The 207801-nt window shown below is 42.0% G+C and overlaps 1 protein-coding gene across 2 annotated transcripts; it reads right to left on the bottom strand.

Moving 5' to 3' along the window:
- Positions 1-10516: 10516 nt before the first annotated feature.
- Positions 10517-166540, bottom strand: LOC108703204 (protein kinase C beta type). Of its 2 annotated transcripts, none has more exons than XM_018239283.2 (17): positions 166262-166540; positions 161708-161739; positions 74250-74332; positions 58428-58539; positions 57302-57430; positions 55263-55419; positions 55052-55186; positions 52188-52284; positions 46585-46731; positions 42617-42790; positions 42277-42368; positions 38094-38156; positions 36078-36216; positions 34599-34679; positions 34397-34504; positions 28620-28760; positions 10517-11358 (listed from the first exon to the last, which is right to left on the bottom strand). In XM_018239283.2, the coding sequence occupies exons 1-17, from the start codon at positions 166423-166425 to the stop codon at positions 11206-11208; spliced, it is 2007 nt and encodes a 668-aa protein (XP_018094772.1). In that variant the 5' UTR covers positions 166426-166540; the 3' UTR covers positions 10517-11205. The 2 variants fall into 2 exon arrangements, with proteins under 2 accessions (XP_018094772.1, XP_018094771.1); XM_018239282.2 differs by lacking the exon at positions 10517-11358 and adding an exon at positions 20575-21968 and having other exon boundaries at positions 166262-166538.
- Between the last annotated feature and the right edge of the window lie 41261 nt (positions 166541-207801).

The raw sequence follows: 207801 nt of genomic DNA, 5'->3' as shown, positions 1-207801 counted from the left end.
CCTGAGTCTGATCCTTGTTATGGGCAAGTTGCTTGCTCATCCTCTGCCTCAGCCACCAAATCTTAGAATGCAAGCTCTGCAGAGCTTTGACTGTATAACTCAATGTACTGCAATCTGTGTCATTTATACAGAAAAATGTATAAATGCACCAGCCTAAAGTTTCAGCTTCTTAATAGCTTCTCAGCGAAATTCCAAATTTTTCCATGTGCAAATTTTTTCTCGAAGATTTGCAAGGAAAAAAGGCCCAATAAGACTTGAAGGCATTTTGTGAAATTCCGGCGTTTCGCTATTTTTTTCTCAGTTGCGCGAAACGGGACTGCTCGGCTCATCGTTACTTAGGGGCTGTCGCAAATTTATAAGCAGTCAATGAGGTTCCCCTGTAATATAAGCTGATGCTACAGGTTTGCTGATTATTAAATTCTGATGCTAATTGCACTGGTCAATCAGTTTTTAAATAATGAAAATATAATATATTATTGCCCAGAACTGGTACAACTGGTGTGTTTGTTTCAGAAACTCTAATATAGTTTATATAAACAAGCTGCTGTGTAGCAATGGGGGCAGCCATTCAAGCACAGGATACACAGTAGATAACAGATAAGTACTACTATAGTTTATATAAACAAGCTGCTGTGTAGCAATGGGGGCAGCCATTCAAGCACAGGATACACAGTAGATAACAGATAAGTACTACTATAGTTTATATAAACAAGCTGCTGTGTAGCCATGGGGGCAGCCATTCAAGCACAGGATACACAGTAGATAACAGATAAGTACTACTATAGTTTATATAAACAAGCTGCTGTGTAGCTATGGGGGCAGCCATTCAAGCACAGGATACACAGTAGATAACAGATAAGTACTACTATAGTTTATATAAACAGGCTGTTGTGTAGCCATGGGGGCAGCCATTCAAGCACAGGATACACAGTAGATAACAGATAAGTACTATTATAGTTTATATAAACAAGCTGCTGTGTAGCCATGGGGGCAGCCATTCAAGCACAGGATACACAGTAGATAACAGATCAGTACTACTATAGTTTATATAAACAAGCAGCTGTGTAGCCATGGGGGCAGTCATTCAAAGCTGAAAAAGGAGAAAAGGCAAAGGATACACAGCAGATAACAGATAAGCTCTGTAGTATACAATGGGATTCTTCAGAACTTATCTGCTATCTGCTATTTTTCCTGTGCTTGAATGGTTGCCCCCATGGTTTCACAGCAGCTTGTTTATATAAAATATATATATATAATATATAAACTATTGTTGTGATTTAATAGCAAACACACCGATTTTACCAGTTCATCGCAACAGTACATTATATTGTCATTTCTTTAAAACACTTTCATTTTTTGGTGTCACTGTTCTTTTAATTGAGAATGATCTGGGGATTTTTATGGATAACAAGTTGTTTAACTCTAGGCCAATGCCATTCTGTGGCTACTAAAGCAAATGTAGTGCTATACGTTTTCCCCATAAAAAGGATCAAAGCACCAGAGGCCACCCCTTTAGACTAGAGGATTGAAGCAACGTAGGGGGTTCATCACAGTGAGGACAGTGAGGTTGTGAAATGCACTGCCGGGTGATGTTGTGATGCTGATTCAGTTAATGACTATAAGAGGGAATTGGATGATTTCTTGGACAAGTATAATATCAAAGGCTATTATGATCTTAGGATTTACCGTTAGTATAGTTATTGTTGTATATATAGTGGGTAATATGTGGGTGTATAGATAATTCAGTATAAGTGTGTAAAAAAAAAAAAAAAAAAAAATATATATATATATATATATATATATAAAACAAACGAAGGATCATTACTCTGTAATTTGTGAAATGATGCTCTTTTATTGATCTCATCCAATGTTTTGGTCCTTGATCCTCGAGAAAGGTCCCCAGGTGGGACCGACACGTTGAATAAGATGCTGTATCAATAAAAGAGCATCATTTCTCAAATTACAGAGAGTGCTGATCCTTCGTTTGTTTATATAAAACCCTTGTGCACCTCTGGAAAGTGAAATATATATATATGCACTGGGGTTTGTCTGGAAAGGTTAAAGGGGTTGTTCACCTTCAAAACTAGTTGTTTTCAGATACATCACCAGAAATAACGACTTTTTCCAATTACTTTCTATGTGTCAGGTTTTCTAATATTGAAGTGTAAAGTCTAATTTTTCACCTTCTGAAGGAGCCCTGGGAGGGGGGGTCACCGACCCTGTTAACTGTTCTAAATGGATACATTTAGTTGATACATTTCTTATCTGTGTCCCTGCTGAGCAGAATCCCTGGGATTCATTACAGGCAGCTGTTAGAATTGATACAATTGTTGCTAATACTCCAGAGATGCTGCTGAGAATTGTAACAATTAAATGTTGCAAAATTGTAACATTTAGGGGCAGATTTATCAAGGGTTCGAATTTTGAAGTGTAAAATACTTCGGAATTCGACCATCGAATTAAAATACTTCGAATATCGAAGTCGAAGTATTTTTCACTGAATTTGGCCATTGAACGATCAAAGTAAAATCGTACAATCGAACAATATCGATCGAATCGAAACATTTGAACGATTATGGCGTACGATCGAGCGATTTTACTTCGATGTGTGAATGCTGTAGAAGGTCCCCATAGGCTAACATAGCACTTCGGCAGGTTTAATTTGACAAAGTATTAAAGTCGAAGTTTTTTTTAAAGAGACAGTACTTTGATTATCGAATATTCGAATATTAAAACTATTTTACTTTGAATCGAATTCAAAGTAAATTCGAAGTCATAGTATCCTATTCGATGGTCAAAGTATCCGAAAAATGACTTTGAATTTCAAATTTTTTTAATTCGAAAATTCCTTTAAATTCACTTCGACCCTTGATAAATTTGCTCCATACAGTCTGCACCTGAATTACTGAGCTGCCAGAGCCAATAACTGGAGACATGAACATTCAACTTTAAACTTAGGTTCTGGAAAAACAGTAAAAAAATTAATAATGGAAAGTAATTGAAAAAAGTATTTATATCTGGGGAACAATCTAAAAACAACTGAATTGAAAAAAGTGTTTGGAAGGTGAACAACCCTTTTAAACCTGATGAAAATTTGCCCAAATTATCCATGTAACTATATCAATATTACTGTTATTCTAGAACACCAAGAAAGGATAATTGTACAACTCCCAGTATCTGCAGATAACAAGGCCTGGAGCTGTAACTGGGGTTATAAATACTTGTGTTCACTGGCCTATGTCGTCTTAAATGTGGGCAGTCCAAAGACAGGACTGAAGTAATGAAAGTTTCCAGAGAAGGCTTAAATTATCAGTGAAGAAAAAAACGCTCATCTGCAAACACTAGTTCTCCTGGGCCCAACGTCTTAACCAATGAAATCATTAACCTACTAGTTGTTATGGAGCATTGAACTGATGCACTTTATTAGACAATGAGCCTTTCGTTAGACAAACATATTCAGACCAAAAACTGATCCATTTCAAGAACAGTTGCAGGCTCCTAGGTTGGATTTCAGGTTTGGGTCACTGTGTCCTTCTAAACCTGGAACGCCCTGATCTCTGACTCTGGAAAGCAACCAGCACTAAAGAGTAAAGTTGATTAGAGACTGTCAATGGCATTTCATTACATTTTCATGTCTATGGTAATTTGTTTACTGTCAGTTATTTTATCTTCTTGTCTTTCCACCTCTTGACATAAAATTATTAGCTGCAACAAAAACCAATCTAACTGAGGCTGTAGGAGACGGATTATCTACTTTGCTCTTTTTTCTTCCAAGACTCCAACACTATAAATCATAGAGGTTACTCTGTAATTGCTGGAAAGCCAAAGAGCTTGTTGTCGGCTTCAAAGGGATTATAAAGACGGGGTTTTTTTTCAGCTGGAACCCCCAGGGTTTCATATTTAGGTGTAAAAATGCACATATCTTGGGTTTAAAGGAATAAAACATACAATGAGATAACAATCTAGAGTAGGGTTTAGTCAATATACCAATGCCATCAGGCCCATCTCCTCCCATGTCTTATTAAAAGCATACAAAGAGTTTTAACACAACATGGTCGCCCTAGAGAATGGACCAAAACAATGTCCTCCCCAAAAACTATCTATTTAGGGTTCATCTACAGATCCATGTACACATCCATCAGTTGAGCACCCATGGAATTAAGGGTAGAGGCCATGGCTTGGTGTCCACATGCCACCTTATCAGGTAAGTAAGGTCAACCACTTGGGTGGCCATATCTGGCAAATATTTGCTTATTTGATGATGTTAAGAAAGAAGCCTAATGAAATCTAATTTCTCATTGGCTGCAATTGTAGGTGATACACTGGTGCCCATTGTATTTGTTATAGAGACCCACTCAGTATTACAACATTGTGTATTGCCTGTATTCTTCTGGGAAATGGCTGTAATCTGATTTTCTAAACATATATAATGTTTCAAGAAAGTTTGGGTGGCTGTACCTTCAAATAAACCCCCCTGTATTTTGGAAAGTATCATCCCCAGGAAATCAGGTGATAGGGAGAATATGGGTGGTATATTTAATACATTATTGGTATCCCTTTAAGGGCATGTTTCCCAAATTGTAGGGGCTGCCACCTCAGGAGGTGATTGGAGCAGTAATGGGGTCGCTAAACTTGAAGGTCATTTAGGGTGAGATTTGGTGATAACATCTGATTGCCCTTCTAGAGACCTCAGAACGCAAAACTAGAAGGTCAATCAAGATGAGATTTGGAGCTGAACATTCTCTTGGATATTCTTGGACTGATGGCTGAGCAATGGTTTCCTACAATTTTCAACAAATACAAGAGGTCCTCTGCACTCAACTCAAACTAGGGTTGAGTGCAGAGGACCTCTTGTATTTGTCTATATGTATTTTGTGGTCACAGCCTCATTGCACCCCCGCCTAATGGTTTTTAAGAATTAGTGGTGAGCACAACTTTCCCTTGTTTCCTAAAAATTTTCACAATGTTATTTTCTAAGGGGGGCCCGAACCCTCCAAGATGAGCTTCAGCCAAAAATGTCTACCAACCACGGCTTTAAGGCAGTTCCTGCCTAGCATTTGTTCAAAGAACACAAGGACATGTAATAAACAGAAAAAACTGTAATATCCTTCTCCTTCTATAAATAATATATGACTTATCATTCCCAACTTCCCTCACAGCTAAAAAGACCTCACCATATATATCCAACACCCACCCGTGTGCAGAATCTATGGCTCGGAGCAAACTGGCATTTTGAGTTTCCTTATGGGAAAGCTTCTTGTAGGATATGAGATAAGTGTACAGGGGTGATCACATCTCCGCAGAGGCTTGTGCTATTGAGGTTTATCAGAGCAGCTAACGTGACTAAGGGGGTAATGAAACTTTCAAGAGGATTATATAAAGAGTGTGCATGGCAGGCAGCAAAATCTCAGATCCATGACCCACATTATTCTATGGAATGCTAAGGGGATCTAGGCTTCTTCTTGGCAATGGGAATAAGACATGGTGGCTTTTTAATTGAAAATCAGCAGGTGCAAAGGGGGTGAGGCTGATAATCTGGAAGTAATGCCTTATCAGAAGACAAACGGGTAAGATTAAGAGCAAACTGGTGGGGGGAAATATAGGACTTAAAATGATTCAATGAAATTGCAGTTGCTCAAAGGAATACATTCGTGGGAGGAACCTGCAGGAAATATGAAATTATTGACTGTTGGACAGGGCCCCGCAGGAAACCTGACAGTCACACAGCAATCAGATATAGAGAGCACTGCATGTTGCACGTCTTATAGAATCTTATGGAGGAAACAAGAAAGAACAGAAGTTGTCCAATACTGGCACCAACTAGGATATCCCCTGTACTCTGGCAGGCCATCCTAATCCTGATAAATCTATATGAATGTATATACCTTGTCTTTATATTAAAGAGACATGGTCAGTAGATCAGGTATCTCTAAAACAGTGCATTATATAACAAATCTTTGGACGGGGCACAACAGGTTTGGTTTGTGTTCCAAACATGCACTTTCTATTTATTCCTCCACCAGTTTGCGAGTTGCTGAATGACTGAATGGACTGGGGAGGAAAACTGAGGCCTGAATTTGGCCCTTGGGCGGCAGAATTTCAGGGGAGGCCACATCTGAATGGGTTCTGAGCACTAGAGACATGCGATTTTCAGACCTGACGCAATAGGACTTGTGCATGCGTGTACCCTAGGGTTGCCACCTGTCTGGTTTTGATTTGGACAGCCCAGTTTATGGAAGGACTGTCCAGGTCAATACTGCCTGCCCAGTCTCTTAAATAAGGAATTCTTGCCGAGATCGTTGCTTGCCACCTCATAGCCATGCCCATATGCCACAATCACTCCACCCTGTGACTAGGGTTGTCACCTTTCTGTGGCCCACGATCTGGGGAGGGGGCGGGACGGTGATGTCATGGGTCAGTGATGCAACAGCGGCGGGGTGGTAACGTTGTGGGTGGTGCAAGCTGTCACAGAGCAGGGTTGTTACAGGGCGGGCCTATGACATAGCGAACAGTGATTGGCTGATCACCATTTCCGTCAAGGGAGATCCTGCGCGGTTTTCCTTATTTGGAAAACTGGCCAGACTGTATTGACCCGGGCAGTCCTTCTGAAAGCTGGGCTCTCTGGGTCAAAACTGGACAGGTGGCAACCCTACCTGTGACCCAATTGCTCTGCCTCCTGTGAAGTCACCCCCTGCCCTAGCGTCGGAAAAAGGTGGCAATAATAGTGAGCGTGCACATAGGAAGACAAAGGGGACTGGAAGGAGGAGCAGTGGTGGCCTAGGGACACCCTATTTGTAAATCCAGACCTGAGAAGACCACCATACGGCAGACCCCAGAACATTTGACCCCGTACCCCTGCTGTATCATAGCTATGCCACTGATTTGTTTTCAGTGTCTGGCGCCTTCACACTAACAGTTTGGGGTATAATGATAACAACAACAGATTCCCAGGTAATCCAGTAAATGTTGCTTTTCAATAAATTGTTTTGCCCATTATTTTCTGTCTCAAAAACAAATACCAGGGTAACAACGCACCAGGTTTGCCATAATATAAAAGGAAAACAAAAAAAGCTCCCCAAACTAGAAATGGATTTGCCATCTCCCCGCAGTCCTGCAGCTTGTCACCTTGTCTTGTTACTGCCCAGAATTCACTTTATCTGGGATGTAAGTTCGCATTGTGCCAGAGACAAACCCTTTGGTTCCATGGAACCTGCAACATGTTTCCAGGGGACTGACTCCCTAATAGGACTTTGCAATAAGTTTATTCCCTTTCGGGAAAGGTGCAGAGAATGTCAGTTCTCTCATTCACTGTAAGGCCTGTCAGCTAAACATGAGCCATGGGTTGTACAGGGTTTTCAGCCTGGAATTGAGGAAAGGTCTCATAGGCTGGAATGTGGGTAACAGGCCGACCCTACTCTAAATAAATATAATCTGTTTAATAGATATTTTCCATTTACATTGTTACATAGGAAACGAGGTTCCCAGACATGTTGCAAAGTTCAGCCTTTAGTCCAAGTAAATTTTGTGTGTGTGACATTGCCTCTAGTTTCTCTGCCTACCCGAACCCACCCAAAGAAGCCCTCCTTGCCAAACATGTCTGTTAACCAAAATTGACATCAGTATTTCAGGGCATCCTTGAGATCGAAAATTATATCACAAATTGGCAAGGACGCCAGGGAGCCCCTGGGTTTTTAAAGCTGCCCACAAACTCATGGGTGGGTACCCACCAGTCCCCCCATCCCTCCCCCCAGGACATGAGTTCTTTTCCACCTGAATTCTGATTGATTAGGTATCCATGGGTACCCAACTCGCAGCAGGACTCTAGGATATGGGTACCTATATAATACCCATGTGCTAGAGTCCTGCCACTGAATACCTCCTGCTAAATCCGGCATCAGAACCAAGACGTGGGCATGTTCCATTACTGCATTTAGCACATGCACAGGAGAGATGGACCATTGGTGCATACACCAAGTGGGATAAGAATGAGGCACAGACCAATCAGAAGCGAGCTTGAAAAGTAAATGCATCAAACCTTTAATCTGTGAATTTTGAAATGCTGTTTTAAAGTGCCATTTATTGACTCTCCAGCAGCATTAGGAACAGGCGTTAATGCTAAGTCTTTATTGACAGGCCATAAAAAGTTATGAAAGGGGTTGGGGGAGAATGTTGGCCACTGGCAATGTTAGAATCCCCTTCTTTACGAGCAATGACGGGTTATTGGCCATTTAATATCATGATAATTAATACAGATACTGCCGCGACCTCTGTGGATCCTTGTCCTGCAATCAACCTTGGCACGTGCTGAAAAACAGCTCATTTATGGGGCCAATGGGTACATTTGTCTACAAAATAGATAGGAGAATAAAAACTGTTTCCTCAATCTATTTGTCTGGAATTAAAAACAAAACAAAATCACTGTTGGTCTCCCTGGAATAATATGAGTTTGTTGCTTTCAAACCTCCGCCATGCACGGCATGTAAATGAATGTCAGCGGGGGGCACAGGTTATATGAATGTCAGGCTTTTCTCAATGTTTTATACTTCTGTACCAGGCCTGGGAAACGGAACCAAAAACACAACGACTTTCATTATAGAGACCAGGAACCAATTGCACTTAGTTTATTGCCTTTTAAGGGAGTTTACACCTATTGCCTCCTGGCAGTTGCAGGGTCGGCTTCCTCTATAGTTACACTTGCTATAGTGAATGTGAGCAAAATTAGGGGTTGTTAGTCCTATGTAGTTTATTGCCCCCATTCAGCTGCCCAAGCATCCAGTGGCATCAGGCCACTCTCCCTATGTCTCTAGGCCAAGCTAACTGTTGGAGATTATTCAACAATAGCAAAGCAATGGGAGGGGACAAGGAAGGTTGTGGACAGCCAATCTGAGACAATGATAAGATACAGTATATTAGAAGCCAGTGGCATCCTCTGCACAGGGGTCTGTTGGTTATCTGCATTTTTGTTTGCATTTTGGGGGATTTTTGCCAGGGGGCGGTGGCAAGAAAAATGGGGGGGCTGGGTCCCCATTGTTACACCACTGCTCTCCAGGTCTTAATTACAAAGTGTGCAGCAGGGGAGAAAATGCAAAAAATGGGCACAATGTTTTATGCACTATAAAACACATGAAGTTCATGTCTTTGCACCCTAGAATGGAGCACAAAGACCTGCACTTCTTTCATGAGCGCTGCCTGCATTCAATAGAGCTCTATTCATGAGAGGGAGGCTGGGGGAGGTAAGTGGATATCTCCTTGGATGAACCTTAGGTCCCCTGTCATTCAAATGTGTGACCTAGTGAGCCCGGAAGGTGCAAGACCCAGTGGAACCCTTACATCCCACTGAGTATAGGGCTGAGTTGCAGTGGAAACTCTGTGATTTGCACAATGGATTCAGTACAAGGTGCATAATGCAGGCTGCACAATTCCATTGGCACTTAGAGGTGCAATTTGGCCCCCATAGGATTAATACAAAATGCCTACTCCCTCTGTCAAACAAAAAGGGCACCGTGTGCCCACCATTAAATTCTAAAGAGGGAGCTCCCCCTTGTTATAAAGGAATTTGTCTGTATATACATTTTTCTGTACAGAATGCATACTGAGCGTGTATTCTTATTTACCTGCAGCACAGAGCACATTTGCATTTCACAAAGAAGCAGATGATCACATATTTAAGGTGTTTTTGCACCTCTCTGCATCATTGCCGTCATGTGCAAAGAAGAAGATGGGTGATGGCTGGCGGATATAGGGGGCCTCATTACGATGCCTTAATATCACTGGAAACGGCTAAAACATTCATTATTGCAGGCAGAGTAGTAGTGGAATTTACTGAAAAATATGATGAATGGGGTACGGGCACATTGCCTGCATTTAAAAATAACTTAAATTAGAGGTGCAAGGAACTGTATGCTGACATATTAGATATTGCCAATATATTCCCGATCAACAACAATGGGAGGGTTGCAGTTTGGAGAACTTTGCACTGTGTCTGGCATGGTAGTGCCAATGACTCTGCCATGTGATCATCTGCTTAGGTGGGGGGAGACTCTAATTTTGTTCTGAAACCACTATTAATATTAACTGACTGCAATACTCTTGTATTGAAATTCTCCAAAATTCCATCATCTATTCTAGATCATTATCCCAGACCTGGAGGAGATCACTGTGGTACTGCTCATGTATTGCACCTTTAAAACCAATGTCATTAGCTTAGGTACAGTAGGCCTAGGCAACCAGGGTACTATAACACTTGCATAGCTACTTCTCCCAGGATCCATCTGCTAGCTAAAGCTGAAGGGCAAAGCTTGGAGTTTTGGCTAAAGTGCTAAAAACATACGTATTCATGAGCAAATGCAGAATGGATGCCATTCTGAGAGCTTATGAGTTGAGGATCATTCATTTGCAACAAATAAGGACACTACCTGGAAGCTTGTCTAACATATCTATCCATGGGCAAATGCAAATCATGGCGGCCGGCAGTGGAAACTCATAGATATAAAGTACAGAATATAAAGTACAGATGGAGTAAACTTTATCTAGAGATTAGGTTCAAATTGCTCACCATGTCTCCCAAAATGAGGTCAAAGCTTGGTCTGTTTTGTAGTAAAGAACTAACCAGAGAATTAAATTGTAAGCCCGTCGTCCCAATTATGCTCATCAGAACCTCATAGAAAAATAAAACTTGTTTATCTCTTTAAATTTGGAGCTGGCTTAGATGACGGGATCAGTTGCACTAGAAGGGGAGCAATGAATTGCCTGCCCCTGCTAGATAGGGTTGGAAACTCCAGCAGTATTCTGGTTTGTACAAATGGAGGAAGATGAATGGCAGTTTGTAGCCCTGGCATTCAGGCTTTAATGGATGTCATTCTGAGAGCTAATGGGTTGAGGGTCAGTTAACAATGAAGGACTCACATAGTCTACCTGGCAAGCATGTCTACTGGTTAACATATTCAAGCATTTCGGGATCAGACCATATTGAAATATCCAAAATATGCATCTAATACCACCATTGTGTCAAATAAAGGGGTTAAAACATAAAACCAACCCATATGCAACCTTTCCACTAGCAAGAGGGCCTGCTCACAATGCCTCTCCAGCAACCACGAAGCAATCATTGGTAGCATCCAGCCTGTGAGGTCCAACCCACGATTAAGGTTTTGTTCATGTGAAGACTAAGTTTTACCGCTTGGTCCCATGACAAGAGAGCTCGTCCTACACCACGATCACAAACTCCGGGTTCACGTAGGAGAATCCGGCAAACTCATTTTGATCCAGGTTCATGATAAAGAGTTTGTCGGTGGGGGTCAGCTCAACGGGTTGGCGGGTGAACTCCTTGTCAAAATTAGAGGTGTCTTTCCTGTCCTTCTGTATAAGGGGGAGAAGGGAACAAACTTTTTGTTATACAAACCAGAGAGCATAAATTAATGATGAATGGATGGTGCCACATCATCCAGTGTGGGTTTGACCATATGCTGATGGACATGGTAGAGAACTGATGTGTTACACATGCCCTGCTTCACACAAACACACCCAGATCAGTCCATCCTGGAAGCACCACTCCATTCAACCACTGTCACCCACATGTCTTTTTGGTTATCATTCAAATTGTGTTGCTTACATTTTAGACCCTATAAATTTACTGGACATTGGCATGCAAGTTATTCTTTTCAAGTACTTGTAGAAGTGTTCCCTCAGGATGCTAAGGAACTCACCATGAAACCCAACTTTCATTTTGAGCTGAAGGTTTGGAAAAAGTGTAAAGCTTTCCCACACAAGAAGACTTGTATCTAAGGGCCAGGGACTGGCTTTCCAATTTGGCAATACCCAATATCCCAATGGGGAAGGGGGGATAACTCTGGGATGAAACCCAAGAAATGAGACTTGTTGCAAGTATGGTCCTGCCCAGAAAACAGTTCTGCCAAACATTGTGCCATCCCATTGGATCACAGTTGGTTTTTATGGAAAGAATACCTGATTATTATGTCACTGTGGCCACCACCCCATTCACTTGTAATCAATTCTGCTTATTTGGGCCATAAAACAGTCATTTGGTCTATTGTGGCATTTCAGGACCTTGGTGTTGCATGGTGAGATCTGTTAAATTATTAACATTGGTGAGTATTGCTATTGGTTCCCAGCAATAACCCGGTGCCTGAATTATGCCAAGGCTCTATTGGTGGGTCAATGGTGGGACATGAAATTACCTCTTTTTATAGAACCCTTGCAGCAGCTTCCCTTATAGCTGTTAGGAGTCCACACCCCACTAATTTTTATTATGTGATCACTGACCTATGATCCACAGAGGCAAGTTTTGGCTCTGCCTGAAGGACAAGCCCATGAATTAGTACAATCTCATTTACAACTACAGTCTCTACAGTGACCCAGAGAGAAAAATTATTGCTACAATATATGTGGAGCCTCAGGTCTACTAGGAATATATGTGGAGCCTCAGTTCTATTAGGAATATATGTGGAGCCTCATGTCTATTTGGAATATATGTGGAGCCTCAGTTCTATTAGGAATATATGTGGAGCCTCAGGTCTACTAGGAATATATGTGGAGCCTCAGGTCTATTAGAAATATATGTGGAGCCTCAGGTCTACTAGGAATATATGTGGAGCCTCAGTTCTATTAGGAATATATGTGGAGCCTCAGGTCTACTAGGAATATATGTGGAGCCTCAGGTCTATTAGAAATATATGTGGAGCCTCAGGTCTACTAGGAATATATGTGGAGCCTCAGTTCTATTAGGAATATATGTGGAGCCTCAATTCTATTAGGAATATATGTGGAGCCTCAGGTCTACTAGGAATATATGTGGAGCCTCGGGTCTATTAGAAATATATGTGGAGCCTCAGGTCTACTAGGAATATATGTGGAGCCTCAGTTCTATTAGGAATATATGTGGAGCCTCAGGTCTATTAGGAATATATGTGGAGCCTCAGGTCTATTAGGAATATATGTGGAGCCTCAGGTCTATTAGGAATATATGTGGAGCTTCAGGTCTACTAGAAATATATGTGGAGCCTCAGGTCTATTAGGAATATATGTGGAGCCTCAGGTCTATTAGGAATATATGTGGAGCTTCAGGTCTACTAGAAATATATGTGGAGCCTCAGGTCTATTAGGAATATATATGGAGCCTCATGTCTATTTGGAATATATGTGGAGCCTCAGGTCTATTAGGAATATATGTGGAGCTTCAGGTCTACTAGAAATATATGTGGAGCCTCAGGTCTATTAGGAATATATGTGGAGCCTCATGTCTATTTGGAATATATGTGGAGCCTCAGGTCTATTAGGAATATATGTGGAGCCTCATGTCTATTTGGAATATATGTGGAGCCTCAGGTCTACTAGGAATATATGTGGCGCCTCAGTTCTATTAGGAATATATGTGGAGCCTCAGGTCTACTATGAATTAAGAGGTGGGTGTCATTGGGGTCTAAAGAACAACTAAACCTTGCACATCAGTTGGGATATTTTCTAAGTTCTCATATTCTATGGCCGACAACCCAATGTCTCATAAAAAGAGCTTTACCTACCTTCTAGATTTCACTGGTGTGACACTCCTGTAATTTAGTTCTATGGAGCAGATCATGGAAGGTGCATCACTGTTGGGTAATGGTGATTATTATGTTACCCTAACACGGTGCTCTCCATTCATTAAGTGGAGAAGAAAGGCCATGAAACCTGGAGAGTAAGATGATTGGTGGAGCAAATGTGATATAGACTTCCTGGTTTTGGAAAACCCTATGCCATTGGGCCCAACCTTGTCATAAAACGCAATAAAATGTAGTTACCCTACAGCAGTGATCCCCAACCAGTAGCTCGCGAGCAACATGTTGCTCTCCAACCCCTTGGATGTTGCTCTCTGGGTCCTCAGAGCAGATGCTTATTTTTGAATTTCAGGCTTGGAAGCAAGTTTTAATTGCATAAAAACTAAGTATAGTGCAAAGTAGAGCCTCTTGTAGGCTGCCAGTCCACATAGGGGCAACCAAATAGCCAATCACAGCCCTTATTTTGGCACCCAAGGGACTATTATATGCTTGTGTTGCTCTCCAACTCTTTTTAAATTTGAATGTGGCTCCCGGGTAAAAAAAGGTTGGGGACCCCTGCCCTACAGCATAGAGACAAAACAAATAGGCAGTTCTATAGAGTTTCCATACCAATTTCACTTATAATAAAATGCATATCATGTTATTTCCAGTCTTTTCTAATGAAAGAAATAGACCCACATACATATATATATATATACATTTAAAAAACAAACACAATTTAAATTTCTTTCGGAGGATCTCAGCAGAGGGCTATAGCCACCCTGCAATATGTTGCGTTGGCAGTGTAAGGGTTAAGCCCCTGCAGGAACGGCACATCTTCACCCATCTCTCTGCAAGATGCCCAGAGCTCACATGTTCTGACAGTTACCAGGCAACCGCTCCACTACGCTACACAGAGCATGGTGCATGAAAAAGTGGGTTTCGGTGATCTCTCTATTCCAAGAACGGAGACTTGGTCTGTTACAGGGAGCTTTCCCCTAGCTCTGGCCTCGGGGTTATAAAGGGACACACGCAGAGGCTACAGGAATTGCTTGACCCTTCCGGGGTCAACTCACTTACTGTAGGTCTCTTTCATAAATAAATTTGCCATGCTCTGCCCTCTATATTATGGCAAAATATAACCTAAAAAAAGGACTTTATGATTTCAGTTTCTTTCCTACTGAGTAGGATGATGTTATCAGGAACAGTGAATATCAAGGATAATGGGCACTGCTTACTAACATCTTGGTCCCAAGTTGCTGCTGCTAAGCCCAAGTATAAAGGTGCAAAGCTTTCACCTATTTAAGGGCGCGGGTGGGGTACGGCACACTCTCCAATGAAGCAGGTGTAAAGTGTAGGCTCCCACTGTGCAGCTAAACCATAAAAACGAAACGCAAGCTCTTTTTGAATGGTTTTGCCCCTACTAATGCACCTGCCAAGTAAATGGAACCAAAAGAGTCCGTCCACATGCACTCGAGCATGAAGTCCAGATTGCCAACCACTGGCCAATGATCTAGGGCTGCTCTGTCCCCTCAGCCCCGTCCCAGCGTTTGTCATTGACATAAGAATTGTACAGAAGAAATCTCTGCCACAGCACATTTCAGTGTCTCCCCGCACTGAGAGTCATTCAGAATGACAGCCTGGACTACAAGGAGCCATATCTAGAATTGTAAGGAAAACATACAAAGCCTTTAGCTAGAGATTGCCGGCTCTTAAAGTGCAACTTCGCTTTTTTTGTTTTCTTCTATCTAATTGAAAGCGAATGCACGACAATATAGAGTATATATGGAACAAACGTTCTTATCATCGCACCCAAAGATCTTCTGCAGTTTTGAAACCCTTTTACAAGAAATCGGACATGGGTGTAGCCTAGAGACTTGGGTTGTAGTTCAATAGCATTGCCAAAAGCCACCCAGTAATTGAATTATTCAGTCAGGGCTTAGGGCAGAGACACACACAGATTCAGGGAGATTAGTAGCCCAGTGACAAATCACCTCTTCTTCAGGGCAACTCATCTCCCAGAACTGCCTTCTGCCAACTAGAATGTTGGTGCGCTTCGTTTTCCGAAGTCACACAAAGTTGCCTCACAAGGACACTTTCGGCGACTTCGGAAAACAAATCGATCTGACTGCCATCCCACCATCGATTTAGATTCTAGCCGGCGGGAGGCAGTTTGAGGAAATTAGTCGCCCAGAAGAGGCGATTTATCGCCGGGCGACTAAATCTCCCCGAATCTGAGCGAGTGTCTCTGCCCTAAGAGTGCTTATACTGAGGCATATGAAGAAAGTACAAAATAATTCATGCTTATTACCCACAACGCACCTGCTTCGACTTGCTTTGTGGCCAGCACATTGCTCCCCATATTGGAGGTGGAAAGGGTTGGACCTTCCATGGAAGGAGCTGTATTTGGGCACCCACATCCACAAAGGAACTCCATTTGAGCACCAGTGAATGCAAAGTGAGCCCTTAGTCACCCACCAATAGGATCTCTGTATTTAAAGGAGAATTCAACCCTTAACTAATAAAACCTCTACCCCCCACCCTGTTCGCCTTTAAATTAACTTCTAGCATGATGTAGAGAGCCATATTCCAAGACAATTTGCAACTGGCTTTCATTTTTTATTATTGTGGGTTTTTGAGTTATATAGCCTTTTATTCAGCCGCTCTCCACCATTCACCATTTGATAGGGCCCTAATTCCCCTAGCAACCATGCCTTGATTTGAATAAGAGACTGGAATATGAATAGGAGGGATCCTGAATCGATTGATGAGTAATAAAAATAGCAATAACAACACATCTGTAGGTTTACAGAGCATTTGTTTTTAAATGGGGTCAGTTAACCTCATTTGATATCTGAAAAGAGTTGGAAGAAAGGCAAATAATTAAAACACTTTAAAAAAATGAAGACCAACCTAAAAGTTGCTTAGAATTGGCCGTTCTATAACATACTATAAGTTAACTTAAAGGTGAACCACCCCTTTAAGTATGGAAATTAAACCAATCACTGTTTCTGTGGAGGCACCGCTAGTCTGAATAGTTGTATTTACTGAACTGTTTGGCCACAAACGACATTGACCTAAAAGGACTAAGCCAGGGTTTCTCCCACTTCTGCTGTGCCCCATTCACCTGCCAAGAAGGAGCATCAGCAGATGGTCTGCCAAAATGGACAACTCTTTTTACCAAGGGCCCAGGTAGCCAGGCAGTCAGATTGGAATCAGCCACACTAATTCCCTTAACTTGGACATGAAGGCTACCCAAAATGATCATTATATCTTGCAAAGACAATACATAACATGGGGCTGGTAGGTTTACCTAGAACGTGGCCTAAAGCCATATGTGGCTAGATCTGCTTCTTCACCCAATGTCCCCACCCTGGGCCAACAATCAGATCACATGCACGCTACTTAGCTGGTTTATTTTACCAAGGACCTTGTTTGGCCTGTACACATACAACAGGCTGCTGACACTGTCAAAGGTCAGGCGAAAAGTGAGGAGTAAATATTCAAATGTCCATGTTGTATCATGATATGAGCTTTAAGAACTGCAATTAAAATATGGAGGTCATTTTTCTTATTTTGATAAAGAAAATGGTGGTAGGCTATTATATGTGTAAGTTGACGAGGTCTGGGTAATCAAAATTTGTACATTTGGCATAAAGTCATCAGGTGACCTGAACAAATGAATGTTCTTCCTTCCATTGGTCTATGACAGTGATCCCCAACCAGTGGCTCATGAGCAACATGCTCATCAATCCTTGGATGTTGCTCCCAGTGGCCTCAAAGCAGGTGCTTAATTTTGAATTCCAGGCTTGAAGGCAAACTTAAGCTGCATAAAAACAATTTACACTGCCAAATAGAGCCTCCCATTGGCTGCCAGTCTACATAGGATGGACAAGCACATCCCTTATTTTGAACCATCCAGGAATATGTTCATGTTTGTGTTGCTCCCAAACTATTTTTACATCTGAACGTGGCTTACAGCTAAAAAAAAAATGTTGGGGACCCCTGGTCTCTGGAATTACTGAGAACATGCGTATGCAATAACAGTACCAATCAGGGGGTTATGGGTGACAGGTGTAGACATAAGTTCATGTTTGAAACATGGGGTTTAGATGTTGAAATCCATCTGTTCCATTTTATTAGTATGGAAAGTTTCATTGGCACATGACATTGACAAAAGAGGATCAATACAGATGAGGAGCAGAGAATGGTGGGAACAAAGACAATACTGTGGGGGACGGACGGGGGTAAGTGAGCCCTAGAAAGATATATTCTTTCTACAGTGGGTACTTTAGAGGAGTCACAATGAGACAAGATAGATATAAAGTGTTTGGAACAGGAATGGGCAGCCTGAAGCTCTCACAGCTGTCACTGAACTAAAACATCTGCAAGGCTGTCAGTTTCTTATCCCCCCATACACAAAACACACCAGATGTCTGCCTTCCTTGATAAGAGGAATTACACGTAGTCAATGTATTTGAACAAGATCCCCCGCGGCAGCTGTATTGCCACAAATACCTTTACTAAGTACCCTAAGTCGGCATCTTTAAATGATCATTAACTGAATCGCAGAGCTGTTAGGGGGCAACTGCTGGGGTCTTCTGGTCAGTAAGGGCAGGTCTACTAGAAGATGACAATCACCAATGAGTTAGAAGCTCCATGAGTCTCAGCTGAAGAGTCCATTAGGAAGGAGTAAGAATAAAAATGAAAACTTCTTTTGTTTTTTAATAACAAATGGCAAAAAAACAAGAGAATATTTCTTAATAAAACAATAGGCCTTGAGCAATGACTGCACATTTCCCCTTTAAAGCTGTTAGAGGCAACAATCTGAATAACTGAACAGTTTCTTAGGCGATTATAACTAAGTGGTGCCATATTCCTGTAGGTTCTCAGGGGGAAAACTGATGACACCATAGAGCAGGTATATCAGACTGGTGTTTGATGGTGTCTTTAATGCCCATGGCAGTACTTCTGGCTTTTAGTTACTAGTCCAGAGCTTTTCAGTTATAAACAGATTAAAAATGCAAATTAGGAAAGCAGTAATGAGGCGTGCTGATTCCTTATCTATATATTGTAGCATTTCTACCACCTTTCATCTGAGCGTTACCCACCAAATTCAGCTTAGTGTCATTTGCATGTTATACCCCTGCCCTAGTGCTGCATTCATTGGGATGAGCGACATTTTTAGCCAGGTTTTGCTGCGAAAAAGACGCCCATAGACTTCAACGGGTGAAAAAAATTGTTGTGCGTTAAAAAAAAAATGGTCTTTTCTGAACGGGTCAGATTCGCCCATCACTAATTGTCATATGTCCGATTGCAACTTGGTGCCCTATGAGATAATATGAAAAGTCACATGTGGTGTACGGTCCACTTCTCTACACCTGCAATTTGTAGGCAGCCGGAGAGAAGAGGATCCGATTTCGTCCACAGCTCCGTATAGTGCCGCTGCCAACGGACCATACATCATTTGTGACTTGTATCCTGAAACTCCAGTTGTAAAATGCATGTGGCACATTCGGTCAGTGCTCTATCTTGCCTCATTGTTTTTTGATCGACAAAAGTCTGCAAGATGACCTGTCTGTCAGAAATTGAATCCCTCCCAGAACATAATCTTAGTTTAATTTAGCCTTTTCTAGTATTTTGATAACTGTGCACATGCTCTGCACTTAAAGGAGGCCTTCGACTTCTCTATCAACCCAAAGTCACCAGAGTAGCACGTCCAAATATGTCCCCGTAGCTCCCCATCTTCTTTTCTGCTGATTCACTGCACATGCTCTGTGCTGCTGTCACTTACTGAGCTTAGGGGCTGTCTCACTATATACAGTATACATACAACCCATAAGCTCAGCTTCTCAACAGCAGCCCAGAGCACACTGAGCATGTGCAGTGCCACTGACACTCATAAGATGCCTAACAAGATCAGAAGATGGGGAGCTGCTGTTGACAACTTTGAAAGCCTGGATCATTACTGTTATGGGGCTGTTGATCCCCAAGGCTGGATTTGGTTCAGTCTCCAAAAGCTTCCTTTGTAGCCAGTCAAAATGTGTACATTAAAAACTATTCATCATTTGGGATAGCTCAGGAAACACCAGTCCACCTTAAAAAGACCAGGCTCGAACTTGTTATTGTTCTTTATGGCCAATGGTAATGACATGCATAACAGTGGTCATGTGTCAAGGCCGCCGGGAGCATGGAGGGACGCGTCTGCTCCCGGCGGCGAAGGATCCAAAATGGCGGCGCCCAGTCGGCCCACGTAAACACGCATGCGCAAACACGCCGGCGCAAGCACGCCAGTGACGTCACTATGCTGCCAAATTCAACTATAAAAGGGCGCCCAGGACGCCAGAAGGGCGCCCAAGAATAGGTTCTGCTACCCTGAACCTGGGTTTCTGTTATCCTGTTATGCTGTTATCCTGATTCCTGCTCCTGCCTTGGTTTTGACCCCTTGCCTGGACTCTTGTTATTTGATCCTGATCTGCCTGCCATTGAACTCTTGCCTGGACTTTGACCTTGTATCTTGCTTAACCCTTTGGATACCGCGACCTTGCACCCTCAAGAGGGCTTCCTCCTTGATCCTGACTACCTCCCAGGAGGGAGCTCCCGGCTCCCTGACAACATGGACCCCAGTACTTGAATATGTATAATGGGAACTGGATATAATTGGCTTAGAACTATCGTCTCAATTATGACACCAATGGTAACACAGCTGAGACTTAACTAGGTTGACTTTGCTTCTTTTATAGGGACGTAGGCAGCAGATGTCTCCTTATAGTATTGGTAATACCTCATCAATCATAACAGCATCTGATGACGACACTCTCTACTTATCAAGACAAAAAAAGAGAATAGACTAACCCATATATTAGAATATTTGCTAATAAAAATAAAGTCCTTTGTGATTATAAAGAGATTTAAGCAGGGGAGCTGTTCTCGTGACTTATTCATTGGGCCCTGTCTGGAAGGTGTTTATGGACAATATTTATAGGGCAGACATTATTTTAAAAATTAAATAAGAACAACATTAAAAAAAAAACTGCCATAATGCCAGCGTAGAACCTTCATTTGACACAACACATGAGAGCATGACATTTTTTTCAGGTTTTTGCATAAACCAAGGTCAGTAACCAATACCCGCAGGCTCACACACGGACTCCTGCTGCTGAACAACATGCAGAAGGTAATGGGTTAATGCATGGCCAAAGCTGCATGCAGAAAGGACAATTTGTAGAGATGCCTCAGGCTGTTCCAGAGTTGGTGCATTATCTCCTTCGCTCATGCAGAAAGGATGGTGATGTCTGCGGGGGGGGGGGTACAGTCATATGGGAACATCTGCTGAAGTTTGTTGTCGATACTGTTTGGCTCATTTAGAAATAGAGTCCCCTCAACCACAGCAGAAGATATTTGGAAGGGTGCTGTTCAATGGCTTGGCTAAAAGAGCACTCACACTTACCCTCTTGGGGGGAAGAAAGCGTCAAGCAATGCGGTGTAACTTGTCAGCACTCAACAAGGGGTCGGTGTTACACTTACAAAATGGAAAGACCCAATGGGTCTGCAACTCCTTCCATTATGGCATAAACCATTATTAGGAGGTTTATGGCGATGCAGAACACGATCAGAGCAACACAAACTTTAAAAATGAGGCAAAACCCTATATGGTGACTTTGACCATTCGAAAACCTTTTTTTGCCTTAAAAAATAGACAAAGAGGGGGCCAATCCCTATTTAGGGTCTCCTTCAACAATCCATCAGAACCTGTTACAATCTCACAGTTATTGATATGTTCTTTTGGGAGGGCTGTCGTTGGTTGATTGGATATGGTCCCATGCTGTAAATGCCAAGCCACACCCACCACAGCCGGAAGCAGAAATGATCATAGAGAACGGACACAGCAAGAGAAACACTTGGTACAGTACATGGATGATATATGATAGGTTTGCCATAAAAATAGAGTTGGTCTCATTAAGGGTTGCCCAGCTTACACTGTTAGTGGCAAATATCCATGCTCTATCTAATGATTGGGTACATTTGTTCTTTTTTTGGTTTTTTTTTAAACAGTTGAACACTTTTTTTTTCTTTGCTTGCTAATAGAGACGAGAAATTTGACTACAGGGCTCTCCACACAGCGAGGTGATGGTCATACACGCAGGGTGAGAGAGTTGTGCGGACACACTCAGCAGAATGGTGTTATAAACACGCAGAGAGGGCTGGCTGGACGGGGACACCCAATGAGAGGTGACGCACAGGTGGGGGCTGCCTAGTCCTTGGACAGGCCCATCCTTAGTCCTTCTCCTCCTCTTTTGAAAAAACTGAGTTAACATAGGAAAAGCCTTCAAATTCTGATTGGTCAATGTTCCGGATGACCTCCTGGTCGGGTGGAGTGAGCACTGGTGGGTGGCGGGTGAAAAACTTGTCGAAGTTCTCAGCATTTCGGCCGCACTATGGGAGGAAGGGGAAGGGAGAAAGAGAAAGCACGGGAAATGGGAATAAACATAAATAAATAAAAAAAAGGGATGTCAAAGCAAACAAAAGGGTTGGAAAACATTTTGATTGAAATAAGTGGAGATAATTGATTAAAGAAAGAAAAACAAACATAAAAAACAAATAAATTCAAAACATAACTTCACATTAGATATGGCTCAGCATGTCTAGCTAAGGTCCGCAAAGAATTGCCTCCTGGCCATCACACAGACCATTTTCATATCTGGTTTGGTCTCTTGATGTATAACCTACTGGCCATCACCCAGACCATTTTCACATCTGATTTGATCCCTCAAAGTACAAGCACCTGGTCACTATCCAGACCATTTTCACATCTACTCTGGACTTTCAATACATTACCTCCTGGTCACCTTGTAGACCAAGTTCACATCTGGTTTGGGCTTTCACAAAAAAAACTCCTGGTCGCCACCCAGACCATTTTCACTTTAGGTTTTGACCCTCTATATTTTTCCAATTTTCACATGCTCTAAATGAGAACTAGTTGGCCTATGCAACTTTAAGGGACACTCCTCTGGACAACAGAGAAAGAACCAATTCACTGTTCTTAGTACTTAGATGACATGTATACCTTCCATAATATACAATTTTCAGTGTATTCCAACTCCCTACTATAAGCAAATGCAGGACATAAAAGGTCCACTTATTCTACTGGACCCCCACAGTAATGTATCAGTTGAGGCCATACTTCATAGAAATAAATATTGTTTTTTACCGTCCAAGCAATGACTGAACTCAGCTGTACTGATAAGAGGGTCAAACATTTTTCAACCAGTGTCCCTAAACCAAACCTGCTGCTTCTCGTTCCACAACCAACCCATTTGATGACCCACACCAATTCCCTTAGTGGAAATCATAAAATTGGAGGCATAAGAGAGAAGACACTGGAGAGATAATGTTGCCAAGCCCTACTTGAAGTCTAACCCACCCTCTACCCAAACCCATACCCATACCCTGAACCTGCCAAAGCTGCAGGGAAACCCATGGATCCCATAGATTTAAGGTCAACTTACTCATCAATATCAAGGAGGGACACCTGGTAACAGGAAAAACATGGTCAGCACAAAGCTTTGTATGGATGTACTCTGGGCATAACTACCTCAAGTATTTTTTTACTTTTGCTCTCCAGTTACTGAATGCATAGCTTGTAAGCACAATGTTACAGAACACTTTAGCTTCTACTATTATACTACAAAAAAATTGCCTCTGAGGTCCTTCATTTAACCAGAAGTTTGAGAACAGAGCCAGACGTACAGAGACCATTTTCTAATGTGAAGCCAGCAACATTCTCAGTATGTGGCAAGCAGCATGGACAAAGCACGTTAAAACAATAGAACAACATAAAGCAACATAAACAATCTAAGCACTGCGCGTGATATACAACTGGGAGCCAAGGAGCTGAATCCTGCTGAAAAAGGCAGAATCCTGGCCGAATCCTGGATTCGGTGCATCCCTAACTAAAATACAGCAAGGCCTGTCTGTATAATATGGAAATACTCTCCACTGTCCTACAGTAGACTAGGTAAAATAAAAAGAATAATGGCTGCTAGTACTATTGGATAGGAGAGAAGGGCAACTGATACCTTTCTAAGGTACCTTTACTCTTAGGGTCAGGGCACCCGCTCAGATTCGGGGAGATCAGTCTCCCAACGACAAATCTCCTCTTCTTCAGGGCGGCTAATCTCGCCGAACTGCCTCCCGCCGGCTAGAATGTAAATCACCGGCAGGATGGCACTCAGAGCGCTTCATTTTCCCAAGTCGCCCGAAGTTTCCTCGTTTCGCCAGCGACTAATCTCCCCCGAATCTGAGCGTGTGCCCTGACCCTAATAGGTGGGCAAACATGAAAACTTTGTCACAGAAGACTAAAATGTGACCGATTACATTTTTTATGGTAAAAAATATATGGACACCTTTCTACTGTTCTGTTCAGAACATACATGGTAAGAACCTTTGGCAGATTCACCCAGTGACCAATTCAATTGTCCACCAACATGGTAGGACAAATAGAAATGATCTTATGATTTGGCCTCCTGGGCCAAGGATCTTTTCATAATGGGGGGAGAACTGTCGGGAGAAGACACTAACCTCCCAAAAGTCCCATACACAATCTAATAAGATTCCGACTTGGCCTGGAAAGGCTGAGTCAACAGCTTTTATTAGCCCATGCGTGGTCAGCTTTACAGTCTTTCTACCTAATCTTTGCAGTGACAGAGGTTAGAGGCTCTACATGTCTGAATATTGTGCGTTACACAAGCAAAAACACTGTATCCAAAGGGTGTGAGGGTCTCCAAAATAAAGAGGCAAATATAAAAAGTAGAAAAATTTATTAGGACATGAAGACCTAACGCGTTTCGTGCCTATAGGGGCACTTACCCATTACACAAGCAGCCTACACCTGGGTGTATAGCTACAAGGTTACAATCCAGCCACAGCGGAGTCACATGTTCAAACATGGCGTCCACTGTCACATCACTCATGTCTACTGGAGCAGCTTTTCATTCTAACCTAACCCGCTATACAGATTCTTGATGCTGAAATCCTGCCACTCAGTGTTCATTCCACTTGATTATTTCACCTTCAATGGGTTTTAAACAACAACTGGGACCAAAAGACTATTTATTTGCAGAAATAAAAGGTAGGGGGGTGTTCATCATTCAAACCCCTATATGCTGCATCTGGTTCTTGTGGCATTATTATCCACTGACCCATTTTTATATTCCTAATGCTCTCTCTTTCTATAGCTCCAGCTTTCTCACTCTTAATTCCTGCTCAGTCGACTGTAACAGACTGTCCTGGGCATTCGCTGTGCTGAAAGGTGTTAAATGGGATTGGCAGAGATAAAGCAGGAGTGAAGCAATGCTACTGCGAGAAGGACCAGGAAAGCAAAATACTGAAATATTTACTATATGAGATTTGGAACAGAAGTTTTGGTTTTTACTGTAGCGAGTAAAACTATGTTCAGTGATCTTTTCCCTGTTCCCTAATGTGTATAAAGTATTTTTTATTTTATTACTGGCCCTTTACATCTACACATTTGGCTGGTCAGCCTGAGGAATGCTTTGTTTAATGGGGGGGTCCTCATGTGGCATCCAAATCCAAAGGATATTTTCCATATACCACCGCAAAGGATAGATTTAATTTCCACAAACCAGTTGAGAGGGAGCCGGCAATGAAGCAGCACAGTTTGCAGGAGAGACACATGTACATTGTCTGCTCACCATCCATGCCCCGAAGCCTCCAATTCATCGCCCGGCCATTAAGTGGATTGCATAACAAGGGCAGACAGTTGTGACAGAACCTGCTCACTGGCTTCAACTCATTGCTAATTCTAGCCACTGTGATTTTATTGAAGTTAATGACCAAGTTTTATATTTCAGGTGAGCCTCGGCCATGCCATGACATCCCACACTTTACCCATGGCCATGCATCCAATTTCACTTGTTCCCTGTCCAATGTTATTTTCTAATTAAAATCAAGTGTATTTTCAGTGCTTTTTACAGGTGGGGTTTAACGTTAATTCTAGGGATCCCCCGAATCCATTATTTTGGATTCGGCCGAACTCCCGAATCCTTTGCGCAAGATTTGGTAAAATACTGAACCGAATCCTAATTTGCATGTGCAAATCAGGGGTGGGAAGGAGAAAACATTTTAACTTCCTTGTTTTATGACAAGAAGTCACGTGATTCGGCAGAATCCGAATCCTGCTGAATCCTGGTGCATCCCTAGTTAATTCTGGTGAAAATTACAGAGAGCAGTTAGTGGGCTGTGGCGGGAAGGTGACTGGGTGAGGGGGCAAAAATGGGTGAATTTGTGTAAGTTTGAATGTCCTTTAATTATAGGGTTTTGCATTGAACATGAGGGACGTAGATTAAAAGTCATAAGAATGTTGTTCTATACAGAATCTCAGTCAGAGGAATGAGTAAATGAGCATTTGTTCCCTACACACAACACCAGGCCCTTGTAGAACATATATACTGGATATATAGGGGCAGAAGTGGCTAACGCTAGCGACTTTTCGCCACAAAATCACATCTGCAGGGACATCGCCAATTGACTAACAAGCGCAGGCGTCAATTCGCTTGCGATAAAGACCGTCGCTATCGTTCGTTCGCACTCTATCAGGAGGCGACTTTTCGCTCTGCGAGAGGTTGTTACTCCACAAATTCAGTAAAGTGAGGATTTTACTGCCACCTCAGACCAGTCGAAGTGCTAAAAAGCAGCTAGATCTTCCTCAATCTCCAGTCACTTACATCATATCCTGTGAGCCGAAAATGCATAAGAGTTCAAAAAAGCTGGCGACTTTTCTTTTTTTTAAGTGGGATTGGCTGCAAAAGTCCTAACAAACTTTTTTTGGGTAACTGGTTTTCTCCAGACATTTCATAACATTCATTTTACAGTGGGCTCATGTGTAGGGCATTATATTAACTCTCTTGTCTTTATTAAGGTTTCCTGGACATGTGTAAGAAAAAGTGGTAACTCCAAGCATTTGCACCAACATTTATAATAAAGACGTCCATACAACTTTAAATTAGCCGCCGTATGCAAATTGACCTAAGCGCAAAATCACTAGGAATTTTCGTTAGGCACAGCCGAACGCTAGCGCATCTTCCCTATGAAATACTCGCACTGCCGAAGTACTGCTAGCAAGCCAGAGTTTGGCACCCAGGTAGGGTTGCCCACCGGTGGTGGGGGGAGAAATAAAAGGGAGGTCCGTGGCGTAAAAGAGGGCGGGCTGTGACGTAAAAAGGGGAGGGTGTGACGTAAAAAGTGGTGGAGGCACAGACGGCGATGACCCGAAGGTTTGAAGTTTTGAGCAGATTGGGGCCGGGCCAAGGGCTTTTGTTAAGGGTATTACAAAAATCGGCAGCCACATTGTTGGTAAATTTGTAATACCGACCCCGTCTTTGGCAGGTGGTTTACTGGCCGGGTGGCAACCCTCCACCAAGGGCGCAACTTTGCATATTAGTGAATTAGCGTAGTGGTAGCGAATTTGCGCCTGGCGAAGTGGTGCGATGTGTGCGAATCGGCAGATGGCGACAATTTGCTCTTTAGCGAATCTGCCCCAGAGAGAGAGAGAGAGAGAGAGAGAGAGAGAGAGAGAGAGAGAGACATGCTGCACTTCCACTGAAAACGAGGCATGAAAACAGATGGTGCATTTTTAATAACCGTTACCGCAAAGATTAAATTATTCAGACTGCTGCTGTCTTGTAAACTGTCAGCATCCCTCAGCCTCTCCTGCTCACGCTAAAATAGGTCACAGAAAGGCAAACAGGAGCCAGGGGTGGGGTGTGGAGCAGTCACATGACCGGCCATGTTTCCACTGCTCCTCCCGCAACACCACCACCGCAGCTTTACTCAGGCCGAGCTGTATATCTAAGCACTTCCTGGACAGGTGGGAGTAAAGGATCATGGGTCAGTTTCAGTCAAAGGAGGACTGCTGGGACAATTACAAATGGCTTGCGATCCTTGCTTTCATATGCAGAGAGATCTAGAGATGCAGACCCCAACCACTCCAATGGAAACTGTCCACTGTTATGAAAAGCCAGAAGAGGGATCATCGCTCTCGGCACTCTTCATTCTTTTGCCCTGGTACAACCAAGTGACCAAGAAAGGCATTGGCAGCAGTTGGTTTCACCAGAAAAACAAAATGTTACTGTTAAAGGGATTGTTCACCTTCAAACAACTAGTTGTTTTCAGATAGATCACCAGATCATCAACTCTCTATTTTTCTTTGCGTCACCGTTTTTCTAATATTGAAGTGTAAAGTGTCATTTCTCTCCTTCTGAAGCAGCTTTGGGAGGGGGGGTCGCCGACCCTGTAAACTGTTCTAAATTGATACATTTAGTTGATACATTTCTTGTCTTTGTCCCTGCTGAGCAGAATCTCTGGGTTACATTACAGGCAGCTGTTAGAATTGATACAATCGTTGTTAATACTCCAGAGATACTGCTGAGAAATGGATCAACTAAATGTTGTAGCAGTAGACAGGTCATTCTACTTCCTCATATTAGTGACCACAGACTCTTGCTCGCCATGTTTGGGGCTCAATAAGAGCTGCAACACAAATCTGTATGAGTGGAGGGTCCTGGGGCATATTTTTAACCAGAACTAAGCAATATTCTCCTGCAGTTTTAGAGGGGAATGACTGACAGCACCACTATAATGGCCACTAATTGTGACGTACAATATGGCTCCAGAAAAAAACTACAGTGGCTCCACAAAGTGCACAGACACAACAAGTATAAACTGCACACACGTCAACAACATTCAGCAGCAACACAATAATGTACGCTCAGCAAGCACATTGCACAATCACACAACTACAGTGTTAATGAGACACACAACTGCCTTGTGCACAAACACTTACATTCAAGGAGGGCGAGCAAACGCACGAGAAACCTACAGCAGACAAACACATGAGAAACCCACAGGAGACAAGCGCACGAGAAACCCACGGGAGACAAACGCACAAGAAACCCACAGGAGACAAACGCACAAGAAACCCACAGTAGACAAAAGCACAATCACAGTGCACATCGCACTCAGCAGGTGGTGAAAGAGTGAAAGGCTGCCCGTTGTTGTAGGACTCACCGCCTTTGGCTTGTAGGGTGGTTGAATCTCCTTCCTTTCTAGCTTCTCCCAGTCTATATATCGGAAAAAGGCATGGTCCTTAATGTCTCGTTCCCCCTCTGGGCCACAGCCCAGCCGCTTCCCGGGATGCTTTGTCATCAGCTGGAAAGGGAAAACAAGCTCCATGAATAAAACAAGACCCTAATTTTATTCTATAAATCACATGATAAGCGGAGGCACTTTTGGAACAGCTAAAGACTAAAGCTGGCCATAAGCGCAAAGATATAATCGTAAAGATGGAATCTGCATACGATTTTTTTGGACTGTGTGTGGATCGTCCCAACTTTTTTTACCATGGCAATTGGTCGTTTAGTCTATCAGACAGGTTAGAAGATTTCTGTCGGCTGACGATATCAGTGGGAGACTGTCACTAGAATTTGTCGGACATAACTTTCCTATGATTGCTGTCACAGGCAGAATATTGTCTGATTTGTTCTTTTACTACTTTATTCGATCTGAATGGTTAGTGGCAGGTCGGGAGACTGCACCGCACGATTATCATGGATAAAAGTGTTACTGATGGCATTCCATCCATAAGATAAGGGTGGGATCAGGGAGATACCATTGGCTGCATAGGTGTACTTAGGAATGGGTAAAGCAGCCCCATTCTGGGTATCAAAACAAAGATTAAATGACACACGCAAAAACAAGCTGCATCTTTATGTCCAAAAGTCTATTAAATATATAATACTTGAAAAAGAGAATTGTAGGCAGCATTTTCTTTTGAGTGCCATTGCACTGGATTTTGACGGGGAATATATTAATCTTTAAGGTGCCAAGGGCCCTCTAACCCTTGATGCGCTATAGGCAGTGAGAGGTTTAAGGGCACTAATGAGACAGCAGAGGAAGGCTTTCTGATTTCAAGTGGTGTCACTGGGGAAAGCCAAAACATCCCTATGAGTTAATACTGTGATCTGAAGGTTAATTGTCTAACTGGTGTACGGTATCTGCATGACAATCGTTTACAACTGATACTGTCCTACTACTGCCCTTTAGCTGTCGTTCAAATATAACTTCAACTGACAGGGTTAATGTTGGACAACACTGATATTAAGTACGGCTGCTGCCATATTGTCATGCTGCAGCCATCTTGCCCTGCTATCTATGCTCCAATGTTTGCCCTCACTAGGTTTGGGGCTCCAGGAATCGGGCACAAAAAAATATTTGTATGCCCCAATGAGACAGGATGACTGTATTGAATGCCACTAGCATGAAGAACTGCTTTTGTATTGCACCAATGAACTGACATTATAGCATCAATATATGGAAGCTATGGCCTTGATATTACTGGAGCTATGGTAATAATATACAGAGGCTATAACACTGATATACAGAAGCTATAGCACTGATATACCAAAGCTATGCTACTGATACAACAGAGCTGTGGCACAAATACCCTGGACGGCACAGATATACTGAAGCCATAGCACCGATTTACTGAAATGAAAGCATTGATATGCTGAAGCTATGGCACCTATATACTGGAACTTTGGCACAGATATTCTGAAGTTATGGCACCTATATACTGATTCAATGGCAATGATATACTGAACTACAGCTATATGCTGAAGCTGTGGCACTGATATCCTAGTGCTTTGGCACCAACATACTGAATCTATGTGGCACTGAACTGAAGAGAGAGAGGCAGATGTGCAAGAGATGAATGTGTAGCACACAAACACAAAGAATATTGCAATACTCATAGAATTACCATGGAGCATTGGTGAAGGAAATCAACAAGTAGTGGGGGTACTCTGTGTGTTCTTTCTGATGGTAAGAACTAGGCAAAAATACCCTGTATTAATATAAAGCAGGGCTTTACAACCTGTGGCCTTCAAGCTATTATGGTATTGTTTGTAGGGTAGGCCCTAACAGAGCAATCCTCTAGGCAGTAGTAGTAAAAAGGTCTTTATTATAGTACAAGTATGGATTATAACTTTATGCGTTTGGTGTTCTCACAACACTTAATCATAGGCTTTCTAGCTATTGTTAAGATATAACTCCCAGCATCTTCAAACAGCCAAAAGAGGCTGGAGTTAATCCCTGATATGGGCTCCCTTATGCATACACTCCTTTAGCCACAGCCCAATAAAAGCTGCTCTGCCTCTTTAAATATCCTTGTCCAAATACCATTCCGCAGCTCGAGTAGAAAATTAGAGATGGGTTATCATTGGACACAGCACAGGACATGAGTCAGTGCCTCTTGGCATAAGCTGTGGATACAATTCTAACTCCCCCCCCCCGTACAACTCCAGCCATTCCCTATTAGATATGAGGAGCAGATCAATTGTAATCAGCCTTTGCATTCCGCCGCTGGGAGCACTTTCTGTCTATTGATCCGTGTGTCTAATCAGTCAATGTGTGCCAGTCTCTCTCCGTGTGTTCCCAACATGTGTCTCCTACTCCTCACAACACGTCAGAGGTGTGTGGCCCCAGGCGGCAGTTTTGCTGAAGTTTGTTCTGCATAATGGCGCATATTTCACACTCCGGGAGCAGGGTGTTGATTTATAATGTAGGGCTTTGTGCAACGCCACCGAGGCGACAAGAACTGGATTTACCTTTTGAGGAATATGAAAGGGGAAATCGAAAAGGGAGCATAAATGCAAGTGAACCCAAAACAGACATCTGTTTTAATTCTGCGCCCACCTGTGTGCTGTGGCAGAAAATGGCACCATCTCAGGCTGGCAGGGAGAGAGCTGGCCCTGCACACAGAATTACACAGCCATAAAGTTGGAATCTGCAGATAATGCTCTGCCTTGTTCCCTGTGCCAATTCGCCCTCAGCAGGGTAGAGACTGCTCAAGCAGATGTTTGATCACCTTGCCCTTTGGATTTATTCAGTGTTTGAAAGGCTTTTAAAAAATAAAAACATAACCAGAGCAGACGTGCCCTTTCCTGGCAGAGCACCGAGAAGGATATTCAGGCCTTCTCCTAAGCATAGGCACAGATGGGAAAGTTTAGACACTTGTCGGGAAGTGTTTAATGGGCAATACTTGATAGTGGTTCAGTAAAATCTTATGATAAACATGGGGACAAGCACTGTAACGCCAAGGGGCACAATTCAAAGCCCATGCACTTTACACATGCACCTGAGCTCTGCACCTTGCATTTGATTACAAATTGTGCACAAGATGCAGAGCAAAGCTTTGATGGGTGCAAGGGATCCCAGTACTGCTGCCTTGAACGTCCTGAAAGACACCTATGGTAGGGGGCATGGTAGGGAGATTTGTGTCCTACATTCCTCCCACCTACATATAATATCATTTTATATATATTTTATATTTCTCAGGATATATATATATCAAGAATCCTTTCTCTCAAGGATCCTTGAGAAAGGTCCTAGTAAGGACCGAAACGTTGGACAATGTACAAGGTATTGAAAATCTGCCCATTAGTCCTAGTAAATATAAGCTCTATACCATTGTCTGCATCTTAATTCTTGTGAGGATTGGCCCTGGATGTCACGTTCTATTGTTGGCCATAGGAAGCCCAGTCCAACACCATGAAGCACCAGCAAGCACTGCCAGTACTGTGTTCTGCACAACTCTTACTGCTCCATTTTGGGGGAAGAGCGTTGTGCCTATGGGCTCACTCACAGAATAACATAAAAACAGGGGTTTGATTTAGTACTTTACACCTTGCTCTGCCATCAAAAATGAGGTATTAAACAGTTATGTTCAGACATGCACTGTAAGAAGTGTCTTAAAGAAGGCGCAATTTCTATTGAACATTTAGGAGACGCAACTGGTGATCTCATAAACACAGGGAATGGGAATGGTTCTTCCGTTGTTATTGTACTGGGCTTTGTTCATTATAGGGGTCCCCAGAAATAACCATATACCTTAGTTAGAAATGTAATTGTCTACAGGCAGCCAGCTTTATTAAAAGGGGGAGGGGAATTATTCTAGAGCCTCCATTCTATAACAAAAAGGGACAGGACAGCCTGTCCATAGACTAGAAAATAACTAATTTGTAGGCAGGATGGTTAGCTTTCTTGTTCTAATGGTTATGAGAGTGTCTCTGCACAGCTCCAGCCTCCAGGTTGTTGCTCTGTGAGCGTTCACCAGACCCAATGGATCACCAGTAGAGTTCAGCCCAAAGCAGCCAATTAGCTGCAAAAAGCAGTGAGCATCCTTCTGTCTTGGAATCAGTAGAGAGCTGAGAGAGAATCAATACCGACTTATCTGTTTGTCTGGGTTTTGTGGGTTTGCCTTTGTCAATAAGTGAAGAGCAGACAGCGGCGTGTCAGGTAAGCAAGTGAAGAAAGTAGGTCACCAAGTACAAACTAGTCTCCTGAGAAGTTCAGAGGAAGGAGGAGATGTGGCAATTTTTTTCTGAAGAACCGGTGATTACAGCAGCAAACTTCCAGATGGCTCATATCTGTATCCATATACACTCATTTCAAGCAATAATACAAATCAGTTTAACTTTTAATAAGGTGTTAACTATGTATGAAAGTCACTATTTTCTACGTCATAGGTTTGGCTTGAGCCTATAGGAGTGCCTCTGAAACTGTGAGGCCAGTCTAACTTAATGTCCCTTGTACTTCTGGTGAGGCCCAAATGGAGTCTGGAGTTCTGGTGCTCTACTGAATTGAAATAGTTCCTGAATCAATATTTTGAATATTTCAAAAAGTATTGAGTATAATGGCAATGGTTTTAGATTCCTGTATCCCTAATTGTAGTTTTTTTTAACGATTTTTACAGTAGGTGACATCTGGGTGATGACTATGAGAAGCAAGTGAGGTGAAACATTGTTAGTGAGCAGAGGTTTTTAGATTCCTTGGTTCATGGCTCACAACATGGTTATAGATAAAGAAACCTCATCATAACACTAATGTAGCCCACAACTGACCTTCAGTATGATCATCCCACTCCCTTATCACTCCTTTGGGTCCCCTGGAGCAGCAGCAGAACAGTTTATAAGTGTGGTCTCCATGTCTCAGAAATGTTCTGATTTTTCCCATCTCAAACTCCCCCTGTAGGTCCAACATTTGTATCAGGGAACTTACTGGTTTGACTAAGTTTGACGGAAAATTAGGGTGTGATTTGGTATGAAAATCTTTATGATGTTGTAGGTTGTAGGTACGTTGTAACCCTTTTATAAACTAAAGGGACCTCCAAAGCAGCTTTATAATGCTTCTACAGTCTACAGTTAATGATGAGGTTGCTCATAGCCACTGGTGCTGTGACTCAATGTCTTTCAAGAGTTGCCTGGACATGGGATGTCAGGCTCCAGCAGAATTATTTGCCATTGGGGGTTTAGGTTTGTGCTTCTGACTCCTGTGGACCCACGGACACCATAGAAAACACCCAGGAGAACGACCAGCCTATAATCCCCAACACAAATGAATGATGCCAACATACTGTGCAAGCAATGCCTACCAGAACAGGAGTTGGTATTTTAAGGTATCTTGATAGAAATAGCAATATTTGCAGGTCTAATATCCCATAGAGAGCTGATGTTTCCTTTCAAAAAGGTCACAAGTAAATGCTATTTGCTGACTGGTTGTTATGGGTTACAAGACCTGTTTCAGACACATTTTATTACATTATGCTACCTCCTCAGACCGCTATTTACAAACACAGGAGTCATGTGTCGCAACCCTCAGCGATGAACCACACATTTGTTTTGACGTCTGTTTACAGCATTGCTGCAAATCTGTACCTATATCAGTAAGCAACAGCCACTGTATATTGCCCCTTTAATCCTTTTGATGGCTTATAGTCATAACCTTACCCCTTTACAGATGGCCACAGCTTCCTTGGACATTGATTTGGGATATGCTACATTATGCTCCATGATGGACTGGAATAATTCATCCTCATCTTCACCTTCAAAAGGAGCCTAAGAAAGGTAAGAAAGACGTAGGCAGTCAATGAAAGCTCTGGAAAAGGATGGCCATACTATATAGCAGCATTAAAAAGTGAGGATCATTTACCTGCCCGGCTAACATCTCATACAACAGGATCCCGAATGCCCACCAATCCACTGATTTGGCATAGGGCTGGTAAGCTATAATCTGAATAGAGTAAAAAAAAGGATAATTAGCCGTTCCTGTCACTTTTCATACATATAATATCATTATGAATGCACCCCTGAGTGATGTAGTGAGAAATGGTGGGGGGAGGCTGTTTGCACTGGAAATTCTCATGGTCTTTTTAATCCAAGATCCATCCGAATAATCAAAATACATGGAGTGTGTGACAGGCTAGTCAACTATACTGCCCCACAGGCAATGGCGTTCTAGAACAGCACACCTTAAAGGGGCAGGAGCCCCAACAGCGTTGCGTGCACAAGAAATATTACAGCCACTACCCTTTATATAGGCCATTGACCCATAGACCCATTGGGTGAGGACAGGATTACTGTACCAATGCAGCTTCTTTCCAATCCACATATTGGTATCACAGGCCCTCCTGAGGACCCCACTCATGGGTCAATTAGGATCCATGTTGGCAGTAATTACTAGGAATGCCCCGAATCCAGGATTCGGATCGGGATTCTGCCTTTTTCAGTAGGTTTTGGCCGAATCCATATGTGTGGCCGAACCCGAATCCTAATTTGCAGGCCTGGATTTGTGGCAAGGCCACAAAGGCTCGGGCCTAGGGCGGCAGAAATTCAGGGGCGGCATGCCGCCCAGCCACATTCAAGTAAGTTGCTCACCTCCACTTCGTCCTCCATCTCCTTGTGCCTGCACATATATGCGCATGCCCACATCTTGATATGCACATATACGCGCAGGCGCAAGGAGACAGGAAGGACGACGCGGAAGGGAAAGGGAGGACGACGCAGAAGGGGAGGACAACGTGGGAGGGGAGTGGAGGGAAAGACAGAGAGGGGGATGCATATGGGAGGCGATGAGAGTAAATCCGGGCCTGCTAATTTGCATATGTAAATTAGGCATGGGAAGGCAAATCATGTGACTTTAAGTCTCAAAACAAGGAAGTCTTTTCCCACTTTTTCCTTCCCTGCCTCTAATTTGCATATGCAAATTAGGATTCAGATTCAGGTTCAGTATTTGCCCGAATCTTTCACGAATGATTTCATATAGTGGATTCGGTGCATCCCTAGTAATTACCAGTCCATAACCACCTTTATTCTCCCTTTATTGTAAACCTACTACCATCATTTCAGCCATAATGGCATACAAGCAGTTAAAAACATAGCATTCAGAAACAGTATGGAGAGAAAAAATGGCTTCAATTAAAAACATAAAGGCAAATTTTGGCACTGCGCAATTATATTGCAACTTCATACAAACAACCCCGCTGACATGAAAGATGTGTCATTTGTTGAGAACTGTGATCAAAGGGCCTTAGTCCTAATTATAAGCAAATCCCCTGTTTGTTCGAGAAACCGCAGTTCCCCTACACTTGAGCCCCTATTAGCATTGATGGATATAACCGGCGCGGGTTACCTCGGGAGCTATGTAGTCTGGCGTGCCACAGAATGTCTTTGTCGTTACCCCATCCCACATGTTCTCCTTACACATGCCGAAGTCTGCGATCTTTATGTGCCCTTCTGAATCGAGCATGACGTTATCCAGCTTTAGGTCCCTGCGAAAGTAGGTAGATTGGTCCTGAGTACCTTAATGTTACTGCGTTGTAAGAAGGAAACTATTAATGTGACCTTCTTGCTAAACTGCAGCCTAAATCCTTAAATATAAAATTCCCCACCAGTAAAGAGATGGCAGAGAAGTGCCAGAAAGCAACACTGTTACCCCAATCCATGTGAATGGGAAACAAGTACAGGTGTGGGACCTATTATCCAGATTGCTAGGGACCTGGGGTATTCTGGATAACAGATGTTTTTTGTAATTTGGAGCTTCATACTTTTAGTCTACTAAAAAATCATGTAAACATTAAATACATCCAATAAGGATTAATTATATCTTAGTTGGGATCAAGTACAAGCTACTATTTTATTATTATAGAGAAAAGGGAAATCATTTTCAAAAAATTGGGGAAAATTGAGTCTATGGGAGAGGAGCTTTCAGAAATTCGTAACTTTCTGGATAACGGGTTTCCGGATAATGGATCCCATACCTGTACTTTCTAGAAGGAGGAGAATGTGAACCCTGTGCCATAAGCCTTATACGGATGGTGCCACCGTTATGCCTTCATTTGTATCCAGGATCTTACACTGACCCACATGTCACTCAGTAAAAATATATCATACAGGTATGGGATCCGTTATCCAGAAAGCTCTGAATTATGGAAAGGTCATCTCCAATAGACTCCATTTTTCTCTAAATAATTCAAATATTGAAAAATTATTTCCTTTTTCTCTGCAATAATTAAAGTAGCTTGTACTTGATCCCAACTAAGATATAATTAAATCTTATAGGCAAAACCAGCCTATTGGGTTTATATAGGGGGTTATTTATTAAAGTCCGAATGAAAAAAACTCAACAAATTTGAGATTATTTAAGGTATTTTTAGGAATTTATTAATTAAAGCCCAATGCTGCAAAAAGTCAGAATCCGGCATCTCAGACCTTCCGAGTAGGGAGGAGTGTGTTTTTCGCTCTTTTGCCGCAGAAATGCCCTTAGACTAATGCGTTTCGACAAATTTTCTTGGCAGCGAATTTTTGGTTAAGCGAAACAAGTCAAATTCGCCAATCCCTGCTGCTGAGGTTGTATATAAGTCAATCGGAGAGGTCCCTATCCTATTTAGAAGTTTCTGTGGTCTGCCCTGGTATAAGCCAAAAAAGCCAACTATTTCAGCCTTTACGGGCAACAATCTGAAAGATTTGTACTTTTTAAGGAAGAAGCCCAAAAAAAATCAAGCAATTCGGGGAAAAAATCTTACGATTTTTGCTCGATTTTTCCCCGATACGGTCACGCTTTTTTAATATTAAATAAGGTCAAATCGTGGATTCTAGTTTGGTCTGACTTTTTTTTCATAAAAAATTCGGATTTTGATAAATAAGGCCCTTAATGTTTACACGATTTTAAAGATACAAAGTATGCAAAGATTCGATATCAAGAAAACCCCAGGGCCTAGCATTCTGGATAACAGGTTCCATACCTGTATATATCAGACACAAGAGCCATGAATACTCTATAAAAAATATCCTTAAACAATGTTTAGTGGTGTAATATCTGTCACATGTCACCCTAGAAGTTGTGTATTATAATAAATAACATAGCCACCTTGTTGTAAAATATAAGATATTAGAAGTCACCTTGAAGTTCTGTGATCTCAACCTTTGACCTTGTGCTTTTATATAGCCAAGGAACTCTAATATCCTATCAATGGGTTTCATAGAGAGTTTCAGACCACTGTGGTCAGAATGCTCTATTATAAAGATAGCTGGACTCTCACGCCATAAAGCATAACAGAACTGCTGTGCTGTTTGAGAATAGAATGAAACAAAGGAGGCTATGTAATGAACAGTAATGGTATGCAAGGTGATTAACCAATCGGCAGACCTGTAGACGATGCCTTTGCTGTGCAGAAAGAGCAGGCCGATGGCTATCTCTCCTGCATAGAATCTGTATAGGAATAGAAAAAAGGCATAGGTTAGCGGGGGTTTGGCCAAATTAAGAATAAAATGAAACAACTGATACAACATCTGTTCCTATGCATTGTTTCTGTAGCTAGCCCAGTTCTCTGCAATTAAAGGCCAAGAGCTGCCTGAGAGATTCTGCAAGTAAAACCAAGCAGGAAGAGGATTGCATTATGGGAAGGATGCCAAGCCGGCACTGTCCTTGCATAACCGGAGCTGTGCAACCATCTGATTATAAATACGTCCTACAAGGGATTAGAGGGAAGAAGCTGATTCTGGGGAGATCGGGCACTGCGGAACTGCACTTTAAAGGGATTGCTTACCTTTGAGATAACTTTTAGTATGATGTAGAGAGGGATATTCTGAGACAATTTGCAATTGGTTCTCATTTTTTATTATTTGTGGTTTCTGATTTATTTAGCTTTTTATTCAGCAGCTCTTCAGTTTGCGGTTTCAGCAGTCTGGTTGCTAGGGTCCAAATAACCCTAGCAACCATGCATTTCTTTGAATATGAGACTGGAATATGAACGGCAGTGGGCCTGAATAATTAATATTAGTAATAAAAATTAGCGTTAACAATACATTTTTAGCTTTACAGAGCATTTGCTTTTTAGAAGGGGTCTGCAAAGCCCAGTTGAAAGCTGCAAATAGAAGAAAAAGGCAAAACAACTCAAAAAATAAATAATGAAAACTAATTGAAAAGTTGTTTAGAATTGGCCATTCTATAACATACTAAAAGTTACCTTAAAGGAGAAGTCAACCTGTACAGGGAAAAAACCCTCCCCCCCTCCCATGTGTAGGTCCTCCTCCCCCCCGGCCTACCTGCCCCCCCCCGGGCAAATGCCCCTAACTTGTTACTCACCCCTTGGCGCAGGTCCTCTGCTGCAAAGTTCAAGGGCGCCATCTTCTCCCAAGCGTTCTTCTTCCTGCTTTGACCAGCGTTTGGCGCATGTGCAGTACGAGGCATTTACCAGTAAGGATCTTCTGCGCATGTGCCGAAAGTCACAAAGTTTCCGAAAAAAAGATCGGAAACTTCGTGACTTTCGTGCGCATGCGCCGTTGGAGGCATTTGCCAGTAAGGAGCTACTGCGCATGCTCCCAAAAGTCTTTTTTCGGAAACTTTGTGACTTTTGCCACATGCGCAGAATATCCATACCGGTAAATGCCTCGTACTGTGCATGTGCCAAAAAACGTGGGTCAAAACAGGAAGACGATTGATCGGGAGAAGATGGCACCCGTGAACTCGGCAGCAGAGGATCTGTGCCGAGGGGTGAGTAACAAGCTAGGGGCATTTGCCCGGGGGGGGGCAGGTAGGCCAGGTGAGAGGGGGGCCAACACAGGGGAGGGGGGGAGGATTTTTTCCCCGTACAGGTTGACTTCTTCTTTAAAAGTGAACCACCCCTTTAAAGGAGATGGAAAGTTTTTTATTGCCAATAGCTTAGCTGCAATAGTGCAAGATAGAATGCTATATTATTATCAGCTTGGTATGACATCACACCTGCCTGATCCCTCCCTGCTCTGTGCTCTGATTACAGCAGAGAAGGGGGGGGGAAGAGGAGCAAACTGAGCATGCTCATGCCTGGGGCAAGGAGGTTTAAGATGAAAACAGGAAGTCTGATACAGAAGCCCATGAGTACACAATAAAAGGAAAGAAATGCTGTGTTTCTTTTGACAGAGGACTCAGAGCAGCATTACTGAGGGTTTACTGGTGTATTTAGGTGGAACTTTCTGATAAGGCTTACTTAGTTTTAACCTTTCTTTCTCCTTTAAGGGCTGAGCATACAGACAATGGGAGAGGAAGATGGAAAACACTGCCAGTGTGTGTTTGTATGTGTGTGTGTGGGGGGGGGGGGGTGTTGGAAAATGAGATCCATTTCTTCCCAGAATACTCAGAACAAACCAGTAAAAAGAGCAGTCACCTTCACAAGATCAGGCCCTGTAGACAGGAGGGAAGAAATGCTAGTAACATCCATATGGATACCTACTTCATCTTTAAACAAGAGTCATACCCACTGAGCCAATGTATGAGCCCCTGTACTGGTCTTCTGTCCTGGTCCACCACCCTGGCCTTCATACCTGTGTTCCTAAAGAAGAGCTGAGTAGCAGGGTTGGCAACCACTTCACCTCTGGCCACTTCCCAGTATAAAGGGAAAGGAAAACTGTACATAATCATCATTGTACATAAAAGCCATAGATAATCTATAAAATATATGCTAATGAATGGTGGTTAGTGGTATCATCAGTTACCATTAATGCTTAAAGGGATACTGTCATGGGATAAAAAAAAATTTTCAAAATGAATCCGTTAATAGTGCTGCTCCAGCAGAATTCTGCACTGAAATCCATTTCTCAAAAGAGCAAACAGATTTTTTTATATTCTATTTTGAAATCTGACATGGGGCTAGACATATTGTCAATTTGCCAGCTGCCCCAAGTCATGTGACTTGTGCTCTGATAAACTTCAGTCACTCTTTACTGCTGTACTGCAAGTTGGAGTGATATCACCCCCTCCCTTTCCCCCCCAGCAGCCAAATAAAAGAACAATGGGAAGGTAACCAGATAGCAGCTCCCTAACACAAGATAACAGCTGCCTGGTAGATCTAAGAACAACACTCAATAGTAAAAACCCATGTCCCACTGAGACACATTCAGTTACATTGAGAAGGAAAAACAGCAGCCTGCCAGAAAGCATTTCTCTCCTAAAGTGCAGGCACAAGTCACATGACTGGGGGCAGCTGGGAAATTGACAATATGTCTAGCCCCATGTCAGATTTTAAAATTGAATATAAAAAAATCTGTTTGCTCTTTTGAGAAATGGATTTCAGTGCAGAATTCTGCTGGAGCAGCACTATTAACTGATTCATTTTGAAAAAAAATGTTTTTCCCATGACAGTATCCCTTTAATCTTCCCCCTATTGTAAAATACAAGAATATTAGATGTCAGCTTGGAGTTTCATGAGAACTAAGCCTGGGGTTTATATGGTCATGGAGCCTAGTAGAAATCCTAATAACTTATTAATGTTAAGAGAGAAAAAAAGTACCCTGCTTAATCAATCGAACTCAATCGGTCACTAAAATAGGCTATTATTATACATTTATCAACACCCAAATAAGTTGAGAATTAATAAATAGCTGTATAGCAGCACAATTAAAAAACACCAGTGGTTGTCAGTCTAATTAGACCAATCGCTTAAAAAATTCTTATGTTTTAAAGCACCGCGCAATAATTTAGAATCAGTTCACCTAAATAAATTAATTGAAACAGATTACTAGAAAACAATCCCACAATTATTATCGATGATTACAAAAATCCCCTGATAGGGTTCCGTCTTCATCATGATTATTGTGCAGCAAGGTTTCTCAAATCAGTGAATAGAGATCAATTGATTGGATTAAAATACTGAAGATGATTTAAAACAATTATTAAAAATAAGTGATTTATTAATAGAACCTTAACAACTGAAAGTACAGTGTCAATAAATAGTAATTACTTCCTCATCCCAAGTTGATTATGATGGTATAATTAATTTACAGTGATCCATAAATAATAGGATAAATATTAAATCAATCTGCTCGAATTCATGACGTTAGGAGGAAAATTAAATACTAGAAGGTAGAGTTGTCCCAATTTCTACTGCCTAGTATTTTCTATCCCTGGGTAGGGATGGGCGAATTTGACCCGTTTCGTTTCGCCAAACATTTGCTCCTGGTGAAATGTCGCTGACGTGCCATTTTTTGACGCGCATCTTTTTTTTGTCCGTGGCGAAACAAGGCGAAAAAATTCGCTCATCCCTATCCCTGGGACACCACAAAGGTGGAGAAGGCAGGACTGTGTCTCAATTTTCAATACGCTAGTATAACCTGAAAAACCACAAATCCACAACCCCTTAAGATTGTAGCAGGAGGAAGAGCAAGAGAAAATAGTATGAGCCGTGCAACAGGCTAACGAATCACCACCCCACTATAGATATATTTCGGATAGGTTTAAAAGTTAAAATAAATGCTGATTTGAAGATTTGAATAACATCCTACATTAGGGGGTCATTAATTCCTAGATCTTTTACTGTAACCTCAGAACAATCCCACGGGAAGTTTTCTTGGCTTACACTGCATGTGGTTCCTTGAATCGGCCAACCTGCTGGATCTGGTACATGAGGTCTCCGCCGTTGACATATTCCATGACAAAGTAAAGGCGATCCTGCCAGAACACAGTAAATCACACAGTGAGTTGAGGGGGTTGGGGGACCAACCTGCTCTGATTTCATTGTACCCCACTACTTTCCTATCTGAAGCATTCCATCACCAAACTGACACCAATGGGCAGATTTATCATTAGGGATTCATCATTTTTTGGATTCAGAAGTATTCCAGGTCCTTGGTAAAAGATTTTGGAACACTAGCAAACCCAACAACTCAATTTGCACATTGATATCTGAACATTCTCACCATTGTCTGGAAACAGGAGTGTAGGTGAGTGAGGAAAGGGGGCTTCCCAGACAGAGCCAAAACCCTCTTCTCAACCATTGTGCACTCAACATCGTCGTCCTGAATCACCACGTCCTTCTTCAGGATCTTTATTGCATAGAGCTCATCTGTTCCTTTCCTCTCTGCCAGGATCACCTATGGGTGGAGAGAAGTCAGTATTTCTTAGTAAACACAGACGCATAAATGATGGATTGAATGAAATGGTGACTTGGGTAATTAGCGGACATGATGGGAGTTGTAGGTCCAGAGGAGCTGCACAACTGTCCAATTGCACTTCAATCCATTGCTAAATACTTTGTATACAAGAGGACTGTTAATCATGATTTCTTGATAATTTGGTCAGCACTTAGGTTGCCTGACCAGATCCTAAAGTTTCTCAAGACTCATTCACTCATGTGAGTAGGCCAGGTTGCCTAATTTAGAAGCCCAAAATCATAAATACAGGTATGGGACCTGTTATCCAGAATGCTCAGGACCTGGGGTTTTCCGGATAATGGATCTTTCTGTAATTTGGGTCTTCATGCCTTAAGTCTACTAGAAAATCATGTAAACATTAAATAAACCCAATAGGCTGGTTTTGCTTCCAATAAGGATTGAATATATCTTAGTTGGGATCAAGTACAAGCTACTGTTTTATTATTACAGAGAAAAAGGAAATCATTTTTAAAAATTTGGATTATTTGGATAAAATGGAGTCTATGGGAGACCGCCATTCTGTAATTCGGAGCTTTCTGGATATCGGGTTTCCGGATAAGGGATCAAATACCTGTACCTCCAAGGATGCAAGGATTCTGTACCAGAAGTTTGTTGTACAAAGAAACAAAAGGAGAGGCATTAATTATTGTCCATAGAGCTTGAAGCTCTGGACGGGTCTAGTTCCACCAAGGAACCTGATCCTACAGGGACTATGTTCAGTGGGCAGATGATTAGGACAACAGGGCTGCTGCAGCTAAAATCAGCCTGAAAGTTTCTTTGTTCTTAATGGCGTTGTTTACCTTTAAGTTAACTTTTAGTATGGTCTTCATTTTTTATTATTTGTGGTTTTTGAATTATAAAGCTTTTTGTTCAACAGCTCTCCAGTTGGGAATTTCAGTAGCTATCTGGTTGTCATTTGTGAGTCCCAATGACCTCAGCAACCAGGCAGTGGTTTTAACGAGATACTGACACCAGAAATTAAACCATTTTTACAGTATTGGCTTTGTTTGCTACTTATAACTTTGCCATAAAGATTTGCTCAAAGCTTTTCCATTACCCATCTGACTCCCTGTGCTTGTCTATGAGGGGGCTGCCATATTTGTGCAGCAGGAGTCCGTTAGTATTTGAAGCATAAACTGACAGGCAGATGGGACAGTCAGGTTCGCAAAACAGTCAGGTTTAGGAACATCAACTAAAAATTATTTACAAAAACAAATCTCTCAGCAAAAAAGTTCAACATAACCTATAGGTAACTTTTAATGTTCATTCATATTTCAAAAAGTCATTTTTTAGCGTCATTATTAGTGATGGGCGAATAAATTCGCCTGGAGCAAATTCGCTGCGAATTTCCGTGTTTCACCACCGGCGAATAAAGCCGCGAAACTCCTGCAAAATTGGATTCATGTCCGAAAAGTCGCTTGCGTCAAAATTGCTGCGCGTCAACACTATTCGGACGCCCAAATTTACACCAACATCAAAATTTACGCAGGTGTCAGAATTTATGCAGGTGTTAAAGTTGCTAAGAACTGACTATTCTATAAAATTCTAGAAGTTAACTTAAATGTGAACTACTAATGCAGGTAAAGGATCCCTTATCCGGAAACCCGATATCCAGAAAGCTCCGAATTACGGAATGGCTGTCCCCTATAGACTCCATTTTATCCAAATAATCCAAATTTTTAAAAATGATTTCCTTTTTCTCTGTAATAATAAAACAGTCGCTTGTACTTGATCCCAACGAAGATATAATTAATCCTTATTGGAACCAAAACCAGCCTATTGGGTTTATTTAATGTTTAAATGATTTCTAGTAGGCATGAAGACCCAAATTACGGAAAGATACGTTATCCGGAAAACCCCAGGTCCCGAGCATTCTGGATACCAGGTCCCGTACCTGTACTATATATTCTATATGGATATATGCCCACTATATACTGTATATAAATAAAGAGAGGCTTGGAAGATGTTAAAAAGAAGAGTGATGGAATAAGCCTATGACTGGAGCTAGCTGGTATCAGGCAGAGACAAACGGCCCATCTCCCATTCGCATGCAGGTGAGTGCTAATCACTCGCTCGTAGCCTGGAGTCTACGGGAAGGCAAATTAGCATATTTATAACATTCTGCCGCTCGCTCCTTTTAATGGAGTTTGCCTTTATGTTTGCTCAATTAAAGAGGAGAATCTGGGAATGGCCGGCTTTATTCTGCCAGCTGCCACGTGCTTTCCGTAGGCAGGCAGGATTAGGCGCTTGCAGGCAGGAGGAACAGACACGAGCCTAGCTGATAAATGCAGCCTTGTGTTTTTACATTTGCGTCTCAAAAAGACTCCCTGCTTTGTCCCTCAAGCAGCCAAAATAATGCCTGGGACATAAGGTCTTAACAAACCCATGAGTGGGGTGGTGGTGCAGGCGGCATTTAACTGCTTGATACTGGTGCCTAGTTTCAAAGGGGGCAGTATATACCCCCTTTTCAACATGAATAAAATGAATAGGGCCTAAAGTCACAATAAAAACAGATCAGAAGTCTACTTAGAAGCCATCCATATAAACAAACCCCTCCCTTCCCTCCAGCAGACGTTTTCAAATAAAGCGCAGCTTGTGGGCTGTAAAATAGATCTTAACTTGTACTTAAAGGGATACTGTCATGGGAAAAAACATTTTTTTCAAAATGAATCAGTTAATAGTGCTGCTCCAGCAGAATTCTGCACTGAAATCCATTTCTCAAAAGAGCAAACAGATTTTTTTATATTCAATTTTGAAATCTGACATGGGGCTAGACATATTGTCAATTTCCCAGCTGCCCCTGGTCATGTGACTTGTGCTCTGATAAACTTCAATCACTCTTTACTGCTGTACTGCAAGTTGGAGTGATATCACCCCCTCCCTGTTTCGCCCCAGCAGCCAAACAAAAGAACAATGGGAAGGTAACTAGATAACAGCTCCCTGGTATGGGAAGGTAACAAGATAACAGCTGCCTGGTAGATCTAAGAACAACACTCAATAGTAAAAACCCATGTCCCACTGAGACACATTCAGTTACATTGAGAAGGAAAAACAGCAGCCTGCCAGAAAGCATTTCTCTCCTAAAGTGCAGGCACAAGTCACATGACCAGGGGCAGCTGGGAAATTGACAAAATGTCTAGCCCCAAAAATCTGTTTGCTCTTTTGAGAAATGGATTTCAGTGCAGAATTCTGCTGGAGCAGCACTATTAACTGATTCCTTTTGGAAAAAAAATGTTTTTCCCATGACAGTATCCCTTTAAGCACAATATAAAACCCCAGACCCCATCAGAATGCCGTACAGGCTGCCAATGAGAATGCACTCTACATTTCAGGGCCCTTTATCAGACTAAAGGAGGGGATCCTCAACTGCCAAATATGGCCCCTGCCCAGATAGAATAGCAGACGATGTTTATGTTAACATATTCATGAGAGCAGTGCCAGGATAATAAAATCTAAAATAAGTAATAGAAATTGCAAAAGGGCTCAGAAGAGTAATTGTATCATTAAAGGAACAGTAACACCTAAAAATAAAAGTCTTTTAAACATTACATTTTATTGTCGTTCGTTTAAAACACTTTCATTTTTTTTGGGTGTTACTGTTTCTTTAAGTTCTATGGGTGGGTATATATCCCCTTCAAACGAACATTAGAAATGATTAATTTGACTTTCCCTTCATCAAGGGCTCCCTCTTGAATAACTGTGCCCTCAGTCCCTAAAACAGGCCTGGTACTCACCTTCCCAAAGCTCCCTTTCCCCAGAACCTTCAAGAAGTTGAAGTCTGACACTTTCATACGGTCCCTGTTTGCATTGTTGTCCACCTTGGGCACTGGGTTCACCGCCTTCTCTTCAGCTGCTTTGGTCCCGGGACCGATTTTAGCTCTCTGGCCAAAAATAAATACAGAGGGAAATGAAGGAGCATGTGGATTATAATTAGGGAATATAAAGAGCAGATGCCCTTGGTGTTTAGGGGGTGAAAACAAGAACCAAAGAAACCAAAGGAGAAAAGTATATTATAGTTGGTTTTGCCTATGATTCATACCTTTGAGTCCTTAGATGCTGCTGGACTACATTTCCCAGCATTCCTCAACTAAAAAACGAAGGATAAAAGCATGCTGGGAATTATGGTGGAGCAAAACCTTGGGACTCAAGAAAGACGGAATGATCACATGCACTAGGGGTTCTGATATCTGTGTGTACACTGGATTTAATTTCTATGCCACTCTAAAGATATAGCCAGTCTCCTTGTTGTGGTGTTCAGCAAGATGGGTGCATGGGTGTCAGTGGCATCATATGGTGAGGGGCACATTCTGATGGAATCTATGAATAAAGCCTAATGTTTTATATTAGGCAGCTGTTCATTTTGTACACGGGGGACATTCTGATTTTCTCTTCGGGTCACAGTCGCATTAAACAGCTTTGGAGCCACTGCTGGGCCTCTCTAATCACCCCTCTCCGAAATATAATGGTAGCAGCTCTGGATCTTGAATATGCAGAGGCGCGGCTTATTCCTGTGCTTTATTTATTTATTTATCAAAGTCCTGTACAGAGGACTCAGTCTGCCATGAAATTCCATTAGCCCTGATTCCAGCAGTTCAATTTGTTGTTGTTCCCGGCTTCTGCAGATAACAGGCTCTCCAGCAATCTCCCGGCCACAGCTAATTGGTTATTGCGAGGCTGTTTGGGCCCCTTTCTCAAGGTCACATGCAGCCTGTATTTAAAATCCCTGTGCCTTTGCAGTATACACTATAAGAGATATGACAATGATAGACAAGCACTGAATCTATTGAGCTTTCTTCCTTAGCATTAAAGCAGAATCAGGTCCAGTGCACAAGAATTCCTCTCCCATTAATATTTATATGGCGCAAGTTAGACATCATTCACATCAGTCCTTGCCCCAGTGGAGCTTACAATGCAGGTTCCTATAACATTTTACGTCAGGGTTTACATCACCTTTAAAAATCTATTATGTATTCCTTTTATTTTCCAGGCTGTCATTAGATGGCGCTCTTGCTTTCACATGCTTCTGGCTACCTTTGGTATAATACATCTATATGAAACGCCTGTTCATCCCTGACAGATTCATTTAAAGGTGCCAAAGAGAACCCGGATCACCAAGGACTACAAATGAGGCAAAGCAAACCAATGAGCCCTCTACAACATTAACATGATTCTTCTAGATGCCCCTGAATGACTTCGGCATACAAATTTATGGATTATTCATGTACAACAGCTACAGGGATTCCATAATTTAATTGTGAATATGGCTGTAGGACAAATCATTTTCCCCTTATCTTTGGTACGCAATGTGAGTGACTTGTATTATTCTTTCTTTAATTTGCATGCTGATGTAAGTGGCATTTTCCCTGCTCCAGGGCAATTTCATGGCCATTTTATATCCTTTCTGTAATAGAAACTGTGGATATCAGGATTTTAGATTAAAATTATATATATACGGGTTATGTATTGTATAAACTACAATGATTATAGAACAGGACAATGCCACAGAACAGCTGTGTTAGACTCTACACATCAAGGTTAGAGGCCTTTCTACTAATTAGGGTTGTAGAATGTTTGCACAGAACTAGGAATACATCTGTTGTCTCAGGTCACAAGTATTCCTAGTGGAAGGTTGAGAAAGACACCTAAAGCCTCAAAAACACACCCACTGCACAGATACCATTCTGGACACTGTTCTAGCACAGCAAATATACTTATTTGGACTATACTTAGGTCAGGAAGGATTATACTAAAATGGACAGAGAGGCATAGTTATGTTAAACCAAGGACGATGATTGGATGTCAAGGGATCAGCCCCATGAGGGAAGAAATGGTTAAATGGTTACATGTAATATTACTGAAATGTCTCCCAACGTCCTCACGAGCTTTCAGGACGTGTGAGCTATTATTTAATACTCTGTATTGTAATACTCTGTATTAATGTATATCTCAAATAAAGCTGTCTGGTTAATTTCCTGAGAGAATCGGTTTGGTTCAAGTCAGGCCCAGGGGGAACTTCGGGGCCAGGCTCCATTTGAGTAAGTATTTATTTAAATCCAAGAGGGACTTAGTCATCGTGGCTGAGAATCTTATATCCCTGGAGGACTATAGGAGCATAAATCCAACAGAAACCCTTTTCTCCTGGTGCATGGCAATTACAGGGTGCAGCAGGGGACCGTTACTAAGAGGGAGCTGGGTCAAAATGTCCTGCACGTGTAACTTGCCATGGCATATTTTTACATAGCCTGTATGCTACCCATAGCCAGATACCTTCCCAGGCCTTAAGGCTACAGCTACACACAGTACATACACCATACTGGCTGATGCTGCTTTCTCCACTCATCTTTTCTATTCCCATGTTGTTTTATGAACTCTACATTTCTCTTCTACTCCTTGACCTTTGTTATTCCCTTGTTTCCTTCTTATTTTCTCTAGTCCTCTTTCTTAGTCTGACTTCTTCCACCTGTAAGTTATCTTCTTTCCCATTCTACTCACACTTCATCTTTCTTTTGCTCCCTCCTTCCACTTTCTCTTTTGATGCCCCCTCTCCCCCAACCCATTCCTTTATATGTCTCATGTCCTCGACCACCTTTTCATTCCTCTCCACTGCAATGGGCTCTACCACCACATACTCAAACAGATGGAGGACAACATCGTAATTGTTACCTGCAGGGATATTTCAAAATGTCATCGCCAACAAGACGTTTCAGGTCACCAGAGACAATATGTTGAGTGCAGTACAAGTGTATATTTATTTATATATATATATATATATATATATATATATATATATATATATATATATATATATATATATATATATATATATATATATATGGCTTCTTTTTCCAGAAAAAGGTTCTCTTCTATGATGACCTACTGCCACTGCTCCTTTTGCCTTATTCTCCCCTTTACTTATGCCCATCACCCTTCATTTCTCCACTTTTCCAATCTATTCTCCCCTTCTGACAACCATAAAAGGAAAAAGAACCCAAAGACCAAATCATTTTTGGCAAAATCCAATAAAGGTTCATTTATAAAGCACAAGAGCACTTAAGGGTTGCACGGAGCAAAACACAGTGGTGTGGGGCAAAGGAGCGATGGGCAGATGATAAGTAGAGGGCTTGATTGCTCCTTGCTCAATGGCCCACCCTAGCTTGGACATCTGAACAAGCTACCAGATTTTCAAAGGGATGCCCATGTGCCTCCCCAGCCCATCTCCATGCCTGCTAATACCAAATGAAGGCGACACTGTATTTATGAGAGAAGCGTCAGTCATTTTTCTGAATTCTGGAGTGGAAAGATTTGCGCTTTCCTCCCTGAGCTGTGTAAAGTCAATGAGGACTCTACCACTCTTCAAAGAGGGCTCTACCACTCTTCAAAGAGTACTCTACCACCCTTCAAAGAAAACTCTACCACCCTTCAAAGAAGACTCTACCATCCTTCAAAGAGGACTATACCATCCTTCAAAGAGGACTCTACCATCCTACAAAGAGGACTTTATCACCTTTCAAAGACCACTCTATCTTCCTTCAAAGAGGACTCTATAACCTTTCAAAGAGGGCTCTACCACCCTTCATATAACTCAAACCGATGGAAGACTGCTTTTGTCTTAGTTTTTAACATTATTCCTCAAGGGCATATTTGAGGGGCTTGTTTTGCAACTGTACTGAGAGGTACAACATGATCTGTCACTAAGCTTTTACTATTAAATACTGTCTTAAAGTTTTTGCTTTTACACAAAGAAGTTTTATTCATAGCAAAAGAGGCAATTGGCTTGTGTAGTGTTTTACGGAGACAAATTGATTTGGAAACCCAGAATGTTCTAGGGAGAACTTCAATACAGCAGTCTCTGGAGTCACCTAAACAATATTTAATGTATTCTTTTCAGCCGAGTGCTGAAACTTTAAACGGCATCCGATAAGCACAATGCAGCAGCAGATAAGAAGTGATCCTGCAGCTACTAAGCACTGCGCTTTGATTGGACGGAGAATTCCCTATCTGCCCTTTCCTTGGCATGAAAAATTAATATCCCTCAGCAGAGCTTCTGAAATGAACCGAGCACTTCATTGGGAAGTAAAGATGTCATAAAACTATTTATCATCACATGTGGAAAGTAAAGCTTTGTGGCTGCTGTAGGCTTATTTCTTGGATGATTGCATTAAAGGATAAGGAAAGGCTGAATTTACTTGGGGGTGCCAAAAGTTAGGCACCCCCAAGTAATTGTATATACTTACCTGATACCAAATCGCTCCGTGCTGATTGCTGGAAGGATCCCTGGTCTGGTGCAGCTCGGGGTGTCAGGTAAGTAATTACAATCACTTGGGGTGCCTAACGTTTGGCACCCCCAAGAAGGCCTTTCCTTCTCCTTTAAGGGAGTTTTAGGAGACAACCAACACTCCTAAAGCTTGGTTTACACAGAGAATGCATGTGTTTATAAGAACATATAGGCATTCTCAAATTTACAAACACCAGCACGAAAATGGACACAAGTCACCCTAATAGCAGGCATCCAACCATGGGTAATACCTAGCAGTATTCAGCACTAGTACAGAGACTGGCATTTGCACAACTAGGACTTCATTAAAGCCATAAGGCACATGCCATTGTTCATGGGTAAGCACATTTTTTAGATAGAGGCTAATGAAAAGAACATATGGTTCCACAATCATAGGGTGTTTATCTGTGAGCTGCAAGAAGAATTCACTTTCATGATTTAGAGCTCATCATCAATAATGGAAAAAACTAGGTTCAGAACTTTAAGGTGCCAGTTAACCTGTCTGAATGCCTACGGAATGTTGGAAGAAACCAGAGTACTCGGTGAAAACCTCACACAAGCATGGGGAGAAAATACAAGCTCCTTGCAGATAGTGCCTTGGCTGGAATTAAACCTAGAACCCCAGCACTGCAAGGCACAGATGCTAACCACTGTGCAGCCTTGCTACTTAGAATACACATTGGTTCTCTCCAGTGGTTTAACTAGCTGTTACTGGTCCCCACAGCAAATTAATTTTAGGGCGCCCTACATATCCAGAAGTTGTCCTTTTTATTATATATGTTGATATTGCTGACTAATTAGGGTCTCATGGGGCCCCTGCAGCCAAAGGGTCTGCTTTCTCTGTAGTTATGCCCCTGGTTCTCTTGGTGAGTCCCAAGAGTCAACGTTGTGATAGTCATGCATATTGGACAAGAGTCATTTGAGCAGGAAGTAGGAAAGGCACAACTTACACCCTGCTCCAGGAGAAAACCAAGTGCATATCCCTCCACCAGCATCCAGGGGATGACCTCTGTTTGCATTTAAAGACCACAAAACCATAGAGACGGGCACAATGAAAATTACCTCGAACTTCTGACGCAGCTCTTCGTTGCCCTCTTCTCCTTCAGCTGGCACAGGTACATTAAAGTATTCTCCCTCCTCCTGGCTAAGCAACTTGAACCTGGGATCAGATATAGAAAAGCTTGTGATGCATGATCATAAGCCAAGGTGGCCATACACAAACAGATTTGTTCTTTTGGGGAGGTCATCAAATGTGCAGATCTCTGTCTATGCAGGTCTGTTGGCTAAGGACCACATGAATGGGCAATACAGTCCTCACCAGATATACTGTATGGCCAATCCTCTGGCAGGTATTGAGGGAGAATCATTTGCCCCCAAACATGAACTACCAACTGTCTGGAGGGGCTTAAATCAGCCTAGCTGATATTGGCTAGCTTAAGGGTCAAATCATTTCCAATGACGTTCACAACCTAAACAACTCATGGGGGTTCAATCTACACTTACAGTCAACTTACAACAGCAGCCTCATGAATTTACCAACTCCATTGGTGGATGAGCCTTAAAGTGATATATATATATGCTCGGATATCACAGAAGTGACAGATATATTAAGAAACATTTCACTGCCTATTTCAAGCTCTCTAAATATAAATAAAACAAATATGGAGTAGCAGCCTCTGATGGGAGCCCAGGGAGGGATGGGTAAAGGGTACTTAACTTTGAATAATTCAGTAGGATTGCAGTTCCATGGCATGGGAATGGGAAGATTTGCTAATACATAACCCTGCATCAAAAATGTATTTATGCTCAACTTTATCTTAAGGAAACAATCCATTTCACTCAGAATTTATATAAGCACGAATGGAAGTGGTGTGGTCCCTGGGGAGCATGAAGGGGGGAATTTTAGATCATGCACCAAGTTGGAGTACGGCAAGTGAGTTTTTGGCTGTGGGGGTCTGATGCCCTATATTTACACCATTAATGCCAATAATTCCCATAATTCTATGGTTTCATCTAGGGGGCATGTAATCACAATATGATTGGTTCAGGCTGGAATTTCTGTTAAACTTCCTGTCCTGCCTGTCCAATCACATGCTTCTTTATGTATTTGGGGTGTATATCATGGAACAGGAGGCAGGGTTAACCTCCAAAAGAAAATGGTGGCTAGAAAACCGGCAGTGGAAGGGTTACGGTTAAACAGGAAAAGCTCAGAAGGGGCTTTTCATATGGGAGAAGACAGGAGCACAATGGAGGTTGAAATGATTTCCTGCAGTCGGCCATGATAACAGCCTTCATGCATCGCAGGATCAAAAAAAAGGAAATGAGAATTGGACAGATAAGGGGCGCTGGGAGATTAGTAGATAAATGTACGCAAGGACTGTGTTGCACCGAGGCAGCTCACGCGCTCCCCCAGCAATGGAGGCTACTGAATGTCGGCTGAGCCTTATTCTGTACAATCAATGTGGCCACTACAAGCAGCCGAGCAAAACAGACTGTTGTACTGGGCACAGGCCTGGGAGTGTATGATACATAGTCCCTGCCCTCTGGGCAACTTAACATACCAGATTGTTCTCTAACTGAAGGTCACAGCAATTGCAACAGACTCATGCGCCATGTATTGATGAGATTCTGCATTAGGTTTACTATATATATAGGGGGAAAATGTATTTGGGTCTTGGGGAATGCTGGGATTCATAGTGCAACTGCATCTGGGGCTTTAATGGCTGGTTCTCTCTCATACCTCCCAACATTTGGAAATAAAAGAGGGACAAAAAATTTGACGCGCGGAGCATGGTGACATTTTTTTGAACATGCCCATTTTTGTGGCCACACCTCCTAATTATCATGTTCTTTTTACAAAATGTGGCAGCTTATAAAAGTTTAGACAGATTTCTGTGTGTTTTTTCCCCCCAGTTATTACAGTTTTGCTAATGTAGGTGAATTGCCCTTTAAGCTGTGAGTCTAACTTTTCCCAAGGGACCTCCTTATCTAAATTACTACAATTACCTATTTGCTTATGTCACATTTGTTACAAAGTATCTTCGCTGCCCCTGGTGGCTGTTCTGGGCTCTCTGCCAAAAGCCAATTAAGTTAGAAACTTTGTATCTTTTTCTGGCTGTTCAGTGCAGAGAAAGTTAGGACTTTTTAGTACAAACGCGGGACTGCGGGTTGAGCTGTCATAAGCGGGACTGTTCCGCTAAAAACGGGACAGTTGCGAAGGTATGCTCTCTGAAAGAGAGTTTACGGCAGCTTTATATGATTTCTGGGAGGGGCCGAGTAATCATATGACTTGTAGCCACACCCCACTGACTGACTGCTTAGTAATCATGTGAACTGTAGCCACGCCCCCACTAACCAACTGCTTGACAGTCATATGACCTGTAACCACGCCCAGTGGCATAACTAGATGTTACTGGGCGCGAAGAACGTAGCACCGAGGAGGCCAGTTAAAAGTTTAAAAAGTCAAAATTTATTTAAAAAATCCATTTCAAATCTCCATAATTAAAGTGTGTTTTTTGCTGCTGTAATTATGGAGATTTTAAATTGATTTTTTTTAATAAATTTTGACTTTTTTAAACTTTTAACAACTGGCCTCCTCGGTGCTCCGTTCTTTGCATCTATAATGGACAAGACATCACTGCAGGGGATGGCGGTGTACGTGCAGCACGCTGAAGCCAGTGATGGTCCGGTAAGTGCTCCCACTAAAGTTATATGTTTTAGATGTTACTGGGCCCCACAGCTAATTCAAGTTGCAAAGTTTACCAATTCTGCCAAGATACATTTAAATTGCTCATTAATTATGGCCTCAATGGGCCCTCTAACCTCCTGGGCTCCCCTGCAACCGCAGGGTCTGCTTCCTCTGTAGTTACGCCCATGGCCACGCCCCACCAACTGACTGCTCAGTAATCACATGACTCTGTACTTACCAACCGTCTACACCAGCCTTCAGTAGCTCTGAAATCCCAAATGACAGGGACCCCATGAAATCATTCCTACTGGTTAAGTCCCAGTCCCAGATTTCCACAGACAACCTGCGATCTTTATCGGATTCCTTCAGCTGGCTGGGGGAGGAGACAAGATGGTGGACATGTCACAAGTCACAGACAGCGCCCACCCCTATCAGGGTTTATTACTCACAATTTAAAGGTCTCATTCCAGGTCGGGTTCAGGGAACACTTAATAGTTCTGGTCTTTTGTTTGCTCTCACTCTTTGGGTCTGGGATGAGTTTCAGTTTTACATATGGGTCGGAAAGCCCATTGGGGTCCATCGGAATTAGGTTTTTTGCATCCCCGACTGCAGACAAGACAAAGAAGTCAATGAGAATGGAGGGGGGGGGTGATGCAAAGCAGCGGTAAGTCTAATTCTGATCATTGGTTGTCATAAACACACATCTGTACTACAAAAGTACTATCATTTCCTAGCTACAATAGAGTAGGGTGTGGCCAACCAGCCTAATGGGTGTGGTGTGAGGGAATTAGGCCGTAAATGGAGCTTTCCATTACATTGATAATACCTTAAGTTTTTCACAGCCTAAATAGAGAGGCACCTTATATACAGGCCAGGAATTGTATCCTCCTAAACTAAGCACAATTCTGTTGAAAAATGATGAGGGTATAGTGATCCTTTAAAAATGTAATTTAAAATATTTCCACTTATTTGCCTTAATAGGCAGCATAGCATGCATGCACATCCAGCTGTCTGAAAGCAAGGTTTTTTGCTACAAATTTACATACAATTTTTAAAAGGGCTGTTTTTTGGTCATGTACACAATCTGCCCCGCCTACTTTTTATTTTGTAAGCCTTGCCCTTTTCAGTATTCTCTTGCCAAGGAAGATCCTGGCAAATCCAGCTCACTTGACACATACGTATGCATCACAAAAGTTCTCTCTGCTTTTATCTCAGTAACAGAATTACCCAGAGCTCACAGCTAGACTGCAGCTAGGCAGCTCCTGCGTATTGTCTATTTCAAGGGAAGTTCACCTAAAAAAGTTTATAAATAAAGTCAAATTCACCTAAAAAAGTTTGCTGATCTAGCAAAGAGGAATAAAGTCAAGTGACTTTGGTGATGTTTTTAATCAATTTTTTTAATTGGTTATCTTTCTTTTAGTGATTGCTAAACTGGAATGTAAAAATGTTATCAGGTTGCCCTGGTCAGTCATCTTAGCAACCAATGAAAAAATTCAATTTATAGACTGGGATGGAGATGGGCAGTAGTTACCGGGAAACAGACCCAAGTTCCATGGGCACATTAATCAAAATACAAAAAGAAAAAGTCCTGTAACTTATACTTCCATAAAAAAGTCGAGTTTCTTTTTGTATTTTTGATCTTAACAACCAGAAAATAATTAGATATTTTTGGATATTTATCAAAATCCAAAAATATCAAATTATTTTCTGAAAGCTACTCCGACCAAATCTGCATGGGTTTTTTCCTCTTATTTATCAATACATTTTTCTGAAAATTTCCTGTTTTGCTTATGTCCAAGCACTTTTCAGCTCCTGCTAATAGTGGAGCCTAACATGGATACAAGGAGAGCTGTGGGGCACCTACACCGTTTCGGCAAAAATGAGCGAAATGGCAAATGTGCGCCGGCATCCAAAAAACCGGACACCGGCGCAAAAACGGACGTCAGTGTCAAATACGAGACGCCGGCACCGTTTTGCGAAACGGCCCAAATTCACCCATCACTACTCATTACTGCTGACACTATATCAGCTTGTGAAATATCCATGAATCAGTAGTGACACCAAGTGGTGAAAGAGGGAAATGTCAGACTCAGAGGTCACATTGAGGCTTATTCTGGCCATTTATCAGCTTATCTAGAGTCAATCGGAAGCTACAATTATCCTCCCGGCACTTAATTAATCCGCCTTAATAACCAAAGCTTTTTCCAGCAGGAGAGGTGTCATTGCAATTACCAATGCTTTGCTCTATGACTGTAAGGGCAAAGACACACGTGGAGATTCAGCGAGAATTAGTCGCCCGGTGACAAATCGCCTCTTCTTCGGGCGACTAATCTCCCCGAACTGCCTTCCCGCTGGCTAGAGTCTAAATCGACGGCAGGGTGCCACTTGGAACGCTTCGTTTTCTGAAGTTGCCTGAAGTTGCCTCACGAGGAAACTTCGGGCGACTTTTAATGACATAAAGAGGGAGCAGGGGTGCTTTGGAACTCACCAGTCACCGTCAGTACTTCCTCGCTGATCTCAGCCTTGATGTGTATCCTTCCTCTGCGCTCCGTGTGGTCGGTGCCGCACAGACTTGGCACGTTCATTACGCAGCGCTTGTGGACATTCATCATGCAGGCTGGGGGGGGCAGAGAGGGGGCACCGTTATTAGAAGCCCAATCAGCGAGTTAAACGAGTGGTTCCCCTTTAAGATAACTTTCAGTATGTTATAGAATGGACAACTGTAAGCAACTTTTCAATTGGCCTTCATTTTTTTATTTCTTGAATGATTTGCCTTCTTCTTCTTTTGACTGTTTCCAGCTTTCAAATGCTCTATAATGCTACAAATGTATTATTATTGTTTTTTTTTTAATTGATATTATTCAACTTCCTATTCAGGGCCTCTCCTATTCATATTACAGTCTCGTATTCATATCAGTACTTAGTTGCTAGGGTAATTTGGACCCTAGTAACCAGATTGCTGAAATTGCAAACTGAAGAGCTGCTGAATAAGAAGCTAAATAACTCAAAATCCACACCTAATTAAAAATGAAAAACAATAGTAAAGTTAGTCGCAGGGGTCACCCTTATACTGATCATTTCTCAAAATTTCCCATTGATGTGCAGACACTCATCATACTCACTTCTTCCACCTGCTGTTCTAATGCTGGCCACTAGAGGTCTCAACAGACTAAGAAAACAGGGGAAACTGCTATTCTGTCAAGGTCACATTTATATAAAATGCGCTGGGTATTGGGGATCAACTGCAAACAGACTCAGAGTCTCAAGGGCGATATTGTGATATAAACCAGCACTGAGAACGACAGAGCATTCCCCTAAATGTATCGGTATGAGGAGGAAGGGTAAGAATGTACATTTCCATGCATGTCTATCAGAGTCAAAAATGCAATTATTTCTACAGAAAGCGAACGTATTGTTTCTATGCAGTTTCCTTGTCTCCCTCTAGGGGCGCCACCTGTCCGAGTCACTACATATTCATTCCTATAGTCGATATTGTCTTTGTGTGGCCTCTCTGCTCATACAATCTTGGGGGCACAGTAAGGTTGCTGCTCTGACACCGTGGGGTCTGCGATGCACTTTTAGAGTGTAAGCTTCTTAAGCAAGGTGCGACTTACTTTCACATTTCATCCCCTGGTGGATGAGACCGTAGAGCAATGAGCCGCAGTGGTCGCAGAATGTCGGGCTGGAGTACGTGTGGATTTTGAACTTGTGTTTGCTCCGGGGGTCCTGGCGGGGGGAGACATAAGAGTAGAAATAGGCTCAGCACAAAGGCATTATGGGTAAATAACATAATTATTCACTAGGGGTGATGGGCGGCACCAGTCACCATGGCTTTTACACTTATGGGAGCCTTTTCCTTGGTATTATTATTATTATTAACATGTATTTATATATCAGCACTAATGACAGCATTGTCATACTATACAATAAAATATATCCTAATAATACAAAAAAGCTATGAATATCTTATAAATGATATCCTTATAAATGGTGACAACTGATGTCATCAGTTATAAACGGTGAGTAGTGATGTCATGAGTTATAAACAGTGACTAGTGATTTCATCAGTAATAAACAGTAAATAGTGATGTCATCAGTTATAAATGGTGAGTAGTGATGTCATGGGTTATAAACAGCGACTAGTGATGTCATCAGTAATAAATGGTAAATAGTGATGTCATCAGTTATAAACGGTGAGTAGTGATGTCATGAGTTATAAACAGTGACTAGTGATATCATCAGTAATAAATGGTAAATAGCGATGTCATCAGTTATAAACGGTGAGTAGTGATGTCATGAGTTATAAACAGTGACTAGTGATGTCATCAGTTATAAACGGTGAGTAGTGATGTCATCAGTTATAAAATGACTCACATGACTCACTGAAACTTGTGTATTATAATAAATAAAGTACCCCTTGTTGGAAATTATGAGGATATTAGAAGTAACCTCAGAGTTCCATGACCTTCGGCCTCATGATTTTATATGGTCATGGAACTCCTCGTGACTTTTAATATCATTATATGTTATTACATGGGTGCTTAATTTACTATATAATACACAAAAGCCATGAATATCTTGTAAATTATATCCTTATAAACGGTGAGTTCTGATGTCATCAGTTATAAACGGTGAGTTCTGATGTCATTTCTGTCACATGACTAACTGAAATTTGTGTATTATAATAAATAAAGTACCCCCAGTTGTAAAATATGAGGATATTAGAAGTTACCTCGGAGTTCCATGACCTGTATAAAAACACTCGGCCTTCGGCCTCGTGTTTTTATATGGTCATGAAACTCCTCGGTAACTTATAATATCCTTATATTTTACAAGAGGGGGTACTTTATTCACTATATATACAACACTTAGTGATCAGTAAGAACAGGTACTTAGTGATGTCACTTGTCTAATTGCAACTTGAGTATATTGTATCACATGACCTCAAAAATCCTTATATATAACAAGAGGGCAGATTAGTCCTATATACATTTGCCAGGATTGTCTAACCAGCTTCCTCCCGGAGGGTGAACTACAACTCGCAGCATGCCAGCAAACAGGCTGAGACTGGGAGCTATAGAGTGTGGGTATCATAGAGCAGGGCACATGAATTACACACAGGAAAGCTGCATTAATAATAAGTGAGCCCCACGCAACACTCGGCAGGACACAAAGGCGCTTCATTAGGCAGCTCTTTTATGGCTCACGCTGCAAGACTCTCACTCTCATCTGTAGAGGCACAGCATGAGGGGGGATCTTTTATTTACCGTCCCGGCCCTGGGCTTCATTGGGCACAATATGTCTGCAATGGCCTGAATTAAAGGGACCTGATCACGATTATCACTGGCAGCTTTGTGACTGTGGGCCGCATACAGTATACAACTCACATGTCACAGAGCGGCACCAACACAGGAATATATGGGGAAGAAAAGCAAGTCATCCATTTACCCCCATTTATCTGCCGCTGTGGAGAATTCTTATATGTGCCAGCAGCAGTTCCTAAATGGCCAGCAGTGGTGAACCCTATGAGAAGTCCTCATCCAGAACAAGAGCTCTGACAGGTAAGCAATATGGCAGCTCTCACCTACAGCCCCAGACAATAAAATAGCACTAACTAATATATACTACAAGCAAAACAAAGACCTATCACATGAAAGGAACACTAAAAGGGCAAAAAAATACAGCTTTTTAACCAAAATATAGCCTACGGGGGGGGGGCACAATTAGAAATGTAAGACATTTAATTTGCTGCTGATGTGAAATAAAATCCCCTCCCTGTCTGTGTGTTGGAAGGCATTTAAAGGAAAACTATACCCCTCAAAACAATGTAGGTCTCTATAAAAAGATATTGCATAAAACAGCTCATATGTAAAACTCTGCTTCATGTAAATAGACAATTTTCATAATAATATCCTTTTTTAGTAGTATGTGCCATTGGGTAATCATAAATAGAAAATTGCCATTTTAAAAAATAAGTGCCTCCCCTGGGATCGTACGATTCACGGTGCACACAAACAAACCAACAAACTAGACTTCTTAGGTCACATGAGCCAATTAACAGACAGAGTTGTGTCTTTTCCTTCCACACTTCTTCCTGTTACAGTTAGAGCTGCAGTATTTCTGGTCAGGTGATCTCTGAGGCAGCACACAGAATAAAGATTCTTTAATATGCCGCTTAAAATGATATAAACTATCTGTGAAATGTCCCAACTTTCTGTTTGATCTCCTGCACTCAATAGCCAGAAAAAGATACAAAGTTTCTGACTTAATTCGCTTTTGGCAGAGAGCCCAGAACAGCTACCAGATGCACTTGGATACGTTTGTAACAATTTCAGACATGCAAATAAGCAATTGTAACAATATAACATAAGCAGGTCTCTTGGGGAAACTGTGACTTGCAGCTTAAAGGGCAATTCACTTTCTTTAGCAAAACTGTAATAACACATAAAAACCACAGAAATCTGTTCAAAGTCATAACCTGCCAAATTTCTTAAAATGAACATGGCAATTAGGGGCCAAAAAAATGGGAGTGTTCGAAAAATTTCACGACGTGCGGCATATCTTTCCAAAATGTTGGGAGGTATGGGTAAAGTTTTCATTTAATGAAGCAGTGAACCTAACCTGCTTAGGGTGAGATGGGCTGAAAAAAGGAGCCAAAAAGCCCTTCACATGTAAGACATGCAGGGCAAGGTCTTCTGAATACGGAAGGTGTTTACTTGCCTTGTGCCATATACACAGCACTGCCTTAATACCAAAAAAGTTTAACTTTCACATAAGGCATCATGGGTAGAGACATGCAAATCACTCCTTTATGTCCGAGTAGCCAACTATGCATCCAGAACTGCTGGTGATTTGCATGTCTACACCCATAATGCCTTATGAGAGATCTAAACTCTAATTTTTGGTATTAAGGCAGTGCAATGTATATGGTACGAGTCAAGCATTTACTTTCTGTGTTCAGAAGGCCATATGCCTTTTCCCACATGCTGCTGCTCTCCAGCAGACAAGGGGTTAATCATTTCTCCCGGAATTCTTACATATTAAGTGCAGTTGACCAAATGCAAGCAATCAGCTCATGAGTCGCATGTTGCACGTAGCAGTGCTGGGCTCCCTCTTCCCATACAATATCTGCCTAAGGGCAGGGGGGTGCAAGAATAGACGCATTTTGCTTTTTTCAATGGGGCTGTACTCACACAGGCGCGTGTAGGTGCCGAACGCAGGTTGAGATGCAAAATTATGCATTTTTCCTACGTTTGGCGCCTACATGCACCTGTGTGAGTACAGCCCCATTGAAAAAAGCTAAATGCGTCTATTCCTGCGCTCCCCTGCGGCTGAACGCAGAAAAACAGAAAGCAGGGGAGCGCAGCTTCAACCGCTCGTCAGTAAGAGCCCTTAAAGACCTGAAATAATATCACAGTGCCGGCACAGGCTGCCGCGGGACTGAATAAACACAGAAGAGTCAATCTGGGGCCGAATCGATCGATCAGCCGGATACTAATGTGGGATTTTTTCGGCAAGGGATGAACAGGGGTGTGCTTATGGGAATAAAATGAGATACAGGAGTGGAGCTGCCATACATAATACACATGGTGATTACATTGCCACGGAGATTCCCCAGGGGCATAAAAATGGTGACTGTGGGCTTATGGCTAGCTACCTGGGACCTGGGATGACTTTGACTTAGTTGGCCAGCTTAAATATATTGCAATATATGGACAAACAATCCCTGTTTTGTTTAAAGGGTAAGGCATTTTTTCAGTAGCAGTAGCACAAAATGTCTCTGTCTTAAATATATTGATAATGGGTTGAGTGCAGAGGACTCTTGTATTTGTCTATATGTATTTTGTGGTCACAGCCTCATTGGAACCCCGCCTAATGGTTTTAAAAACTAGTGGTGAGCACAACTTTCCCTTGTTTGTTATAGCTACCTGGGACCTTCATGCTCCGATTATGCACAGCTCCATTCTAGTTAAAGGGAAGGCAATATGGCAGCACCTGCTCATAAGTATAATGGCAACTGAGGATGCTCTTTGCACACAGTGGGGCTCATTGAGAAACACTGGGCAATTTGCACCTGGGCAGTAACCCATGGCAACCAATCATGGCTTCAGCCAGCTGCATGTAGAATAAAGCTATGGGTTACTGCCCAAGTGCAAATTTGCCCAGTGTTTATAAATGAGCCCAAGTGTGTTTATCCGGCTTTGCTGAACATCAGATCAAAAACAAGGATAAACCTGACTTATTCATAGAATTTTTTAAGTCGGAACAAGCTGCAGTGGTGTAAACAACCGAAAACCTAGAGGCTCTATTAGTAATGGAAACTTTGTGTCTCTGTAATGAAATAATATACACAAAGAAAGAATGAGAGGGCTGTTTATTCTGGACAGGAAGGGTCCTCAGGCAAACTAAGACTTGTGCAAGTGATTATAAAGTCTGAATAAACAGGAGAACGGTGGCCTGTTGAGTTTACAGATCTGGGACTTTTGCTGCCAGTTTCCCCCTCCTTTTAATCCCTTTAAACACTTCCTCCCAGAGATAAGTGGTGTCATGTCTTTGCTGGCGAGAGAGCTGGGGTCAGTGTAATCTTCCGACTTCTGAAAATGCTAATTAAACATTCAAGCAAAGCTGTTAATAGGCTGGAGATGAGCCAAACACAGAGCGGGAAGAGATCGACTGATGGTCTTTGAAATCCATCCTGATAAACCGCACCCAGCGACTCAACGGCATTTAAAGGGGAACGTCACCCGAATACAGTTTTTTGACTAATAAAAGAAAATCAAATTCTAAGCAACTTCTCAATATACGTTCATTACCGATTTTCCTTGGTTTTAAAGTTATATTTAAATGTAATTGCTGTTGAAAGCAGAGTGTGTCTGGCCATTGCTGTTTGCTGACTTACTGTATATATCACAAGTCACAGTCAGCTGCCTTTTGATACATTGTTTCAGGTGAGACCCAAAGAACAGAAATAGCCAGACACACACTGTTCTGAATGGCAAATACATTTAGAAATAAAGTTGAAACCAAGGAAAATCTGTAATTGATGTACATTAACAAGTTGTTTCAAATTACATTTTTCTTACATTGAGCAAAAAAAAATTTTGGGGTAGTGTTCCCCTTTAAGTACATGCTCAGAAACACATGGAAAAAGAAACTCAAAATTAGAGGGCACAGGCTTAGCAAATCCCCTCTTACTTTGGCAGCCCCCAGTATTAAAATGATTAATTTAAAGGACTAAAAATCCTTAAAGGATCATTTAAAGCATGTTACCTCTGGGCATTAAAGGTGTGCTAAAAAGTGTTGTTAGAATACATCACAGGCTGGCACTTTAACTATACACAGAATGAAATCACACATAATTATGAAGCTGCTTGAGGAATTTGGGTGAAGCTGCAGCCGAGTGTAAAATTCCGGTGTGAAATTTCCAATATACATAAATTACACATTTTCTGTGGGTTTTAAACAATATATATATATATATATATATATATATATATATATATATATATATATATATATATATCTGTCCTTCCCTTCTTATTGTCTGTTCTGTTGGTTCTGACTTTGAAAACAATGTAGCAGAAAGTGATAAACAGGTCTGTGAAGATTATGTTTGGCTGATTTCGGCTACTTTGTTTCAAGAGTCAGAACAAGCACAGCAGGAACTGAAAAGTTGAAAAATATAGGATACAAGGAGGCTTATAGCATAAGTTGCTTTGGCCTGTGTGCTCGTTTCTCAGACAGAGAGCTTTCAGCCAGACATATCTGGTATATCATCCAGTAGACATCTAAAGGAACAGCTTTGGATTTAATACACATCTTGGTGCAAAGGTATGAGGAGGCCCTAGTTTGATATCTATTGGCATGAATCATAGCACTGCATAACTGATTGGAAATCTATAAGAACAGGTCATTGGCTACAGGTTTTTAGACTTCTAGAGGTCTTTGCGTTTGGAAATAGAACTTTTAAGGAGTGATCATGTGTCTGGAATGAGTCCCGTATAAACAAGCCACTCCCTTCCCCCAGCTGCTGCCGTGTCTCAAGTTTATAGATAAGGCGAAGTTCCTTGTATAGATGCTCAGCTGTTAACCTTTAATAACTCTGTACAAACGATCAGTTCAACTATTTGGATTTGTAATGAAAAGCACATCATTGTTGAACAATTAGGGGCCGATTCACTAACTTCGAGTGAAGGACTCGAAGTAAAAAAACTTTGGATTTCGACGTTTTTTTGGGGCTACTTCGACCTTCGACTACGACTTCGAATCGAAGGATTCGAAGTAAAAATCGTTCGACTATTCGACCATTCGATAGTCGAAGTACTGTCTCTTTAAAAAAAACTTCGACCCCCCTAGTTCGCCATCTAAAAGCTACCGAAGTCAATGTTAGCCTATGGGGAAGGTCACCATAGGCTTGCCTAACTTTTTTTGATCGAAGGATATTCCTTCGATCGTTGGATTTAAATCCTTTCGAATCGTTCGATTCGAAGGATTTTATCGTTCGATCGAAGGAATAATCCTTCGATCGTACGATCGTACTATCTGCGCTAAATCCTTCGACTTCGATATTCGAAGTCGAAGGATTTCAATTCCCAGTCGAATATCGAGGGTTAATTAACCTTAGTGAATCAGCCCCTTAATGTCAAGTGATAATCGGGGGGAGGGGCAAATAGGAAGTACATGACTTTGAGCTCAGGCAAATTCCTTGGTGCAGGCAGAAAACAGAAGATTTTGAAATATGCTCAGAATGTAAGTGGACAGGGACATTCCAAGTAGAGGTAATTTATTTCCCAGCTGGGCAGTTGCCACTCGCCTCTCATTCATTCTCTATAATGGCACCTGGGTACCGAGTGCAAGCTCAGAACATGTTGTAATCAGGCAAGCGACTGTTGTGGGCAGTTGCTCTAGTAAATAACCAGTATAAGGGATAAAGGAAACCCTTATGGACATTGCACATAGTGACTGTGAGCTCTGCAGGCTCACTTTATGGGCAGAATGATTTTGCCTCCCTCCCTATTAAATTCTCCTGAATCACAAACTTCTATTTATTTATGACAGCATCAGCTGCCCATTCTATCTTCTTTATCCTGCCGATAGGATTCAACATCAAGGAGTGGGTTCCGGCACATGAAAAGTACAGTAAAGTCAGAAAAACTATGATACTGCTCCATGTTCCCAGGGTGGTGCAAGGGGTCGCTGGGAAAAGACAGGACAATATTGAAAGGAACCCCAGTTCATGCATACCTCCCAACATTTTGGAAATAGAAAGAGGGACAAAATGATTTGTTATGGGGAGCACAGCATTTGGTGGTCACACCCCCTAATTACCATGTTTTTACAAAATTTGGCACACATTTCTATGGTTTTTATGTATTATTACAGTTTTGCTAATGAAGGTGAATTGCCCTTTAAGTTGCAAGTCACAGTTTCCCCAAGAGACCTGCTAATCTCAAATTGTTACAGTTGCTTCTTCGCTTATTTTAAATTGTTCCAAAAGTATCCAAGTGCACCTGCCACGTATTCTGGGCTCTCTGCCAAAAGTCAGTTAAGTTAGAAACATTGCATCTTTTGCTGCTTGTTCAGTGCAGGAGATCAAAGAGAAAGTCGGGACATGTCAGCCACAATCCGGGACTGTGGGTTGAGCTGTGAAAATCGGGACTGTCCTTTATTAAGATTTTTATTCTCCTAAAACAAACTCAGTTGGTAGTTTTGGGCTCTGCAGACTGATTCCTTCTCCCTGCGCTGGAGATAAGGACGCCTGATGATTATATTTATATTTTATATATTTATGAACCACAAATAGGTCACATTTATGAAAAGCTTTGCAGGCAACAGACTTGAAAGGGAGACATGGACCAGAGATCTGCTTAAAAGCCTCCGGGCAAACATTTTTAGATCAGCGGCTAACAGCTGCAAATGGTAAATCCGGTAATCGGGAGAAGGGGGGAACAAATGACATTTAACCATTGCTACACTGATCGCTTTACACTAAAAATCATATTTTTCCTGTATGAAAGATACACAAATTTACAGTCGGGGTATATAAAATTCAACAGTGTTAGAGCAGAATAAGTTAAATGATCATTGCCCAAGCGTAAAGGATTATGAACCGCAACAAAATGGCTACAGTCACGCTCTAGTGAAGAGAACACTTTGTATCTGGAGGAGCAGGCAGAATTTTGGGATAAAGTCAATAAGGGATGATCCCCAGCTGCTCTCATCTTCACATGCCTCACACAGTGAATTATTTTCTTTAATTTGGGGACAAATGACAAACAGCCAGTGAATCTGTGAGCCAATCCCTTTGAACCTAACCATCCTCTCTGGAAATAGACGTTTAAAGCAGAAGGGCTGCAAACAGTCCCACCATGAAACATCTTTCTGGTTGAGGGTGATGGGAGCTGTTACTGGGGTGTCTGCCATTATAATGGCATGTAGGTTACATTTAATAAGCCAATGAGATATTGCTAAATTCACACATGTGCTGCTGTATCCTGACATACAAGTAGGTTGGGGTTAATTTTAATGAAATAGAGCAGAATTCTACTGACTCGTTTATATATTTCCGTGTGTGCTGCAGCCTTCAAAGCTCCTTAGAGCTTAAACTCTTCTAAGAGGCTTGATGGCACAGAAGCGGAGACAGCATTAAGCCTAAATGGCAAGGGTTGTTATTCTTTCCCCTTTCGCTGAGTGCAGCGTCTCTATGTGCCGGATCAACAGTTCTACTGATACCTGGCTAAGGCAGGCCACAGAGAATGTATGAGGGTTTATAAATTACTGATATATAACTGATCTTTGATTAAAGGTATACTGTCATGGGAAAAAAAAAATTTTTCAAAATGAATAGTGCTGCTCCAGCAGAATTCTGCACTGAAATCCATTTCTCAAAAGAAATCTGACATGGGGCTAGACATATTGTCAACTTCCCAGCTGCCCCAAGTCATGTGACTTGTGCTCTGATAAACTTCAATCACTCTTTACTGCTGTACTGCAATATCACCCCCCTCTCTCCCCCCCCCAGCAGCCAAACAAAAGAACAATGGGAAGGTAACCAGATAACAGCTCCCTAACACAAAATAACAGCTGCCTGGTAGATCTAAGAACAACACTCAATAGTAAAAACCCATGTCCCACTGAAACACATTCAGTTACATTGAGAAGGAAAAACAGCAGCCTGCCAGAAAGCATTTCTCTCCTAAAGTGCAGGCACAAGTCACATGACCAGGGGCAGCTGGGAAATTGACAAAATGTCTAGCCCCATGTCAGATTTCAAAATTGAATATAAAAAAATCTGTTTGCTCTTTTGAGAAATGGATTTCAGTGCAGAATTCTGCTGGAGCAGCACTATTAACTGATGCGTTTTGAAAAAAACATGTTTTCCGATGACAGGATCCCTTTAAGTTCAGTCATTGCCAAGTAAGTAGGTTACCCATCCCCAGAGGGGTTGAAGAAGTGCAGAGGGTGCACAGTTTGAAGGCTAGTTATGGAGCGGTTTTAGGAGAAGAAATAAATATATACTCGTGCTAACTATCCTTAAAAAAAATTCTGACTCTGACACAAAGTCTGCATCTATTAGAGCTAATGGTCCTTCAATAAAAGCCGACTCTGAAGCAAAGCCGGCATGTAGAGATGCTAAAAAGGGCATAGGGATTAAGAACTTGATCGGTGCTGAATTTATTAAACCCTGAGGATGGAAAAGTCTGAATCTGAAGATTTGGCATCTCAGACCTGTCGAGGTTGCATATATATTTTTTGATGTGAGCAGGTTTTCGTGTAATATCCCGAAGTTTTCGGGGGAAAATTCCGAAAAAAATCGTGAAGATCTGATAAAAAATCGGAAAAAAAATTGAAAATATGATTCTTCCCCACAAAGCAAATTTTCAGGAAAATTTAATAATAAATAAGCGTAAAAAACCCGAGCAGATTTGATCGGAGATTGTAGCAGAAAATATTGAGATCAATTCAGACTTTGATAAATAACCCCCTTAGTGAGAGACAGAACAAATAGAGGGATGGCAACAACATATCTAACCGTCTCAATTGACCCTGTAACCCCAAGGTTAGGGTCATTAGTGCATCTACCTTAACCTGAGCAGAGGTAATGATTCGGGGTGCAAGCAGTGCAGCAGAAGAGGAGCAGCGAGGCAGCGGATTCTCAGATCCGTGTAGTGTAGCCCTAGCCCAATTGTAATTTTGGTATTTGTTTTTAAAACTATGTTAAAGGGATACTGACACATTCCAGCTTTTTAATAGGAATGTGTTGTTATCACTTAAAAAAACCTACCTAAAACCATTTATAGATTCTCAAACAAGTCCATTACTCCTACCAGCCCACATGTATGTGGATATACATTCTTCCATTGCTGCGGCAGCTGTGAAGTTGGTTATGAGGGTGGGGCAATGATCCTATTGGCTGGAACACTAATATAAGATGGGTCTCCAACCTATCCATTATTTGCCCTTCCCCCATGCCCCTGACATTTCAGCAAAGATGGGAGAAGACCAACGCAGGTAAGTGAAAGGGGGCTGAACAGGGCAAAGCTTTTATGTTAGAGGGCATGAATACAGCAAAATAAAATATTTGTTAAAAATATTGACACCTTTCTGACAAAGGCTGTCAGTACCATTTTAAGCGATCATGGGGAACGATCGCGAAAATAAAAATTTAATAAAAGATTCAGCATACTGAACTAAGAAGTTACCTAAATATAAACAATTAAAAATTCTGTATCGTTTCTGAAATAATCAAATTTATCTTCACTATTCCTCACTCAGCATCTGTTTCTCTTCATTCTGTCTTTATGCAGCAGTTGGGTGTCAGATAATAATTGACAATTAGATCCAGTAAGGGGGCTCCTTTTGCCTAGAACAGGGATCCCCAAACTTTTTCACCCATGAGCAACATTCGGATGTAAAAAGAGTTGGGGAGCAACACAAGCATGAAAAATGTTCCTGGATGGAGCCAAATAAGGGTTGTGATTGGCTAATGGTAGCCCCTATGTGGACTGGCAGCCTACAGGAGACTCTGTTGGGCAGTACATCTGGTTTTTATACAACCAAATCTTGCCTCCAAGCCAGGAATTCAAAAATAAGCACCTGCTTTGAGGCCACTGAGAGCAAGATCCAAGGGTTTGGGGAGCAACATGTTGCTCACGAGCTACAGGTTGGGGATCACTGGCCTAGAAGATGTATTAGAGCTCACTCTATTAAAATCACCAGACATCATGTCTCTCTACATGCAGGATTTGTGCAAAAGGCAGTTATTTTGTAGGATTTTGTTTGTACCGGAATCAGTTATTTGAGTGAGCTCTAATACTTCTGCTAGGAAAGGAAGCCCCCCTATAAGATATATTGGATCTTAAGCTGGCCATAGATGTTGAGATTTTTAAAAGATCAGATCCTCATTGTGAGACCACGATTTTCTCGGAACAATTGTACGACCGTACGAATTTTACCATCAACTAAAAAGACCAATTTGCCAAGAAAACAAAGGGGAGCTGCCTGCTTGGCCCTGCAAACATAGATACATTGCACTGGGACCGACAAAGATTTTTTTGACCTGGCCGATCAATTTCCTGACAGATGTCGGCCGAAAAATCGTAAGCTGTACGATCGTTTGAATCCCACTAACCGCACGGTAATTTCGAAGGATTGGTCGGACTTCCCTAAAATCGGTCGTTCGGCAAGAAGAATCGTCGCGTCTATGGGGAGCTTAACTGTCAATGAATATCTGACACCCAACTGCTGCATGAAGACAGAATAAAGAGAAACAGATGCTGAGAGTAGAATAGTGCAGATAAACTTAATTTTTTCTGAAACAATGCAGAATTTTTAATTGATTGTATTTAGAAAGTTTCAGTATGCTAAAGCTTATATTAAATTTTCATTTCGAAATAGTTCCCCTTTAAACTTGGTTTACACATTTCCTTTCTATTCCCTTGTAACAATACTTGTTTCTGTAGAGCCTGACCATTGCCTTCAGTCTCCTACAGAATTGTTCCCCCAGAGCTGTGCTCCTCACTCAAACTTTTGCTCCAGTGTCAGTAACTCAATTTGCCGGGTACCGGATATCTAATATCTCATTACCTCTTTAGCTGGTTAACCAAGGGTCATCCTATTTACCAGAGATCTTGCTATGATAAATGACCCACAGCTTCATTTCTCCAAGTGATTACATCAAAGCAGGAACAGCGATGGGCACCCTACTTTCTTTCAATACTAAGAAAGAGTAAGAGGTGGCTGGGGGCACACTTATAATACAGAAGAAAGCATCTGTATCTCTTCAGTTCAGAATCAAAGATATCTTCCATAGTTCATTTCTCAGTGATACCAGTAGAGGGAGTTCTCCATGCAAATTAAACAGCTGGTAGTGGAAAAAAAAGAATGCTAAACCTTACATCAACAGAGCTCAATCCTAGCGGGATCCTCAATAAAAAAATTGGGAGCTGATGAAAATGAATTATCTTTAAATGCACATTAATAAGATAATAAGAGTTTTAAATGTACCACCTCTTTAGAGGATACTAATGGCAAATTAAATATATCTCCCAGAACAAATCTGCAGCCGGTTCACTGGCCTACAGGTGTTCCACATTGAGGCAGCACTGAAGAGAACTGGGGTATTTGAAATGCCAATAATGTATAATCATTTTGCAATCTCACTTTCTGTTAATGTTTTGATGATTTCCCACAACCCCTAAGCTTAGCTTCTCAACAGCATCCCGGAGCATACTGAGCATGTGCAATGCCACTGATAGCCTAACAGGATCCAAGATGGCGACCTCCTATGGGCAACTTTGAAGGCCTGAGTAGGGTTGCCACCTGATCGATTTTTCTAAGGCCTGTTTGGGTCTCAACTGTCTGTTCGGTTTTCAGCCTTGTGAAATCCAAACAATAATTTGGCCAATAAATGAAAAACATGGAAATATTATAATGCTCACAGTGATTTTTACTATCAACGTGGCTTAGTTATCATCAAGCACAGTTTTAAATTATAACAGAAAGAAGAAGCCAATCAGACAAAAATGAGGAATTGGCATTGCTGTATTTCAGAGCTTTTTAGATAACTGGTTTGTGTATAATACTGTATAATACACAAAAGCCATGAACATCCTGTAAATTTTATCCTTATAAACGGTGAGTTCTGATGTCATCAGTTATAAACGGTGAGTTCTGATGTCATTTCTGTCACGACTCACCGAAACTTGTGTATTATAATAAATAAAGTACCCCCAGTTGCAAAATATGAGGATATTAGAAGTTACCTCGGAGTTTCATGACCTGTATAAAAACACTTGGACGTTTTTATTTGGTCATGAAACTCCTCGGTAACTTATAATATCCTTATATTTTACAAAAGGGGGTACTTTATTCACTATATATCCCATAGTTTTAATAAAAGCATTGGGCTTACTCATCAGGCAGAATATAGACACAGCTAGGGTTGCCAGAAAAGGTGGCAACCATAGGCCTGGGTCATTACTGTTATAGGGCTGCTTAAGCTCTGGAAGTTCAATATACAAGTATGGGATCCATTATCCAGTAACCCGTTATCCAGAAAGCTCCGAATTACGGAAAGGCTGCCATAGACTCCATTTTATACAAATAATGTAAATTTTTAAAAATGATTTTCTTTTTCTCTGTAATAATAAAACAGTAGCTTGCACTTGATCCCAACTAAGATATAATTAATCCTTATTGGAAGCAAAATCAGCCTATTGGGTTTATTTAATGTTTACATGATTTTCTAGTAGACGCTAGAACAGGAGTGCCCATACTACTAATGGGTGGTCTATGGTTAATGATGTTGCCCCATTAGGATCTACATCCATAATATCCCTGTTAGCAATCTGTTCCATGGGAAATATTACTTTAATAGATTGATTGATAAGAGAATTGATATTACTATATTTAGAAAAAACAACTAATTCTTCTGTAACCTTAATGAAAAGAATAAAACAGAAGGGTGATTTAGACAAGCTGTTTTTTGACAGTGTCTTGAGATCTACTGATCACCAGCTAAACGTCTACTGGTAGATCCTGATCTACCTTTTGGACACCCCTGCTCTAGAAGATGCATTATCTGTAAAACCCCAGGTCCCGCGCATTCTGGATAACAGGTCCTATACCTGTAAATAATTCAGCATTTCTAGCCACATTCATAATTTTTTCCTATATAGGCAGCTGAGGGGTTGCAACCTTGAAGTTGTTGCCCTTGGGTGCCTAGATATAGAGATACAGCCCTAAAAGCATAACTAGTACAGTATAAGCCACAATGAGGGAACAGCATCTCCCTAGCTGAATCTTTCTTCATCCACTGTCACAGCTAAGGATGCTTGGAATTATTCACATAAGCTGCAGGGTGGCTTTAGGCAAAAAATCTACTACTACTACTACTACTAAAAATGTTCCCACGGAGGAGAAAGTTATGTGAAACATTAGCCAAAATAGTGATGTAAACTATTGGATTCATCTAGGATCCCTGACTGCTATAGTCTAAGGGTCAGGGCACACAGGCAGATTCGCTGAGATTAGTCGCCCGGCGACAAATCTCTTCTTCTTCGGGGCGACTAATCCCCCAGAAACTATCTCTCCTGCCTTCCCGTCAGCTAAAATGTAAATCGCCGGAGGAATGGCACTCTGCGTGTTTTCCGAAATTTTCTTAAGTTTCCTTGTGAGGCAGCCTACAGTTTTAGCCAGCGGGAAAGCAGGGAGATTAGTCACCCGGAAGAAGAGGAAATTTGACTATTCTCCCCAAATCTGCCTGTTTGCCCTGACCCTAAGGGGCAAATTTACTATGGGTCGAATATCGAGGGTTAATTCGACCATCGAAGTAAAATCCTTCGACTTCGAATATCGAAGGATTTACCGCATTTCGTTCGATCGAACGATTAAATCCTTCCAATCGAATGATTCGAAGGATTTTAATCCATCGATCGAACGATTTTCCTTCGATCAGAAATTACTTAGAAAGCCTATGGGGAAGGTCCCCATAGGCTAACATTGGTGCTCGGTAGGTTTTAGGTGGTGAAGTAGGTGGTCGAAGTTTTTTTTAAAGAAACAGTACTTTGACTATGGAATGGTCGAATAGTCGAACGATTTTTAGTTCGAATCATTCAATTCGAAGTCATAGTCGAAGGTCGAAGTAGCCAATTCGATGGTCGAAGTAGCCAAAAAAAACTTTTAAATTCAATGTATTTTTCATTCTAATCCTTCACTCGAGCTAAGTAAATGTGCCCCTAAATGTTGATAGCTAGAATCTCAGCCATAAAGCATGACAGAACTACTGCTTCATGAGACTTAACCAATTGATTACACTTCACTATGCAAGCACAAAGTAACTAATATTTTTTAAGATTTAAACAAGCCTCCCTTTTTCCCCCACCAAACATTTTCAAGCCATATGCACTTATATTTGGGGGGGGGCTGATACTCACATCAGATGCTGGCCCTTTATCTGCACCCGGGCAGGAAAACGTGACAAACTCATGACACCGCTTGTGCACCACGAAGCAACAGACTGCAGAGGAAACAATAAAAGAGAAACAAAAAAAAAAATCAGTTTTAAAAAGTAAAAGTAAATAGGGTCTAATAATAGTCAGTCAGCAGATTTACAGATATGTAAAGAAAACTACAAAACTATTTCTACATTTTTTCAGTGCAGCAATGGACAGACACTGCTTTGAATTACATTTTCTTTCACGATGCAAAATATTATTTGGGGTTAAAACCCTTTGAATCTCCGGCCTCAGCTTTTTTTTCTCCAGTGTTTATCAACCACCTTGTCCATTGTTGTAGCTGCCCTTCTGTGCCATGAATTCATTAGCATTATCCAGAGTATTTGCATGATAAATGGAGAGGGCACATCTTAGAAATCCGTTCCCCGTCGTATTGTGTTGCACCCCTTCCCTACTAAACCTTTGAGGTTTAATTTCGCTGTTAATAATTAAAGAAGCCATTAAATATACATTCACTCGTCACCTCCTAGCCTCGCCAGACAGCATTCACCTGTACCGCAGGAGATTCATTATTACGTTCTTAGAAGGTCTGCTTTCTATAAGCCAGAAATGGCAGGACTGTGGCCTTGACTACAATATAAACTGTAAAAAGTGAAAACAAAAGAGGTGCAAAGTTTGCTCCAATCTCAGTAAACAATAGCAAGTGTAAGCCACCCTACTACTTAGGGCAGAGACAGACGAGAAGATTCGGGGAGATTTAGTCACCCTGGCGACAAATCTCCTCTTCTTCAGGCAACTAATCTCCCCGAACTGCCTCCCCGCCAGCTAGAATCGAAATCGCACTTCGTTTTCCGACGTTGCCTCACAAGGAGACTTACAGCAACATCGAAAAACGAAGCACTCCGAGTGCCATTACACCGGCAATTAAGTTTCAGGAAGGCAGTTTGGGGAGATCAGTCGCAGAAGAAGAGCCGATTTGTCGCCGGGCAACTAATCTCCCCGAATCTCCACGTGTGTCTCTGCCCTTAGGGGAAACTGGCGGTAAAGGTTGATGACAGACCTGGGTTCTTTCTCTTTTTTTCAATTGTGTTTATTAGCATTTTTAAATAAACAGCATGAGTAAACATAACAAAGGATTGGCTGACATAAGCCCATGAGTTAATACAACATTACAGGATTATTACCTATCAATCCAGAGAAAAGAAACATCGAATGATGCACATAGATAACATAGAAAACAAAATTAAAACAAAATTAAAACAAACAGTAAAAAGAAGCAGCCTCTCCATCAGTCCAACAAAACAATTAACTACATCTTATACAGAAAAGAGCACATCTTCATCAAATATTAAAACTATTTTGAGTATGTAAAGGAGAATCTCTATCAGAACTGAATATAAAATTTTCAATAAAGGTTTTATCCTCAGAACCCAGAAAGTTACAGTATGGGGACCAAAGTGTCCCTAAAGCCAGAGCTACCATACAGTATCTAAAGCTCACTGCTCCATCCAAGCAAAGAGGGGTTCTTATAAAAAATAAGCGTTAAAAATGCTTATTTTTTTCAATAGCCTTAAAGGATAAGTAAACCTTTAAAATAAGTGAATGTAAAATTGATGAGAGTGCTATTTTAAGAAACTTTGCAATGAACATTCATTATTTATTTTGTTTCTATCCAAAGATATTAAGGATTACATGAACTGTTAATATGAATGAATTTTGTAACAACAGCTCCACCTGCTGGTCAGTTTCCCACCAGTCTGACCACCAAGTAGTCAAGGAAGTTGTCAGGGGAAAGAAAGAGGCTGCTCTGATGTTCTTCTGCTTAGGAAAGGTTTAAGATACATGTACTGTTAAAGGGGTTGTTCACCTCTGAGTTAACTTTTAGTATGATGTAGAAAGTAATATTCTGAGACAATTTGCAATTGGTTTTCTTTTTTTTTTATTATTTGTAGTTTTCGAGTTATTCAGCAGCTCTCCGTTTTGAAATTCCAGAAATCTGGTTGCTAGGGTCCAAATTACCCAAGCAACCATGCACTGATTTAAATTAGAGAGACTGAAATATGAATAGGAGAGGCCTGACCAGAAAGACGAGTAATAAAAAAAGTAACAATAACAATACATTTGTAGCCTCACAGAGCATTTGTTTGTAAATTGGGTGACCCTCATTTGGAAGCTAAAAAGAATCAGACGAAGAGAGGAAGACGATTAATTAAAAAAACTATAGAAAATAAATAATGAAGACCAATTGAAAAGTTGCTTAGAATTGACCATTCTTTAACATACTTAAAGTTAAATTAAAGGAACAGTAACATCAAAAAATTTAATTGTTTTAAAGTATTACAAATATAATGCAGTGTTGCCCTGCACTAGTAAAATTGCTGTGTTTGCTTCAGAAACACTACTATAGTTTATATAAATAAGCTGCTGTGTAACAATGGGGGCAGCCATTCAAAGGAGAAAAGGCTCAAGTTACACAGCAGATAAGCTCTGTAGAACATAATCTTATCTGTTATCTATTATTTATAGTGATGGGCGAATTTATTCGCCAGGCGCGAATTCGCCGCCAGCGAATAAATTCGCGAAACGCCCGCGAAAATTCGCGGAAAAAAACGCTGGTGTCAAAAAATGTTTTTTCGAAAAAACGGACGCCGGCTTAAAAAACGGGCGCCGGCGTAAAAAAACAAAGAATTTTTCGGCGAAACAGCGCAAATTTGCCCATCTCTAATTATTTATCCTGTGCCATATAGACTTTTTTCAATGTTTTACCAGTGCAGGGCAACAGTACATGATATTTTCTTTACTTTAAAACACTTTCAGTTTTTGGTGTTACTGTTCCTTTAACATGAATACATTTTGTTACAACAGTCTGGGTGAGTTTCCGACCAGTCTGACCACCAAGTAGTGAAGGAAGTTGTCAGGAGAAAGAAAGAGGCTGCTCTGAAGTTCTTTATGCTTAGGGGAAAACAATTAGAAACCTTTCTCACATCTTTCCTAACCAAAAGAACATCAGAGCAGCCTCTTTCTCCTGACAACTTCCTTGACTACTTGGTGGTCAAACTGGTCAAAAACGCTGTTGTAACAAAATAAATTCATATTAACAGTACATGTATCCCTTAATATCTTGGAATAAAAACAAAATAAATAATGAATGTAAATTACAAAAGTGCTTAGAATGGCATCCTCATCAATGTTACATTCATTTATTTTAAAGGTTTACGTATCCTTTAAGTTGAGTTTTTTTAGCAGCCGTAAAGGGGAACTAAACTCGCTAACCCCTTTGTGCGGCTCTTGATGATCATCTAGCAGTTGTTTTTAATCAACTGTAAGCCATATAACAGATATGGTCTGAAATAGCAGCATTTTGTGTCTGTAGTCGCTTTTTCCTGAGTCCAATATTCAAGTGGAAACCACATTTAAATAAATAAACATGGAGAGAAAGGATAAGTGAGTTTCTGCTACTTTATTAAGACTGAGTGGGACATTAGTGCTGGAGCTTTACACTAACGGATCTAGATTTCCGACATTAGAAAAGAATCATGCAGGGTAATAAAGGCTTGGAACTGGAAACATCGGCTTATAGGAAGAGAGACTATTTCTGTGCATAGAGACAGAGGACATATCATACTTGTTTAAAAGAAGAACTGGGCTGCTGTCAGTTACCTGAGCTTAGGGACCGACTCACAACATACAGTATATCTACAATATAATATGCACAATCAGTGGCGTAAATATATATTACTGGGCCCCACAGAAAATTATTTTTCAGACCCCCAAATTTATAGAGGTTGATCTTTTTTTTACCAACACTTATTTAAATTGTATATGAATCAGGGCCTCATGGGGCCAATATACCTCCTGGGCTCCCTGCAGCCACAGGGTCTGCTTCTTATGTAGTTACATCCCTGTGCACAATTCAAGACTAAGTAATCAATTCACATTACATAGCAGAATCAATTAATATCCAGTCCTGTAGCATCAGCCTCTGTGCCCAAAATAACCTCATATTCTGCTGATCCTAAGCTTCCCAACAGCAGCTCAAAGCACACTGAGCATGTGCAGTGCCACTGACACACAAAAGATGGCCTGAACAAAGATGCAACATGGGGAGCTCCAGTGATGTTGAACTTCTGGGCTAGTAATTTAATTTTTATTAAAAAATGCACGATTTCTAGATTATTTGTTGAGTCTTTAGTTAGCTTTAAAGGAAACTGGTATGAAAATAAAGAATATTTACTTGTATCCTAAAACCACTCTTCAGAGGTGTAATGGAAATTGCAGCTGAAGAGCAGCCATGGGGCTGAAAACTGTATACCCCCTTGCTGATGGTGGAATGGAATAAATGTCCTTTTTTGTCTTATCATTAAGCCACCCTCAGGGGGTGTAGCTAAAAGAGGGTAGAAAAGAAATTGTGTACTGGGTGTCAATGAGATGATGAGAATTGCATCTCAACAGCAGCGAGAGGGTTGAAGACTGGACACCATCTTGCTCTTGGTGTACTGGAGAAAATTAAATTTTTTGCCTTATCTTTAAACCACTCCTCAGGGGTGTGGCTAAAAAATAATATGTTTATTTCCTGGGTGCCAATGGGATTTGGTAATTACAACAGCCAGAGGGTTGAAGACTGGACACCATCTTGCCAGGCCCGGATTTGTGGCAGGGCCACAAAGGCCCAGGCCTAGGGTGGTCGGTAGGGGCGGCATGCCGCCCAGCCGCATTCTAAGAGGTGCTAATCGCCAGCATTTTGTGCAAGCATGCATGCTTCTGCAGGTGGTTGCGCGCGAAATTGACGAACACTAGAACCCGGTGGCGCGATGTTCCCGGGCACTAGGACCCTGTGACGCGAAGAGGCCTCAGGGTGGCGAAGGCAGGAATCTGGCCCTGCATCTTGCTCTTGGTGGACTGGAGAATTTTTTTTTCCTTATCGTTAAACCACTCCTCAGGGGTGTGGCTAAAAAAAGAATAGTTTTATTTCCTGGGATCAATGGGATATGGTAATTGCATCTCAACAGCAGCCAGAGGGTTGAAGACTGGTCACCATCTTGCTCTTGGTGGACTGGAGAAAATATATTTTTTCCCTTATCTTTAAACCATTTCTCAGGGGTGTGCTAAAAAAATTTATATTTTTATTTGCTGGGCATCAATAGGATATGGTGATTGCATCTTAACAACACTCAGATGGTTAAAGACCGGACACCATCTTGCTCTTGGTGGACTGGAGAAAAAAATGTTTTCCTTATCTTTAAACCACTCCTCAGGGGTGTGGCTAATAAAAATAATATTTTTATTTCATGGGTGTCAATGGGATTTGGTAATTGCATCTCAGCTTGGTGGACTGGAGAAAATATATTTTTTTGCCTTATCTTTAAACCACTCCACAGGGGTGTGGCTAAAAAAATAATATTTTTATTTCCTGGGTGTCAACGGAATATGGTAATTGCATCTCAACAACAGTCAGAGGATCGGAGATTGGACCTTCCATTGCTGATGGGAGCCCGGGGCAAAGGTCCTTTCTGCCCTATCTTAAACCACTCCTCAGTGGTGTGACTAGAAGAGGCTCAAGGACTTATGTAGGCACAAAAGAAGAAATGAACTGTAGTATGGAGTGGCAGAAATTCTGCATTCAAACATGAATAGGACAGAAGAGGTAAGTTAACGTCTAGTGGGTACTGTGGATATAGATATTTGGATTCAACAGGCAGGGAGTCTAAAGACGCCTGTCCTCCTCCCTAGGATGACTCTGCCATGCTGATAACAAACACAATTAGGGATGTGGTTCTTTTGCTCTTTTTGTGGTTCTTCAACTGTAGTAATGCGGCTACACCAGGGACGTGTAGACAGCATCTCATCCAATTAGAGTCGGCAAGATCGCAGGGCAGTGGTGCAGCACGTTCATAGGAAGTTCATTTGTAATTCCTATTATTATTATTTGGATAACAAAGTTATTAGGTGCTACTGGCAAGGGAGCCACGAAGGCTGAAATGTATACCAGCATAGACCATAATAACACAAGTGGGGCCCAGTGATTCCTGAAATGGAGATGGGCGCTTCATCACGATTTACTGGCTGGAATAAAATACTTGGGGGCCACAGTGTAGTATGAAATACTTGGGGGCCACAGTGTAGTATGAAATACTTGGGGGCCACAGTGTGTTATGAAATACTTGGGGACCACATTGTGTTATGAAATACTTGGGGGCCACAGTGTGTTATGAAATTCTTGGGGACCACATTGTGTTATGAAATACTTGGGGGGCCACAGTGTAATATGAAATACTTGAATTCCATGGTGTGTTATGAAATACTTGGGGGAAAAGGTAACACCAAAGAGCCTATGACTAAGTGCCCACAAGGCATGAAATGCGTAAGGCTATCCCTTGACATGCTTCTTTTTTCTTGAATAAACCTACTTTTTTATTGCATCAAGTTTCGGAGTGTAGTCCGGTCTGTGCCAGCCCATAACTAAACATATTTTTGCCAAATTGCCTCCAGGCTTGAGCACCTGGACCCCCTATTATCATTGGTAAGTGTACCTTACTATCTACCCCAAGGAAACACTGGTTATTTCCCCCTTTTTTTCCCCCTATTTCTTTCCCTCCTGCAACCAGATTATTGTATACCAAAAAGAGCCTAAAGGTGGCCATCCTCAGGCAGATTTAAGATGTCAATTTGGCTCCTTTAAACCAAATTTGCAGCTTATTTGCATGAGTTTGGGGCACCCTCCAGACTTACCTCAGGAAGGTTTGAAAATCCCATCAAATGAGGAGAACATTGATCCTCGCCTGGTCTTGGTAGGCCCCACTTTATGAACCAATTGTTGAACCATGTTGATCTTGTATGTAGATGGCCAGGACCACCATCAGAAATTGTAGGGCCCCATACGACAACATTTCCTGGGCCCCCTGGGCTGCACCCACCACAAGCCCCACTGAAAGCCCCACCTACAGGTCCACCCTTCCCACCCCCACAGGTTCGCCCCCCACCACATAGTTAAAAAAACAATATTGGTTTTGGTGGCTAGGGTTCCCACATGTTAATAAAAAATAAAAAGATATTGGTGGGCAGGGCCCCCCATAAAAAAACATTTGTGGCCAGGGCCCCCCCATTAAAAAATATTGGTGGCTAGGACCCCACATGAGAAGAAAAATTGGTGGCCAGGGCCCCCCCACATTATGAGAAAATTGGTGGCCAGGGCCCCTTAAACATCCATGCCTTAACGAAGTAGGCAGCTCTCAGAAAGATGGGGGACCCAGCTAATCAAGTAAGTGTGGAGTGGCAAGGCCCCCTTACCCTCAGGGCCCCCTACAACTCTCCCCCCTGTCCCCCCCTGATGGCTGCCCTGTAGATGGCCAAACTAAGCCCAGATCCCAAACAGGTGGATCTATCTGTGTATTGCCATCTTTAGGCAGTGTAGTGGATCAGGGTCCCCTCTACGTTAAAATGTTAAAGCATCATAAATGTTTGACTTTGAAGCTGAATCACTAGCACAGTAGGAGCAAGGCAAATATGTATATCTACAGTGCTCATTCTGCAACTACGAAAGGGTCTCCTGACACTGGTGAGACCTCCTAGCAATCTCACAAAGGGACCCAGCAGTCCTTGGGTATTGGGTCTACTTCATTTTCAGGCCTGGAGGCTTAATGAGCACACTGCAGATGATCAGGAGGCATATTCTTAACAACTCACGATCATTTGGATTCATCTGGTGATGAAAATGTTGCAGAGGTTTCTGCAGGGCTTGATCCAACAGCTGTCAAAGGATACTGCTCTCGCATTCCTCCAGCGCCAAGGCTGCTAATCCACATCAGGATAATACAATGAATCTGTCAGCCTCATTACAGGCAGGGGATTTACCCAGATTATTCCACACAAACACAATGATTTTGTATGCATGATGCAGAGCTGCTGCCACCAAAGTCTGCCATAAAGGATAGGCACTTGGGTGCGTTAATAGTACGTCAGCTTTGAGTCCCCCATGTTACTGGATGGTGAACTCACCCTAGTGTGTACTTCTTCTGAGACTCATTAAAGATCCCAGGGCACCAGAGCTTAATCTTTTTTAGGGCCCATTAAAATTTTAAATTGTTTCTCTAAGACAGCAGTTGTGAAAGTTTTTTTGATCAAGCTTCGCTTGGAGGCCCAATGTTTGGTCAGGGTCCCCTCTAAGCCCATAACACAGAAAACATTCCTGTTTCAGGTATTTAGCCATAGTCCCGAGAATATCTAGAGCAGCACATTTTCCCCCCAAATATCATCCTAAGCAATGTTGGACTGGGATGCCAGGGGCCCACCAGAAAACCTTAAACTATTATTCCTCCTCTCCTCACTCAACCTCTTAATTCTCCTAGTCTTCTATTTCTACTTTCTACAATCTTTCATTATTATGCAAATTTCCTGTTCATTACAGCACGATGATGGTTCTGCCAGGATTTTGAAAGCACCAGATTAAATGCAAATGGGAAAAAAAAGGGTTTTATTCACCCAGCAGCCTGTGGTCCAGTCGGGAAGACCAGGAGCAGAGAACAACAATGAATGGTTGGCCAAGATCTAACCAACATGCGCTACACATTAACCTAAAGGGTCAGACTTGCCTACCAAAGTATGTCTCAGTGGGCCCAAGCCATGGTGGGTTCCAGTCTAGTATAGGTCCAATCGGCCTATCCTTATTTCCACTGTGGACCAAATGCTAAACATCAAAGAGAGTGTGAACCCCCAAAAGTCAAAAACTCTCTAAATGCAGTAGCCAGACGTGTTAGCCCACTTCTTGTGGGATGCTTAGAATGGAGCCCCCTTAACTTGGGGCTCCACCTTTCCTGAAATGCCTAGGACCCATAGGACCATGGGCTTCATTCTTTTTAGTTGTCAGGGGCAAACTCTTGGTCCTGTTCTAGACTGGGCCCTTTGAGTGGTGGACCCAGTCAGCTAAGCAGATTTGAAACCAATATTTTTTAAGAAAAGAAGCTTAACTAAATAAGTTATATTTGCCTATGCCACAACATGCTCAGCGGGGGCATAACCACAGAGGAAGCAGACCCAGTGGCTTTAGGGGGCCCAGGAGGTACAGGGGGCCTCACGAGACCCTAATTAATGAGCAATTTCAACATATATTGGTATAACTGGTCAACTTCTGGATATGTTTGGGCCCTCAAATTAATTTTCTGTGGGGCCCAGTATCATCTAGTTACACCACTGATGCCCATGTATTGCCCCAGTGGCCCCTGACCCACACATCATTGGGTATGCCTTGTCCCTTGCCAGTCTGCAATACAGGACCGTCACATTTTCTTATCCCCCATTACAACATGGGTTCTGACTCCTGTTCACTAGTGGTGGCCCTGGGGCCCCACGTTTTAAACTGCAGCCCAGTAACAAACTTTTAGGCTTGTTTTGTTCTCTTGCACTCTTTCCACTAGAGTTAAATGTAACTGCAAATGAAAACAGTATTTATTTAGGATTGCCTTGTAGGGGATGTGTGCTAACATTCTAGGTTATAGTGATGAGCAGAGGATGGTGCTCAAATAACATACAGCTGAAAAGTGCAGTTCTAGACAGAACCCACCTTAAACCTGGACAACTAGAAACTCGAAAAACCCAAGGATATTAGCAAAAGCCCCTCATTTTCTAAATTGTTAAAGTCTTACAATTAATCCAGACTAATAGGGACTCTATTAGGGTAAGTGCACAAGCTAAGATTCGAGGAGATTGTCGCCCCGGCGACAAATCGGCTCTTCTTTGGGCGACTAATCTCCCAGAAAAGCCTTCCCGCCTTATAGAATCTAAATCGCCAGCGGGATGGCACTTGGAGAGCTTCGTTTTCCGAAGTCGCCCGAAGCTGCCTCACCAGGAAACTTAGGAAGACTTCAGAAAATTAAGTGCTCCAAGTGCCATCCCGCCGGTGATTTAGGGTCTAGACGGCAGGAAGATTAGTTGCCCAAGAAGAGGCAATTTGTCACCAGGCGACTAAATCTCAGCGAATGTTAAGCGAACGACCGATTTTATCAAAGTCCAACCAATCCGTCAAATTATCGTGATGTTAGTGGGATTCGAACGATCGTAAATCTTACGATTTTTCGTCCGACATCTGTCAGAAAATTGATCGGCCAGGTTAAAAAATCTTTGTCAGTCCCAGTGCAATCTATCTATGTTTGCAGGGACAAACAGGCAGCTACCCTTCAGTTTTGCTGGCAATATCGCCTGAAATGGTCTTTTTAGTTGATGGACACATTGTACATTTAAACGATCATTTCGAGATAATCGTGGTCTCACGATAATGATTGGATCTTTTAAAAATCTTCACATCTATGCAGGGCCGGAACTAGAGGTAGGCAGAGTATGCACGTACCTGCTCTGTCGCCTACCCCATGTCCGGTCCCCTCTCTCCGCCACTACGTGTGCCAGTTTGGCATCCTCTTGCGCTACCGCGCATGCGCACACTCCGATTCACGCTTCAGCGCATGCACGCATTACAATTTGCGCTTCGGTGCACGCCGATGTGAACTTGCACATGCACACAAGGTCACCAATTTGCGCATGCGCGCACTCAGCCGTGGCCGGGCAGGTTGCCTAGGGCGCCTGCCCGGTCTGGCCCAGCTCTGCATCTTTGGCCAGCTTTAACCTGTACCCTTCCTGTTGCTATTGTTAGTACCAATTAAATTATATATCAGTGTTGATCCAAATACAGCAGAACCTCCATTTTAAGTTTTTCAAGGGACCAGGAAAAAATTATGTAAAATCCGGGTAAAATGTAAAATCAGGAAAATTTTTACTTTGAGATACATCTGGTTACCTCTTTATTTTGCAAATAATAACATTCATAGAAGAAAAAAAGCAGTTTTCGGGAACATCGGGACAAAATTTTGATGTAAAGTCCGTGATAACATTACTTAAAATGAGGGAAATGCACCCATTGAAATGAATTATAAATTGGTGGGACCACAAATAAAAAATGTAAAATGTGGGAAAACTTAAAAGCAGGGGACTTGAAATCGAGGTTTCACTGTATGTGGTTCTAAACTGGAACATGAAGAATCCATGTTATATGTATATACTGTATAAACAAACTACAATGGAAATGTCTAGGTGCTGGAACATATATCAATATCAATAGAGCAAAGAAATCCGCACTCATAGGTCTTTTGTGTTGAAAAAAATGGGTTTATTCAACGTTTCGGCTCTAAGACTCGAGCCGTCATCGGCTTATTTGAAAGGTTTACTTATCCTTTAAAGCTATATCCTTGCGTTGAAAGAAGTATACTTCTGCCCCTGGAACGGCTGGTTCTGAATTTTGGAGCCAGCTGACTTCTGCTTCAAGAGTAAGAACCAAAGATACAGATATGGACAGACACATATCTCAATATCTGCAATTACATTTACAAATAAATTTGAATGTCCAACAAATCTAAGTCAAAAATGGTATTTTTTGGGTTCACATCTTTATGTTAAATGTTTGGTTTAAGACAGGTTTCTATGCAGCAAGAAAAGTGTGCAAAGGTTTAGTTCTCCTTTAAGACAGCTAAGTGATATTATCTCTTTCTACATAAAAAGCGCCATGACAGAATGTAAGAGAATAAAATGTAATAAAGACTATGGACAGACCCAATTTGGGAGATATTCTCTCACCCCCACCCCCCTGTGCCGTGTCTTCCCTAAATGCATATGGCAGGCAATAACCTTGTTTTTCTCTTATTTTGCCAAATAAATAATGACGATTATGAATGTCTCAGCTTACACCTTTACCAAAAGAGACAGGAGCGCCTACATGTTCCTGTACAGTCTCATTGGGATGAATAGAATGGACAGAAATGGCCTGTCACTTTTTATTTCTTGAATAAATATGCATTGGGAATGTGCATGAAAAGGACTCTCCTCTCTGCAGATCCCTTAAATTATTTACCACTTGCTGTGCCTTGGAATGCAGGGGAGACAGAAACGGCAGCAGAGATGGTTTGTTCAGAAAACATATCTCCATGTGACAGCGGCTGTCTGTCTTCATCAGAGCTGCTCTCTAATGGAGCTGGCATGCTTTCTGGCAATGCTGCGGGAGTGACAGCAGAACAGTAAGGAGTGATGCCGGATTACCTTTATTCTCTACCCACTCTCATCTTTCATAAACAATGATGTAATGAGCCAATAGGCATTTCACTTATAGCAACCGTTTATAGTCACATTGTAGCTGAGGTTGAAAAGAGACACAAAACCAATCAAGATCAAACATTCATGGGTTCATTTATAAATGAAGGCCCGTGTTTTGTGAACGTTCATCTTTCAGTAGGATGTGGGCTTCAGCTACTATAATTCCCACCATGCCAAAGGCTGTCAGGAGGAGGCGAGGAGTTGTAGTTCTGCAGCATAGGTGGGGTTTCATGTTGACTACCCCCAATTATATATGCATGTTTTTGGGGGGGATTTATTTATGGGGAACTTCAACCTGTAACTCTTTTGGCTGGCAGGTCCTCTTTGATCTTGCCGCACTTCATTTAGCTGAGGAAGACTCCATTTAATATAGATCCAAGAGCATGAAAACAGAAATTCCATGGGGTCGGCAGTCAGGACCCCGACTGCCATCATCATACAAAATACACGCTATGGCAGGTAAGTGGTTACATTTTAATAAAGCTCTCAGGATGTTTCTGAATATTTTCTTTTATTAATGACTAAAGCCACTAAATTATGTTCCCAGAATCCCTTGCTGGGCTCTGTTTGAAATCCTGGCGCAACTCTCTACATGTGGCATGTCAATTCCACTATCTGTATGGGGTCATACGAGGTAAGGAGATAAAATATAAAAATGAATGCTTGTTAAAAAGATGCAAAAATTGGCTCAGAGGGAAATGGGGAGAAACACTGTCCCAAATGTATCTGCCTAAGAGCAGATTTAGTAGACAGGGGCAACTCTTTTCTCTGATCTGATTTCTGGAGATGCCGTGAGGTTCAGAAAATCTCAAGATAGAATCTCAGTCATTATTCATGCATGAAAAAAGAAAAAACTCTACAATTGCCTGATTTCACACCAAGGACCCTACCAATGACTTTGGGGCGCTTTCCTAAGATGAGAAAGGCATCAAGTGACCCAAGTGCCCACGTGAGTATGAAGATAAAGAGAGAGAGAGAGAGAGAGAGAGAGAGACAGAGAGAGAGACAGAGAGAGAGAGAGAGAGAGAGAGAGAGAGAGAGAGAGAGAGAGAGAGAGAGAGAGAGAGAAAGAAGCTGGTCCCACTAGTGTGGCAATCACAACAGATCATATCTCTGAATACAAAAGGAAAGCACACGATAGCCACATTCTCCTCTAGCTCATATCCCAATGTTAAGGACAGATCACATCACCGGCTGTTGGCTAGCTGAGGATTCTGGGTGTTTTGCTTGCAAGAACAGAAGGCATGTAATGAAGGCAATGGATCATTGTGGAATAGAATGCAAGGTACAAAATTCAGACACCCTCAATGTATCATTCCCCAGAACTCCAGCTTAAAGGCATACACATGCTGAGTTGAGTCCACCGCATATTTGCACATGAAGCACCAACATGGTGCTCAAGTTGTGGCACACAATTTTCTCCCTGCGTCGGCTATGGGGGCCTTAACCAAATACTGGACCTCAAAAGAGAGGCCTTGAACTGAAAAAGTGAGAAAACCACTGCCCTACGGTATTCGGCCGTATTCGGCTTTTTTGACACTGATATAGCACAGAATATCTGGTAACACAATGCACATAAACTGTCAAAACAAAGCTTTTCTGCAGAAAGCAGAAACCACACGACCCATTCTTTTTAAGAAACCTAGAGGGACGTTTGCCCCAAAAAACTTTTTAAATATTGAAGCTTAAAATATGTACACATAAATTCTGCTCGATTCTATACATACAGCTCCTAAGTTAGGATGGTGCCCACTACCCAGGGCAAGAATCAAGTATTTGTATATAGCAGTCCTGCCCTTAGGCACCTTAGCTCTTCACGTAGATTCTTTTGAACCCATTGGCAACCACTTTTCATCCTGATGGGTCGACCCATCTTAGTGAGCCAGTAACAGTTGGGATTCTTTATTATTATGTCACTTGTCCCATTCGAAAGAGAGTAAATGGGTAACTCTATGGGGTTCAACCAAACACCTAGTTTACTGCTGATATAAAATCACCTAAAAAGTGACCACAAATGGGCTAATTTCCTGCTATTTGGTTTTTCAACCTGACAGCCCAACCACGGATTGCTTGTGGGGGTAGTGGGTCTTTCTACAAATAAAGTATTTTTTTTACAAAACACACATACTCAAGGAAAATCCCTGATCATTTTCATATTACTGTTAGTGTTTACATCAGTACCAGCCTATCCTGGGGCCCATGAAGTTCTATGGTTAATCACAGCTCTATCAGCTGATATCTGTTCAGTCCTTCCAGATACAAGTTTCCAGTAGTAACAGGAGTCAGGTTAATTGGTCAATTAATAATTTAAAGGGGAAACCCTTCCTCCACAATTATAATTGGGAACCACTGAGAGACGGGTCAGATGTCAGAGTCTTTCCTTATGACCACGCCACAATCCAACGGGTTAAATCAGAAGACCATTAATGACCTAAATAGAGCTAATTCACTTTACCTCCCCATTGTGTAGAAAAAAAATAAAGTCCTATCACTACGGCTCTCCCGGCAATCATATTCCTCTCACTTTATATAGTGAAGTATTCATTGGGATGGCTTGATAATTAATTAGTTCTGGATTAAGTTGGCAGGCCAAGCATGAAATGAGAAGACGAAGAGGAGAGAAGGGGGGGGGGGAGAAAATGGCCAAGTCATCTGAGATGCTGAGCTAATGAGAAGAGGGGGGCTGGTGGTTTTCTGGAGCTAAAGAAAACCAGGCAGCCACCTGACCCTCCCAGAGATGCAGGACAGGGTCTCCAATTTAAATTGTGTTCCGTTACAGATGGGCTTAATCCAGGACAAACAGATAAAAAAAAAAAGCACCTCACAAAAGAGTGGAGATTTCACATAGACCAGAGGGGCTTAAAATGAGATAGTAAGAATTGAAAAGAACTAACAACTAACAAGGGACAAATCAATTTTTGCATATTGTATGTGTATAGAAGAGAGGAACTAGATCTACAAATCCACACTTATCTGGTTGGATTTAATGATTGCTCCTCATCTCAGTTTGAAAGTCTGTGTGGAGCCATTTTTTTATTGAGGGCAGATGCCTACCAAACACACGAGTAGACAAGTAAGAAGAGACCTGGCCCTTTAGGGTTTTAGGAGCACAACCCGTGGAAACCAGAAGAGCACCTTGCCTTACTGCATTCTATAGCAATTACATGTAAGCTTCTTGGGTTCAAGTCCTCCTTTTCGAAATAAATCCATTGCCATAGTCTTTGCCGAAGCTTAGAAAACGTTCATCCATATTTTAAACCATTGTCACTGGCTTCTCTAGCTAAAGGGGTATCCAGAAAAACAAATATGCATCCACCATACGCCTCTCTAGATGTCCTTCAGAACTGACCTGTGACAGCTTTAAGACCATTATGGGGGGTGGGCAGCACAGTTTGGGAGCACCTCCTCTACAGTACAGGGCTAGCCCATCAGAAAAGCAAAAATCTGTGGTTGGTGAGGTAAGTTAAGGTCAGATGATGACTGTGCATTTGATGTCTTGATATTCATGCAAGCCCCAACTTAAGTCCAATTTGATGTTCTATAATTCCTTTAAAGTGTAAACTTGAAGACCAATAAAAGTGACATTTGAGGATGAACACGTGTTTGTTGTCCTGTTCAAACTATAGAAGACCCAATACAGCAATATATTTATATATCTTACTATATAAGAAGTTCAATCTTCTTATATAGAAAGGGAGGCATGGACCAAATGTTGGACTTTAAAGGGAGTCTTCAATTCAAAGAAGTTTGCCAAACACCGTTCTAGATGGGTTGAAAAGCTTAGATGCAGGAAATGGCCTCCGTGTGATTGACCAAGTTCTCATATTGAACCTATCCTTTCTAGACCCTCCCCCCTCTATTTACATTAAAGGGGAAGTAAAGTCTAAAATAGAATAAGGCTAGAAATGCTGTATTTTGCATACTAAACATAAACATGAACTTACTGCACCAGAAGCCTAATCAAACAAATAATTTATGTTTTTAAAATTGGCCACTTGTGGGATGTTCAGAGCTTTACAGCTGCTCTCCTCAAATAACTCAAATGATGCACATAAGAAGCATCTCCGTCTGAGCTCCGATTAGTGCAACCTGTGCAAATATTTATTCCTATGTGCAATCATTCTTCATACTAAATGTGAGTGCAAATTTGTTTTAAATCTTTTTAATAAACAGTGTTACACTATCCTGGCTTTATATCTCTCTATGGGGACATGAGAAGCTGACAGGAGAAAGAGGGAGAGACCTGCTAAACACTACGGGCCATATATTATACCTACAGTTTGTAAGTAGGCAATCCAGCCAAACGGTGGTGGAAAGATATTGGAAAAACTTTGCATGTCACCAATAAGAGTGGAAATTTAAAGGGGAAATACACCTCGAAAAAAACCTGGACACTGGGTGTTGGTGTTATATTGAAACATATTGCTCTATTTTGTGTTTCTGTTCCTTTCTCTGTTGCCATAGGCGCTGATCTACGTATACATTTTTGGATACTCCGTTTATTTTAGTTGGGTGACTAGCACTGGAGGAAGGGAAAGTCCATCTTCAGGTCTTCCTAACCAGAAGCTTCTTCTTTTATGTGAGCCTTCTACTTATACCCATGGTGTGTGTATAGCAAAACCACACAGTTCATGGGAAAGTGTTAACCTAAGAGTAGTCAGTCGCTGCCATAAGTTTTTCGTAATAGAAGCTGCTCAACTCAGCCCCTGATAAAAATCAAGGGCTGCTCTCATGCGCTAAATAAATTGCTACTTGATGTTATTTCCCAGAGGTGAAAGTACCACTGGAAAAGATCTGGAAAAGTGAATCAAAAGAAGAGAAAGGGAATAAGTAGAAATGGAGTTTCAGCACATTGGTAAGTGGACACCATGCACCTGTCAAAGGTCTCCACCTGTCCGTACACAATAAAGACGACGCAGCTCAGCATCCATAGACATATATATAAAATATCAGCTACTTTTGCTCATCTAACTGGTCTATTAAAGACACATACCAACCCAGTTTCTTCCAGTTTCCCTTTAATCGTTGCTCATTTTCTTGACTCTTGATACTGTTTCAGTCAACAAAGAGGACAATTAGAAGGAACTGGGTTTGGTTACAGGTTTCATTATGACATATTATGCTGATGGGAACATTGAAAAGAATGACTAGTAAAATGCAAAATGAACTATTGTGCATTTATTAACATCACATCAATGATCCAATGTGGTCCTCAACCCCACTGAATTTTTAAAACTGCCTGATCAACGTATGGCCAATGTTCTGCCAGATATTGATCCGGGAAGACAGTTGAAAGGGCCCCATACACTGGCCAATAAGCTGCCAACTTGGTCTATTGAATTGTATATGGTAGTACATATATGCCATACAGATGGTTTCTACACAATACACTCACAAGAGATGGTATTTGGCGTCAGAAAGAATGAGATCCATAACCTTCACTCGGAGGTGAGCCATTAATTAAAGGAACCCGATCATTAATGGTCTATGAAGGTAACCCTCCTCATGCCAACTGGTGTGGACTATTGGCAACCGGCTCATCTTAACTTTCCCTGGCGACAGTAAAACACTTTATCAGCATCGCACAACTTGTGGCCCTTCAGCTGACAATTAAAGGCCCCCGTCACTACACATCCGGCTCAATAGTAGCAGCCACTTATAGCACCTAGACTCTTCCCTCAGTAGTGCACTGCCCTACACCTATTTATTTAAAGAGTTATACAATTAATATACATTTATGACAAATTAATGGTTTTATTTATATGCTACTGAAATTGTTATTGAAGGCAGTATCAGACAATGTAGCAGAAGCCAGCCAAAAAGCCAACAGAGTCCTGCAATAGGCTCGGTATCCATGGACTACCTTCAAAGACCATGATTCCCGGACCATGCAGGCGTTTCACAAGTACCAGAGTTAAAAGTAATTTTTCCCCCTGACCTTTCAGATTAAGAATTAGGGTGGTGGAGGTATGGTTGAGTAGCAGGGACAGGGCAGTCATATAGCGGGTCTGGGTTGGGTTGTGAGTCAGTGGCCCAAGGTTGGGCACAGGTCTGCTCAACCGGACCAACACAGGACCCTACCTGGAGAAGATAAGACTTCTGCTACATTGTTTGAAGGGAGAGAACCAGAGAAGGTAAAGAATACTAGAGGAATCTTTGCCATTTAGAGTGTCTTTGGTGCTTCCTCACAAATACAATGCTGATTGTTATTGCTGTATTGATAAGGGACAGGAGGCGTGTAGAATCTGCAGGCTTCTCTTGAGGGCAAGTTACTTGCTTCTGCACCCCGGGGATCAGTAAATGATCCCTACTGCTTTCAATAGCAATTCGATTTAGAAATACATTTAAATCCATGGAAAATGTTTCATTAATCCATAATGGAAAGTTGCTCAGAATGACAATATCTTTCATTGTGCAAAGCACTGTTTTTGGATGGTCGCCCCCTTCAAGTTCTGTTCCTGGCATGTTCACTTTATACAGGATGAGCTGCCGACAGTCGTATCAGCAGTGCAACACAGTTTTTCCGTGCTTTCCTCCTATGCACTTAATAGTTAGTAGATTCCCTGGGAAATGAGTTAGGAATTAAGGCAATCCAATAAACACCTATTAATTATTGAAAAAACTCCATGGTACAGATAATTAGGTGCTTCAGCAACACACAGCTTCCTTCTGGGCCCAGTTACCTTGCTGCTCCTCAATATCACATCTACTGTGTCACCATATGACGCCATACCCCAAAAATTATGCTTGAAAGGAAACCAACCATACACTTCTGGGGCTATTATATATTTTTCTGTCCAATTTTTAGACAAGACAATGTTTCCAAAACCAGACAATACCTGCTTGCACCGGACCAGACAGATGCTCATTGGCTAACCCTACTGACCGGTTCTTCATCTGGCATCTTGCCTATATATTTATATATATATATATATTTATATATGTGTGTGTGTGAGGGTTTAGATGCTCATGTAGTACCCATGCACAGTCTGCGAGAGGAAGTGGTGGGCTTGCGGTGTGCATGCTGAAGGTGCGATGTTGTACATACAGTTAATTTTAGAAGGGAACAACACACTGCTCACAGCTTTATAGATTAACACATGGGTGACAGCATCTGACAAGTGAAAGGTAGACATGATCAAGTGGAAAGAAAGGAGAAGCCTGGTATCTAGGGGCTATTTTACGTGAACTCTGTTAGGAAGAATTAATGCAAGCCACGACCTGGGGGGGGGGGACTCTGTATTTGCACACAAGGAAGGGATAAAGGACACCAAGCCAATCCATAAAGACAAACAGGATGCAAACAATGGTTTATCACAAGGTGACAGAGCCGGCCCCATTGCCGTTCCCCGTTGCAGAACAAAATGAGAATCAGTTTGGTGATGCACCTCACTAAGCATGGTCAGACTTCCTACTTCATTAAGAAGCAATGACAAGGGGTTTGCTAAATTTTGGGCAAAGCAAAACAAGCAATTCTGAGCTATTACATGCACCGTTACAACTTTTACTGATAAATGGTATGGCCCAAGTTGCAGATCTCTATCATTGTTTTTACAACAGTGATTTTAAACTTATCGGTTGGGGAATGAAATTGGGTCTCCATGTTGTTTATAGTGGCTCCCATGAGACTTTTGATATAGTGGGGCTTGTTTGTCAACAATGGGAAAATTTGCATCTGCCGACCCCTCCAACCAGCACTAAGCATTTCCCTTCTGGAGAAGCTGGGGGAAAGAGGAATACTGCTTTCTAAAATTTAAATCTGGACATAGCTGAGGGTCACCCAAGATCCCCTGTCCCACATACAGGTCACGTGCCAAACCCCCTTGCGACAAATGCTACTGATGAAACCGTATACACCATACACCCGCTGCAACGGGCTCTGCTTCCTCAGTAGTTACACCAATGTCCCCTGGCATTTAACAGATTGCCAGTCTGGGCCTGATGAGTTCACTCTTGGGAAAAAAATTAACTGTGCCCCCGACAACACCCTTACCACCCTGATTTTTACCCAACTTCTTTATTCAGTTTTAGTTCTCCTTTAATCTGGGTTCTATGAATAAGGGTTAAGGAACTCTGACAAAGAAACATGGAATCTACCTGTTGAAGAACATAGGAACATTCATGTTTCACTTTTCCAGGGAATTATTTTCCTGTCAATCAAAAAAAGATGATGCTCCCATTGCTGCCTATAGATAACATTTCCTTTAGGCAGTACAAGCAACATGGCAACCCCTGCTCAGATGTAGAAACACAAATATGAAGAGATTACAATCTCACCCAGCGAAAGCAATACACTCTCTTGATCAGAAGCAAAGCAAATAGCATGCCTGCATCATGTGGACACTGTTATACAGCTGCATTAGGCACATTCTGATGATTATTCTCAATGAAGCATAAGGGAGGTTTCAATCTTCAGACTCTAAAAAGAGGAAGAAAGGCAGGTGCAGCCCTATGTTCATCCCAAGGGGCAGAATAGGGAAGTTCTCCCTCGTAGCACTCGATGAGGCTGCACATTAAACCCCCTCAACCCCAAAAAATTCTATCTCATCTCAACTTATCTAACTGGTTTCCTTCTCCCTTGCCCTAATCTTAAAATATATATATATTTTTTTTAAATGACACAGCTAAAGGGGAGGGGAAAACCCCATGTTGCTGTACGGGAGACAACTTATTTTTAGACTAACCTACATTTTGCATCCACGCCATTAACATCCATTAACATCAATCTCCCAAGCATCGCTCTGGGAAGGGAAAGAATGTTAATGCAGTCTCCTACTCGCCGCGAGAGAAGAATACGGGCACAATTATGATTTTAAGATGTGTACATTGACTATCATTTAAAGCTTTGCCTGTTGGGAGGGTAATTAACTGCTCCGGGTTGTCAGAGAAGAACTGGAAACTGTCTGCCCTCCTAGTGGGCTTCGCCAAGGATGCGATGCTCACGTCGGAATTTTAGCACTAGTATTATACATTTGGAAAATAAGAGAATTCGGCTATGTCTCTCCCTTCCCTCTAGGAAAAGTCACCAGGGGGCCCTACAGATCCCAAGCTGCCATAGCTCCTGAGTCACAGCCCACTGAGATTTATCATGGTGTCCTGACGGCCCAGTCACTGCACAGAGATTTCCCAGTCCACAAGGAGCAAAATAAACCCGAAGAAATAGAGAGATGGCACCAGCTGACACTACTTAAAAAAAGAGAATCTAAACATAACCCCCTTACCAGGTCAAGCTGGGTTTGTGTTGGGAGTGGACAGGTTTGGGGCAGGAGCTTTTAACTGACCAGCACATGTAAATCACCATGTTTTTAGCAAATACAGCAGAACCTGTGGTCGGAGGGGCCCAAGGCACAAGGGTACCCAGACTGCAGTTCAATTTTGGGGGCAAATTCCCTAACCTGGGAAAATTCACCAGCGACGGCTTCGCACACATCGCTACACTTCACCAGGCAAAATTTCGCTCAGACAACTCTGATTTACTAAAATGCGAAGTTGCGTCCAGGGCGACGCATGCTGGCGTTACGTCGGCAATCAAAACGAAGATTCGCTTTATTATGCCTAGCGCAACTTCGTTAGAGGTCTTCGCTCAGGCTAACTTGCATATGGCGGGAAATTAAAACGTTGAATGGACGTATATGTTGCAGCAAATACATTACATTACACAAGTCCAGGGAACCTTAATAAAGAAAACAGAGTTGTTATAATGCCCTACACCTGAGCCCACTGTATAGTTTGTGTTCCATATTTTTAAAGACTTTTGCAGGCTATCACTCTGAAAAAAGAAAAATACGCCAGAGTTTTTTGGGACTTAAAAAATGTTTGAACTAAAAATTGGGCACTTCCTATGCACTCCATTGCACTTCGTCTGGTCTGAGGTGGCGAAGGAAAGTCTGGCGAAAGAGGTAACGTTCAGTAAAATCTGCATATTAATGAATTTGCCATATTAGCTTGGTGTGACATCACTTCCTGCCTAAGTTTATCCTTGCTCACTCATAGCTCTGGGCTCATGTTACAGCAGGGAGGGGAGGAGCAAACTGAGCATGCTCAAACCCTAGCCCATTTTTTTCCTTTAGAATGCTTTCCATACCCGAGTAAACAGCCCTAAACACTGTCTCAGTTTGTTTAGGATAGCAGCTGCCATATTAGCTTGCTGTGACATCACTTCCTGGCTGAATCTCTCCCTGCTTATTCTGAGCTCTGAGCTCAGATTACAGCAGGGAAGGGAGGGAGGAGGAGCAAACTGAGCATGCTCAAGCCCTAGACCTCGAGGTTTAAGGTGAAAACATGAAGTCTGATACAGAAGCCCATGAGTACACAATAGAAGGAAAGAAATGCTGTGTTTCTTTTGACAGAGGACTCAGAGAAGCATTACTTTGAGGGTTTACTGGTGTATTTATATAGACCTTTCTGATAAAGCTTACTTAATTTTAGCCTTTCCTTCTCGTTTAAGTACTTCCAGTGCCATGGATTGTAGATTTTTCCATCAAGTAGGTGGTTGACACTTTGATCGATGTATCTGTTGTGGGGACTCAGTCCTTCTAACATTACCATAATTTCTTCTGAAGGAGGGCAATGGTGCACGGTGAATTGCCCCCTATTTATTTAGGTGGAAATTGCTTGGGCCCCCTGAATTGACTGAAATATTTGTTTATCAGGATCTCTCTCTGTATCTGCCTATGTTCAGTATGATCTGATGGGCCATGTTTTAATTTGGGGCTGTTTTTCAGTACAACTTAATGAGCTGGGGGATATAGAGTGTCCTTCACTGCTTCTTCCCTGCTCATCTTTCTTCCAACCCCATTCATCTGCACCACTGATTACTTCTCTTATTTCATCCTCCTTCCCTTTCTTTCATTCTTCACTTTCTCACAACAAAGGCAAAGGAGCTCGAATGTTACCAGGCTTGTGCCTTATAAGCTGTTCCGCTGGTAAAACCTTCAGCTCTTAGATGCACATTTATCAAGGGTCGAATTTTGAATTAATTTCAGTTTTTTAAACTCCCTTAAATTCAAATTACTTCGAAATTCGACTTGGGGAGATTTATTAAAAAAAAATTATATTTTGTAAAAGTCGAACAAATTCAAACAATCCGAAAACTCGAATAGAATTCGATCAAACTCGGATAAAAAAACTCAAATGTCAGGAAGGCTACAAACAACTCCAAATTGACCCCTGGACCTCTCCCACAGCAATTAGGCAGGTTTTAGGTGGCGAATAGTCAAATTTGAGTTCTTAAAGGGCCAGAGTATGATATTGAATGTCGAAAATGTAATTAGAATTTTTTTACAAAACGCAAATCGAATTTGGATAACTCCCTAGTCGAATTTGACAGTTTTGGCCATAAAAAAAAAATATTTGCCCCTTAGTATGGTGACAGCCCAAATACCTTACTGCGCCGATAAAACACCTAAAACTTTCTACAGATAAATGTGTAACTGGTGTCTTAGCATAGACAATAACAAATATTTTCACTATTTAGATTCTAGAACATAATTGCCCTGCCCATGGAAACTGTCAGCAAAGTGGTTTTCTCATGATTCTTACTGGAAAAGAATTTCATGTCAAAGTTACCCACAGCCTGATTCACACAAAGCCTCAATAGTCATTGGTTACAGGATATTTTCTACCACCCCCTTGGGGCTCAACCTTTGGTAGGGTCAAACTCGGGTCTTGACTGGGATTGCAAATAGGCCCTGGCATTCCAAACAGCCCCCAGCCAACTAAATATACACTGTCAATGGTAACTTACAGCAGCCCTTCTGCCGTTTGCCAGAATTCACAGACTGCCAGTCCAAGCTCTAGGACTGTGGAACACCAGGGAAGAAATCTGGTGGACCACGGCACTCATGGGCTCTGCAGACCCGATACCAGTCTGACACGATAGCCGCTGCCCCCAACTGTGGCCACAAGGGAAAAGAACAAGTATGCAATGGCCACAATGAAAAAGAACAAGGTATGAAATTAGGGGAGTGTAAGTGTACGATCCTTAACTCCCGGCGCGTCTCTTCCAGCAGGAGGGGGTGAAGGCACGTCCAGCGCTGAAGTCACCATTCTTGAAGTGATGTTGACATTGTTTCGTCGGTGTCAATGCCGTCATCACCTGCCGTGGAATCTGAATTTTTGTCGCCAAATTCCCTTTAAAAAGCCAATTCTCAATTTTAACAGTGCCCAAGCTGGCTTCTGTTTACAGATCCTGCCGAAGCGTTATTCTGTGTTTGGAACTCTGTTTTTTGACTCCTGCCTGATTATTGACTTCAATTCCTGCCTTGACCCTTTTGCCTGATCTTCGACTACGTTTTTGCCTAATCCTTTCCGGTAGGTGCTATTTAAGCACTACTCCTTGTAGTTTCCGCAGCAGAAAGCGTGAACACCATAATCCACAGGTATCCCTTTGACCAGGGTCCCCTTTAGTGATGCGCCGGCCCGATACCCATGGGACCCATGGGCTTACCTGCGGGTCGGGCGGGTTCAGCAGACCTCGCCTTCTTCTTCGTGGGTGGCCACCGTCAAATGCTGGCTTTCTTATTTCCGGGTTTGTCTTTTAAAGACACTTCGCCTGCTCACCCCACCCCTTTTGTGACATCATCGGCGGGTGGCATGGGTCTATGAAAGCAACCCAGAAGTGGGATGCGGGCGGGCGCGGGCTAAGGTAGGGCGGGTTAGGGTTGGGTGCGTTTCGGGGAAATCCCGACCCACACATCACTAGTCCCCTTAGCTCAAAAGGTTACAGACAAAGGAAAATATTGGTCTATCAGTTATTCTGTTATAGCGCCAAAAATATCTACGAAATAAATAAGATTGCCCATACCCATGCTGGCCAATAAAAACTGCAGACTTGGCCCCCCCAGGCAGCTTTTCAGACTGTGTATCTGGGCCCTCTGGAGAGCCTGGCCAACCAATATCAGGCCAAGAACCTGACAGATATCTACTAGGAAGTTTGAAAACCCATCAGGCAATGGCCATAATATCACACTGATTCACTCCTCATCTGATAGGTCTCTATAGGTCTGCTTTATGATCAGAAAGCTGTCCCCTGAGCCAACCATAAGATTTCAACCCCCCCCCCCCCCGTGTGCATAGCCAAAAGGCATTATCTAATGGCCAAGATTTTATTTTCACCCAAGATCTCACCCCAAATTTTCTTTCAAGCTGGGATTTCAACTGTATCTATGTTAGTTTCCCCTAAAAAGCCTTCAGCAAGTCCTCAGTGACTGCTCAAAGCACCACAGAACCACAGTAAATCTTTTTGATCCCGTGATTTTAGCAAATAATACAGTGAACAAAGTGCAAGGTCACTAAATAAATAAATATATACACAGGCACAGTATAAGCCCTTCAGTAACCCCCCCCCCCAGAGCAATATTCCATTTCCACTGTATTCCCCAGGGCCAGTTTAAAATAGTTTGCAATTGTCCTATAACAACGATATCTCCATCATACTAATGTCAATTGCCCCAGTGCAACTGGATCTCATACAACACATGATCTGTGTCATAATAATCAAATCGTTTGATCTCCACGTCAGGTTGCATTAGTACATGGGTAAATGTGAGTAAGTGGATATTGGTGCGGGGGATGGTGGTTTACCAACAGGGGTGCCCCTGACCTCAGCACACTTAAACTGCAACAAATAATTCAATATCTGACAATCAGGTCCCATAGCTGTCAGATGATATTCATATCATAGAGGCTAGGTCAGTACACAGATAGATATACATGTGCAGGGCTATATTTAGAGGCAGGGGTAGATAAATTAGTAAAAAAACAAATGAAGTATTTATTCAACTGAGTTCCACAAAAACCCAGGCAATGTTAATACAGGACATTTGCTTTTTCTCTTCTTTCTCTCCAGCAATGGTCTGTTAGGTTCTAAGAAAATAGCATACTTGTACTTAATACAAATCTCAGAGACCATTATCCTACTGTTACTATAGGCACCATCTCTCCCTACTATACCTGCTATCCCACAGTCACACTCCCTTCCCAGAGACTATTATCCACTGTTACTATAGGCACCATCTCTCCCTACTATACCTGCTATCCCACAGTCACACTCCCTTCCCAGAGACTATTATCCACTATTACTATAGGCTAGGGCCGGAACTAGGGGTAGGCAGAGTAGGCACGTGCCTAGGGCGCAGAGCTAAGGGGGCGCCAGGCACGTACCTGCTCTTTCGCCTACCCCATGTCCGATCCTGTGTCTTCCTGGCCGCCGCTAATAATGTGCGCTAAAGCGCAATGCGCGCTGGTGCGTAGTCTCGCGCATGCGCAATTCAGCACACATTAAGCCGACGCCGTGGCCGGCCAGGTTGCCTAGGGCGCCTGGCCGGGTTGGCCCGGCTCTGCTATAGGAACCATCTCTCCCTACTATACCTGCTATCCCACAGTCACACTCCCTTCCCAGAGACTATTATCCTACTGTTACTATAGGCACCATCTCTCCCTACTATACCTACTATCCCACAGTCACACTCCCTTCTCCAGAGACTATTATCCACTGTTACTATAGACACCATCTCCCCCTACTATACCTGCTATCCCACAGTCACACTCCCTTCCCAGAGACTATTATCCTACTGTTACTATAGGCACCATCTCTCCCTACTATACCTACTATCCCACAGTCACACTCCCTTCCCAGAGACTATTATCCACTGTTACTATAGACACCATCTCTCTCTACTATACCTGCTATCCCACAGTCACACTCCCTTCCCAGAGACTATTATTACACTGTTACTATAGACACCATCTCTCCCTACTATACCCGCTATCCCACAGTCACACTCCCTTCCCAGAGACTATTATCCACTGTTACTATAGACACCATCTCCCCCTACTATACCTGCTATCCCACAGTCACACTCCCTTCCCAGAGACTATTATTACACTGTTACTATAGGCACCATCTCTCTCTACTATACCTGCTATCCCACAGTCACACTCCCTTCCCAGAGACTATTATCCCACTGTTACTATAGGCACCATCTCTCCCTACTATACCTACTATCCCACAGCCACACTCCCTTCCCAGAGACTATTATCCACTGTTACTATAGACACCATCTCCCCCTACTATACCTGCTATCCTACAGTCACACTCCCTTTCCAGAGACTATTATTACACTGTTACTATAGGCACCATCTCTCTCTACTATACCTGCTATCCCACAGTCACACTCCCTTCCCAGAAACTATTATCCCACTGTTATTATAGGCACCATCTCTCCCTACTATACCTACTATCCCACAGTCACACTCCCTTCCCAGAGACTATTATCCACTGTTACTATAGACACCATCTCCCCCTACTATACCTGCTAATTGCTATCCTACAGTCACACTCCCTTCCCAGAGACTATTATCCACTGTTACTATAGGCACCATCTCTCCTTACTATACCTGCTATCTCACAGTCACACTCCCTTCCCAGAGACTATTATCCCACTGTTACTATAGGCACCATCTCTCCCTACTATACCTGCTATCCCACAGTCACACTCCCTTCCCAGAGACTCACACTCCCTTCCCAGAGACTATTATCCCACTATTACTATAGGCACCATCTCTCCCTACTATACCTGCTATCCCACAGTCATACTCCCTTCCCAGAGACTATTGTCCACTGTTACTATAGGCACCATCTCTCCCTACTATACCTGCTATCCCACAGCCACACTCCCTTCCCAGAGACTATTATCCACTGTTACTATAGACACCATCTCTCCCTACTATACCTGCTATCCCATAGTCACACTCCCTTCCCAGAGACTATTATCCACTGTTACTATAGGCACCATCTCTCCCTACTATACCTGCTATCCCACAGTCACACTCCCTTCCCAGAGACTATTATCCCACTATTACTATAGGCACCATCTCTCCCTACTATACCTGCTATCCCACAGTCACACTCCCTTCCCAGAGACTATTATCCCACTATTACTATAGACACCATCTCTTCCCTACTATACCTGCTATCCCACAGTCACACTCCCTTCCCAGAGACTATTATCCACTGTTACTATAGGCACCATCTCTCCCTACTATACCTGCTATCCCACAGTCACACTCCCTTCCCAGAGACTATTATCCACTGTTACTATAGACACCATCTATCCCTACTATACCTGCTATCCCACAGTCACACTCCCTTCCCAGAGACTATTATCCCACTGTTACTATAGGCACCATCTCTCCCTACTATACCTGCTATCCCACAGTCACACTCCCTTCCCAGAGACTATTATCCCACTGTTACTATAGGCACCATCTCTTCCCTACTATACCTGCTATCCCACAGTCACACTCCCTTCCCAGAGACTATTATCCACTGTTACTATAGGCACCATCTCTCCCTACTATACCTGCTATCCCACAGTCACACTCCCTTCCTAGAGACTATTATCCCACTGTTAATATAGGCACCATCTCTTCCACAAGGTAAGTCACCATCTCTCTACAAGGTAAGTTTTAATACCTCTATACTTTATACCTACAGTACTTTCTGGGCCCAATGTGATCTCTTGGACCAGCGTAAAGACATCACTAGTAACAAGGTTACATGTGTTCTATCATTTTATCGAGCTATGATCAGAGTATTTTTTTAAAAAAAGGACATAAGAGACTTGTATTTAGTATTGCACATAACATAAGCTCATTCATGCAGCACATTTTCTAATAGATTTTAATAAAGAGTAATCTCTTTAAACACAAAAAGAGAAAGCAGAATGGTTGTGCAATGTGCATGGAAGGTCTGTACAGCTCTCTGTGTTACACGGTGTAATGCAGAATATTCTGTCGGAGAGGATTCCCCAGGGCACAGAGCCAGTTTGATTCCTAGATACACGCAGGGCTATTTTCTCTGTTCTGACTTTCACAAGTCAATCCTTTTACAACTGTTCAAACAACCCACAACAATGTCAGCAGTAGAGTGACCTCTTTAGAGCGCAGAAATGTATTCAGGAGAGCGCTGCAGAGAGTGGCGCATCGCTGAGCCGTGAATTTCTTTAACGACCTGCTGAAGATTTCGTATGAGAGACAACACGAGGCTCGGCCTGTCACAAGTCATTAAGCTCAGCTTGTGGACTGGTGGATTAACAAATATGAAAGTGGGATAACTAGGAGCCAGGGAGCTTGCAAAGAGAGGATTCTGTAAATGGGGAAACGGGCACTTCTGTGGTCCCTGTGGATAAAAACAAATGGCCATCCCCACAAAGTACACTGAATTCCTATTGCTTTAATCCCTGAATCAAGCCTTGTGGCATGCAGGGATCTGACTCAATATTTATTTTATATTTCCATAGGCTTAAATAATTAAAATGTCAAAGGATAAATACAATCCCTATCTACCTTCCCGTAACCCAAACCCATGGCTCACAAATGCTACTGGACTACAGTATCTACTGCTGGACTACAACTCCCAGCATTCTACATTTTTTTTCTACAATTTGTTTTTCAAGCTGGCTCCCCCATCCACAGCCCCAAAGTGTGGAATCCTCAGATATCTATGAAACATCATCACTAAGCTGTCCTAAATAAAAGTATGGTCCTCTTGGAATGGCCAGTGGCACATATAGTTATCGAGAAACCCATAATCCAGAAAGCTCCAAATTACAGGAAGGCTGACTCCCATATATTCCATTTTATCCAAACAATTCAGATTTTTAAAAATGACTTCCTTTTTCTCTGTAATAAAAAAAAAAAGAGTAGCTTCTACTTGATCCAAGTTAAGATTTAAATTAAAAAAAAAGTCAATTGGGTATATTTAATGTTTAAATTATTTTCTAGTAGAAAAAAAAAGATCCATTATCCAACAAACCCCAGGTCCCAAGCATTTTGGTCCCATACCTGTAAACCTTTAGGAAACCAAAGGTTTTAATTAAACATTAACATTATCTCAGCGAGTTGGTAGTATGCCAGTCTGGGTTTTATGTTCTCATGTATTATTCTGCCACTGGCTCTGGGAACAGCAATGCAGGTTCAGAAAGAACAAACAAGTAAGATGATTATCAGTCGATTAACTGGAGATAGTAGGTAGGACTGGCCAGGATTCTGAATCATTCCAGTATTAGCAAAGGACTTTCTAAATGTTGGCAGATTCTGATTTTAGGTAAAGAAATTGGGGGTTGGTGGTGCCCAAAATGTTGATTGGGATCTACCAGTAGATCTTGAGCTAGCAAGCAGTAGACAACAGCAGCTCAGCATTGCCCACAAATATAGGGTTTGGCCGAGACTAAACCCAAGCAAAAGAGATAGGGCCGATTACACCAGGGGAGGGCAGTGATGGAGCCGAGTGTGATTACATTGAGGGCAGGGTTATGACATAGCGGGTTTTTAGAAAAAATTGGGAGGATTTTTGTCTGGTTTTCTCAATATTTAAAAGGTGGCATAAAGTTTTGAATTGCACAGCCCCTTGAAAGACCGGTTCAAAAGCAGACGGGTGGAAGCCCAGCACAAATAGCTATCCAAGACAAAACAGTTGAAGAACCCTTGACCTTAAAGTGGACCTGTCATCCAGACACAAAAATCTGTATAATAAAAGTATTTTTCAAATTAAACATGAAATCCAATTTCTATTTTTTATTAAAGCATTCATAGCTGTTGTGAGCTCATTTAAAAATCTCAGCTGTCAATCAAATATTGGCTGCCCCTCCTCTATGGGCAAAGAGGAGGGGCAGACAATTACTTTCACTTTCCATTCAGCACTTCCTAGATGTCACTGCTCTCCCCACATTCCCCCCGTTCTCTTCACCATTTAATTGTGTAGCCAGGACATGGGGATGGACATCAGGTCCCCCATTCTGGTGCACAAACAAGATTCTGAGATGATACAAGACTTGCCTTAATAACAGTGTCCACAAAATGGCTGCTTCCTGCTTGCTATAATTATGAATGACCAGACTGAAGGAAACAAGATTCAAATAATTTATATAGTGTAATTTAAGTTAATTTTGCTTGACTAATGTGATAAAATAGGATTTGGAATTTTTTTTTCGGTGACGGGTCCCCTTTAAGGGTTAGAGTAGATGACTGGGTTTGATCAGGATGTAACACGGCGTGGTCATGGCATGTCATGACTATGGCCAGTCCCGAGAGTTTAATGTTTGTAAGGGTAAAAATCTAGGCATTGCTGGTTGCAATTCCTCCAGGTCCAATACACTGGAATATGCTATAGAGATCACTAGCTACTACGGTTTCATCTAACCACCCTCCAAGGTGCTACTTTTTCACTCGGCTAATGAGTCTAAATGAAATAGCTCAACAAATTAATTTTGCTCTGTTGTAACTGAGAGATCTTCAGTCAATGACTTTCGTGCTCTTGCTGCTATTAGGATGCTGGGAGTGGTGGTTCAACATGAGCGGGAGAGCGAGAAGGTAGATATAGGTGATTGTTCTTGCTATTGCTGGATGTAAAATTACATTAGTTGAGTTAGTTGAAGTTAAAAACATAATTGAATTAAAAAAGATACAGTTAAACTCAACCATTCAGTTCTTTGCAACATCAGATATTTTTGGTAAGATTCAATATTTATCAGAAAGGTATTGTGTCTGCTTATGTAATATAATTTAATTATATTATCGATAAAAAAATAAAACAAACATTCCTGTTGTTGTTTTTTTTAAGGCAACATAAGAAAAAGACAGCATATTTGTGAATAGCATTATTTGACCCTTTTGGGTCAATAAGTAGACTTGTATTTCAGGTTAATTGACTTCGGGAAGGAGGAGGGAGGGGAAAGAAGCCAGAAGAGGACAATAAAAAAAAAAAAAGCAGGACTGCACTTAGCACTGAAAAGAATATGCCAGGGAAAATCATTCTGCTTTGCACTGCAATGGCTGGGCACCAATCCAGGCCTCTCTGAAGAGCTACAGGCCACGGGAGGGGGGGTGAGTATATTTTGATTGTCTTCTCACACAATGGGCATGTGACATAATCCTGTGTGTTCACAGCTACAGGCATGAAAGGGATTAAGGACTATGAGGCTTGTGTATCAAGTACCTGGACAAGTTCGGTGGGTAGAAACCTAACCCTGATCTTCTGCAGACAGAGAAGGAAAAACAAGTTGTTTAGGTCACTCGAAGAGAGATGTAGGGCACCAAGTGGGCATTTTATCATTATTACTCTTTTACATCAGTCTCATTTACTCATTTACATCAGTTTCTGCCCCAGTGGAGCTTACAATCTAAGGTTCTTATTCCAATGACACACTATGGTCAGTTTTGAAGTGTTGGGGGGAATAGGAGTACCCAGAGGAAACTCACAGAAACAAAGGAAGAACATATAATGGCCTTGAAAATAATGCCCTGGCTGGAATAGAACTTAAGACCCCAGTAGTGCACTGCGCCACCATAGTACTAGTACAATCTGTTTTAATGACAACGGTCATCAAGGGCACCTGGCACCCGAAAAATGTTTCCGTACCAGAGGTGCAAGCTAATAGAGAAAACAATAGTGTTTTCAAAAGACTGCCCCCTGCCTGCTCTAGGCTGCCAACATCAGGAGGAAGCTCACAGTGCGGGTGGCCATGCTCATATGCACCCTTAAATATGGCTGCCCACACTGGGAGCTGCTTCCTGGTGCAGGAGGTCCAGCACAGACACGGGGCATTACTAAAAAAAAACATTATTGTTTCCCCAACTAGAGCGCAGGCTCTATTAGAAACTATTTCTTTGGTAACAGGTGCCGATAAGCTAGAGAAAGGGACTATCTATTTGGTTAGAGTTTCATATGAGGGTTTGTGATAAACAAAGTGATTGGTCGGGCAGGAATCACTAGATTGGAATGAAAATGTTCACTCGAGCTGAGCATGTGTATTTAGCCTGGAGAAAAAAGATGTAACTGTGGTGGTTTCGTGGAACTTCTAAGGCAGCCCATATATATATATATATATATATAAATTTGTTGAAAAGACCGTCACTCCAATGTGCGATCAATCAAAATGCTTTAATTGCGTACATATACGCATATATCCTTGAAAAAGGCCCTAATGTGGGCCGAAACGTCAGATATATGTATGCAATAAAAGCATTTTGATTGATCACACATTGGAGTGTGGGTCTTTTCAACAAATTTGTATGCAACACGTTTGACCCTGCACCCGGATTTACCAAACAAAGTCCGGATTAGAGTGCTGATGCTTAGCATTAGCTACATATAAATATATATATATAATCGATGCAGGGATCAGCACACTCTAGTAAAGGCGAATTAAAGTGTTTTTATTTGTAACACAGCATTGTCCAACGTTTCCGTCCCACCTGGGGTTCTTTATCCTCCTTGATAAAGGTCCCCAGGTGGGACGGAAACGTTGGACAATGCTGTGTTACAAATAAAAACACTTTAGTTCACCTTTACTAGAGTGTGCTGATCCCTGCATCGATTGTATCATTCCAATTGATCATGCACCTCGCCTGCGACAAAGACAGAGTGCGGACACCCAAGCATATTTATATATATATATATATATATATATATATATATATATATATATATATACACATGTATAGACATGTTGATGATGATAAGCGACACTGTACTTTGAAGAATCTGATATATGATAGGTTAGGTGTAACTTGTTCCTTCTCGCCTTTATAAATAGAAAGCAGACCAATATGACAGAACCAAAGCAAAGATCTATCCATAGGCAGCCACTGACAATGAGTTGTTCTGGGGATTATGGATAATAGTCTAATAATAATTATTATAATCACATACTCCAGTCATCTGAATGTATTGAAGGCAATTTGGTGTTAGGGAAAGGGGCTATAACTATGGCATAGTATGTATAATCCAATTCCCAACAGCCACCCACTGAGCATGTGCAGTGCCACTGACACACATAAATGATGGCCTTACAAGATCCAAGATGGGAAGCTGCAGTGGCAAACTCTAGAGGCCTGGGACAAGCGCAGAATTACCCATTGGGTACCCTAGCCACCAGCCTAAGGCCCACCTAGTGTCAAGGCCCCAGTCCCCGAAACCACAGATTCAATCACATCATGCTGCGCTGCATGTGGCTCCGGCTCTCCTAGGTGAATCAAGTAGATTGAGAGTGACGGGGTTGGCTACTTTTTCAATTATAGTTTTAGGTGGGGTCCCAAAAGCACTACGCTGCCTAGGGCCCCATTTAGCAATAATCCAGCTCTGCTCTGGATCACTACTAGGGATGCACTGAATCCACTATTTTGGATTCAGGCCGAACCCCGAATCCTTCATAAAAGATTCGGCCGAATACCGAACTGAATCGTAATTTGCATATGCAAACAGTTTTTACTTCCTTGTTAAGTGACAAAAAGTCATGCGATTTCCCTCCCCGCCCCAAATTTGCATATGCAATCTAGGATTCGGATTCGGTTCTACCGGGTAGAAGGATTCGGCCAAATCCGAATCCTGCTGAAAAAGGCAGAATCCAGGCTGAATCCAGGCTGAATCCCGAACCGAATCTTTGATCTCCTGCACTGAACAGCCAGAAAAAGATACAAAGTTTCTAAAACCTAATTGGCTTTTGGCAGAGAGCCCAGAATACATGGCAAGTGCACTTAGATATTTTTGGAACAATTTAAGATAAGCAAAGAAACAATTGTAACAATGTAAGATAAGCAGGTCTGGCTTATCTTTAATTGTGACTTGCAGCTTAAAAAGCAATTTACCTTCATCAGTAAAACTGTAATAACATAACACGTAAAAACAGCAGAAATGTGTTCAAACTTTCATAACCTGCCAAATTTTGTAAAAAGAACATGGTAATTAGGGGGTGTGGTCAAAAAATATTCTCCGAGCTCCGCACAGCAAATTTTTTTCTCCCTCTTTCTATTTCTTAAATGTTGGGAGGTATGGCAATGGGAAATGACATATCCGCAATTAAGACATTTTTGGATAAGAGATCCCCTACCTTCTACCAAAAAAAAATGCCTTTACACAGTGTACTTCTAGAAAACTTACAGACTATTGTATAAAGCATCAAGCATGAAATCCAACACTTTCTTTTCCAAGTGCCGCATATATATATCCAAAGGCTTCACAATCACCCCCACCCTAACACAGAAGCCAATGCCGAAACAGGGAAGTTCTATGTTCAGATATACTTCCCCTTTCAACTTTCCCATCATTCTGTTGATTATAGAGACGATTATAGAGATAGGATCTCTTTTTCAAATTAAATTTGTACTGAATACAATGCTGCCGCCACAGCTCCATTGTTTCTAAAAGGGGTAGTTGTTTCTTCGTGGGTTTTTGAGTTATTTAGCTTTTTATTCAGCAGCTCTTCAGTTTGCAAATTCAGACATCTCACTGCTAGGGTCCAAATTCCCCTAGCAACCATGCACTGATTTGAATAAGAGACTGGAATATGAATAGGAGAGGCCTAAATAGAAAGATAAGTAATAAAACGTAACAATAACAATAAATGTGTAGCCTAACAGAGCATTTGTTTGGAAATAGTCAGAAAAATAAGGCAAATAATTAAATAAAACTATAAAAAAAGGAAAAATGAAGGCCAATTGAAAAGTTGCTTAGAGTTAGCCATTCGATAATAAACTATAAGTTAAAGGTGAACTACTAGGGTTGCCACCTTTATGTCTGGCTGAGACCAGGCGGGGGGCGGGTCCGTGATGTCAGTTGGTGTGTCTGTGACATCAATGGGCGGGCCCATGACATCAGTGGGCGGACCCGTGACATCAGTGGGCGGGGCTATGATGTGGCGATCAGCGATTGGTCGATCGCGTGTCAATCAAGGGAATCCCGCCCGGTTTTCCTTATTTTGGTCAGGTGGCAACCCTATGAACTACCCCTTCAATTAAAACAAGCATCTCTCTTTAACAGGCATTTACACCCAATATCTGTTATTTTGTATAAAGATAATGGCTTTGGTTTTCCAGATTTGTAAATGTGATTTTCATTGAAAAGCAGTGTTCCTGTGCGGTAGTGATGTGCGGGCCGGCCCGATATCCACGGGACCCGGGTCGGGTGGGTTTGGGCTACCCCCGTACTCTTCTTCGTCAAATGCCGGCTTCCAACTTCCGGGTTGGCCTTTTATAGATGCTGCGCCTGCTCATAATAGAGATGTGTGGGTCAGGATTTCCCCGACCCACACCCGACGCTAACCCGCCCTTTCCAAAAAGAGTTTGGATTTCATGCTTAACTTAAAAAGGACTTTTATTAAACAGCTTTTTATATCTGGGTGACACCCACTTTAAAAGCATTTTATAAATGAATGTATATGGGAAAGCTGGTTAGAATCACAATTTCTTTCATGATCTTTTAAAGGGGTGGTTAACCTTTAAATTAACTGTTAGTATGTTATAGAATGGCTAATTCTAAGCAACTTTGCAATTGGACTTCATTTTTACTTTTTTATAGTTTTTTAATTACTTGACTTCTACGTTTGACTCCTTCCAGCTTTGACACGGGGGTCACTGGCTCCATCAAAAAAGTAAATGTTCTGTAAAGCTACAAATGTATTGTTAATGCCACTTTTTATAATGCCCATTTTTTTATAATATTCAGGCCCCTGTCATATTCATATTCCAGTCTCTTGTTCAAATCAATGCATGGTTGCTAGGGGAATTTGGACCCTAGCAACCAGGTTGGTGAAATTGCAAACTGGAGAGCTGATGAATAAAAAGCTAAATAACTTAAAAACCACAAATAGTACAAAATGAAAACCAATTGCAAATTATCGCAGAATATCACTCTCTATATCATATTAATAGTAAACTCAAAGATGAACGACCCTTTTAAAGAGAAGCGCCTGGTTTGTGAGCAAACAGAAGCCATGCAAAGACTTTTTTTTTAGAGACAATAAGTAAAGTGCTAAGCCCGCAAAGATATGTAAAATTTCTGGAGCGTATTGTTCAACTGTGATGTAAAGCCACATAGAATTTAAGGATTAGTAAACTGTAAGAACTGACAATACCATAAAATAGGTTTAATTTCAGTGTGTACATAGTCAATATAACCTCACATTATCCTGATCAATTGTACAGTGGAATATCCTTGGCCAAATCTTCACCCCTTGGGAGACCAAAAACTTAACCCCTTGGTCACCTGGACCCTCTGGCATGAGATGCCTATCAACTAGCAGTATGGCCCACACATGTATGATCAATGCAAAACCCTGCCCACCATACAAGCCCCAATTCCTTTGTGATCCGTAAGTTACACACTCATGCCTCTTGGAAATCCTCTGCCCTGGGGTCCCTGACTACAGAACCCCCATTGATTGAGGAAATGCCCATACAACAATGGTCTGGGTCCCAGTGACACTAAATATGGTTCCCAGGTCAGCAGGGTCCCTACCTGAAGTCCCACCAGTCCCCCACAAATGGCAGCCCTTCTAATCTGGTTGACACAGGTTAATGACTTCTCTCTGTGCAACCAATCACAAAATAAATAGCTGTTATTGCTATGGGGAGTTCCATTTACAGCCCCATTCAGCTGACCACTACAGAAAGCATTTTAGGACATCATCAGGAGAACACAAGCTCCTGCATGCGCTCTCCTAACGAAGAAGTATGCAGACTCACCTCTTATTTTACTCACTGATCCTAAGAGGCTGCACTCACACCTCCGTGCTGCCCACATATGCTGTTGCAATCTTCCCCCTCGTGGCTCATTCCTCATCCCTCCCTCCTTGGTCCTCAGCCCTCCCTCCTCAGCCCTCAGTACAAACGCTCTCTGTCCTCAGCCCTCCCTCCTCAGCTCTCAGTACAAACGCTCTCCGTCCTCAGCCCTCCCTCCTCAGCTCTCAGTACAAACGCTTTCTGTCCTCAGCCCTCCCTCCACAGCTCTCAGTACAAAGGCTCTCTGTCCTCAGCCCTCCCTCCTCAGCCCTCAGTACAAACGCTCTCCGTCCTCAGCCCTCCCTCCTCAGCTCTCAGTACAAACGCTCTCCGTCCTCAGCCCTCCCTCCTCAGCCCTCAGTACAAACGTTATCCCTCCTCAGCCCACCCTCCTCAGCCCTCAGTATAAACTCTCTCCGTCCTCAACCCTCCCTCCTCAGCTCTCAGCCCTCCCACCTCAGACCTCAGCTTCTAAGCCAGGCTGATGGCTGAGGAGGGTGGGTTTATGGCTGAGGAGGATGGGCTGATGGCTGAGGAGGGAGGGCTGATGGCTCAGGGGGGAGGGCTGAGGATGGACAGTGTTTGTACTGAGGGCTGAGGACGGAGAGTGCATTCCTCTGCTTTAGGAGATTGCATGCAGGAAATCGATTTTCCCTGAGGATGTCCTAAAATGCATTCCGTAGGCCATACCTCTGGTTATGTCCAATCACATCCACTGTGCTTGCTAAGCCACACCTCTTCTATCTACTTAGTAATAGGCTATACCACAAGAGCAAATCATAACAATGGCAACTTCTGCAAAGCTGAAACTGCAAGATAATTCAGTAACTAATAGTGTCAATTCCAACACTTGCTGAAAGGCTGATCCTGGAGTAGTTGGGGCAAATAAACAAACCAAAAATGATTAAGCTATAACCTAAGCATGCTAGAGTATCATATAGTGGCTGCTGGGAGTTGTAGTCAGGGCCGAATTTACATAGAGGGCACCCCTAGGCCCACTGCCGTTCGTCGTCCCTGTCGCCCCCCCTTTATTTGTGCAAATTTTCATCATCAATGGGGAAATTTAAAAAAATATTGTATCTCCAGCACATCCCCAGTGTTTTTGAACCAAAGTGGGTGTGGTTGGGCATCATGCCGCCCCCCTAAAATCCTGCCGCCCTAGGCCCGGGCCTAGGTGGCCTTTCCACAAATCCGGGCCTGGTTGTAGTCAAATGGACCGAGAGCCACAGGTTAGAAATTCCTGCTGTTTCTTGGATTCATTTTATTGGAATATCTTGCTGCATATATAGATATTGGTGGGATGTTATGATTTATAGCTATGAAGATATAAAGTCCTGGAGGGATATCATTCTGATACCTTGTAATAAAGAGTGTCCCGGCATAATCTGCTTTCCATATATCAAAGCTGAAGGGAATTTACGGCTGCTGGGGAGCTGGTCAATGTATTAAAAGGCATGAGTAAAACGTGCTTTATGATGAAGCCATCCTAGAGCTGAATTTGCCGACAAAGCCAGTGACAGATTTAAGCAGAGCCATTGCTTTTGATGGAGAATATATATTCAGTAAGAGATTAAAGGGTAAATAAAAAAGCAAATAAAACAAAATACATTTTTAAAGGCAAGTGAGCAAGCAACTGATATAACTGCTCTTACAGAAAGCTAGAACATGGGATAGAACAGAAGAATAAATTAATAGCGATCTCTATCCAAAAACAGTCGAACAATGCACAAAAATGTCATCCGAAGCAACTGTCCCATAAGAAATTGCCAGTAGACGGTGACTGTCTAGCTTTTCTCTGCACTGCTGGCTCTGACTCCTGACACAGTGTAACACGACTGTTGAACAGAGCTGCAGGGAATCTGCTTTATTGTGGCAAGAGTCAGAACCAGTGAAAGCGATGAACAAACACAGCATTTAATTGTAATGACCTCTACAAATATGTGTAAAACCACAACAAATGGTTGCATTTATTAATAAAAATACACCCCCCCCAAGAAACAGTTCCACTCTTGCAGATGTTTCACATTCAAAATTCATTGCATCCAAAATCTCACAAATAAGGCTTTGGAACCGTTCTAGCGCAGCTGTATGGGATAAACTGTCTTGGGTCCATTAAAGCTTAACAAAGGAGTAGAAGTGTGGTACATGTTTTGGGCTTTCATACCAGCCCTAGGCAACTCCAGCAGATAAGATTTGTACCTCCAAATATGTACCTGTAGCTCCCCATCTTTTTTCTGCTGCCCAGACTATTCTGAGGATATGTATTGGCAAAGATAGTCCTACAAAAAATCCAAGATGGGGAGCTCCTGTGCACAACTATGAAGCCTGAATTGTTACTGTTATAGAGAGGCTGGTACAGTAAATTCACTGTATAAAATATGTCCATATTCGGTTTTTAGGGTTTAGCTCTCCTTTAATGTCACATCGAATATTCTTTTAATCCCCTAATATTTCCCAGGCAGGGCATTTATTCTTTTCATACAACCCCTTTACGGAGGGGTAATGCACCCTCCTTTCCTGCCAGTGCCGCAGCCTCTTGGGAAGACTGGATAAAGAGGAGTTAATTACAGTTGCATATCAGATGGGAGAATATGGATTGTTTCCTTTGCTCTACAATGCCTAGCTGCAAGAACATTCTCTATAATAAAGCAATTCTCCAGCTGAACAGATTCTGAACAGATTAGTGCAACATAAGATATAGATGTTACTGGAATTATAAGAGGCTGAACAGTTTCCATATCATATTTATTGGGACATCATCCCTTTAAAGGAGAACTAAAGCTGAAATAAAGAAGTTAAAAATGTTCTACATTATGTTTTGCGCCCAAGGCAACCACAGCCCTTTAGCAGTAAAGATCTGTGTCTCCAAAGATGCCCCAGTAGCTCCCCATCTTCTTTTCTGCTATTTCACTGCACATGCTCTGTGCTGCTGTCACTTACTGAGCTTAGGGACCCACTCACAATATACAGTACACATAGAATAGAAATGTCACGATATAAGGCTGATTAGTAATTAATACAGATAATGACTACATGGCAGCACAGAAACCAGTGCAATTAGCATCAGAATTTAATAATCAGCAAACCTGTAGCATCAGCTTATATTACAGGGGAAGCTCATTTTCTGCTGGATAATTAGTGACGAGCCCTAAGCTTAGCTTCTCAACAGCTGCTCAGAGCCCACTGAGCATGTGAGTGTCACAGACACTTTCCAAGATGGTGACCCCCTGTGACAAGTTTGAAGTCCTGGATCATTGCTGCTATTGACAAGCTGAAACTTTAGCCTTGTGCAATAAGTTCACTATATAAAATATGGCATTTTTAGCCATATTCATGTTTAGGGTTTAGTTCTCCTTTAAGTGGGTCACGGTGTATTCAGAACAATTGCAATGTATAATAAAATTAATAGTGTCCCAATACATTACATATTAGGACTTTGCACTGTATGTTGCCAGTCAATACCCATCTTGTGGATGGCCGGCCCGTGGCTCAGTGTACCTGAGAGGGGACTGCAGGATATATTGACTTGAGGGCTGAGCTATGCATTAGGGCATTCTTGCTACATGATAGGGGTATATGGTGTCCCCTTGTGTTTTATGTATTGTATTTTTAGTTAAAAGGCTGATACATCAAATCTTTCTAGTTCTCCAACCCTTGGCTAAAGGGACTTTAAAGTCAAACATACAATGCTGCCCACTGAAAGAAACTGTCATGCTGAACAACTATCGAATACATATTGGGGTCATTTATCAACACTGGGCAAATTTGCCCATGGGCAGTAACCCGTGACAACCAATCAAATTACTGCATTCATTGTTCTACTTGCAGCTGGTTTCAAAAAGCTAATCACTGATTGGTTGCTATAGGTAACTGCCCATGGGCAAATTTGCCCAGTGTTGATAAATGAGCCCCATTGTGTATACTTATGCAGTGATTGTTGGTACATATATCTTCTGTTGCAAGCAGTTTTTTCCGGCCATTTTGGTGGTTCCGGGCTCCTCCAATGAATTTTTTTTGTGGGGGGACCCGGTTCCAACTAGTTGCTACTGCTGCTTTCATTAGCAATTACATTTACCAATAACCTAAAAACAAATTACATTTGGCGTAAAAAAAAATTAGAACGTACCAGTGCATTATACTCATTTAGATATAGAAGAATTGTGCTTAAAAAGTAGCGTTTCAGGCTGATTTATTGATTATTTCTGCAGAAAACCCTAATAATCCCTCCCTTCTCTTCCACTTCCTGCTCCCTGAATTCCCAGGCTGTGCAGGGGAGCCGGCGGCTCTCAGCTCACGGTACTGTAGGACAGGAACCAATCAGCAGCTAGCAGGACCTGATAGGGAACTGAAGTCTCTCTTTGCCTGTGTGACTGCAGGGTTGTGATTGGCTGTGCTTCTGGCAGGGACCAATAGGACACGCCCACCCCTCATTTGAAACAAGAACCAGAGATCATCTATAGGAAGCTCTAATAAAGGGGCTATTTTTTTATATTCATTTTTAGCACCATGTAAAAGCAACACCATATATTACTTATAATTGCCTACAAAATTAGGGGTTTTTCATTTATCCTATATGTCTCCTTTAAGGAATTAAAAGTTATTTTGTCTTAACGTCCTCTTTAAAGATGCACAAGAATACATCTTGCATTCCAAACTGGAAACAGTTACACTAAATATCAGTGTGGCCCCTTTGTACCTGCCCCTCCATTGATGCTGCTCCCTTCCCATAATAACAGTGGCTGGGAGAGTACACAAAAATAACAGCTAATTTGTCATGTATGAAATGAAGGGTGTGCGGTGGAACTGACTGCGACTCTCTGCCGCCCACTCCTTCCCCAGCGCTCCCACCTCCCTCTTGCTCAAGCGCAGGAATTCTACACAAGTGCTTTAATTGTGCTATTAGTGTCAACGAGACAAAAAAGCCGCTCATTTTGTGACATCCTTACAAAAGGAAGATCCACTCACTAAACAGTCATTTATTGGGCTGTGAGTGTGATATAAAAGTTATTTGTGGTAGGGATGAACCCACACTCGAGGAATGTTACAACATTTGGTGCAGCCCCTGACCATTTGTGCCGATATCTCCTAATAAAAGGCTGGGGTATCTGTCCAGAAACCTGACTACAAACCTGGCAAACCCCACCCCCATGCAACATACCTCCAGTCACTGCCACTAACTGGGTTGTTGAGTCCACTATGGCTGAGGCCCATCTGGATTTCTCCCAATGTCCCACCAGACCAGCCTGACTCTGATTAAAAACATTAGGTCTATATGGGGGCTTCATTATGTAAGCACCTCAGTTGATAGGAGACCATAATTCCCAGAATGCTTTTCTGCTAAAGCTAGACAAAGGCTTAGTAATTGCCTCCCTCTACCAGAAAAGATTGGGGCCCAATCTGACTTGTTTGCAGGTGACCAATGGGCTAATAAACCTTTAGTAGTACTGGGCTCCACAACTTCTGATGGAGGCCCTGATGGGGGGAAGGACAGACTTCAAGAAAACGGATGGGGATGGCCACTGTCGAATGGGCCTCCTAGGAACCACCAGAAAACCTGACATCAAGGGCCCGCACGCACATCAGTTAGTGCTAAATGCTATAGAGCTTATATGTTGGAAATAAGAATTTCCCAGATTTACTGGGGCCTGGGCCCACTAGGAAAACGTTTCTCTGGCAGGCCAGTCCAAACCTGGGGATGGCAGTTAATGAATATTTCTTGAGCATTTTGAGGGCTCGTTTCTCCTATTCCCAGACAGGAGGACAATATACTAAGATTTACAAACATTTGACATCAGGGCCTTGTATTTAGTGGGTCCTGAAAGGGGCTACTTCCAGAGGCCTGGCATATAAAGGGACTTGCATATAAGGGGACTTGCATATAAGGGAACTGCACCAAGGCACCTTATATTTTCATTATTCGCGAGTGCCGATATTTGTCTTCAGTACACGCACACGTGGATTTAAATAGCAAAATAAAGTTTTTTAAGTTCCCCATGTGCACTGCATCAACAATCCCCAGGGACAGATCTTCTATATATCCCTTTCATTGTCTGGCATCTGCTTATCATTTCTAACTGAGGAAGGAAAGAAGAACAGTTAACAGCATTTTTTATCTTGGTCAATTATCAGAGGCCTGCAGAGTGGGAAATGATGCAATATGCGTTTTTTTGTTTTTTTTACGACTGTACATATATCAGCAACATCTCACATTGTATATGTAAAAAAAAAGAGCATGTTAATCCCATGAATAAGAAATCCAGTATCAGAAAAGTAATCAATATACAAATATATATATATTTTGCATTGGCAAATGTTGTTCTACAGTTTGTGAAGTGCCCCTTTGGGAACAGTCTGGGGACAGCTTCCTGTTCTACAGAACAGGAAGTAAGAAATAAAAAGGGAGTTGGTCTTGAATGAACATTCTTTTGCACTGCTTAAGAAACATCCAAGATCCGCTGTTACAGTGCAGTCCCACCACAAATGTAAACACTGCATTGGGTATTGTTGGATCAAAGAATGTCCAGTGGTTCATGTAAGGTAGAAAAACACTGCTCATGACTGGTTGCACCAACAGGGAACTGGCTACATGATGTGCAGCCCTACACTCACGGTTGCAAACTTGGAAGAATAAAAGTTATGGGGGTACACAGTGCAATGACAATTACACTGAGGTTATGTTAGGTTTTAGGTCAGCTGTGGCCACTATACAGTCACGGAGGAGGAGATAAAGGTGATGAAAGGTTTGAATTGCCCCAAGTTGAGGCCAACGTATTTGAAGAAAAACCGCTGTATTTGGTGGGGCCCAAAGCCAGGAATGACTTAATTACTAGTTTAGGCACAGGATGAATTGCATGGTGTACCTGGGACAAAAAACTGATAATTGTATATCTGAGATCACAGAGACGTGATATCAGCCTCTCCAGAGAAGAAATGGCTATAAACGGTCCATTAGTGGGAAGGAAATGAGTTGTAAGGCTTTGCTGATTGAACTTTGAGATTACCAACTGCTCTGTAAGGGTAAGGCCACACGAGGAGATTCGGGGAGATTTAGTCCCCTGGCGACTAATCGCCTCATCTTTTGAGCGACTATCTCCCCGAACTGCCTCAGTGTTTTCCCCATATGTTGCAATGAAAAGTTGCCTGCGCTAATGCACACGTGGTGATGCGTTTTCTATAGTCGCCCGAAGTTGCCTCACCGAGATAGTTGCTCAAAAGACGAGGCGATTAGTAGCCAGGCGACAAAATCTCCCCGAATCTCCTCGTGTGGACTAGCCCTAAGAAGCTGCATCTCATTTTATTTTTTTACTCCCACCATAAACAAAATATGTTGCTCTAATATTTCCACCCAGAAAACAGAAAAGAATTAGGGTTACAGAGATAGATAGACCTCTAAATGAACAAATTCCTGATTGGACAGGCTAGACTCAAGATGGCCATACTCTATAAGATCCTCTCGTTTGGCAGCATTGCCAAACAAGCTAATCTTTCCCCGATATGCCCACCAATTGGAACCATTGGATTACAGGGGACAACAAGGAGCAATAGGCTCCGATGGGTCAATTGCCTGAAAAATTAAACCTTTCGGATCAATATAGTGGCCAGATATCGATAGGGAAGACCCGTTGGAAGCCCCCTGGCAGATAAGCTGTCAAACTGGTCTAAAGGGCCGATATCGGCAGCTTTAATCTGCCCGTTTATGGGGTCAGTAAGGGAAGGGCAAGTAAAGGGGCCTGGGTAACTCCTTCAATGATGACAGAGATAGAGAGCTCCTTGTTAGTAAGTGACCAGAGCTGAAAGCTGCACAGAGGGGAATAGAAGATGGTTCTTTATCCCTCAGACCTCCTAAAAGTTTTTTTTAGAATAGACTGGAAACCTCAATCTTTCCATATAGGGGTAGCCTTATGACCAAAGAATATGCATCTCCAAACCCTTGAAAGAACATCTGTTTTGCAAACATATTTGGCAATGTTTCCAAATGAGCAGATCTCTCCCTGATATGCCCACCTAGGGCCCAACGATCGGATCATAATGCAGCAATACGGGCAGTTGGATTGCGGGAACGAACAGATGCGGTCTGAGATCCGACGGGATTTTTAACCCTGCCCGATCGACATCTGGCCAACTTTCAGCCAGATATCGATCAGGGAAGCCCGTCGGAGGGCCCCATACACGGGCCAATAAGCTGCCGTCACGGTCTGTCTGCAGTTTTTATAGGCCTGTGTATGGCCAACTTAAGTCCGCTATGCCCTTAATTATGCTGGACCATTGCTTGGCTACCCTACCATTTTCATGTAGGAGTGGCCTTATGATCAAAGAAAGAATATTCCTAAAACCCTTGAAATAAACAATCTGAGTATTTTATTCTAAAAATGGGTCCACTTGATGTTTTGGCAGGTCCCCGTGATGCCCTTTATCCCACCGAACGTGGGAACAGCTCCTGCAGTCAACTTAGTCAACCCATCCTTTTAGCAGAAATATTTCAAGATCCTAATTTACTTTGTAGCCCTGGCTATACTCTATCACTCTAAAATGACTTTTTTGTGAAATGTTAAATTAGCTATAATTTTCCTAACAAATCAATCAGAGCTGCTACAAAGCAAAGTTAACATAACAATGGTTTCAGGCAGTTGTGTCATTTCAAGATTAGGCTTTGCTTTCTTGTTATTCTAACAAAGTCATCAACATCTGGAGATTACTTAAGGTCAAAAGTGGGTGAGCGAGAAAGAGGTTAGAATTATAAGAGGGAATGCATCAGCTCTAAGGAACTAAAAAGGGAAAGAGAAACTGAAGGAGAAAAGAAAGAAGAAGCTTTTTAAAAGGGGAAATAAAGAGGGGGAACCTGAAACAGAGAAGATGCCCTTACTGCATATATCTAGCTGGCCACAATACACATAAAGATCAGTCCATATGCGAGATCACCAAATGAGTGGGTCTTTCAAAGATATGCCCAGCTTGAGGTGGCCAATATCAGGTATAATTGCAGCTATGAAGGCCATCGCAATGAGAACCGCATCAATGCACAAATGCAGACTTCAATCTGTCTGGAAAATCAAACCAGGCCATTTTTCACCCAGATATTGGTTATTGAGGCCTGTCTGCTGGCACCATTCACTGGCCAATAAAGCCACTTATTCGGTCCGGAAGGAAGCTTTTGTAGCCTCAGTGTATGGCCACCTTCAGACAGAGGTTGTCAGACTTTTTCAGTACAAGTGTCCTTTGGAGGTGCAACCTTTGATCAATGACTCCTTAGCACATTATTACAATATAGATTCAGCTATAGCTTCAAGAACATCCTGGACATCTGATAAACTTTTTGGACACCAGACATGCATTTACTCCTAGTCTTGCCCTCACTAACCTTTAGGGCAGAGACAGGCGAGAAGATTCGGGAGATTTAGTCATTGGGCAACAAATTGCCTCTTCGTCGGGCGACTAATCTCCCCGAACTGCCTCTCCGCCGGCTAGAATCTAAATCGCAGATGGGATGGCACTCGGATCGCTCCGCTTTTGGAAGTTACATGAAGTTTCATTGTGAGGCAACTTCGAGCGACTTGATTGGGGGCCAAATGGGTCATATCTGTTGCTTTTGAATCTGAGCTGAGTGCTGAGGATCAATTGCAAACTCACTGAACAGTTATGTCCCATGTGGCCTCCCTTATAGTCGCTGACTAACTCAGAGTTAGAGAGCTGAAAAGCAGGAAGTAGTGTTCTGGCTATTATGTTACACATCCACTCACTCCAGCCTTTATACATTACATTTTTGCCTAACTAACTATATTAGAAACATTTTTTTTGCACAACCTATCTATTTACCCAGTTTTTATTTTCACACTGAATTGTTCCTTTAAGATATGAATGAACAGATTGGCTTTACCTAGAGCAAACATTTAATGAAAGCACCCCCAGAAACGTGTATCCAGTGGCGTAACTAGATATTACTGGGCTGCTTCTACCTCTTGTCAGCAAGTAATAGCTCCTTCTGTGCGGTGCAGCGCAACATGCGTTCAAGCGTCAATGACGTCACTGATGTGTTGGATGAAGCAGAGAGCTAGGGGGCTGCTTGGTGTGGCTCTCGCTGCTCTCAGCCTTGTACAGCAAATTATTTTTCAGGCCCCCAAAATTTTTAGCAGTTGACTTGTTTTACCAATATTTATTGAAACTGTATATGAATTAGGGCCTCATGGGGCCCCTATACTTCCTGGGCCCCCCTGCAGGCGCAGGGTCTGCTTCCTCTATAGTTACGCCCCTGCGTGTATCCTTAAATGGGAACTATCGCGAAAATTCTGCATTGTTTCTGAAATAATCAAGTTACTCTTCACTATCCCTTTCTCAGCATCTGTTTCTCTTGATTTATTTTGTCTTGCAGCAGTTGAGTGTCAGATGAATGATCCAATATATATAATAGGGGGGGGCTTCCTTTCTTAGCAGTTGTATTAGAGCTCACTCAAATAACAGATTCCAGTACAAACAAAATCTACCAAAATAACTGCCTTTTGCACAAATTCTGCATGTAGAGAGACAGGATTTCTGGTGATTTTAATAGAGTGAGCTCTAATACATCTTCTAGGCCAGTGCTGTCCAACTTCTATGGTACTGAGGCTGGAATTTTTCTAATCTACATGGTGGAGGGCCGATAACGGAAGCCAGTGTTAGCCACTCCCTGTTTTTAGACCACACCCACATTAAACCACAATCTCAAATTGGAGCAGGCACTCAGGGGCAAAAACTTCCACCAGGCAGATGTTCAAATGTGAAGAAGTTTATTGTGTCAAAACAGCCTGACGCGTTTCGTGTTCCAAACACTTAATCATAAAACCACACCCACGTTACCGCAAGACCATGTCCATATTAATAGCAAACCAAAAAACCAAATGGTTGGTGCTCACTGCAGGGATCAGGGCCGGAACTAGGAGTAGGCAGAGTAGGCGGCTGTCTAGGGTGCCATTATTGAGGGGCGCACTTTTAAGGGGATTTTTTTTAGTTTTTTAATATTTTTGTTTTTTTCAAGCATTTATTTAATAATTTGTTTCAGTAATCATGGTCATAATCATGGTTGGGTGGAATCCATCTCCTTCACCTTCTACCTCTTGTCAGCAAGTAATAGCTCCTTCTGTGCGGTGCAGCGCAACATGCGTTCAAGCGTCAATGACGTCACTGATGTGTTGGATGAAGCAGAGAGCTAGGGGGCTGCTTGGTGTGGCTCTCGCTGCTCTCAGCCTTGTACAGTTGCACTGAACTGTAAAGTGTGAAGCTTCCTGCTGGCACAGCCAGGTACCGATTTGGGGGCCCATATGTTTGCTGTTGCTGCTGGGCTGCGCGCTGGCACAGGTACATAAATACTTGGGGGCAATATGATGTGATCAGATTTATTTTTGGCTGCTGCTGGCACAGGTAAAGATTGGGGCAATATGAAGGCTGCAGGAGGGCTGCTGAACTTGCTTGCACAGGTGCGGGTGGGTGTATTATGGATGGCTGCTGGGCTTGCTGGTACAGGTATAGGGAGCAGTAATATAAATGAAAAAGTGTTGTACATTTTCTTGCTCTCTTTATTTAAAAACCATCATGGTAAGGAGGGAAATGGCAATGCAGGACAGGGGGGCACTAAGTGAAGCTCTTGCCTAGGGTGCCAAACTACCTTGTGCCTGCCCTGGTAAGGATGTCACTCATATGTGAAAAAAGATAAGTCATATAAGACATACCCATAAATCCATATGCCTCCTCCTCCCCTGTGTATAATACAGTACCCCAGCATATGATTAAACACCTTAGGGGCCACTAACAATAATTTTCAATTGCTAACAAACCCCCAGAACAAATACCAAAGTATGACACACACAGGGAGCATAGGGAAGGCAGAACAGAGCAGGAGACAGGAATCAGGAGCAGTCTAATATGTACTACATACAGTGACACAGTACTGGTGCCCCATTAGAACAATGTGGGCAGTTTCAGTCTGGGTCTCAGGTGTGAACAGTACAGGGCTTTAGGACAGTGTCGGACTGGGCCGGCGGGACACCGGGAAAAAACCCGGTGGGCCCCGGTCTCTTGTGGGCCCCGCCGGCCCAGATCCGCTACTTAGTTTGGCTGCACGACCCCACTTTGTCGGGGGTCGCGGTAGAATAGAGGATCTGCGCATGCGCACAAAGGTATTGCTGCGCGTGTGCGCACAAACACGGCGCCGCGCGCATGCGCACTGGTCTGATGAAGCACGCCGGAGCGGCAGCGGGGGCCGGAGCGGGCCCTGGGGCAGTAGCACCGGTGGGCCCGAAGCCCCCCAGTCCGACCCTGCTTTAGGATGTGAACAATAGAGGTGTCACAAGTGTGAACAATACAGGGGATTAGTCTGAATATATGAAGTTTACATATGGTAAACAGACACAGCAGGAAGACTTTGATGTGGAGGGCCATATAAGGGGGGGTCGCGGGCCGCCAGTTGGACAGCCCTGTTCTAGGCAAAAGTAACTCCCCTATAAGATATATCAGATCTAACTGTCAATGATTATGTGACACCCAACTGCTGCATGAAGAGAGAATGAAGAGAAACAGATGCTGAGAGAGGGATAGTGAAGATAAACTTGATTATTTCAGAAACAAGTATACAAGGATTGCAGCACTCCAATTTCCCGTTAAAACTGATTTTATTTTAAATTTGGCATAGCAAAATTTCAGACACAATAGGTCCTTTTTCAAGCTCTTGTGTCTGAAACGTCGCTTTGCTACATTTAAAATCAAGGCGGTTTTAACGCGATATTGGAGTGCTGCAATCCTTGTATACTTGAATTGGAGGTATGTGGAGGTGAACATACTTTATTGCGTGCACCCTCTGAATAAAAGACTTTAAGGGGCCAATTCATTAACTTCAAGTGAAGAATTCAAAGTAAAAAAACTTCGAATTTCGAAGTGTTTTTTTGGCTACTTCGACCATCGACTATGACTTCGACTTCAAATCAAATGATTCGAACTAAAAATCGTTCGACTATTCGACCATTCGATAGTCGAAGTACTGTCTCTTTAAGAAAAAACTTTGACCCCCTAGTTCGCCACCTAAAAGCTACTGAACCCAATGTTAGCCTATGGGGAAGGTCTCCATAGGCTTGGCTAAGTTTTTTTGGATAAGGATAATCCTTCGATCGTTGGTTTGAAATCCTTCAAATCGTTCGATTCGAAGGATTTAATCTTTCGATCAAACGATTATTCCTTCGATCGTACGATCGCAGTATTTGCGCAAAATCCTTCGACTTCGATATTCGAAGTCGAAGGATTTTCATTCCCAGTCGAATATCGAGGGTTAATTAACCCTCGATATCCGACCCTTGATGAATTTGCCCCTAAGTGTACAAAGTGTGCTGGATAATTGCTGTGATCGTATTTCAGAAACAATACAGAATTTTTAATTGATTGCATTTAGAAAGTTTCTTATATCAGTGCAGAAGCAAATATTACATTTTCATTGTCGTGATAGTTCCCCTTTAACGAACAAAGCAAAAGTGCCAGCAAAACCAATGATCTTACAAATCCATAAATGGGCCGTATCATTGATGACTCCAGAAATTGTTATACGATATCATACAGCTTTAAATACAAGCGAGAAAGAGCTTATTCCAATGAGCGAGCCTTTCCATCTGGAGAGCATCAGATGCTGAGTTTTGTTTAGTAAAAGAACTTCAAGGCAATTATTTGTCCAATCTCCAGCACAGAGTGCGAAGAAATTAATTTGAACGGATCCTTCAAAATCAGCAAACTTCATTAACACTGACAAGGGAGAAGCTGGCAATGGGTTAAGGCAGGGAAAAGTCATACATCTTCCAATAGAGGGGTGACAGGAGATGCATCTATTGGCCGGTGCCGTGTACGGTTTTCACATAAGTAAAAGGAGACGCAACTCATCGAGATTTAAAACGAGGCACAATTGTTGAATCTTATTCTACGCTTTAAACGAACGTCACATTTTGAATGTGTTTTGAATGTTTGCTGGAATTTAGTTCGTAAAAAAGAAAGACAGAGCTTTGCCAGATTACAAATCAGTGTGATGTCATAACTAATAATATAAAGTCAGGGTGGGTGAGTCAATTAAATAGACAAACCCACAAATGTAATCTTTAAAAAAAAAAGACAAAAAAAAAAAAACAAGGGTGCAGCTCCTAGGCTACCATGCCACCCTCTTAATGTGCAGAGAGAGCTGCAAAATGCAGAAAACATGGCAGATTGTACTTTTTTTTTTGCATTTGCAAATACGTGAATACTGTAACCCCTATGGTCAAGAAACATGTCATGTTTATATTTGGCCACTGGAACTGAACTAGTCTTATATGTCGATTCTGGTTCATCACTAGATGGATGGCATTTTATTTTCTAGGCACCCACTGGAGGTCAAGGTTGGCCTCCTTAAAGGAGAAGGAAAGTGTTCTTGCAATTGGGGGTTTCTAGGCACCCCCAAGTGATTGTATTTAGTTACCAGAAACCCCAGGCTGGTGCTCCTATCAGCTCAAAACTGCACCGGCCTCGGGTTCTTCCATCGAGCACCACGGACCAATCCTCTTCCGTCTTCCTCTTTCTTCACGTGGCTGCGCATGCACAGTAGAGCGAAATGTCGAATTTTAACTAAAAAGACGCCTATTTCATTCTACTGCGCATGAGTTTCCCACGGGAAATTTGAAGAAAGAAGAAGCCGGAAGAGTATCAATCCGTGGTTCTCATTGTGGTTTCAGGTAAGTCAATACAATCACTTGGGGGTGCCTAACATTTGGCACCCCCAAGTGCAAATAGACTTTCCTTCTCCTTTAAGACTGACTGCACAAGGTACAGTTTTTGTCTTGAATAGGGGATACCTCTCACTGTCATAATTGGCACTTTTCAGACCAAAAACACACACTATAAGGTCATCAGCTTTAGACACTTCTTTATGACTATACAAGAAGCCACCAGAGAAAAAGAACATTTAATGGGAAAGGAACCATAGTGAGGCATCAAAGTAGAAAAGTATCAAATCCAGGATTAGTCCAAATCCAAGACTTTTTCAGTAGGATTCGACCGTATCCAAGTGCCAGGCCAAACCAAATCTGATTAGGTCCTTCATTGCCCTAATATGCATATTAGGGTTTGGTTCAGGATTTGTTTGAATCCTTCATAAAAGATTTGGTATTTGCCCAAATCCCAAAATAATGGATTGTGTGCATCCCTACACCAAATGCATTCCATAGAGTAACCAGATGGGCCACTTTGGTGTCACAAAAGCATATACTGTGGGTTATAATGTGTTTAGTGGACTGATTGTTGGCTACCAGAAGAGCCAATCAAACGAGAAGGTACAAGTGGCTCTTGAAGTTAGAGCTGTTTCCTATCCAGCTGCACTAGAAATAGAGAGAGACTTAGAAATATACTTTATCTGCATGTCACATTTATATTATATATTACAATATACTGAATCCTGTAAAAAAGAAATTTAGCAAACAGTTTTAGGCATACACGGGTCACTTTAAAATGCAGAAATGTGGCAGACAAGGCCAAACAGTAACTTAGTAACAAACTGTATGTTTCTGCAGAAATCAACCAGTCTGCTCAGCACTGGGCTTGTATCATGCTTTCCAGAGAAATGGCAAAAAAAAACATAAATACCGTTTAAGCATACAAGACCGGGCAAAACATTAACCCTCAAGGGTCCAAAATAAGTAAACTACACTGAATTTCATGGAAGCACAATAAGCTTGCATTAAAGGATCTCAATGGCGTTGTACCTAAGTGATTTCTTTCAGAATTAGAAGTAAGGCCAAGACAATATTTAGGCATATTTATATTTATTGATACTAGCATCCATTCAATCCTTTAATATGGATTCTGCCCAATGCTATTGATGAGCAAACACCATGGGTTTAAGTACCATAATCTGTTCATAGAATGTTAAGCTCCTCAGCCACACCAAGGTGCCCCAAATACAGAGGACTAATGGTCTATGATTACATTATCTGATTTAAAGCCAATGGTTGATTAAAGGGATACTGTCATGGGGGAAAAAAAATGAAATCTGACATGGGGCTAGACATATTGTCAATTTCCCAGCTGCCCCAAGTCATGTGACTTGTGCTCTGATAAACTTTAATCACTCTTTACTGCTGTACTGCAAGTTGGAGTGATATCACCCCCCTCCCTCCCCCCCCCCAGCAGCCAAACAAAAGAACAATGGGAAGGTAACCAGATAGCAGCTCCCTAACACAAGATAACAGCTGCCTGGTAGATCTAAGAACAACACTCAATAGTAAAAACCCATGTCCCACTGAGACACATTCAGTTACATTGAGAAGGAAAAACAGCAGCCTGCCAGAAAGCATTTCTCTCCTAAAGTGCAGGCACAAGTCACATGACATGGGGCAGCTGGGAAATTGACAAAATGTCTAGCCCCATGTCAGATTTCAAAATTGAATATAAAAAAATCTGTTTGCTCTTTTGAGAATTGGATTTCAGTCTAGAAGTCTGCTGGAGCAGCACTATTTACTGATGCGTTTTGAAAAAAACATGTTTTCCCATGACAGTATCCCTTTAATGTGCCGTTGATCTGCATGCTAGGAAGTATTTAAGGGAGGCTTTTAGGGTTAGTAATGTTAAAGCAGCCTGTGGAATGCCTCAAGGATTTCTACTGCTGGAAAGGGCAACCAACTTCCCTTTGGTTCAAGTTAATTTTTATTTGTACCAGTTTTAAGTGATGCTGCCATGAGACACTGAAGTCAGGGAAGTATGAAAAGTGGAAGCAAGAGGGCTGCAAAATACAATATACACCATATGGTCAAAAATGATCCTCCAAACACTCCATCTAAAATGACATTTCCTCAGAATACCCAATGCTAAGTTAAAAAAAAACAGCCTCTTGAAGAAACATCATGGCAAGAACTTTTCAAAGGGAACACTGAGTTTTATTCCTTGTGACCAGAAACAAAGAGACCGAACATCACAATGTGCAATGCCAAGCATTGTCTGCAGTAAAAGTCTGCACTTTTGCATTGGTGGTGAGCAGTGCAAACACCCTCTGGAGTGATAGATGCCATTGTATAATCTGGCAGTCTGATGGAAAAGCCTCGGTATGGGAAATGAGAGGAGAATATTACAAATGATAAAACCAGTAGTAAAGTAAGGAGGGGAAGGAATAATGGTCTGGATTTGCTTTTCATAGCTTGGGCTTTGGGGCACGTCTAGAATCGAAATCGCCTGCGAGATGCTGCTCTGAGCGTTTCATTTTCTGAAGTCGCCCACAAGGAAACTTTGGGCAAATTCGGAAAACGAAGCGCTCTGTGGGTGCCATCCCACCGGTGAAATAGATTCTAGCCGGCGCTGAGGCAGTTCGGTGAGATTAGCCGCCCTAAGAAGAATCGGTTTGTCGATGGGCGACAAATCTCCCCTACTAGCTTTGTGTGCCCTTAATGTTCCTGCACCATAATACCCCCTTCACAAAACAAAGTCTGTAAAGAATGGGTTTGTTAAGTTGGAAAAGGATGAATTTGACTGGCCTGCATAGAGCCCTCACCTCAAACTAACTGAACAGCTATGGGAGAAAACAAAACACCATCTGTAAGCCAGGTCATCCCTAAAATCATTGCCCAAACTCTTACATTTAAAGAAAATCCAACCAAATATGTTCTGGCATCTAGTGGTAAACCTTCCCAGAAGAGTAAAGTTTGTTATAGGAGAAAAGAGTGGAGCAACAGAATATTATTCCCCTTGGTTTGGGAATGAGATGTTGGACAGGCAGAGTAAACCACTACGGAGAACTCTTGACAGTACTATTATCCTTATATACAGTAAATGCTGATCAGTACATAAAATGTGCAGAAATGGTATGCGTGGATCAGCTATTGTGGTCAGCTCAAGGGTTTAAGAACTTCAGAATTGCTAAGATCGGGAAACCCCACCCTTTTTTTTACCTGTGAGCTACATTCAAAAGTAAAATATGTTAGAGAGCAACACAGTAATGCAAAAAGTTTTTGGAGGTTCCAAATATGAGCTTTGATTGGCTACTTGGCAGCCCCTATTTGGACTGGAAGCCTATAGGAGTCTCTGTTTGGCAGTATAACAGTTTTTTATGCAACTTAAGCTTGCCTTCTAGATAGGAATTCAAAAATATGCACCTGCTTTGAGGCCACTGTGAGCAACATCAAATGAATTGGTGAGCAACAAGTTAATGAGGTTGGGTTGTAGAGTTCCTACAGCATAGCATAGTTATTGGCTGGAAACAAATAATGTGGTGTGGTACTGACTTAATTGCCTTAAAACAGGTTGGGTATTCCAAGCACTCTCTTGCCACTCCAATGGTCTCACTTGTTTTTAGCCAAGTGGAGGATAGCAGATGTGTTTTATGTAAAGCTGTTGTCAGGTTAAGCCTATGGGAAGAAAAAAGATTTTTGGGTTTTAGAAGGCATTTCAGAACGTGACACCCACAGCGAGTCGGTGAGTCGCTGCATGGGCTGGGGGGAATATCTGCACAAGTGCCTAAAATTACATAGTCAGTAAATTGACTGTCTCTGCTCTTAGCCGGGTTTTAACTGAAATACAGGCTGGGTGGCAATCATATGTCCATGACTTATCTGTCCATAAGCATTAAGCCAAAATGTGTTGGACTTGAATGATCTCAGCACTACCCATTTATACACAGTACTCGTTTCAAGGCATCCTGCATTCAAATAGCACAAATATGTGCATACATTAGCTTTTTCCTAAACACAACAGCTATTATCACACTATTCATTTTACTAAGTCAAACTTTCTAGCGCTTCTGTGGGATAAAAGACAGGAAAGAAGTAGTACATTATAAAAAGTAACTGGTTAAATATAGATTTTTTTCCCTCCCCTTCTTTAACTTGCTTGTACAAGAAAAGCTGATTTGACTGGAGAGCAGGTTGGCTGTCAGGGGAACGCAAATCCAATTTCTACACAAAAAAGAATCCGTCTCCTGCCTGACAATGTCTTTTTTTTTTCTAGGGACGTCTGGAAAGCAGGAACTGGATTTGCAATTAGCGTTGGGGATCCTGGATCTGCTCCTGGGTACCACTTTATTCACCAAATTCAAAAGCACTTCTGTCAGCCGAGTTAATTGGAGCTATTAAGGAAGAAATTGAATTTCATATTATTGTACCAAACCTGTTCCAGCTATTCACTTCTAAATAGACTGAACATATTCTCTTGCCCAAACTAAACTGGCAATTTAGAATACAGTAAAATGTGGCCAATACATTGCTGTATAGGTTTCCATAATTTTCATGGAACCATCACCTTTTTCCTCTACTGCATCCCGGTGTCCTGAAATTTGCTCTAGTGCAGTTTGAAAGCAAAAATGCTTTTTCTATATTAATACTCCACACCCCAGAATTGTTTTTCTTTTTTGTGCATAGATCAAAGAAAATGTTATCCTAAGCAACTTCCCCAGTACAAATGGAGGTGGAAGAGGTCAAAGGCAATAACATCAAATAACTTTTTAAATGCATATGAGATGCAGATGGAACGTCAGGTTTGCTGAATGCTGCCATGATATACGGTAGACTTCATCTAGACATACCAACATGCATACTCGTATGAAAGCTGGACCATCCTGTCTCACCTTGCCTCATAGCAGAACTGGCACTGGTCATCCAAAATAAAGAAAATATTAAATCTAGCCATTCATAAGGTATCTGTCTGTTTGGCCCACAGGCCAATCTGTTGGATTCTATACAGCAGAGGTCCCCAACCTTTTTAACCCGTGAGCCCCATTCAATTGTAAAAAGAGTTGGGGAGCAACACAAGCATGAAAAATATTCCTGGGGTTCCAAATAAGGGCTGTGATTGGCCTTATTGGTAGGCCCTAAGTGGACAGGCAGTCTAAAGGAGACTCATGTTTAGTAGTACATCTGGTTTTATGTAACCACAACTTGCCTCAAAGCAAGGAATTAAAAAAAGAAGAACCTGCTTTGAGGCCACAGGAAGCAACATCCAAGGGTTTGGTGAGCAACAAGTTGTTTAAGAGCTACTGTTTGGGGATCACTGCCAAACAGGATTTATCACTTTATGGTCTGTTTTATTGAAATTTTCTTGTACAAACACACCAGAAACCTGTACGTGGGTATGAGGAATGCACTGAAAAGATATATACAAGTTACAGATGCACCAGATCCTGGGTTTGTTCAGGACTCAAGCTATCCAAGCTATTTAAACAGAATTTGGCAGAATCCAAATGCCTGGCCAAACCAAAACCAAATCTTAATTATGTAACACAATGTTTTTCTTTTCTGACATTTTTTTTTTACCTGATTTTGATCATTTTTACAAGCAACTTTAGAAATTCAGGCTCACGATTCATGGTGGATTCGGTATTTGGCCTAATCCTACACTTGTTGATTCAGTCCCTCCCCAAATATAATAAGCATGGATTCAAGAATGCCATGATGCCCCTTAAACTGAATTCCTGCCTTAATTGACTCGTGAAAAAATATGGCAGCCTCCAGAGCCTATAGCCCACATCTATTTTGAGTTTGTCTATAAAAGAATCATGAACTTTAAGTTTCCTCCAACTCCCTGGTGTGGACATAAACCCTCGTTAATGGTAGAGGAACCCGAATGACGAATTATAATAATAAAGGGGTTTTTCTGTTATGTCTGGAACCCGAATGGCAAATGATAATAATAAAGGGGTTTTTCTGTTATGTCTAAATGGGAGAAAAGATGATTCTCCACCAAAAATGTCCATTATCATTAGTGAACTGGATTGTGGATTTATGAAGAAGAACAGCTTGGGAATTGTTTTCCTCTTCTCCTGTTCCTTATGCCTCATAAAGTCTAGTTAAAGGCTATATTATCTATTGACCATTACCACTACCTACAGTTTACCCTCCATTTATGCGTTAGACATTAAGCTATAAGTGCATATTTTATTGGCAGCAATAAAGGTAAGAAATGTTTTGTGGCCATAATAAACCAAACCATCATACTGCAGGGACTCAATCAGGACATGGTGTTTCAATGGAATCTACAAATGTTTATGTATGCAATGACCTTCTGATATCTTTGCCTTTTTTAGTGGCTCCTGGGGCTGGTTTGAAAATAAATGCCATAGACGTGGCAGGCGTCATCTCTTGTTTTAACCTACAGGATATCAGTCCTCAAGGAACCTCTAGCCCACTGCGCAACTAAATGGTGTCTTTATGATGTGGGCGAACCCAACATTATGCAGACGTCTATCAGTAGCCACAAAATAAGTATATTTTTTAAAAATGTTTTTCTATCAAATATAAATTCATGAGCAGGCATAGCTATGAACAGTCTGACCTGTTTGAAAGGTATGTGTGGGATATTTTATTTAGAAAATAGGGCTCATTATCATTTTGCTATTAATGAGGTCATGATTCATGGTGAAGTTAAAATAGAAAATAAGGCCAGGTTAGAAGAACTGGGCAAAAATATCCTGATGGCATAATTTCCATCATTATTCAGGTTGCCTGGGGTGATACAAGCTACAAATGTCCTCGTTACCCACAGAGAGTGTTAAATGCAAAATTCTAAAAAAGAATATGGCTGGAAATGCTGCATTTCATATACTGAGCTTACTGTACCAGCCCAGAGGGTCAGCAACCCTATAACAGTAATGATCCTGGCCTTCAAATCTCTCTGTATCCATATTCTATCTTCTGATCTTATGAGGCCATTTTTAGAGTGTCAGCGACTCTGCACATGCTCAGTGTGTTCTGGGCTGCTGCTAAGAATCTAATCAAGATATTGGCAGATATTAAAGTTACAAACTAATGCTACAGGATGGACTGTGAATCAAAGAGCTAGTCTCAATGCTACCATGTAATGTGAATCTCAATAGTTCTGTCTTGAATTGTGAAATGTATATTGTATACATACTGTATATTGGGTCTCTAAGCTCAGGTAATACAGCAGTAGAGAATATGTGCTGTCAATCAGCAGAAAAGAAAATGGAGAGTGACTGGGGACATCTTCGAGGCACTCCCAAGGGACCTTGAGCAGGTGCAGAAGCTCAAAACATCAGCTAGTTCTTTGCTGTGGCTTTTTTCTCCTTTAAAAACATGAAATGGATTTGTATGCAGAAGAGAATTGCAGAAGGTGCAAAAAAAAGCCCTTGTTGACAGGAGACAATGGATTCATCAATAGAGGGCTAGGAGGCCAATAAGGAATGATATTTCAACAATCAGGCAATGACATTCATCAAAGCATGTGATGTGTCACATTGTAAACACAATTAATTATCATAAAATAATATAAGTTTGACTTGCAAAACATTTCGGTGTGTGCTTCCATCCATCTACATATGGATATTGTTGGCAACTTCACCGCATAAGGGTCCATCCATCAAAGTAATGAAATCAGGAAAATATCCCTGTACATTTTTCCTCTACAGCTTGAATGGTCAACCTGTGGCACTCCAGGGGGCAATTAAAGAGTTCCCCTTGCTTTCTGTGCCCATTAGACTCCTCTACCCAATAGAATAGCTGCATATGTCCTTACTGTTCTGACATCAACGCCCCCCACTACCAGTGCCAGATGTATCAAATTTTGGGGCCACGTGGACGCATCTAGGGAAAACTATGCCAATTTATTTGCACTTGGATCCAGGGGAAAAACACAACGTAGTAATTAAAAGAAAAAATGACAATTCTACTAAATGAGCCCTATGATGTTCTGTCTCACAGATGTGCCGTTGGTTTCAGCACTGTAAATACGGATTCATTTCTCGGTAATGCTCAAGGTAGGTGGTGTGTTACTTAGGCAAACAACACAGAGCTGTGTAAGTAGCTAAATTACAGCATTATGTTGCAGCATCACTCTAGGAGAGAAATTAATGTAATGGTGAGGGATTTATACCGTAAGCTTGAAAAGTAATGCCTTCCCATTGCCCACACAACTGTATACTTGCACTGGTACCTTGCACAGCATTAGCATGTCATTTGTTTTAGGACCACAATGCTCTGTTTTAGACAAGAAACTGGGAAATGTTAACAAAGGTTAACCAACTTCAGTTATTTCCCTTCCCATACATTGCTAATGAATATCTGAATTGAAATCATGAAATAGGAGGGTGATATAGACAAGATGTTTGTTGACAGTGTCTTGAGATCTACTGATCACCAGCTAAAGGTCTACTGGTAGATCCTGATCTACCTTTTGGGCACCCCTGCTCCATACTATACCTGCTATCCCACAGCAACAGTCCCTTGCCAGAGACTATTATCCCACTGTTACTATAGACACCATCTCTTCCTACTATACCTGCTATCCCACAGTCACACTCCCTTCCCAGAGACTATTATCCCACTGTTACTATAGACACCATCTCTCCCTACTATACCTGCTATCCCACAGCCACACTCCCTTCCCAGAGACTATTATCCACTGTTACTATAGGCACCATCTCTCCCTACTATACCTGCTATCCCACAGTCACACTCCCTTCCCAGAGACTATTATCCACTGTTACTATAGACACCATCTCTCCCTACTATACCTGTTATCCCACAGTCACACTCCCTTCCCAGAGACTATTATCCCACTGTTACTATAGGCACCATCTCTCCCTACTATACCTGCTATCCCACAGTCACACTCCCTTCCCAGAGACTATTATCCACTGTTACTATAGACACCATCTCTCCCTACTATACCTGCTATCCCACAGTCACACTCCCTTCCCAGAGACTATTATCCCACTGTTACTATAGGCACCATCTCTCCCTACTATACCTGTTACCCACAGTCACACTCCCTTCCCAGAGACTATTATCCACTGTTACTATAGACACCATCTCTCCCTACTATACCTGCTATCCCACAGTCACACTCCATTCCCAGAGACTATTATCCCACTGTTACTATAGGCACCATATCTCCCTACTATACCTGCTATCCCACAGTCATACTCCCTTCCCAGAGACTATTATCCCACTGTTACTATAGACACCATCTCTCCCTACTATACCTGCTATCCCACAGTCACACTCCCTTCCCAGAGACTATTATCCACTGTTACTATAGGCACCATCTCTCTCTACTATACCTGCTATCCCACAGTCACACTCCCTTCCCAGAGACTATTATCCCACTGTTACTATAGGCACCATCTCTCCCTACTATACCTGCTATCCCACAGTCACACTCCCTTCCCAGAGACTATTATCCACTGTTACTATAGGCACCATCTCTCCCTACTACACTCCACAGTCCCTTCCTAGAAATTACTTTTCATAAGTGGTGCCTACTGAGTAAAAGGGTAAATCTGTAATGCATTGATCCTTACCCCATTCCCCCTACCTTTACAGGGATGGCAAGAGGAAGATGATGGTAGCACCTTAGCAAGATGCGGTATTGCACCTAAATGAGCCTGCACCATTTCACTGTATTCTGGCCACAAAAATAGCTTCAGGTGTTTTCCAACTGCAAGAGTACAACAATGCACGCATGACACAGGCATCCCGCACAAGAAGCAATTACACACAGAAGCAGCAGGGGATTCAATCACTGGAAAGTAATGGCCGCCCACACAGGGTTAACTGCTCAGCCGTGGCAGCAGCAGCCCAGTAGTGGGAGCCTTACATGTGTACTTTATAATCAATATCTCTTCTGTTTGCACAAGGCTGGGGCCGAAAACCTGCAGTATTATTGACTTTGGTCCAGTGATAAATTGTATTGACTGTGCTTATAAACGTGCCCTCCATGCTACAGCGAACAGTTAAACCAAGCGTGGGGGGTACAGTAAAATCCAATTTCTACTTCATTTCAAAATACTCTGCTTGGTATGTGGTTATTTGACTAGTCTCAAATGCAGCCCCCATTATCATTCCACATGTCTACAGAGGGAATACCTGTGCAAGGAAGACTCCATTTTATGGAGGGGGGCACTGCCTACTCTTTTGGGTTTCAACCCCCCTTCTGCCGCAGAATGATAAAATCCAATAAATTAGCCTCCTTGCTGCTTGTACAGAGAACACTGCTTATGTTAGGTACAGACAATAAATGACATTGAAAAGAATAGGTGTTTAGTCGCCTCGAAGCAAAGTGCGGCACGATAATAAATCATAAATATAGGCACGTTATTAATCTGTCTCTGCTGTGCCGTTTGCATTCTCTCGAGATAATAGTGGCTTTCTGGCAACATAAAATCTGGAGTATTATTACCTAGTTAAGAAGCTTTTATGCCAGTGCTAGTTAACGCATGCATACGACCATCAGTCTGGGTCAGTATAACAATGGCACATACACTAAGTGGGCACTCGTATGTTTTCAATGAGGGATGGACGAAGGTTAATCCTTACAGATATTGAACATTCAGCCACCGCAGTTGGAGATCATCTGAAAGGCCAAGTGTTATCCATCTCCAGTGTGACTACTGCATTGGCCAAAATTGAAGAAGTCCAAATGTGTCCCTCAAGCTGAGACACAACTTCCACTGCCTCCATGTAGCCCAGTAAAATCTAATCTAGAAACGATACGTTACAAATCATGATACATATAGCAAAAGGAAATCATTTAGTGCATAATGGAGGGATTTTGGTACTAAACTGGCATCATCTTCCTCTTCATCAATTATGCATTGATTAAATTCAAACTTCTTCATAATTTCTGTAGGTGTGAAACCCTCTCTGGATTTAATGTGTACACACAAATGATAAATTTCATACATACTGTAAATTTCATATGTGTATTAGGAATAACAAACCAACTATTGGAAAATCACTTAGACGATCCATGACCATGAAATGGCATGAAGCTGCAAGGTCAAGTCTTCTAGTTATGAAAAAGGGTGAATTCAGGAAAGTAATTAACTACTACAAAAATTTGAAGCAAAATAAATACCTGGGGTAGTTTATAGGTCTTAGTTGCCAAGGCCAGGGTCTTGAAGCATCCAGTCCTCAAACTAAACCTTTAAGAGTGCTTGGCCAGCAAACAAGCAACTATGAAAGTGGATGAACTAGTATGCAAGAGCTGCAGGTCTCTTTTCCCTAGTCTTAACCTTTTGAATACAACACAATACCTTTACTGATGTGCATTTAGCCTGGCCATGCAAAGGCATTAGGTGCCATGCCAAGATCTGGAAAATTCTAGACCTCAAACTCAACCTTCGAGAGTGCTTGGCCAGCTTACAAGCAGCTACAAGAGTTGATGATCTAGTAATCAAGAGTTGTAGGTTTCATTTCCAAAGTCTTAACCTCTTGAACACAACACAATACCTTTACTTGTGTGCATTTAGCCTGGCCATATAAAAGCAATAGGTGCCAAAGCCAAGGTCTGGAAACTTCCAGCACTCAAACTCAACCTTTAAGAGCTTTTGGCCAGCCTACAAGCAGCTACAAAAGCTGATGATCTAGCACACAAGAGCTGTATGTCTCTTTTCCCTAGTCTTAGCCTATTAAACACAACACAATACCTTTACTGATATGCATTTAGCCTGGCCATACAAAGGCATTAGGTGCCATGCCAACATCTGAAAACGTATATCCCTCAAACTCAACTGTCAAGAGTGCATGGCCAGCTTACAAGCAACTACAAGAGTTGATGATCTAGTAAGCAAGAGTTGTAAGTTTCATTTCCAAAGTCTTAACCTCTTCAACACAATACCTTTACTTGTGTGCATTTAGGCTGGCCATTCAAAAGCATTAGGTGCCAAAGCCAAGATCTGGAAACTTCCAGCACTCAAACCCAACCTTTAAGAGTTCTTGGCCAGCCAGCAAGCAGCTACAAAAGCTGATGATCAAGAACTCAAGAGCTGCAGTTCTCATTTCCATAAGCTTAACCTTTTGAACACAACACAATATTGATGTGCATTTAGCCTGGTCATACAAAGGCATTAGGTGCATTGCCAAGATCTGGAAACTTCCAGCCCTCCAATTCTACCCTTTAAAGGGGACCCGTCACCCAAATTTTTTTTCCAAATCCTATTTTATCACGTTAGTCAAGCAAAATGAGCTTTAATTACACTGTAAAAATTATTTGAAATTTGTTTCCTTCGGTCTAGGAACTCCTAATGATAGCAAGCAGGCAGGAGCCATTTTGTGGACACTATTATTAAAGGGGATGTAAAGGCAAAAAAATAAAATCCCATTTTTACTTTAATGAAAAATAAACCTGTCTCCCATATACTTTAATTAAAAAATATGTACCGTTTTTATAAGAAACCTGACTGTATGCAGTGAAATTTTTACTTCCCAGAACTCGAGCAGCTTTGTTCGTTTCCCTGTAACAACTGTGTAGATTTGTATCCACAGACCCAGTGCAGTCTGTTTATTCTTATTATTAATCAGTCTTGCTGTATCGGCAGATATTATTTGACTTGTGCTGTTTTGATCATTTATGACGATCCCTTAGCTTAACCTCCCAACTGAAGCCCAGACCACACTGAGCATGTGCGTAGTCTTGTATTGCAAAGATGTTTAACAAAGTTACAAGATGACAGCCACCTGCGGCCAACTTTAAAAGCATAAATCATTTGTTTCATTGGGCTTCTGGTGCAGTAAGTTCATGTTTATATTTAGTATACAAAATACAGCATCTCTAACATTATTCTATTTTAGGCTTTAGTTGCCAGTTAAAGCAAGCCTTGCATCATCTCAGAATCTGATGTCCATCCCCATGCAGTGGTTACACAATTAAAGGATGAAGAGAATGTGGGGAGAGCAGTGAAATCTAGGAAGAGCTGAATGGAAAGTGAAAGTAATTGCCTGCCCTTCCTCTATGCCTAGAGCTGGCCATAGACGCAAAGATCCGATCGTATGAATCGATGATTCATACGATATTCGGACCATGTGTAGAGAGTCCCGTCATTTTTCGTCCGGCGGAGATCAGTCATTTGGTTGATCGAACAGGTTAGAAAATTTCTGTCGGCTGCGGGTAATATGTATAAGACTTTGATCTTTGTGGTTAGTGGCAGGTCGGGAGATGGGAAAGTCCGATCGTACGTTGATTCGTACGATCGGATCTTTGCGTCTGTGGCCAGCTTAAGGCATAGAGGAGGGGCAGGCAATATTTGATTGACACCTGAGATTCTTAAGTTAACTATGAATGCTTTAATAATAAATAGAATTTGGATTTCATGTTTAATTCGAAAAGGACTTTTATTATACAGATTTTTATGTCTGGGTGACAGGTCCACTTTAAGAGTGTTTGACCAGTCTACAAGCAGCTACAAAAGTTGATGACCTAGTACACAAAAGTTGCAACTTTCATTTCCCTAGTTTTAACCTTTTGAATAGGATACCTTTAATTATGTGCAATTAGCTTGGCCATATAAAGGCATTGGGTGTCGAAGTCAAGGTTTGGAAACTTCCAGCCCTCCAACTACTTTTGAACTAAACCTTCCTCAGAGTAGTTGGTAGCTAGTAGGAAGCCTTGAACCAAGTACTCAAGAGTTCTGTTTCTTATTCTTTATGTTTTAACTCTTTGAACGGGTAGGATAGATTTCCTTCTGTGTAGGAATATGATTTGTTAGCTAGACCTTGGCTCCTCCACCCCTTGCCAACGTCTAATTGTAGGACAATCACTTTTTATGGATAATCGTAGCATATAAAATTACTTTACCTTGAAAATCATAGCTCCCTGATGTGCAGTTAGAAAGGAATATTGGATTCCAGTGAATTCCCCTCACAGCTAACAACAAACAAGGCAGGCCCAACCAATCCAATGATGCAGCGGATCCTTTACTAATCTGTCCTCAGGCAACGTATCAATCAGGCAGTCTTCCTTAGAAATATTGATCACTTAAACCAGCAAGACATACCAAGTTGCTTTTAGCCTTAGGGAATCATGTATTCAATGGAACTGGATGCCTGGTATATTTATTAGAGAATGGAATATACTGATTGCTGTGAGTCAACTAAGAATCTGAAGTTTGTTGAATGGTGATTGTTGTAGTCAGAAAATTGAAAGCTAGAAATCAGCCTGAGCTATAAAAAAAATCAATCACCTAGAAATGCATTACTGTGTTTGAACCCTACCAAAAAATTTATTGCAGATGGGGCATCACCAGATCAATCTTTATTCCTCTTATTCGGCATGATTTTCAAGACTGTCAAGAGGTCAGAGTAAGTTGCACTAAACTGATGGACGAGTCAAAAATATTTCAACCAACACGTGACCTGCTTGCCAACCTACACCCAACCTGACCTTAAAGTCATCCACCATTTTTTAGCCCCTCATCTGACCTGATTCAATGATGTCACCAATATTATTGGAAGGGAGAAGCTGTTGGTGAAAGCATTTTACGTTTGACTCACTATGCTTTAAGTCAGTGCTGTCCAACTTCTGTGATACAGAGGGCCGGAACTTTTCTGGACTACATGGTGGAGGGCAGATAATGGAAGCCAGTGTTGACCACTCCCTGTTTTAAACCACACCCACTTTAAACCACACCCATGTTACCACAAGACAATGCCCCATTAATTGTGGTGGCACACCAAAAAACAAACTGGTTGGTGCTCACTGCAGGGATATCACTCATCACTCATTTGTGAAAAAAGTTAAGTCATATTAAAACATACCCATACATCCATATGCTTCATCCCCCCCCCAGCACATGATTAAACATCTTAGGCCCCCCTAACAATAATATTCAAATGCTAACAAACCACCAGAACAAATACCAGTCTCATGTTACACAGGCAGAGTATAGTACACCCAGAGAGCATAGGACAGGCAAAGTATGGCACACCCAGGGAGCATAGGACAGGCAAAGTATGGCACACACAGGGAGCATAGGGCAGGCAGAGTATGGCACACACAGGGAGCATAGGGCAGGCAGAGTATGGCACACACAGGAAGCATAGGGCAGGCAGAGTATAGCACACACAGGGAGAATAGGGAAAACAGAGCAAGAGACAGGGAAACCTATCAGGACCACTCAAAGATGTGCTACATACAGTGACACAGAGCTGGTGCCGCTCCAGCAGTTCGTATGAGTGTGAACATCTGAACAATGTGGGCAGTTTCAGTCTGGGTCTCAGGTGTGAACAGTACAGGCCTTTAAAATGTGAACAATAGAGGTGTCACATGTGTGAACAATGCAGGGGGGGTCACAGGTGTGAAGAATACAGGGGAATAGTCTGAATTTTAGGTTTAGGCAGGGGCCAGCTAATCTCTGTAGTGATACCTTTTAATGTTTACACATGATAAGCAGTCACAGCAGGCAGACTTTCAGTGTGGGGGCCGCACAAGGGGGGTTGCCAGCCACATGCAGCCTGTGGGCCGCCAGTTGGACAGCCCTGCTTTAAGTGATTGAAATTTGACCCATTATGCACCAAAATGTCTTTTTTATAGACTGGCCCATCCATACTGTTTAAGCAAAAGGAAAGTCCCCTTCTGCTGTCACTCCAGTGCTAACATCCCTGGGGCCAGCTTTAATATAGGCAGGGGGGACAAGATGGTAGTGGTGCTACAGTGGGGGCAACTAGATAAATCTGTAAACTATGGAAGGTGAGAGCAGGAAGTAAGGGATTAAATGGTTGGTCAGGTAGCAACACAGGTCAGGGAGGGGTGTACAGAGAATTATAATAATGTAATTAGTTATTATAACTGACTTCTGGTTATTTACTGTCTATTGAAGATGCTTCTTTATAAGCCTTGGTTTAAAAAATCAGCAATATTACTATTTTGGGGGATGACCTCTTAGGGTTATATATGTTTCTTATTGAAAGGGCAATATTAACATAACTTTCGACAATAATACTACACTCATAAAGAACCAAAAATCCCCCTACCTGGGAAAAGGGAACAATGGCAATGCAGTGCAAAGCACACAATAATATTACATATTCACACAAAATTATTTGTAGATCATAACTATCTAACTCTCAATAATCCTACATCACCCTTGAGAAAATCACTTCATTTTACCAACCCGGTTATAGTTTCACTGGAGCCTTTCTTCTCAACTTGCCAAACATCTTTATGTAGTAGTTTATTTTTTTTTTAGAGCCAAATATTATGGTACAAATAGATATTTTAGTGGATCTATAAAATATGGATTTAGTGCCTCTATCACAAATGGATTTTGATGTTTATAGAGTAGAAGAAAAACATGTTATGTATCCATAATCTGCAAATCTATAAAACAATGATGAATGTCTCTATAATATAATAAGCAGGGACACATTAATCTGATAATGCTTACTGATGGCATTTGCCTCAACCCTAGTGATTAGTAATTGGATAGAGGATGCACCAAGGTGAAATGTTTTTGGCAGGTATATCTTTCGTAGGGGGTTCGAACATGGGAAACTGGTTTGGGCCCCTGCAGAAGATCAACCGTGGGGATGAAGATATGGTATAGCATATACTGGCCCACTGGGACACCAGGAAAACTCTCTGTGGGCCCAGGTGTCAGTGGCCCCTCTTGTTTCTAACCATTTGGCCTATTTCATGGTCATTCCCTATCTCTTTATGAGAAAAGAAGACACTTAATATTGGGAGAACAGAGTATAGTAAGTAGATATAAAAGACTAGGAGAATAAAGAGGTTGAGTGAGGAGAGGAGGAATAATAGTTTGGAAAGTGAGCCCGTGGTTTAAGGTTTTCTGGTGGCCACTGGCATCCCAGTCCGACATTGAGCAGGTATAGTAGGACAACATGGTGACTATAACACATTAACGCATCACCCTGCATGTCGTATTGGACCTGATTTCCATGGAACAATCTTTAATCGTGCATCCCTAGATGGACAAGGCTTTCCAGAAAATGAGCTGGCAGCATATAGGGACATAAGAGGATATATAGGGCACTTTATAAACATAAATACTATATATAGACACTATGTTAAATGGCAACTGAATGCTCATGGGTTGGACTGTCCTAACAAGCCAGTTTTCTCCCAGTCCCATCCACAGCTAAAGCTGGCCCTTAGCTATTGCTTTATAAAATTGCTCCTTTCTAAAATAGAACGCTAATAGCAAAGTGCCTTCTTCTACGCTAAATCCATTGCTTGAGCTACACACAGTGAAAGCCAAGAACCATACAATGAAGGCTCCTTACCCAGGGATAATAATCTCAAGAGCCCTTGACATTACTGACAGCTTTTTAGCAGATTTGCAAGGTGTATTTATAAAAGGCCATGTGGCAAGCAGATCCAATGTGAGCCAAAAGCTTCTTTGTATATAACATGACAAATCAAAAAAAAGAACACGATCCATCACGGGGGCTTTATTAAATAAACCATTCCTTTCTTAGATATTATGAGAACACATCGCTATGGAATGCAACAGGAGAATGCAAGAAAAAAAGCTATTGATCCATTGCCTCTGGAAGAAATCATATTCTAAAGAGATACTGATACCATATTTTAAAATTGCCCAATGGCAGAAACTGGGCACTTTTTGTTCAGTGTGGAGGATTTATGGTGGTACAGCCACCCAAACTTCCAGGCCCGACTTCTAGAAAGTCAGGTTACTGATTGCATTCACCTACTGTATATCAGCAGGGAAGAACCTACTGAGTAGATCTTTCAACATTGGGTCCTGTGAATGACATGGGAAGAATTTTTTAGATAATAGTGTTAGTAGCAGTTGTAAAGGCCCAAGGGGCCCTTATACCAGTAGGAAGAGGAAGAGGCAGACTATCCGCACACCGGAGTATTGTAAAATCCAAAGCTTTATTGATCTATGGTTGAAAGGTACACATCACGTCTTGTTTGACGCGTTTCGGGTGCATGTGCCCTTAATCTCTTATGACTGTAAGCCACTGTGCTATGCATATATGACCCTCTTTTGATTCCTTTTCCTAACAGATTGTAAGCTTTTTGGAGCAGGGATCTCCTCCCAACCAGTGTGGGACACCAGAGGCTCACCCAAAAACCTTAGACCAGGAGCCCACTCATAGTACTAATATTCTTCATCTCCTCAATCAACCTCTATTCTCCTAGTTTGTTTTCTTTACATACTACAATCTATTATTCAATCTATTTAGCCTCTTTGTTCTGATAGAATGGGGAATGGCCATGAAATAGGCCAAAAGTTTAGCAGCATGAGGGCCCACTGACACCTGGGCCCACCGGGAGTTTTTCTGGTATCCTGGTGACCAGTCCAACACTGCTCCCATCTGTGTTTTGAAACACCTAAGAATAGATTTATCTATGCAAAACTATACCCCTGGCATAAATACATCGTGTAAATGCATAAATACAGGGCCGGAACTAGGGGTAGGCAGAAGAGGCAGCTGCCTAACGTGCAATCATAGGGGGATGCTGGGCAGCTACATCTAAAATTGTCTTCTACCTACCCCTAGTCCATGTTTGCACCTCTCAGTCTTGCTCCCCTTTCTTCCCTCCTGTCACCCTCCCCTCTGTTGATCTCTCCTCCATTCCTCCCCTCCATCGCTTTCCCCTTCGTCGTGGCCAAGTACATGCTTGCGCGTGCGCGGGAGGGAGGTGGCGGCCGGGTTGCCTAGGGTGCGCGGCCAGCCTGGCCAACCCCTGCATACATACATTTTGTCTACTCATATAGGCCTTCCACCACTGGCTAGACTATAAAGGAAGGGTCTACTTAATCTTTCATTAAATTTCCTCTCCCTAGCCGCTCTCTCTGAGCAGCCAGGGGGAGCAGGCGGACAGAGAGAGCGAGCACTAGGCTGGAGCAGCAGTGCGCTGAGCTCCTCCAAATTTTTTTTGCAGGGAAGCCCAGCATAACTTTTTTACACCATTGCCTTTCACCATGTCTACTTTTTATTCTCATCAAACTTAAATGAGAATTGGCCAGCATGGACCTAAGTCTACTCCACTGTGCCGGAGTAAGGATGGCTGCAATCTACTGAGAATACCACTGCCCAAATAAAAAATGTCCCTGGCTCAGTGATTAGCATTGCTTACTTGTACCCAAGTCTTTGGTTTAATTCTACATATATAGATTTATATCTATATATAAGGATACACCAGCAGGCTCATTGATTTCTGATTAAAGTGACTCTAGTATGTGTGGGTGTGCTTGGTGCATGGCTGAGGGGATTTGGGACTACAGATCTGTGGATGCACTGCAGAAGAGACAAGAATTCAGCATGCTAGAAGATAATGTGGGAGTAAAGAAGGGATAATAGGTGCTAAATTATTTTCACTGTTGCAGAATATTTATGATGTAAAGGCTCTTTCATGCACTTTGTTGCATTTATACCTCTGAATTAATAATGAATATTAAAAACCAAGGCCCATGTTAACGGGAGAATGTAACAGTTGAAGCAGTGCGAGAGCATTAAGAAAGCTTAATTTCTTTGTTACTGATGTGGTTTTTGATGGACTCCTGTCTATGGGCCAAGGCTGGTTAGAGTAGCAGATCTAGAGGCAGGCCAAAAAACGACCCACTTACTGACAGGCCGAGGTTAACCAGACTAATTCCTTTTTGTTATCTTACTGCTGCATTAATATTTGTAGAGGCAAAACATCTATATTTCTAATAAGCCCACACTATAAAGCTTTACTGTGGGCAGAGAAAAACAGCAAGCATGTGTTCTACCAGCAAACACAGCAATATCCCTTTTAAATTATCAGGTTTAAACAACATCCTTTGCTTATTAAGTGTAATGGGGTCTGTTTGGTATGGCAGATTTTAATTACACGTTAGGGCTCACTCCGGAAGCTCTGCTCCAATAGAAACAACACTGCAAAGCTGACTAGTTTGAAACACACAGCAACCAAGCCAGAGATGACTGTAGCCTTTGCTCATTTCAACTTGTGTTTTGACCCATCGGGTAATGCTGGCTCACTCAAAACACATGCAGCAAAAGTGGAATCTTAAATTGGATGTACAACACAGGGCTATGCCAATTATATTACTGAATAAAGGTTTATGTATTCTCCTTCAAATCTCTGGAGAAATCTGTGCCACTTCCGCAGGGGCAGAGATTTCTCTGCACAGAACAATGTAGTTGCTACTGCCTGTAATTGCAATTCCCTTTACTGACTTTCAGCAATAAACACCGAACAGGAGTCCAACTTTTTCCTAATAAATTGCACCTTCGGTTGAATGTCTGTGTTTACAATAGGCAAAATAATCAGAAAATGGCAATGTTCCTAATTAAAATTTCAGGCAATAATTGGAGGAACACGTCTGGACAAGCAAGTGATTGGAAAGGCACACGGTAAAACACCTCCGGGACAGGCATATGGCTGTATTTGGCACTCAAGGATTCAGACTAGGCAAGATTACAATTCCCACACACACCTTGGCATGCTTAAAGGGATACTGTCATGGGAAAACATGTTTTTTTCAAAACGCATCAGTTAATGGTGCTGCTCCAGCAGAATTCTGCTCTGAAATCCATTTTTCAAAAGAGCAAACAGATTTTGTTATATTCAATTTTGAAATCTGGCATGAGGCTAAACATATTGTCAATTTCCCAGCTGCTTCCAGTCATATGACTTGTGCTCTGATAAACTTCAATCACTCTTTACTGCTGTACTGCAAGTTGGGGTGATATCATCCCCTCCCTTCCCCCCCAGCAGCCTAACAAAAGAACAGTGGGAAGGTAACAAGCTACCAGCTCCCTAACACAAGATAACAGCTCCATTAGGCTGCTGGGTGAGAAGGGAGGGGATGATATCACTCCAACTTGCAGTACAGCAGTAAAGAGTGATTGAAGTTTATCAGAGCACAAGTCACATGACTGGAGGCAGCTGGGAAACTGACAAACTGTCTAGCCCCATGTCAGATTTCAAAATTGAATATAAAAAAATCAGTTTGCTCTTTTGAGAAATGGATTTCAGTGCAGAATTCTGCTGGAGCAGCACTATGAACTGATGTGTTTTGAAAAAAACATGTTTTTCCATGTTTCCTTTAAGCTTCATTAATAAGCAAATAAGGCAGGTAGGAAACGAGGAAGAGGCTGGTGCTCAAACCATGACAGACTGGCATTAGTCACTGAAATAGATGTCTTTATTTTTCGGAGAAAGTGTCATGTAGCCATTCATCTCCTTGAATGGTTCATGGCTCTGTTTGGAGACATTTAGCCACCCAGCACCCCAGCTCAAACATTGTTACAAGCAAACAAAAACATTGCTGTCTTCAAATCTCCCTTCTAACGGACTTCCAAGATCGGCTAGCAAGAGGATCCAGTAGAAATCCTATCCAAATATGTCCTTAGTTAGCCTTTAGAACAGTGATCCCCAACCAGTGGCTCGTGAGCATCATAATTCTCACCAATGCCTTGGATGCTGCTCTATGTGGTCTCAAAGCAGGTGCTTATTTTTCAGAATTGTCAACAAGAACTATCAAAACTTTTAGTTAACAACCAAGGGGTTACAAAAGTTGATAATTTTTACAGTGATTGAAACCCCCCTGTTTCTGCCCTATTTATTACTGCCCCTTGTCAGTATCTGTTCATCATTTCCACAAGGGTTACTACATGAGCTTTGAAGCATTACAGATTTATTTGGGCACAAACCAGTTTCTCATGTAGTGTGAAGGAGAACTATTACTTGGTAAAAGTAAGAATAATGCTATTTTTTATCCAATGGTCTGTGCCAGCAGAGCCTGTGGCATTTCAGTTATTATAGATATATTATGTTACAAATTGTGCCTGTTAAGAAAGGAGGGCATTGTATTCTATTAGCAGGTATAAATAATGCAACTTGCTCTCATTCCGGAGGACACATGGGAAAGATTTCAGCATATTTTCAAGTCAAAAGAAATCACTGCAGGGATTTATGACCTCCTACATGGTTTGAGAAGGCATGTCCTGTAGCTTTCTTTTCTTTCTTTATGTGCAGAGCATCAGGTCTCCATTTAGTTATTCCGTCGCCCAATTTCGGCATTCACTGAGCACCAAGCCAAATTGCACTGTGATTGGATTGTCTTATGGACAGGATCAGATTGGGTCATCTAGGACCCAGCTGAGAACCTGATATCCAGGCTACACTCTCACAATAATTAAATTAAATGGGGCTTACAGGAATTGGGGTGGGCATGGGACCACCAGGAGATAATCTGGCAGACCAGTCTGACCCTGTCTATTGACCACATTGGACCCAAAGTGTGCTGGTTTACTGCACCAAAGCTTAGCTGGATTGCACACCATGAGTAGGCTTTTAGGGTATAATATGATAGAAATTGTGGAATGCCATGTGCATTGTGCAATTCATTCCAGTAAATCATGCGTAAAGCATAATTTTTATCTGCTGTATAATAGATCCAGGAACTGTACATGTGTATGATTAACAGTGAGTATCTGAAGATGCCATTGAGATTTATAGAGAACCTTCTCCTTTAAGTCTTCCCTCTAACCAGTTTAGTTGCACTTAGTCTCTGCACTCTCTCCAGCTCATTTATATCCCTCTTAAGGACTGGAGTCCAAAACTGCCCCCATACTCCAGATGAGGCCTTACCAGGGACCTATAAAGAGGCATAATTATGTTTTCATCCCTTGATTTAATGCCCTTTTTTATGTAAGACAAAACTTTTTTTGCTTTAGTGGCCACAGAATGACACTGCCCAGAATTAGACAACTTTTTATCTACCAAAACCCCTAGACCCTTCTCAGTGATGATTCGATGAAATTCCATTAGAGAAAAGAAACGGTTTCCGTCTACTCAGTGTCCATTAAGTTCATCACCCTATGCAATGTCCAGGGCAACATTCATTTAGATACAGAAAATGCAATTAGACCTCGCATGCAAGATTGAGTTCCAACCCAAGTTCAGACCATTAAAAAAATGGATTCAGGACATTTAGAAATCCAGAAACATAGAAACACATTTCCTTGGTTCCTGATACGTCAAGGCATCTTTCTTTAAAAAAATTACCCAACGCCTTTGGGTTTTAATACAATGTCCAAGCAGGGTGCAAAACATAATAAGCCACTTCCGTAGTTTGCTGATTTTCAATAACGTTGAGTCCTGCAGCCAATTCAATTACAGGTTTATCTGCGGAGGAGCAGGCGGCTCACTATAATTGAACAGGTAATAGTCAACTATTTAATTTACTAGAGGGGAAACAGGATTACCAGCCCAACTCTAGCTATGGAAGTGTTACTAATGCAATTCAAGAAAGTGCATCACAATGTTTTAAAGGGCCGTCAAAGGAGCGAGGGAGCATTGTAAGAGAACCTGCCAATGTGATTTCCTTATAGATAGAATTGAATGCAGTTAAAATTGCACGCAATGCCTTGGGCGAAAGCACGGGGCACAGAAATGCTTTAATATTCATCACATATTTCATGAATAGACAAACGACAAACTGTCATCTCTTTTACAGAGTTCAACTAAAAATGTCACACTGAGCGGTTTTTGAGAGTCGCTCAGGGGCAGCTTTCACATTCCCCCAGCCACCTGTCATCTACCACCACTACCACATATTATGTTGTCTGTTAAGGGAGAACTAAAGTCAAATTTGTAGCAGTCTATACTGGTCTGCACAAAGAACCCCCCCCCCCCCCAAACACACAAACCACAGGCCCTGCTAACTGTACTGATCTGGAAGATGCAGCTCAATAAATAGTGAGTGTTTATGGCATCTTACAGCAGTCCCTTTACCATTTGCCAAAACCCACAAATTGCCTTTAAATGGTCGAGGAACCCCCCATGCCCCCGTGATTTATAATATCTTATCTTATTATTTCCCATATTTTGGAATGTTTGTACTATTACAAAATTGAAACAATGTAAATGGCAAGATACAACGAAACTCCAGGTATGGGACCTGTTATCCAGAATGCTTGGGACCTGGGGTAATAGATCTTTTTGTAATTTGGATGTTCATACCGGCTACTCAAGGCTCTGTGCTCAGTCCACTGCTGTTCACACTGTTGACTCATGACTGCATGGCAAGGCAGGGGTCGAATCACATCATCGAATTCTCTGATGATACAACCCTGGTGGGTCTCATCAGCAAGAACAAAGAGTCAGCATATAGACAAGAGGTGAAATGGCTAACGGAATGGTGCAAAGTTAACGATCCGTCTATGAACTTGAACAAAACAAAGGAAATAGTTGTTGACTTCAGGAGACCACGTGGTCATCACTCTCCACTGTACATTGACGGGTCTTCGGTGGAAATCGTGAAGAGTACTAAATTCCTTGGGGTACATCTGGCAGAGAACCTTTCCTGGACCCTTAACACCAGCTCTATAGTGAAGAAGGCACAGCAACGTCTCTGCTTTCTGCGAAAGCTGAAAAAAGCCCAACTTCCACCATCTATCCTCAATATCCTTTACAGAGGATCTATTGAAAGCATCTTATACAGCTGCAGCACTACCTGGTACGGACACTGTTCTGTATCGGATCGCAAGATCCTGCAGCAGGTGGTGAGCACAGCGGAAAAGATCATTGGGGTCTCACTTCCCGCCATCATGGTTATTTACCACACCCGCTGTTTCCCGAAGGCTACCAGCATTGTCGGGGATGGCACCCACCCTGCACACAACTTTTCCCTCCTGCCATCCGGTAAAAGATACTGCAGTTATAGGGCGCGAACTTCCAGAATGTGCAACAGTTTTCTTCCACAAGCCAACAGGCATTTCAACTCCCAAGGACTGAACTGAATATATTCACAAAAAAAAAAAAAAATATATATATATATATATATATATATATACACACTAGAGAAATAGAAATATACACGCTTGATAAAACCTCTTATAGCCTTATGTGTAGCACCATGGGTTTTGGAGAAACGTTATTTTGTTTCTACTATGTACTGTATTACTGTATATGGCTGAAATGACATTTAAATCCACTAGACTTGACCTGTGATGATATACATGCTTACATCGTGATGATTATTTAGCAAAGGGAGTTTCCTATGATTGCTGTTATGACACTGTCATCTTTCTCGAGGGATTTGAGTCTACTTGTGACCATCACACCCCAAAATACCATGCCCATTTTACTTAACAGCTCCCCTGGTTGGAGTGGCCGCATCAGATGCACAAAGTACAGAATCATTTTTAGGACATCATATAAATCCATGTACCTTGCTCTAGAGAAGAGACCACCAAACTTCCCAAACAAATGATAGGATGGGTGGCTGGGGACAGCAAATCAATCACTACTAATACCAGGGGAAAGCTCAGAGCAAAACCATAAGTGATTAGTCTGTCGAGTTATTCCATGGTCGTTGATTGTCATTGGAAAGTGAGACTTTTTGTAGGACACTTTTGTGTAACAAGGGCCAGTTTGGAGAGCACATACTGCCCCCTGGTACAAAAAAAAAGGAAACACATTTGTGTCTATACGAAAAGTCTATGCAAGTGGGACAGTTGGGAGGCATCTCTTAATTATTATTACCTAATGCAGCGGGACAGTTCACTTTAATAAAGGGGTTGTTCACCTATGAGTAAACTTTTAGAGAGTGAAATTCTGAGACCATTTGCAAATGGCCTTCATTTTTTATTTCTGTTTTTTGTTTGTTTTTTTTTAAATAGTTTTCTGCAGGTTGAAAATTCAGCAGCTATCTGGTTGCTAGGGTCCAACTTACCCTAGCAACCAGTGGCATAAAAAGATATTACTGGGCCCACAGCAAATTACTTTTTAGGCCCCCATGTCAAGAGGTTGACCTGTTTTACCAATATTCATTGAAATTGTATATGAATTATGGCCTCTGCAGCTGCAGGGTCTGCTTCATCTGTAGTTACGCCCCTGCTAGCAACCAGGCAGCGTGTTGAATGCAAACTGGAAAATGAATAGGAGAGGGTCTGGACAGGAAGTTGAGTAATAAAAAGTAAGACTAACAATAAAATTGTAGCCTCACAGAGCAATACTTTCTTTGGCTGCTGGGGTCAGTGACCTCCATTTGAAAGCTGGAAAGAAGAAGAAGGAACAAACTTAAAAACAATTAAAAATAAATAATGAAGACCAGCTGAAAAGTTGCTTAGAAATGGCCATTGTATTGCATACTAAAAGGTGAACTAGCCCTTTAAAGGGGTGGTCTAACCTATATGAGGACCCAACATTTGCGCCCTTGGGTTAAGAATCACTGGCTTAATTAAACATCACAGAGGCAGATGTAGAACAGTAAATGTAATATGGGGGGGCCATGATAAGCGCGTGTGTGTGTGGGGGGGGTGCTTGAACAGAAATACAGACTGCAACCATTAATGTGAGAAGGAAAAGTTTCAGGTGTAGTGGTGATCTGGAAATAACATTACAACTGACAGTTGCACCTGGGACGGAGCATGAGGCACACTCTCAGCAGATCAGGCAGTCGCTAGCAGCACTTGTGCAATGTTACAAAAACAAAACGAAGGGGGGGGGAGAATTGATATCAGTTTCACTTCCGCTTGTACAGTAAAGAGAAGGAAAGGGTGGGCTTTCGGTTTCATGCCCCCACAGAGGTCGTCTTATCTGCAAGGAGAGAATCTCTGGGGTTTCCATTCACAGGCTTGAGAATCAATAACCTTTCAGAGTGACAGCCAGGGAGAAGCAAACACATTTGGAAACGGGTCCCCACCCAAATGAAATGAAAGGTCACACTAAGTCACTTTTTTCCCATAACATTTGTGTGTTAAAAGAAATAATGGACCCGTCCTACTGTTAAATATATAGGTATTAATATACACCCTACTGTAAATGATAAGGATATTAGAAGTCATTGATGGGTTCTGTGACCATATAAAGGCACAAGGCTGCAGGCTGAGTTATACAGGGAACTCTGAGTATCACTCATGTATTATAAGGGATAATGTACCCCCTACTGTAAATGATAAGGATATTAGAAGTCACTGAGGGGTTCTGTGACCATATAAAGGCACAAGGCTGCAGGCTGAGTTATACAGGGAACTCTGAGTATCACTCAGGAATTATAAGGGATAATGTACCCCCTACTGTAAATGATAAGGATATTAGAAGTCACTGAGGGGTTGTTCTGTGACCATATAAAGGCACAAGGCTGCAGGCTGAGTTACACAGGGAACTCTGAGTATCACTGATGTATTATAAGGGATAATATATCCCCTACTGTAAATGATAAGGATATTAGAAGTCACTGAGGGGTTGTTCTGTGACCATATAAAGACACAAGGCTGCAGGCTGAGTTATACAGGGAACTCTGAGTATCACTCATGTATTATAAGGGGTGATGTACCCCCTACTGTAAATGATAAGGATATTAGAAGTCATTGATGGGTTCTGTGACCATATAAAGGCACAAGGCTGCAGGCTGAGTTATACAGAGAACTCTGAGTATCACTCATGTATTATAAGGGATAATGTTACCCTACTGTAAATGATAAGGATATTAGAAGTCACTGAGGGGTTCTGTGACCATATAAAGGCACAAGGCTGCAGGCTGAGTTATACAGGGAACTCTGAGTATCACTCATGTATTATAAGGGATAATGTACCCCCTACTGTAAATGATAGGGATATTAGAAGTCACTGAGGGGTTCTGTGACCATATAAAGGCACAAGGCTGCAGGCTGAGTTATACAGGGAACTCTGAGTATCACTCAGGAATTATAAGGGATAATGTACCCCCTACTGTAAATGATAAGGATATTAGAAGTCACTGAGGGGTTGTTCTGTGACCATATAAAGGCACAAGGCTGCAGGCTGAGTTATACAGGGAACTCTGAGTATCACTCATGTATTATAAGGGATAATGTTACCCTACTGTAAATGATAAGGATATTAGAAGTCATTGATAGGTTCTGTGACCATATAAAGGCACAAGGCTGCAGGTTGAGTTATACAGGGAACTCTGAGTATCACTCATGTATTATAAGGGATAATGTACCCCCTACTGTAAATGATAAGGATATTAGAAGTCACTGAGGGGTTCTGTGACCATATAAAGGCACAAGGCTGCAGGCTGAGTTATACAGGGAACTCTGAGTATCACTCAGGAATTATAAGGGATAATGTACCCCCTACTGTAAATGATAAGGATATTAGAAGTCACTGAGGGGTTGTTCTGTGACCATATAAAGGCACAAGGCTGCAGGCTGAGTTACACAGGGAACTCTGAGTATCACTGATGTATTATAAGGGATAATATATCCCCTACTGTAAATGATAAGGATATTAGAAGTCACTGAGGGGTTGTTCTGTGACCATATAAAGACACAAGGCTGCAGGCTGAGTTATACAGGGAACTCTGAGTATCACTCATGTATTATAAGGGGTGATGTACCCCCTACTGTAAATGATAAGGATATTAGAAGTCACTGAGGGGTTCTGTGGCCATATAAAGGCACAAGCTCTAAGATTGCCCCATATTATAACCATGTTATGGGACAATGGGAGCCCTAAACAAAAGCTGGTTCTTCAAGGGGGGCTCAAAAAAAGTCTGACAATTGCTCTCTGCATATAGTACTATTACATGTTACAAAGCAATTTATAGGAGTCCCTGCACCAGTATAAATCAACACATTGAAGGTCGCAATTTAAGTACTGTACTAACACCCTTAACCAGACAACTAAAAATAAAAGTGTGCTCTTAAGGCAACACATGGATGCAGCTCCCCAGTAACACAGCCATATGCGACCTGACAGCAGTACAGAGGATTTCCGGACACCTGCATGCAAATAATAACTGATCGGCTGCTCTCGAAGGGGGAACGGACCGAATACAGGACAGATCTGGTGTTAAAAAAGGCTACTACCATTTCCTCTTCTATGGTGTTCTCTGCTGTATCGAAACACAGGGGCTGATTTATTAAAGGGGTTGTTCACCTTTGAGTTAACGTTTAGTATTATGTACAGAGTGATATTCTGAGGCAATTTGCAGTTGGTTATCATTTTTTTTATTATTTATGGTTTTTGAGTTATTTCGCTTCTTATTTCTTATTTCAGCAATTGCTAGGGTCCAAACTACCCTAGCAACCATGCATTGATTTTAATAAGGTTCTGAAATATTAAAAGGAGAGGCCTGATTAGAAAAATGAGTAATTAAAAGTAGCAATGACAATATATTTGTGGCCTTACAGAGCATTTTTTTTTTTAGATGGGGTCAGTGACCCCTATTTGAAAGTTGGAAATAGTCAGAAGAAGATTAAAAATAATTTAAAAATAAAGACCACCGAAGACCCGGAAGGTGGCTGAGTGGAACTCTGATGCCTGAATCTGCGCCATGGGCAGTTAGGCTGGGGGGAGGAGGGAGGGGGGTCTAAGTGGGGTGGGGGGTACGGGTTTTTTTTGCTAAAGGTTTGAATTCTCCTTTAAGCACTGTCCTGATGGGCAAATTGATTCGGCAGGCGCAAATTTGCATGTTTCGCTGCCGGCGAATGAATTTGTAAAATTGGCGCGAAAATTACTCTGTGTTAAAGTTTTTCCGACGCCGGTGACAATTCCGATGCCGGTGATGATTCAGTCTCCGGCATCAATTATTGGATGCCCATTTATTTAATGCACGTCAGATGACACCTGCGTCTATTTCGTGGCAAAGCGAAACAGGACAAATTCTCCCATCACTACTGTCCTGGACTCTCCCTACCTCCCTGGTCCTGGTCACTGCCGCACAAAGGAATAGGTAAGAGCGGGGGGCCAGAGGGGGGTTGCGCCTGGGATGGGGGGGCTAGAGGGGGGTTGCAGCTTGGGGGAGGCAGAGAGTGCTTGGGGTGCCAGGGGGTGGTGTGGGGGCCCCTAAGGCAGTAGGCCCGGTGGGCCCCCCATTCCAACGCTGTCCAATCCCCGAGCCCACTGATGGACTCTAGATTTGGCTGCAGAGCTTTGGGGAGAAGAGCCTGTCAGCACATGAACTAGGGATGCACTGAATCCACTATTTTGGAATCGGCCAAACCCCCGAATCCGTTGTTAAAGATTCGGCCGAACAGCGAACCGAATCTGAATCCTAATTTGCATATGCAAATTAGGGGATGGAAAAACATTTTTTACCTTGTTTTTTTACTAAAAGTCAAGCAATTTCCCTCGCCGCCCCTAATTTACATATGCAAATTAGGATTCGGGTTAGGGTTTGGCCGAGCAGAAGGATTCAGCCGAATCCAAATCCTGTTGAAAAAGGCCGAATCTGGCTGAATCCTGGATTTGGTGCATCCCTAAAATGAACACAGTAACTTTAACCCGTGGAACCCGGGTGCAGGCCATGTAGCCATGTCGCACCCCTTGAAGTCACCTCTGCATGAACAAAATTTTAGTGAACTGGTACAAGCGGTGACCTCTAGATATGAATCATGTGCTGCCTACAACACTAAGCCAATGGCTGGCCTTAGCTTATAACCCCATGCAAAACATATAAAAGCGGATAACTGCCAAATCTTTCATGCGTAACCAGTCATTACTGCAGGGATGCCCCAGAATGTGGGCCCAGCATTCTAGCATACATTCCTTACACAGAAAAAGCCCAGATACTGTAAATAGTACTGTGCTCCGAATTCATACAGTATATCTACAGCTATGAAAAGAAAACAAAAAAAAAAATAAAGCAGGAAACCTATCTCAGTCACAGCAAAATAAAAATAAAATATAAAGGTGACGAGGGCTGGAATAAAAAGAGACGGGATGGGACTGGAGAGAACTCTGCATGGGTACAGTATTATGTATAGGGAAGGTACTGCACTTACACAAACCCTGACTGTATTTAGAGGATAAAGAATGTTTTGTTGTATTACTTCCTGCACAAAGTGTTATTATTGCTTCCTGTAGAACAGTCTGCTGAGCTTGCGGCCAGGAAAGGCCTGTCCATGTCGCGGGACAATAAAACAACAAAAAAGGGTCAGAATGGTGATATCAGAAGTTCCCAGAGCCCTAGTGAATGTGCCACTGACAGGGCTTCCCACTGCACCCTTAAATAAACATGGGGTCAATCTATGCAAAATATCTAACAGGGGGCACCTGATTAAAGAACACAAGCAAAAGACGAAGCCTAATTCCTGTGCATGTAACATGAAATTAAGCAGCAGACTGAACAGTAAGGATTCAACAGAATCCTAGAAAATGGGACTGTCCTGTTTTTTCGCTGAACAGTCCCAATTTTGACAGCTCAACCCGCAGTCCCTGAAATGTCCTGACTTTCTCTTTGATCTCATGCACTGAACAGACAGAAAAAGTTACACTTAGATACATTTGTTTAAGATAAGCAGAGAAACAATTGTAACAATATAAGACAAGCAGGTATCCAGGGTTGGACTGGGGGGCCCGGGGCTGCTGTCCAGGACCTCCTTTGATCCCCCCTGCTGCGCCGATGGCCACCCGCAAAAGGGAGGTCGTGGCAGGGAGAATCCTGCAAATCTGGGTGCGGATCTGGCCCGGGTTTTTTCCCGGCTTCCCGTAGGCCCAGTATGACCCTGCAGGTATCTTGGGGAAACTGTGACTTGCAGCTTAAAAGGCAATTCACCTTCATTAGCAAAACTGTAATAACACATAAAAACTTTCATAACCTGCCAAATTTTGTACATGGTTCAAAAATTGCAGCACATAGAGAGCAAATCTTTTTGTCCCTCTTTCTATTTTCAAATTGTTTGGAGGTATGTCCTAGAAGCCACCTAGGAATATCTCAACCTGTATCAAAGCTCCCAATCTGCAGCCCTGCACTTTCTATGGGGTCAGGGAACTCCTCTCGGTCTTTAATTCCTTTAATTCCTAATAGACAAACACCATAATTAAACTGTAAAAAAATTCTTATGCATGGTGCCTAATGATATAATCAGTTAATCAGTTAATATTCGTGTGTATCATATGCCTTGCTTCCTGCACCTACTAAACGGATATGTATAAAAGCACTCAGCCTGCATCCTTGTGCCTTTATATGGTCACAGAACCTCTCAGTGACTTCTAATATCCTTATCATTTACAGTAGGGGGTACATTATCCCTTATAATACATGAGTGATACTCAGAGTTCCCTGTATAACCCAGCCTCCAGCCTTGTGTCTTTATATGGTCACAGAACAACCCCTCAGTGACTTCTAATATCCTTATCATTTACAGTGGGGGGTACATTATCCCGTATAATACATGAGTGATACTCAGAGTTCCATGTATAACTTAGCCTGCAGCCTTGTGTCTTTATATGGTCACAGCACAACCCCTCAGTGACTTCTAATATCCTTATCATTTACAGTAGGGGGTACATTATCCCTTATAATACATGAGTGATACTCAGAGTTCCCTGTATAACTCAGCCTGCAGCCTTGTGCCTTTATATGGTCACAGAACCTCTCAATGGGGGTCATTTATCAACACTGGGCAAATTTGCACATGGGCAGTAACCCGTGGCAACCAATCAAATTGCTGCATTCATTCTTCTACTTGCTGCTGGCTTCAAAAAGCTAATCACTGATTGGTTGCTATAGGTAACTGCCCATGGGTAAACTTGCCCAGTGTTGATAAATGAGCCCCAGTGACTTCTTATATCCTTATCATTTACAGTAAGGGGTACATTATCCCTTATAATACATGAGTGATACTCAGAGTTCCTTGTATAACTCAGCCTATATGGTCACAGAACCCCTCAGTGACATATTAATAAGGAGTACATTGTTTTTATAGTCATATATCTCACATTAGGGGACCCATTAGTTCCTTCATACAAGCACACACACTGTGTTATACACAACTCAGCAGCTTTAACTTCCTCAAAAAAACAAATGTTACAAAATATATTTAAACTTGTCTGACAGAACTTCTCCTTAACCCTTTGCTTACAATGTTGCTATGAAACTGACTAGAGAGCAGCTCTCAGGTGAGAACTAAAGAAAACATTGAATTCTTCCAGAAAAATGACATAAAGTAGGAATCTCCCCCCTAAAACCATTTGCTGCCTAACGAAGGAACATGTTGATCTTAGTTGGCATCAAGTACAAGGTATAGTTATGGGACCTGTTATCAGGAAACCCGTTATCCAAAAAGCTCAGAATTACGGGTCAGTCGTCTCCCACAGACTCCAGTTTAATCAAATAATTCTAAATTTTAAAGGGGTTGTTCACCTTCAGTATGATGTAGAGAGTGATCTTCTGAGACAATTTGCATTTGGTTTTCATTTAGATAAGATAAGATTCTTTGTCACATGCATAGCTATACAAGTACAACATGCAGTGAAATGCATCCTGATCCACTTTTTTAGAAAATTAAAAGGTACTAGTTAAATACTACAAAAGGATTACCATTAAAAAAAAATCCTTTTTTATATGTAGTTTTTGAGCTATTTAGTTTTTTATTCATCAGCTCTCCAGTTTGCAATTTCAGCAATCTAGTTGCTAGGGTCCATATTACCCTAGCAACCATGCATTGGTTTGAATAAGAGACTGCAATATAAATAGGAGAGGCCTGAATAGAAAGATGAGTAATAAAAAGTAGCAATAACAATAAATGTGTAGCCTTACAGAGCATTTGTTTTTAGATGGAGTCAGTGACCCCAATTTGAAAGCTGGAAAGAATCAGAAGACGAAGGTAAATAATAATAATGAAGACCAATAGAAAAGTTGCTTAGAATTGGCCATTCTATAAGATACTAAAATTAAAACCACCCCATTAAAACATATTCAATTTTTCTCTATAATAATTTGATCCAGATTAAGATATAATTAATTCTTATTGGAGGTAAAACAATCCTATTGGGCTCATTAAACGTTTGAATTCATTTTTGGTACACATAACGTTTGGCGATCCAAATTACTGAAAGGCGCCTTATCCAGAAAATCCTAGGTCCTCCGATAAGAGGTTCCATACCTGTGCTGTTGTATTATTACAGAGAAACAGGAATTCATTTTGAAATATTTGGACTATTTGGAGTCTATGGGAGATGGCCTTCGTGTAACTTGGAGCTTTCTGGATAACTTGTTTCCAGGTAACAGATCCTATACCTGTATTGCTGAATTTGAAGACCAGACATAAGAGAGAATACTGGTCTTTTAAAGCAAATTATATCCAGTAAATTCAAGTTACACAAATGACACAGGTCAGCTTTTTACCCATAAAGCACAGTGGTTCCTGCCACATCACAAAGGTATGGCATAGGCTGCAGGATATTAAAGGGATTGTTCACCTTCCAACGTTTTTTTCAGTTCAGTTAGTTTCAGACAGTTTACCAGAAATAAATACTTTTTCTAATTACTTTCTATTTTCTATTTGTGACCATTTTTTTTAAAATTGAAGTGCAAAGTGTCATTTTTCACCTTCTAAAGCAGCTCTGGGAGGGGGGGTCGCCGACCCTGTAAACTGTTCTAAAATGATACAGTTGATACATTTCTTATCTTTGTCCCTGCTGAGCAGAATCCCTGATTTTCATTAAAGGCAGCTGTTAGAATTGATACAATAGTTGTTAATACTCCAGAGATGCTGCTGACAAATGTATCAACTAATGTAGCAAATTGTAACAGTTTAGAATCCGCTCCTGGATCACTCATCTGCCAGACTGAAACACCAGAGACATGAACATTAAACCTTAAACTTCGATTTTGGAAGAATGGTAAAAAAAACGGAACGTAATTGAAAAAAAGTCTTTATTTCTGGTGAAACATCTGAAAACAATTGAACTGAGAATAGTGTTTTAAAGGTGAACAACCCATTCAAGGGGTGTTACTTATGTTACATGGTTGGGAGACAATCAGTAAGAGACATCTGAGGGTTCCATGCAGCAGTTTCAGAGAGTACAGATGCAGCCGCCACTTGCAGTGTAGCCGGGTAAGTAGGCATGTCAGTTCCGAGCGCAATTCTAAGAGCATCGTGTGTTACATTATTACAAGCGGCAGGAGATTCCCCTGCAATGAGACAGCCCCGATGCATGTCGGTAGAGCAGAGTGAAAAATAAATAAATCAGGAGCTGGCAGGTCTGTGAGTGGCAACATATCACTGTCCTCTCTCCGTAACGCCTGCCTCCATCTTTGAATCAAACAATCACAGCAAACGGTAAGTAGAGACACTGACCTTGACACTGGAATCCCTGCTTGCCAAAACCCCTGCAAGAGAAGATTACACACAGTCAGTGGAAGGAATTGTCATGGTAGGAGAACGCTGCAAGATGCATTGGTGCAATCAGAAAATGCAATTAATTCATTTAATGGCTACTTCAGGGAGAGAATTTAACACCAAGGAGCCACAAACACACAAAGATACACAGGGGACATTACTCAAATACAGACATATAGATGACTGGTCTGACACTTGCAGCTACACCAGGTGACTTTCGCTACTCAACAATGGGCAGTGAGTAGGGCTGCCACAGGGCCGGTAAAAATAATTGTTCATCCCAATGTTATTAATAGGGAAAAAAGATAATTTATATAGGGAGGCCGGTATTTGTTTCCAGAAAAGGTGGCAACCCTAGAAGTGACACAGATGATCTGCATGATCCAAAGGGTAAAAATGTGCATGGCACACAGATACACAAGGTGACCAGGCATAATCTGAATCTGGCACAGATGCACAGGATGACGGAATTATTACATGGCACACAGACGCACAATGGGACCGAAACACAATCTGCATGGCACGCAGATGCACAGTTGGGCCAAGTCACAATCTGAATGGGACACCACTGCAACAGGGGAGTCATTGCACGGCACATGGATGCACAGTCTGACTGTATAACAACCAGCTTGGCAATTTCATTCAGGGTTACTGAGACACAATCTGCATGGCACACTGATGCACAGGGTTACTGAGACACAATCTGCATGGCACACTGATGCACAGGGTTACTGAGACACAATCTGCATGGCACACTGATGCACAGGGTTACTGAAAGAAAATCCGCATGGCACACTGATACACAAACTTACTGAGACACAATCCGCATGGTACACCAATGCACACGATTAATGAGAGACAATCTGTATGGCACACTGATGCACAGGGTTACTGAGAGACAATATGCATGGCACATTGATGCACAGGGTTACTGAGACACAATCTGCATGGCACACTGATGCACAGGGTTACTGAGACACAATCTGCATGGCACACTGATGCAACGAGTAACTGAGAGACAACCAGCATGGCACAACGATGCACAGGGTTACTGAGACACAATCTGCATGGCACACTGATGCAAATGGTGACTGAATCCCCATAGCACAAAGATGCACAAAATGACCCAAAATGGATGGCACTCAGGTACAGACCCACAACACAAGAATCACACTGTAACAAGCCAACACGTCATGTTATGTGTGACAGCCATAGGTCTTTGCACAGAGATCATCACACAATGTAACAGAGAGAGAAATGCACTCACACAATGTGACAGCTTGCTTAATGACACAGCTTCATATAAAGTGGGAATTGATAACCTAACACTAGATGTTGCAGAACTACAGCTTCCTGTACCCAATGATCAGTAGTGAAGCACAGAGAGAGAAAATAACAATAAGAATGTTGTACAGCAAATGAACCCACTGCAGATAACGGCATATGGCTACATGCATCTCAGTAGCCTAGAAATACATGTAGAGACTCAGAATAATACACTGGCTCAGCAACATGCACACACAATTCATGGCAATAACAGACATGGCACATGCCAAGACACAGAATGGCACACAGGCAGCTGGTACCAACATGCACAGCCTCAGAGGGGGAATTAACAAGTGAACACCCAGCATTCAGAGCAGCATGCAACACTGTCACAATCTGGCACGCCAAATGACACAAAGATAATTGCACAAAAAATGATGGTACAAGAGATAAGCTTGTCTTATTTCCGGTTTAATCCCCTTCTCTCTTTCTCTGTACTGGTTGCCAAGAGGTTAATACTTTTCAGGGGATGTGTGCGCTGCCTCCTTTTGCTCTTCCGTTTAATCTCGCCCTGACCAACCGCTTGCCATCGGAGGCGCAGTTAAAATCGCTGCAGATGCACGGGTGCAACAAACCCGCACGGCTATTCCTATTCTATTCCACCACACTGCAGTGCACACAAGAAAGCCGCAATTCCACTCTGCGTTTGGGTCAATTGCCTGCACCAACCACTCGCATTATTCCACGCTACCAACATGTATTGACCTGATCTTTGCAAGAGACTATTTTGCTCGCTGCATGTGCACTGCTGTACGGAAGTTTTACAGGAATTAGCACTGGTCTCTATGGCTTTTCTGTTTTATCTCTCTCTCTCCACTTGTTTCCACCTAGTGTGTGTCAGTCTACCCAAACAATGTCATTCATTCATATACAGTAGAACCCCCATTTTACATTTTTCAGGGGACCAAGAAAAAATCTGTAAAATCCGGGGAAAAGTAAAACCAGGTAAATATGTTAAAGAACTTTTTCTTCAAGTACTAAAAGGATATAAGCATAAGGAGTCTGTTTTACTTTGAGATACAATATTTATTGTGTTAATAACAAGGGTTAAACATTGCAGTGTTAATGTTACACTATGGGGGGCATGTGCAGTCACATACACAACCTAAAGCAATAAGTGATTGGTGCAGGACTGTATAAGGGGCAGACTCAGGGGCTTAACTACAGAGGGAGCTGACCCAGCAGGTGCAGGGGGGCCCAGTAGGTTTAGGGGCCCCATTAGGCCCTAATTCATATACAATTTCAATACATATTAGTCAATACAGGTCCACCTCTAGACATTTTGGGGGCCTGAAAAATAATTTGCTGTGGGGCCCAGTAATATCTAGTTAAGCCACTGGGCAGACTCATTGGAATTCACCATTTACAGGCAGAACCATGGCAAAATATACAGTATTTTAACCTTATTTAATAATAACATTCATAGAGGTGGAAAAAAGCAGTCTTTGGGAACATCAGGACAAAATTTTGATGTAAAAGCCAGGAAAACATTACTTAAAATCAGGGAAATGCACCCATTGAAATGCATTATAAATTGTTGGGATAAAAAATGTAAAATGAGGGAAAATGTAAAATCAGGGCACTTCAAATCGAGGTTTCACTGTATACACATTGTATCATTCCCGAGGAAGAGACCCAAGCAGACTCAAAGTTAGTCAATAAAATGTATCACTAATCGACATTGCCTTGATGTGATTAAAGACTAACATTGTACAACACTCTGCTACTCATTGGAAGGCTGCCTGTCTAAAGTGCCACGGGACTGTCACACTGTTAAACCATCTCATGCTGTAGACACAATGGCTCGTGCCATTCACATCCATTCACATGCCGAGTGCTATCAATGACAGCCTCAATGACACTCTATGCAAGGGCTGGCGGCAATGCCTCTCGGCTGCTAAAACTGGGACGCAGAACTTGCACTTTGGGCAGCACCATGGAACAGGCTGGAAGTAAAGAGATTTGCATGATCCAGCTGAACGGCTGCTTTGTTGCACCAGCCAAACAAACAGCCCCTTCCACCCTCCCTTAATCAACCAAGTGCTTTTCCTGTTTGTCACTGCACCGCAGCCCTGGCCTCACACTATATACAATGACAATACAATATATATATATATATACTGTAGATATCTGCATAGTCCCTGCACCTGCGAAGCTCTACAATCACCCAGCCTGGGTGCAGACCAGTAAAAGACTGCATTACCAGCCTCCTGGTCTACCACTAAGTGGCATGCAGCAGAAGGGCATACAGAACCCTAAGCACCGGCACTAATAATAATAAATCTACTGCTTGCCCATCTGCTGCTCCAATACTTGTTTATCCCTCTCCCATCCAATCAATCAATGGCACAAGGCAAAGCAACAGATAACGGTATATTTGGGGGGAAACTGGGGGGCTGCTGCTTGATTCTTCTGACAGCTGAAAGGATTGTGGGAGTTGTAGTTCAACAGCAGGGAAGGATGGTTGGAGTAGAAATGACAAACTATCAACTGCCGCCCCCTCTCTTTCTCTCTCTCTCTCTCACTCATCCCACCAGCAAGCGGCACAGATCAATGCAGCGCAAATAAAAGTGACAGCAACTGCATGTTAAATGCTGCACCGGGCAGGGAAAGGAGATCCCAGGATCAATCAATAAGGTGCTCTCTTAATTACATACACTAAATTGAAAGATTCGGCTCTAAGTTTCCAGGAGCTTTCACTCTGCTCAGTGCTCATCCCTTGGAAGGTGCCAGTGGCAGTGTTTATTAAAGAAACAGGCAGGCAATGGCAGGAGCTCCTTATCTGCACTCTTTAGTTGCTGAACTACAAATCCCAGAATCCCCACTGGTTGCTGTGGCTCAAGATCAGCTCAGTGCTCATCCATTGGAAGGTGCCAGTGTTTATTAAAGAGACAGGCAGGCAATGACAGGAGCTACTCATCTGCACCATTCTAGCTGCTGAACTACAATTTGCTGCATCCCTTATTATTATTATTAGGGGCATAATGTCGCACTCAACTGGTATTTCCCAGACCTTATTCGTCAAACTGCCAGGACTGGATCATTATGATCTCTGGCACCCAAGTCTTATCAATGGGCAGACTCTGTACTTTATTGCTGGCAGTTGGTACAGTCTATGAGCTCCCCCCGACACTGGGGTGATAATGAGCCCGGCCAGGTACAAGATCCCCCCTATTCTAGTCTCACCAGATGAAGTCGGTGCAGTGGCTGCAGAAGGTGGGCTGCTTGAAGAAGCGCGCTGTGAACTTGTGCTCCTTAACCTCATGCACGTTCTTCTGCCTCAGAGCTCCCTTCCTGGCGAAGCGGGTGGCGATGTCATTCCCGGGCTCGCCGTCTACGGGGTCAGCCATGCTTCGGTCCAATGCAAAGAACAGAGCTGCGGGCAGTCCGGTGTGTGTCCGCTCTCTCTAGCAGCGCCTCTGCCGCACAGTACAGCTGTGCTCTCCCCTGCACCCAGCGTCGCCTGACCGCGCCCCCTCATCCGCATAACCACGCCTCCTGTCAGAGACAAGGCCACGCCTACAATATAAAAGACAAGTACCTCAGCGCATCGACCTGAGCATTTCCCGCTGTTTACTCACAGACGTGGTGGCTTTTTATCCCTTCCGCCCTGACAACAAGTTGTATGTCTGAAGCAGGATACAAACTCCAAATTCTCTGCTTCCCTCCTGTTGCCTCAGAGAGTTTTTTTGAATTATTTGCCTTTTTCTTTTGACTCAAATAGTAGCTCCATCTGTAAATAAATGCTCTTTAAGGCTACAAATGGATTGTTATCACTACTTTTTATTACTCATCTTTCTATTCAGGCCTCTCCTATTCATATTCCAGTCTTTCCTTCAGATCAATGCATGGTTGCTAGGGGAATGTAGCAACCAGATGGCTGGAATTGCAAACTGTAGAGCGGCTGACTAAAAAGCGAAATAACTCATAAAAACACAAATAATATATAAATGAAAACCAATTGTAAATAATAGGGATGCACTGAATCCACTATTTTGGATTCGGCCGAACCCCCGAATCCTTCGCGAAAGATTTTGCCGATTATTATATATATGCAAATTAGGGCTGGGAAGGTAAAAACATTGTTTACTTCTTTGTTTTGTGACAAAAAGTCACGAGATTTTCCTCCCGTCGCTAATTTGCATATGCAAATTCGGATTCGGTTTGGCCAGGCAGAAGGATTAGGCCGAATCCTGCTGAAAAAGGCCAAATCCTGGCTGAATCCCGAACCGAATCCTGGATTCCGTGCATCCCCAGTAAATAATCTCAGAATATCACTCTCTACATTATACTAAAAGGTAATTTAACTGGCTGCCAATCTTTCTGGATTCCCCAGTTCAATCCCTAAAGGTGGCCATACACGGAGAGATCCGCTTGTTTGGCGATGTCGCCAAACGAGCGGATCTATCCCCAATATGCCCACCTTGAGGTGGGCAATATCGGGCTGATCCGATCGTGGGCCCTAGGGCCCAACGATCGGATCCTAACGACTCGGTCTGTCGGCAGCTTTTATCGGCCCTTGTATGGGCACCTTAATAAATCTCAGGGGCATAACTATAGAGGAAGCAGACCCTGCGGCTGCAGGGGGGCCCAGGAGGTATAGGGGCCCCACGAGGCCCTAATTCATATACAATTTCAATAAATATTGGAGAAACAAGTCAACCTCTAAACATTTTGGGGGCCTAAAAAATAATTTGCTGTGGGGCCCAGTAATATCTAGTTACGCCACTGATAAATCTCATAGATCTCAGATAACTAATCCTCTTCAAGAAGGGGTACACTTTGGGCAACAATACAGATGTATTCTAGGGCCAGCTGGAACTTAGGGTATTGAGTTGGTAAGTTGAAATAGGGCACATATTTGCCGAGCAGATAAGCTCTGTAAAAATACAATGATGTTAAACAAGAAGATTAACAAAAATCAAATACCATTCATGGCTACAGAACCCGAAAATGAAACCTTTCTCATATACAATCAGAAATGTGTCAATAAATAGTTGTAGGTGCTGGAGGAACAGTAACATGTTTCTTCTTTTAGCACATGGCCAGATTCAGGGAGATTTAGTCGCCTGGTGACTAATCGCCTCTTCTTCATGAGGAAACTTCGGGCGACTTCGGAAATCTAAGCGCCGCAAGCGCATTGCCGCAGGCGATTTTTCATTTTAGCATGTGGAAGGCAGTTCAGGGAGATTGACGCTCCGAAGAAGAGGCGATTAGTTGTCAGGCGACTAAATCTCCCTGAATCCGCCTGTGTGCTAAAGCCCTTAAAAGTTATTTCAATTTAAAGGGATACTGTCAACAGCAGTTAATAGTGCTGCTCCAGCAGAATTCTGCACTGAAATCCGTTTCTCGAAAGAGCAAACAGATTTTTTTTATATTTAATTTTGAAATCTGACATGGGGCTAGAAAATTGTCAGTTTCCCAGCTGCCCCCAGTCATGTGACTTGTGCTCTGATAAACTTCAGTCACTCTTTACTGCTGTACTGCAAGTTGGAGTGATATCACCCCCTCCCTTTCCCCCCAGCAGTTGGGGGGAAAGGGACAATAGGAAGGTAACCAGATAGCAGCTCCCTAACACAAGATAACAGCTGCCTGGTAGATGTAAGAACAGCACTCAATAGTAAAATTAAGGTCCCACTGAGACACATTCAGTTACATTGAGTAGGAAAAACAACAGTCTGTCTGAAAGCAGTTCCATCCTAAAGTGCTGGCTCTTTCTGAAAGCACATGACCAGGCAAAATGACCTGAGATGCACCTACACACCAATATTACAACTAAAAAAATACACTTGCTGGTTCAGGAATAAAATTTTGGGATTAGTAGAGTGAATTATTTGCAGTGTAAACAGTGTAATTTAGAAAAGATGACACCATAAAATCATTGCAGAATCCCTTTAAGGCATTGCGGGTCCTGTAAAGGTCACAGTGAAGCAATGCACCTTTGCTGATGATACAAAACTATACAGAACAATGGTATGCTGCCAGTTGGTTTCATCCTTATATCAGGATATTGACAAACTGTCAGCCTGGGTGGCTAAGTGGCAGATGAGATTCAGTCTTAACATTGATGTTGTAGGATTATGCACATGGAATTTGAAAATGTGTGCTCTGATTATACCCTTAATGGGACAAAGACAGTCAAATCAATGATGGAGAAGGACCTGGGGGGATATATGGATAATGAACTTGGTTGTAGCAAGCGATTTCCATAAGTATTACTAGGAAGGGGCAAGTAAGATATTCTGTAGTCTCTATATCAAAAGGGATAGAGAGATTCAAATTCATGGGGGAAAGGGTCATTCTTCCCCTTTACAAAGCACTGATAAGCTCTGGAATTCAAAACATTCAAGGGGTTGGTGAGCAACATGTTGCTCCTGAGCCATTCATTGGGGATCGCTGCTATAGAGGAAGCAGAACCCCGCAGATGCAGGGACTGTGACTATTTCTTCTATACAAGGGTCCATGGGGGGGGGTTCATCCGTGACTCTCCATTTTTTTCTGGTGTATAGTATGACCTGTAATATCAGTTCTCCCATTGGGGAGAGGGGCTAGAATTTTTTTTTTTTGCAGGCCCACAAAAGGGGCACTACTGAAAACAAAGTAGAGTAACTGAGCTAATAAAGCTTATGGAATATAGTCAGTTATGATGAAAGTTGGTCAATATGGAATTTATCATAACAGTGTAATAAAAGCTGAACTGTAGTTTCACAACAAACTCTCTAACATTGTAGGTAGGTAGTCAGTAATGTAACTAGTTGATTCCGGGCCCGGATGCAGGATGTGCACTCGGGCCCCCATCCCTCTAGACCCGCAGTTTCGTGCGGCACAATGTCCGGCACCGGGGGGGAAGCGGGCCTTGGCAATTGCACCACCTGCTCTCCCGGAATTTATTCCACTGTAGATAGTGAATTAAGGAGAGACTTGGCAGTTTTGCACCAGGTCCCACCTTACAATGGTCTTCTTCTGCACTATTTCTCTAAAGCTAAAGGGTCCATGTGGTGCATAATACTGCTACAAAGTCCTACTGTCACCATCTTGCCCTAGTAATGCTGTCTTGCCCTACTATCACCATCTAGTTCTTTTATTGTCATCTTGTCGTATTCTTAAAATCTTAAAATCTTGCTCTGCTGTCAGCATCATGTCCTTCTGTCTTGTCCTACAGTTGCCATCTTCTCTTACTGTCAAAATCTTGCCCAATGGCTGACATCTCACCCTACTGTCACCACCTTCCCTACTGTCACATTCTTGTCCTACCTTTGTTATCTTGCCCTGCTGTTGTCATCTTACCATACTATAACAAAGATGGTGATACTGTTGCCACCTTGCAATACCATACCTACAATGACGATGGATCTTCTTAATTACAACTGTTGCCCTGAATAGTTCCACTATGTGTGTTCATCCCTGGAAGACTTCCCCTATGTAGATTCCCTGAAGACAGCTCTATATGTTATTAGTGATTTTGGATCAATCAAACTATGTTATTAACATGTAAAGTATATTTAATTTTCTTTATTCCTTCCCTATATCTTTTAGTGGATATAGCTGAATTCCCGAATCATGCATTTTCTTCTCTCCATTTTTTTCCAAACCAGCAAACAAATGTAAAATGACAGTTGTAAAATGATGTTCACAGAGGAAAATACATCAGCTTTTTAACCATAGTGCAGGGGTGGACCAAGTGAAACCCCTGGGGGTGCATACTGTATTGAATAGGGATAATCTTTGAGCTTTCAATGTACTGTAAGGTGACCTGAATCCCATATTAATGCAAGGCTAGCATCATATAAAATAAATATATGTAGCTGTGGAAATGTTGTTAATTGAACTCCTGCTGCTCTCCACTTTTTCTAGCATCACTCACAGGAGGGGTGGAGGTAAAGTGTCTCCATGCTGAACTATATAGGTCTCTAATCTGAACTATGACAAACACAGTCAAGAGGAATCTTGCAGCAACTGAACAATTAATTAACTGTAATAGACAAGGTACTTCATTTAGTACAGTGGATATTCATCGCAGATCATCAGCCCGTCTACCTTCTAGACATTGACACAATAACCAGGTACCCATTAAGGTTCCCTTTTCTGTCTGCTGTCACCTAGGGAACTATCCTATTTTACAAGTACATTAGAGGACATTATAGACAAATAGCAGGGGACCTTTTTACCCATAAAGAGGATCACCGTACCAGAGGTCACCCCTTTAGACTAGAAGAAAAGAACTTTCATTTGAAGCAACGTAGAGGGTTCTTCACAGTCAGGACAGTGAGGTTGTGGAATGCACATGCTGTTATAACTTACTATAATAGTTGCTATCCTACCACTTTTGTCCTTCATTCATGTAGTCTTTACCCTGACTTCCACTAAGTTGAGTGAAGGTGAGGCCTCCTACCTCACATTCTCCAACAGCATCCATAGAATCCAAAGAGGAAGAACTATTGGATCACTGTTGGCAAGTTTTTTCCACATCTGGTCCTTCCCAGTTATGCCTCAACAGTCTCCTCCAGTCATGGTGACAAATAAATCTAGAAGACTTGTGTTTTCAGCACCTTCAGTTTAATGTTTACATTTTTGGAGAAAGCTTAAAAAGTAAATATTCTTGGCTGCTATGACAAGCCAGGGGCCAAAATTGGGAGACTTGGGAACTTCTATAACAGCCCTGGGCCAATAGAAACACATCCCTCCTAGCAAAAATAATTCACAATAGGAGAGCCCGCTGATACATGGGCCCACCAGGAACTTTCCCTGGTATCCTGTGGTCCAGTCTGCAGGTCTGAAGTCTTAAGCTGGCCATAGACGCAAAGATCTGATCCTACTCCGTTTTGACCAATTTTGGGGCCATGTGTGGACTTTCCCAACATTTTTCATGCCATGGCGATCAGTCGTTTAGACGGTCTGTCATTTAGACGATTGGACAGGTTTGAAAATTTCGGCTACCGATAATATCCAGGGCCGGAGGCAGGCGCCTCCAGGCCGTGCGGTCCTAGCACCCGCTGCCCACAGCGCTCTAGTGAGTGCAGGCTCCCGATAGAGCGCCTGGGCCAGGCCCGGACTGGCAATCTGTGGGTTCTGGCAAATGCCAGAGGGGCTGCTATAAGGTGCCATAGAAAGTCAGTATTTAGTGGGCTGATGGAGGCTGATTGGGCCTCTGTGTGGGCTAATTGGGCCTGTGTACCTGAAATGATAGGGGCCTATTTTAATTCTCAGTCCGGACCTGGCCTGGGCGCATGCCGCCCCTAGGAATTGGCCCCTAGGCCCGGGCCTTTGTGGCCTCGCCATAAATCCGGGGCTGATAATATCTCTGCATGTATTGCAGATCTGACAATATCAGGGGAGACTGTCACCAGCTTTTGTCGGACATAACTTTCGTACAATTGCTGTCATAGGCAGAACATCATCTGATCTGTTTGTTTACTACTTTATTTGATCGGATTGGTTAGTGGCAGATCAGGAGATGGCACTGAACGATTGTTCGTCTGATGTGAAGTCTATGGATGTCTATGGCCAGCTTTAAACGAACCCATTTGTGATGGCTGGGAGAAGAATAGGGAGATAGCCTTTGAGCATAGCAACCTTTTGGGCACCATATTAGTGGCTATATTACTGTGCTCAATTTGCCTTTACAATTAAAGCTGTATGTGTTATCTACCAGGTTAAGCATAAAGGAGAGCTAACTAGGTAAATGACAAGTTGTATTGTTTGAGTTTTGGTTTATCCAGGGCTGGATTTGAATCGCGGGCGCCCCTGCACGTCCCCAGTGCTCCTCAGCAAGCAGCCGGACGGCATGCGCCCCCAATAATTTGCCGCCCTAGGCCTGGGCCTATGTGGCCTCGCCACAAATGCGTGCCTGGGTTTATCTAGAACACTGAATAATTCTACATATTTTAACTTTGGCAAGGATTGGGTAAAAGTTGATCAATTAAAGCTGTATAACAGGAATGAAGAAAGAATACATGCTTGGCTAAGACTTGAACATATGTTTTATTTTATGTACAGAATATATAAACATTATTATTATTATTATTAATAATAATAATTATTATTATTATAAAATTGAGTGTTCCGTTTCCTCTATGTGGGATTCTATGTTGTACTGTGAAAACTATCAATTTTGCAGATTAAGTGAGCTGGTTAATAACAGAGAGGACAAGGGTTTTTGTGTCACACCTCAGCTTATTTCAATAAAAGACCATTGCCCAATGGTTACTCTTCTTGCTAATACATAGAAAGACATAAAACAGAGGGAGAAAGACAGAAAGTGAAGCTATCATACTCTACATAAATTCTTTAGGAAATATCAATAATAGATGAAGCCTGCTTATACAGATTGTACAATTTCCTCTTACTTTAACAGTATTTTAATGCTTATCTACTTTTCCTTCTATAAAGCACGTACACGCACATGTATAATTTCCTGCCACACTAAACTGTCAGGCATGTTTGACTCATGCTGTCCTGTGAGATTCTGTCCTTTTATCACATATAATAGATATACATTTTATGTGATGGACTGGTGGATATGTTCCTTATTTAGCTGTTTGGTTGCCAGTAAACACATGGCATGACACCGTGCAAAGAGAAAAATGGAAATGTAAAATCCAGGTAAAATTTCAAGCAGTGGCATAACTACAGAGCTGCAGGCCACTCCAGGCCACTGATTCCAGGTTAAAGCTTGCATGTAGAGTTCTTATGCAATGTCAACAGTGTTATTTAGAAATAAAAACTACATCATAAAAATCATGACAGAATCCCTTTCACTTTAAAAAAAAAAACTGTGACGTGATTGTAGTACCATTTTGAAAATCTGTTTTTACCACCGATGCTCAACTTATTAAGATATGTTCAGTGTGGACCCTTGTTTCTAAGCTGAACAGGTACTAATGTTCCACCAGAAGATTAGTAGGCCGCGCACTCCTGAACACCAACACGAATCGCTCGTCTCCAATTATTTAAAAAGGTAAATTCTTTATTAGGACATACGATCAATTAAACAAACAAAAGCGTCTGAGGTCTGACGCGTTTCGTGATGATACACTTCCTCAGAGACCTCACTTCCCGTCACATTACACCGAACTTAAATCCCCCCCAGCACACCTGTACATTAATTAAAACATGAAAAAAGCTTTCCTGATTCGCTAAAAAAATCACGTCAGTTATACACAAAAGGAGTACTGGAAATACGAATAATTCCATACATTGACTTTTCAATTGATACAATATGCAAATTTTAACCATATAATTCATATCATATATCTTAACAAATTGCAAAATTGCATATGATATGAATTATATGGTTTATATAATTCATATCATATGCATATCATATAATTTATGGAATTATTCGTATTTCCAGTACTCCTTTTGTGTATAACTGACGTGATTTTTTTTAGCGAATCAGGAAAGCTTTTTTCATGTTTTAATTAATGTACAGGTGTGCTGGGGGGGGATTTAAGTTCGGTGTAATGTGACGGGAAGTGAGGTCTCTGAGGAAGTGTATCATCACGAAACGCGTCAGACCTCAGACGCTTTTGTTTGTTTAATTGATCGTATGTCCTAATAAAGAATTTACCTTTTTAAATAATTGGAGACGAGCGATTCGTGTTGGTGTTCAGGAGTGCGCGGCCTACTAATCTTCTGCTTGACCTTTGGCGTCCCTTCCTAGTGACGGACTCGGGGCTGGCTGCACCCGGGTCACCTTTCCAGCGGGGTAAGATTCGTAACTTTACGCTTACTGTTCAATTACCTGAATAGCGGAACTGGAAAACCCGACGTTTATATCTAAGAGTGGGGTCCGGGGCAATACGCACCCGGACCAACCTATTTTTACGGTGAGCTGGGTCCAGTCAGCCTCAAGTTAATTAATTAGAACCTATACCCGCATCATTGCTGCTTTTTATTAAGATTAAACAAAGTTACGGAGCCGGATCTGTTTTTCTGTGTATAGCTATTTACTAATGTTCCACCATAACATTAAAAAGTTTAACCCCAAGGCTAGACATTGCGGCACCCAATAAATGCCATTACCTTCATATGAACCCTGGCATGTGCCTGTTCTGTAGTTCCTCTGACATGAGGAAAGGTATAAAGCATAGTGCCTAAAGTTGTTTAAATATAGTGTATTATATGATGAGGCTAATAACCTGTTTGTTTTTTGTTTGGCTCAGGATGTTGTCTAACCTGTTTTTAACAGCAACCGTTAGAGTTTGGTATTTATGCGTCTACATCAGGGCCAGAACTAGGGGTAGGCAGCACAGGCATGTACATAGGGTGCAACTGGGGGATGCAATTCTAAAATAGACATTATTTGTGCATCTACCACTGCATTGAGCCCACGCTCATCCATCTTGAATGGTTGGCCTACTCAATGTTACTCAAAGTGGAAATGGGCAGGAAGGCCAAGGGGGTTCATCAGAACCATCACATCAGTCTTTACATTTGGTACCAGTGTATTTGGCCCACTGTCTTGTACATGAGAAGGTGAGTGCACTATGGCCCAGCATAAGCAATTATCTCCCCAGTGGATGGCCACTCATTTTAGGTGAACTTCATAGCTTCCCATATACATGTCTAAGAAAGACGATGCACAGGAGGAATGAGTGATGTTACAAGTGGTGGCAATCAATATCTAATGGGCTCCAGGTTTTCTTCAAGCCCTGCTTCCTTTATTGGAGATCTCTAATAAATGGAATAAGAAAACAACTGCATTTCTTGCCACTTGAGACATATTGGTTGAATCAATAGGCAATAGCACTTAGCAACAGTCAATTAAAAAAATGAGAGAATATTGATGGATTTAGTTAACAATGAATAATCTGAACGACTTGAAATGTCAGTTTAAAAAAAAAAATTCCCACCCCCATGTCAGATAATTGCTTGGGTGGAATGAAAGTGTGCAAATCCTACTTAAAGATCTACACTTGCTCTTGAATTTTCAGAGGGAAAAATCTTGTAAAAGTTGTTTTGACAAACACCCCTAAGGCTCAGTTGTTTATCTACTCCTGCTTATTGGATTCTGAGCTCCAGGCAGCCAAACCAGATCCGTCTGAAGGAACCCCCACTGGTGAGGGCAAGGCCGCCAACAGGGGGACACAGGGGGTTCTGTTGTTCAAGGCCCAGGCCTAAAGGGGGGCAGCTGTGCTCCATTTTTCTAAATAGCCAGGCTCCACTTGACAGCGCCAAAGTCATGCCGAACTGCTGAAGTCCCAAAGAGCCGAAGACGCAAATGGAGCCGGAGCTGTGAAAGGAGCCTCGTTTGAAGTTCTGAATGTGTTTTTTTTTAATTTTATTAAACCACTGGCCACCAATGTATTATTTTAATACTCTATTGGCCCCTGCCACCAATGTTTTTTTAAAAAATATTCTCTGGGATCCCAATGTTTCTTTTAAACTTGTAAGGGGGGTCATGGCCACCAATATTTTTTTTTAAACTTTTTCTGGGGGGCCCTGGCACCAATGTTTTTAACTTATAGGGGGGGGCCCTGACCATCAATGGCGTTTTGTAACGTTACCATTTTAAGCGCTGATGACTGTGTGCCCTTTTTACTGTCGTGTGGGTGGGATCTGGGGTGGGGCTTGTGGGGCTGCGGTGGGCGGGCCCAGGGGGCCAAGAAAATTTTGATGTAACAGGCCCCGTGATTTCTAATGGAGGTGTGGGCGGAATTGTCAGACAGCAGATACGGTTGCCTCCTTTTTTGGAAAAAAATACTAGCCTTCCTGTACATTTAGATTTTTTTCCCGATTAATAACATTGGGGTCAAGTATAATTTTTACTGATCAGGCAGGTAAAACACTGGCCAGGTGGCAACACTAACAGCAGACCCTGTAGTTCAGGCCCCCCTGTCCCCCCCAGAGTTTGTTGGGTCAGGGGCAGTAAGTACAAATTGCCTGCTGGTTTAAATGTCAGTATCCTAAAAGCTCTCTGCATACATCACTAAAAAAATGTTTGTTTTTCTCTCCATTACCGCAGGAATCACAGTCCTCAACAGAATTACCATGATCTTGATTAAGATAAAAAAAAGAAAATTTAGCGAGGACACAAAATGTAGATTTAAAGTATTTATCTTCATGAAAATTGGATATACAAAGGGGGGCATTTGGGGATGATAGCATTTCATTTCAAAGTACATTTTCCAGTAGGACTGCAAGAGGGACACTGTCATAACTGAGTTTAACCTGAGCCATCTCACTCTCATTACAACACCTAATACTGTAGCTTAGCAAATTACTGCAGAGATAATTATCTGGTATAACCTGGCTGGAGATCACCTTGGAATAACAATAGCTACAACTTTATTGGAGGGAGGCTGGTGCACTACTTGCTGTTGGCTATGCCAAGTCATGTGGTTATTAATGGCTTCATATCTGGGTTCCCCTAAAGCTTCTTTTCTGGAGTGGTGCTGATCAACATATTAAACAAAATCTATTCCAGAAGGAACCTAGAATGAAAGGGGATGTATATGCTTAGATTCTGTCCATGGACATTAATGATAACTACTTGTTATATCAAGCAGGTGGCCTATTGGATGCTCTCACTTGGGTTTTATAGCCTGCCCCATAGACATTTTGTCCAAAAGGGACAGACAGGAAGGAATTATATAGCTGTGCTGATTCTATCTATTGGAAATCAGATGTGTCCCAGTCTCCTCTAGTTGAGTACTAAAGAAATGACTGGTTTAGAATTCATGAACAGCAGTGAGTAAGGAACACAATCCAATTCAACTTCCATGCACATCTGATCCCCCACGGCATAAAAATGTGGAATGTGTTGCCAATTTATAAATAAAAGATGATATCAGCCTGTCTTTCTTAAGCTTATACCTGGTATTTTTACAAGTGATCAAGAAAATCTATCTATAATCTTGCCATGTGTTTATTTATCTGGGTTCTATGGGGATCATCACAGTGGAGCCTTGGGACAGAAGTGACAAGGACATGGTGGCCATCAACCCCTCTGTCTGGATCTGCACCTTGGTGGCATGTAGAGAGAAATGAATACATTTTGCACTTATGACCAGTTAGGATGATGCAGATGAGAACAGAGCATAGTGACTACACATTGAGGGTTTTAGTCAAATGGTGCCCAGGCATTACCTGGTTGAGGATGACATAGTGGCTCTTTGAGTTGGGCATTGACACAAACTGCCTGCAGGGAACAAGGTTTCAGACAATTATTTTATGGTATGGCTGCAGGGGTGGATTCATACACAGGCTACCCTAGGCCATAGTCTGATCAGGGGCCCATTTCTATTTTCTTTTAATATTTATTTTTATTTGTGCTGCTGGGTCTGGTCTGGTGCACCTGCTGGGAGAAGAAGGCAGGCAAGATGCCTACACCCGGATGCATGCATATCCATTGACTTAACTGGTGCATGCCAATCCTGTATCAGGTGCACCCAGGAGAGCTTGAATGTACAGGTGCCTGATTCTGCCCACATCTGAGCCCAGCAGTAGCCTAGAAGTGGGACTGTGTGGATGTAGCCTAGGGGCCCCACATGCCTTCTAATCCTCCACTGCATCTGGGTTTTACTGGGTTTTACTGAGGCAATAATTGAATTGTTTAGTGTTTTTTGTTGCATACTACATTGTAACTATTTGTGCTTCCTTTTCCTAGACACAAACTTTGCTTTGGTTGTGTTCTGCTGTCATTGTATCTTTACACCACATCCTTGTGCTCAGACCACTGCCAGCAGCTGTGTAGCTGCCACTGTTTCCCGTTTCCCATAGACTATACTGTCAGAAAAGCTTCTTTGGCCAGTGGATTGTGACTGTACCATGTAGGAGTAAAGTCCCTTCCTGGTTATCCTTCCGTACATACTTGATCTTGATTTTGGCCCCTGGCTTGTTATTTGGACTTTTGTTGTTTGCCGCCAGCCCTGATCTTCTTCCTTATTACAGGCTGCTGCCAGCCCTGATCTTGTTTCTGTTACAAGTATGGGATCTGTTATCCAGAATGCTCAGGACAAGGGAGTCTTTCCATAATTTGGATCTCCATACCTTAAGTCAGGGATCCCCAGCCTTTTGAACCCATGAGCAACATTGAGAAGTAAAAGGAGTTGAGGAGCAACACTAGCATGAACAATGTTCTTGGACTGCCAAATAAGTGCTGTGATTGGCCATTTAGTAGCCCCTATGTTGATTGTCAACCTACATTGAGGCTCTGTTTGGCAGTACACCTGGTTTTTATGTAACCAAAACTTGCCTCCAAGTCTGGAATTCAAAAATAATCACCTGCTTTGAGGCCACTGGGAACAACATCCAAGGGTTTGGAGAGCAACATGTTACTCACGAGCTACTGGTTGGGGATCACTGCCTTAAGTAATATCAAGCTTGGTGCATGCATAAAAATTGTCACATGTCAAAATTATTCGATGCCCATTGACTTTAATGCATTTTGACAAAAATTTTCTGTGTCAGAATTATTTTGACACTCAGTGACTTCAATGCGTTTCGCATATTTTTGCCGTTTTGCCGTTTTGACAATTTTTTTGATGGGACAGATTCGCCCATCACTAAAAGCAAATAGACTGGTTTTTCCTCCTATAAGAAATAATTATATATTATTTGGGATCAAGTACAAGATACTATTTTATTATTACAGAGAAACGGGAAATCGCTTTAAAATTTTGAATTATTTGATTAAAATGGAGTCTATGAGAGGTGGTCTTTCTGGATAATGGGTTTCCAGATAAAGGATACTATGCCTGTATATGGACTTTCTTATTATTTCATTACAATTGTTCATTTTGCACAGATACCTTTTCCTGGTTATTCACAGAACATGTGAGCAGAACATTCTGCTATTTCTACTGCTGGTTTATTCCTGCTGTGAATCCAGTCTTGTGTTATTGCCCTTCAGTTAGGTGTCTGTGCCCTCATCACTGCAGTAAGATAACAAGTGGGATGGTGTCATGTCATCCCTGCATTGCTGTTACTCTCTTTTTGGTGATGATGCAGATCTTCTTATTCAGAAAGCATTTTCTGCACAATTGATGCCCCCCATCCAGTGCAGAAAAAAAGCAGGGGGCATTATGCCACCCTCCTCAGTATGACACTCAGAAACACCCCCTGAGTTTCATAATGTTGTCAGTGTACAAATTTTGGAAAGGACTCCATTGGAATTAATAAACCCTTACTCCTATTTCCTACCTGTCAAATAACAGCAGCTCTACACGGGGACTTATGGTAAGTATGGTAGTATTTCTTGCTATAAGGGTTCACTTATAAATGCAGTGCCGATTACATTCAGCCACATATCATCATATCTTTTTTTTACTATACAGGTATGAGACCTGTTATCCAGAATGCTCGTGACCTGGGGTTTTCCAGATAAGGGACTATCCATAATTTGGATCTTTCTACCTTAGGTCTACTAGAAAATCATGTAAACATTACATAAACATATTAGGCTGGTTTTGCTTCCAATAAGGATTAATTATATCTTAGTTGGGATCAAGTACAAACTACTGTTTTATTATTACAGACAAAAGGTAAATACTTTTTTTAAATTTGTTGGATAAATGGAGTTTATGAGAGTCGGCCATTCCGTAATTTGGAACAAACGGATCCCATACCTGTAATTCTATCATAATTGGGGGCACAAGCTCAGACACACCCTGATTTAGAGAAGCTTACCCTCATTAAAGGGGTGGTTCATCTTTAAGTTATCATTTAGTATGTTATAGAATGGCTAATTCTAAGCAACTTTTCAATTGGCCTTCATTTTTTTCTTTTTTATAGGTTTTCAATTATTTGCCTTCTTCTTCTGACTCTTTCCAGCTTTCAAATGGGGGGTCACTGACTCCATTTAATAACTAATGCTCTGTAAGGCTACAAATTTATTGTTATTGCTACTTTTTTTTACTTTTTTCTTTTCAAGCCTCTCTTATTCATATTCCGGTCTCTTATTCAAATCAATGCATGGTAATTTAAACCCTAGCAACCAGATCACCGAAACTGCAAACTGGAGAGCTGCTAAATAACTGAAAACCCACAAATAATAAAAAATGAAAACCAATTGCAAAATGTCTCAGAATATCACTCTTTACGTCATACCAAAAGTTAATATAAAGGTGAACAACCCCTTTAAATTTAGCGTAAATTCAATGTGCTGCAAAATACAATACCCTGTACTACATCTCCCTTCCTTACATCTGATCTTGACCATTGTGTCTCAACCCCTTCACTTTTTAGATTGCAAGCTCTTCTGCTCAGGGCCCTTTTCACCTCTTGTTTTTATTCGCTATGTATATCATTCTGTAAATTCATTGTATTAATTGTTCAGCTTTGCAGAATATGTTGGCACTTCATAAATATATGTTAATAATAATACAAATAATAATTATAGTAATGATGCACCAGTATGGATGCAAATTAGCACCTGTTTTCGAAAATGATGAGCATGTTGTAACAAGAGGATCAATATGGGCAAAATAAACCCGTCCTGTACTTAGAAACCGTATAAGTATATGATATACAAACCTTTAGTATAAAATAAAGACAATATAACATTTTAGCTTGTGTGGGAAACAAAATGGTACTATTATAAAAGTGGGATAATTGATGACGACAGTCCTTTAATCTTTAATGAGTTTATTATTGCCGTGGAATCAAATAGATGACAGTAAGATATTTGAGGCTCATGTGCTCTTGTCATCAGCATATTAACAGAGAGGAATAACCAGAACTGATGTCGGCCTCCTACGTACATTGATGTTATAACTGCCAGCTGCTATTATTACCAGTGTCACGTCCCCCGCACATTCATTCCTTTTGCACCAACCATAGCAACTTTCCTGCTGATCACAGCATATTTTATCTTCTTCTAAAAGGTCACATTAGAGGGGACATGGTGTTCATTATATTGACATATTACAGAATGAGATATAACATTTTCTTAACCTTTTTTTTTTTTTTTTTTTTAAAAGAAAGCATTTTTTTATCTCTGGGAAATCGCAGACATTTTTGTTTTCTAGGATTAGCAGTTAAGCCTTTTCTCCAGGAGGTAGCGCACTCAGTACTGTAAGGGTCACGATTGGAGTGGGTCAGGCAGGAATCTTGTCAGGGGCCTTGTTTAATCAGCAGGACTGGACTGGACTGCCATGAAAGGGCCTGAGCTTATTTTATAGCAGGTTAGAGTTGTAGTGGACAGATCACACAGACTAAAGGTGGCCTTACACTCACCGATATTAAACAACTAATTTCCATACGTTTGGGAGACGAGCCGACCGATATTGGCAGAACTGGGAGACGAGCCAACCGATATTGGCAGAACTGGGAGACGAGCCAACCTATATTGGCAGAAGACTTGGATAAGGCTCCCAAACATCGGCCATTGTTAGTGCTGAATCATCAGATACAGGTAGCATTCTATCTGTATATCTGATGATTCAGCTCTACACGTGTGTGTTGAAACTGGGGATGCACGGAATCCAGGATTTGGTTTGGGATTTGGCCAGGATTCTGACTTATTCAGCAGGATTCGTATTCAGCCGAATCCTTCTGCCCAGCCGAACCGAATCCTAATTTGCATATGCAAATTAGGGGCAGGAAGGGAAATCGCATGACTTTTTGTCACAAAACAAGGAAGTAAAAAATGATTTCCCCTTCCCACCCCTAATTTGCTCATGCAAATTAGGATTCGGTATTCAGAAAGGATTTGGGGGTTTGGCCGAATCCAAAATAGTGGATTTGGCGCATCCCTAGTTGAAATAAACAATTTTTCCTGGAAAGATCTTTTCCAGGAAAGATCATAATTGTAACGTCTATGGCCATCTTTAGTTGGGTTGCTCTTATTAATTGGCATCAATATAATGCAGGGCCGGGCCTCGCCACACAGGCGCCCTAGGCAAGCCGGGCCAACGCAATGCCAGCTCAGCACGAGTGCGCTACTGCGCATGAGCGCAAACTTTTGTTTGCGCATGCGCAGAAAGAAGAAAAGGGCAGAAACGATCTGGCAGACAGGGGAGCAAGCGCCAATTTGCGCATGTGCAGGAGTGCAGAAAGAAGAAAAGTGCAGAGAGAGTCGGGCAGAGATGGGAACGGACTGGGGGTGGGCGACAGAGGAGGTACGTACCTGACGCCCCCCCAGCTTTGCCGCCTAGGCACGTGCCTACTCTGCCTACCCCTTGGCCCGGCCCTGATTTAATGTTAACATAATCCAAAAACACACCTCTCTGTTACCGACTTTGGCTAATTCCATCCCTTTAATTGGACCATTAAAAAGAGAGAAGCAGAACTAGCCAAAGAGCTACATTGGAGCAGGGACACAAATACTAGGGTCAATTTAATCAGAAGAAAATAAACCTTTGGTTGAACCCTACAGAATTACCATACTGTCCAGTCTTGCTCTCTAGGTTTAAAAAGCCTCTGGTAATTTTGGAATCGGGACCAGAAGATGGGAAATTGCTGTCAACTATTCTTAGGTCATGGGAGCAGGGGAGTCATTTGCTGGTTCTCTATAACACAGTGGTGGTTCAATTGTCTTTGAAGGTCGAACCTTTACAGATATATGAAAACATTTCTGGAACAGTTATCAAATCCCAACTTCACCTTCAAGCATCAAGCACCCAAGGGTATCCAGACGAGCAAATAGATGTTTTATCCAAATCTAACAATAACTGAGCTAAACCCTACAATCAGTGCCATAAAATGTGGAGATGAACAAACAGCAAACACTGCCCCTTTTGTGAAAGACACTTTGTGCCATTCAGGGGTCAGTGCGTTGGTACCAGGACACAGAACAAGTACTTTTTTATAGGTTATGAATCTCCCAGGTGACCCTTAATATCATAATACTTTAAAACAATGGCTTCTTGTTTCTAAAACATAAGTGTCAATGAGTCGTATGATCTTTAACACTATTTATAGTGATACATTTTACAGAATACTCATTGTGAATTGTAAATAAATGTAATTCAGTCCTATTTTTATCTCATTCTAACAGAATGAAATCTGGATACAAGGAAAGCTATGCCTTCAGTTACTTAATTACTACCGCGACGCCCAACAGAATGTAAGCAAGGACCCGGTTTCTTCTATGGTGTTTAAGTAACTGCACTTTTTTTTTTTTTTTTTTTTAAAGTTTTTATTTTTCATTTTCAATACAAACAATAAAGGCAAAAGGAAAAGAAAAGATAGAAGAGAGAAAAGAAGGTGCAAGACAGCAGTATGCACCATTTTACAAGACACGCGAATTAACATACATTCCATTCCATAATACAGTGAGGGTTAGTGGTCCAACATCACTTCCACAGACCCGACGATAACTGGAGTAGAAGATGGAACTAAACCTGTAGCTGAAACAGTAGTTTAATTGCCCACATCCTCAATAGTGTGAATGTCTAGCCAGGGGGACCATATCGCGTCAAACTTCCCAGAGGAACCCCGGGCTTCATATGTAAGTCGAACAGAAGGGAGTATCTTAGTAACCAGGTTGACCCAGTGGTCCACAGTCGGTACAGTATGTCCCATCCAGTTTATAACAATTATTTTCTTTGCATAGAAGAGTAAAGTTTTAGCAAGCGTTCTAGACCTGTTTAGCGGGAGAAGGTCGTCTACTAGGCCCAATAGGCATAGCTCAGGACTACAGACATTCGGGAAGGCAATATTATCGACCAGGTAGCGTATCACACCCTTCCAGAACTCATGGATTAAGGGGCATTCCCAGATGAGGTGGAAAAAGGAGGCATCAAGCCCTTGACATTTAGGACAGACGGAATCCAACCTCACCCCCATTCTCTGCAATTTTAATGGGGAGCAATACAACTGATGTATCAATTTAAACTGGATCATCCTGTCCCTGATCGAGATAAGATCTCGATACAAACCATCAACAGCATCATCCCACTGCTCATCACCAAGGTGGGGGATAGTTAGCAACCATTTTCGTTTGGCTTTATCAAAGGGGGGAGGGACAGAGTCCATCAAAGAGCTATAAAGACGTGACGTGAGCTTGCCCGTTTGTGGATTATGGAGCACTGTTGCGACTGATGGGGAGGCGTATTCGATGGGGAGTGAGCCAAATTGTGCATGAAAAGCATGGCGCAACTGTAAGAACCTATAAAATTGTATCCCAACCCCTCCGACTTTAGCTTGTAGTTGCTCAAAGGATGGAAACATATTGTCAACAAGGAGATCGGCTAGTGTCCGAACCCCCAATCCAGGCCAATATTGGACATCCTGTAGTGTCCTAAAGTGAGGGAGACGAGAATTACCCCAGAGCGGTGTAAATGGGGACTGAGCAAGTGAGGGGTGACCGGTGATACGACATGCGAGGGTCCATGCCCTAAACGGGGTAGTGATTGTCGATGGACAGGCTGCATAGTCACACAGTTTCCTATAAGGGAGATGTCTCAATGCCTCCCATGAGCCTAGCTGAAGGGCCAGAAGTACAGTGCCCGTATCCGTTTCATCCATGTGTATCCAGCTGTGCATATAATACATTTGGCTTGCCAGAAAATAGAGGTGTAAATTTGGAAGTGCCAGACCGCCTTTAGAAATTGGAGCGGTGAGCATTATCCATGAGAAACGCGGGACCTTATTGGCCCATAAAAAGGGTATAAGTAGGGATGCACCGAATCCACTTTTTTGGATTCGGCTGAACCCCCGAATCCTTGGTGAAAGATTCGGCCGAATACCGAACCGAATCCAAACCCTAATTTGCATATGCAAATTAGGGACGGAAGGGGAAAAGATTTTTTACTTCCTTGTTTTCTGACAAAAATTCACGCAATTTCCCTCCCCGCCCCTAATTTGCATATGCAAATTAGGATTCGGATTCGGTTCGGCCGGGTAGAAGGATTCGGCCGAATCCGAATCCTGCTGAAAAAGGCCGAATCCTGGCCGAATCCCGAACCGAATCCTGGATTCGGTGCATCCCTAGGTATAAGTATTGAGTTGATCCTTTGAAAGATAGATTTGGGGATCCAGATTGGGGAGTTATGAAGCTTGTACAAGAATTTAGGGAGATAGATCATCTTAAATAAATTCACTCTGCCCCACAGAGTCAAAGGCAGAGTAGCCCAAACCCCCATAGCACTCTTGAACTGGCTAAGCACAGGCTGTATATTGTCAGCGATATACATGGATGAATCAGATGTGGTGAATATCCCAAGGTACTTAAATTTGGACACCCACTGAAGGCCTTGAGTAGTACTAGGTGGATCAGGAATTGTGTCCAGTGGGAGAATGACCGATTTATCATTATTAATGACCAGACCTGAGTAGACCCCAAACTTCTGAAGTGTCAGTAAAGCTGTTAAAAGAGAGGCCTGCGGATCCGCTAGGAACAGGAGAAGGTCATCCGCGTATAAGGCCAGCTTATCCTCTAGGGGACCAGTCCTATAACCGTGTATGTTCTCATGCTGTCGTATAAGTAGGGCTAGTGGTTCTATGGCAATAGCGAAGAGGAGGGGGGAGAGTGGACAACCCTGCCTCGTGCCACGCGAAAGGGGAAAGAGTGGGGAGAGCAGATTTCCTATTTTTATCTGGGCCGAAGGTTTCTGATATAACAGCCGAATCAGGGATACAAAACGTGGGCCGAAGCCAAATTTCTTGAGTGTTTCCCACAGGAAGGGCCACTCGACAGAGTCAAAGGCCTTGGCTGCGTCGAGCGAAACCATGATCCTGGACCCGCTATTGTCATGAGTAGTCTGTATGTGGGTGAATACTCTCCTAAGGTTAGTGGCAGTGGATTTCCCGGGCATGAATCCGGATTGATTGGGGTGGACAATGGAGGTAATGACTTTCATCAGCCTGGTCGCTAATATCTTTGCGAAGACCTTCGCATCTGAGTTGATGAGCGAAATGGGACGATATGAATCGCAGAGTTCTGGATCCTTGTCCCCTTTATGAATCAAGACTATAATAGCATTGTGAAACGAGGGGGGCAAGGAGCCAGACTCAATTGAACTCAAAAGGGTAGTATGGAGATGACGTACTATGTGGATGCCATGAAGAGCGTACCAGGCCGACGGAAAGCCATCAGCTCCCGGGGCCTTCCCACCCGCCAAGGACGCAACAGCGTCAGCCACTTCCCTTTCCGTAATAGGGGTATCGAGGTAACTAGATTCCTCCGATGTCAAGGTAGGGAAATCAATAGAGTTCAGAAAGGTACTAAGTTGTTCCCCATTATATGAGACTTTAGAACTATACAGGGTTTCATAATAAGAGGCAAAACAGGCCAGGATATCTCGGGGGTCAGTAACCAGGGCACCACCTGCATCCCTGATCCTGGGGATAAGTGTTTGAGTGGTTCTGGTGTTAGCTAATCTGGCCAGGAGCTTCCCAGCCTTGTCCCCTTGGTCAAACACCCTTTGGGAAGTGTATAGCAGCCGTTTCCTGGTTATTTTGGTCTGCTCCAGCTCAAGATTCCTCTGGGCTTGGGTTAATCTAGATCGATTCGGGACAGACTGGACATTCTTATAGTCCTCCTCTGCCTCTTCTAGGGCAACCTGTGCTGCCTCAACATCAAATTTACTCTGCTTTCTGGCCGCTGAGATTCCACTAATTAACACCCCCCTAGCTACCACTTTGGATGCCTCCCAAAGAATTTCAGGGGATGCTGAACCCTCGTTAAGAGACCAATAATTGAGGTATTCTGCTTGCGCCCGTTCCCTAACTACGGGGTGGCTGAGCCACAAAGGACTTAGTCTCCAGGTAGAGTGACCACGATCTGGAGTAGAGAGCAGTGTCACCATAAGTGGGGCATGGTCTGAAAACGCCCTTGGTAAGTACTCAGCAGAAGCGACTAGTTGGGCAAAGTCCGCAGACGCCAAGGCCATATCCAGACGTGAAAGGGACCCGTAGCTAGCAGAGTAGCAGGAATATTTCCGTTCTAACGGATGTTTCCAACGCCACAGCTCCAGTAGTGCTAATGATTCAACCCATTTAGATAAACCGGCACTGGAGCCGGTTGTGGTACCCAGTCTATCGAGCGAAGGATCCAAAGTGGTATTAAAATCGCCAAAGATACACACCGGAGCTGCCGGTAATGCGGCAAGGATATTATAAATATGTTCCAATAGAGTAAGTGAAAAGGGGGGTGGGCAATATAGATTCACTAGAGTCAAGGAGTCAAGGACCGATTGTCTAGTCTGCAGTGCAACACAATATACCTCCCATAAAAATCTGAGCGAATGTCTAGGAATTCAAAGAGTACCCCCTTCCGAACTAGTAGTGAGACACCCCTGGAATGGCTTGAGAAAGGTGAGTGGTAAGCATGTGCTACCCATTGCTTTTTAAGCGAGAGCAATTTCTGACCAGTGAGGTGTGTCTCCTGCAGCATCAAGATGTCTGGCCGATACTTTTTAATGTAATCAAAGAGGAGAGCTCTCTTAAATTTACTGTTCAGACCCCTGACATTCCAGGAGACTATAGTTCTATTCTGCATTTAGAGTCGGGGCAATACACCAGGAGCATACAACCAGAGCAGAGCAATACGATACTAGTACAGACATCAAATCCTGAATCAGCAATTCTAACATTATCATGCATGTGTCTTGCAGCAAGCAAAAGAAAAAGAAAGAAAAAAAGGAAAAGACAAAGAAAAGGAAATAGTGTAAAGCAACAATACCCATGAAAACCCATTCCCACCCCTGCCCAGCCTCAAAAACTTAGGAGGGCCTTGACCCCGAACCTTAGGAACTTCCTCGGGGGAGGAAAGGCAGCAGGAAACGCCTGCTGATGTAGTCACAATCCAAACTGTCCGTACCATAATAGCATGGCCTTGTGTATAAAAACCACAACCGGAAAAACTCAAACAGCCATAATGTTGCCGACCCGCATGGGGCACACCAAACTGGCCCCCCCTGCTTCCGCTGTTAGACAGAGCGGGCGTCCCACGTAGCATAGGAAGGTCATAGTTCCTGGATGAGCGGGTGGAGCAGGGTCAATGGTAGTTGAGTAAGCAGGGGGACCATTAATAGGAGCACAACTGAATAGCGAAGTAGCTAGGGCTCAAAATCACAGCCTAACCAAGGGCCAAGCTCCCGGGCAGGTGCCCAGCAATTTGTAAAGTTCCATCAACCTTCCGAGACATAAAGGCACACATGGTATCCGGAAGATCCATTGAAAAAGCCGGTATCCCATGAACCAGGGTAACCAAAACCGGCAATCCAATGAAGGGTGATGTAGGGATCCAGCCGAGTGCAATATGGACCCAAATATGGCAACTAAGCAAAGCCCAACTGCCGAGAATAACTTAAGGGGCGATGCTGCGCCCAATAAAATTGCGGCCCTCTTGAAACCACAGCCGCAATCAAACAAGTTATGGGACAACTCAAGCAGGGCCCAATGCAGGTTAACACTCACCAAGCGGGAAGAGCAGTTCCAGGCCCGCTACTCATGGGAGGCGTTGTGAGGGGGATCTCGTTGTCGTCGCCCATCGAGCCATTTATCTGCTTCTCCCGGAGTGTTGAAAAAGTGAGAAGATACGCCATCTATCACCCGAAGCTTGGCAGGGAACAATATTGAGTAGGTATAGCCGAGGGAGCGTAGTCGCCGTTTCACCCCGACAAACGATGCACGCTGTTTTTGCACAACGGTGGAGTAATCCGGGAACAGGGAGACCGGTGATCCGTTATAGACAAGCTGGCCTTTCTTGGTCCCGGTCCCTGTAGTTGAGAAGGCGCATGATCAAAGGCCGAGCATTGGCTCCAGGTGGTAGAGGCCTAGTTGGAACTCGATGCGCCCTCTCGACCACCAGCATGGGGGAAAACACCTCCGCTCCAAATGTGTCCCGCAGCCAGTCTTCAATAAAACGCTCCGGAGCCTGGCCCTCAGCCCGTTCAGGTAGGCCAATCAGGCGGAGATTGTTCCGGCGAAGTCTATTTTCAAGATCGTCGTTCTTGGCATTGACCTCCGCAATTTGTCTGGCAACGCGGGAGAGTTCAGCAGGTAAGGGCCTAACCGTGTCCTCCAACGCAGAGACGCGACTCTCCACTTCAGTGGTGCGTTCGCGCAGGTTCTGCACGTCCTGCCGAATAAGTGAGATTTCAATTTTTATTGTATCCAGCTGGTTGGTGGTGCTGGCGTGCGTGTCTTTAATCGCACGGAGGAGGTCAGCATTGGAGGGGCCCGATGGCTGAGGATCAGCTCCGTCGCCAGTCGCTGTTGGCGGGCAGGCCTCCGTGCCCTCGTGGTCGGCGTCTGGCTCAGATGCTGGCTGGGATGGGCAGAGATATTTGTCCATGCGCGTGGCACCAGGCTTTGGCCCATATTTGCCCATGATGAGAGGCAGCTTCTAGTGAGTTTTGTAATCCGTAAATCAGCCACAAGGCCCAGGATAAGTACAGGATCAATCTATCAGGCACGGAGCAGCTAACAGACACGTCTGCTCAGGTCGCCATCTTGGATCCGCCCCCCAACTGCACTTTTACATGCGCCTACTTGATGTTGCATTGGATTGAGCTGCTAGTGACTACGTAGATAAACCAATACAGTCATTGAATTACATGAGGCAAACAGTACATCTGATTGGTCAATGCCCTGGAATACTGACACTGGGATAATGGGACCCATTAACATCATCAGTGATTTCATTCTAACCATAAGGCAGCTACTTTATGTCCATATGCATCATACCCCCTTGACTCCCATCTCTGTTTTATCTTCTTTTGTCTTCTTATCCCTTTCCATTGATTATCTCCCTCTTTCTGTCCTTCTCCTTCCTTTAACTTATCTTTTCCCTCTTGTATTTCTTATTTTGACCCAGTTATCCCTGTCTCTTCTGTATTTAACTCTATTTCTATTTATCCTTCCCCATTATTGACTGCATTTCTCTTTTCTTCACTAATTTTTGATATTCCTGGACCTCTAAGTGAATAGAGTCAAAAAACACAGCTGTAGACCTAGAGGGGTTTTTACAGTTGAATTTGCTGTGTACCCAATTACAGCAAGGCATGCTTCCCTCCAACTTTCACTTTATCTATTCGCTATATTGAATATTGTCCTATCACAAAATGACCCCAAGTGCCCAAGCATGCCTTGATTTCATTGGATTCACTTAAAGATCTGGTCTAGATCTACACCACTGTTCTTCTACTCCACTTTGCACTCAGTCCATTGAGTTTTGTTACACTATGGAGCCCATAGGCTGGGAGAGGGCTCTAAAATACGTTGGAGAGCTACATCTAATCTTTTGGCCTCTGGTTGGATAGCTCTAGTCTATAAGAAGGGCAACCTTAAGAAGAGGAGGCTAATCAATATCTTCCAATGGATATTGCGGAAGGTTGCCTAGCTCATTTGGGAGGTTTATCGGTGTATGACCTCACTTTTAATGGGCATGTAAAGGCAAAAAAATTAAATCCCATTTTAACTTTCTTTAATGAAAAAGAAACCTATCTCCAATATACTTTAATTAGAAAATGTGTACCGGTTTTATAATTAACCTGACTGTATGCAGTGAAATTCTCCCTTCATTTACTGCTGTGGATAGGAATTGTCAGACGGTCCCTAACTGCTCTGCAGGGAAACAATCATACTTATGAACAGCAGGGGGAGCCCCCGACTTACTTCCCAGCCATGCAAAACTTAAGCAGCTTTGTTTGTTTCCTTGTATAGCAGTTGGCAACTGTGTAGAGATTTGTATTGGATTTTATTTTTGCCTTTACATCACCTTTACTGTTTCCAACTCCAGCTGCAGGGACAAAGATCATTGAGCCAGATATAAACAGATAAACTGGGACTTTTCTTGAAGGATTATTTAGCTGCAGCCACGGGTTTCGCAGAGTTGGAGAAAGTTTGTATTAAACAATACAAAAACTATAACATCCACATTAGATTACATGACAACACAGGACCCAGTGCAATCTGCATATTCTGATTATTAATCAGTCTTGCTGTATCTTCTTCTGGCAGATATTATTTGACTGTTTGGCTGTTTTGATAAATTATGATGATCCCTAAGCAGCCCAGACCCCACTGAGCATGTGCACAGTCTTGGTCTTGCAAAGATGTTTAACAAAGTTACAAGATGGTGACCCCCTGTGGCCAACTTTGAAAGCATAAATCATTTGTTTGATTAGGCTTGTGGTGCAGTAAGTTTGTGTTTATGTTTAGTATACAAAATACAGCATTTCTAGCCTTATTCTATATTAGACTTTACTTCCCCTTTAATGTTAATTAATTACAGCTTTGTTCAGTTATTGCTATTATTGTTATGGGTGCCACCTCTCTTCCCTGATGTTATCCTCAAACCCTAGCAGCAGTAAATTTACATTTGAACTGACAGGCTCGGTCTATTCTAGTCTAGAGACATCTCATTGGAACCAACTGGATGCACCTTGCCTTGCGCACGATCTGCACTAAACAAGGGCTTTGTTCCTTCTCTGTAAACTGTTTTCTCACCTTTCAAAACAGTGTATGTCATTCTGTGTATATAGTAAATATTGCTTTTGTTGTTAGATATGACCATGCAGGCAGTGTAAAAATATGATCGCTCAGAAATATGACTGTTATTTATACATGAAACCACGTAGGTGTGTTCCACTGACAGTTCCAGGCCTTGGTGGTGGCAAATCACAAAGAAAAAGAGATTCAGAGCATGGTACATTGCAGGGCAGATATTTCCCCTGGCTGTGCACAAGCTTGACATGTTTAAACAGATAATTACCAATGAATTAGTATGAAACTAATGGAGCAAGGAGAGCGCTATGTATAGAGTGAGCACCACGTGGCAACACAATAGAACAGAAGCAATGTATATATTTTTAGATCCCACATATAGGCAGGCACTTAAAGAAGACCTCCATCCCATTTATTTTTTATAATTGAAATCAACTTTTCCATATATAAATTGTAATATTTAAGTTGTAATTGCGACTAAAATCAGTATGTGCATGTCCCTTTCTGCACTGCTGGTTCAGGTTCTTGAAATAATCTAGCAGAAGCCAATGCTCCTCCATGCAGGATACTAATCAGAACCAGAGTCAGAACCAGCAATGCAGAGACTAGAAATGTAAATGCTCTGGGTTTTGTATTTTTTTCCTTGATGATTTGCAACAAACCCCTCAACAGCTGCCCAGAGCACACTGAGCATGTGCAATGCCCCTGACACTCAAAAGAAGATCCAAGATGGGGAGCTCCTGCTGACAACTTTGAAGGACTGGTTCATTACCATTATAGGGCTGCTGAACCTCTGGGCCGGTACTGTAAGTTCACTATATAAAATACAATACTTCTAGCCAATTTCTTTTTTAGGCTTTAGTTCTCCTTTAAGTGGAAGTGTCATAGATACAATATGCATATTGTTCTGAGCTCAGAACTGAATAACTAAATAGTAATCCATGGAGGGAATTTGTTTTATGATTCAGAGCCCCAGACAAAGGCTTGAAGACACACTGCTACCTTATCAGACAATATATCTACACATGGGATAATTTACTTCACTGCTATCTCATCAGACAATATATCTATACATGGGATAATTTACTTCCTCTGTATTTTCCTGGCACTCTTTGGGAGTCTGCTTGGAGCTTTGGGGACAGTCATCTGCAGCACTTCCATTATGAATTTGATTTTGATGAGTAGGTTTTCTATCTGATAAAATGATGGAATACAATTCTCTGGTGTTAGCACTACGATGCTCTCTCATCACTATCTATTACAAGATGCTGAGCCAGAGGAGATTATAGCATCCAATCCATGGCAGAAGCAGGGTGCCCCGTTTGTCTGATAAGAAAGGCATAGTATATCCTACTCCTTACTTCAAGTGCAACTATTCGTGTGCCATTCGCTGTATGGACCTGATAAAGCAGATATATGCTTGATTATAGGACACTTGCCTTTCATTTTTGGAACCTTGCATCAGCTCTGGGGTATCTAGAACATACATTTTCTTATAAGGTTTAGATGAACACAAAATGAAGCATGGGAAGAATCACCTATACAGGGGCTCATTTCCAAAGTGAGCTCAGCACAATACCACCACTATACTGAAAATTTGTTGCGGGTCTCCACCAGGTCTGAATAGGCCCTGGCATTTCAAGTACACAGAGGCCCAAACAGCTCCCCACAGGCCCTATAAATAGTGAATGTCTATGGCATCTTACAGCAGCACCTCTGGCATTTGCCAGAATCCACAGATTCCCAGTCTGGGCTTCGTCTCCACTGTTGATTACTTGATTGGTTGACCTTGCAAGTCAAAAACACTTTTACATATAAAACCTTGGCATTTGGCCCTCACTGCCATCTAATAAGAGCAGCAGATAAATGCCCCTGTCACTTACAATACTACACACATCAATGAACGCTCACGGCACAGTGACTGGCAAAATCTCAGTGCCAAAACCCCTCTCGCTTCTCCATTTGGGTCAGACAGCAACTTTTTGTTTCACAATGTACATGTTCCTGGGTCCGGCATCACAATAACAAAAAACTGATTCAATAAGAAATGTACAGTGTCCATTTTTTGAGGGAGGATTTGGCAAACGGGCTGTCATTGGGGGGATAGGCACTGCTCCTGTGGGTCCCAAAATTGTCAACAAAGGTGCCTCTCATGAAAGGGTTTTTTGAAGGTTGGGTGCATGTCCATGCAGGGGGATAGGGTCAAACTACCGCTTATTTCAACTGCAGTTGCAAAATTCTGATTCAGCAGAATTCTGAGGGTGCAACTGAAGCCCCAGATTGTTGACCACCAATTGCTGATGGCCTAGATCTCACAGAATGCCTCCACAGAGCTGGAGATTGAATGTCCTTTCTAGTCAAGAAGATGTGGTTTCTTGAGCCAGGACAAGCAGCAGCAAATGGCTTCCTGGGATTCAGAGGGACACTTAGTGATGGATGTGCTTTTTGTAGGGAGAGCAGGGAATTAGTGAGGCGTGTGATGGAATCAGAGGAGATATAATACATTTTTGGAAGTTGGGATAAAGCCAGGGGTGTATTGAGATAAAACACCTTTATTACAGAGCCCTAATAAAAACATAATGCACTGTATTGTTTTCTCTTTGCTTCGGTCACAAAGACTATTTGGTATGGGGAGCTTACAATGTGCTTTTTTTATGTACTGATACTGGTATGCTTGCTTATTTCTAGTAGAAGTTCAATCATAATAATAAATGCAATATGGGAGGACAGGAGGTGCAACTGCACAGGAGGTTCTGACTGTAAACCCGCAGGGGAGCATCAGGTCTTGCAAGCGTTTCTATATATCCAATTGGAAGAAGTTAGTGGGAACACGTGTGCATTTCAGACTATTGATATGCAGCTAGTTCCCAATAATAAGTAAATGTAGGTTTTTCTAGCATCAAAAATGATTTAGCGAGGATGCATGGGCGCATGATGCATCATAAGGTGTTGAGTTATTTTAGAGCGATTACATTTTTTCTTTAGGGCACTACCTGCATATTTTATGGTGCATGAAATGGCATGTGCCCTTCGATTCAATGATTTACTATGACCTAACATGATCCCATGTCTTCCTTTCTTCTCCCTGTCTATTGGCTGATCAATCAATATTTTTCTATCATAAAGCAAAATAGGATTAGGGTGAGGTTACCTGTTCTCTTTGATCCCCATTCTTAGCCACTGTAAAAGTAGAATAAATTGGACTCCCAGTTCAGCCTGGTTTTAACTTATATGTGTGTTGCTTTGTGATTCTTTGTAATCCTCCCACGTGTTATATTGAAATCATTTGGAAAGCCATCCATTTACCCAAGCATTCAAGTAAAACACAAACCTGTTTTGCTGTTAATTTAATGTGTTTTTTCACATTGGTTATTCCCCTTGTGTTGAGGACTCCCACTGGGAGAAAAGCCCTTGGTATGAGTTTTAGAACAAAGTCATTATTATATGAATAAAGTTGGTGAGTAAGTGTTGTTATACTTTAATAGGAACATTGTGGTGACATTCAACATCATTCTCTCTGAATGTCCTTATTTGATGGGGCCATATACAAGATGGAATGAGGTCCATCACCAGTTTTTAGCCATTGATCAAAACAGGAATATGTACTGTAGGTTCAATGATTGCAGTGGTTGTTAAAGTTTTTCTATTCTAAGCTAATCTTGAAGGCGAGATGTTGGAAGAAGGAATATCTAAGGCAGCATAGATTCACATATACAGTATTTACCTCAAATCCCACCAGAACTGACCTTCATGTTGGGCTTTCAGGTGTATCTAGAATAACAATCAGCCATTTACTACAGTTCTCTTCACCAAATGCCCTTTAGGTTTATTGGCTTCTGATAAAATTGATCATAAGCTCCACTAGGTGAGGGTAGGGGGTGGCTAGTCACTTATATGAATACGGAAGTACTGGTTTTTGGTGCTCCAAAGAGAAGGTGGATGTTGGGTTTGACCAATGACCTACAACTCTCAACTAAAGAGTATTACACTAAAGTGTAATATGTATGGAACCCATTTAGTTTCACTAAAAGTATGTAAATGAAATTAGATATAGGTGTACAGGTATGGGTCCTGTTATTCAGAATGCTTGTAACCTGGGGTTTTCCAGAAAAGGATCTTTCCATAATATCAATCTTCATACCTTAAGTCTACTAGAAAATCATATAAACATTAAATAAACCCAATAGGCTGGTTTTGCTTCTAATAAGGATTAATAATATCTTAGTTGGGATCAAGTACAAGCTACTGTTTTATTATTACAGAGAAAAAGGAAATCATTTTTTAAAAATCTGGATTACTTGGTTAAAATGGAGTCTATGGGAGATGGTCTTTTCGTAATTTGAAGCTTTCTGGACAACGGGTTTCCAGAAAACAGATCCCATACCTGTATTCACATACATTGGTGAACTCGGCCTTTACAGGGTGCAACTGGACTTCAAAGAAAGGCGTTCTATTGCAACTCTACACCACAAGGCCTATTCCTTCTGCATTTCACAGTTAGCTCTGTCAATATTTGCACTGTAAACAAATATTTAGGCTCTTATGGGCTACAGGGAGGGTCTAGCAAATAACAAAAGCAGTTATAGTAGGCGCTTTTGCTCCAGTAAAAAGCAAATAAAAGGTTTCTATACCTGTATTGGGTGTGATTTGATGTGCCCTGAGTTATTTAAAGGGGTTGTTCACCTTTAAATTAATTTATGGTATGCTGTAGAGAGAGAGAATTTGCAATTGATTTTTATTTTTTATTATTTGTGTTTTTTTGGTTATTTATCTTTTTATTCAACAGCTGGTTGCTAGGGTCCAACTTACCCTAGCAACCATGCATTGACTGGAATATGAATCAGGGCCGATCCTGCCATGAGATCCTTACCTCGGGCTGCAGCGAGCGGCCTGTTACAAGGGGCAGCAAACAAAACGCCTCTTGTAATTTTAAGAACAGAATTTTCGGGTTTTAACGCGGAAATTGGGCTCCGCTAGTGCAAAGAGCGCAATTGCGCTGAATGCACTAGCGATGCTGGCGCCTTTTGACCTGCTCCGATGCTTATTTTTAAGCGCGGAGTGGGAGAGGGAGGGGGGCCTCTGGGCTGCAGCCTCAGGCGGCAGCAGCCCCAGGATCGGCGCTGATATGAATAGGAGAGGCCTGAACAGAAAAATGAGTAATAAAAAGTAGCATTGACAATATATTTGTAGCCTTACAGAGCATTTGTTTTTAAGATAGGGTCGGTGACCCCCATTTGAAAGCTGGAAAAAGTCAGAAGAAGAAGGTAAATAATTCAAAAACTATAAAAAATAAATAATGAAGACCAATTGAAAAATGGATTAGAATTGCCCATTCAATAACATCCTAAAAGTTAATTTAAGTTAACTACCCCTTTAACTACTTACTGAGCACAGACAAAGCCTACTGTAAATGACCAGCAGGGGGCCAAGCAGTGACTGGTTTTAGTTTTTAATGATGGGACCAAGGAGGAAACTGGCTGGGAAACAAGCAAACAGGCAGGTGTTTTTCAAGTAAAGTAACTTTTACTCATAAAAGGCAGAAACAGGGATAGGAAGAGTTAGCTGAAGGTAGGCAAAGGCAAATAATGGCAATGTAGGGAGAAAGCCTAAATGAGCAGATCTTATAGTTTATGGTCAGTTAAATAAGACCTGCCAGATTGACTAACCGACCTATATCCCTGGGCACATACAGTATATAATAGTTCAGGATTGCTGGGCCACGATATGCACTCATGTGTATGGCCAGGATGACAGGAGTCGACTGTAACGAGGAGATAAAAGCAACAAATTCATTAACATAATGTGGTACAAGTTTGCCAGGTGTTAGTAAGTGAGACGCACTAATATATTAATATATGAATGCATGAAACTAAAATGATGGGGGGCGTGGCTACATGGCGAAGGAGTAAGTCGCATCTGAATTGAGCTCCGTGATTTTCTATAGCTACGTAGTTGATCCGGGCTACATTAACACGATGGGGAAACATGGCAAACCCTGCACACCGTATGGATCCACCAAGACCAAAGATCCAGCGTTTACCAGTGGTATTAAACAGTTTTTTCCTCGGTCCCAAGAAATACCCGAACAGCAAGGGGAGGACAATATGGCGGACGCACCTAACACGAGCCCTGACTCAGACGCGGTGACTGACAATACACCCGAAGTGAGCAGAAATCTACATGAAATTCTTAAGATACTGTCAGAAATGCCTCATAAATCTGACTTACAAAACTGGGGCACGGATCTCAAAAACACAATATATTCTGAAACAGCCACAATAAAGCAGGACATTATATTAATCCAAGACTCGCTAGACGAGCTGGAGGACAGGATTACTAATATGGGGACAGATTTAAATGCCAACACTAAGTCTACTCGCAAACACGATCAAGCTATTCTTGATCTCAGGCGACACACGGAGGATTTAGAGAACAGGAGCCGTAGATGCAATATTCGCATACGGGGAGTCCCTGAAAACATACCAAGCGAGGAGCTGCGGGACTTAACTACGAAATTATTCTCTGAAATTTTAAATGACTCCTCCACGCCGCCCATAGAAATCGAGGGAATACACAGAGCTGGGGTACAAAGAGGAACAACACCCAGGGATATACTCTGTTGTCGAGCATGATTCGAACTGAAAGAACGGATCTTACAAAAATCGAGGGATGTTGACGGTCTCCATTTTGAGGAGAACAGCATACGCTTATATCAAGATCTTGCGGCGTCTACCATCACCCAAAGACGCCTCCTAAAACCAATTACAGCGTCCCTACAAGAACGTGGGATATCATATAAGTGGGGATTTCCATTTGCACTTAGTGCACAAAGGTGGTAAAATTGGCTTTAAGATACCTCGTGGATGTACCTATATTTTGCCAGCAATTGGACATACCGCTTGCAGATGTCACAGAATGGCGTAATTACATATTGGGCCCTCCGGATGAAGACTCAGATGCCACAACAACATCTAACCACGCAAGGGATCAGACCCCCCCAAGACAGTGGCGGAAACGGCTCAATACCCAGTCCCCTGCAAGGCTACCTAGTACTCCTCTCAATAAAAAGCAATCTTAACCGAGAAATGCGCAACCCTACCTGGTCATCTTTGGATCACGCATGAGGAAATACTCAATCCTCCCTCACTCTCTGTCCAGATAAGTTATAAATGTTTTTGATATGCCCGCATTTGGTTGCCCACTTACCAGTACAGTGAAGGCTTTTCCCCAAAATTGGGGCGCCTCTGCGCTCAAGTACAGAAAAACAGAAATTAAGCGGCTTTGATAACACGGTTTTTTAGCTTTATGCAACCAATACCTGCATTCATTGACTATCTGAATAAGACATTATTATCCGCTCCCTTGGCGAATTGGATATACCACCTTGTCTTGAGAGAATTGCCATACTTTATTCTTTATAATGTTTGATTTTCTACCTTGCGTAATTTCATTTTGTAACTGCTTACTTGTATTTCTGTCTACATGGTGCAATGGGTCCTTTGATCAACGGGTAGATGGCTAGTCTTCCAGCAGTCCCTTTTCACAATTTATTATAATCCATTCTCTAAATCTTATATGCCTTACATAAATTAATCCTTGAAAATGGAGTATATATATATATATATATATATTTTTTTTTTTTTTTTTTCTGATTGTTTTTGCTAAATTAGATATGGTATGACTTAAAGCAATACTAAGGTTAGACAGCCAGTTATACAGTATGAGGTAATGCTGATTCATAATTTAGTATTTGATTTATGTATGTTTTTGCTTTTAATGTATACAATGACCTGCAACCCATGGGCAGATAAAAGGTATTTGCCCAATGGACCCTCGGCATTATACCTTACATCTTATCCACTACATTCTATGTATACCTTATCTTAAAAACACCCACTTGTTTAAAGGAACAGTAACGTCAAAAAATAAAAGTGTTTTAAAGTAATGAAAATATAATGCAGGATTGTCCTGCACTGGTAAAACTGCCGTATTTGCTTCAGAAACACTACTATTGTTTATATAAATAAGCTGTGGTGTAGCAATGGGGGCAGCCATTCAAAGGAGAAAAAGCTCAAGTTAAACAGCAGATAGCAGATAAGCTCTGTCTGTCTAATGGTGTTATCTGTTATCCACTATTTAACCTGTGCCATATAGCCGTTTTTCAATTTCCACCATTGCTACACAGCAGCTTGTTTATATGAACTATAGTAGTGTTTCTGAAGCAAACACATCAGTTTTACCAGTGCAGGGCAACACTACATGATATTTTCATTACTTTAAAACACTTACATTTTTTGGTGTTACTCTTCCTTTAAGCATCTTAAAAATAGATCAACCGTCTACTTAGCACTAAGCTCAACTTGATAGATGTTGTAAACTCACAGTAACTAACTAACTCTCCAAACCATCTCCACCCCCAAAGGCTATTTCTCCACACACCACATCAAAGTCTACAAAGGTAGGCCCTAGGGCCTTTCTGTGGTTACCCTTACTTACGGTATAGTTTATACTGGGAACTTTGTTTTTTCCTGGTGTTTACAGTTAATTTCTGCTTTTTTTTCTTTCTTTTCTTTTTCTTTGGTGATTCCCCTATCCCCCTCCAGGCTTCTCAACTAATATAACTTCTAGGGGGGGGAAAAAAGCACAATGAGTCAAATTTCCCACAGCACTAAGCTCAACACCCGAAACCAGACTCTAAATATTTACACAATTAATGCAAATGGGCTTAATTCTCCTTGGAAAAGGAAAGCATTATTACCAGAACTGAAGATGAAAAATGTACATGTAGCTTTGATACAAGAGACACATGTTAAATTGAACCACATACAGTACCAAAGTGGTATGATTCACGATTTTCACAAATTATACATATAGCCTACTAAAGTGAAAGGTGCAGCAATTATTTTCCCAAATAATTTGGAATTCAAAGTAGAGGATACAGAATCAGGTAAATCAGGCAACTACACCTTTGTTAAGGGGACGCTACATTCCAACAAATATACCTTTGCTTCAATTTATTTACCAAACAATGAACAAAGCTCTACTATGGAACACATATATAACAAACTCATAATATTTACTGAAGGCACATTACTAATAGGAGGTGACTTCAATACACCTTTGGACCCACGGGCAAATCCTCCATCTCATATAAGCAAATTAAGAAACTTAAATCACAGTTACATTCCCTTCAAATAGTGGATAACTGGAGGACTCTTAATCCAACAGTCAAGGATTATACTCACTTCTCTTATAGTAAACATACTCGTAATCGGATTGATTATATATTTTTGACATATAACTCTATAGACAATATCAAACAAGCAGATATAGGACCAATAAAGTGGTCAGGCCACGCGCCAGTTGTGGTACATATCTCTCTTCCCACTATGAATACTAAACAATTCTCATGGAAATTAAATGGAAATTTGCTTAAAGACCCAGGAATTTTAAAAACTATGGCTACAAGCACTACAGAATTTTTTAAACTAAACACCAATACCGTGACTAATGCCATTATTGAATGGGAGGCATATAAGTGCTATATAAGGGGAGTGTTAATACAACAGGGAGCAAGGGTAAAAAGAGATAAAACCGAAAAAATTCAACAAATAGATACAGCACATAAAGCCTCGCGAGCGCCCCATCTAGTGACAGAACTGACACAACTGCGACTAGAGCTCAAATCCTTAAAGGGATACTGTCATGGGAAAAAAAATGTTTTCAAAATGAATCAGTTAATAGTGATGCTCCAGCAGGATTCTGCATTGAAATCCATTTCCATTTCCAGATTTTTTTATATTCAATTTTGAAATCTGACATGGGGCTAGACATATTGTCATTTCCCAGCTGCCCCAAGTCATGCGACTTGTGCTCTGATAAACTTCAATAACTCTTTACTGCTGTACTGCAAGTTGGAGTGATATCACCCTCTCCATTTCCCCCCCCCCAGTAGCCAAACAAAAGAACAATGGGATGGTAACCAGATAACAGCTCCCTAACACAAGATAACAGCTGCCTGGTAGATCTAAGAACAACACTCAATAGTAAAAACCCATGTCCCACTGAGACACATTCAGTTACATTGAGAAGGAAAAACAGCAGCCAGCCAGAAAGCATTTCTTTCCTAAAGAGCAGGCACAAGTCACATGACCAGGGGCAGCTGGGAAATTGACAAAATGTCTAGCCCCATGTCAGATTTCAAAATTGAATATAAAAAAATCTGTTTGCTCCTTTGAGAAATGGATTTCAGTGCAGAATTCTGCTGGAGTAGCACTATTAACTGACATGTTTTGAAAAAAACTTGTTTTCCAATGACAGGATCCCTTTAATACAAGCAGAAACCGATCGTGCAGCATTTACTCTACCTCTACGTAAGCTTTACTATGATCATGGAAACAAATGCGGTCGCATCCTGGCCAGAGCACTAAAAACGAAGGAACATAAGAATCACATATTCTAGATGAATGATTCTAAAGGACACCTACACAATTCACCTACAAGTATTCACATGTTCTGATAGATTTTTACACGAGACTGTACAAACTACCCAATGCACCTAAACAATCTAATGAAGATTTGACGGGGATCATATGTAGAATACATAGACTCTTCCAATATGAAAAAAGGAGATTTAGATTGGCTTCAAGCTCAAGAGAACGATATTACAGCTGCAGAACTGGAATTAGCTATTAAAGATAACCCTTCAGGTAAATGCCCAGGTCCTGACAGATTTTCCATGTTATTTTATAAAACACTTAAGCCGCATTGCGCCTCTAACTAGAACATTTAATGCAGTACAAAAAGGTGACTCCTGGTCTCTGTCTTCTTTAGAAGCACATATTAGTCTCATACTCAAAAAAGGGAAAGATCCAGCCCACCCTACCAGCTACAGAACAATCTCATTAATCAATAATGACATTAAAGTCTTGGCAAAAATAATTGCAACAAGACTTAAACCAGGACTGGCCCAAATCATACATCTAGATCAAGCAAGCTTTCTTCCCCATAGAGAAGCAAAGGACAATTTAAACAAGGTTTTCAATATTGCAGCCATAGAAAACAGAGATCATATTCTCCTTTTCTTCCTGTCTACAGGTGATAGGGTTAGATGGGATTTTATGTTTCATTGTCTCCGATACATAGGCGTAGGGCCCAAGGCCACAAACTGGATCACATCCCTTTACACCAATCCTACAGCCAAGATTAAAATAAATAATACCCTTTCAGAAGCAATATCTCTCCATAACGGCACCAGACAGGGATGCCCTTTATCTCCCCTCTTGTTCATTTTGTCAATAGAACCCCTCCTATGCAAAATTCGGACTAACCCAAACATCCATGTTATCACAGATGGGCACACTCAGCATAAAATGTGCATATGCAGATGATCTGTTATTTACACTTACTCAACCGGTCGTTACTTTACCCAATTTATTGCAAGAAATAAAGTAATATAGCCATTTAAGTGATTTTACAATTAATTACAATAAATCCAGTGCACTTAACAGCCTACCCCGAGATACCCACTCTGGACTTATTGACAAATTCCCCTTGAAATGGTCAAAAGACAAATTGTTGTACTTGGGTATTTATCTAACACCAAACTCTGCTGATTGGGCTAGATTTAACTACCTTTTACTTTTACAGGAAATCAAAAAGGATCTAGAGAGTTGGTCTAACAAAACTCTATCATGGTTTGGCAGGGTCAACACTGTTAAAATGAACATCCTCCCCAGGTTGTTAGATTTGTTCCAAGCACTACCTATGAAGCCTCCTTTGGATTTTTTTAAACTGCTGATTAGCCAGCTTCGCAAATTTGTTTGGCACAACAAAGACCCTTGCATTAAGTTTGAGTTCTGACACGCCCTTAGACAAAAGGTGGTACCGGACTGCTGGACATCACTCTATATCACCAGGCACGTGTCCTCCTTTGTCTCATCGATTGGACTTACCATGACCAAACTAAGGCCTGGGTGACCATGGAACAAATATTTTCAAAGCAGCCATTGAAGCTACTCCCTTGGCTGCCTACTAAAAACGGAGACATCAATACTCCTCACCATCTCTGCTCTTACAGAGTGCAGAGAGTGCAATTGCGTTCTCTGCACCCCTTTCCCTTCATCCCTTTTCTCTTCCTACCCCCCCCCCTTCCCCAATCCAGCAGACGCAGGGGCGATCCTGGTAATTTTGCCACCTGAGACAACCTTCCTTTTGATGCCCCCACCCCACCCCTCTCCACGGCACTCACCTCTTCATCGCCCGAGGGGGTCGGGATGGTCCACGTTGCACTGGAGGGGTCCGGGGTGGTCCACGTCGCTAGTGCAGAGAACACGATTCCGCTCTCTGCACTAAAAGAGCTGAATTTCCTGGTTGAAAAGTGGAAATTTGGCTCTTAGTTACCAGGAGAGCCAATTTTGCTGCCCTTGGCAAACAGGGGGGCACTGCCGCCTGAGGCGAGTGTCTCAACTCTCCTCATTGGTGGAGCGCCCCTGAGCAGACGCATATTTTTTTAAGGCACTAAACTAAGAATAGAACATTGAAGTTAACCTTACAGAATCTTTATTTTTTGCAGCATTATTGTGAATGTTAGCAAGCTAAAACACGGATTTTACATTTTTGAAAACTGTTCAAATCTCTAATTGTTTTAATGTGAAGAGCGATGTACAATGTTCTCTTGAATGTAATGAATATATGCAATGCTGGATTGCTACTTTCTGTTAAACTTTAATAAAAATCAAAGATTTAAACAAAAGAAACTAAAATGATATTCAGGGCTCTTACACACAGGCATACTTTTATTCTTTTCTGGACACAAATTAATTATTGCATTAATAGGTGTTTTTTTTTTTTTTTAAACACTGCTAAGTGCGTTTTTGTCAGTTCGAAGCACAACTCTACTGGCAATAACACGAATGGAGTCAAACTTCACAATCACGAGTACAGCCAGGCAGAATATATTGGAATCAATTAGCGAATGCATTTATGCTCAAACCTGCATCTCATCCGTGCGTTAAATGCACATCAAACGCATTAACAAAATGTCCGTGTGTAAGAGCCTTTAGGGGTCATGTTATGGAATGATCTTGTGCTACTTTTCTCCCTTAGTGGAGTGTGTGTGCCATCATAATATAATAAAATATCAGCTATAAAATAGAGTGTATATATATATATGAATATATTATTTATTCATGATAGTAAAAGCAAGAAGAATCGGAGATGATTTAATTTAACCTTAATGGTGTCTGAGGGAATTCACAATGATTTGTTCTGACAGTGAAAACGTAGCTGTTCCTCGATTCCCTCCATAGAGTATAATTAGTAATTTATCATTTTTTGGGTGAACCCTAGATTTTCTATGACAGCTACGGCATTTTTTCTCCTACTGCCGGAGAATGTTTTAGAAATGCACCAGAACTGGTCGTCGTTCATGACTTCACCTGCACCATGCAAAGGGAGTGACACGATAAAGGCAAATGTTTCTGGTGTGATTATTGTCTTATTTTATATTTTATATCTTATATCTTATAACCCTAAAAAAATTATTGGATGGAGGAGGTCTAAAACTTTCTAGTTTTGCCATTGATCCTTATTTCTTCCTCATCAAGCACTCGCCTCTACTGACTCCTAAATAGCCATGCCTTTTCTGTAACAATCGCTAATCAGTTATGCAGTTTGAATCAGCCATAATCAGTTCCTAATAATACATGCAGCATGTAACTGTAGCAATTCCTAATTTAGTTATGCAAGATGGACCTGAAATGATTCCCAGTCAGCCATGCATGCAGCCTACTGTGAATCTTAGAGTATTCCCAATGGGCACACAATCAACTGAGCATCTGAAAGGGTTCCCAAATGACCGTGCACCCTACTGTGTGTCTAAGAGGGTTTCCGATCAAACACACAGCCAATTGAGCATCTGAAAGGGTTCCCAACAGACCCCACAACCAACTGTGCACCTGAAAGGGTTCCCAATCGACCATGTACCCTACTGTGTATCTAAAAGGGTTTCTAATCAGCCATGCAGCCTGCTGTGCATATGAGAGGGTTCCCAATGGCCACACAACCAACTGTGTGTCTGAAAAGGTTCCCTATCGACCATACACCATACTGTACATTTAGGAGGGTTTCCACTCAACCACACAGCCAACTGTGGATCTGAAAGTTTTTCCAGTCAATCACACAACCAACTGTGAATCTAAAAGGATTCCCAATAGACCACACCACCAACGATTCACCTGGAGGTGTTTCCAATCAGCCAGGCAGCCTGCTGTGCATCTGAGAGGGTTCCCAATGACCACACAACCAACTGTCTGAAAGGGTTCCCAATCAACCATGCACCCTACTGTATATCTCGGAGGGTTCCCAATCCACCACACAGACAACTATTGATCTGAAAGGGTTCCTAGTCAACCACACAACCAACTGTGCATCAGAAAGGGTTCCCAAAAGACCACACCACCAACGGTTCGCCTGAAGGTGTTTCCAATCAGCCATGCAGCCTGCTGTGCATCTGATAGGGTTCCCAATGGCCACACAACCAACTGTGTGTCTGAAATGGTTTCCAATCAACCATGCACCCTACTGTACATCTAGGAGGGTTCCCAATCAACTACACAGCCAACTGTGGATCTGAAAGGGTTCCTAGTAAACCACACAACCAACTGTGCATCTGAAAGGGTATCAATCAGCCATGCAGCCTACTGTGCATCTGAAATGGTTCCAATCAGCCATGCAGCCTACTGGGCATTTGAGAGGGTTCCCAATCAACCACACAACCAACTGTGCATCTGAAAAAGTTTCCAATCAGTCATTCAGCCAACTATGCATCTTAAAGGGTTCACAATCGGTAATGTCGGATTTGTAAGCTTCATTGCACCTGATTTACATTATGGGTGGTCTGTCTGCAAATAGCCAATTTTTCCCTAATCACATGCATATACTGACCACATGACAATATATTGCAGAAAAGTGAAATACATATACATTGGACTTGGAGGAGTATCAAGATAATATACTGTATAAGGTGGCATCTACCAACTGCTACTATAAATGGAAAGAGTGCCTCTAATAATATATGCACATTTGATATGCATAAAATTACAAATACATAAAACCATGTCCAATAAAAGAGCCTTTGAGCCAAATGAAACCCTAAATCCAAAGAAATGAAAAGGGCAATAGCTGCACATTTCTCCCTCCCTGTAGAAAAAAGAGGGGTCCTGTTTGTAAGCGATGCAGCAATTCAGGCACAGCAGTATCTGCAGACTCAGTGCAGGGATAATGAATAACTGGGTTTGGGGAGAGCAGCCCTAAGCTTTATTGCAATATAAATAAAGCAGGAGACAATGTGCCAAGTGCATAGATTTAGCAGAGGAATCCTGCGC

Source organism: Xenopus laevis, chromosome 9_10S (assembly GCF_017654675.1).
Source record: "Xenopus laevis strain J_2021 chromosome 9_10S, Xenopus_laevis_v10.1, whole genome shotgun sequence".
NCBI lineage: Eukaryota > Metazoa > Chordata > Amphibia > Anura > Pipidae > Xenopus > Xenopus laevis.
Note: the sequence above shows the minus strand (reverse complement) of the source record. Positions and strands in the feature narration are given on the sequence as shown.

Coding starts and splice junctions, on each gene's coding strand:
- LOC108703204 (XM_018239282.2), bottom strand. CDS start 166,425: ATGGCTGACCCCGTAGACGGCGAGCCCGGGAATGACATCGCCACCCGC. Junction 52,285..55,051: donor AAGGCTGGTGTAGACGGTTG/GTAAGTACAGAG, acceptor ATCTGATCCCAG/GTTCAAGTTGCTTAGCCAGG. Junction 38,157..42,276: donor TTCAAGGAACCACATGCAGT/GTAAGCCAAGAA, acceptor ATTCCTATACAG/ATTCTATGCAGGAGAGATAG.